This window comes from Ranitomeya variabilis, chromosome 3, assembly GCF_051348905.1.
Source record: "Ranitomeya variabilis isolate aRanVar5 chromosome 3, aRanVar5.hap1, whole genome shotgun sequence".
Classification (NCBI taxonomy): domain Eukaryota; kingdom Metazoa; phylum Chordata; class Amphibia; order Anura; family Dendrobatidae; genus Ranitomeya; species Ranitomeya variabilis.
The window spans coordinates 434,774,052-435,062,409 of NC_135234.1; positions in this window are offsets into that span (position 1 = coordinate 434,774,052).

A 288,358-nucleotide genomic window follows, 5' to 3' on the forward strand; every position below is an offset into this window, starting at 1 on the left:
AGTGATTTTTCGCAAAACCTGAAAACTTCAAAAGATCTAATACCCGGCCAAGCCAAAAATGGCTGATTTTCAGCCAAATTTTTTTTTCCACAAATCAAACAAGCACTATACCCCCTCTTTGGGAACTCTTTTGGGATGCTTTCTAACATAGTTTTAACCCTCTAGATGTAGAAGTAGGAGAATTAATTGATTTTCCACAAAACCTGAAAACGTCAAAAAATCTAATACCCGGCTAAGCCAAAAATGGCTGATTTTCAGCCAAAAATTTTTTTTCCACAAATCAAACATGCACTATACCCCCTCTTTGGGAACGCTTTTGGGATGCTTTACAACATAGTTTTAACCCTCTAGATGTAGAAGAAGGAGAATTAAGTGATTTTTCACAAAACCTGAAAACGTCAAAAAATCTAATACCCGGCCAAGCCAAAAATGGCTGATTTTCAGCCAAAATTATTGTTTCCACAAATCAAACACGCTCTATACACCCTCTTTGGGAACTCTTTTGGGATGCTTTACAACATAGTTTTAACCCTCTAGGTGTAGAAGTAGGAGAATTAAGTGATTTTTCGCAAAACCTGAAAACGACAAAAAATCTAATACCCGGCCAAGCCAAAAATGGCTGATTTTCAGCCAAAATTTTTTTCCACATATCAAACACGCACTATACCCCCTCTTTGGGAACTCTTTTGGGATGCTTTCTAACATAGTTTTAACCCTCTAGATGTAGAAGTAGGAGAATTAATTGATTTTCCACAAAACCTGAAAACGTCAAAAAATCTAATACCTGGCAAAACCAAAAATGGCTGATTTTCAGCCAAAATTTTTTTTTCCACAAATCAAACATGCACTATACCCCCTCTTTGGGAACTCTTTTGGGATACTTTCCAACATAGTTTTAACCCTCTAGATGTAGAAGTAGGAGAATTAAGTGATTTTTCGCAAAACCTGAAAACGTCAAAAAATCTAATACCCGGCCAAGCCAAAAATGGCTGATTTTCAGCCAAAATTTTTTTTCCACAAATCAAACACGCACTATACTCCCTCTTTGGGAACTCTTTTGGGATGCTTTCTAACATAGTTTTAACCCTCTAGATGTAGAAGTAGGAGAATTAATTGATTTTCCGCAAAACCTGAAATCGTCAAAAAATCTAATACCTGGCAAAACCAAAAATGGCTGATTTTCAGCCAAAAATTTTTTTTCCACAAATCAAACATGCACTATACCCCCTGTTTGGGAACGCCTTTGGGATGCTTTACAACATAGTTTTAACCCTCTAGATGTAGAAGTAGGAGAATTAAGTGATTTTCGCAAAACCTGAAAACGACAAAAAATCTAATACCCGGCCAAGCCAAAAATGGCTGATTTTCAGCCAAAATTTTTTTCCACATATCAAACACGCACTATACCCCCTCTTTGGGAACTCTTTTGGGATGCTTTCTAACATAGTTTTAACCCTGTAGATGTAGAAGTAGGAGAACTAATTGATTTTCCGCAAAACCTGAAAACGTCAAAAAATCTAATACCTGGCAAAACCAAAAATGGCTGATTTTCAGCCAAAATTTTTTTTTCCACAAATCAAACATGCACTATACCCCCTGTTTGGGAACGCTTTTGGGATGCTTTACAACATAGTTTTAACCCTCTAGATGTAGAAGTAGGAGAATTGAGTGATTTTCGCAAAACCTGAAAACTTCAAAAGATCTAATACCCGGCCAAGCCAAAAATGGCTGATTTTCAGCCAAATTTTTTTTTCCACAAATCAAACAAGCACTATACCCCCTCTTTGGGAACTCTTTTGGGATGCTTTCTAACATAGTTTTAACCCTCTAGATGTAGAAGTAGGAGAATTAATTGATTTTCCACAAAACCTGAAAACGTCAAAAAATCTAATACCCGGCTAAGCCAAAAATGGCTGATTTTCAGCCAAAATTTTTTTTTCCACAAATCAAACATGCACTATACCCCCTCTTGGGGAACGCTTTTGGGATGCTTTACAACATAGTTTTAACCCTGTAGATGTAGAAGTAGGAGAATTAAGTGATTTTTCACAAAACCTGAAAACGTCAAAAAATCTAATACCCGGCCAAGCCAAAAATGGCTGATTTTCAGCCAAAATTTTTTTTTCCACAAATCAAACACGCACTATACCCCCTCTTTGGGAACTCTTTTGGGATGCTTTCCCACATAGTTTTAACCCTCTAGATGTAGAAGTAGGAGAATTAAGTGATTTTTCGCAAAACCTGAAAACGACAAAAAATCTAATACCCGGCCAAGCCAAAAATGGCTGATTTTCAGCCAAAAATTTTTTTTCCACAAATCAAACACGCACTATACCCCCTCTTTGGGAACTCTTTTGGGATACTTTCCAACATAGTTTTAACCCTCTAGATGTAGAAGTAGGAGAATTAAGTTATTTTTAACAAAACCTGAAAACGTCAAAAAATCTAATACCCGGCCAAGCCAAAAATGGCTGATTTTCAGCCAAAAATTTTTTTTTCCACAAATCAAACACGCACTATACCCCCTCTTTGGGAACTCTTTTGGGATGCTTTACAACATAGTTTTAACCCTCTAGATGTAGAAGTAGGAGAATTAAGTGATTTTTCGCAAAACCTGAAAACGTCAAAAAATCTAATACCCGGCCAAGCCAAAAATGGCTGATTTTCAGCCAAAATTTTTTTTTCTACAAATCAAACATGCACTATACCCCCTCTTTGGGAACTCTTTTGGGATGCTTTACAACATAGTTTTAACCCTCTAGATGTAGAAGTAGGAGAATTAAGTGATTTTTCGCAAAACCTGAAAACGTCAAAAAATCTAATACCCGGCCAAGCCAAAAATGTTTGATTTTCAGCCAAAATTTTTTTTTCCACAAATCAAACACGCACTATATCCCCTCTTTGGGAACTCTTTTGGGATGCTTTCAAACATAGTTTTAACCCTCTAGATGTAGAAGTAGGAGAATTAAGTGATTTTTCGCAAAAACCGAACACAACAAAAAATCTAATACCCGGCCAAGCCAAAAATGGCTGATTTTCAGCCAAAATTTTTGTTTCCACAAATCAAACACGCTCTATACACCCTCTTTGGGAACTCTTTTGGGATGCTTTACAACATAGTTTTAACCCTCTAGGTGTAGAAGTAGGAGAATTAAGTGATTTTTCGCAAAACCTGAAAACGACAAAAAATCTAATACCCGGCCAAGCCAAAAATGGCTGATTTTCAGCCAAAATTTGTTTCCACATATCAAACACGCACTATACCCCCTCTTTGGGAACTCTTTTGGGATGCTTTCTAACATAGTTTTAACCCTCTAGATGTAGAAGTAGGAGAATTAATTGATTTTCCGCAAAACCTGAAAACGTCAAAAAATCTAATACCTGGCAAAACCAAAAATGGCTGATTTTCAGCCAAAATTTTTTTTTCCACAAATCAAACATGCACTATACCCCCTGTTTGGGAACGCTTTTGTGATGCTTTACAACATAGTTTTAACCCTCTAGATGTAGAAGTAGGAGAATTAAGTGATTTTCGCAAAACCTGAAAACGTCAAAAAATCTAATACCCGGCCAAGCCAAAAATGGCTGATTTTCAGCCAAAATTTTTTTTTCCACAAATCAAACACGCACTATACCCCCTCTTTGGGAACTCTTTTGGGATACTTTCCAACATAGTTTTAACCCTCTAGATGTAGAAGTAGGAGAATTAAGTGATTTTTCGCAAAACCTGAAAACGTCAAAAAATCTAATACCCGGCCAAGCCAAAAATGGCTGATTTTCAGCCAAAATTTTTTTTCCACAAATCAAACACGCACTATACTCCCTCTTTGGGAACTCTTTTGGGATGCTTTCTATCATAGTTTTAACCCTCTAGATGTAGAAGTAGGAGAATTAATTGATTTTCCGCAATACCTGAAATCGTCAAAAAATCTAATACCTGGCAAAACCAAAAATGGCTGATTTTCAGCCAAAATTTTTTTTTCCACAAATCAAACATGCACTATACCCCCTGTTTGGGAACGCCTTTGGGATGCTTTACAACATAGTTTTAACCCTCTAGATGTAGAAGTAGGAGAATTAAGTGATTTTCGCAAAACCTGAAAACGTCAAAAAATCTAATACCCGGCCAAGCCAAAAATGGCTGATTTTCAGCCAAAATTTCTTTTTCCACAAATCAAACACGCACTATACCCCCTCTTTGGGAACTCTTTTGGGATACTTTCCAACATAGTTTTAACCCTCTAGATGTAGAAGTAGGAGAATTAAGTGATTTTTCACAAAACCTGAAAACGTCAAAAAATCTAATACCCGGCCAAGCCAAAAATGGCTGATTTTCAGCCAAAAAATTTTTTCCACAAATCAAACACGCACTATACTCCCTCTTTGGGAACTCTTTTGGGATGCTTTCCAACATAGTTTTAACCCTCTAGATGTAGAAGTAGGAGAATTAAGTGATTTTTCGCAAAACCTGAAAACGACAAAAAATCTAATACCCGGCCAAGCCAAAAATGGCTGATTTTCAGCCAAAATTTTTTTCCACATATCAAACACGCACTATACCCCCTCTTTGGGAACTCTTTTGGGATGCTTTCTAACATAGTTTTAACCCTCTAGATGTAGAAGTAGGAGAATTAATTGATTTTCCGCAAAACCTGAAAACGTCAAAAAATCTAATACCTGGCAAAACCAAAAGTGGCTGATTTTCAGCCAAAATTTTTTTTTCCACAAATCAAACATGCACTATACCCCCTGTTTGGGAACGCTTTTGGGATGCTTTACAACATAGTTTTAACCCTCTAGATGTAGAAGTAGGAGAATTAAGTGATTTTCGCAAAACCTGAAAACGTCAAAAAATCTAATACCCGGCCAAGCCAAAAATGGCTGATTTTCAGCCAAAATTTTTTTTTCCACAAATCAAACACGCACTATACCCCCTCTTTGGGAACTCTTTTGGGATACTTTCCAACATAGTTTTAACCCTCTAGATGTAGAAGTAGGAGAATTAAGTGATTTTTCGCAAAACCTGAAAACTTCAAAAGATCTAATACCCGGCCAAGCCAAAAATGGCTGATTTTCAGCCAAATTTTTTTTTCCACAAATCAAACAAGCACTATACCCCCTCTTTGGGAACTCTTTTGGGATGCTTTCTAACATAGTTTTAACCCTCTAGATGTAGAAGTAGGAGAATTAATTGATTTTCCACAAAACCTGAAAACGTCAAAAAATCTAATACCCGGCTAAGCCAAAAATGGCTGATTTTCAGCCAAAAATTTTTTTTCCACAAATCAAACATGCACTATACCCCCTCTTTGGGAACGCTTTTGGGATGCTTTACAACATAGTTTTAACCCTCTAGATGTAGAAGAAGGAGAATTAAGTGATTTTTCACAAAACCTGAAAACATCAAAAAATCTAATACCCGGCCAAGCCAAAAATGGCTGATTTTCAGCCAAAATTTTTGTTTCCACAAATCAAACACGCTCTATACACCCTCTTTGGGAACTCTTTTGGGATGCTTTACAACATAGTTTTAACCCTCTAGGTGTAGAAGTAGGAGAATTAAGTGATTTTTCGCAAAACCTGAAAACGACAAAAAATCTAATACCCGGCCAAGCCAAAAATGGCTGATTTTCAGCCAAAATTTTTTTCCACATATCAAACACGCACTATACCCCCTCTTTGGGAACTCTTTTGGGATGCTTTGTAACATAGTTTTAACCCTCTAGATGTAGAAGTAGGAGAATTAATTGATTTTCCGCAAAACCTGAAAACGTCAAAAAATCTAATACCTGGCAAAACCAAAAATGGCTGATTTTCAGCCAAAATTTTTTTTTCCACAAATCAAACATGCACTATACCCCCTGTTTGGGAACGCTTTTGTGATGCTTTACAACATAGTTTTAACCCTCTAGATGTAGAAGTAGGAGAATTAAGTGATTTTCGCAAAACCTGAAAACGTCAAAAAATCTAATACCCGGCCAAGCCAAAAATGGCTGATTTTCAGCCAAAATTTTTTTTTCCACAAATCAAACACGCACTATACCCCCTCTTTGGGAACTCTTTTGGGATACTTTCCAACATAGTTTTAACCCTCTAGATGTAGAAGTAGGAGAATTAAGTGATTTTTCGCAAAACCTGAAAACGTCAAAAAATCTAATACCCGGCCAAGCCAAAAATGGCTGATTTTCAGCCAAAATTTTTTTTCCACAAATCAAACACGCACTATACTCCCTCTTTGGGAACTCTTTTGGGATGCTTTCTAACATAGTTTTAACCCTCTAGATGTAGAAGTAGGAGAATTAATTGATTTTCCGCAAAACCTGAAATCGTCAAAAAATCTAATACCTGGCAAAACCAAAAATGGCTGATTTTCAGCCAAAAATTTTTTTTCCACAAATCAAACATGCACTATACCCCCTGTTTGGGAACGCCTTTGGGATGCTTTACAACATAGTTTTAACCCTCTAGATGTAGAAGTAGGAGAATTAAGTGATTTTCGCAAAACCTGAAAACGTCAAAAAATCTAATACCCGGCCAAGCCAAAAATGGCTGATTTTCAGCCAAAAATTTTTTTACACAAATCAAACACGCACTATACTCCCTCTTTGGGAACTCTTTTGGGATGCTTTCCAACATAGTTTTAACCCTCTAGATGTAGAAGTAGGAGAATTAAGTGATTTTTCGCAAAACCTGAAAACGACAAAAAATCTAATACCCGGCCAAGCCAAAAATGGCTGATTTTCAGCCAAAATTTTTTTCCACATATCAAACACGCACTATACCCCCTCTTTGGGAACTCTTTTGGGATGCTTTCTAACATAGTTTTAACCCTCTAGATGTAGAAGTAGGAGAATTAATTGATTTTCCGCAAAACCTGAAAACGTCAAAAAATCTAATACCTGGCAAAACCAAAAATGGCTGATTTTCAGCCAAAAATTTTTTTTCCACAAATCAAACATGCACTATACCCCCTGTTTGGGAACGCTTTTGGGATGCTTTACAACATAGTTTTAACCCTCTAGATGTAGAAGTAGGAGAATTGAGTGATTTTCGCAAAACCTGAAAACTTCAAAAGATCTAATACCCGGCCAAGCCAAAAATGGCTGATTTTCAGCCAAATTTTTTTTTCCACAAATCAAACAAGCACTATACCCCCTCTTTGGGAACTCTTTTGGGATGCTTTCTAACATAGTTTTAACCCTCTAGATGTAGAAGTAGGAGAATTAATTGATTTTCCACAAAACCTGAAAACGTCAAAAAATCTAATACCCGGCTAAGCCAAAAATGGCTGATTTTCAGCCAAAATTTTTTTTTCCACAAATCAAACATGCACTATACCCCCTCTTGGGGAACGCTTTTGGGATGCTTTACAACATAGTTTTAACCCTGTAGATGTAGAAGTAGGAGAATTAAGTGATTTTTCACAAAACCTGAAAACGTCAAAAAATCTAATACCCGGCCAAGCCAAAAATGGCTGATTTTCAGCCAAAATTTTTTTTTCCACAAATCAAACACGCACTATACCCCCTCTTTGGGAACTCTTTTGGGATGCTTTCCCACATAGTTTTAACCCTCTAGATGTAGAAGTAGGAGAATTAAGTGATTTTTCGCAAAACCTGAAAACGACAAAAAATCTAATACCCGGCCAAGCCAAAAATGGCTGATTTTCAGCCAAAAATTTTTTTTCCACAAATCAAACACGCACTATACCCCCTCTTTGGGAACTCTTTTGGGATACTTTCCAACATAGTTTTAACCCTCTAGATGTAGAAGTAGGAGAATTAAGTTATTTTTAACAAAACCTGAAAACGTCAAAAAATCTAATACCCGGCCAAGCCAAAAATGGCTGATTTTCAGCCAAAAATTTTTTTTTCCACAAATCAAACACGCACTATACCCCCTCTTTGGGAACTCTTTTGGGATGCTTTACAACATAGTTTTAACCCTCTAGATGTAGAAGTAGGAGAATTAAGTGATTTTTCGCAAAACCTGAAAACGTCAAAAAATCTAATACCCGGCCAAGCCAAAAATGGCTGATTTTCAGCCAAAATTTTTTTTCTACAAATCAAACATGCACTATACCCCCTCTTTGGGAACTCTTTTGGGATGCTTTACAACATAGTTTTAACCCTCTAGATGTAGAAGTAGGAGAATTAAGTGATTTTTCGCAAAACCTGAAAACGTCAAAAAATCTAATACCCGGCCAAGCCAAAAATGTTTGATTTTCAGCCAAAAATTTTTTTTCCACAAATCAAACATGCACTATATCCCCTCTTTGGGAACTCTTTTGGGATGCTTTCAAACATAGTTTTAACCCTCTAGATGTAGAAGTAGGAGAATTAAGTGATTTTTCGCAAAAACCGAAAACAACAAAAAATCTAATACCCGGCCAAGCCAAAAATGGCTGATTTTCAGCCAAATTTTTTTTTCCACAAATCAAACACACACTATACCCCCTCTTTGGGAACTCTTTTGGGATGCTTTCTAATATAGTTTTAACCCTCTAGATGTAGAAGTAGGAGAATTAATTGATTTTCCACAAAACCTGAAAACGTCAAAAAATCTAATACCCGGCAAAACCAAAAATGGCTGATTTTCAGCCAAAAAATTTTTTTCCACAAATCAAACACGCACTATACCCCCTCTTTGGGAACGCTTTTGGGATGCTTTACAACATAGTTTTAACCCTGTAGATGTAGAAGTAGGAGAATTAAGTGATTTTTCACAAAACCTGAAAACGTCAAAAAATCTAATACCCGGCCAAGCCAAAAATGGCTGATTTTCAGCCAAAATTTTTTTTCCACAAATCAAACACGCACTATACCCCCTCTTTGGGAACTCTTTTGGGATGCTTTCCCACATAGTTTTAACCCTCTAGATGTAGAAGTAGGAGAATTAAGTGATTTTTCGCAAAACCTGAAAACGACAAAAAATCTAATACCCGGCCAAGCCAAAAATGGCTGATTTTCAGCCAAAAATTTTTTTTCCACAAATCAAACACGCACTATACCCCCTCTTTGGGAACTCTTTTGGGATACTTTCCAACATAGTTTTAACCCTCTAGATGTAGAAGTAGGAGAATTAAGTTATTTTTAACAAAACCTGAAAACGTCAAAAAATCTAATACCCGGCCAAGCCAAAAATGGCTGATTTTCAGCCAAAAATTTTTTTTTCCACAAATCAAACACGCACTATACCCCCTCTTTGGGAACTCTTTTGGGATGCTTTACAACATAGTTTTAACCCTCTAGATGTAGAAGTAGGAGAATTAAGTGATTTTTCGCAAAACCTGAAAACGTCAAAAAATCTAATACCCGGCCAAGCCAAAAATGGCTGATTTTCAGCCAAAATTTTTTTTTCTACAAATCAAACATGCACTATACCCCCTCTTTGGGAACTCTTTTGGGATGCTTTACAACATAGTTTTAACCCTCTAGATGTAGAAGTAGGAGAATTAAGTGATTTTTCGCAAAACCTGAAAACGTCAAAAAATCTAATACCCGGCCAAGCCAAAAATGTTTGATTTTCAGCCAAAATTTTTTTTTCCACAAATCAAACACGCACTATATCCCCTCTTTGGGAACTCTTTTGGGATGCTTTCAAACATAGTTTTAACCCTCTAGATGTAGAAGTAGGAGAATTAAGTGATTTTTCGCAAAAACCGAAAACAACAAAAAATCTAATACCCGGCCAAGCCAAAAATGGCTGATTTTCAGCCAAATTTTTTTTTCCACAAATCAAACACACACTATACCCCCTCTTTGGGAACTCTTTTGGGATGCTTTCTAATATAGTTTAAACCCTCTAGATGTAGAAGTAGGAGAATTAATTGATTTTTCGCAAAACCTGAAAACGACACAAAATCTAATACCCGGCAAAACCAAAAATGGCTGATTTTCAGCCAAAATTTTTTTTTCCACAAATCAAACACGCACTATACCCCCTCTTTGGGAACGCTTTTGGGATGCTTTACAACATAGTTTTAACCCTCTAGATGTAGAAGTAGGAGAATTAAGTGATTTTTCGCAAAACCTGAAAACGACAAAAAATCTAATACCTGGCCAAGCCAAAAATGGCTGATTTTCAGCCAAAATTTTTTTTCCACAAATCAAACAAACACTATACCCCCTCTTTGGGAACTCTTTTGGGATGCTTTCTAACATATTTTTAACCCTCTAGATGTAGAAGTAGGAGAATTAATTGATTTTCCGCAAAACCCGAAAACGTCAAAAAATCTAATACCCGGCAAAACCAAAAATGGCTGATTTTCAGCCAAAATTTTTTTTCCACAAATCAAACATGCACTATACCCCCTCTTTGGGAACGCTTTTGGGATGCTTTACAACATAGTTTTAACCCTCTAGATGTAGAAGTAGGAGAATTAAGTGATTTTTCGCAATACCTGAAAACGTCAAAAGATCTAATACCCGGCCAAGCCAAAAATGGGTGATTTTCAGCCAAAATTTTTTTTCCACAAATCAAACAAGCACTATACCCCCTCTTTGGGAACTCTTTTGGGATGCTTTCCAACATAGTTTTAACCCTCTAGATGTAGAAGTAGGAGAATTAATTGATTTTCCGCAAAACCTGAAAACGTCAAAAAATCTAATACCCGGCAAAACCAAAAATGGCTGATTTTCAGCCAAAATTTTTTTTTACACAAATCAAACATGCACTATACCCCCTCTTTGGGAACGCTTTTGGGATGCTTTACAACATAGTTTTAACCCTCTAGATGTAGAAGTAGGAGAATTAAGTGATTTTTCGCAAAACCTGAAAACGTCAAAAGATCTAATACCCGGCCAAGCCAAAAATGGCTGATTTTCAGCCAAAAATTTTTTTCCACAAATCAAACAAGCACTATACCCCCTCTTTGGGAACTCTTTTGGGATGCTTTCCAACATAGTTTTAACCCTCTAGATGTAGAAGTAGGAGAATTAATTGATTTTCCGCAAAACCTGAAAACGTCAAAAAATCTAATACCCGGCAAAGCCAAAAATGGCTGATTTTCAGCCAAAATTTTTTTTTCCACAAATCAAACACGCACTATACCCCCTCTTTGGGAACTCTTTTGGGATGCTTTCCAACATAGTTTTAACCCTCTAGATGTAGAAGTAGGAGAATTAAGTGATTTTTCGCAAAACCTGAAAACGACAAAAAATCTAATACCCGGCCAAGCCAAAAATGGCTGATTTCAGCCAAAAATTTTTTTGCCACAAATCAAACACGCACTATACCCCCTCTTTGGGAACTCTTTTGGGATGCTTTGCAACATAGTTTTAACCCTCTAGATGTTGAAGTAGGAGAATTAAGTGATTTTTCGCAAAACCTGAAAACGTCAAAAAATCTAATACCCGGCCAAGCCAAAAATAGCTGATTTTCAGCCAAAATTTATTTTTCCACAAATCAAACATGCACTATACCCGCTCTTTGGGAAATCTTTTGGGATGCTTTCCAACATAGTTTTAACCCTCTAGATGTAGAAGTAGGAGAATTAAGTGATTTTTCGCAAAACCTGAAAACGTCAAAAAATCTAATACCCGGCCAAGCCAAAAATGGCTGATTTTCAGCCAAATTTTTTTTTTCCACAAATCAAACATGCACTATACCCCCTCTTTGGGAACTCTTTTGGGATGCTTTACAACATAGTTTTAACCCTGTAGATGTAGAAGTAGGAGAATTAAGTGATTTTTCGCAAAACCTGAAAACGTCAAAAAATCTAATACCCGGCCAAGCCAAAAATGGCTGATTTTCAGCCCAAAATTTTTTTCCACAAATCAAACACGCACTATACCCCCTCTTTGGGAACTCTTTTGGGATGCTTTCCAACATAGTTTTAACCCTCTAGATGTAGAAGTAGGAGAATTACGTGATTTTTCGCAAAACCTGAAAACGTCAAAAAATCTAATACCCGGCCAAGCCAAAAATAGCTGATTTTCAGCCAAAATTTATTTTTCTACAAATCAAACATGCACTATACCCCCTCTTTGGGAACTCTTTTGGGATGCTTTACAACATAGTTTTAACCCTCTAGATGTAGAAGTAGGAGAATTAAGTGATTTTTCGCAAAACCTGAAAACGTCAAAAAATCTAATACCCGGCCAAGCCAAAAATGTTTGATTTTCAGCCAAAATTTTTTTTTCCACAAATCAAACATGCACTATATCCCCTCTTTGGGAACTCTTTTGGGATGCTTTCAAACATAGTTTTAACCCTCTAGATGTAGAAGTAGGAGAATTAAGTGATTTTTTGCAAAAACCGAAAACGACAAAAAATCTAATACCCGGCCAAGCCAAAAATGGCTGATTTTCAGCCAAATTTTTTTTTCCACAAATCAAACACACACTATACCCCCTCTTTGGGAACTCTTTTGGGATGCTTTCTAATATAGTTTAAACCCTCTAGATGTAGAAGTAGGAGAATTAATTGATTTTTCGCAAAACCTGAAAACGACACAAAATCTAATACCCGGCCAAGCCAAAAATGTTTGATTCTCAGCCAAAATTTTTTTTTCCACAAATCAAACACGCACTATACCCCCTCTTTATGAACGCTTTTGGGATGCTTTACAACATAGTTTTAACCCTCTAGATGTAGAAGTAGGAGAATTAAGTGATTTTTCGCAAAACCTGAAAACGACAAAAAATCTAATACCTGGCCAAGCCAAAAATGGCTGATTTTCAGCCAAAATTTTTTTTCCACAAATCAAACACGCACTATACCCCCTCTTTGGGAACTCTTTTGGGATGCTTTCTAACATATTTTTAACCCTCTAGATGTAGAAGTAGGAGAATTAATTGATTTTCCGCAAAACCCGAAAACGTCAAAAAATCTAATACCCGGCAAAACCAAAAATGGCTGATTTTCAGCCAAAATTTTTTTTCCACAAATCAAACATGCACTATACCCCCTCTTTGGGAACGCTTTTGGGATGCTTTACAACATAGTTTTAACCCTCTAGATGTAGAAGTAGGAGAATTAAGTGATTTTTCGCAATACCTGAAAACGTCAAAAGATCTAATACCCGGCCAAGCCAAAAATGGGTGATTTTCAGCCAAAATTTTTTTTCCACAAATCAAACAAGCACTATACCCCCTCTTTGGGAACTCTTTTGGGATGCTTTCCAACATAGTTTTAACCCTCTAGATGTAGAAGTAGGAGAATTAATTGATTTTCCGCAAAACCTGAAAACGTCAAAAAATCTAATACCCGGCAAAGCCAAAAATGGCTGATTTTCAGCCAAAATTTTTTTTCCACAAATCAAACACGCACTATACCCCCTCTTTGGGAACTCTTTTGGGATGCTTTCCAACATAGTTTTAACCCTCTAGATGTAGAAGTAGGAGAATTAAGTGATGTTTCGCAAAACCTGAAAACGTCAAAAAATCTAATACCCGGCCAAGCCAAAAATGGCTGATTTTCAGCCAAAATTTATTTTTCCACAAATCAAACATGCACTATAACCCCTCTTTGGGAACTCTTTTGGGATGCTTTCTAACATAGTTTTAACCCTCTAGATGTAGAAGTAGGAGAATTAAGTGATTTTTCGCAAAACCTGAAAACGTCAAAAAATCTAATACCCGGCCAAGCCAAAAATGGCTGATTTTCAGCCAAATTTTTTTTTCCACAAATCAAACCTGCTCTATAACCCCTCTTTGGGAACTCTTTTGGGATGCTTTCTAACATAGTTTTAACCCTCTAGATGTAGAAGTAGGAGAATTAAGTGATTTTTCGCAAAACCTGAAAACGTCAAAAAATCTAATACCCGGCCAAGCCAAAAATGGCTGATTTTCAGCCTAAATTTTTTTTTCCACAAATCAAACATGCACTATACCCCCTCTTTGGGAACTCTTTTGGGATGCTTTACAACATAGTTTTAACCCTGTAGATGTAGAAGTAGGAGAATTAAGTGATTTTTCGCAAAACCTGAAAACATCAAAAAATCTAATACCCGCCAAGCCAAAAATGGCTGATTTTCAGCCCAAAATTTTTTTCCACAAATCAAACACGCACTATACCCCCTCTTTGGGAACTCTTTTGGGATGCTTTCCCACATAGTTTTAACCCTCTAGATGTAGAAGTAGGAGAATTAAGTGATTTTTCGCAAAACCTGAAAACGACAAAAAATCTAATACCCGGCCAAGCCAAAAATGGCTGATTTTCAGCCAAAAATTTTTTTTCCACAAATCAAACACGCACTATACCCCCTCTTTGGGAACTCTTTTGGGATACTTTCCAACATAGTTTTAACCCTCTAGATGTAGAAGTAGGAGAATTAAGTTATTTTTAACAAAACCTGAAAACGTCAAAAAATCTAATACCCGGCCAAGCCAAAAATGGCTGATTTTCAGCCAAAAATTTTTTTTTCCACAAATCAAACACGCACTATACCCCCTCTTTGGGAACTCTTTTGGGATGCTTTACAACATAGTTTTAACCCTCTAGATGTAGAAGTAGGAGAATTAAGTGATTTTTCGCAAAACCTGAAAACGTCAAAAAATCTAATACCCGGCCAAGCCAAAAATGGCTGATTTTCAGCCAAAATTTTTTTTTCTACAAATCAAACATGCACTATACCCCCTCTTTGGGAACTCTTTTGGGATGCTTTACAACATAGTTTTAACCCTCTAGATGTAGAAGTAGGAGAATTAAGTGATTTTTCGCAAAACCTGAAAACGTCAAAAAATCTAATACCCGGCCAAGCCAAAAATGGCTGATTTTCAGCCAAATTTTTTTTTCCACAAATCAAACACACACTATACCCCCTCTTTGGGAACTCTTTTGGGATGCTTTCTAATATAGTTTAAACCCTCTAGATGTAGAAGTAGGAGAATTAAGTGATTTTTCGCAAAACCTGAAAACGACACAAAATCTAATACCCGGCAAAACCAAAAATGGCTGATTTTCAGCCAAAATTTTTTTTTCCACAAATCAAACACGCACTATACCCCCTCTTTGGGAACGCTTTTGGGATGCTTTACAACATAGTTTTAACCCTCTAGATGTAGAAGTAGGAGAATTAAGTGATTTTTCGCAAAACCTGAAAACGACAAAAAATCTAATACCTGGCCAAGCCAAAAATGGCTGATTTTCAGCCAAATTTTTTTTTCCACAAATCAAACAAACACTATACCCCCTCTTTGGGAACTCTTTTGGGATGCTTTCTAACATATTTTTAACCCTCTAGATGTAGAAGTAGGAGAATTAATTGATTTTCCGCAAAACCCGAAAACGTCAAAAAATCTAATACCCGGCAAAACCAAAAATGGCTGATTTTCAGCCAAAATTTTTTTTCCACAAATCAAACATGCACTATACCCCCTCTTTGGGAACGCTTTTGGGATGCTTTCCAACATAGTTTTAACCCTCTAGATGTAGAAGTAGGAGAATTAATTGATTTTCCGCAAAACCTGAAAACGTCAAAAAATCTAATACCCGGCAAAACCAAAAATGGCTGATTTTCAGCCAAAATTTTTTTTTACACAAATCAAACATGCACTATACCCCCTCTTTGGGAACGCTTTTGGGATGCTTTACAACATAGTTTTAACCCTCTAGATGTAGAAGTAGGAGAATTAAGTGATTTTTCGCAAAACCTGAAAACGTCAAAAGATCTAATACCCGGCCAAGCCAAAAATGGCTGATTTTCAGCCAAAAATTTTTTTCCACAAATCAAACAAGCACTATACCCCCTCTTTGGGAACTCTTTTGGGATGCTTTCCAACATAGTTTTAACCCTCTAGATGTAGAAGTAGGAGAATTAATTGATTTTCCGCAAAACCTGAAAACGTCAAAAAATCTAATACCCGGCAAAGCCAAAAATGGCTGATTTTCAGCCAAAATTTTTTTTTCCACAAATCAAACACGCACTATACCCCCTCTTTGGGAACTCTTTTGGGATGCTTTCCAACATAGTTTTAACCCTCTAGATGTAGAAGTAGGAGAATTAAGTGATTTTTCGCAAAACCTGAAAACGACAAAAAATCTAATACCCGGCCAAGCCAAAAATGGCTGATTTCAGCCAAAAAATTTTTTTCCACAAATCAAACACGCACTATACCCCCTCTTTGGGAACTCTTTTGGGATGCTTTGCAACATAGTTTTAACCCTCTAGATGTTGAAGTAGGAGAATTAAGTGATTTTTCGCAAAACCTGAAAACGTCAAAAAATCTAATACCCGGCCAAGCCAAAAATAGCTGATTTTCAGCCAAAATTTATTTTTCCACAAATCAAACATGCACTATACCCCCTCTTTGGGAAATCTTTTGGGATGCTTTCCAACATAGTTTTAACCCTCTAGATGTAGAAGTAGGAGAATTAAGTGATTTTTCGCATAACCTGAAAACGACAAAAAATCTAATACCCGGCCAAGCCAAAAATGGCTGATTTTCAGCCAAAATTTTTTTTTCCACAAATCAAACACGCACTATACCCCCTCTTTGGGAACTCTTTTGGGATGCTTTCCAACATAGTTTTAACCCTCTAGATGTAGAAGTAGGAGAATTAAGTGATTTTTCGCAAATCCTGAAAACGTCAAAAAATCTAATACCCGGCCAAGCCAAAAATGGCTGATTTCAGCCAAAAAATTTTTTTCCACAAATCAAACACGCACTATACCCCCTCTTTGGGAACTCTTTTGGGATGCTTTACAACATAGTTTTAACCCTCTAGATGTTGAAGTAGGAGAATTAAGTGATTTTTCGCAAAACCTGAAAACGTCAAAAAATCTAATACCCGGCCAAGCCAAAAATGGCTGATTTTCAGCCAAATTTTTTTTTTCCACAAATCAAACATGCACTATACCCCCTCTTTTGGAACTCTTTTGGGATGCTTTACAACATAGTTTTAACCCTGTAGATGTAGAAGTAGGAGAATTAAGTGATTTTTCGCAAAACCTGAAAACGTCAAAAAATCTAATACCCGGCCAAGCCAAAAATGGCTGATTTTCAGCCCAAAATTTTTTTCCACAAATCAAACACGCACTATACCCCCTCTTTGGGAACTCTTTTGGGATGCTTTCCAACATAGTTTTAACCCTCTAGATGTAGAAGTAGGAGAATTACGTGATTTTTCGCAAAACCTGAAAACGTCAAAAAATCTAATACCCGGCCAAGCCAAAAATAGCTGATTTTCAGCCAAAATTTATTTTTCTACAAATCAAACATGCACTATACCCCCTCTTTGGGAACTCTTTTGGGATGCTTTACAACATAGTTTTAATCCTCTAGATGTAGAAGTAGGAGAATTAAGTGATTTTTCGCAAAACCTGAAAACGTCAAAAAATCTAATACCCGGCCAAGCCAAAAATGGCTGATTTTCAGCCAAAATTTTTTTTTCCACAAATCAAACACGCACTATATCCCCTCTTTGGGAACTCTTTTGGGATGCTTTCAAACACAGTTTTAACCCTCTAGATGTAGAAGTAGGAGAATTAAGTGATTTTTTGCAAAAACCGAAAACGACAAAAAATCTAATACCCGGCCAAGCCAAAAATGGCTGATTTTCAGCCAAATTTTTTTTTCCACAAATCAAACACACACTATACCCCCTCTTTGGGAACTCTTTTGGGATGCTTTCTAATATAGTTTAAACCCTCTAGATGTAGAAGTAGGAGAATTAATTGATTTTCCGCAAAACCCGAAAACGTCAAAAAATCTAATACCCGGCAAAACCAAAAATGGCTGATTTTCAGCCAAAATTTTTTTTCCACAAATCAAACATGCACTATACCCCCTCTTTGGGAACGCTTTTGGGATGCTTTACAACATAGTTTTAACCCTCTAGATGTAGAAGTAGGAGAATTAAGTGATTTTTCGCAATACCTGAAAACGTCAAAAGATCTAATACCCGGCCAAGCCAAAAATGGGTGATTTTCAGCCAAAATTTTTTTTCCACAAATCAAACAAGCACTATACCCCCTCTTTGGGAACTCTTTTGGGATGCTTTCCAACATAGTTTTAACCCTCTAGATGTAGAAGTAGGAGAATTAATTGATTTTCCGCAAAACCTGAAAACGTCAAAAAATCTAATACCCGGCAAAGCCAAAAATGGCTGATTTTCAGCCAAAATTTTTTTTCCACAAATCAAACACGCACTATACCCCCTCTTTGGGAACTCTTTTGGGATGCTTTCCAACATAGTTTTAACCCTCTAGATGTAGAAGTAGGAGAATTAAGTGATGTTTCGCAAAACCTGAAAACGTCAAAAAATCTAATACCCGGCCAAGCCAAAAATGGCTGATTTTCAGCCAAAATTTATTTTTCCACAAATCAAACATGCACTATACCCCCTCTTTGGGAACTCTTTTGGGATGCTTTACAACATAGTTTTAACCCTCTAGATGTAGAAGTAGGAGAATTAAGTGATTTTCGCAAAACCTGAAAACGTCAAAAGATCTAATACCCGGCCAAGCCAAAAATGGCTGATTTTCAGCCAAATTTTTTTTTCCACAAATCAAACCTGCTCTATAACCCCTCTTTGGGAACTCTTTTGGGATGCTTTCTAACATAGTTTTAACCCTCTAGATGTAGAAGTAGGAGAATTAAGTGATTTTTCGCAAAACCTGAAAACGTCAAAAAATCTAATACCCGGCCAAGCCAAAAATGGCTGATTTTCAGCCTAAATTTTTTTTTCCACAAATCAAACATGCACTATACCCCCTCTTTGGGAACTCTTTTGGGATGCTTTACAACATAGTTTTAACCCTGTAGATGTAGAAGTAGGAGAATTAAGTGATTTTTCGCAAAACCTGAAAACATCAAAAAATCTAATACCCGGCCAAGCCAAAAATGGCTGATTTTCAGCCCAAAATTTTTTTCCACAAATCAAACACGCACTATACCCCCTCTTTGGGAACTCTTTTGGGATGCTTTCCAACATAGTTTTAACCCTCTAGATGTAGAAGTAGGAGAATTAAGTGATTTTTCGCAAAACCTGAAAACGTCAAAAAATCTAATACCCGGCCAAGCCAAAAATAGCTGATTTTCAGCCAAAATTTATTTTTCCACAAATCAAACATGCACTATACCCCCTCTTTGGGAAATCTTTTGGGATGCTTTCCAACATAGTTTTAACCCTCTAGATGTAGAAGTAGGAGAATTAAGTGATTTTTCGCAAAACCTGAAAACGACAAAAAATCTAATACCCGGCCAAGCCAAAAATGGCTGATTTTCAGCCAAAATTTTTTTTTCCACAAATCAAACACGCACTATACCCCCTCTTTGGGAACTCTTTTGGGATGCTTTCCAACATAGTTTTAACCCTCTAGATGTAGAAGTAGGAGAATTAAGTGATTTTTCGCAAATCCTGAAAACGTCAAAAAATCTAATACCCGGCCAAGCCAAAAATGGCTGATTTCAGCTAAAAATTTTTTTTCCACAAATCAAACACGCACTATACCCCCTCTTTGGGAACTCTTTTGGGATGCTTTACAACATAGTTTTAACCCTCTAGATGTTGAAGTAGGAGAATTAAGAGATTTTTCGCAAAACCTGAAAACGTCAAAAAATCTAATACCCGGCCAAGCCAAAAATGGCTGATTTTCAGCCAAAATTTTTTTTTCCACAAATCAAACATGCACTATACCCCCTCTTTGGGAACTCTTTTGGGATGCTTTACAACATAGTTTTAACCCTGTAGATGTAGAAGTAGGAGAATTAAGTGATTTTTCGCAAAACCTGAAAACGTCAAAAAATCTAATACCCGGCCAAGCCAAAAATGGCTGATTTTCAGCCCAAAATTTTTTTCCACAAATCAAACACGCACTATACCCCCTCTTTGGGAACTCTTTTGGGATGCTTTCCAACATAGTTTTAACCCTCTAGATGTAGAAGTAGGAGAATTACGTGATTTTTCGCAAAACCTGAAAACGTCAAAAAATCTAATACCCGGCCAAGCCAAAAATAGCTGATTTTCAGCCAAAATTTATTTTTCTACAAATCAAACATGCACTATACCCCCTCTTTGGGAACTCTTTTGGGATGCTTTACAACATAGTTTTAACCCTCTAGATGTAGAAGTAGGAGAATTAAGTGATTTTTCGCAAAAACCGAAAACGACAAAAAATCTAATACCCGGCCAAGCCAAAAATGGCTGATTTTCAGCCAAAATTTTTTTTTCCACAAATCAAACACGCACTATACCCCCTCTTTGGGAACTCTTTTGGGATGCTTTACAACATAGTTTTAACCCTGTAGATGTAGAAGTAGGAGAATTAAGTGATTTTTCGAAAAACCTGAAAACGTCAAAAAATCTAATACCCGGCCAAGCCAAAAATGGCTGATTTTCAGCCCAAAATTTGTTTCCACAAATCAAACACGCACTATACCCCCTCTTTGGGAACTCTTTTGGGATGCTTTCCAACATAGTTTTAACCCTCTAGATGTAGAAGTAGGAGAATTACGTGATTTTTCGCAAAACCTGAAAACGTCAAAAAATCTAATACCCGGCCAAGCCAAAAATAGCTGATTTTCAGCCAAAATTTATTTTTCTACAAATCAAACATGCACTATACCCCCTCTTTGGGAACTCTTTTGGGATGCTTTACAACATAGTTTTAACCCTCTAGATGTAGAAGTAGGAGAATTAAGTGATTTTTCGCAAAAACCGAAAACGACAAAAAATCTAATACCCGGCCAAGCCAAAAATGGCTGATTTTCAGCCAAATTTTTTTTTCCACAAATCAAACACACACTATACCCCCTCTTTGGGAACTCTTTTGGGATGCTTTCTAATATAGTTTTAACCCTCTAGATGTAGAAGTAGGAGAATTAATTGATTTTTCGCAAAACCTGAAAACGACAAAAAATCTAATACCCGGCCAAGCCAAAAATGGCTGATTTTCAGCCAAATTTTTTTTTCCACAAATCAAACATGCACTATACCCCCTCTTTGGGAACACTTTTGGGATGCTTTACAACATAGTTTTAACCCTCTAGATGTAGAAATAGGAGAATTAAGTGATTTTTCGCAAAACCTGAAAACGTCAAAAAATCTAATACCCGGCCAAGCCAAAAATGGCTGATTTTCAGCCAAAATTTTTTTTTCCACAAATCAAACACGCACTATACCCCCTCTTTGGGAACTCTTTTGGGATGCTTTCCAACATAGTTTTAACCCTCTAGATGTAGAAGTAGGAGAATTAAGTGATTTTTCGCAAAACCTGAAAACGACAAAAAATCTAATACCCGGCCAAGCCAAAAATGGCTGATTTTCAGCCAAAAATTTTTTTTCCACAAATCAAACACGCACTATACCCCCTCTTTGGGAACTCTTTTGGGATGCTTTCCAACATAGTTTTAACCCTCTAGATGTAGAAGTAGGAGAATTAAGTGATTTTTCGCAAAACCTGAAAACGACAAAAAATCTAATACCCGGCCAAGCCAAAAATGGCTGATTTTCAGCTAAAAATTTTTTTCCACAAATCAAACACGCACTATACCCCCTTTTTTGGGAACTCTTTTGGGATGCTTTCTAACATAGTTTTAACCCTCTAGATGTAGAAGTAGGAGAATTAATTGATTTTCCGCAAAACCTGAAATTGTCAAAAAATCTAATACCCGGCCAAGCCAAAAATGGCTGATTTTCAGCCAAAATTTTTTTTTCTACAAATCAAACATGCACTATACCCCCTCTTTGGGAACTCTTTTGGGATGCTTTACAACATAGATTTAACCCTGTAGATGTAGAAGTAGGAGAATTAAGTGATTGTTCGCAAAACCCGAAAACATCAAAAAATCTAATACCCGGCCAAGCCAAAAATGGCTGATTTTCAGCCAAAATTTTTTTTTCCCCAAATCAAACACGCACTATACCCCCTCTTTGGGAACTCTTTTGGGATGCTTTCTAACATAGACCCTCTAGATGTAGAAGTAGGAGAATTAATTGATTTTTCGCAAAACCTGAAAACGTCAAAAAATCTAATACCCGGCCAAGCCAAAAATGGCTGATTTTCAGCCAAAATTTTTTTTTCCACAAATCAAACACGCACTATACCCCCTCTTTAGGAACTCTTTTGGGATGCTTTACAACATAGTTTTAACCCTCTAGATGTAGAAGTAGGAGAATTAAGTGATTTTTCGCAAAGCCTGAATACGTCAAAAAATCTAATACCCGGCCAAGCCAAAAATGGCTGATTTTCAGCCAAAATTTTTTTTTCTACAAATCAAACATGCACTATACCCCCTCTTTGGGAACTCTTTTGGGATGCTTTCCAACATAGTTTTAACTCTCTAGATGTAGAAGTAGGAGAATTAAGTGATTTTTCGCAAAACCTGAAAACGACAAAAAATCTAATACCCGGCCAAGCCAAAAATGGCTGATTTTCAGCCAAAATTTTTTTTCCACAAATCAAACACGCACTATACCCCCTTTTTTGGGAACTCTTGGGATGCTTTCTAACATAGTTTTAACCCTCTAGATGTAGAAGTAGTAGAATTAATTGATTTTCCGCAAAACCTGAAAACGTCAAAAAATCTAATACCCGGCAAAGCCAAAAATGGCTGATTTTCAGCCAAATTTTTTTTTTCCACAAATCAAACATGCACTATACCCCCTCCTTGGGAACGCTTTTGGGATGCTTTACAACATAGTTTTAACCCTGTAGATGTAGAAGTAGGAGAATTAAGTGATTTTTCACAAAACCTGAAAACGTCAAAAAATCTAATACCCGGCCAAGCCAAAAATGGCTGACTTTCAGCCAAATTTTTTTTTTCCACAAATCAAACATGCACTATACCCCCTCTTTGGGAACTCTTTTGGGATGCTTTCCCACATAGTTTTAACCCTCTAGATGTAGAAGTAGGAGAATTAAGTGATTTTTCGCAAAACCTGAAAACGTCAAAAAATCTAATACCCGGCCAAGCCAAAAATGTCTGATTTTCAGCCAAAATTTTTTTCCACAAATAAAACACGCACTATATCCCCTCTTTGGGAACTCTTTTGGGATGCTTTCCAACATAGTTTTAACCCTCTAGATGTAGAAGTAGGAGAATTAAGTGATTTTTCGCAAAACCCGAAAACGACAAAAAATCTAATACCCGGCCATGCCAAAAATGGCTGATTTTCAGCCAAATTTTTTTTTTCCACAAATCAAACACACACTATACCCCCTCTTTGGGAACTCTTTTGGGATGCTTTCTAAAATAGTTTTAACCCTCTAGATGTAGAAGTAGGAGAATTAATTGATTTTTCGCAAAACCTGAAAACGACAAAAAATCTAATACCCGGCCAAGCCAAAAATGGCTGATTTTCAGCCAAAATTTTTTTTTCCACAAATCAAACACGCACTATACCCCCTCTTTGGGAACTCTTTTGGGATGCTTTCCAACATAGTTTTAACCCTCTAGATGTAGAAGTAGGAGAATTAAGTGATTTTTCGCAAAACCTGAAAACGACAAAAAATCTAATACCCGGCCAAGCCAAAAATGGCTGATTTTCAGCCAAAAATTTTTTTCCACAAATCAAACACGCACTATACCCCCTTTTTTGGGAACTCTTTTGGGATGCTTTCTAACATAGTTTTAACCCTCTAGATGTAGAAGTAGGAGAATTAATTGATTTTCCGCAAAACCTGAAAATGTCAAAAAATCTAATACCCGGCAAAGCCAAAAATGGCTGATTTTCAGCCAAAAATTTTTTTTCCACAAATCAAACATGCACTATACCCCCTCTTTGGGAACGCTTTTGGGATGCTTTACAACATAGTTTTAACCCTGTAGATGTAGAAGTAGGAGAATTAAGTGATTTTTCACAAAACCTGAAAACGTCAAAAAATCTAATACCCGGCCAAGCCAAAAATGGCTGATTTTCAGCCAAATTTTTTTTCCCACAAATCAAACCTGCTCTATAACCCCTCTTTGGGAACTCTTTTGGGATGCTTTCTAACACAGTTTTAACACTCTAGATGTAGAAGTAGGAGAATTAATTGATTTTTCGCAAAACCTGAAAATGTCAAAAAATCTAACACCCGGCCAAGCCAAAAATGGCTGATTTTCAGCCAAAATCTTTTTTTCCACAAATCAAACACGCACTATACCCCATCTTTGGGAACTCTTTTGGGATGCTTTACAACATAGTTTTAACCCTCTAGATGTTGAAGTAGGAGAATTAAGTGATTTTTCGCAAAACCTGAAAACGACAAAAAATCTAATACCCGGCCAAGCCAAAAATGGCTGATTTTCAGCCAAATTTTTTTTTTCCACAAATCAAACCTGCTCTATAACCCCTCTTTGGGAACTCTTTTGGGATGCTTTCTAACATAGTTTTAACCCTCTAGATGTAGAAGTAGGAGAATTAATTGATTTTCCGCAAAACCTGAGAACGTCAAAAAATCTAGTACCCGGCCAAGCCAAAAATGGCTGATTTTCAGCCAAAATCTTTTTTTTCCACAAATCAAACATGCACTATACCCCCTCTTTGGGAACTCTTTTGGGATGCTTTACAACATAGTTTTAACCCTGTAGATGTAGAAGTAGGAGAATTAAGTGATTGTTCGCAAAACCTGAAAACGTCAAAAAATCTAATACCCGGCCAAGCCAAAAATGGCTGATTTTCAGCCAAAATTTTTTTTTCCACAAATCAAACACGCACTATACCCCCTCTTTGGGAACTCTTTTGGGATGCTTTCCAACATAGTTTTAACCCTCTAGATGTAGAAGTAGGAGAATTAAGTGATTTTTCGCAAATCCTGAAAACGTCAAAAAATCTAATACCCGGCCAAGCCAAAAATGGCTGATTTCAGCTAAAAATTTTTTTTCCACAAATCAAACACGCACTATACCCCCTCTTTGGGAACTCTTTTGGGATGCTTTACAACATAGTTTTAACCCTCTAGATGTTGAAGTAGGAGAATTAAGTGATTTTTCGCAAAACCTGAAAACGTCAAAAAATCTAATACCCGACCAAGCCAAAAATGGCTGATTTTCAGCCAAAATTTTTTTTTCCACAAATCAAACATGCACTATACCCCCTCTTTGGGAACTCTTTTGGGATGCTTTACAACATAGTTTTAACCCTGTAGATGTAGAAGTAGGAGAATTAAGTGATTTTTCGCAAAACCTGAAAACGTCAAAAAATCTAATACCCGGCCAAGCCAAAAATGGCTGATTTTCAGCCCAAAATTTTTTTCCACAAATCAAACACGCACTATACCCCCTCTTTGGGAACTCTTTTGGGATGCTTTCCAACATAGTTTTAACCCTCTAGATGTAGAAGTAGGAGAATTACGTGATTTTTCGCAAAACCTGAAAACGTCAAAAAATCTAATACCCGGCCAAGCCAAAAATAGCTGATTTTCAGCCAAAATTTATTTTTCTACAAATCAAACATGCACTATACCCCCTCTTTGGGAACTCTTTTGGGATGCTTTACAACATAGTTTTAACCCTCTAGATGTAGAAGTAGGAGAATTAAGTGATTTTTCGCAAAAACCGAAAACGACAAAAAATCTAATACCCGGCCAAGCCAAAAATGGCTGATTTTCAGCCAAAATTTTTTTTTCCACAAATCAAACACGCACTATACCCCCTCTTTGGGAACTCTTTTGGGATGCTTTACAACATAGTTTTAACCCTGTAGATGTAGAAGTAGGAGAATTAAGTGATTTTTCGCAAAACCTGAAAACGTCAAAAAATCTAATACCCGGCCAAGCCAAAAATGGCTGATTTTCAGCCCAAAATTTGTTTCCACAAATCAAACACGCACTATACCCCCTCTTTGGGAACTCTTTTGGGATGCTTTCCAACATAGTTTTAACCCTCTAGATGTAGAAGTAGGAGAATTACGTGATTTTTCGCAAAACCTGAAAACGTCAAAAAATCTAATACCCGGCCAAGCCAAAAATAGCTGATTTTCAGCCAAAATTTATTTTTCTACAAATCAAACATGCACTATACCCCCTCTTTGGGAACTCTTTTGGGATGCTTTACAACATAGTTTTAACCCTCTAGATGTAGAAGTAGGAGAATTAAGTGATTTTTCGCAAAAACCGAAAACGACAAAAAATCTAATACCCGGCCAAGCCAAAAATGGCTGATTTTCAGCCAAATTTTTTTTTCCACAAATCAAACGCACACTATACCCCCTCTTTGGGAACTCTTTTGGGATGCTTTCTAATATAGTTTTAACCCTCTAGATGTAGAAGTAGGAGAATTAATTGATTTTTCGCAAAACCTGAAAACGACAAAAAATCTAATACCCGGCCAAGCCAAAAATGGCTGATTTTCAGCCAAATTTTTTTTTCCACAAATCAAACATGCACTATACCCCCTCTTTGGGAACACTTTTGGGATGCTTTACAACATAGTTTTAACCCTCTAGATGTAGAAATAGGAGAATTAAGTGATTTTTCGCAAAACCTGAAAACGTCAAAAAATCTAATACCCGGCCAAGCCAAAAATGGCTGATTTTCAGCCAAAATTTTTTTTTCCACAAATCAAACACGCACTATACCCCCTCTTTGGGAACTCTTTTGGGATGCTTTCCAACATAGTTTTAACCCTCTAGATGTAGAAGTAGGAGAATTAAGTGATTTTTCGCAAAACCTGAAAACGACAAAAAATCTAATACCCGGCCAAGCCAAAAATGGCTGATTTTCAGCCAAAATTTTTTTTTCCACAAATCAAACACGCACTATACCCCCTCTTTGGGAACTCTTTTGGGATGCTTTCCAACATAGTTTTAACCCTCTAGATGTAGAAGTAGGAGAATTAAGTGATTTTTCGCAAAACCTGAAAACGACAAAAAATCTAATACCCGGCCAAGCCAAAAATGGCTGATTTTCAGCTAAAAATTTTTTTCCACAAATCAAACACGCACTATACCCCCTTTTTTGGGAACTCTTTTGGGATGCTTTCTAACATAGTTTTAACCCTCTAGATGTAGAAGTAGGAGAATTAATTGATTTTCCGCAAAACCTGAAATTGTCAAAAAATCTAATACCCGGCCAAGCCAAAAATGGCTGATTTTCAGCCAAAATTTTTTTTTCTACAAATCAAACATGCACTATACCCCCTCTTTGGGAACTCTTTTGGGATGCTTTACAACATAGATTTAACCCTGTAGATGTAGAAGTAGGAGAATTAAGTGATTGTTCGCAAAACCCGAAAACATCAAAAAATCTAATACCCGGCCAAGCCAAAAATGGCTGATTTTCAGCCAAAATTTTTTTTTCCCCAAATCAAACACGCACTATACCCCCTCTTTGGGAACTCTTTTGGGATGCTTTCTAACATAGACCCTCTAGATGTAGAAGTAGGAGAATTAATTGATTTTTCGCAAAACCTGAAAACGTCAAAAAATCTAATACCCGGCCAAGCCAAAAATGGCTGATTTTCAGCCAAAATTTTTTTTTCCACAAATCAAACACGCACTATACCCCCTCTTTAGGAACTCTTTTGGGATGCTTTACAACATAGTTTTAACCCTCTAGATGTAGAAGTAGGAGAATTAAGTGATTTTTCGCAAAGCCTGAATACGTCAAAAAATCTAATACCCGGCCAAGCCAAAAATGGCTGATTTTCAGCCAAAAATTTTTTTTCTACAAATCAAACATGCACTATACCCCCTCTTTGGGAACTCTTTTGGGATGCTTTCCAACATAGTTTTAACTCTCTAGATGTAGAAGTAGGAGAATTAAGTGATTTTTCGCAAAACCTGAAAACGACAAAAAATCTAATACCCGGCCAAGCCAAAAATGGCTGATTTTCAGCCAAAATTTTTTTTCCACAAATCAAATACGCACTATACCCCCTTTTTTGGGAACTCTTGGGATGCTTTCTAACATAGTTTTAACCCTCTAGATGTAGAAGTAGTAGAATTAATTGATTTTCCGCAAAACCTGAAAACGTCAAAAAATCTAATACCCGGCAAAGCCAAAAATGGCTGATTTTCAGCCAAATTTTTTTTTTCCACAAATCAAACATGCACTATACCCCCTCCTTGGGAACGCTTTTGGGATGCTTTACAACATAGTTTTAACCCTGTAGATGTAGAAGTAGGAGAATTAAGTGATTTTTCACAAAACCTGAAAACGTCAAAAAATCTAATACCCGGCCAAGCCAAAAATGGCTGACTTTCAGCCAAAATTTTTTTTTCCACAAATCAAACATGCACTATACCCCCTCTTTGGGAACTCTTTTGGGATGCTTTCCCACATAGTTTTAACCCTCTAGATGTAGAAGTAGGAGAATTAAGTGATTTTTCGCAAAACCTGAAAACGTCAAAAAATCTAATACCCGGCCAAGCCAAAAATGTCTGATTTTCAGCCAAAATTTTTTTCCACAAATAAAACACGCACTATATCCCCTCTTTGGGAACTCTTTTGGGATGCTTTCCAACATAGTTTTAACCCTCTAGATGTAGAAGTAGGAGAATTAAGTGATTTTTCGCAAAACCCGAAAACGACAAAAAATCTAATACCCGGCCATGCCAAAAATGGCTGATTTTCAGCCAAATTTTTTTTTTCCACAAATCAAACACACACTATACCCCCTCTTTGGGAACTCTTTTGGGATGCTTTCTAAAATAGTTTTAACCCTCTAGATGTAGAAGTAGGAGAATTAATTGATTTTTCGCAAAACCTGAAAACGACAAAAAATCTAATACCCGGCCAAGCCAAAAATGGCTGATTTTCAGCCAAAATTTTTTTTTCCACAAATCAAACACGCACTATACCCCCTCTTTGGGAACTCTTTTGGGATGCTTTCCAACATAGTTTTAACCCTCTAGATGTAGAAGTAGGAGAATTAAGTGATTTTTCGCAAAACCTGAAAACGACAAAAAATCTAATACCCGGCCAAGCCAAAAATGGCTGATTTTCAGCCAAAAATTTTTTTCCACAAATCAAACACGCACTATACCCCCTTTTTTGGGAACTCTTTTGGGATGCTTTCTAACATAGTTTTAACCCTCTAGATGTAGAAGTAGGAGAATTAATTGATTTTCCGCAAAACCTAAAAAATGTCAAAAAATCTAATACCCGGCAAAGCCAAAAATGGCTGATTTTCAGCCAAAAATTTTTTTTCCACAAATCAAACATGCACTATACCCCCTCTTTGGGAACGCTTTTGGGATGCTTTACAACATAGTTTTAACCCTGTAGATGTAGAAGTAGGAGAATTAAGTGATTTTTCACAAAACCTGAAAACGTCAAAAAATCTAATACCCGGCCAAGCCAAAAATGGCTGATTTTCAGCCAAATTTTTTTTCCCACAAATCAAACCTGCTCTATAACCCCTCTTTGGGAACTCTTTTGGGATGCTTTCTAACACAGTTTTAACACTCTAGATGTAGAAGTAGGAGAATTAATTGATTTTTCGCAAAACCTGAAAATGTCAAAAAATCTAACACCCGGCCAAGCCAAAAATGGCTGATTTTCAGCCAAAATCTTTTTTTCCACAAATCAAACACGCACTATACCCCATCTTTGGGAACTCTTTTGGGATGCTTTACAACATAGTTTTAACCCTCTAGATGTTGAAGTAGGAGAATTAAGTGATTTTTCGCAAAACCTGAAAACGACAAAAAATCTAATACCCGGCCAAGCCAAAAATGGCTGATTTTCAGCCAAATTTTTTTTTTCCACAAATCAAACCTGCTCTATAACCCCTCTTTGGGAACTCTTTTGGGATGCTTTCTAACATAGTTTTAACCCTCTAGATGTAGAAGTAGGAGAATTAATTGATTTTCCGCAAAACCTGAGAACGTCAAAAAATCTAGTACCCGGCCAAGCCAAAAATGGCTGATTTTCAGCCAAAATTTATTTTTCCACAAATCAAACACGCACTATACCCCCTCTTTGGGAACTCTTTTGGGATGCTTTCCAACATAGTTTTAACCCTCTAGATGTAGAAGTAGGAGAATTAAGTTATTTTTTGCAAAACCCGAAAACGACAAAAAATCTATACCCCCTCTTTGGGAACTCTTTTGGGATGCTTTCCAACATAGTTTTAACCCTCTAGATGTAGAAGTAGGAGAATTAAGTGATTTTTCGCAAAACCCGAAAACGACAAAAAATCTAATACCCGGCCAAGCCAAAAATGGCTGATTTTCAGCCAAATTTTTTTTTTCCACAAATCAAACACACACTATACCCCCTCTTTGGGAACTCTTTTGGGATGATTTCTAACATAGTTTTAACCCTCTAGATGTAGAAGTAGGAGAATTAAGTGATTTTTCGCAAAACCTGAAAACGTCAAAAGATCTAATACCCGGCCAAGCCAAAAATGGCTGATTTTCAGCCAAAATCTTTTTTCCACAAATCAAACATGCACTATACCCCCTCTTTGGGAACTCTTTTGGGATGCTTTACAACATAGTTTTAACCCTCTAGATGTAGAAGTAGGAGAATTAATTGATTTTTCGCAAAACCTGAAAACGTCAAAAAATCTAATACCCGGCCAAGCCAAAAATGGCTGATTTTCAGCCAAAAATTATTTTTCCACAAATCAAACACACACTATACCCCCTCTTTGGGAACTCTTTTGGGATGATTTCTAACATAGTTTTAACCCTCTAGATGTAGAAGTAGGAGAATTAAGTGATTTTTCGCAAAACCCGAAAACGACAAAAATTCTAATACCCGGCCAAGCCAAAAATGGCTGATTTTCAGCCAAATTTTTTTTTCCACAAATCAAACACACACTATACCCCCTCTTTGGGAACTCTTTTGGGATGATTTCTAACATAGTTTTAACCCTCTAGATGTAGAAGTAGGAGAATTAAGTGATTTTTCGCAAAACCTGAAAACGACAAAAAAATCTAATACCCGGCCAAGCCAAAAATGGCTGATTTTCAGCCAAAATTTTTTTTTCCACAAATCAAACACGCACTATACCCCCTCTTTGGAAACTCTTTTGGGATGCTTTCCAACATAGATTTAACCCTCTAGATGTAGAAGTAGAAGAATTAAGTGATTTTTCGCAAAACCTGAAAACGTCAAAAAATCTAATACCCGGCCAAGCCAAAAATGGCTGATTTTCAGCCAAAATTTTTTTTTCCACAAATCAAACACGCACTATACCCCCTCTTTGGGAACTCTTTTGGGATGCTTTCCAACATAGTTTTAACCCTCTAGATGTAGAAGTAGGAGAATTAAGTGATTTTTCGCAAAACCCGAAAACGACAAAAAATCTAATACCCGGCCAAGCCAAAAATGGCTGATTTTCAGCCAAATTTTTTTTTTCCACAAATCAAACACACACTATACCCCCTCTTTGGGAACTCTTTTGGGATGATTTCTAACATAGTTTTAACCCTCTAGATGTAGAAGTAGGAGAATTAAGTGATTTTTCGCAAAACCTGAAAACGACAAAAAAAATCTAATACCCGGCCAAGCCAAAAATGGCTGATTTTCAGCCAAAAATTATTTTTCCACAAATCAAACACGCACTATACCCCCTCTTTGGGAACTCTTTTGGGATGCTTTCCAACATAGTTTTAACCCTCTAGATGTAGAAGTAGGAGAATTAAGTGATTTTTCGCAAAACCCGAAAACGACAAAAAATCTAATACCCGGCCAAGCCAAAAATGGCTGATTTTCAGCCAAATTTTTTTTTTCCACAAATCAAACACACACTATACCCCCTCTTTGGGAACTCTTTTGGGATAATTTCTAACATAGTTTTAACCCTCTAGATGTAGAAGTAGGAGAATTAAGTGATTTTTCGCAAAACCTGAAAACGACAAAAAAATCTAATACCCGGCCAAGCCAAAAATGGCTGATTTTCAGCCAAAATTTTTTTTTCCACAAATCAAACACGCACTATACCCCCTCTTTGGAAACTCTTTTGGGATGCTTTCCAACATAGATTTAACCCTCTAGATATAGAAGTAGGAGAATTAAGTGATTTTTCGCAAAACCTGAAAACGTCAAAAAATCTAATACCCGGCCAAGCCAAAAATGGCTGATTTTCAGCCAAAAATTATTTTTCCACAAATCAAACACGCACTATACCCCCTCTTTGGGAACTCTTTTGGGATGCTTTCCAACATAGTTTTAACCCTCTAGATGTAGAAGTAGGAGAATTAAGTGATTTTTCGCAAAACCCGAAAACGACAAAAAATCTAATACCCGGCCAAGCCAAAAATGGCTGATTTTCAGCCAAATTTTTTTTTTCCACAAATCAAACACACACTATACCCCCTCTTTGGGAACTCTTTTGGGATGATTTCTAACATAGTTTTAACCCTCTAGATGTAGAAGTAGGAGAATTAAGTGATTTTTCGCAAAACCTGAAAATGACAAAAAAATCTAATACCCGGCCAAGCCAAAAATGGCTGATTTTCAGCCAAATTTTTTTTTTCCACAAATCAAACATGCACTATACCCCCTCTTTGGGAACACTTTTGGAATGCTTTACAACATAGTTTTAACCCTCTAGATGTAGAAATAGGAGAATTAAGTGATTTTTCCCAAAACCTGAAAACGTCAAAAAATCTAATACCCGGCCAAGCCAAAAATGGCTGATTTTCAGCCAAAAATTTTTTTTCCACAAATCAAACACGCACTATACCCCCTCTTTGGAAACTCTTTTGGGATGCTTTCCAACACAGATTTAACCCTCTAGATGTAGAAGTAGAAGAATTAAGTGATTTTTCGCAAAACCCGAAAACGACAAAAATTCTAATACCCGGCCAAGCCAAAAATGGCTGATTTTCAGCCAAATTTTTTTTTTCCACAAATCAAACACACACTATACCCCCTCTTTGGGAACTCTTTTGGGATGATTTCTAACATAGTTTTAACCCTCTAGATGTAGAAGTAGGAGAATTAAGTGATTTTTCGCAAAACCTGAAAACGACAAAAAAATCTAATACCCGGCCAAGCCAAAAATGGCTGATTTTCAGCCAAAATTTTTTTTTCCACAAATCAAACACGCACTATACCCCCTCTTTGGGAACTCTTTTGGGATGCTTTCCAACATAGTTTTAACCCTCTAGATGTAGAAGTAGGAGAATTAAGTGATTTTTCGCAAAACCCGAAAACGACAAAAAATCTAATACCCGGCCAAGCCAAAAATGGCTGATTTTCAGCCAAATTTTTTTTTTCCACAAATCAAACACACACTATACCCCCTCTTTGGAAACTCTTTTGGGATGCTTTCCAACATAGATTTAACCCTCTAGATGTAGAAGTAGGAGAATTAAGTGATTTTTCGCAAAACCTGAAAACGTCAAAAAATCTAATACCCGGCCAAGCCAAAAATGGCTGATTTTCAGCCAAAAATTATTTTTCCACAAATCAAACACGCACTATACCCCCTCTTTGGGAACTCTTTTGGGATGCTTTCCAACATAGTTTTAACCCTCTAGATGTAGAAGTAGGAGAATTAAGTGATTTTTCGCAAAACCCGAAAACGACAAAAAATCTAATACCCGGCCAAGCCAAAAATGGCTGATTTTCAGCCAAATTTTTTTTTTCCACAAATCAAACACGCACTATACCCCCTCTTTGGAAACTCTTTTGGGATGCTTTCCAACACAGATTTAACCCTCTAGATGTAGAAGTAGAAGAATTAAGTGATTTTTCGCAAAACCTGAAAACGTCAAAAAATCTAATACCCGGCCAAGCCAAAAATGGCTGATTTTCAGCCCAAAATTTTTTTCCACAAATCAAACACGCACTATACCCCCTCTTTGGGAACTCTTTTGGGATGCTTTCCAACATAGATTTAACCCTCTAGATGTAGAAGTAGGAGAATTAAGTGATTTTTCGCAAAACCTGAAAACGTCAAAAAATCTAATACCCGGCCAAGCCAAAAATGGCTGATTTTCAGCCAAAATTTATTTTTCCACAAATCAAACACGCACTATACCCCCTCTTTGGGAACTCTTTTGGGATGCTTTACAACATAGTTTTAACCCTCTAGATGTAGAAGTAGGAGAATTAAGTGATTTTTCGCAAAACCTGAAAACGTCAAAAAATCTAATACCCGGCCAAGCCAAAAATGGCTGATTTTCAGCCAAAATTTTTTTTTCCACAAATCAAACACGCACTATACCCCCTCTTTGGGAACTCCTTTGGGATGCTTTCTAACATAGTTTTAACACTCTAGATGTAGAAGTAGGAGAATTAATTGATTTTTCGCAAAACCTGAAAATGTCAAAAAATCTAATACCCGACCAAGCCAAAAATGGCTGATTTTCAGCCAAAATCTTTTTTCCACAAATCAAACATGCACTATACCCCCTCTTTGGGAACTCTTTTGGGATGCTTTACAACATAGTTTTAACCCTCTAGATGTAGAAGTAGGAGAATTAATTGATTTTTCGCAAAACCTGAAAACGTCAAAAAATCTAATACCCGGCCAAGCCAAAAATGGCTGATTTTCAGCCAAAAATTATTTTTCCACAAATCAAACACGCACTATACCCCCTCTTTGGGAACTCTTTTGGGATGCTTTCCAACATAGTTTTAACCCTCTAGATGTAGAAGTAGGAGAATTAAGTGATTTTTCGCAAAACCCGAAAACGACAAAAAATCTAATACCCGGCCAAGCCAAAAATGGCTGATTTTCAGCCAAATTTTTTTTTTCCACAAATCAAACACACACTATACCCCCTCTTTGGGAACTCTTTTGGGATGATTTCTAACATAGTTTTAACGCTCTAGATGTAGAAGTAGGAGAATTAAGTGATTTTTCACAAAACCCGAAAACGACAAAAAATCTAATACCCGGCCAAGCCAAAAATGGCTGATTTTCAGCCAAAAAATTTTTTTCCACAAATCAAACACGCACTATACCCCCTCTTTGGAAACTCTTTTGGGATGCTTTCCAACATAGATTTAACCCTCTAGATGTAGAAGTAGAAGAATTAAGTGATTTTTCGCAAAACCTGAAAACGTCAAAAAATCTAATACCCGGCCAAGCCAAAAAGGGCTGATTTTCAGCCAAAATTGTTTTTTCCACAAATCAAACACGCACTATACCCCCTCTTTGGAAACTCTTTTGGGATGCTTTCCAACATAGATTTAACCCTCTAGATGTAGAAGTAGAAGAATTAAGTGATTTTTCGCAAAACCTGAAAACGTCAAAAAATCTAATACCCGGCCAAGCCAAAAAGGGCTGATTTTCAGCCAAAATTGTTTTTTCCACAAATCAAACACGCACTATACCCCCTCTTTGGGAACTCTTTTGGGATGCTTTCCAACATAGTTTTAACCCTCTAGATGTAGAAGTAGGAGAATTAAGTGATTTTTCGCAAAACCCGAAAACGACAAAAAATCTAATACCCGGCCAAGCCAAAAATGGCTGATTTTCAGCCAAATTTTTTTTTCCACAAATCAAACACACACTATACCCCCTCTTTGGGAACTCTTTTGGGATGATTTCTAACATAGTTTTAACCCTCTAGATGTAGAAGTAAGAGAATTAAGTGATTTTTCGCAAAAGCCGAAAACGACAAAAAATCTAATACCCGGCCAAGCCAAAAATGGCTGATTTTCAGCCAAATTTTTTTTTTCCACAAATCAAACAAACACTATACCCCCTCTTTGGGAACTCTTTTGGGATGATTTCTAACATAGTTTTAACCCTCTAGATGTAGAAGTAGGAGAATTAAGTGATTTTTCGCAAAACCTGAAAACGACAAAAAAATCTAATACCCGGCCAAGCCAAAAATGGCTGATTTTCAGCCAAAATTTTTTTTTCCACAAATCAAACACGCACTATACCCCCTCTTTGGAAACTCTTTTGGGATGCTTTCCAACATAGATTTAACCCTCTAGATGTAGAAGTAGGAGAATTAAGTGATTTTTCGCAAAACCTGAAAACGTCAAAAAATCTAATACCCGGCCAAGCCAAAAATGGCTGATTTTCAGCCAAATTTTTTTTTTCCACAAATCAAACACGCACTATACCCCCTCTTTGGAAACTCTTTTGGGATGCTTTCCAACATAGATTTAACCCTCTAGATGTAGAAGTAGAAGAATTAAGTGATTTTTCGCAAAACCTGAAAACGTCAAAAAATCTAATACCCGGCCAAGCCAAAAATGGCTGATTTTCAGCCCAAAATTTTTTTTCCACAAATCAAACACGCACTATACCCCCTCTTTGGGAACTCTTTTGGGATACTTTACAACATAGTTTTAACCCTCTAGATGTAGAAGTAGGAGAATTAAGTGATTTTTCGCAAAACCTGAAAACGTCAAAAGATCTAATACCCGGCCAAGCCAAAAATGGCTGATTTTCAGCCCAAAATTTTTTTCCACAAATCAAACACGCACTATACCCCCTCTTTGGGAACTCTTTTGGGATGCTTTCCAACATAGATTTAACCCTCTAGATGTAGAAGTAGGAGAATTAAGTGATTTTTCGCAAAACCTGAAAACGTCAAAAAATCTAATACCCGGCCAAGCCAAAAATGGCTGATTTTCAGCCAAAATTTATTTTTCCACAAATCAAACACGCACTATACCCCCTCTTTGGGAACTCTTTTGGGATGCTTTACAACATAGTTTTAACCCTCTAGATGTAGAAGTAGGAGAATTAAGTGATTTTTCGCAAAACCTGAAAACGTCAAAAAATCTAATACCCGGCCAAGCCAAAAATGGCTGATTTTCAGCCAAAATTTATTTTTCCACAAATCAAACACGCACTATACCCCCTCTTTGGGAACTCTTTTGGGATGCTTTACAACATAGTTTTAACCCTCTAGATGTAGAAGTAGGAGAATTAAGAGATTTTTCGCAAAACCTGAAAACGTCAAACAATCTAATACCCGGCCAAGCCAAAAATGGCTGATTTTCAGCCCAAATTTTTTTTCCACAAATCAAACACGCACTATACCCCCTCTTTGGGAACTCTTTTGGGATGCTTTCCAACATAGTTTTAACCCTCTAGATGTAGAAGTAGGAGAATTAAGTGATTTTTCGCAAAACCTGAAAACGTCAAAAAATCTAATACCCGGCCAAGCCAAAAATAGCTGATTTTCAGCCAAAATTTATATTTCCACAAATCAAACACGCACTATACCCCCTCTTTGGGAACTCTTTTGGGATGCTTTCCAACATAGTTTTAACCCTCTAGATGTAGAAGTAGGAGAATTAAGTGATTTTTCGCAAAACCTGAAAACGTCAAAAAATCTAATACCCGGCCGAGCCAAAAATGGCTGATTTTCAGCCAAAAATTGTTTTTCCACAAATCAAACACGCACTATACCCCCTCTTTGGGAACTCTTTTGGGATGCTTTCCAACATAGTTTTAACCCTCTAGATATAGAAGTAGGAGAATTAAGTGATTTTTCGCAAAACCCGAAAACGACAAAAAATCTAATACCCGGCCAAGCCAAAAATGGCTGATTTTCAGCCAAATTTTTTTTTTCCACAAATCAAACACACACTATACCCCCTCTTTGGGAACTCTTTTGGGATGCTTTCTAACATAGTTTTAACCCTCTAGATGTAGAAGTAGGAGAATTAAGTGATTTTTCGCAAAACCTGAAAACGACAAAAAATCTAATACCCGGCCAAGCCAAAAATGGCTGATTTTCAGCCAAAATTTTTTTTTCCACAAATCAAACATGCACTATACCCCCTCTTTGGGAACTCCTTTGGGATGCTTTCTAACATAGTTTTAACACTCTAGATGTAGAAGTAGGAGAATTAATTGATTTTTCGCAAAACCTGAAAATGTCAAAAAATCTAATACCCGACCAAGCCAAAAATGGCTGATTTTCAGCCAAAATCTTTTTTCCACAAATCAAACATGCACTATACCCCCTCTTTGGGAACTCTTTTGGGATGCTTTACAACATAGTTTTAACCCTCTAGATGTAGAAGTAGGAGAATTAATTGATTTTTCGCAAAACCTGAAAACGTCAAAAAATCTAATACCCGGCCAAGCCAAAAATGGCTGATTTTCAGCCAAAAATTATTTTTCCACAAATCAAACACGCACTATACCCCCTCTTTGGGAACTCTTTTGGGATGCTTTTCAACATAGTTTTAACCCTCTAGATGTAGAAGTAGGAGAATTAAGTGATTTTTCGCAAAACCCGAAAACGACAAAAAATCTAATACCCGGCCAAGCCAAAAATGGCTGAATTTCAGCCAAATTTTTTTTTTCCACAAATCAAACACACACTATACCCCCTCTTTGGGAACTCTTTTGGGATGATTTCTAACATAGTTTTAACGCTCTAGATGTAGAAGTAGGAGAATTAAGTGATTTTTCACAAAACCCGAAAACGACAAAAAATCTAATACCCGGCCAAGCCAAAAATGGCTGATTTTCAGCCAAAAATTTTTTTTCCACAAATCAAACACGCACTATACCCCCTCTTTGGAATCTCTTTTGGGATGCTTTCCAACATAGATTTAACCCTCTAGATGTAGAAGTAGAAGAATTAAGTGATTTTTCGCAAAACCTGAAAACGTCAAAAAATCTAATACCCGGCCAAGCCAAAAATGGCTGATTTTCAGCCAAAATTTTTTTTTCCACAAATCAAACACGCACTATACCCCCTCTTTGGGAACTCTTTTGGGATGCTTTCCAACATAGTTTTAACCCTCTAGATGTAGAAGTAGGAGCATTAAGTGATTTTTCGCAAAACCTGAAAACGACAAAAAATCTAATACCCGGCCAAGCCAAAAATGGCTGATTTTCAGCCAAAAATTTTTTTCCACAAATCAAACATGCACTATACCCCCTCTTTGGGAACTCCTTTGGGATGCTTTCTAACATAGTTTTAACACTCTAGATGTAGAAGTAGGAGAATTAATTGATTTTTCGCAAAACCTGAAAATGTCAAAAAATCAAATACCCGACCAAGCCAAAAATGGCTGATTTTCAGCCAAAATCTTTTTTCCACAAATCAAACATGCACTATACCCCCTCTTTGGGAACTCTTTTGGGATGCTTTCCAACATAGTTTTAACCCTCTAGATGTAGAAGTAGGAGAATTAAGTGATTTTTCGCAAAACCCGAAAACGACAAAAAATCTAATACCCGGCCAAGCCAAAAATGGCTGATTTTCAGCCAAAATTTTTTTTTCCACAAATCAAACACGCACTATACCCCCTCTTTGGGAACTCTTTTGGGATGCTTTCCAACATAGTTTTAACCCTCTAGATGTAGAAGTAGGAGAATTAAGTGATTTTTCGCAAAACCCGAAAACGACAAAAAATCTAATACCCGGCCAAGCCAAAAATGGCTGATTTTCAGCCAAATTTTTTTTTTCCACAAATCAAACACACACTATACCCCCTCTTTGGGAACTCTTTTGGGATGATTTCTAACATAGTTTTAACCCTCTAGATGTAGAAGTAGGAGAATTAAGTGATTTTTCGCAAAACCTGAAAATGACAAAAAAATCTAATACCCGGCCAAGCCAAAAATGGCTGATTTTCAGCCAAATTTTTTTTTTCCACAAATCAAACATGCACTATACCCCCTCTTTGGGAACACTTTTGGAATGCTTTACAACATAGTTTTAACCCTCTAGATGTAGAAATAGGAGAATTAAGTGATTTTTCCCAAAACCTGAAAACGTCAAAAAATCTAATACCCGGCCAAGCCAAAAATGGCTGATTTTCAGCCAAAAATTTTTTTTCCACAAATCAAACACGCACTATACCCCCTCTTTGGAAACTCTTTTGGGATGCTTTCCAACACAGATTTAACCCTCTAGATGTAGAAGTAGAAGAATTAAGTGATTTTTCGCAAAACCTGAAAACGTCAAAAAATCTAATACCCGGCCAAGCCAAAAATGGCTGATTTTCAGCCCAAAATTTTTTTCCACAAATCAAACACGCACTATACCCCCTCTTTGGGAACTCTTTTGGGATGCTTTCCAACATAGATTTAACCCTCTAGATGTAGAAGTAGGAGAATTAAGTGATTTTTCGCAAAACCTGAAAACGTCAAAAAATCTAATACCCGGCCAAGCCAAAAATGGCTGATTTTCAGCCAAAATTTATTTTTCCACAAATCAAACACGCACTATACCCCCTCTTTGGGAACTCTTTTGGGATGCTTTACAACATAGTTTTAACCCTCTAGATGTAGAAGTAGGAGAATTAAGTGATTTTTCGCAAAACCTGAAAACGTCAAAAAATCTAATACCCGGCCAAGCCAAAAATGGCTGATTTTCAGCCAAAATTTTTTTTTCCACAAATCAAACACGCACTATACCCCCTCTTTGGGAACTCCTTTGGGATGCTTTCTAACATAGTTTTAACACTCTAGATGTAGAAGTAGGAGAATTAATTGATTTTTCGCAAAACCTGAAAATGTCAAAAAATCTAATACCCGACCAAGCCAAAAATGGCTGATTTTCAGCCAAAATCTTTTTTCCACAAATCAAACATGCACTATACCCCCTCTTTGGGAACTCTTTTGGGATGCTTTACAACATAGTTTTAACCCTCTAGATGTAGAAGTAGGAGAATTAATTGATTTTTCGCAAAACCTGAAAACGTCAAAAAATCTAATACCCGGCCAAGCCAAAAATGGCTGATTTTCAGCCAAAAATTATTTTTCCACAAATCAAACACGCACTATACCCCCTCTTTGGGAACTCTTTTGGGATGCTTTCCAACATAGTTTTAACCCTCTAGATGTAGAAGTAGGAGAATTAAGTGATTTTTCGCAAAACCCGAAAACGACAAAAAATCTAATACCCGGCCAAGCCAAAAATGGCTGATTTTCAGCCAAATTTTTTTTTTCCACAAATCAAACACACACTATACCCCCTCTTTGGGAACTCTTTTGGGATGATTTCTAACATAGTTTTAACGCTCTAGATGTAGAAGTAGGAGAATTAAGTGATTTTTCACAAAAACCGAAAACGACAAAAAATCTAATACCCGGCCAAGCCAAAAATGGCTGATTTTCAGCCAAAAATTTTTTTTCCACAAATCAAACACGCACTATACCCCCTCTTTGGAAACTCTTTTGGGATGCTTTCCAACATAGATTTAACCCTCTAGATGTAGAAGTAGAAGAATTAAGTGATTTTTCGCAAAACCTGAAAACGTCAAAAAATCTAATACCCGGCCAAGCCAAAAATGGCTGATTTTCAGCCAAAATTTTTTTTTCCACAAATCAAACACGCACTATACCCCCTCTTTGGGAACTCTTTTGGGATGCTTTCCAACATAGTTTTAACCCTCTAGATGTAGAAGTAGGAGAATTAAGTGATTTTTCGCAAAACCCGAAAACGACAAAAAATCTAATACCCGGCCAAGCCAAAAATGGCTGATTTTCAGCCAAAAAATTTTTTTCCACAAATCAAACACGCACTATACCCCCTCTTTGGAAACTCTTTTGGGATGCTTTCCAACATAGATTTAACCCTCTAGATGTAGAAGTAGAAGAATTAAGTGATTTTTCGCAAAACCTGAAAACGTCAAAAAATCTAATACCCGGCCAAGCCAAAAAGGGCTGATTTTCAGCCAAAATTGTTTTTTCCACAAATCAAACACGCACTATACCCCCTCTTTGGGAACTCTTTTGGGATGCTTTCCAACATAGTTTTAACCCTCTAGATGTAGAAGTAGGAGAATTAAGTGATTTTTCGCAAAACCCGAAAACGACAAAAAATCTAATACCCGGCCAAGCCAAAAATGGCTGATTTTCAGCCAAATTTTTTTTTCCACAAATCAAACACACACTATACCCCCTCTTTGGGAACTCTTTTGGGATGATTTCTAACATAGTTTTAACCCTCTAGATGTAGAAGTAAGAGAATTAAGTGATTTTTCGCAAAAGCCGAAAACGACAAAAAATCTAATACCCGGCCAAGCCAAAAATGGCTGATTTTCAGCCAAATTTTTTTTTTCCACAAATCAAACAAACACTATACCCCCTCTTTGGGAACTCTTTTGGGATGATTTCTAACATAGTTTTAACCCTCTAGATGTAGAAGTAGGAGAATTAAGTGATTTTTCGCAAAACCTGAAAACGACAAAAAAATCTAATACCCGGCCAAGCCAAAAATGGCTGATTTTCAGCCAAAATTTTTTTTTCCACAAATCAAACACGCACTATACCCCCTCTTTAGAAACTCTTTTGGGATGCTTTCCAACATAGATTTAACCCTCTAGATGTAGAAGTAGAAGAATTAAGTGATTTTTCGCAAAACCTGAAAACGTCAAAAAATCTAATACCCGGCCAAGCCAAAAATGGCTGATTTTCAGCCAAAATTTTTTTTTCCACAAATCAAACACGCACTATACCCCCTCTTTGGGAACTCTTTTGGGATGCTTTCCAACATAGTTTTAACCCTCTAGATGTAGAAGTAGGAGAATTAAGTGATTTTTCGCAAAACCCGAAAACGACAAAAAATCTAATACCCGGCCAAGCCAAAAATGGCTGATTTTCAGCCAAATTTTTTTTTTTCCACAAATCAAACACACACTATACCCTCTCTTTGGGAACTCTTTTAGGATGATTTCTAACATAGTTTTAACCCTCTAGATGTAGAAGTAGGAGAATTAAGTGATTTTTCGCAAAACCTGAAAACGACAAAAAAATCTAATACCCGGCCAAGCCAAAAATGGCTGATTTTCAGCCAAAATTTTTTTTTCCACAAATCAAACACGCACTATACCCCCTCTTTGGAAACTCTTTTGGGATGCTTTCCAACATAGATTTAACCCTCTAGATGTAGAAGTAGGAGAATTAAGTGATTTTTCGCAAAACCTGAAAACGTCAAAAAATCTAATACCCGGCCAAGCCAAAAATGGCTGATTTTCAGCCAAATTTTTTTTTTCCACAAATCAAACACGCACTATACCCCCTCTTTGGAAACTCTTTTGGGATGCTTTCCAACATAGATTTAACCCTCTAGATGTAGAAGTAGAAGAATTAAGTGATTTTTCGCAAAACCTGAAAACGTCAAAAAATCTAATACCCGGCCAAGCCAAAAATGGCTGATTTTCAGCCCAAAATTTTTTTTCCACAAATCAAACACGCACTATACCCCCTCTTTGGGAACTCTTTTGGGATACTTTACAACATAGTTTTAACCCTCTAGATGTAGAAGTAGGAGAATTAAGTGATTTTTCGCAAAACCTGAAAACGTCAAAAGATCTAATACCCGGCCAAGCCAAAAATGGCTGATTTTCAGCCCAAAATTTTTTTCCACAAATCAAACACGCACTATACCCCCTCTTTGGGAACTCTTTTGGGATGCTTTCCAACATAGATTTAACCCTCTAGATGTAGAAGTAGGAGAATTAAGTGATTTTTCGCAAAACCTGAAAACGTCAAAAAATCTAATACCCGGCCAAGCCAAAAATGGCTGATTTTCAGCCAAAATTTATTTTTCCACAAATCAAACACGCACTATACCCCCTCTTTGGGAACTCTTTTGGGATGCTTTACAACATAGTTTTAACCCTCTAGATGTAGAAGTAGGAGAATTAAGTGATTTTTCGCAAAACCTGAAAACGTCAAAAAATCTAATACCCGGCCAAGCCAAAAATGGCTGATTTTCAGCCAAAATTTATTTTTCCACAAATCAAACACGCACTATACCCCCTCTTTGGGAACTCTTTTGGGATGCTTTACAACATAGTTTTAACCCTCTAGATGTAGAAGTAGGAGAATTAAGAGATTTTTCGCAAAACCTGAAAACGTCAAACAATCTAATACCCGGCCAAGCCAAAAATGGCTGATTTTCAGCCCAAATTTTTTTTCCACAAATCAAACACGCACTATACCCCCTCTTTGGGAACTCTTTTGGGATGCTTTCCAACATAGTTTTAACCCTCTAGATGTAGAAGTAGGAGAATTAAGTGATTTTTCGCAAAACCTGAAAACGTCAAAAAATCTAATACCCGGCCAAGCCAAAAATAGCTGATTTTCAGCCAAAATTTATATTTCCACAAATCAAACACGCACTATACCCCCTCTTTGGGAACTCTTTTGGGATGCTTTCCAACATAGTTTTAACCCTCTAGATGTAGAAGTAGGAGAATTAAGTGATTTTTCGCAAAACCTGAAAACGTCAAAAAATCTAATACCCGGCCGAGCCAAAAATGGCTGATTTTCAGCCAAAAATTGTTTTTCCACAAATCAAACACGCACTATACCCCCTCTTTGGGAACTCTTTTGGGATGCTTTCCAACATAGTTTTAACCCTCTAGATATAGAAGTAGGAGAATTAAGTGATTTTTCGCAAAACCCGAAAACGACAAAAAATCTAATACCCGGCCAAGCCAAAAATGGCTGATTTTCAGCCAAAATTTTTTTTTCCACAAAACAAACATGCACTATACCCCCTCTTTGGGAACTCCTTTGGGATGCTTTCTAACATAGTTTTAACACTCTAGATGTAGAAGTAGGAGAATTAATTGATTTTTCGCAAAACCTGAAAATGTCAAAAAATCTAATACCCGACCAAGCCAAAAATGGCTGATTTTCAGCCAAAATCTTTTTTCCACAAATCAAACATGCACTATACCCCCTCTTTGGGAACTCTTTTGGGATGCTTTCCAACATAGTTTTAACCCTCTAGATGTAGAAGTAGGAGAATTAAGTGATTTTTCGCAAAACCCGAAAACGACAAAAAATCTAATACCCGGCCAAGCCAAAAATGGCTGATTTTCAGCCAAATTTTTTTTTCCACAAATCAAACACACACTATACCCCCTCTTTGGGAACTCTTTTGGGATGATTTCTAACATAGTTTTAACCCTCTAGATGTAGAAGTAAGAGAATTAAGTGATTTTTCGCAAAAGCCGAAAACGACAAAAAATCTAATACCCGGCCAAGCCAAAAATGGCTGATTTTCAGCCAAATTTTTTTTTTCCACAAATCAAACAAACACTATACCCCCTCTTTGGGAACTCTTTTGGGATGATTTCTAACATAGTTTTAACCCTCTAGATGTAGAAGTAGGAGAATTAAGTGATTTTTCGCAAAACCTGAAAACGACAAAAAAATCTAATACCCGGCCAAGCCAAAAATGGCTGATTTTCAGCCAAAATTTTTTTTTCCACAAATCAAACACGCACTATACCCCCTCTTTAGAAACTCTTTTGGGATGCTTTCCAACATAGATTTAACCCTCTAGATGTAGAAGTAGAAGAATTAAGTGATTTTTCGCAAAACCTGAAAACGTCAAAAAATCTAATACCCGGCCAAGCCAAAAATGGCTGATTTTCAGCCAAATTTTTTTTTTCCACAAATCAAACACGCACTATACCCCCTCTTTGGAAACTCTTTTGGGATGCTTTCCAACATAGATTTAACCCTCTAGATGTAGAAGTAGAAGAATTAAGTGATTTTTCGCAAAACCTGAAAACGTCAAAAAATCTAATACCCGGCCAAGCCAAAAATGGCTGATTTTCAGCCCAAAATTTTTTTTCCACAAATCAAACACGCACTATACCCCCTCTTTGGGAACTCTTTTGGGATACTTTACAACATAGTTTTAACCCTCTAGATGTAGAAGTAGGAGAATTAAGTGATTTTTCGCAAAACCTGAAAACGTCAAAAGATCTAATACCCGGCCAAGCCAAAAATGGCTGATTTTCAGCCCAAAATTTTTTTCCACAAATCAAACACGCACTATACCCCCTCTTTGGGAACTCTTTTGGGATGCTTTCCAACATAGATTTAACCCTCTAGATGTAGAAGTAGGAGAATTAAGTGATTTTTCGCAAAACCTGAAAACGTCAAAAAATCTAATACCCGGCCAAGCCAAAAATGGCTGATTTTCAGCCAAAATTTATTTTTCCACAAATCAAACACGCACTATACCCCCTCTTTGGGAACTCTTTTGGGATGCTTTACAACATAGTTTTAACCCTCTAGATGTAGAAGTAGGAGAATTAAGTGATTTTTCGCAAAACATGAAAACGTCAAAAAATCTAATACCCGGCCAAGCCAAAAATGGCTGATTTTCAGCCAAAATTTATTTTTCCACAAATCAAACACGCACTATACCCCCTCTTTGGGAACTCTTTTGGGATGCTTTACAACATAGTTTTAACCCTCTAGATGTAGAAGTAGGAGAATTAAGAGATTTTTCGCAAAACCTGAAAACGTCAAACAATCTAATACCCGGCCAAGCCAAAAATGGCTGATTTTCAGCCCAAATTTTTTTTCCACAAATCAAACACGCACTATACCCCCTCTTTGGGAACTCTTTTGGGATGCTTTCCAACATAGTTTTAACCCTCTAGATGTAGAAGTAGGAGAATTAAGTGATTTTTCGCAAAACCTGAAAACGTCAAAAAATCTAATACCCGGCCAAGCCAAAAATAGCTGATTTTCAGCCAAAATTTATATTTCCACAAATCAAACACGCACTATACCCCCTCTTTGGGAACTCTTTTGGGATGCTTTCCAACATAGTTTTAACCCTCTAGATGTAGAAGTAGGAGAATTAAGTGATTTTTCGCAAAACCTGAAAACGTCAAAAAATCTAATACCCGGCCGAGCCAAAAATGGCTGATTTTCAGCCAAAAATTGTTTTTCCACAAATCAAACACGCACTATACCCCCTCTTTGGGAACTCTTTTGGGATGCTTTCCAACATAGTTTTAACCCTCTAGATATAGAAGTAGGAGAATTAAGTGATTTTTCGCAAAACCCGAAAACGACAAAAAATCTAATACCCGGCCAAGCCAAAAATGGCTGATTTTCAGCCAAATTTTTTTTTTCCACAAATCAAACACACACTATACCCCCTCTTTGGGAACTCTTTTGGGATGCTTTCTAACATAGTTTTAACCCTCTAGATGTAGAAGTAGGAGAATTAAGTGATTTTTCGCAAAACCTGAAAACGACAAAAAATCTAATACCCGGCCAAGCCAAAAATGGCTGATTTTCAGCCAAAATTTTTTTTTCCACAAAACAAACATGCACTATACCCCCTCTTTGGGAACTCCTTTGGGATGCTTTCTAACATAGTTTTAACACTCTAGATGTAGAAGTAGGAGAATTAATTGATTTTTCGCAAAACCTGAAAATGTCAAAAAATCTAATACCCGACCAAGCCAAAAATGGCTGATTTTCAGCCAAAATCTTTTTTCCACAAATCAAACATGCACTATACCCCCTCTTTGGGAACTCTTTTGGGATGCTTTACAACATAGTTTTAACCCTCTAGATGTAGAAGTAGGAGAATTAATTGATTTTTCGCAAAACCTGAAAACGTCAAAAAATCTAATACCCGGCCAAGCCAAAAATGGCTGATTTTCAGCCAAAAATTATTTTTCCACAAATCAAACACGCACTATACCCCCTCTTTGGGAACTCTTTTGGGATGCTTTCCAACATAGTTTTAACCCTCTAGATGTAGAAGTAGGAGAATTAAGTGATTTTTCGCAAAACCCGAAAACGACAAAAAATCTAATACCCGGCCAAGCCAAAAATGGCTGAATTTCAGCCAAATTTTTTTTTTCCACAAATCAAACACACACTATACCCCCTCTTTGGGAACTCTTTTGGGATGATTTCTAACATAGTTTTAACGCTCTAGATGTAGAAGTAGGAGAATTAAGTGATTTTTCACAAAACCCGAAAACGACAAAAAATCTAATACCCGGCCAAGCCAAAAATGGCTGATTTTCAGCCAAAAATTTTTTTTCCACAAATCAAACACGCACTATACCCCCTCTTTGGAATCTCTTTTGGGATGCTTTCCAACATAGATTTAACCCTCTAGATGTAGAAGTAGAAGAATTAAGTGATTTTTCGCAAAACCTGAAAACGTCAAAAAATCTAATACCCGGCCAAGCCAAAAATGGCTGATTTTCAGCCAAAATTTTTTTTTCCACAAATCAAACACGCACTATACCCCCTCTTTGGGAACTCTTTTGGGATGCTTTCCAACATAGTTTTAACCCTCTAGATGTAGAAGTAGGAGCATTAAGTGATTTTTCGCAAAACCTGAAAACGACAAAAAATATAATACCCGGCCAAGCCAAAAATGGCTGATTTTCAGCCAAAAATTTTTTTCCACAAATCAAACATGCACTATACCCCCTCTTTGGGAACTCCTTTGGGATGCTTTCTAACATAGTTTTAACACTCTAGATGTAGAAGTAGGAGAATTAATTGATTTTTCGCAAAACCTGAAAATGTCAAAAAATCAAATACCCGACCAAGCCAAAAATGGCTGATTTTCAGCCAAAATCTTTTTTCCACAAATCAAACATGCACTATACCCCCTCTTTGGGAACTCTTTTGGGATGCTTTCCAACATAGTTTTAACCCTCTAGATGTAGAAGTAGGAGAATTAAGTGATTTTTCGCAAAACCCGAAAACGACAAAAAATCTAATACCCGGCCAAGCCAAAAATGGCTGATTTTCAGCCAAAATTTTTTTTTCCACAAATCAAACACGCACTATACCCCCTCTTTGGGAACTCTTTTGGGATGCTTTCCAACATAGTTTTAACCCTCTAGATGTAGAAGTAGGAGAATTAAGTGATTTTTCGCAAAACCCGAAAACGACAAAAAATCTAATACCCGGCCAAGCCAAAAATGGCTGATTTTCAGCCAAAAATTTTTTTTCCACAAATCAAACACGCACTATACCCCCTCTTTGGAAACTCTTTTGGGATGCTTTCCAACATAGATTTAACCCTCTAGATGTAGAAGTAGAAGAATTAAGTGATTTTTCGCAAAACCTGAAAACGTCAAAAAATCTAATACCCGGCCAAGCCAAAAAGGGCTGATTTTCAGCCAAAATTTTTTTTTCCACAAATCAAACACGCACTATACCCCCTCTTTGGGAACTCTTTTGGGATGCTTTCCAACATAGTTTTAACCCTCTAGATGTATAAGTAGGAGAATTAATTGATTTTTCGCAAAACCCGAAAACGACAAAAAATCTAATACCCGGCCAAGCCAAAAATGGCTGATTTTCAGCCAAATTTTTTTTCCACAAATCAAACACACACTATACCCCCTCTTTGGGAACTCTTTTGGGATGATTTCTAACATAGTTTTAACCCTCTAGATGTAGAAGTAAGAGAATTAAGTGATTTTTCGCAAAAGCCGAAAACAACAAAAAATCTAATACCCGGCCAAGCCAAAAATGGCTAATTTTCAGCCAAATTTTTTTTTTCCACAAATCAAACAAACACTATACCCCCTCTTTGGGAACTCTTTTGGGATGATTTCTAACATAGTTTTAACCCTCTAGATGTAGAAGTAGGAGAATTAAGTGATTTTTCGCAAAACCTGAAAACGACAAAAAAATCTAATACCCGGCCAAGCCAAAAATGGCTGATTTTCAGCCAAAATTTTTTTTTCCACAAATCAAACACGCACTATACCCCCTCTTTAGAAACTCTTTTGGGATGCTTTCCAACATAGATTTAACCCTCTAGATGTAGAAGTAGAAGAATTAAGTGATTTTTCGCAAAACCTGAAAACGTCAAAAAATCTAATACCCGGCCAAGCCAAAAATGGCTGATTTTCAGCCAAAATTTTTTTTTCCACAAATCAAACACGCACTATACCCCCTCTTTGGGAACTCTTTTGGGATGCTTTCCAACATAGTTTTAACCCTCTAGATGTAGAAGTAGGAGAATTAAGTGATTTTTCGCAAAACCCGAAAACGACAAAAAATCTAATACCCGGCCAAGCCAAAAATGGCTGATTTTCAGCCAAATTTTTTTTTTCCACAAATCAAACACACACTATACCCCCTCTTTGGGAACTCTTTTGGGATGATTTCTAACATAGTTTTAACCCTCTAGATGTAGAAGTAGGAGAATTAAGTGATTTTTCGCAAAACCTGAAAACGACAAAAAAATCTAATACCCGGCCAAGCCAAAAATGGCTGATTTTCAGCCAAAATTTTTTTTTCCACAAATCAAACACGCACTATACCCCCTCTTTGGAAACTCTTTTGGGATGCTTTCCAACATAGATTTAACCCTCTAGATGTAGAAGTAGGAGAATTAAGTGATTTTTCGCAAAACCTGAAAACGTCAAAAAATCTAATACCCGGCCAAGCCAAAAATGGCTGATTTTCAGCCAAAAATTATTTTTCCACAAATCAAACACGCACTATACCCCCTCTTTGGGAACTCTTTTGGGATGCTTTCCAACATAGTTTTAACCCTCTAGATGTAGAAGTAGGAGAATTAAGTGATTTTTCGCAAAACCCGAAAACGACAAAAAATCTAATACTCGGCCAAGCCAAAAATGGCTGATTTTCAGCCAAATTTTTTTTTTCCACAAATCAAACACACACTATACCCCCTCTTTGGGAACACTTTTGGAATGCTTTACAACATAGTTTTAACCCTCTAGATGTAGAAATAGGAGAATTAAGTGATTTTTCCCAAAACCTGAAAACGTCAAAAAATCTAATACCCGGCCAAGCCAAAAATGGCTGATTTTCAGCCAAAAATTTTTTTTCCACAAATCAAACACGCACTATACCCCCTCTTTGGAAACTCTTTTGGGATGCTTTCCAAGATAGATTTAACCCTCTAGATGTAGAAGTAGAAGAATTAAGTGATTTTTCGCAAAACCTGAAAACGTCAAAAAATCTAATACCCGGCCAAGCCAAAAATGGCTGATTTTCAGCCAAAAATTTTTTTTCCACAAATCAAACACGCACTATACCCCCTCTTTGGGAACTCTTTTGGGATACTTTACAACATAGTTTTAACCCTCTAGATGTAGAAGTAGGAGAATTAAGTGATTTTTCGCAAAACCCGAAAACGACAAAAAATCTAATACCCGGCCAAGCCAAAAATGGCTGATTTTCAGCCAAATTTTTTTTTTCCACAAATCAAACACACACTATACCCCCTCTTTGGGAACACTTTTGGAATGCTTTACAACATAGTTTTAACCCTCTAGATGTAGAAATAGGAGAATTAAGTGATTTTTCCCAAAACCTGAAAACGTCAAAAAATCTAATACCCGGCCAAGCCAAAAATGGCTGATTTTCAGCCAAAAATTTTTTTTCCACAAATCAAACACGCACTATACCCCCTCTTTGGAAACTCTTTTGGGATGCTTTCCAACATAGATTTAACCCTCTAGATGTAGAAGTAGAAGAATTAAGTGATTTTTCGCAAAACCTGAAAACGTCAAAAAATCTAATACCCGGCCAAGCCAAAAATGGCTGATTTTCAGCCAAAAATTTTTTTTCCACAAATCAAACACGCACTATACCCCCTCTTTGGGAACTCTTTTGGGATACTTTACAACATAGTTTTAACCATCTAGATGTAGAAGTAGGAGAATTAAGTGATTTTTCGCAAAACCCGAAAACGACAAAAAATCTAATACCCGGCCAAGCCAAAAATGGCTGATTTTCAGCCAAATTTTTTTTTTCCACAAATCAAACACACACTATACCCCCTCTTTGGGAACTCTTTTGGGATGATTTCTAACATAGTTTTAACGCTCTAGATGTAGAAGTAGGAGAATTAAGTGATTTTTCGCAAAACCCGAAAACGACAAAAAATCTAATACCCGGCCAAGCCAAAAATGGCTGATTTTCAGCCAAAAAATTTTTTTCCACAAATCAAACACGCACTATACCCCCTCTTTGGAAACTCTTTTGGGATGCTTTCCAACATAGATTTAGCCCTCTAGATGTAGAAGTAGAAGAATTAAGTGATTTTTCGCAAAACCTGAAAACGTCAAAAAATCTAATACCCGGCCAAGCCAAAAATGGCTGATTTTCAGCCAAAATTTTTTTTTCCACAAATCAAACACGCACTATACCCCCTCTTTGGGAACTCTTTTGGGATGCTTTCCAACATAGTTTTAACCCTCTAGATGTAGAAGTAGGAGAATTAAGTGATTTTTCGCAAAACCCGAAAACGACAAAAAATCTAATACCCGGCCAAGCCAAAAATGGCTGATTTTCAGCCAAAAATGTTTTTTTCCACAAATCAAACACGCACTATACCCCCTCTTTGGAAACTCTTTTGGGATGCTTTCCAACATAGATTTAACCCTCTAGATGTAGAAGTAGAAGAATTAAGTGATTTTTCGCAAAACCTGAAAACGTCAAAAAATCTAATACCCGGCCAAGCCAAAAAGGGCTGATTTTCAGCCAAAATTTTTTTTTCCACAAATCAAACACGCACTATACCCCCTCTTTGGGAACTCTTTTGGGATGCTTTCCAACATAGTTTTAACCCTCTAGATGTATAAGTAGGAGAATTAAGTGATTTTTCGCAAAACCCGAAAACGACAAAAAATCTAATACCCGGCCAAGCCAAAAATGGCTGATTTTCAGCCAAATTTTTTTTTCCACAAATCAAACACACACTATACCCCCTCTTTGGGAACTCTTTTGGGATGATTTCTAACATAGTTTTAACCCTCTAGATGTAGAAGTAAGAGAATTAAGTGATTTTTCGCAAAAGCCGAAAACGACAAAAAATCTAATACCCGGCCAAGCCAAAAATGGCTGATTTTCAGCCAAATTTTTTTTTTCCACAAATCAAACAAACACTATACCCCCTCTTTGAGAACTCTTTTGGGATGATTTCTAACATAGTTTTAACCCTCTAGATGTAGAAGTAGGAGAATTAAGTGATTTTTCGCAAAACCTGAAAACGACAAAAAAATCTAATACCCGGCCAAGCCAAAAATGGCTGATTTTCAGCCAAAAATTTTTTTTCCACAAATCAAACACGCACTATACCCCCTCTTTAGAAACTCTTTTGGGATGCTTTCCAACATAGATTTAACCCTCTAGATGTAGAAGTAGAAGAATTAAGTGATTTTTCGCAAAACCTGAAAACGTCAAAAAATCTAATACCCGGCCAAGCCAAAAATGGCTGATTTTCAGCCAAAATTTTTTTTTCCACAAATCAAACACGCACTATACCCCCTCTTTGGGAACTCTTTTGGGATGCTTTCCAACATAGTTTTAACCCTCTAGATGTAGAAGTAGGAGAATTAAGTGATTTTTCGCAAAACCCAAAAACGACAAAAAATCTAATACCCGGCCAAGCCAAAAATGGCTGATTTTCAGCCAAATTTTTTTTTCCACAAATCAAACACACACTATACCCCCTCTTTGGGAACTCTTTTGGGATGATTTCTAACATAGTTTTAACCCTCTAGATGTAGAAGTAGGAGAATTAAGTGATTTTTCGCAAAACCTGAAAACGACAAAAAAATCTAATACCCGGCCAAGCCAAAAATGGCTGATTTTCAGCCAAAAATTTTTTTTCCACAAATCAAACACGCACTATACCCCCTCTTTGGAAACTCTTTTGGGATGCTTTCCAACATAGATTTAACCCTCTAGATGTAGAAGTAGGAGAATTAAGTGATTTTTCGCAAAACCTGAAAACGTCAAAAAATCTAATACCCGGCCAAGCCAAAAATGGCTGATTTTCAGCCAAAAATTATTTTTCCACAAATCAAACACGCACTATACCCCCTCTTTGGGAACTCTTTTGGGATGCTTTCCAACATAGTTTTAACCCTCTAGATGTAGAAGTAGGAGAATTAAGTGATTTTTCGCAAAACCCGAAAACGACAAAAAATCTAATACCCGGCCAAGCCAAAAATGGCTGATTTTCAGCCAAATTTTTTTTTTCCACAAATCAAACACACACTATACCCCCTCTTTGGGAACACTTTTGGAATGCTTTACAACATAGTTTTAACCCTCTAGATGTAGAAATAGGAGAATTAAGTGATTTTTCCCAAAACCTGAAAACGTCAAAAAATCTAATACCCGGCCAAGCCAAAAATGGCTGATTTTCAGCCAAAATTTTTTTTTCCACAAATCAAACACGCACTATACCCCCTCTTTGGAAACTCTTTTGGGATGCTTTCCAACATAGATTTAACCCTCTAGATGTAGAAGTAGAAGAATTAAGTGATTTTTCGCAAAACCTGAAAACGACAAAAAATCTAATACCCGGCCAAGCCAAAAATGGCTGATTTTCAGCCAAAAATTTTTTTTCCACAAATCAAACACGCACTATACCCCCTCTTTGGGAACTCTTTTGGGATACTTTACAACATAGTTTTAACCCTCTAGATGTAGAAGTAGGAGAATTAAGTGATTTTTCACAAAACCTGAAAACGTCAAAAGATCTAATACCCGGCCAAGCCAAAAATGGCTGATTTTCAGCCCCAAATTTTTTTCCACAAATCAAACACGCACTATACCCCCTCTATGGGAACTCTTTTGGGATGCTTTCCAACATAGATTTAACCCTCTAGATGTAGAAGTAGGAGAATTAAGTGATTTTTCGCAAAACCTGAAAACGTCAAAAAATCTAATACCCGGCCAAGCCAAAAATGGCTGATTTTCAGCCAAAATTTATTTTTCCACAAATCAAACACGCACTATACCCCCTCTTTGGGAACTCTTTTGGGATGCTTTACAACATAGTTTTAACCCTCTAGATGTAGAAGTAGGAGAATTAAGAGATTTTTCGCAAAACCTGAAAACGTCAAAAAATCTAATACCCGGCCAAGCCAAAAATGGCTGATTTTCAGCCCAAATTTTTTTTCCACAAATCAAACACGCACTATACCCCCTCTTTGGAAACTCTTTTGGGATGCTTTCCAACATAGATTTAGCCCTCTAGATGTAGAAGTAGAAGAATTAAGTGATTTTTCGCAAAACCTGAAAACGTCAAAAAATCTAATACCCGGCCAAGCCAAAAATGGCTGATTTTCAGCCAAAATTTTTTTTTCCACAAATCAAACACGCACTATACCCCCTCTTTGGGAACTCTTTTGGGATGCTTTCCAACATAGTTTTAACCCTCTAGATGTAGAAGTAGGAGAATTAAGTGATTTTTCGCAAAACCCGAAAACGACAAAAAATCTAATACCCGGCCAAGCCAAAAATGGCTGATTTTCAGCCAAAAATTTTTTTTCCACAAATCAAACACGCACTATACCCCCTCTTTGGAAACTCTTTTGGGATGCTTTCCAACATAGATTTAACCCTCTAGATGTAGAAGTAGAAGAATTAAGTGATTTTTCGCAAAATCTGAAAACGTCAAAAAATCTAATACCCGGCCAAGCCAAAAAGGGCTGATTTTCAGCCAAAATTTTTTTTTCCACAAATCAAACACGCACTATACCCCCTCTTTGGGAACTCTTTTGGGATGCTTTCCAACATAGTTTTAACCCTCTAGATGTATAAGTAGGAGAATTAAGTGATTTTTCGCAAAACCCGAAAACGACAAAAAATCTAATACCCGGCCAAGCCAAAAATGGCTGATTTTCAGCCAAATTTTTTTTTCCACAAATCAAACACACACTATACCCCCTCTTTGGGAACTCTTTTGGGATGATTTCTAACATAGTTTTAACCCTCTAGATGTAGAAGTAAGAGAATTAAGTGATTTTTCGCAAAAGCCGAAAACGACAAAAAATCTAATACCCGGCCAAGCCAAAAATGGCTGATTTTCAGCCAAATTTTTTTTTTCCACAAATCAAACAAACACTATACCCCCTCTTTGGGAACTCTTTTGGGATGATTTCTAACATAGTTTTAACCCTCTAGATGTAGAAGTAGGAGAATTAAGTGATTTTTCGCAAAACCTGAAAACGACAAAAAAATCTAATACCCGGCCAAGCCAAAAATGGCTGATTTTCAGCCAAAATTTTTTTTTCCACAAATCAAACACGCACTATACCCCCTCTTTAGAAACTCTTTTGGGATGCTTTCCAACATAGATTTAACCCTCTAGATGTAGAAGTAGAAGAATTAAGTGATTTTTCGCAAAACCTGAAAACGTCAAAAAATCTAATACCCGGCCAAGCCAAAAATGGCTGATATTCAGCCAAATTTTTTTTTTCCACAAATCAAACAAACACTATACCCCCTCTTTGGGAACTCTTTTGGGATGCTTTCCAACATAGATTTAACCCTCTAGATGTAGAAGTAGGAGAATTAAGTGATTTTTCGCAAAACCTGAAAACGTCAAAAAATCTAATACCCGGCCAAGCCAAAAATGGCTGATTTTCAGCCAAAAATTATTTTTCCACAAATCAAACACGCACTATACCCCCTCTTTGGGAACTCTTTTGGGATGCTTTCCAACATAGTTTTAACCCTCTAGATGTAGAAGTAGGAGAATTAAGTGATTTTTCGCAAAACCCGAAAACGACAAAAAATCTAATACCCGGCCAAGCCAAAAATGGCTGATTTTCAGCCAAATTTTTTCCCCCTCTTTGGGAACACTTTTGGAATGCTTTACAACATAGTTTTAACCCTCTAGATGTAGAAATAGGAGAATTAAGTGATTTTTCCCCAAACCTGAAAACGTCAAAAAATCTAATACCCGGCCAAGCCAAAAATGGCTGATTTTCAGCCCAAAATTTTTTTTCCACAAATCAAACACGCACTATACCCCCTCTTTGGAAACTCTTTTGGGATGCTTTCCAACATAGATTTAACCCTCTAGATGTAGAAGTAGAAGAATTAAGTGATTTTTCGCAAAACCTGAAAACGACAAAAAATCTAATACCCGGCCAAGCCAAAAATGGCTGATTTTCAGCCAAAAATTTTTTTTCCACAAATCAAACACGCACTATACCCCCTCTTTGGGAACTCTTTTGGGATACTTTACAACATAGTTTTAACCCTCTAGATGTAGAAGTAGGAGAATTAAGTGATTTTTCACAAAACCTGAAAACGTCAAAAGATCTAATACCCGGCCAAGCCAAAAATGGCTGATTTTCAGCCCCAAATTTTTTTCCACAAATCAAACACGCACTATACCCCCTCTTTGGGAACTCTTTTGGGATGCTTTCCAACATAGATTTAACCCTCTAGATGTAGAAGTAGGAGAATTAAGTGATTTTTCGCAAAACCTGAAAACGTCAAAAAATCTAATACCCGGCCAAGCCAAAAATGGCTGATTTTCAGCCAAAATTTATTTTTCCACAAATCAAACACGCACTATACCCCCTCTTTGGGAACTCTTTTGGGATGCTTTACAACATAGTTTTAACCCTCTAGATGTAGAAGTAGGAGAATTAAGTGATTTTTCGCAAAACCTGAAAAAGTCAAAAAATCTAATACCCGGCCAAGCCAAAAATGGCTGATTTTCAGCCAAAATTAATTTTTTCCACAAATCAAACACGCACTATACCCCCTCTTTGGGAACTCTTTTGACATGCTTTACAACATAGTTTTAACCCTCTAGATGTAGAAGTAGGAGAATTAAGAGATTTTTCGCAAAACCTGAAAACGTCAAAAAATCTAATACCCGGCCAAGCCAAAAATGGCTGATTTTCAGCCCAAATTTTTTTTCCACAAATCAAACACGCACTATACCCCCTCTTTGGGAACTCTTTTGGGATGCTTTCCAACATAGTTTTAACCCTCTAGATGTAGAAGTAGGAGAATTAAGTGATTTTTCGCAAAACCTGAAAACGTCAAAAAATCTAATACCCGGCCAAGCCAAAAATAGCTGATTTTCAGCCAAAATTTATATTTCCACAAATCAAACACGCACTATACCCCCTCTTTGGGAACTCTTTTGGGATGCTTTCCAACATAGTTTTAACCCTCTAGATGTAGAAGTAGGAGAATTAAGTGATTTTTCGCAAAACCTGAAAACGTCAAAAAATCTAATACCCGGCCAAGCCAAAAATAGCTGATTTTCAGCCAAAATTTATATTTCCACAAATCAAACACGCACTATACCCCCTCTTTGGGAACTCTTTTGGGATGCTTTACAACATAGTTTTAACCCTCTAGATGTAGAAGTAGGAGAATTAAGTGATTTTTCACAAAACCTGAAAACGTCAAAAAATCTAATACCCGGCCAAGCCAAAAATGGCTGATTTTCAGCCAAAAAATTTTTTCCACAAATCAAACACGCACTATACTCCCTCTTTGGGAACTCTTTTGGGATGCTTTCCAACATAGTTTTAACCCTCTAGATGTAGAAGTAGGAGAATTAAGTGATTTTTCGCAAAACCTGAAAACGACAAAAAATCTAATACCCGGCCAAGCCAAAAATGGCTGATTTTCAGCCAAAATTTTTTTCCACATATCAAACACGCACTATACCCCCTCTTTGGGAACTCTTTTGGGATGCTTTCTAACATAGTTTTAACCCTCTAGATGTAGTAGGAGAATTAATTGATTTTCTGCAAAACCTGAAAACGTCAAAAAATCTAATACCTGGCAAAACCAAAAATGGCTGATTTTCAGCCAAAAATTTTTTTTCCACAAATCAAACATGCACTATACCCCCTGTTTGGGAACGCTTTTGGGATGCTTTACAACATAGTTTTAACCCTCTAGATGTAGAAGTAGGAGAATTAAGTGATTTTCGCAAAACCTGAAAACGTCAAAAAATCTAATACCCGGCTAAGCCAAAAATGGCTGATTTTCAGCCAAAATTATTTTTTCCACAAATCAAACATGCACTATACCCCCTCTTGGGGAACGCTTTTGGGATGCTTTACAACATAGTTTTAACCCTCTAGATGTAGAAGTAGGAGAATTAAGTTATTTTTAACAAAACCTGAAAACGTCAAAAAATCTAATACCCGGCCAAGCCAAAAATGGCTGATTTTCAGCCAAAAATTTTTTTTTCCACAAATCAAACACGCACTATACCCCCTCTTTGGGAACTCTTTTGGGATGCTTTACAACATAGTTTTAACCCTCTAGATGTAGAAGTAGGAGAATTAAGTGATTTTTCGCAAAACCTGAAAACGTCAAAAAATCTAATACCCGGCCAAGCCAAAAATGGCTGATTTTCAGCCAAAATTTTTTTTTCTACAAATCAAACATGCACTATACCCCCTCTTTGGGAACTCTTTTGGGATGCTTTGCAACATAGTTTTAACCCTCTAGATGTAGAAGTAGGAGAATTAAGTGATTTTTCGCAAAAACCGAAAACGACAAAAAATCTAATACCCGGCCAAGCCAAAAATGGCTGATTTTCAGACAAATTTTTTTTTCCACAAATCAAACACACACTATACCCCCTCTTTGGGAACTCTTTTGGGATGCTTTCTAATATAGTTTAAACCCTCTAGATGTAGAAGTAGGAGAATTAAGTGATTTTTCGCAAAACCTGAAAACGACAAAAAATCTAATACCTGGCCAAGCCAAAAATGGCTGATTTTCAGCCAAAATTTTTTTTCCACAAATCAAACAAACACTATACCCCCTCTTTGGGAACTCTTTTGGGATGCTTTCTAACATATTTTTAACCCTCTAGATGTAGAAGTAGGAGAATTAATTGATTTTCCGCAAAACCCGAAAACGTCAAAAAATCTAATACCCGGCAAAACCAAAAATGGCTGATTTTCAGCCAAAATTTTTTTTCCACAAATCAAACATGCACTATACCCCCTCTTTGGGAACGCTTTTGGGATGCTTTACAACATAGTTTTAACCCTCTAGATGTAGAAGTAGGAGAATTAAGTGATTTTTCGCAATACCTGAAAACGTCAAAAGATCTAATACCCGGCCAAGCCAAAAATGGGTGATTTTCAGCCAAAATTTTTTTTCCACAAATCAAATAAGCACTATACCCCCTCTTTGGGAACTCTTTTGGGATGCTTTCCAACATAGTTTTAACCCTCTAGATGTAGAAGTAGGAGAATTAATTGATTTTCCGCAAAACCTGAAAACGTCAAAAAATCTAATACCCGGCAAAACCAAAAATGGCTGATTTTCAGCCAAAATTTTTTTTTCCACAAATCAAACATGCACTATACCCCCTCTTTGGGAACGCTTTTGGGATGCTTTACAACATAGTTTTAACCCTCTAGATGTAGAAGTAGGAGAATTAAGTGATTTTTCGCAAAACCTGAAAACGTCAAAAGATCTAATACCCGGCCAAGCCAAAAATGGCTGATTTTCAGCCAAAAATTTTTTTCCACAAATCAAACAAGCACTATACCCCCTCTTTGGGAACTCTTTTGGGATGCTTTCCAACATAGTTTTAACCCTCTAGATGTAGAAGTAGGAGAATTAATTGATTTTCCGCAAAACCTGAAAACGTCAAAAAATCTAATACCCGGCAAAGCCAAAAATGGCTGATTTTCAGCCAAAAATTTTTTTTCCACAAATCAAACACGCACTATACCCCCTCTTTGGGAACTCTTTTGGGATGCTTTCCAACATAGTTTTAACCCTCTAGATGTAGAAGTAGGAGAATTAAGTGATGTTTCGCAAAACCTGAAAACGTCAAAAAAATCTAATACCCGGCCAAGCCAAAAATGGCTGATTTTCAGCAAAAATTAATTTTTCCACAAATCAAACATGCACTATACCCCCTCTTTGGGAACTCTTTTGGGATGCTTTACAACATAGTTTTAACCCTCTAGATGTAGAAGTAGGAGAATTAAGTGATTTTCGCAAAACCTGAAAACGTCAAAAGATCTAATACCCGGCCAAGCCAAAAAGGGCTGATTTTCAGCCAAATTTTTTTTCCACAAATCAAACCTGCTCTATAACCCCTCTTTGGGAACTCTTTTGGGATGCTTTCTAACATAGTTTTAACCCTCTAGATGTAGAAGTAGGAGAATTAAGTGATTTTTCGCAAAACCTGAAAACGTCAAAAAATCTAATACCCGGCCAAGCCAAAAATGGCTGATTTTCAGCCAAAAATTTTTTTTCCACAAATCAAACATGCACTATACCCCCTCTTTGGGAACTCTTTTGGGATGCTTTACAACATAGTTTTAACCCTGTAGATGTAGAAGTAGGAGAATTAAGTGATTTTTCGCAAAACCTGAAAACGTCAAAAAATCTAATACCCGGCCAAGCCAAAAATGGCTGATTTTCAGCCCAAAATTTTTTTCCACAAATCAAACACGCACTATACCCCCTCTTTGGGAACTCTTTTGGGATGCTTTCCAACATAGTTTTAACCCTCTAGATGTAGAAGTAGGAGAATTAAGTGATTTTTCGCAAAACCTGAAAACGTCAAAAAATCTAATACCCGGCCAAGCCAAAAATAGCTGATTTTCAGCCAAAATTTATTTTTCCACAAATCAAACATGCACTATACCCCCTCTTTGGGAAATCTTTTGGGATGCTTTCCAACATAGTTTTAACCCTCTAGATGTAGAAGTAGGAGAATTAAGTGATTTTTCGCAAAACCTGAAAACGACAAAAAATCTAATACCAGGCCAAGCCAAAAATGGCTGATTTTCAGCCAAAATTTATTTTTCCACAAATCAAACATGCACTATACCCCCTCTTTGGGAACTCTTTTGGGATGCTTTACAACATAGTTTTAACCCTCTAGATGTAGAAGTAGGAGAATTAAGTGATTTATCGCAAAACCTGAAAATGACAAAAAATCTAATACCCGGCCAAGCCAAAAATGGCTGATTTTCAGCCAAATTTTTTTTCCACAAATCAAACCTGCTCTATAACCCCTCTTTGGGAACTCTTTTGGGATGCTTTCTAACATAGTTTTAACCCTCTAGATGTAGAAGTAGGAGAATTAAGTGATTTTTCGCAAAACCTGAAAACGTCAAAAAATCTAATACCCGGCCAAGCCAAAAATGGCTGATTTTCAGCCAAAATTTTTTTTTCCACAAATCAAACATGCACTATACCCCCTCTTTGGGAACTCTTTTGGGATGCTTTACAACATAGTTTTAACCCTGTAGATGTAGAAGTAGGAGAATTAAGTGATTTTTCGCAAAACCTGAAAACGTCAAAAAATCTAATACCCGGCCAAGCCAAAAATGGCTGATTTTCAGCCCAAAATTTTTTTCCACAAATCAAACACGCACTATACCCCCTCTTTGGGAACTCTTTTGGGATGCTTTCCAACATAGTTTTAACCCTCTAGATGTAGAAGTAGGAGAATTAAGTGATTTTTCGCAAAACCTGAAAACGTCAAAAAATCTAATACCCGGCCAAGCCAAAAATAGCTGATTTTCAGCCAAAATTTATTTTTCCACAAATCAAACATGCACTATACCCCCTCTTTGGGAAATCTTTTGGGATGCTTTCCAACATAGTTTTAACCCTCTAGATGTAGAAGTAGGAGAATTAAGTGATTTTTCGCAAAACCTGAAAACGACAAAAAATCTAATACCCGGCCAAGCCAAAAATGGCTGATTTTCAGCCAAAATTTTTTTTTCCACAAATCAAACACGCACTATACCCCCTCTTTGGGAACTCTTTTGGGATGCTTTCCAACATAGTTTTAACCCTCTAGATGTAGAAGTAGGAGAATTAATTGATTTTCCGCAAAACCTGAAAACGTCAAAAAATCTAATACCCGGCAAAACCAAAAATGGCTGATTTTCAGCCAAAATTTTTTTTTCCACAAATCAAACATGCACTATACCCCCTCTTTGGGAACGCTTTTGGGATGCTTTACAACATAGTTTTAACCCTCTAGATGTAGAAGTAGGAGAATTAAGTGATTTTTCGCAAAACCTGAAAACGTCAAAAGATCTAATACCCGGCCAAGCCAAAAATGGCTGATTTTCAGCCAAAATTTTTTTTCCACAAATCAAACAAGCACTATACCCCCTCTTTGGGAACTCTTTTGGGATGCTTTCCAACATAGTTTTAACCCTCTAGATGTAGAAGTAGGAGAATTAATTGATTTTCCGCAAAACCTGAAAACGTCAAAAAATCTAATACCCGGCAAAGCCAAAAATGGCTGATTTTCAGCCAAAATTTTTTTTTCCACAAATCAAACACGCACTATACCCCCTCTTTGGGAACTCTTTTGGGATGCTTTCCAACATAGTTTTAACCCTCTAGATGTAGAAGTAGGAGAATTAAGTGATGTTTCGCAAAACCTGAAAACGTCAAAAAAATCTAATACCCGGCCAAGCCAAAAATGGCTGATTTTCAGCCAAAATTTATTTTTCCACAAATCAAACATGCACTATACCCCCTCTTTGGGAACTCTTTTGGGATGCTTTACAACATAGTTTTAACCCTCTAGATGTAGAAGTAGGAGAATTAAGTGATTTTTCGCAAAACCTGAAAATGACAAAAAATCTAATACCCGGCCAAGCCAAAAATGGCTGATTTTCAGCCAAATTTTTTTTCCACAAATCAAACCTGCTCTATAACCCCTCTTTGGGAACTCTTTTGGGATGCTTTCTAACATAGTTTTAACCCTCTAGATGTAGAAGTAGGAGAATTAAGTGATTTTTCGCAAAACCTGAAAACGTCAAAAAATCTAATACCCGGCCAAGCCAAAAATGGCTGATTTTCAGCCAAAATTTTTTTTCCACAAATCAAACATGCACTATACCCCCTCTTTGGGAACTCTTTTGGGATGCTTTACAACATAGTTTTAACCCTGTAGATGTAGAAGTAGGAGAATTAAGTGATTTTTCGCAAAACCTGAAAACGTCAAAAAATCTAATACCCGGCCAAGCCAAAAATGGCTGATTTTCAGCCCAAAATTTTTTTCCACAAATCAAACACGCACTATACCCCCTCTTTGGGAACTCTTTTGGGATGCTTTCCAACATAGTTTTAACCCTCTAGATGTAGAAGTAGGAGAATTAAGTGATTTTTCGCAAAACCTGAAAACGTCAAAAAATCTAATATACCCGGCCAAGCCAAAAATAGCTGATTTTCAGCCAAAATTTATTTTTCCACAAATCAAACATGCACTATACCCCCTCTTTGGGAAATCTTTTGGGATGCTTTCCAACATAGTTTTAACCCTCTAGATGTAGAAGTAGGAGAATTAAGTGATTTTTCGCAAAACCTGAAAACGACAAAAAATCTAATACCCGGCCAAGCCAAAAATGGCTGATTTTCAGCCAAAAATTTTTTTCCACAAATCAAACAAACACTATACCCCCTCTTTGGGAACTCTTTTGGGATGCTTTCTAACATATTTTTAACCCTCTAGATGTAGAAGTAGGATAATTAATTGATTTTCCGCAAAACCCGAAAACGTCAAAAAATCTAATACCCGGCCAAGCCAAAAATGGCTGATTTTCAGCCAAAATTTTTTTTCCACAAATCAAACATGCACTATACCCCCTCTTTGGGAACGCTTTTGGGATGCTTTACAACATAGTTTTAACCCTCTAGATGTAGAAGTAGGAGAATTAAGTGATTTTTCGCAATACCTGAAAACGTCAAAAGATCTAATACCCGGCCAAGCCAAAAATGGGTGATTTTCAGCCAAAATTTTTTTTCCACAAATCAAACAAGCACTATACCCCCTCTTTGGGAACTCTTTTGGGATGCTTTCCAACATAGTTTTAACCCTCTAGATGTAGAAGTAGGAGAATTAATTGATTTTCCGCAAAACCTGAAAACGTCAAAAAATCTAATACCCGGCAAAGCCAAAAATGGCTGATTTTCAGCCAAAATTTTTTTTCCACAAATCAAACACGCACTATACCCCCTCTTTGGGAACTCTTTTGGGATGCTTTCCAACATAGTTTTAACCCTCTAGATGTAGAAGTAGGAGAATTAAGTGATGTTTCGCAAAACCTGAAAACGTCAAAAAATCTAATACCCGGCCAAGCCAAAAATGGCTGATTTTCAGCCAAAATTTATTTTTCCACAAATCAAACATGCACTATACCCCCTCTTTGGGAACTCTTTTGGGATGCTTTACAACATAGTTTTAACCCTCTAGATGTAGAAGTAGGAGAATTAAGTGATTTTCGCAAAACCTGAAAACGTCAAAAGATCTAATACCCGGCCAAGCCAAAAATGGCTGATTTTCAGCCAAATTTTTTTTTCCACAAATCAAACCTGCTCTATAACCCCTCTTTGGGATCTCTTTTGGGATGCTTTCTAACATAGTTTTAACCCTCTAGATGTAGAAGTAGGAGAATTAAGTGATTTTTCGCAAAACCTGAAAACGTCAAAAAATCTAATACCCGGCCAAGCCAAAAATGGCTGATTTTCAGCCAAAATTTTTTTTTACACAAATCAAACATGCACTATACCCCCTCTTTGGGAACTCTTTTGGGATGCTTTACAACATAGTTTTAACCCTGTAGATGTAGAAGTAGGAGAATTAAGTGATTTTTCGCAAAACCTGAAAACATCAAAAAATCTAATACCCGGCCAAGCCAAAAATGGCTGATTTTCAGCCCAAAATTTTTTTCCACAAATCAAACACGCACTATACCCCCTCTTTGGGAACTCTTTTGGGATGCTTTCCAACATAGTTTTAACCCTCTAGATGTAGAAGTAGGAGAATTAATTGATTTTCCGCAAAACCTGAAAACGTCAAAAAATCTAATACCCGGCAAAGCCAAAAATGGCTGATTTTCAGCCAAAAATTTTTTTTCCACAAATCAAACACGCACTATACCCCCTCTTTGGGAACTCTTTTGGGATGCTTTCCAACATAGTTTTAACCCTCTAGATGTAGAAGTAGGAGAATTAAGTGATGTTTCGCAAAACCTGAAAACGTCAAAAAAATCTAATACCCGGCCAAGCCAAAAATGGCTGATTTTCAGCCAAAATTTATTTTTCCACAAATCAAACATGCACTATACCCCCTCTTTGGGAACTCTTTTGGGATGCTTTACAACATAGTTTTAACCCTCTAGATGTAGAAGTAGGAGAATTAAGTGATTTTTCGCAAAACCTGAAAATGACAAAAAATCTAATACCCGGCCAAGCCAAAAATGGCTGATTTTCAGCCAAATTTTTTTTCCACAAATCAAACCTGCTCTATAACCCCTCTTTGGGAACTCTTTTGGGATGCTTTCTAACATAGTTTTAACCCTCTAGATGTAGAAGTAGGAGAATTAAGTGATTTTTCGCAAAACCTGAAAACGTCAAAAAATCTAATACCCGGCCAAGCCAAAAATGGCTGATTTTCAGCCAAAATTTTTTTTTCCACAAATCAAACATGCACTATACCCCCTCTTTGGGAACTCTTTTGGGATGCTTTACAACATAGTTTTAACCCTGTAGATGTAGAAGTAGGAGAATTAAGTGATTTTTCGCAAAACCTGAAAACGTCAAAAAATCTAATACCCGGCCAAGCCAAAAATGGCTGATTTTCAGCCCAAAATTTTTTTCCACAAATCAAACACGCACTATACCCCCTCTTTGGGAACTCTTTTGGGATGCTTTCCAACATAGTTTTAACCCTCTAGATGTAGAAGTAGGAGAATTAAGTGATTTTTCGCAAAACCTGAAAACGTCAAAAAATCTAATACCCGGCCAAGCCAAAAATAGCTGATTTTCAGCCAAAATTTATTTTTCCACAAATCAAACATGCACTATACCCCCTCTTTGGGAAATCTTTTGGGATGCTTTCCAACATAGTTTTAACCCTCTAGATGTAGAAGTAGGAGAATTAAGTGATTTTTCGCAAAACCTGAAAACGACAAAAAATCTAATACCCGGCCAAGCCAAAAATGGCTGATTTTCAGCCAAAAATTTTTTTCCACAAATCAAACAAACACTATACCCCCTCTTTGGGAACTCTTTTGGGATGCTTTCTAACATATTTTTAACCCTCTAGATGTAGAAGTAGGATAATTAATTGATTTTCCGCAAAACCCGAAAACGTCAAAAAATCTAATACCCGGCCAAGCCAAAAATGGCTGATTTTCAGCCAAAATTTTTTTTCCACAAATCAAACATGCACTATACCCCCTCTTTGGGAACGCTTTTGGGATGCTTTACAACATAGTTTTAACCCTCTAGATGTAGAAGTAGGAGAATTAAGTGATTTTTCGCAATACCTGAAAACGTCAAAAGATCTAATACCCGGCCAAGCCAAAAATGGGTGATTTTCAGCCAAAATTTTTTTTCCACAAATCAAACAAGCACTATACCCCCTCTTTGGGAACTCTTTTGGGATGCTTTCCAACATAGTTTTAACCCTCTAGATGTAGAAGTAGGAGAATTAATTGATTTTCCGCAAAACCTGAAAACGTCAAAAAATCTAATACCCGGCAAAGCCAAAAATGGCTGATTTTCAGCCAAAATTTTTTTTCCACAAATCAAACACGCACTATACCCCCTCTTTGGGAACTCTTTTGGGATGCTTTCCAACATAGTTTTAACCCTCTAGATGTAGAAGTAGGAGAATTAAGTGATGTTTCGCAAAACCTGAAAACGTCAAAAAATCTAATACCCGGCCAAGCCAAAAATGGCTGATTTTCAGCCAAAATTTATTTTTCCACAAATCAAACATGCACTATACCCCCTCTTTGGGAACTCTTTTGGGATGCTTTACAACATAGTTTTAACCCTCTAGATGTAGAAGTAGGAGAATTAAGTGATTTTCGCAAAACCTGAAAACGTCAAAAGATCTAATACCCGGCCAAGCCAAAAATGGCTGATTTTCAGCCAAATTTTTTTTTCCACAAATCAAACCTGCTCTATAACCCCTCTTTGGGATCTCTTTTGGGATGCTTTCTAACATAGTTTTAACCCTCTAGATGTAGAAGTAGGAGAATTAAGTGATTTTTCGCAAAACCTGAAAACGTCAAAAAATCTAATACCCGGCCAAGCCAAAAATGGCTGATTTTCAGCCAAAATTTTTTTTTACACAAATCAAACATGCACTATACCCCCTCTTTGGGAACTCTTTTGGGATGCTTTACAACATAGTTTTAACCCTGTAGATGTAGAAGTAGGAGAATTAAGTGATTTTTCGCAAAACCTGAAAACATCAAAAAATCTAATACCCGGCCAAGCCAAAAATGGCTGATTTTCAGCCCAAAATTTTTTTCCACAAATCAAACACGCACTATACCCCCTCTTTGGGAACTCTTTTGGGATGCTTTCCAACATAGTTTTAACCCTCTAGATGTAGAAGTAGGAGAATTAATTGATTTTCCGCAAAACCTGAAAACGTCAAAAAATCTAATACCCGGCAAAGCCAAAAATGGCTGATTTTCAGCCAAAAATTTTTTTTCCACAAATCAAACACGCACTATACCCCCTCTTTGGGAACTCTTTTGGGATGCTTTCCAACATAGTTTTAACCCTCTAGATGTAGAAGTAGGAGAATTAAGTGATGTTTCGCAAAACCTGAAAACGTCAAAAAAATCTAATACCCGGCCAAGCCAAAAATGGCTGATTTTCAGCCAAAATTTATTTTTCCACAAATCAAACATGCACTATACCCCCTCTTTGGGAACTCTTTTGGGATGCTTTACAACATAGTTTTAACCCTCTAGATGTAGAAGTAGGAGAATTAAGTGATTTTTCGCAAAACCTGAAAATGACAAAAAATCTAATACCCGGCCAAGCCAAAAATGGCTGATTTTCAGCCAAATTTTTTTTCCACAAATCAAACCTGCTCTATAACCCCTCTTTGGGAACTCTTTTGGGATGCTTTCTAACATAGTTTTAACCCTCTAGATGTAGAAGTAGGAGAATTAAGTGATTTTTCGCAAAACCTGAAAACGTCAAAAAATCTAATACCCGGCCAAGCCAAAAATGGCTGATTTTCAGCCAAAATTTTTTTTTCCACAAATCAAACATGCACTATACCCCCTCTTTGGGAACTCTTTTGGGATGCTTTACAACATAGTTTTAACCCTGTAGATGTAGAAGTAGGAGAATTAAGTGATTTTTCGCAAAACCTGAAAACGTCAAAAAATCTAATACCCGGCCAAGCCAAAAATGGCTGATTTTCAGCCCAAAATTTTTTTCCACAAATCAAACACGCACTATACCCCCTCTTTGGGAACTCTTTTGGGATGCTTTCCAACATAGTTTTAACCCTCTAGATGTAGAAGTAGGAGAATTAAGTGATTTTTCGCAAAACCTGAAAACGTCAAAAAATCTAATACCCGGCCAAGCCAAAAATAGCTGATTTTCAGCCAAAATTTATTTTTCCACAAATCAAACATGCACTATACCCCCTCTTTGGGAAATCTTTTGGGATGCTTTCCAACATAGTTTTAACCCTCTAGATGTAGAAGTAGGAGAATTAAGTGATTTTTCGCAAATCCTGAAAACGTCAAAAAATCTAATACCCGGCCAAGCCAAAAATGGCTGATTTCAGCCAAAATTTTTTTTTCCACAAATCAAACACACACTATACCCCCTCTTTGGGAACTCTTTTGGGATGCTTTACAACATAGTTTTAACCCTCTAGATGTTGAAGTAGGAGAATTAAGTGATTTTTCGCAAAACCTGAAAACGTCAAAAAATCTAATACCCGGCCAAGCCAAAAATAGCTGATTTTCAGCCAAAATTTATTTTTCCACAAATCAAACATGCACTATACCCCCTCTTTGGGAACTCTTTTGGGATGCTTTACAACATAGTTTTAACCCTCTAGATGTTGAAGTAGGAGAATTAAGTGATTTTTCGCAAAACCTGAAAACGTCAAAAAATCTAATACCCGGCCAAGCCAAAAATAGCTGATTTTCAGCCAAAATTTATTTTTCCACAAATCAAACATGCACTATACCCCCTCTTTGGGAAATCTTTTGGGATGCTTTCCAACATAGTTTTAACCCTCTAGATGTAGAAGTAGGAGAATTAAGTGATTTTTCGCAAAACCTGAAAACGACAAAAAATCTAATACCCGGCCAAGCCAAAAATGGCTGATTTTCAGCCAAAATTTTTTTTTCCACAAATCAAACACGCACTATACCCCCTCTTTGGGAACTCTTTTGGGATGCTTTCCAACATAGTTTTAACCCTCTAGATGTAGAAGTAGGAGAATTAAGTGATTTTTCGCAAATCCTGAAAACGTCAAAAAATCTAATACCCGGCCAAGCCAAAAATGGCTGATTTCAGCCAAAAAATTTTTTTCCACAAATCAAACACGCACTATACCCCCTCTTTGGGAACTCTTTTGGGATGCTTTACAACATAGTTTTAACCCTCTAGATGTTGAAGTAGGAGAATTAAGTGATTTTTCGCAAAACCTGAAAACGTCAAAAAATCTAATACCCGGCCAAGCCAAAAATGGCTGATTTTCAGCCAAAATTTTTTTTTCCACAAATCAAATATGCACTATACCCCCTCTTTGGGAACTCTTTTGGGATGCTTTACAACATAGTTTTAACCCTGTAGATGTAGAAGTAGGAGAATTAAGTGATTTTTCGCAAAACCTGAAAACGTCAAAAAATCTAATACCCGGCCAAGCCAAAAATGGCTGATTTTCAGCCCCAAATTTTTTTCCACAAATCAAACACGCACTATACCCCCTCTTTGGGAACTCTTTTGGGATGCTTTCCAACATAGTTTTAACCCTCTAGATGTAGAAGTAGGAGAATTACGTGATTTTTCGCAAAACCTGAAAACGTCAAAAAATCTAATACCCGGCCAAGCCAAAAATAGCTGATTTTCAGCCAAAATTTTTTTTTCTACAAATCAAACATGCACTATACCCCCTCTTTGGGAACTCTTTTGGGATGCTTTACAACATAGTTTTAACCCTCTAGATGTAGAAGTAGGAGAATTAAGTGATTTTTCGCAAAACCTGAAAACGTCAAAAAATCTAATACCCGGCCAAGCCAAAAATGTTTGATTTTCAGCCAAAATTTTTTTTTCCACAAATCAAACACGCACTATATCCCCTCTTTGGGAACTCTTTTGGGATGCTTTCAAACATAGTTTTAACCCTCTAGATGTAGAAGTAGGAGAATTAAGTGATTTTTCGCAAAAACCGAAAACGACAAAAAATCTAATACCCGGCCAAGCCAAAAATGGCTGATTTTCAGCCAAATTGTTTTTTCCACAAATCAAACACACACTATACCCCCTCTTTGGGAACTCTTTTGGGATGCTTTCTAATATAGTTTAAACCCTCTAGATGTAGAAGTAGGAGAATTAATTGATTTTTCGCAAAACCTGAAAACGACACAAAATCTAATACCCGGCAAAACCAAAAATGGCTGATTTTCAGCCAAAATTTTTTTTTCCACAAATCAAACACGCACTATACCCCCTCTTTGGGAACGCTTTTGGGATGCTTTACAACATAGTTTTAACCCTCTAGATGTAGAAGTAGGAGAATTAAGTGATTTTTCGCAAAACCTGAAAACGACAAAAAATCTAATACCTGGCCAAGCCAAAAATGGCTGATTTTCAGCCAGAATTTTTTTTCCACAAATCAAACATGCACTATACCCCCTCTTTGGGAACGCTTTTGGGATGCTTTCCAACATAGTTTTAACCCTCTAGATGTAGAAGTAGGAGAATTAATTGATTTTCCGCAAAACCTGAAAACGTCAAAAAATCTAATACCCGGCAAAGCCAAAAATGGCTGATTTTCAGCCAAAATTATTTTTCCACAAATCAAACACGCACTATACCCCCTCTTTGGGAACTCTTTTGGGATGCTTTCCAACATAGTTTTAACCCTCTAGATGTAGAAGTAGGAGAATTAAGTGATGTTTCGCAAAACCTGAAAACGTCAAAAAATCTAATACCCGGCCAAGCCAAAAATGGCTGATTTTCAGCCAAAATTTATTTTTCCACAAATCAAACATGCACTATACCCCCTCTTTGGGAACTCTTTTGGGATGCTTTACAACATAGTTTTAACCCTCTAGATGTAGAAGTAGGAGAATTAAGTGATTTTCGCAAAACCTGAAAACGTCAAAAGATCTAATACCCGGCCAAGCCAAAAATGGCTGATTTTCAGCCAAATTTTTTTTTCCACAAATCAAACCTGCTCTATAACCCCTCTTTGGGAACTCTTTTGGGATGCTTTCTAACATAGTTTTAACCCTCTAGATGTAGAAGTAGGAGAATTAAGTGATTTTTTAGCAAAACCTGAAAACGTCAAAAAATCTAATACCCGGCCAAGCCAAAAATGGCTGATTTTCAGCCAAAATTTTTTTTTCCACAAATCAAACATGCACTATACCCCCTCTTTGGGAACTCTTTTGGGATGCTTTACAACATAGTTTTAACCCTGTAGATGTAGAAGTAGGAGAATTAAGTGATTTTTCGCAAAACCTGAAAACATCAAAAAATCTAGTACCCGGCCAAGCCAAAAATGGCTGATTTTCAGCCCAAAATTTTTTTCCACAAATCAAACACGCACTATACCCCCTCTTTGGGAACTCTTTTGGGATGCTTTCCAACATAGTTTTAACCCTCTAGATGTAGAAGTAGGAGAATTAAGTGATTTTTCGCAAAACCTGAAAACGTCAAAAAATCTAATACCCGGCCAAGCCAAAAATAGCTGATTTTCAGCCAAAATTTATTTTTCCACAAATCAAACATGCACTATACCCCCTCTTTGGGAAATCTTTTGGGATGCTTTCCAACATAGTTTTAACCCTCTAGATGTAGAAGTAGGAGAATTAAGTGATTTTTCGCAAAACCTGAAAACGACAAAAAATCTAATACCCGGCCAAGCCAAAAATAGCTGATTTTCAGCCAAAATTTATTTTTCTACAAATCAAACATGCACTATACCCCCTCTTTGGGAACTCTTTTGGGATGCTTTACAACATAGTTTTAACCCTCTAGATGTAGAAGTAGGAGAATTAAGTGATTTTTCGCAAAACCTGAAAACGTCAAAAAATCTAATACCCGGCCAAGCCAAAAATGTTTGATTTTCAGCCAAAATTTTTTTTTCCACAAATCAAACACGCACTATACCCCCTCTTTATGAACGCTTTTGGGATGCTTTACAACATAGTTTTAACCCTCTAGATGTAGAAGTAGGAGAATTAAGTGATTTTTCGCAAAACCTGAAAACGACAAAAAAATCTAATACCTGGCCAAGCCAAAAATGGCTGATTTTCAGCCAAAATTTTTTTTCCACAAATCAAACAAACACTATACCCCCTCTTTGGGAACTCTTTTGGGATGCTTTCTAACATATTTTTAACCCTCTAGATGTAGAAGTAGGAGAATTAATTGATTTTCCGCAAAACCCGAAAACGTCAAAAAATCTAATACCCGGCAAAACCAAAAATGGGTGATTTTCAGCCAAAATTTTTTTTCCACAAATCAAACATGCACTATACCCCCTCTTTGGGAAATCTTTTGGGATGCTTTCCAACATAGTTTTAACCCTCTAGATGTAGAAGTAGGAGAATTAAGTGATTTTTCGCAAAACCTGAAAACGACAAAAAATCTAATACCCGGCCAAGCCAAAAATAGCTGATTTTCAGCCAAAATTTATTTTTCTACAAATCAAACATGCACTATACCCCCTCTTTGGGAACTCTTTTGGGATGCTTTACAACATAGTTTTAACCCTCTAGATGTAGAAGTAGGAGAATTAAGTGATTTTTCGCAAAACCTGAAAACGTCAAAAAATCTAATACCTGGCCAAGCCAAAAATGGCTGATTTTCAGCCCCAAATTTTTTTCCACAAATCAAACACGCACTATACCCCCTCTTTGGGAACTCTTTTGGGATGCTTTCCAACATAGTTTTAACCCTCTAGATGTAGAAGTAGGAGAATTACGTGATTTTTCGCAAAACCTGAAAACGTCAAAAAATCTAATACCCGGCCAAGCCAAAAATAGCTGATTTTCAGCCAAAATTTTTTTTTCTACAAATCAAACATGCACTATACCCCCTCTTTGGGAACTCTTTTGGGATGCTTTACAACATAGTTTTAACCCTCTAGATGTAGAAGTAGGAGAATTAAGTGATTTTTCGCAAAACCTGAAAACGTCAAAAAATCTAATACCCGGCCAAGCCAAAAATGTTTGATTTTCAGCCAAAATTTTTTTTTCCACAAATCAAACACGCACTATATCCCCTCTTTGGGAACTCTTTTGGGATGCTTTCAAACATAGTTTTAACCCTCTAGATGTAGAAGTAGGAGAATTAAGTGATTTTTCGCAAAAACCGAAAACGACAAAAAATCTAATACCCGGCCAAGCCAAAAATGGCTGATTTTCAGCCAAATTGTTTTTTCCACAAATCAAACACACACTATACCCCCTCTTTGGGAACTCTTTTGGGATGCTTTCTAATATAGTTTAAACCCTCTAGATGTAGAAGTAGGAGAATTAATTGATTTTTCGCAAAACCTGAAAACGACACAAAATCTAATACCCGGCAAAACCAAAAATGGCTGATTTTCAGCCAAAATTTTTTTTTCCACAAATCAAACACGCACTATACCCCCTCTTTGGGAACGCTTTTGGGATGCTTTACAACATAGTTTTAACCCTCTAGATGTAGAAGTAGGAGAATTAAGTGATTTTTCGCAAAACCTGAAAACGACAAAAAATCTAATACCTGGCCAAGCCAAAAATGGCTGATTTTCAGCCAGAATTTTTTTTCCACAAATCAAACATGCACTATACCCCCTCTTTGGGAACGCTTTTGGGATGCTTTCCAACATAGTTTTAACCCTCTAGATGTAGAAGTAGGAGAATTAATTGATTTTCCGCAAAACCTGAAAACGTCAAAAAATCTAATACCCGGCAAAGCCAAAAATGGCTGATTTTCAGCCAAAATTATTTTTCCACAAATCAAACACGCACTATACCCCCTCTTTGGGAACTCTTTTGGGATGCTTTCCAACATAGTTTTAACCCTCTAGATGTAGAAGTAGGAGAATTAAGTGATGTTTCGCAAAACCTGAAAACGTCAAAAAATCTAATACCCGGCCAAGCCAAAAATGGCTGATTTTCAGCCAAAATTTATTTTTCCACAAATCAAACATGCACTATACCCCCTCTTTGGGAACTCTTTTGGGATGCTTTACAACATAGTTTTAACCCTCTAGATGTAGAAGTAGGAGAATTAAGTGATTTTCGCAAAACCTGAAAACGTCAAAAGATCTAATACCCGGCCAAGCCAAAAATGGCTGATTTTCAGCCAAATTTTTTTTTCCACAAATCAAACCTGCTCTATAACCCCTCTTTGGGAACTCTTTTGGGATGCTTTCTAACATAGTTTTAACCCTCTAGATGTAGAAGTAGGAGAATTAAGTGATTTTTCGCAAAACCTGAAAACGTCAAAAAATCTAATACCCGGCCAAGCCAAAAATGGCTGATTTTCAGCCAAAATTTTTTTTTCCACAAATCAAACATGCACTATACCCCCTCTTTGGGAACTCTTTTGGGATGCTTTACAACATAGTTTTAACCCTGTAGATGTAGAAGTAGGAGAATTAAGTGATTTTTCGCAAAACCTGAAAACATCAAAAAATCTAATACCCGGCCAAGCCAAAAATGGCTGATTTTCAGCCCAAACTTTTTTTCCACAAATCAAACACGCACTATACCCCCTCTTTGGGAACTCTTTTGGGATGCTTTCCAACATAGTTTTAACCCTCTAGATGTAGAAGTAGGAGAATTAAGTGATTTTTCGCAAAACCTGAAAACGTCAAAAAATCTAATACCCGGCCAAGCCAAAAATAGCTGATTTTCAGCCAAAATTTATTTTTCCACAAATCAAACATGCACTATACCCCCTCTTTGGGAAATCTTTTGGGATGCTTTCCAACATAGTTTTAACCCTCTAGATGTAGAAGTAGGAGAATTAAGTGATTTTTCGCAAAACCTGAAAACGACAAAAAATCTAATACCCGGCCAAGCCAAAAATAGCTGATTTTCAGCCAAAATTTATTTTTCTACAAATCAAACATGCACTATACCCCCTCTTTGGGAACTCTTTTGGGATGCTTTACAACATAGTTTTAACCCTCTAGATGTAGAAGTAGGAGAATTAAGTGATTTTTCGCAAAACCTGAAAACGTCAAAAAATCTAATACCCGGCCAAGCCAAAAATGTTTGATTTTCAGCCAAAATTTTTTTTTCCACAAATCAAACACGCACTATACCCCCTCTTTATGAACGCTTTTGGGATGCTTTACAACATAGTTTTAACCCTCTAGATGTAGAAGTAGGAGAATTAAGTGATTTTTCGCAAAACCTGAAAACGACAAAAAAATCTAATACCTGGCCAAGCCAAAAATGGCTGATTTTCAGCCAAAATTTTTTTTCCACAAATCAAACAAACACTATACCCCCTCTTTGGGAACTCTTTTGGGATGCTTTCTAACATATTTTTAACCCTCTAGATGTAGAAGTAGGAGAATTAATTGATTTTCCGCAAAACCCGAAAACGTCAAAAAATCTAATACCCGGCAAAACCAAAAATGGGTGATTTTCAGCCAAAATTTTTTTTCCACAAATCAAACATGCACTATACCCCCTCTTTGGGAAATCTTTTGGGATGCTTTCCAACATAGTTTTAACCCTCTAGATGTAGAAGTAGGAGAATTAAGTGATTTTTCGCAAAACCTGAAAACGACAAAAAATCTAATACCCGGCCAAGCCAAAAATAGCTGATTTTCAGCCAAAATTTATTTTTCTACAAATCAAACATGCACTATACCCCCTCTTTGGGAACTCTTTTGGGATGCTTTACAACATAGTTTTAACCCTCTAGATGTAGAAGTAGGAGAATTAAGTGATTTTTCGCAAAACCTGAAAACGTCAAAAAATCTAATACCCGGCCAAGCCAAAAATGTTTGATTTTCAGCCAAAATTTTTTTTTCCACAAATCAAACACGCACTATACCCCCTCTTTATGAACGCTTTTGGGATGCTTTACAACATAGTTTTAACCCTCTAGATGTAGAAGTAGGAGAATTAAGTGATTTTTCGCAAAACCTGAAAATGACAAAAAATCTAATACCTGGCCAAGCCAAAAATGGCTGATTTTCAGCCAAAATTTTTTTTCCACAAATCAAACAAACACTATACCCCCTCTTTGGGAACTCTTTTGGGATGCTTTCTAACATATTTTTAACCCTCTAGATGTAGAAGTAGGAGAATTAATTGATTTTCCGCAAAACCCGAAAACGTCAAAAAATCTAATACCCGGCAAAACCAAAAATGGCTGATTTTCAGCCAAAATTTTTTTTCCACAAATCAAACATGCACTATACCCCCTCTTTGGGAACGCTTTTGGGATGCTTTACAACATAGTTTTAACCCTCTAGATGTAGAAGTAGGAGAATTAAGTGATTTTTCGCAAAACCTGAAAACATCAAAAAATCTAATACCCGGCCAAGCCAAAAATGGCTGATTTTCAGCCCAAAATTTTTTTCCACAAATCAAACACGCACTATACCCCCTCTTTGGGAACTCTTTTGGGATGCTTTCCAACATAGTTTTAACCCTCTAGATGTAGAAGTAGGAGAATTAATTGATTTTCCGCAAAACCTGAAAACTTCAAAAAATCTAATACCCGGCAAAGCCAAAAATGGCTGATTTTCAGCCAAAAATTTTTTTTCCACAAATCAAACACGCACTATACCCCCTCTTTGGGAACTCTTTTGGGATGCTTTCCAACATAGTTTTAACCCTCTAGATGTAGAAGTAGGAGAATTAAGTGATGTTTCGCAAAACCTGAAAACGTCAAAAAAATCTAATACCCGGCCAAGCCAAAAATGGCTGATTTTCAGCCAAATTTATTTTTCCACAAATCAAACATGCACTATACCCCCTCTTTGGGAACTCTTTTGGGATGCTTTACAACATAGTTTTAACCCTCTAGATGTAGAAGTAGGAGAATTAAGTGATTTTTCGCAAAACCTGAAAATGACAAAAAATCTAATACCCGGCCAAGCCAAAAATGGCTGATTTTCAGCCAAATTTTTTTTCCACAAATCAAACCTGCTCTATAACCCCTCTTTGGGAACTCTTTTGGGATGCTTTCTAACATAGTTTTAACCCTCTAGATGTAGAAGTAGGAGAATTAAGAGATTTTTCGCAAAACCTGAAAACGTCAAAAAATCTAATACCCGGCCAAGCCAAAAATGGCTGATTTTCAGCCAAAATTTTTTTTTCCACAAATCAAACATGCACTATACCCCCTCTTTGGGAACTCTTTTGGGATGCTTTACAACATAGTTTTAACCCTGTAGATGTAGAAGTAGGAGAATTAAGTGATTTTTCGCAAAACCTGAATACGTCAAAAAATCTAATACCCGGCCAAGCCAAAAATGGCTGATTTTCAGCCCAAAATTTTTTTCCACAAATCAAACACGCACTATACCCCCTCTTTGGGAACTCTTTTGGGATGCTTTCCAACATAGTTTTAACCCTCTAGATGTAGAAGTAGGAGAATTAAGTGATTTTTCGCAAAACCTGAAAACGTCAAAAAATCTAATACCCGGCCAAGCCAAAAATAGCTGATTTTCAGCCAAAATTTATTTTTCCACAAATCAAACATGCACTATACCCCCTCTTTGGGAAATCTTTTGGGATGCTTTCCAACATAGTTTTAACCCTCTAGATGTAGAAGTAGGAGAATTAAGTGATTTTTCGCAAAACCTGAAAACGACAAAAAATCTAATACCCGGCCAAGCCAAAAATGGCTGATTTTCAGCCAAAATTTATTTTTCCACAAATCAAACATGCACTATACCCCCTCTTTGGGAAATCTTTTGGGATGCTTTCCAACATAGTTTTAACCCTCTAGATGTAGAAGTAGGAGAATTAAGTGATTTTTCGCAAAACCTGAAAACGACAAAAAATCTAATACCCGGCCAAGCCAAAAATGGCTGATTTTCAGCCAAAATTTTTTTTCCACAAATCAAACACGCACTATACCCCCTCTTTGGGAACTCTTTTGGGATGCTTTCCAACATAGTTTTAACCCTCTAGATGTAGAAGTAGGAGAATTAAGTGATTTTTCGCAAATCCTGAAAACGTCAAAAAATCTAATACCCGGCCAAGCCAAAAATGGCTGATTTCAGCCAAAAAATTTTTTTCCACAAATCAAACACGCACTATACCCCCTCTTTGGGAACTCTTTTGGGATGCTTTACAACATAGTTTTAACCCTCTAGATGTTGAAGTAGGAGAATTAAGTGATTTTTCGCAAAACCTGAAAACGTCAAAAAATCTAATACCCGGCCAAGCCAAAAATGGCTGATTTTCAGCCAAAATTTTTTTTTCCACAAATCAAACATGCACTATACCCACTCTTTGGGAACTCTTTTGGGATGCTTTACAACATAGTTTTAACCCTCTAGATGTTGAAGTAGGAGAATTAAGTGATTTTTCGCAAAACCTGAAAACGTCAAAAAATCTAATACCCGGCCAAGCCAAAAATGGCTGATTTTCAGCCCAAAATTTTTTTCCACAAATCAAACACGCACTATACCCCCTCTTTGGGAACTCTTTTGGGATGCTTTCCAACATAGTTTTAACCCTCTAGATGTAGAAGTAGGAGAATTACGTGATTTTTCGCAAAACCTGAAAACGTCAAAAAATCTAATACCCGGCCAAGCCAAAAATAGCTGATTTTCAGCCAAAATTTATTTTTCTACAAATCAAACATGCACTATACCCCCTCTTTGGGAACTCTTTTGGGATGCTTTACAACATAGTTTTAACCCTCTAGATGTAGAAGTAGGAGAATTAAGTGATTTTTCGCAAAACCTGAAAACGTCAAAAGATCTAATACCCGGCCAAGCCAAAAATGGCTGATTTTCAGCCCAAAATTTTTTTCCACAAATCAAACACGCACTATACCCCCTCTTTGGGAACTCTTTTGGGATGCTTTCCAACATAGTTTTAACCCTCTAGATGTAGAAGTAGGAGAATTAAGTGATGTTTCGCAAAACCTGAAAACGTCAAAAGATCTAATACCAGGCCAAGCCAAAAATGGCTGATTTTCAGCCAAATTTTTTTTTCCACAAATCAAACCTGCTCTATAACCCCTCTTTGGGAACTCTTTTGGGATGCTTTCTAACATAGTTTTAACCCTCTAGATGTAGAAGTAGGAGAATTAAGTGATTTTTCGCAAAACCTGAAAACGTCAAAAAATCTAATACCCGGCCAAGCCAAAAATGGCTGATTTTCAGCCAAAATTTTTTTTTCCACAAATCAAACATGCACTATACCCCCTCTTTGGGAACTCTTTTGGGATGCTTTACAACATAGTTTTAACCCTGTAGATGTAGAAGTAGGAGAATTAAGTGATTTTTCGCAAAACCTGAAAACATCAAAAAATCTAATACCCGGCCAAGCCAAAAATGGCTGATTTTCAGCCCAAAATTTTTATCCACAAATCAAACACGCACTATACCCCCTCTTTGGGAACTCTTTTGGGATGCTTTCCAACATAGTTTTAACCCTCTAGATGTAGAAGTAGGAGAATTAAGTGATTTTTCGCAAAACCTGAAAACGTCAAAAAATCTAATACCCGGCCAAGCCAAAAATAGCTGATTTTCAGCCAAAATTTATTTTTCCACAAATCAAACATGCACTATACCCCCTCTTTGGGAAATCTTTTGGGATGCTTTCCAACATAGTTTTAACCCTCTAGATGTAGAAGTAGGAGAATTAAGTGATTTTTCGCAAAACCTGAAAACGACAAAAAATCTAATACCCGGCCAAGCCAAAAATAGCTGATTTTCAGCCAAAATTTATTTTTCTACAAATCAAACATGCACTATACCCCCTCTTTGGGAACTCTTTTGGGATGCTTTACAACATAGTTTTAACCCTCTAGATGTAGAAGTAGGAGAATTAAGTGATTTTTCGCAAAACCTGAAAACGTCAAAAAATCTAATACCCGGCCAAGCCAAAAATGTTTGATTTTCAGCCAAAATTTTTTTTTCCACAAATCAAACACGCACTATACCCCCTCTTTATGAACGCTTTTGGGATGCTTTACAACATAGTTTTAACCCTCTAGATGTAGAAGTAGGAGAATTAAGTGATTTTTCGCAAAACCTGAAAACGACAAAAAATCTAATACCTGGCCAAGCCAAAAATGGCTGATTTTCAGCCAAAATTTTTTTTCCACAAATCAAACAAACACAATACCCCCTCTTTGGGAACTCTTTTGGGATGCTTTCTAACATATTTTTAACCCTCTAGATGTAGAAGTAGGAGAATTAATTGATTTTCCGCAAAACCCGAAAACGTCAAAAAATCTAATACCCGGCAAAACCAAAAATGGCTGATTTTCAGCCAAAAATTTTTTTCCACAAATCAAACATGCACTATACCCCCTCTTTGGGAACGCTTTTGGGATGCTTTACAACATAGTTTTAACCCTCTAGATGTAGAAGTAGGAGAATTAAGTGATTTTTCGCAATACCTGAAAACGTCAAAAGATCTAATACCCGGCCAAGCCAAAAATGGCTGATTTTCAGCCAAAATTATTTTTCCACAAATCAAACACGCACTATACCCCCTCTTTGGGAACTCTTTTGGGATGCTTTCCAACATAGTTTTAACCCTCTAGATGTAGAAGTAGGAGAATTAAGTGATGTTTCGCAAAACCTGAAAACGTCAAAAAATCTAATACCCGGCCAAGCCAAAAATGGCTGATTTTCAGCCAAAATTTATTTTTCCACAAATCAAACATGCACTATACCCCCTCTTTGGGAACTCTTTTGGGATGCTTTACAACATAGTTTTAACCCTCTAGATGTAGAAGTAGGAGAATTAAGTGATTTTCGCAAAACCTGAAAACGTCAAAAGATCTAATACCCGGCCAAGCCAAAAATGGCTGATTTTCAGCCAAATTTTTTTTTCCACAAATCAAACCTGCTCTATAACCCCTCTTTGGGAACTCTTTTGGGATGCTTTCTAACATAGTTTTAACCCTCTAGATGTAGAAGTAGGAGAATTAAGTGATTTTTCGCAAAACCTGAAAACGTCAAAAAATCTAATACCCGGCCAAGCCAAAAATGGCTGATTTTCAGCCAAAATTTTTTTTTCCACAAATCAAACATGCACTATACCCCCTCTTTGGGAACTCTTTTGGGATGCTTTACAACATAGTTTTAACCCTGTAGATGTAGAAGTAGGAGAATTAAGTGATTTTTCGCAAAACCTGAAAACATCAAAAAATCTAATACCCGGCCAAGCCAAAAATGGCTGATTTTCAGCCCAAACTTTTTTTCCACAAATCAAACACGCACTATACCCCCTCTTTGGGAACTCTTTTGGGATGCTTTCCAACATAGTTTTAACCCTCTAGATGTAGAAGTAGGAGAATTAAGTGATTTTTCGCAAAACCTGAAAACGTCAAAAAATCTAATACCCGGCCAAGCCAAAAATAGCTGATTTTCAGCCAAAATTTATTTTTCCACAAATCAAACATGCACTATACCCCCTCTTTGGGAAATCTTTTGGGATGCTTTCCAACATAGTTTTAACCCTCTAGATGTAGAAGTAGGAGAATTAAGTGATTTTTCGCAAAACCTGAAAACGACAAAAAATCTAATACCCGGCCAAGCCAAAAATAGCTGATTTTCAGCCAAAATTTATTTTTCTACAAATCAAACATGCACTATACCCCCTCTTTGGGAACTCTTTTGGGATGCTTTACAACATAGTTTTAACCCTCTAGATGTAGAAGTAGGAGAATTAAGTGATTTTTCGCAAAACCTGAAAACGTCAAAAAATCTAATACCCGGCCAAGCCAAAAATGTTTGATTTTCAGCCAAAATTTTTTTTTCCACAAATCAAACACGCACTATACCCCCTCTTTATGAACGCTTTTGGGATGCTTTACAACATAGTTTTAACCCTCTAGATGTAGAAGTAGGAGAATTAAGTGATTTTTCGCAAAACCTGAAAACGACAAAAAAATCTAATACCTGGCCAAGCCAAAAATGGCTGATTTTCAGCCAAAATTTTTTTTCCACAAATCAAACAAACACTATACCCCCTCTTTGGGAACTCTTTTGGGATGCTTTCTAACATATTTTTAACCCTCTAGATGTAGAAGTAGGAGAATTAATTGATTTTCCGCAAAACCCGAAAACGTCAAAAAATCTAATACCCGGCAAAACCAAAAATGGGTGATTTTCAGCCAAAATTTTTTTTCCACAAATCAAACATGCACTATACCCCCTCTTTGGGAAATCTTTTGGGATGCTTTCCAACATAGTTTTAACCCTCTAGATGTAGAAGTAGGAGAATTAAGTGATTTTTCGCAAAACCTGAAAACGACAAAAAATCTAATACCCGGCCAAGCCAAAAATAGCTGATTTTCAGCCAAAATTTATTTTTCTACAAATCAAACATGCACTATACCCCCTCTTTGGGAACTCTTTTGGGATGCTTTACAACATAGTTTTAACCCTCTAGATGTAGAAGTAGGAGAATTAAGTGATTTTTCGCAAAACCTGAAAACGTCAAAAAATCTAATACCCGGCCAAGCCAAAAATGTTTGATTTTCAGCCAAAATTTTTTTTTCCACAAATCAAACACGCACTATACCCCCTCTTTATGAACGCTTTTGGGATGCTTTACAACATAGTTTTAACCCTCTAGATGTAGAAGTAGGAGAATTAAGTGATTTTTCGCAAAACCTGAAAATGACAAAAAATCTAATACCTGGCCAAGCCAAAAATGGCTGATTTTCAGCCAAAATTTTTTTTCCACAAATCAAACAAACACTATACCCCCTCTTTGGGAACTCTTTTGGGATGCTTTCTAACATATTTTTAACCCTCTAGATGTAGAAGTAGGAGAATTAATTGATTTTCCGCAAAACCCGAAAACGTCAAAAAATCTAATACCCGGCAAAACCAAAAATGGCTGATTTTCAGCCAAAATTTTTTTTCCACAAATCAAACATGCACTATACCCCCTCTTTGGGAACGCTTTTGGGATGCTTTACAACATAGTTTTAACCCTCTAGATGTAGAAGTAGGAGAATTAAGTGATTTTTCGCAAAACCTGAAAACATCAAAAAATCTAATACCCGGCCAAGCCAAAAATGGCTGATTTTCAGCCCAAAATTTTTTTCCACAAATCAAACACGCACTATACCCCCTCTTTGGGAACTCTTTTGGGATGCTTTCCAACATAGTTTTAACCCTCTAGATGTAGAAGTAGGAGAATTAATTGATTTTCCGCAAAACCTGAAAACTTCAAAAAATCTAATACCCGGCAAAGCCAAAAATGGCTGATTTTCAGCCAAAAATTTTTTTTCCACAAATCAAACACGCACTATACCCCCTCTTTGGGAACTCTTTTGGGATGCTTTCCAACATAGTTTTAACCCTCTAGATGTAGAAGTAGGAGAATTAAGTGATGTTTCGCAAAACCTGAAAACGTCAAAAAAATCTAATACCCGGCCAAGCCAAAAATGGCTGATTTTCAGCCAAATTTATTTTTCCACAAATCAAACATGCACTATACCCCCTCTTTGGGAACTCTTTTGGGATGCTTTACAACATAGTTTTAACCCTCTAGATGTAGAAGTAGGAGAATTAAGTGATTTTTCGCAAAACCTGAAAATGACAAAAAATCTAATACCCGGCCAAGCCAAAAATGGCTGATTTTCAGCCAAATTTTTTTTCCACAAATCAAACCTGCTCTATAACCCCTCTTTGGGAACTCTTTTGGGATGCTTTCTAACATAGTTTTAACCCTCTAGATGTAGAAGTAGGAGAATTAAGAGATTTTTCGCAAAACCTGAAAACGTCAAAAAATCTAATACCCGGCCAAGCCAAAAATGGCTGATTTTCAGCCAAAATTTTTTTTTCCACAAATCAAACATGCACTATACCCCCTCTTTGGGAACTCTTTTGGGATGCTTTACAACATAGTTTTAACCCTGTAGATGTAGAAGTAGGAGAATTAAGTGATTTTTCGCAAAACCTGAATACGTCAAAAAATCTAATACCCGGCCAAGCCAAAAATGGCTGATTTTCAGCCCAAAATTTTTTTCCACAAATCAAACACGCACTATACCCCCTCTTTGGGAACTCTTTTGGGATGCTTTCCAACATAGTTTTAACCCTCTAGATGTAGAAGTAGGAGAATTAAGTGATTTTTCGCAAAACCTGAAAACGACAAAAAATCTAATACCCGGCCAAGCCAAAAATGGCTGATTTTCAGCCAAAATTTATTTTTCCACAAATCAAACATGCACTATACCCCCTCTTTGGGAAATCTTTTGGGATGCTTTCCAACATAGTTTTAACCCTCTAGATGTAGAAGTAGGAGAATTAAGTGATTTTTCGCAAAACCTGAAAACGACAAAAAATCTAATACCCGGCCAAGCCAAAAATGGCTGATTTTCAGCCAAAATTTTTTTTTCCACAAATCAAACACGCACTATACCCCCTCTTTGGGAACTCTTTTGGGATGCTTTCCAACATAGTTTTAACCCTCTAGATGTAGAAGTAGGAGAATTAAGTGATTTTTCGCAAATCCTGAAAACGTCAAAAAATCTAATACCCGGCCAAGCCAAAAATGGCTGATTTCAGCCAAAAATTTTTTTTCCACAAATCAAACACGCACTATACCCCCTCTTTGGGAACTCTTTTGGGATGCTTTACAACATAGTTTTAACCCTCTAGATGTTGAAGTAGGAGAATTAAGTGATTTTTCGCAAAACCTGAAAACGTCAAAAAATCTAATACCCGGCCAAGCCAAAAATGGCTGATTTTCAGCCAAAATTTTTTTTTCCACAAATCAAACATGCACTATACCCACTCTTTGGGAACTCTTTTGGGATGCTTTACAACATAGTTTTAACCCTCTAGATGTTGAAGTAGGAGAATTAAGTGATTTTTCGCAAAACCTGAAAACGTCAAAAAATCTAATACCCGGCCAAGCCAAAAATGGCTGATTTTCAGCCCAAAATTTTTTTCCACAAATCAAACACGCACTATACCCCCTCTTTGGGAACTCTTTTGGGATGCTTTCCAACATAGTTTTAACCCTCTAGATGTAGAAGTAGGAGAATTAAGTGATTTTTCGCAAAACCTGAAAACGTCAAAAAATCTAATACCCGGCCAAGCCAAAAATGGCTGATTTTCAGCCAAAATTTTTTTTTCCACAAATCAAACATGCACTATACCCCCTCTTTGGGAACTCTTTTGGGATGCTTTACAACATAGTTTTAACCCTGTAGATGTAGAAGTAGGAGAATTAAGTGATTTTTCGCAAAACCTGAAAACATCAAAAAATCTAATACCCGGCCAAGCCAAAAATGGCTGATTTTCAGCCCAAACTTTTTTTCCACAAATCAAACACGCACTATACCCCCTCTTTGGGAACTCTTTTGGGATGCTTTCCAACATAGTTTTAACCCTCTAGATGTAGAAGTAGGAGAATTAAGTGATTTTTCGCAAAACCTGAAAACGTCAAAAAATCTAATACCCGGCCAAGCCAAAAATAGCTGATTTTCAGCCAAAATTTATTTTTCCACAAATCAAACATGCACTATACCCCCTCTTTGGGAAATCTTTTGGGATGCTTTCCAACATAGTTTTAACCCTCTAGATGTAGAAGTAGGAGAATTAAGTGATTTTTCGCAAAACCTGAAAACGACAAAAAATCTAATACCCGGCCAAGCCAAAAATAGCTGATTTTCAGCCAAAATTTATTTTTCTACAAATCAAACATGCACTATACCCCCTCTTTGGGAACTCTTTTGGGATGCTTTACAACATAGTTTTAACCCTCTAGATGTAGAAGTAGGAGAATTAAGTGATTTTTCGCAAAACCTGAAAACGTCAAAAAATCTAATACCCGGCCAAGCCAAAAATGTTTGATTTTCAGCCAAAATTTTTTTTTCCACAAATCAAACACGCACTATACCCCCTCTTTATGAACGCTTTTGGGATGCTTTACAACATAGTTTTAACCCTCTAGATGTAGAAGTAGGAGAATTAAGTGATTTTTCGCAAAACCTGAAAACGACAAAAAAATCTAATACCTGGCCAAGCCAAAAATGGCTGATTTTCAGCCAAAATTTTTTTTCCACAAATCAAACAAACACTATACCCCCTCTTTGGGAACTCTTTTGGGATGCTTTCTAACATATTTTTAACCCTCTAGATGTAGAAGTAGGAGAATTAATTGATTTTCCGCAAAACCCGAAAACGTCAAAAAATCTAATACCCGGCAAAACCAAAAATGGGTGATTTTCAGCCAAAATTTTTTTTCCACAAATCAAACATGCACTATACCCCCTCTTTGGGAAATCTTTTGGGATGCTTTCCAACATAGTTTTAACCCTCTAGATGTAGAAGTAGGAGAATTAAGTGATTTTTCGCAAAACCTGAAAACGACAAAAAATCTAATACCCGGCCAAGCCAAAAATAGCTGATTTTCAGCCAAAATTTATTTTTCTACAAATCAAACATGCACTATACCCCCTCTTTGGGAACTCTTTTGGGATGCTTTACAACATAGTTTTAACCCTCTAGATGTAGAAGTAGGAGAATTAAGTGATTTTTCGCAAAACCTGAAAACGTCAAAAAATCTAATACCCGGCCAAGCCAAAAATGTTTGATTTTCAGCCAAAATTTTTTTTTCCACAAATCAAACACGCACTATACCCCCTCTTTATGAACGCTTTTGGGATGCTTTACAACATAGTTTTAACCCTCTAGATGTAGAAGTAGGAGAATTAAGTGATTTTTCGCAAAACCTGAAAATGACAAAAAATCTAATACCTGGCCAAGCCAAAAATGGCTGATTTTCAGCCAAAATTTTTTTTCCACAAATCAAACAAACACTATACCCCCTCTTTGGGAACTCTTTTGGGATGCTTTCTAACATATTTTTAACCCTCTAGATGTAGAAGTAGGAGAATTAATTGATTTTCCGCAAAACCCGAAAACGTCAAAAAATCTAATACCCGGCAAAACCAAAAATGGCTGATTTTCAGCCAAAATTTTTTTTCCACAAATCAAACATGCACTATACCCCCTCTTTGGGAACGCTTTTGGGATGCTTTACAACATAGTTTTAACCCTCTAGATGTAGAAGTAGGAGAATTAAGTGATTTTTCGCAAAACCTGAAAACATCAAAAAATCTAATACCCGGCCAAGCCAAAAATGGCTGATTTTCAGCCCAAAATTTTTTTCCACAAATCAAACACGCACTATACCCCCTCTTTGGGAACTCTTTTGGGATGCTTTCCAACATAGTTTTAACCCTCTAGATGTAGAAGTAGGAGAATTAATTGATTTTCCGCAAAACCTGAAAACTTCAAAAAATCTAATACCCGGCAAAGCCAAAAATGGCTGATTTTCAGCCAAAAATTTTTTTTCCACAAATCAAACACGCACTATACCCCCTCTTTGGGAACTCTTTTGGGATGCTTTCCAACATAGTTTTAACCCTCTAGATGTAGAAGTAGGAGAATTAAGTGATGTTTCGCAAAACCTGAAAACGTCAAAAAAATCTAATACCCGGCCAAGCCAAAAATGGCTGATTTTCAGCCAAATTTATTTTTCCACAAATCAAACATGCACTATACCCCCTCTTTGGGAACTCTTTTGGGATGCTTTACAACATAGTTTTAACCCTCTAGATGTAGAAGTAGGAGAATTAAGTGATTTTTCGCAAAACCTGAAAATGACAAAAAATCTAATACCCGGCCAAGCCAAAAATGGCTGATTTTCAGCCAAATTTTTTTTCCACAAATCAAACCTGCTCTATAACCCCTCTTTGGGAACTCTTTTGGGATGCTTTCTAACATAGTTTTAACCCTCTAGATGTAGAAGTAGGAGAATTAAGAGATTTTTCGCAAAACCTGAAAACGTCAAAAAATCTAATACCCGGCCAAGCCAAAAATGGCTGATTTTCAGCCAAAATTTTTTTTTCCACAAATCAAACATGCACTATACCCCCTCTTTGGGAACTCTTTTGGGATGCTTTACAACATAGTTTTAACCCTGTAGATGTAGAAGTAGGAGAATTAAGTGATTTTTCGCAAAACCTGAATACGTCAAAAAATCTAATACCCGGCCAAGCCAAAAATGGCTGATTTTCAGCCCAAAATTTTTTTCCACAAATCAAACACGCACTATACCCCCTCTTTGGGAACTCTTTTGGGATGCTTTCCAACATAGTTTTAACCCTCTAGATGTAGAAGTAGGAGAATTAAGTGATTTTTCGCAAAACCTGAAAACGTCAAAAAATCTAATACCCGGCCAAGCCAAAAATAGCTGATTTTCAGCCAAAATTTATTTTTCCACAAATCAAACATGCACTATACCCCCTCTTTGGGAAATCTTTTGGGATGCTTTCCAACATAGTTTTAACCCTCTAGATGTAGAAGTAGGAGAATTAAGTGATTTTTCGCAAAACCTGAAAACGACAAAAAATCTAATACCCGGCCAAGCCAAAAATGGCTGATTTTCAGCCAAAATTTATTTTTCCACAAATCAAACATGCACTATACCCCCTCTTTGGGAAATCTTTTGGGATGCTTTCCAACATAGTTTTAACCCTCTAGATGTAGAAGTAGGAGAATTAAGTGATTTTTCGCAAAACCTGAAAACGACAAAAAATCTAATACCCGGCCAAGCCAAAAATGGCTGATTTTCAGCCAAAATTTTTTTTTCCACAAATCAAACACGCACTATACCCCCTCTTTGGGAACTCTTTTGGGATGCTTTCCAACATAGTTTTAACCCTCTAGATGTAGAAGTAGGAGAATTAAGTGATTTTTCGCAAATCCTGAAAACGTCAAAAAATCTAATACCCGGCCAAGCCAAAAATGGCTGATTTCAGCCAAAAAATTTTTTTCCACAAATCAAACACGCACTATACCCCCTCTTTGGGAACTCTTTTGGGATGCTTTACAACATAGTTTTAACCCTCTAGATGTTGAAGTAGGAGAATTAAGTGATTTTTCGCAAAACCTGAAAACGTCAAAAAATCTAATACCCGGCCAAGCCAAAAATGGCTGATTTTCAGCCAAAATTTTTTTTTCCACAAATCAAACATGCACTATACCCACTCTTTGGGAACTCTTTTGGGATGCTTTACAACATAGTTTTAACCCTCTAGATGTTGAAGTAGGAGAATTAAGTGATTTTTCGCAAAACCTGAAAACGTCAAAAAATCTAATACCCGGCCAAGCCAAAAATGGCTGATTTTCAGCCCAAAATTTTTTCCACAAATCAAACACGCACTATACCCCCTCTTTGGGAACTCTTTTGGGATGCTTTCCAACATAGTTTTAACCCTCTAGATGTAGAAGTAGGAGAATTACGTGATTTTTCGCAAAACCTGAAAACGTCAAAAAATCTAATACCCGGCCAAGCCAAAAATAGCTGATTTTCAGCCAAAATTTATTTTTCTACAAATCAAACATGCACTATACCCCCTCTTTGGGAACTCTTTTGGGATGCTTTACAACATAGTTTTAACCCTCTAGATGTAGAAGTAGGAGAATTAAGTGATTTTTCGCAAAACCTGAAAACGTCAAAAGATCTAATACCCGGCCAAGCCAAAAATGGCTGATTTTCAGCCCAAAATTTTTTTCCACAAATCAAACACGCACTATACCCCCTCTTTGGGAACTCTTTTGGGATGCTTTCCAACATAGTTTTAACCCTCTAGATGTAGAAGTAGGAGAATTAAGTGATGTTTCGCAAAACCTGAAAACGTCAAAAGATCTAATACCAGGCCAAGCCAAAAATGGCTGATTTTCAGCCAAATTTTTTTTTCCACAAATCAAACCTGCTCTATAACCCCTCTTTGGGAACTCTTTTGGGATGCTTTCTAACATAGTTTTAACCCTCTAGATGTAGAAGTAGGAGAATTAAGTGATTTTTCGCAAAACCTGAAAACGTCAAAAAATCTAATACCCGGCCAAGCCAAAAATGGCTGATTTTCAGCCAAAATTTTTTTTTCCACAAATCAAACATGCACTATACCCCCTCTTTGGGAACTCTTTTGGGATGCTTTACAACATAGTTTTAACCCTGTAGATGTAGAAGTAGGAGAATTAAGTGATTTTTCGCAAAACCTGAAAACATCAAAAAATCTAATACCCGGCCAAGCCAAAAATGGCTGATTTTCAGCCCAAAATTTTTATCCACAAATCAAACACGCACTATACCCCCTCTTTGGGAACTCTTTTGGGATGCTTTCCAACATAGTTTTAACCCTCTAGATGTAGAAGTAGGAGAATTAAGTGATTTTTCGCAAAACCTGAAAACGTCAAAAAATCTAATACCCGGCCAAGCCAAAAATAGCTGATTTTCAGCCAAAATTTATTTTTCCACAAATCAAACATGCACTATACCCCCTCTTTGGGAAATCTTTTGGGATGCTTTCCAACATAGTTTTAACCCTCTAGATGTAGAAGTAGGAGAATTAAGTGATTTTTCGCAAAACCTGAAAACGACAAAAAATCTAATACCCGGCCAAGCCAAAAATAGCTGATTTTCAGCCAAAATTTATTTTTCTACAAATCAAACATGCACTATACCCCCTCTTTGGGAACTCTTTTGGGATGCTTTACAACATAGTTTTAACCCTCTAGATGTAGAAGTAGGAGAATTAAGTGATTTTTCGCAAAACCTGAAAACGTCAAAAAATCTAATACCCGGCCAAGCCAAAAATGTTTGATTTTCAGCCAAAATTTTTTTTTCCACAAATCAAACACGCACTATACCCCCTCTTTATGAACGCTTTTGGGATGCTTTACAACATAGTTTTAACCCTCTAGATGTAGAAGTAGGAGAATTAAGTGATTTTTCGCAAAACCTGAAAACGACAAAAAATCTAATACCTGGCCAAGCCAAAAATGGCTGATTTTCAGCCAAAATTTTTTTTCCACAAATCAAACAAACACAATACCCCCTCTTTGGGAACTCATTTGGGATGCTTTCTAACATATTTTTAACCCTCTAGATGTAGAAGTAGGAGAATTAATTGATTTTCCGCAAAACCCGAAAACGTCAAAAAATCTAATACCCGGCAAAACCAAAAATGGCTGATTTTCAGCCAAAAATTTTTTTCCACAAATCAAACATGCACTATACCCCCTCTTTGGGAACGCTTTTGGGATGCTTTACAACATAGTTTTAACCCTCTAGATGTAGAAGTAGGAGAATTAAGTGATTTTTCGCAATACCTGAAAACGTCAAAAGATCTAATACCCGGCCAAGCCAAAAATGGGTGATTTTCAGCCAAAATTTTTTTTCCACAAATCAAACAAGCACTATACCCCCTCTTTGGGAACTCTTTTGGGATGCTTTCCAACATAGTTTTAACCCTCTAGATGTAGAAGTAGGAGAATTAATTGATTTTCCGCAAAACCTGAAAACGTCAAAAAATCTAATACCCGGCAAAGCCAAAAATGGCTTATTTTCAGCCAAAATTTTTTTTCCACAAATCAAACACGCACTATACCCCCTCTTTGGGAACTCTTTTGGGATGCTTTCCAACATAGTTTTAACCCTCTAGATGTAGAAGTAGGAGAATTAAGTGATGTTTCGCAAAACCTGAAAACGTCAAAAAATCTAATACCCGGCCAAGCCAAAAATGGCTGATTTTCAGCCAAAATTTATTTTTCCACAAATCAAACATGCACTATACCCCCTCTTTGGGAACTCTTTTGGGATGCTTTACAACATAGTTTTAACCCTCTAGATGTAGAAGTAGGAGAATTAAGTGATTTTCGCAAAACCTGAAAACGTCAAAAGATCTAATACCCGGCCAAGCCAAAAATGGCTGATTTTCAGCCAAATTTTTTTTTCCACAAATCAAACCTGCTCTATAACCCCTCTTTGGGAACTCTTTTGGGATGCTTTCTAACATAGTTTTAACCCTCTAGATGTAGAAGTAGGAGAATTAAGTGATTTTTCGCAAAACCTGAAAACGTCAAAAAATCTAATACCCGGCCAAGCCAAAAATGGCTGATTTTCAGCCAAAATTTTTTTTTCCACAAATCAAACATGCACTATACCCCCTCTTTGGGAACTCTTTTGGGATGCTTTACAACATAGTTTTAACCCTGTAGATGTAGAAGTAGGAGAATTAAGTGATTTTTCGCAAAACCTGAAAACATCAAAAAATCTAATACCCGGCCAAGCCAAAAATGGCTGATTTTCAGCCCAAAATTTTTTTCCACAAATCAAACACGCACTATACCCCCTCTTTGGGAACTCTTTTGGGATGCTTTCCAACATAGTTTTAACCCTCTAGATGTAGAAGTAGGAGAATTAAGTGATTTTTCGCAAAACCTGAAAACGTCAAAAAATCTAATACCCGGCCAAGCCAAAAATAGCTGATTTTCAGCCAAAATTTATTTTTCCACAAATCAAACATGCACTATACCCCCTCTTTGGGAAATCTTTTGGGATGCTTTCCAACATAGTTTTAACCCTCTAGATGTAGAAGTAGGAGAATTAAGTGATTTTTCGCAAAACCTGAAAACGACAAAAAATCTAATACCCGGCCAAGCCAAAAATAGCTGATTTTCAGCCAAAATTTATTTTTCTACAAATCAAACATGCACTATACCCCCTCTTTGGGAACTCTTTTGGGATGCTTTACAACATAGTTTTAACCCTCTAGATGTAGAAGTAGGAGAATTAAGTGATTTTTCGCAAAACCTGAAAACGTCAAAAAATCTAATACCCGGCCAAGCCAAAAATGTTTGATTTTCAGCCAAAATTTTTTTTTCCACAAATCAAACACGCACTATACCCCCTCTTTATGAACGCTTTTGGGATGCTTTACAACATAGTTTTAACCCTCTAGATGTAGAAGTAGGAGAATTAAGTGATTTTTCGCAAAACCTGAAAACGACAAAAAAATCTAATACCTGGCCAAGCCAAAAATGGCTGATTTTCAGCCAAAATTTTTTTTCCACAAATCAAACAAACACTATACCCCCTCTTTGGGAACTCTTTTGGGATGCTTTCTAACATATTTTTAACCCTCTAGATGTAGAAGTAGGAGAATTAATTGATTTTCCGCAAAACCCGAAAACGTCAAAAAATCTAATACCCGGCAAAACCAAAAATGGGTGATTTTCAGCCAAAATTTTTTTTCCACAAATCAAACATGCACTATACCCCCTCTTTGGGAACGCTTTTGGGATGCTTTACAACATAGTTTTAACCCTCTAGATGTAGAAGTAGGAGAATTAAGTGATTTTTCGCAATACCTGAAAACGTCAAAAGATCTAATACCCGGCCAAGCCAAAAATGGCTGATTTTCAGCCAAATTTTTTTTTCCACAAATCAAACCTGCTCTATAACCCCTCTTTGGGAACTCTTTTGGGATGCTTTCTAACATAGTTTTAACCCTCTAGATGTAGAAGTAGGAGAATTAAGTGATTTTTCGCAAAACCTGAAAACGTCAAAAAATCTAATACCCGGCCAAGCCAAAAATGGCTGATTTTCAGCCAAAATTTTTTTTTCCACAAATCAAACATGCACTATACCCCCTCTTTGGGAACTCTTTTGGGATGCTTTACAACATAGTTTTAACCCTGTAGATGTAGAAGTAGGAGAATTAAGTGATTTTTCGCAAAACCTGAAAACATCAAAAAATCTAATACCCGGCCAAGCCAAAAATGGCTGATTTTCAGCCCAAATTTTTTTTCCACAAATCAAACACGCACTATACCCCCTCTTTGGGAACTCTTTTGGGATGCTTTCCAACATAGTTTTAACCCTCTAGATGTAGAAGTAGGAGAATTAAGTGATTTTTCGCAAAACCTGAAAACGTCAAAAAATCTAATACCCGGCCAAGCCAAAAATAGCTGATTTTCAGCCAAAATTTATTTTTCCACAAATCAAACATGCACTATACCCCCTCTTTGGGAAATCTTTTGGGATGCTTTCCAACATAGTTTTAACCCTCTAGATGTAGAAGTAGGAGAATTAAGTGATTTTTCGCAAAACCTGAAAACGACAAAAAATCTAATACCCGGCCAAGCCAAAAATAGCTGATTTTCAGCCAAAATTTATTTTTCTACAAATCAAACATGCACTATACCCCCTCTTTGGGAACTCTTTTGGGATGCTTTACAACATAGTTTTAACCCTCTAGATGTAGAAGTAGGAGAATTAAGTGATTTTTCGCAAAACCTGAAAACGTCAAAAAATCTAATACCCGGCCAAGCCAAAAATGTTTGATTTTCAGCCAAAATTTTTTTTTCCACAAATCAAACACGCACTATACCCCCTCTTTATGAACGCTTTTGGGATGCTTTACAACATAGTTTTAACCCTCTAGATGTAGAAGTAGGAGAATTAAGTGATTTTTCGCAAAACCTGAAAACGACAAAAAATCTAATACCTGGCCAAGCCAAAAATGGCTGATTTTCAGCCAAAATTTTTTTTCCACAAATCAAACAAACACTATACCCCCTCTTTGGGAACTCTTTTGGGATGCTTTCAAACATAGTTTTAACCCTCTAGATGTAGAAGTAGGAGAATTAAGTGATGTTTCGCAAAACCTGAAAACGTCAAAAAAATCTAATACCCGGCCAAGCCAAAAATGGCTGATTTTCAGCCAAATTTATTTTTCCACAAATCAAACATGCACTATACCCCCTCTTTGGGAACTCTTTTGGGATGCTTTACAACATAGTTTTAACCCTCTAGATGTAGAAGTAGGAGAATTAAGTGATTTTTCGCAAAACCTGAAAATGACAAAAAATCTAATACCCGGCCAAGCCAAAAATGGCTGATTTTCAGCCAAATTTTTTTTCCACAAATCAAACCTGCTCTATAACCCCTCTTTGGGAACTCTTTTGGGATGCTTTCTAACATAGTTTTAACCCTCTAGATGTAGAAGTAGGAGAATTAAGTGATTTTTCGCAAAACCTGAAAACGTCAAAAAATCTAATACCCGGCCAAGCCAAAAATGGCTGATTTTCAGCCAAAATTTTTTTTTCCACAAATCAAACATGCACTATACCCCCTCTTTGGGAACTCTTTTGGGATGCTTTACAACATAGTTTTAACCCTGTAGATGTAGAAGTAGGAGAATTAAGTGATTTTTCGCAAAACCTGAAAACGTCAAAAAATCTAATACCCGGCCAAGCCAAAAATGGCTGATTTTCAGCCCAAAATTTTTTTCCACAAATCAAACACGCACTATACCCCCTCTTTGGGAACTCTTTTGGGATGCTTTCCAACATAGTTTTAACCCTCTAGATGTAGAAGTAGGAGAATTAAGTGATTTTTCGCAAAACCTGAAAACGTCAAAAAATCTAATACCCGGCCAAGCCAAAAATAGCTGATTTTCAGCCAAAATTTATTTTTCCACAAATCAAACATGCACTATACCCCCTCTTTGGGAAATCTTTTGGGATGCTTTCCAACATAGTTTTAACCCTCTAGATGTAGAAGTAGGAGAATTAAGTGATTTTTCGCAAAACCTGAAAACGACAAAAAATCTAATACCCGGCCAAGCCAAAAATGGCTGATTTTCAGCCAAAATTTATTTTTCCACAAATCAAACATGCACTATACCCCCTCTTTGGGAAATCTTTTGGGATGCTTTCCAACATAGTTTTAACCCTCTAGATGTAGAAGTAGGAGAATTAAGTGATTTTTCGCAAAACCTGAAAACGACAAAAAATCTAATACCCGGCCAAGCCAAAAATGGCTGATTTTCAGCCAAAATTTTTTTTTCCACAAATCAAACACGCACTATACCCCCTCTTTGGGAACTCTTTTGGGATGCTTTCCAACATAGTTTTAACCCTCTAGATGTAGAAGTAGGAGAATTAAGTGATTTTTCGCAAATCCTGAAAACGTCAAAAAATCTAATACCCGGCCAAGCCAAAAATGGCTGATTTCAGCCAAAAATTTTTTTTCCACAAATCAAACACGCACTATACCCCCTCTTTGGGAACTCTTTTGGGATGCTTTACAACATAGTTTTAACCCTCTAGATGTTGAAGTAGGAGAATTAAGTGATTTTTCGCAAAACCTGAAAACGTCAAAAAATCTAATACCCGGCCAAGCCAAAAATGGCTGATTTTCAGCCAAAATTTTTTTTTCCACAAATCAAACATGCACTATACCCCCTCTTTGGGAACTCTTTTGGGATGCTTTACAACATAGTTTTAACCCTCTAGATGTTGAAGTAGGAGAATTAAGTGATTTTTCGCAAAACCTGAAAACGTCAAAAAATCTAATACCCGGCCAAGCCAAAAATGGCTGATTTTCAGCCCAAAATTTTTTTCCACAAATCAAACACGCACTATACCCCCTCTTTGGGAACTCTTTTGGGATGCTTTCCAACATAGTTTTAACCCTCTAGATGTAGAAGTAGGAGAATTACGTGATTTTTCGCAAAACCTGAAAACGTCAAAAAATCTAATACCCGGCCAAGCCAAAAATAGCTGATTTTCAGCCAAAATTTATTTTTCTACAAATCAAACATGCACTATACCCCCTCTTTGGGAACTCTTTTGGGATGCTTTACAACATAGTTTTAACCCTCTAGATGTAGAAGTAGGAGAATTAAGTGATTTTTCGCAAAACCTGAAAACGTCAAAAAATCTAATACCCGGCCAAGCCAAAAATGTTTGATTTTCAGCCAAAATTTTTTTTTCCACAAATCAAACACGCACTATATCCCCTCTTTGGGAACTCTTTTGGGATGCTTTCAAACATAGTTTTAACCCTCTAGATGTAGAAGTAGGAGAATTAAGTGATTTTTCGCAAAAACCGAAAACGACAAAAAATCTAATACCCGGCCAAGCCAAAAATGGCTGATTTTCAGCCAAATTGTTTTTTCCACAAATCAAACACACACTATACCCCCTCTTTGGGAACTCTTTTGGGATGCTTTCTAATATAGTTTAACCCCTCTAGATGTAGAAGTAGGAGAATTAATTGATTTTTCGCAAAACCTGAAAACGACACAAAATCTAATACCCGGCAAAACCAAAAATGGCTGATTTTCAGCCAAAATTTTTTTTTCCACAAATCAAACACGCACTATACCCCCTCTTTGGGAACGCTTTTGGGATGCTTTACAACATAGTTTTAACCCTCTAGATGTAGATGTAGGAGAATTAAGTGATTTTTCGCAAAACCTGAAAACGACAAAAAATCTAATACCTGGCCAAGCCAAAAATGGCTGATTTTCAGCCAAAATTTTTTTTCCACAAATCAAACATGCACTATACCCCCTCTTTGGGAACGCTTTTGGGATGCTTTCCAACATAGTTTTAACCCTCTAGATGTAGAAGTAGGAGAATTTATTGATTTTCCGCAAAACCTGAAAACGTCAAAAAATCTAATACCCGGCAAAGCCAAAAATGGCTGATTTTCAGCCAAAATTTTTTTTCCACAAATCAAACACGCACTATACCCCCTCTTTGGGAACTCTTTTGGGATGCTTTCCAACATAGTTTTAACCCTCTAGATGTAGAAGTAGGAGAATTAAGTGATGTTTCGCAATACCTGAAAACGTCAAAAGATCTAATACCCGGCCAAGCCAAAAATGGGTGATTTTCAGCCAAAATTTTTTTTCCACAAATCAAACAAGCACTATACCCCCTCTTTGGGAACTCTTTTGGGATGCTTTCCAACATAGTTTTAACCCTCTAGATGTAGAAGTAGGAGAATTAATTGATTTTCCGCAAAACCTGAAAACGTCAAAAAATCTAATACCCGGCAAAGCCAAAAATGGCTGATTTTCAGCCAAAATTTTTTTTCCACAAATCAAACACGCACTATACCCCCTCTTTGGGAACTCTTTTGGGATGCTTTCCAACATAGTTTTAACCCTCTAGATGTAGAAGTAGGAGAATTAAGTGATGTTTCGCAAAACCTGAAAACGTCAAAAAATCTAATACCCGGCCAAGCCAAAAATGGCTGATTTTCAGCCAAAATTTATTTTTCCACAAATCAAACATGCAATATACCCCCTCTTTGGGAACTCTTTTGGGATGCTTTACAACATAGTTTTAACCCTCTAGATGTAGAAGTAGGAGAATTAAGTGATTTTCGCAAAACCTGAAAACGTCAAAAGATCTAATACCAGGCCAAGCCAAAAATGGCTGATTTTCAGCCAAATTTTTTTTTCCACAAATCAAACCTGCTCTATAACCCCTCTTTGGGAACTCTTTTGGGATGCTTTCTAACATAGTTTTAACCCTCTAGATGTAGAAGTAGGAGAATTAAGTGATTTTTCGCAAAACCTGAAAACGTCAAAAAATCTAATACCCGGCCAAGCCAAAAATGGCTGATTTTCAGCCAAAATTTTTTTTTCCACAAATCAAACATGCACTATACCCCCTCTTTGGGAACTCTTTTGGGATGCTTTACAACATAGTTTTAACCCTGTAGATGTAGAAGTAGGAGAATTAAGTGATTTTTCGCAAAACCTGAAAACATCAAAAAATCTAATACCCGGCCAAGCCAAAAATGGCTGATTTTCAGCCCAAAATTTTTATCCACAAATCAAACACGCACTATACCCCCTCTTTGGGAACTCTTTTGGGATGCTTTCCAACATAGTTTTAACCCTCTAGATGTAGAAGTAGGAGAATTAAGTGATTTTTCGCAAAACCTGAAAACGTCAAAAAATCTAATACCCGGCCAAGCCAAAAATAGCTGATTTTCAGCCAAAATTTATTTTTCCACAAATCAAACATGCACTATACCCCCTCTTTGGGAAATCTTTTGGGATGCTTTCCAACATAGTTTTAACCCTCTAGATGTAGAAGTAGGAGAATTAAGTGATTTTTCGCAAAACCTGAAAACGACAAAAAATCTAATACCCGGCCAAGCCAAAAATAGCTGATTTTCAGCCAAAATTTATTTTTCTACAAATCAAACATGCACTATACCCCCTCTTTGGGAACTCTTTTGGGATGCTTTACAACATAGTTTTAACCCTCTAGATGTAGAAGTAGGAGAATTAAGTGATTTTTCGCAAAACCTGAAAACGTCAAAAAATCTAATACCCGGCCAAGCCAAAAATGTTTGATTTTCAGCCAAAATTTTTTTTTCCACAAATCAAACACGCACTATACCCCCTCTTTATGAACGCTTTTGGGATGCTTTACAACATAGTTTTAACCCTCTAGATGTAGAAGTAGGAGAATTAAGTGATTTTTCGCAAAACCTGAAAACGACAAAAAATCTAATACCTGGCCAAGCCAAAAATGGCTGATTTTCAGCCAAAATTTTTTTTCCACAAATCAAACAAACACTATACCCCCTCTTTGGGAACTCTTTTGGGATGCTTTCAAACATAGTTTTAACCCTCTAGATGTAGAAGTAGGAGAATTAAGTGATGTTTCGCAAAACCTGAAAACGTCAAAAAAATCTAATACCCGGCCAAGCCAAAAATGGCTGATTTTCAGCCAAATTTATTTTTCCACAAATCAAACATGCACTATACCCCCTCTTTGGGAACTCTTTTGGGATGCTTTACAACATAGTTTTAACCCTCTAGATGTAGAAGTAGGAGAATTAAGTGATTTTTCGCAAAACCTGAAAATGACAAAAAATCTAATACCCGGCCAAGCCAAAAATGGCTGATTTTCAGCCAAATTTTTTTTCCACAAATCAAACCTGCTCTATAACCCCTCTTTGGGAACTCTTTTGGGATGCTTTCTATCATAGTTTTAACCCTCTAGATGTAGAAGTAGGAGAATTAAGTGATTTTTCGCAAAACCTGAAAACGTCAAAAAATCTAATACCCGGCCAAGCCAAAAATGGCTGATTTTCAGCCAAAATTTTTTTTTCCACAAATCAAACATGCACTATACCCCCTCTTTGGGAACTCTTTTGGGATGCTTTACAACATAGTTTTAACCCTGTAGATGTAGAAGTAGGAGAATTAAGTGATTTTTCGCAAAACCTGAAAACGTCAAAAAATCTAATACCCGGCCAAGCCAAAAATGGCTGATTTTCAGCCCAAAATTTTTTTCCACAAATCAAACACGCACTATACCCCCTCTTTGGGAACTCTTTTGGGATGCTTTCCAACATAGTTTTAACCCTCTAGATGTAGAAGTAGGAGAATTAAGTGATTTTTCGCAAAACCTGAAAACGTCAAAAAATCTAATACCCGGCCAAGCCAAAAATAGCTGATTTTCAGCCAAAATTTATTTTTCCACAAATCAAACATGCACTATACCCCCTCTTTGGGAAATCTTTTGGGATGCTTTCCAACATAGTTTTAACCCTCTAGATGTAGAAGTAGGAGAATTAAGTGATTTTTCGCAAAACCTGAAAACGACAAAAAATCTAATACCCGGCCAAGCCAAAAATGGCTGATTTTCAGCCAAAATTTATTTTTCCACAAATCAAACATGCACTATACCCCCTCTTTGGGAAATCTTTTGGGATGCTTTCCAACATAGTTTTAACCCTCTAGATGTAGAAGTAGGAGAATTAAGTGATTTTTCGCAAAACCTGAAAACGACAAAAAATCTAATACCCGGCCAAGCCAAAAATGGCTGATTTTCAGCCAAAATTTTTTTTTCCACAAATCAAACACGCACTATACCCCCTCTTTGGGAACTCTTTTGGGATGCTTTCCAACATAGTTTTAACCCTCTAGATGTAGAAGTAGGAGAATTAAGTGATTTTTCGCAAATCCTGAAAACGTCAAAAAATCTAATACCCGGCCAAGCCAAAAATGGCTGATTTCAGCCAAAAATTTTTTTTCCACAAATCAAACACGCACTATACCCCCTCTTTGGGAACTCTTTTGGGATGCTTTACAACATAGTTTTAACCCTCTAGATGTTGAAGTAGGAGAATTAAGTGATTTTTCGCAAAACCTGAAAACGTCAAAAAATCTAATACCCGGCCAAGCCAAAAATGGCTGATTTTCAGCCAAAATTTTTTTTCCACAAATCAAACATGCACTATACCCCCTCTTTGGGAACTCTTTTGGGATGCTTTACAACATAGTTTTAACCCTCTAGATGTTGAAGTAGGAGAATTAAGTGATTTTTCGCAAAACCTGAAAACGTCAAAAAATCTAATACCCGGCCAAGCCAAAAATGGCTGATTTTCAGCCCAAATTTTTTTTCCACAAATCAAACACGCACTATACCCCCTCTTTGGGAACTCTTTTGGGATGCTTTCCAACATAGTTTTAACCCTCTAGATGTAGAAGTAGGAGAATTACGTGATTTTTCGCAAAACCTGAAAACGTCAAAAAATCTAATACCCGGCCAAGCCAAAAATAGCTGATTTTCAGCCAAAATTTATTTTTCTACAAATCAAACATGCACTATACCCCCTCTTTGGGAACTCTTTTGGGATGCTTTACAACATAGTTTTAACCCTCTAGATGTAGAAGTAGGAGAATTAAGTGATTTTTCGCAAAACCTGAAAACGTCAAAAAATCTAATACCCGGCCAAGCCAAAAATGTTTGATTTTCAGCCAAAATTTTTTTTTCCACAAATCAAACACGCACTATACCCCCTCTTTATGAACGCTTTTGGGATGCTTTACAACATAGTTTTAACCCTCTAGATGTAGAAGTAGGAGAATTAAGTGATTTTTCGCAAAACCTGAAAACGACAAAAAATCTAATACCTGGCCAAGCCAAAAATGGCTGATTTTCAGCCAAAATTTTTTTTCCACAAATCAAACAAACACTATACCCCCTCTTTGGGAACTCTTTTGGGATGCTTTCAAACATAGTTTTAACCCTCTAGATGTAGAAGTAGGAGAATTAAGTGATGTTTCGCAAAACCTGAAAACGTCAAAAAAATCTAATACCCGGCCAAGCCAAAAATGGCTGATTTTCAGCCAAATTTATTTTTCCACAAATCAAACATGCACTATACCCCCTCTTTGGGAACTCTTTTGGGATGCTTTACAACATAGTTTTAACCCTCTAGATGTAGAAGTAGGAGAATTAAGTGATTTTTCGCAAAACCTGAAAATGACAAAAAATCTAATACCCGGCCAAGCCAAAAATGGCTGATTTTCAGCCAAATTTTTTTTCCACAAATCAAACCTGCTCTATAACCCCTCTTTGGGAACTCTTTTGGGATGCTTTCTATCATAGTTTTAACCCTCTAGATGTAGAAGTAGGAGAATTAAGTGATTTTTCGCAAAACCTGAAAACGTCAAAAAATCTAATACCCGGCCAAGCCAAAAATGGCTGATTTTCAGCCAAAATTTTTTTTTCCACAAATCAAACATGCACTATACCCCCTCTTTGGGAACTCTTTTGGGATGCTTTACAACATAGTTTTAACCCTGTAGATGTAGAAGTAGGAGAATTAAGTGATTTTTCGCAAAACCTGAAAACGTCAAAAAATCTAATACCCGGCCAAGCCAAAAATGGCTGATTTTCAGCCCAAAATTTTTTTCCACAAATCAAACACGCACTATACCCCCTCTTTGGGAACTCTTTTGGGATGCTTTCCAACATAGTTTTAACCCTCTAGATGTAGAAGTAGGAGAATTAAGTGATTTTTCGCAAAACCTGAAAACGTCAAAAAATCTAATACCCGGCCAAGCCAAAAATAGCTGATTTTCAGCCAAAATTTATTTTTCCACAAATCAAACATGCACTATACCCCCTCTTTGGGAAATCTTTTGGGATGCTTTCCAACATAGTTTTAACCCTCTAGATGTAGAAGTAGGAGAATTAAGTGATTTTTCGCAAAACCTGAAAACGACAAAAAATCTAATACCCGGCCAAGCCAAAAATGGCTGATTTTCAGCCAAAATTTATTTTTCCACAAATCAAACATGCACTATACCCCCTCTTTGGGAAATCTTTTGGGATGCTTTCCAACATAGTTTTAACCCTCTAGATGTAGAAGTAGGAGAATTAAGTGATTTTTCGCAAAACCTGAAAACGACAAAAAATCTAATACCCGGCCAAGCCAAAAATGGCTGATTTTCAGCCAAAATTTTTTTTTCCACAAATCAAACACGCACTATACCCCCTCTTTGGGAACTCTTTTGGGATGCTTTCCAACATAGTTTTAACCCTCTAGATGTAGAAGTAGGAGAATTAAGTGATTTTTCGCAAATCCTGAAAACGTCAAAAAATCTAATACCCGGCCAAGCCAAAAATGGCTGATTTCAGCCAAAAATTTTTTTTCCACAAATCAAACACGCACTATACCCCCTCTTTGGGAACTCTTTTGGGATGCTTTACAACATAGTTTTAACCCTCTAGATGTTGAAGTAGGAGAATTAAGTGATTTTTCGCAAAACCTGAAAACGTCAAAAAATCTAATACCCGGCCAAGCCAAAAATGGCTGATTTTCAGCCAAAATTTTTTTTCCACAAATCAAACATGCACTATACCCCCTCTTTGGGAACTCTTTTGGGATGCTTTACAACATAGTTTTAACCCTCTAGATGTTGAAGTAGGAGAATTAAGTGATTTTTCGCAAAACCTGAAAACGTCAAAAAATCTAATACCCGGCCAAGCCAAAAATGGCTGATTTTCAGCCCAAATTTTTTTTCCACAAATCAAACACGCACTATACCCCCTCTTTGGGAACTCTTTTGGGATGCTTTCCAACATAGTTTTAACCCTCTAGATGTAGAAGTAGGAGAATTACGTGATTTTTCGCAAAACCTGAAAACGTCAAAAAATCTAATACCCGGCCAAGCCAAAAATAGCTGATTTTCAGCCAAAATTTATTTTTCTACAAATCAAACATGCACTATACCCCCTCTTTGGGAACTCTTTTGGGATGCTTTACAACATAGTTTTAACCCTCTAGATGTAGAAGTAGGAGAATTAAGTGATTTTTCGCAAAACCTGAAAACGTCAAAAAATCTAATACCCGGCCAAGCCAAAAATGTTTGATTTTCAGCCAAAATTTTTTTTTCCACAAATCAAACACGCACTATATCCCCTCTTTGGGAACTCTTTTGGGATGCTTTCAAACATAGTTTTAACCCTCTAGATGTAGAAGTAGGAGAATTAAGTGATTTTTCGCAAAAACCGAAAACGACAAAAAATCTAATACCCGGCCAAGCCAAAAATGGCTGATTTTCAGCCAAATTGTTTTTTCCACAAATCAAACACACACTATACCCCCTCTTTGGGAACTCTTTTGGGATGCTTTCTAATATAGTTTAAACCCTCTAGATGTAGAAGTAGGAGAATTAATTGATTTTTCGCAAAACCTGAAAACGACACAAAATCTAATACCCGGCCAAGCCAAAAATGGGTGATTTTCAGCCAAAATTTTTTTTCCACAAATCAAACAAGCACTATACCCCCTCTTTGGGAACTCTTTTGGGATGCTTTCCAACATAGTTTTAACCCTCTAGATGTAGAAGTAGGAGAATTAATTGATTTTCCGCAAAACCTGAAAACGTCAAAAAATCTAATACCCGGCAAAGCCAAAAATGGCTGATTTTCAGCCAAAATTTTTTTTCCACAAATCAAACACGCACTATACCCCCTCTTTGGGAACTCTTTTGGGATGCTTTCCAACATAGTTTTAACCCTCTAGATGTAGAAGTAGGAGAATTAAGTGATGTTTCGCAAAACCTGAAAACGTCAAAAAATCTAATACCCGGCCAAGCCAAAAATGGCTGATTTTCAGCCAAAATTTATTTTTCCACAAATCAAACATGCACTATACCCCCTCTTTGGGAACTCTTTTGGGATGCTTTACAACATAGTTTTAACCCTCTAGATGTAGAAGTAGGAGAATTAAGTGATTTTCGCAAAACCTGAAAACGTCAAAAGATCTAATACCAGGCCAAGCCAAAAATGGCTGATTTTCAGCCAAATTTTTTTTTCCACAAATCAAACCTGCTCTATAACCCCTCTTTGGGAACTCTTTTGGGATGCTTTCTAACATAGTTTTAACCCTCTAGATGTAGAAGTAGGAGAATTAAGTGATTTTTCGCAAAACCTGAAAACGTCAAAAAATCTAATACCCGGCCAAGCCAAAAATGGCTGATTTTCAGCCAAAATTTTTTTTTCCACAAATCAAACATGCACTATACCCCCTCTTTGGGAACTCTTTTGGGATGCTTTACAACATAGTTTTAACCCTGTAGATGTAGAAGTAGGAGAATTAAGTGATTTTTCGCAAAACCTGAAAACATCAAAAAATCTAATACCCGGCCAAGCCAAAAATGGCTGATTTTCAGCCCAAAATTTTTATCCACAAATCAAACACGCACTATACCCCCTCTTTGGGAACTCTTTTGGGATGCTTTCCAACATAGTTTTAACCCTCTAGATGTAGAAGTAGGAGAATTAAGTGATTTTTCGCAAAACCTGAAAACGTCAAAAAATCTAATACCCGGCCAAGCCAAAAATAGCTGATTTTCAGCCAAAATTTATTTTTCCACAAATCAAACATGCACTATACCCCCTCTTTGGGAAATCTTTTGGGATGCTTTCCAACATAGTTTTAACCCTCTAGATGTAGAAGTAGGAGAATTAAGTGATTTTTCGCAAAACCTGAAAACGACAAAAAATCTAATACCCGGCCAAGCCAAAAATAGCTGATTTTCAGCCAAAATTTATTTTTCTACAAATCAAACATGCACTATACCCCCTCTTTGGGAACTCTTTTGGGATGCTTTACAACATAGTTTTAACCCTCTAGATGTAGAAGTAGGAGAATTAAGTGATTTTTCGCAAAACCTGAAAACGTCAAAAAATCTAATACCCGGCCAAGCCAAAAATGTTTGATTTTCAGCCAAAATTTTTTTTTCCACAAATCAAACACGCACTATACCCCCTCTTTATGAACGCTTTTGGGATGCTTTACAACATAGTTTTAACCCTCTAGATGTAGAAGTAGGAGAATTAAGTGATTTTTCGCAAAACCTGAAAACGACAAAAAATCTAATACCTGGCCAAGCCAAAAATGGCTGATTTTCAGCCAAAATTTTTTTTCCACAAATCAAACACTATACCCCCTCTTTGGGAACTCTTTTGGGATGCTTTCTAACATATTTTTAACCCTCTAGATGTAGAAGTAGGAGAATTAATTGATTTTCCGCAAAACCCGAAAACGTCAAAAAATCTAATACCCGGCAATACCAAAAATGGCTGATTTTCAGCCAAAATTTTTTTTCCACAAATCAAACATGCACTATACCCCCTCTTTGGGAACGCTTTTGGGATGCTTTACAACATAGTTTTAACCCTCTAGATGTAGAAGTAGGAGAATTAAGTGATTTTTCGCAATACCTGAAAACGTCAAAAGATCTAATACCCGGCCAAGCCAAAAATGGGTGATTTTCAGCCAAAATTTTTTTTCCACAAATCAAACAAGCACTATACCCCCTCTTTGGGAACTCTTTTGGGATGCTTTCCAACATAGTTTTAACCCTCTAGATGTAGAAGTAGGAGAATTAATTGATTTTCCGCAAAACCTGAAAACGTCAAAAAATCTAATACCCGGCAAAGCCAAAAATGGCTGATTTTCAGCCAAAATTTTTTTTCCACAAATCAAACACGCACTATACCCCCTCTTTGGGAACTCTTTTGGGATGCTTTCCAACATAGTTTTAACCCTCTAGATGTAGAAGTAGGAGAATTAAGTGATGTTTCGCAAAACCTGAAAACGTCAAAAAATCTAATACCCGGCCAAGCCAAAAATGGCTGATTTTCAGCCAAAATTTATTTTTCCACAAATCAAACATGCACTATACCCCCTCTTTGGGAACTCTTTTGGGATGCTTTACAACATAGTTTTAACCCTCTAGATGTAGAAGTAGGAGAATTAAGTGATTTTCGCAAAACCGGAAAACGTCAAAAGATCTAATACCCGGCCAAGCCAAAAATGGCTGATTTTCAGCCAAATTTTTTTTTCCACAAATCAAACCTGCTCTATAACCCCTCTTTGGGAACTCTTTTGGGATGCTTTCTAACATAGTTTTAACCCTCTAGATGTAGAAGTAGGAGAATTAAGTGATTTTTCGCAAAACCTGAAAACGTCAAAAAATCTAATACCCGGCCAAGCCAAAAATGGCTGATTTTCAGCCAAAATTTTTTTTTCCACAAATCAAACATGCACTATACCCCCTCTTTGGGAACTCTTTTGGGATGCTTTACAACATAGTTTTAACCATGTAGATGTAGAAGTAGGAGAATTAAGTGATTTTTCGCAAAACCTGAAAACATCAAAAAATCTAATACCCGGCCAAGCCAAAAATGGCTGATTTTCAGCCCAAAATTTTTTTCCACAAATCAAACACGCACTATACCCCCTCTTTGGGAACTCTTTTGGGATGCTTTCCAACATAGTTTTAACCCTCTAGATGTAGAAGTAGGAGAATTAAGTGATTTTTCGCAAAACCTGAAAACGTCAAAAAATCTTACCCGGCCAAGCCAAAAATAGCTGATTTTCAGCCAAAATTTATTTTTCCACAAATCAAACATGCACTATACCCCCTCTTTGGGAAATCTTTTGGGATGCTTTCCAACATAGTTTTAACCCTCTAGATGTAGAAGTAGGAGAATTAAGTGATTTTTCGCAAAACCTGAAAACGACAAAAAATCTAATACCCGGCCAAGCCAAAAATAGCTGATTTTCAGCCAAAATTTATTTTTCTACAAATCAAACATGCACTATACCCCCTCTTTGGGAACTCTTTTGGGATGCTTTACAACATAGTTTTAACCCTCTAGATGTAGAAGTAGGAGAATTAAGTGATTTTTCGCAAAACCTGAAAACGTCAAAAAATCTAATACCCGGCCAAGCCAAAAATGTTTGATTTTCAGCCAAAATTTTTTTTTCCACAAATCAAACACGCACTATACCCCCTCTTTATGAACGCTTTTGGGATGCTTTACAACATAGTTTTAACCCTCTAGATGTAGAAGTAGGAGAATTAAGTGATTTTTCGCAAAACCTGAAAACGACAAAAAAATCTAATACCTGGCCAAGCCAAAAATGGCTGATTTTCAGCCAAAATTTTTTTTCCACAAATCAAACAAACACTATACCCCCTCTTTGGGAACTCTTTTGGGATGCTTTCTAACATATTTTTAACCCTCTAGATGTAGAAGTAGGAGAATTAATTGATTTTCCGCAAAACCCGAAAACGTCAAAAAATCTAATACCCGGCAAAACCAAAAATGGGTGATTTTCAGCCAAAATTTTTTTTCCACAAATCAAACATGCACTATACCCCCTCTTTGGGAACGCTTTTGGGATGCTTTACAACATAGTTTTAACCCTCTAGATGTAGAAGTAGGAGAATTAAGTGATTTTTCGCAATACCTGAAAACGTCAAAAGATCTAATACCCGGCCAAGCCAAAAATGGCTGATTTTCAGCCAAATTTTTTTTTCCACAAATCAAACCTGCTCTATAACCCCTCTTTGGGAACTCTTTTGGGATGCTTTCTAACATAGTTTTAACCCTCTAGATGTAGAAGTAGGAGAATTAAGTGATTTTTCGCAAAACCTGAAAACGTCAAAAAATCTAATACCCGGCCAAGCCAAAAATGGCTGATTTTCAGCCAAAATTTTTTTTTCCACAAATCAAACATGCACTATACCCCCTCTTTGGGAACTCTTTTGGGATGCTTTACAACATAGTTTTAACCCTGTAGATGTAGAAGTAGGAGAATTAAGTGATTTTTCGCAAAACCTGAAAACATCAAAAAATCTAATACCCGGCCAAGCCAAAAATGGCTGATTTTCAGCCCAAATTTTTTTTCCACAAATCAAACACGCACTATACCCCCTCTTTGGGAACTCTTTTGGGATGCTTTCCAACATAGTTTTAACCCTCTAGATGTAGAAGTAGGAGAATTAAGTGATTTTTCGCAAAACCTGAAAACGTCAAAAAATCTAATACCCGGCCAAGCCAAAAATAGCTGATTTTCAGCCAAAATTTATTTTTCCACAAATCAAACATGCACTATACCCCCTCTTTGGGAAATCTTTTGGGATGCTTTCCAACATAGTTTTAACCCTCTAGATGTAGAAGTAGGAGAATTAAGTGATTTTTCGCAAAACCTGAAAACGACAAAAAATCTAATACCCGGCCAAGCCAAAAATAGCTGATTTTCAGCCAAAATTTATTTTTCTACAAATCAAACATGCACTATACCCCCTCTTTGGGAACTCTTTTGGGATGCTTTACAACATAGTTTTAACCCTCTAGATGTAGAAGTAGGAGAATTAAGTGATTTTTCGCAAAACCTGAAAACGTCAAAAAATCTAATACCCGGCCAAGCCAAAAATGTTTGATTTTCAGCCAAAATTTTTTTTTCCACAAATCAAACACGCACTATACCCCCTCTTTATGAACGCTTTTGGGATGCTTTACAACATAGTTTTAACCCTCTAGATGTAGAAGTAGGAGAATTAAGTGATTTTTCGCAAAACCTGAAAACGACAAAAAATCTAATACCTGGCCAAGCCAAAAATGGCTGATTTTCAGCCAAAATTTTTTTTCCACAAATCAAACAAACACTATACCCCCTCTTTGGGAACTCTTTTGGGATGCTTTCAAACATAGTTTTAACCCTCTAGATGTAGAAGTAGGAGAATTAAGTGATTTTTCGCAAAAACCGAAAACGACAAAAAATCTAATACCCGGCCAAGCCAAAAATGGCTGATTTTCAGCCAAATTGTTTTTTCCACAAATCAAACACACACTATACCCCCTCTTTGGGAACTCTTTTGGGATGCTTTCTAATATAGTTTAAACCCTCTAGATGTAGAAGTAGGAGAATTAATTGATTTTTCGCAAAACCTGAAAACGACACAAAATCTAATACCCGGCAAAACCAAAAATGGCTGATTTTCAGCCAAAATTTTTTTTTCCACAAATCAAACACGCACTATACCCCCTCTTTGGGAACGCTTTTGGGATGCTTTACAACATAGTTTTAACCCTCTAGATGTAGAAGTAGGAGAATTAAGTGATTTTTCGCAAAACCTGAAAACGACAAAAAATCTAATACCTGGCCAAGCCAAAAATGGCTGATTTTCAGCCAAAAATTTTTTTCCACAAATCAAACAAACACTATACCCCCTCTTTGGGAACTCTTTTGGGATGCTTTCAAACATATTTTTAACCCTCTAGATGTAGAAGTAGGAGAATTAATTGATTTTCCGCAAAACCCGAAAACGTCAAAAAATCTAATACCCGGCCAAGCCAAAAATGGCTGATTTTCAGCCAAAATTTTTTTTCCACAAATCAAACATGCACTATACCCCCTCTTTGGGAACGCTTTTGGGATGCTTTACAACATAGTTTTAACCCTCTAGATGTAGAAGTAGGAGAATTAAGTGATTTTTCGCAATACCTGAAAACGTCAAAAGATCTAATACCCGGCCAAGCCAAAAATGGGTGATTTTCAGCCAAAATTTTTTTTCCACAAATCAAACAAGCACTATACCCCCTCTTTGGGAACTCTTTTGGGATGCTTTCCAACATAGTTTTAACCCTCTAGATGTAGAAGTAGGAGAATTAATTGATTTTCTGCAAAACCTGAAAACTTCAAAAAATCTAATACCCGGCAAAGCCAAAAATGGCTGATTTTCAGCCAAAATTTTTTTTCCACAAATCAAACACGCACTATACCCCCTCTTTGGGAACTCTTTTGGGATGCTTTCCAACATAGTTTTAACCCTCTAGATGTAGAAGTAGGAGAATTAAGTGATGTTTCGCAAAACCTGAAAACGTCAAAAAATCTAATACCCGGCCAAGCCAAAAATGGCTGATTTTCAGCCAAAATTTATTTTTCCACAAATCAAACATGCACTATACCCCCTCTTTGGGAACTCTTTTGGGATGCTTTACAACATAGTTTTAACCCTCTAGATGTAGAAGTAGGAGAATTAAGTGATTTTCGCAAAACCTGAAAACGTCAAAAGATCTAATACCCGGCCAAGCCAAAAATGGCTGATTTTCAGCCAAATTTTTTTTTCCACAAATCAAACCTGCTCTATAACCCCTCTTTGGGAACTCTTTTGGGATGCTTTCTAACATAGTTTTAACCCTCTAGATGTAGAAGTAGGAGAATTAAGTGATTTTTCGCAAAACCTGAAAACGTCAAAAAATCTAATACCCGGCCAAGCCAAAAATGGCTGATTTTCAGCCAAAATTTTTTTTTCCACAAATCAAACATGCACTATACCCCCTCTTTGGGAACTCTTTTGGGATGCTTTACAACATAGTTTTAACCCTGTAGATGTAGAAGTAGGAGAATTAAGTGATTTTTCGCAAAACCTGAAAACATCAAAAAATCTAATACCCGGCCAAGCCAAAAATGGCTGATTTTCAGCCCAAAATTTTTTTCCACAAATCAAACACGCACTATACCCCCTCTTTGGGAACTCTTTTGGGATGCTTTCCAACATAGTTTTAACCCTCTAGATGTAGAAGTAGGAGAATTAAGTGATTTTTCGCAAAACCTGAAAACGTCAAAAAATCTAATACCCGGCCAAGCCAAAAATAGCTGATTTTCAGCCAAAATTTATTTTTCCACAAATCAAACATGCACTATACCCCCTCTTTGGGAAATCTTTTGGGATGCTTTCCAACATAGTTTTAACCCTCTAGATGTAGAAGTAGGAGAATTAAGTGATTTTTCGCAAAACCTGAAAACGACAAAAAATCTAATACCCGGCCAAGCCAAAAATAGCTGATTTTCAGCCAAAATTTATTTTTCTACAAATCAAACATGCACTATACCCCCTCTTTGGGAACTCTTTTGGGATGCTTTACAACATAGTTTTAACCCTCTAGATGTAGAAGTAGGAGAATTAAGTGATTTTTCGCAAAACCTGAAAACGTCAAAAAATCTAATACCCGGCCAAGCCAAAAACGTTTGATTTTCAGCCAAAATTTTTTTTTCCACAAATCAAACACGCACTATACCCCCTCTTTATGAACGCTTTTGGGATGCTTTACAACATAGTTTTAACCCTCTAGATGTAGAAGTAGGAGAATTAAGTGATTTTTCGCAAAACCTGAAAACGACAAAAAATCTAATACCTGGCCAAGCCAAAAATGGCTGATTTTCAGCCAAAATTTTTTTTCCACAAATCAAACAAACACTATACCCCCTCTTTGGGAACTCTTTTGGGATGCTTTCTAACATATTTTTAACCCTCTAGATGTAGAAGTAGGAGAATTAATTGATTTTCCGCAAAACCCGAAAACGTCAAAAAATCTAATACCCGGCAAAACCAAAAATGGCTGATTTTCAGCCAAAATTTTTTTTCCACAAATCAAACATGCACTATACCCCCTCTTTGGGAACGCTTTTGGGATGCTTTACAACATAGTTTTAACCCTCTAGATGTAGAAGTAGGAGAATTAAGTGATTTTTCGCAATACCTGAAAACGTCAAAAGATCTAATACCCGGTCAAGCCAAAAATGGGTGATTTTCAGCCAAAATTTTTTTTCCACAAATCAAACAAGCACTATACCCCCTCTTTGGGAACTCTTTTGGGATGCTTTCCAACATAGTTTTAACCCTCTAGATGTAGAAGTAGGAGAATTAATTGATTTTCCGCAAAACCTGAAAACGTCAAAAAATCTAATACCCGGCAAAGCCAAAAATGGCTGATTTTCAGCCAAAATTTTTTTTCCACAAATCAAACACGCACTATACCCCCTCTTTGGGAACTCTTTTGGGATGCTTTCCAACATAGTTTTAACCCTCTAGATGTAGAAGTAGGAGAATTAAGTGATGTTTCGCAAAACCTGAAAACGTCAAAAAATCTAATACCCGGCCAAGCCAAAAATGGCTGATTTTCAGCCAAAATTTATTTTTCCACAAATCAAACATGCACTATACCCCCTCTTTGGGAACTCTTTTGGGATGCTTTACAACATAGTTTTAACCCTCTAGATGTAGAAGTAGGAGAATTAAGTGATTTTCGCAAAACCTGAAAACGTCAAAAGATCTAAAACCCGGCCAAGCCAAAAATGGCTGATTTTCAGCCAAATTTTTTTTTCCACAAATCAAACCTGCTCTATAACCCCTCTTTGGGAACTCTTTTGGGATGCTTTCTAACATAGTTTTAACCCTCTAGATGTAGAAGTAGGAGAATTAAGTGATTTTTCGCAAAACCTGAAAAAGTCAAAAAATCTAATACCCGGCCAAGCCAAAAATGGCTGATTTTCAGCCAAAATTTTTTTTTCCACAAATCAAACATGCACTATACCCCCTCTTTGGGAACTCTTTTGGGATGCTTTACAACATAGTTTTAACCCTGTAGATGTAGAAGTAGGAGAATTAAGTGATTTTTCGCAAAACCTGAAAACATCAAAAAATCTAATACCCGGCCAAGCCAAAAATGGCTGATTTTCAGCCCAAATTTTTTTTCCACAAATCAAACACGCACTATACCCCCTCTTTGGGAACTCTTTTGGGATGCTTTCCAACATAGTTTTAACCCTCTAGATGTAGAAGTAGGAGAATTAAGTGATTTTTCGCAAAACCTGAAAACGTCAAAACATCTAATACCCGGCCAAGCCAAAAATAGCTGATTTTCAGCCAAAATTTATTTTTCCACAAATCAAACATGCACTATACCCCCTCTTTGGGAAATCTTTTGGGATGCTTTCCAACATAGTTTTAACCCTCTAGATGTAGAAGTAGGAGAATTAAGTGATTTTTCGCAAAACCTGAAAACAACAAAAAATCTAATACCCGGCCAAGCCAAAAATGGCTGATTTTCAGCCAAAGGTTTTTTTTCCACAAATCAAACACGCACTATACCCCCTCTTTGGGAACTCTTTTGGGATGCTTTCCAACATAGTTTTAACCCTCTAGATGTAGAAGTAGGAGAATTAAGTGATTTTTCGCAAATCCTGAAAACGTCAAAAAATCTAATACCCGGCCAAGCCAAAAATGGCTGATTTCAGCTAAAAAAATTTTTTCCACAAATCAAACACGCACTATACCCCCTCTTTGGGAACTCTTTTGGGATGCTTTACAACATAGTTTTAACCCTCTAGATGTTGAAGTAGGAGAATTAAGTGATTTTTCGCAAAACCTGAAAACGTCAAAAAATCTAATACCCGGCCAAGCCAAAAATGGCTGATTTTCAGCCAAAATTTTTTTTTCCACAAATCAAACATGCACTATACCCCCTCTTTGGGAACTCTTTTGGGATGCTTTACAACATAGTTTTAACCCTGTAGATGTAGAAGTAGGAGAATTAAGTGATTTTTCGCAAAACCTGAAAACGTCAAAAAATCTAATACCCGGCCAAGCCAAAAATGGCTGATTTTCAGCCCAAAATTTTTTTCCACAAATCAAACACGCACTATACCCCCTCTTTGGGAACTCTTTTGGGATGCTTTCCAACATAGTTTTAACCCTCTAGATGTAGAAGTAGGAGAATTACGTGATTTTTCGCAAAACCTGAAAACGTCAAAAAATCTAATACCCGGCCAAGCCAAAAATAGCTGATTTTCAGCCAAAATTTATTTTTCTACAAATCAAACATGCACTATACCCCCTCTTTGGGAACTCTTTTGGGATGCTTTACAACATAGTTTTAACCCTCTAGATGTAGAAGTAGGAGAATTAAGTGATTTTTCGCAAAAACCGAAAACGACAAAAAATCTAATACCCGGCCAAGCCAAAAATGGCTGATTTTCAGCCAAATTTTTTTTTCCACAAATCAAACACACACTATACCCCCTCTTTGGGAACTCTTTTGGGATGCTTTCTAATATAGTTTTAACCCTCTAGATGTAGAAGTAGGAGAATTAATTGATTTTTCGCAAAACCTGAAAACGACAAAAAATCTAATACCCGGCCAAGCCAAAAATGGCTGATTTTCAGCCAAATTTTTTTTCCACAAATCAAACATGCACTATACCCCCTCTTTGGGAACACTTTTGGGATGCTTTACAACATAGTTTTAACCCTCTAGATGTAGAAATAGGAGAATTAAGTGATTTTTCGCAAAACCTGAAAACGTCAAAAAATCTAATACCCGGCCAAGCCAAAAATGGCTGATTTTCAGCCAAAATTTTTTTTTCCACAAATCAAACACGCACTATACCCCCTCTTTGGGAACTCTTTTGGGATGCTTTCCAACATAGTTTTAACCCTCTAGATGTAGAAGTAGGAGAATTAAGTGATTTTTCGCAAAACCTGAAAACGACAAAAAATCTAATACCCGGCCAAGCCAAAAATGGCTGATTTTCAGCCAAAATTTTTTTTTCCACAAATCAAACACGCACTATACCCCCTCTTTGGGAACTCTTTTGGGATGCTTTCCAACATAGTTTTAACCCTCTAGATGTAGAAGTAGGAGAATTAAGTGATTTTTCGCAAAACCTGAAAACGACAAAAAATCTAATACCCGGCCAAGCCAAAAATGGCTGATTTTCAGCTAAAATTTTTTTTCCACAAATCAAACACGCACTATACCCCCTTTTTTGGGAACTCTTTTGGGATGCTTTCTAACATAGTTTTAACCCTCTAGATGTAGAAGTAGGAGAATTAATTGATTTTCCGCAAAACCTGAAATTGTCAAAAAATCTAATACCCGGCCAAGCCAAAAATGGCTGATTTTCAGCCAAAATTTTTTTTTCCCCAAATCAAACACGCACTATACCCCCTCTTTGGGAACTCTTTTGGGATGCTTTCTAACATAGACCCTCTAGATGTAGAAGTAGGAGAATTAATTGATTTTTCGCAAAACCTGAAAACGTCAAAAAATCTAATACCCGGCCAAGCCAAAAATGGCTGATTTTCAGCCAAAATTTTTTTTTCCACAAATCAAACACGCACTATACCCCCTCTTTAGGAACTCTTTTGGGATGCTGATTTTTCGCAAAGCCTGAAAACGTCAAAAAATCTAATACCCGGCCAAGCCAAAAATGGCTGATTTTCAGCCAAAATTTTTTTTTCTACAAATCAAACATGCACTATACCCCCTCTTTGGGAACTCTTTTGGGATGCTTTCCAACATAGTTTTAACTCTCTAGATGTAGAAGTAGGAGAATTAAGTGATTTTTCGCAAAACCTGAAAACGACAAAAAATCTAATGCCCGGCCAAGCCAAAAATGGCTGATTTTCAGCCAAAATTTTTTTTCCACAAATCAAACACGCACTATACCCTCTTTTTTGGGAACTCTTTTGGGATGCTTTCTAACATAGTTTTAACCCTCTAGATGTAGAAGTAGTAGAATTAATTGATTTTCCGCAAAACCTGAAAACGTCAAAAAATCTAATACCCGGCAAAGCCAAAAATGGCTGATTTTCAGCCAAAATTTTTTTTTCCACAAATCAAACATGCACTATACCCCCTCTTTGGGAACTCTTTTGGGATGCTTTCCCACATAGTTTTAACCCTCTAGATGTAGAAGTAGGAGAATTAAGTGATTTTTCGCAAAACCTGAAAACGTCAAAAAATCTAATACCCGGCCAAGCCAAAAATGTCTGATTTTCAGCCAAAATTTTTTTCCACAAATAAAACACGCACTATATCCCCTCTTTGGGAACTTCTTTGGGATGCTTTCCAACATAGTTTTAACCCTCTAGATGTAGAAGTAGGAGAATTAAGTGATTTTTCGCAAAACCCGAAAACGACAAAAAATCTAATACCCGGCCATGCCAAAAATGGCTGATTTTCAGCCAAATTTTTTTTTTACACAAATCAAACACACACTATACCCCCTCTTTGGGAACTCTTTTGGGATGCTTTCTAAAATAGTTTTAACCCTCTAGATGTAGAAGTAGGAGAATTAATTGATTTTTCGCAAAACCTGAAAACGACAAAAAATCTAATACCCGGCCAAGCCAAAAATGGCTGATTTTCAGCCAAAATTTTTTTTTCCACAAATCAAACACGCACTATACCCCCTCTTTGGGAACTCTTTTGGGATGCTTTCCAACATAGTTTTAACCCTCTAGATGTAGAAGTAGGAGAATTAAGTGATTTTTCGCAAAACCTGAAAACGACAAAAAATCTAATACCCGGCCAAGCCAAAAATGGCTGATTTTCAGCCAAAATTTTTTTTCCACAAATCAAACACGCACTATACCCCCTTTTTTGGGAACTCTTTTGGGATGCTTTCTAACATAGTTTTAACCCTCTAGATGTAGAAGTAGGAGAATTAATTGATTTTCCGCAAAACCTGAAAATGTCAAAAAATCTAATACCCGGCAAAGCCAAAAATGGTTGATTTTCAGCCAAAATTTTTTTTTCCACAAATCAAACATGCACTATACCCCCTCTTTGGGAACGCTTTTGGGATGCTTTACAACATAGTTTTAACCCTGTAGATGTAGAAGTAGGAGAATTAAGTGATTTTTCACAAAACCTGAAAACGTCAAAAAATCTAATACCCGGCCAAGCCAAAAATGGCTGATTTTCAGCCAAATTTTTTTTCCCACAAATCAAACCTGCTCTATAACCCCTCTTTGGGAACTCTTTTGGGATGCTTTCTAACACAGTTTTAACACTCTAGATGTAGAAGTAGGAGAATTAATTGATTTTTCGCAAAACCTGAAAATGTCAAAAAATCTAACACCCGGCCAAGCCAAAAATGGCTGATTTTCAGCCAAAATCTTTTTTTCCACAAATCAAACACGCACTATACCCCATCTTTGGGAACTCTTTTGGGATGCTTTACAACATAGTTTTAACCCTCTAGATGTTGAAGTAGGAGAATTAAGTGATTTTTCGCAAAACCTGAAAACGACAAAAAATCTAATACCCGGCCAAGCCAAAAATGGCTGATTTTCAGCCAAAATTTATTTTTCCACAAATCAAACACGCACTATACCCCCTCTTTGGGAACTCTTTTGGGATGCTTTCCAACATAGTTTTAACCCTCTAGATGTAGAAGTAGGAGAATTAAGTGATTTTTCGCAAAACCCGAAAACGACAAAAAATCTAATACCCGGCCAAGCCAAAAATGGCTGATTTTCAGCCAAATTTTTTTTTCCACAAATCAAACACACACTATACCCCCTCTTTGGGAACTCTTTTGGGATGATTTCTAACATAGTTTTAACCCTCTAGATGTAGAAGTAGGAGAATTAAGTGATTTTTCGCAAAACCTGAAAATGACAAAAAAATCTAATACCCGGCCAAGCCAAAAATGGCTGATTTTCAGCCAAAAATTTTTTTTCCACAAATCAAACACGCACTATACCCCCTCTTTGGGAACTCTTTTGGGATACTTTACAACATAGCTTTAACCCTCTAGATGTAGAAGTAGGAGAATTAAGTGATTTTTCGCAAAACCTGAAAACGTCAAAAGATCTAATACCCGGCCAAGCCAAAAATGGCTGATTTTCAGCCAAAATCTTTTTTCCACAAATCAAACATGCACTATACCCCCTCTTTGGGAACTCTTTTGGGATGCTTTACAACATAGTTTTAACCCTCTAGATGTAGAAGTAGGAGAATTAATTGATTTTTCGCAAAACCTGAAAACGTCAAAAAATCTAATACCCGGCCAAGCCAAAAATGGCTGATTTTCAGCCAAAAATTATTTTTCCACAAATCAAACACGCACTATACCCCCTCTTTGGGAACTCTTTTGGGATGCTTTCCAACATAGTTTTAACCCTCTAGATGTAGAAGTAGGAGAATTAAGTGATTTTTCGCAAAACCCGAAAACGACAAAAAATCTAATACCCGGCCAAGCCAAAAATGGCTGATTTTCAGCCAAATTTCTTTTTTCCACAAATCAAACACACACTATACCCCCTCTTTGGGAACTCTTTTGGGATGATTTCTAACATAGTTTTAACCCTCTAGATGTAGAAGTAGGAGAATTAAGTGATTTTTCGCAAAACCCGAAAACGACAAAAATTCTAATACCCGGCCAAGCCAAAAATGGCTGATTTTCAGCCAAATTTTTTTTTTCCACAAATCAAACACACATTATACCCCCTCTTTGGGAACTCTTTTGGGATGATTTCTAACATAGTTTTAACCCTCTAGATGTAGAAGTAGGAGAATTAAGTGATTTTTCGCAAAACCTGAAAATGACAAAAAAATCTAATACCCGGCCAAGCCAAAAATGGCTGATTTTCAGCCAAAAATTTTTTTTCCACAAATCAAACACGCACTATACCCCCTCTTTGGGAACTCTTTTGGGATACTTTACAACATAGTTTTAACCCTCTAGATGTAGAAGTAGGAGAATTAAGTGATTTTTCGCAAAACCTGAAAACGTCAAAAGATCTAATACCCGGCCAAGCCAAAAATGGCTGATTTTCAGCCAAAATCTTTTTTCCACAAATCAAACATGCACTATACCCCCTCTTTGGGAACTCTTTTGGGATGCTTTACAACATAGTTTTAACCCTCTAGATGTAGAAGTAGGAGAATTAATTGATTTTTCGCAAAACCTGAAAACGTCAAAAAATCTAATACCCGGCCAAGCCAAAAATGGCTGATTTTCAGCCAAAAATTATTTTTCCACAAATCAAACACGCACTATACCCCCTCTTTGGGAACTCTTTTGGGATGCTTTCCAACATAGTTTTAACCCTCTAGATGTAGAAGTAGGAGAATTAAGTGATTTTTCGCAAAACCCGAAAACGACAAAAAATCTAATACCCGGCCAAGCCAAAAATGGCTGATTTTCAGCCAAATTTCTTTTTTCCACAAATCAAACACACACTATACCCCCTCTTTGGGAACTCTTTTGGGATGATTTCTAACATAGTTTTAACCCTCTAGATGTAGAAGTAGGAGAATTAAGTGATTTTTCGCAAAACCCGAAAACGACAAAAATTCTAATACCCGGCCAAGCCAAAAATGGCTGATTTTCAGCCAAATTTTTTTTTTCCACAAATCAAACACACATTATACCCCCTCTTTGGGAACTCTTTTGGGATGATTTCTAACATAGTTTTAACCCTCTAGATGTAGAAGTAGGAGAATTAAGTGATTTTTCGCAAAACCTGAAAACGACAAAAAAATCTAATACCCGGCCAAGCCAAAAATGGCTGATTTTCAGCCAAAATTTTTTTTTCCACAAATCAAACACGCACTATACCCCCTCTTTGGAAACTCTTTTGGGATGCTTTCCAACATAGATTTAACCCTCTAGATGTAGAAGTAGGAGAATTAAGTGATTTTTCGCAAAACCCGAAAACGACAAAAAATCTAATACCCGGCCAAGCCAAAAATGGCTGATTTTCAGCCAAATTTCTTTTTTCCACAAATCAAACACACACTATACCCCCTCTTTGGGAACTCTTTTGGGATGATTTCTAACATAGTTTTAACCCTCTAGATGTAGAAGTAGGAGAATTAAGTGATTTTTCGCAAAACCCGAAAACGACAAAAATTCTAATACCCGGCCAAGCCAAAAATGGCTGATTTTCAGCCAAATTTTTTTTTTCCACAAATCAAACACACATTATACCCCCTCTTTGGGAACTCTTTTGGGATGATTTCTAACATAGTTTTAACCCTCTAGATGTAGAAGTAGGAGAATTAAGTGATTTTTCGCAAAACCTGAAAATGACAAAAAAATCTAATACCCGGCCAAGCCAAAAATGGCTGATTTTCAGCCAAAAATTTTTTTTCCACAAATCAAACACGCACTATACCCCCTCTTTGGGAACTCTTTTGGGATACTTTACAACATAGTTTTAACCCTCTAGATGTAGAAGTAGGAGAATTAAGTGATTTTTCGCAAAACCTGAAAACGTCAAAAGATCTAATACCCGGCCAAGCCAAAAATGGCTGATTTTCAGCCAAAATCTTTTTTCCACAAATCAAACATGCACTATACCCCCTCTTTGGGAACTCTTTTGGGATGCTTTACAACATAGTTTTAACCCTCTAGATGTAGAAGTAGGAGAATTAATTGATTTTTCGCAAAACCTGAAAACGTCAAAAAATCTAATACCCGGCCAAGCCAAAAATGGCTGATTTTCAGCCAAAAATTATTTTTCCACAAATCAAACACGCACTATACCCCCTCTTTGGGAACTCTTTTGGGATGCTTTCCAACATAGTTTTAACCCTCTAGATGTAGAAGTAGGAGAATTAAGTGATTTTTCGCAAAACCCGAAAACGACAAAAAATCTAATACCCGGCCAAGCCAAAAATGGCTGATTTTCAGCCAAATTTCTTTTTTCCACAAATCAAACACACACTATACCCCCTCTTTGGGAACTCTTTTGGGATGATTTCTAACATAGTTTTAACCCTCTAGATGTAGAAGTAGGAGAATTAAGTGATTTTTCGCAAAACCCGAAAACGACAAAAATTCTAATACCCGGCCAAGCCAAAAATGGCTGATTTTCAGCCAAATTTTTTTTTTCCACAAATCAAACACACATTATACCCCCTCTTTGGGAACTCTTTTGGGATGATTTCTAACATAGTTTTAACCCTCTAGATGTAGAAGTAGGAGAATTAAGTGATTTTTCGCAAAACCTGAAAACGACAAAAAAATCTAATACCCGGCCAAGCCAAAAATGGCTGATTTTCAGCCAAAATTTTTTTTTCCACAAATCAAACACGCACTATACCCCCTCTTTGGAAACTCTTTTGGGATGCTTTCCAACATAGATTTAACCCTCTAGATGTAGAAGTAGAAGAATTAAGTGATTTTTCGCAAAACCTGAAAACGTCAAAAAATCTAATACCCGGCCAAGCCAAAAATGGCTGATTTTCAGCCAAATTTTTTTTTTCCACAAATCAAACACGCACTATACCCCCTCTTTGGGAACTCTTTTGGGATGCTTTCCAACATAGTTTTAACCCTCTAGATGTAGAAGTAGGAGAATTAAGTGATTTTTCGCAAAACCCGAAAACGACAAAAAATCTAATACCCGGCCAAGCCAAAAATGGCTGATTTTCAGCCAAATTTTTTTTTTCCACAAATCAAACACACACTATACCCCCTCTTTGGGAACTCTTTTGGGATGATTTCTAACATAGTTTTAACCCTCTAGATGTAGAAGTAGGAGAATTAAGTGATTTTTCGCAAAACCTGAAAACGACAAAAAAAATCTAATACCCGGCCAAGCCAAAAATGGCTGATTTTCAGCCAAATTTTTTTTTTCCACAAATCAAACACACACTATACCCCCTCTTTGGGAACTCTTTTGGGATGATTTCTAACATAGTTTTAACCCTCTAGATGTAGAAGTAGGAGAATTAAGTGATTTTTCGCAAAACCTGAAAACGACAAAAAAATCTAATACCCGGCCAAGCCAAAAATGGCTGATTTTCAGCCAAAATTTTTTTTTCCACAAATCAAACACGCACTATACCCCCTCTTTGGGAACTCTTTTGGGATGCTTTCCAACATAGTTTTAACCCTCTAGATGTAGAAGTAGGAGAATTAAGTGATTTTTCGCAAAACCCGAAAACGACAAAAAATCTAATACCCGGCCAAGCCAAAAATGGCTGATTTTCAGCCAAATTTTTTTTTTCCACAAATCAAACACACACTATACCCCCTCTTTGGGAACTCTTTTGGGATGCTTTCTAACATAGTTTTAACCCTCTAGATGTAGAAGTAGGAGAATTAATTGATTTTCCGCAAAACCTGAAAACGTCAAAAAATCTAATACCCGGCCAAGCCAAAAATGGCTGATTTTCAGCCAAAAATTTTTTTTCCACAAATCAAACACGCACTATACCCCCTCTTTGGGAACTCTTTTGGGATGCTTTCTAACATAGTTTTAACACTCTAGATGTAGAAGTAGAAGAATTAATTGATTTTTCGCAAAACCTGAAAATGTCAAAAAATCTAATACCCGGCCAAGCCAAAAATGGCTGATTTTCAGCCAAAATTTATTTTTCCACAAATCAAACATGCACTATACCCCCTCTTTGGGAACACTTTGGGGATGCTTTCCAACATAGTTTTAACCCTCTAGATGTAGAAGTAGGAGAATTAAGTGATTTTTCGCAAAACCTGAAAACGTCAAAAAATCTAATACCCGGCCAAGCCAAAAATGGCTGATTTTCAGCCAAAAATTATTTTTCCACAAATCAAACACGCACTATACCCCCTCTTTGGGAACTCTTTTGGGATGCTTTCCAACATAGTTTTAACCCTCTAGATGTAGAAGTAGGAGAATTAAGTGATTTTTCGCAAAACCCGAAAACGACAAAAAATCTAATACCCGGCCAAGCCAAAAATGGCTGATTTTCAGCCAAAAAATTTTTTTCCGCAAATCAAACACGCACTATACCCCCTCTTTGGGAACTCTTTTGGGATGCTTTCTAACATAGTTTTAACACTCTAGATGTAGAAGTAGAAGAATTAATTGATTTTTCGCAAAACCTGAAAATGTCAAAAAATCTAATACCCGGCCAAGCCAAAAATGGCTGATTTTCAGCCAAAATTTCTTTTTCCACAAATCAAACACGCACTATACCCCCTCTTTGGGAACTCTTTTGGGATGCTTTCTAACATAGTTTTAACCCTCTAGATGTAGAAGTAGGAGAATTAAGTGATTTTTCGCAAAACCTGAAAACGTCAAAAAATCTAATACCCGGCCAAGCCAAAAATGGCTGATTTTCAGCCAAAAATTATTTTTCCACAAATCAAACATGCACTATACCCCCTCTTTGGGAACTCTTTTGGGATGCTTTCCAACATAGTTTTAACCCTCTAGATGTAGAAGTAGGAGAATTAAGTGATTTTTCGCAAAACCCGAAAACGACAAAAAAACCAATACCCGGCCAAGCCAAAAATGGCTGATTTTCAGCCAAATTTTTTTTTTCCACAAATCAAACCTGCTCTATAACCCCTCTTTGGGAACTCTTTTGGGATGCTTTCTAACATAGTTTTAACCCTCTAGATGTAGAAGTAGGAGAATTAAGTGATTTTTCGCAAAACCTGAAAACGTCAAAAAATCTAATACCCGGCCAAGCGAAAAATGGCTGATTTTCAGCCAAAATTTTTTTTTCCACAAATCAAACATGCACTATACCCCCTCTTTGGGAACTCTTTTGGGATGCTTTCTAACATAGTTTTAACACTCTAGATGTAGAAGTAGGAGAATTAATTGATTTTTCGAAAAAAACCTGAAAATGTCAAAAAATCTAATACCCGGCCAAGCCAAAAATGGCTGATTTTCAGCCAAAATTTTTTTTTCCACAAATCAAACATGCACTATACCCCCTCTTTGGGAACACTTTTGGGATGCTTTACAACATAGTTTTAACCCTCTAGATGTAGAAGTAGGAGAATTAAGTGATTTTTCGCAAAACCTGAAAACGTCAAAAGATCTAATACCCGGCCAAGCCAAAAATAGCTGATTTTCAGCCAAATTTTTTTTTACACAAATCAAACACGCACTATGCCCCCTCTTTGGGAACTCTTTTGGGATGCTTTCCAACATAGTTTTAACCCTCTAGATGTAGAAGTAGGAGAATTAAGTGATTTTCGCAAAACCTGAAAACGTCAAAAAATCTAATACCCGGCCAAGCCAAAAATGGCTGCTTTTCAGCCAAAAATTTTTTTTCCACAAATCAAACACGCACTATACCCCCTTTTTGGGAACTCTTTTGGGATGCTTTACAACATAGTTTTAACCCTCTAGATGTAGAAGTAGGAGAATTAAGTGATTTTTCGCAAAACCCGAAAACGACAAAAAATCTAATACCCGGCCAAGCCAAAAATGGCTGATTTTCAGCCAAATTTTTTTTTTCCACAAATCAAACACACACTATACCCCCTCTTTGGGAACTCTTTTGGGATGCTTTACAACATAGTTTTAACCCTCTAGATGTAGAAGTAGGAGAATTAAGTGATTTTTCTCAAAACCTGAAAACGACAAAAAATCTAATACCCGGCCAGCCAAAAATGGCTGATTTTCAGCCAAAAATTATTTTTCCACAAATCAAACACGCACTATACCCCCTCTTTGGGAACTCTTTTGGGATGCTTTCCAACATAGTTTTAACCCTCTAGATGTAGAAGTAGGAGAATTAAGTGATTTTTCGCAAAACCCGAAAACGACAAAAAATCTAATACCCGGCCAAGCCAAAAATGGCTGATTTTCAGCCAAATTTTTTTTTTCACAAATCAAACATGCACTATACCCCCTCTTTGGGAACTCTTTTGGGATGCTTTCCAACATAGTTTTAACCCTCTAGATGTAGAAGCAGGAGAATTAAGTGATTTTTCGCAAAACCTGAAAACGACAAAAAATCTAATACCCGGCCAAGCCAAAAATGGCTGATTTTCAGCCAAAAATTATTTTTCCACAAATCAAACATGCACTATACCCCCTCTTTGGGAACTCTTTTGGGATGCTTTCCAACATAGTTTTAACCCTCTAGATGTAGAAGTAGGAGAATTAAGTGATTTTTCGCAAAACCCGAAAACGACAAAAAAACCAATACCCGGCCAAGCCAAAAATGGCTGATTTTCAGCCAAATTTTTTTTTTCCACAAATCAAACCTGCTCTATAACCCCTCTTTGGGAACTCTTTTGGGATGCTTTCTAACATAGTTTTAACCCTCTAGATGTAGAAGTAGGAGAATTAAGTGATTTTTCGCAAAACCTGAAAACGTCAAAAAATCTAATACCCGGCCAAGCGAAAAATGGCTGATTTTCAGCCAAAATTTTTTTTTCCACAAATCAAACATGCACTATACCCCCTCTTTGGGAACTCTTTTGGGATGCTTTCTAACATAGTTTTAACACTCTAGATGTAGAAGTAGGAGAATTAATTGATTTTTCGAAAAAAACCTGAAAATGTCAAAAAATCTAATACCCGGCCAAGCCAAAAATGGCTGATTTTCAGCCAAAATTTTTTTTTCCACAAATCAAACATGCACTATACCCCCTCTTTGGGAACACTTTTGGGATGCTTTACAACATAGTTTTAACCCTCTAGATGTAGAAGTAGGAGAATTAAGTGATTTTTCGCAAAACCTGAAAACGTCAAAAGATCTAATACCCGGCCAAGCCAAAAATGGCTGATTTTCAGCCAAATTTTTTTTTTCACAAATCAAACATGCACTATACCCCCTCTTTGGGAACTCTTTTGGGATGCTTTCCAACATAGTTTTAACCCTCTAGATGTAGAAGCAGGAGAATTAAGTGATTTTTCGCAAAACCTGAAAACGACAAAAAATCTAATACCCGGCCAAGCCAAAAATGGCTGATTTTCAGCCAAAAATTATTTTTCCACAAATCAAACATGCACTATACCCCCTCTTTGGGAACTCTTTTGGGATGCTTTCCAACATAGTTTTAACCCTCTAGATGTAGAAGTAGGAGAATTAAGTGATTTTTCGCAAAACCCGAAAACGACAAAAAAACCAATACCCGGCCAAGCCAAAAATGGCTGATTTTCAGCCAAATTTTTTTTTTCCACAAATCAAACCTGCTCTATAACCCCTCTTTGGGAACTCTTTTGGGATGCTTTCTAACATAGTTTTAACCCTCTAGATGTAGAAGTAGGAGAATTAAGTGATTTTTCGCAAAACCTGAAAACGTCAAAAAATCTAATACCCGGCCAAGCGAAAAATGGCTGATTTTCAGCCAAAATTTTTTTTTCCACAAATCAAACATGCACTATACCCCCTCTTTGGGAACTCTTTTGGGATGCTTTCTAACATAGTTTTAACACTCTAGATGTAGAAGTAGGAGAATTAATTGATTTTTCGAAAAAAACCTGAAAATGTCAAAAAATCTAATACCCGGCCAAGCCAAAAATGGCTGATTTTCAGCCAAAATTTTTTTTTCCACAAATCAAACATGCACTATACCCCCTCTTTGGGAACACTTTTGGGATGCTTTACAACATAGTTTTAACCCTCTAGATGTAGAAGTAGGAGAATTAAGTGATTTTTCGCAAAACCTGAAAACGTCAAAAGATCTAATACCCGGCCAAGCCAAAAATAGCTGATTTTCAGCCAAATTTTTTTTTACACAAATCAAACACGCACTATGCCCCCTCTTTGGGAACTCTTTTGGGATGCTTTCCAACATAGTTTTAACCCTCTAGATGTAGAAGTAGGAGAATTAAGTGATTTTCGCAAAACCTGAAAACGTCAAAAAATCTAATACCCGGCCAAGCCAAAAATGGCTGCTTTTCAGCCAAAAATTTTTTTTCCACAAATCAAACACGCACTATACCCCCTTTTTGGGAACTCTTTTGGGATGCTTTACAACATAGTTTTAACCCTCTAGATGTAGAAGTAGGAGAATTAAGTGATTTTTCGCAAAACCCGAAAACGACAAAAAATCTAATACCCGGCCAAGCCAAAAATGGCTGATTTTCAGCCAAATTTTTTTTTCCACAAATCAAACACACACTATACCCCCTCTTTGGGAACTCTTTTGGGATGCTTTACAACATAGTTTTAACCCTCTAGATGTAGAAGTAGGAGAATTAAGTGATTTTTCTCAAAACCTGAAAACGACAAAAAATCTAATACCCGGCCAGCCAAAAATGGCTGATTTTCAGCCAAAAATTATTTTTCCACAAATCAAACACGCACTATACCCCCTCTTTGGGAACTCTTTTGGGATGCTTTCCAACATAGTTTTAACCCTCTAGATGTAGAAGCAGGAGAATTAAGTGATTTTTCGCAAAACCTGAAAACGACAAAAAATCTAATACCCGGCCATGCCAAAAATGGCTGATTTTCAGCCAAAAATTATTTTTCCACAAATCAAACATGCACTATACTCCCTCTTTGGGAACACTTTTGGGATGCTTTACAACATAGTTTTAACCCTCTAGATGTAGAAATAGGAGAATTAAGTGATTTTTCGCAAAACCTGAAAACGTCAAAAAATCTAATACCCGGCCAAGCCAAAAATGGCTGATTTTCAGCCAAAATTTTTTTTTCCACAAATCAAACACACACTATACCCCCTCTTTGGGAACTCTTTTGGGATGCTTTCTAACATAGTTTTAACCCTCTAGATGTAGAAGTAGGAGAATTAAGTGATTTTTCGCAAAACCTGAAAATGTCAAAAAATCTAATACCCGGCCAAGCCAAAAATGGCTGATTTTCAGCCAAAATCTTTTTTCCACAAATCAAACATGCACTATACCCCCTCTTTGGGAACTCTTTTGTGATGCTTTCTAACATAGTTTTAACCCTCTAGATGTAGAAGTAGGATAATTAAGTGATTTTTCGCAAAACCTGAAAATGACAAAAAATCTAATACCCGGCCAAGCCAAAAATGGCTGATTTTCAGCCAAATTTTTTTTTTCCACAAATCAAACATGCACTATACGCCCTCTTTGGGAACACTTTTGGGATGCTTTACAACATAGTTTTAACCCTCTAGATGTAGAAATAGGAGGATTAAGTGATTTTTCGCAAAACCTGAAAACGTCAAAAAATCTAATACCCGGCCAAGCCAAAAATGGCTGATTTTCAGCCAAAAATTATTTTTCCACAAATCAAACACGCACTATACCCCCTCTTTGGGAACTCTTTTGGGATGCTTTCCAACATAGTATTAACCCTCTAGATGTAGAAGTAGGAGAATTAAGTGATTTTTCGCAAAACCTGAAAACGACAAAAAATCTAATACCCGGCCAAGCCAAAAATGGCTGATTTTCAGCCAAATTTTTTTCCCACAAATCAAACCTGCTCTATAACCCCTCTTTGGGGACTCTTTTGGGATGCTTTCTAACATAGTTTTAACCCTCTAGATGTAGAAGTAGGAGAATTAATTGATTTTCCGCAAAACCTGAAAACGTCAAAAAATCTAATACCCGGCCAAGCCAAAAATGGCTGATTTTCAGCCAAAATTTTTTTTTTCCACAAATCAAACATGCACTATACCCCCTCTTTGGGAACTCTTTTGGGATGCTTTACAACATAGTTTTAACCCTGTAGATGTAGAAGTAGGAGAATTAAGTGATTTTTCGCAAAACCTGAAAACGTCAAAAGATCTAATACCCGGCCAAGCCAAAAATGGCTGATTTTCAGCCCAAAATTTTTTTCCACAAATCAAACACGCACTATACCCCCTCTTTGGGAACTCTTTTGGGATGCTTTCCAACATAGTTTTAACCCTCTAGATGTAGAAGTAGGATAATTAAGTGATTTTTCGCAAAACCTGAAAACGTCAAAAAATCTAATACCCGGCCAAGCCAAAAATGGCTGCTTTTCAGCCAAAATTTTTTTTTCCACAAATCAAACACGCACTATACCCCCTCTTTGGGAACTCTTTTGGGATGCTTTCCAACATAGTTTTAACCCTCTAGATGTAGAAGTAGGAGAATTAAGTGATTTTTCGCAAAACCTGAAAACGACAAAAAATCTAATACCCGGCCAAGCCAAAAATGGCTGATTTTCAGCCAAATTTTTTTTTCCACAAATCAAACCTGCTCTATAACCCCTCTTTGGGAACACTTTTGGGATGTTTTCTAACATAGTTTTAACCCTCTAGATGTAGAAGTAGGAGAATTAATTGATTTTCTGCAAAACCTGAAAACGTCAAAAAATCTAATACCCGGCCAAGCCAAAAATGGCTGATTTTCAGCCAAAATTTTTTTTTCCACAAATCAAACATGCACTATACCCCCTATTTGGGAACTCTTTTGGGATGCTTTACAACATAGTTTTAACCCTGTAGATGTAGAAGTAGGAGAATTAAGTGATTTTTCGCAAAACCTGAAAACGTCAAAAGATCTAATACCCGACCAAGCCAAAAATGGCTGATTTTCAGCCCAAATTTTTTTTCCACAAATCAAACACGCACTATACCCCCTCTTTGGGAACTCTTTTGGGATGCTTTCCAACATAGTTTTAACCCTCTAGATGTAGAAGTAGGAGAATTAATTGATTTTCCGCAAAACCTGAAAACGTCAAAAAATCTAATTTTTTTTTCCACAAATCAAACATGCACTATACCCCCTCTTTGGGAACTCTTTTGGGATGCTTTCCAACATAGTTTTAACCCTCTAGATGTAGAAGTAGGAGAATTAAGTGATTTTTCGCAAAACCCGAAAACGACAAAAAATCTAATACCCGGCCAAGCCAAAAATGGCTGATTTTCAGCCAAATTTTTTTTTTCCACAAATCAAACACGCACTATACCCCCTCTTTGGGAACTCTTTTGGGATACTTTACAACATAGTTTTAACCCTCTAGATGTAGAAGTAGGAGAATTAAGAGATTTTTCGCAAAACCTGAAAACGTCAAAAAATCTAATACCCGGCCAAGCCAAAAATGGCTGATTTTCAGCCCAAATTTTTTTTCCACAAATCAAACACGCACTATACCCCCTCTTTGGGAACTCTTTTGGGATGCTTTCCAACATAGTTTTAACCCTCTAGATGTAGAAGTAGGAGAATTAAGTGATTTTTCGCAAAACCTGAAAACGTCAAAAAATCTAATACCCGGCCAAGCCAAAAATAGCTGATTTTCAGCCAAAATTTATATTTCCACAAATCAAACACGCACTATACCCCCTCTTTGGGAACTCTTTTGGGATGCTTTCCAACATAGTTTTAACCCTCTAGATGTAGAAGTAGGAGAATTAAGTGATTTTTCGCAAAACCTGAAAACGTCAAAAAATCTAATACCCGGCCAAGCCAAAAATAGCTGATTTTCAGCCAAAATTTATATTTCCACAAATCAAACACGCACTATACCCCCTCTTTGGGAACTCTTTTGGGATGCTTTACAACATAGTTTTAACCCTCTAGATGTAGAAGTAGGAGAATTAAGTGATTTTTCACAAAACCTGAAAACGTCAAAAAATCTAATACCCGGCCAAGCCAAAAATGGCTGATTTTCAGCCAAAAATTTTTTTCCACAAATCAAACACGCACTATACTCCCTCTTTGGGAACTCTTTTGGGATGCTTTCCAACATAGTTTTAACCCTCTAGATGTAGAAGTAGGAGAATTAAGTGATTTTTCGCAAAACCTGAAAACGACAAAAAATCTAATACCCGGCCAAGCCAAAAATGGCTGATTTTCAGCCAAAATTTTTTTCCACATATCAAACACGCACTATACCCCCTCTTTGGGAACTCTTTTGGGATGCTTTCTAACATAGTTTTAACCCTCTAGATGTAGAAGTAGGAGAATTAATTGATTTTCCGCAAAACCTGAAAACGTCAAAAAATCTAATACCTGGCAAAACCAAAAATGGCTGATTTTCAGCCAAAAATTTTTTTTCCACAAATCAAACATGCACTATACCCCCTGTTTGGGAACGCTTTTGGGATGCTTTACAACATAGTTTTAACCCTCTAGATGTAGAAGTAGGAGAATTAAGTGATTTTCGCAAAACCTGAAAACGTCAAAAAATCTAATACCCGGCTAAGCCAAAAATGGCTGATTTTCAGCCAAAATTATTTTTTCCACAAATCAAACATGCACTATACCCCCTCTTGGGGAACGCTTTTGGGATGCTTTACAACATAGTTTTAACCCTCTAGATGTAGAAGTAGGAGAATTAAGTTATTTTTAACAAAACCTGAAAACGTCAAAAAATCTAATACCCGGCCAAGCCAAAAATATCTGATTTTCAGCCAAAAATTTTTTTTTCCACAAATCAAACACGCACTATACCCCCTCTTTGGGAACTCTTTTGGGATGCTTTACAACATAGTTTTAACCCTCTAGATGTAGAAGTAGGAGAATTAAGTGATTTTTCGCAAAACCTGAAAACGTCAAAAAATCTAATACCCGGCCAAGCCAAAAATGGCTGATTTTCAGCCAAAATTTTTTTTTCTACAAATCAAACATGCACTATACCCCCTCTTTGGGAACTCTTTTGGGATGCTTTACAACATAGTTTTAACCCTCTAGATGTAGAAGTAGGAGAATTAAGTGATTTTTCGCAAAAACCGAAAACGACAAAAAATCTAATACCCGGCCAAGCAAAAAATGGCTGATTTTCAGCCAAATTTTTTTTTCCACAAATCAAACACACACTATACCCCCTCTTTGGGAACTCTTTTGGGATGCTTTCTAATATAGTTTAAACCCTCTAGATGTAGAAGTAGGAGAATTAATTGATTTTTCGCAAAACCTGAAAACGACACAAAATCTAATACCCGGCAAAACCAAAAATGGCTGATTTTCAGCCAAAATTTTTTTTTCCACAAATCAAACACGCACTATACCCCCTCTTTGGGAACGCTTTTGGGATGCTTTACAACATAGTTTTAACCCTCTAGATGTAGAAGTAGGAGAATTAAGTGATTTTTCGCAAAACCTGAAAACGACAAAAAATCTAATACCTGGCCAAGCCAAAAATGGCTGATTTTCAGCCAAAATTTTTTTTCCACAAATCAAACAAACACTATACCCCCTCTTTGGGAACTCTTTTGGGATGCTTTCTAACATATTTTTAACCCTCTAGATGTAGAAGTAGGAGAATTAAGTGATTTTCCGCAAAACCCGAAAACGTCAAAAAATCTAATACCCGGCAAAACCAAAAATGGCTGATTTTCAGCCAAAATTTTTTTTCCACAAATCAAACATGCACTATACCCCCTCTTTGGGAACGCTTTTGGGATGCTTTACAACATAGTTTTAACCCTCTAGATGTAGAAGTAGGAGAATTAAGTGATTTTTCGCAATACCTGAAAACGTCAAAAGATCTAATACCCGGCCAAGCCAAAAATGGGTGATTTTCAGCCAAAATTTTTTTTCCACAAATCAAATAAGCACTATACCCCCTCTTTGGGAACTCTTTTGGGATGCTTTCCAACATAGTTTTAACCCTCTAGATGTAGAAGTAGGAGAATTAATTGATTTTCCGCAAAACCTGAAAACGTCAAAAAATCTAATACCCGGCAAAACCAAAAATGGCTGATTTTCAGCCAAAATTTTTTTTTCCACAAATCAAACATGCACTATACCCCCTCTTTGGGAACGCTTTTGGGATGCTTTACAACATAGTTTTAACCCTCTAGATGTAGAAGTAGGAGAATTAAGTGATTTTTCGCAAAACCTGAAAACGTCAAAAGATCTAATACCCGGCCAAGCCAAAAATGGCTGATTTTCAGCCAAAAATTTTTTTCCACAAATCAAACAAGCACTATACCCCCTCTTTGGGAACTCTTTTGGGATGCTTTCCAACATAGTTTTAACCCTCTAGATGTAGAAGTAGGAGAATTAATTGATTTTCCGCAAAACCTGAAAACGTCAAAAAATCTAATACCCGGCAAAGCCAAAAATGGCTGATTTTCAGCCAAAAATTTTTTTTCCACAAATCAAACACGCACTATACCCCCTCTTTGGGAACTCTTTTGGGATGCTTTCCAACATAGTTTTAACCCTCTAGATGTAGAAGTAGGAGAATTAAGTGATGTTTCGCAAAACCTGAAAACGTCAAAAAAATCTAATACCCGGCCAAGCCAAAAATGGCTGATTTTCAGCCAAAATTAATTTTTCCACAAATCAAACATGCACTATACCCCCTCTTTGGGAACTCTTTTGGGATGCTTTACAACATAGTTTTAACCCTCTAGATGTTGAAGTAGGAGAATTAAGTGATTTTTCGCAAAACCTGAAAACGTCAAAAAATCTAATACCCGGCCAAGCCAAAAATGGCTGATTTTCAGCCAAAATTTTTTTTTCCACAAATCAAACATGCACTATACCCCCTCTTTGGGAACTCTTTTGGGATGCTTTACAACATAGTTTTAACCCTGTAGATGTAGAAGTAGGAGAATTAAGTGATTTTTCGCAAAACCTGAAAACGTCAAAAAATCTAATACCCGGCCAAGCCAAAAATGGCTGATTTTCAGCCCAAAATTTTTTTCCACAAATCAAACACGCACTATACCCCCTCTTTGGGAACTCTTTTGGGATGCTTTCCAACATAGTTTTAACCCTCTAGATGTAGAAGTAGGAGAATTACGTGATTTTTCGCAAAACCTGAAAACGTCAAAAAATCTAATACCCGGCCAAGCCAAAAATAGCTGATTTTCAGCCAAAATTTATTTTTCTACAAATCAAACATGCACTATACCCCCTCTTTGGGAACTCTTTTGGGATGCTTTACAACATAGTTTTAACCCTCTAGATGTAGAAGTAGGAGAATTAAGTGATTTTTCGCAAAAACCGAAAACGACAAAAAATCTAATACCCGGCCAAGCCAAAAATGGCTGATTTTCAGCCAAATTTTTTTTTCCACAAATCAAACACGCACTATACCCCCTCTTTGGGAACTCTTTTGGGATGCTTTCCAACATAGTTTTAACCCTCTAGATGTAGAAGTAGGAGAATTAAGTGATGTTTCGCAAAACCTGAAAACGTCAAAAAAATCTAATACCCGGCCAAGCCAAAAATGGCTGATTTTCAGCCAAAATTTATTTTTCCACAAATCAAACATGCACTATACCCCCTCTTTGGGAACTCTTTTGGGATGCTTTACAACATAGTTTTAACCCTCTAGATGTAGAAGTAGGAGAATTAAGTGATTTTCGCAAAACCTGAAAACGTCAAAAGATCTAATACCCGGCCAAGCCAAAAATGGCTGATTTTCAGCCAAATTTTTTTTCCACAAATCAAACCTGCTGTATAACCCCTCTTTGGGAACTCTTTTGGGATGCTTTCTAACATAGTTTTAACCCTCTAGATGTAGAAGTAGGAGAATTAAGTGATTTTTCGCAAAACCTGAAAACGTCAAAAAATCTAATACCCGGCCAAGCCAAAAATGGCTGATTTTCAGCCAAAATTTTTTTTTCCACAAATCAAACATGCACTATACCCCCTCTTTGGGAACTCTTTTGGGATGCTTTACAACATAGTTTTAACCCTGTAGATGTAGAAGTAGGAGAATTAAGTGATTTTTCGCAAAACCTGAAAACGTCAAAAAATCTAATACCCGGCCAAGCCAAAAATGGCTGATTTTCAGCCCAAATTTTTTTTCCACAAATCAAACACGCACTATACCCCCTCTTTGGGAACTCTTTTGGGATGCTTTCCAACATAGTTTTAACCCTCTAGATGTAGAAGTAGGAGAATTAAGTGATTTTTCGCAAAACCTGAAAACGTCAAAAAATCTAATACCCGGCCAAGCCAAAAATTGCTGATTTTCAGCCAAAATTTATTTTTCCACAAATCAAACATGCACTATACCCCCTCTTTGGGAAATCTTTTGGGATGCTTTCCAACATAGTTTTAACCCTCTAGATGTAGAAGTAGGAGAATTAAGTGATTTTTCGCAAAACCTGAAAACGACAAAAAATCTAATACCCGGCCAAGCCAAAAATGGCTGATTTTCAGCCAAATTTTTTTTTTCCACAAATCAAACACGCACTATACCCCCTCTTTGGGAACTCTTTTGGGATGCTTTCCAACATAGTTTTAACCCTCTAGATGTAGAAGTAGGAGAATTAAGTGATTTTTCGCAAATCCTGAAAACGTCAAAAAATCTAATACCCGGCCAAGCCAAAAATGGCTGATTTCAGCCAAAATTTTTTTTTCCACAAATCAAACACGCACTATACCCCCTCTTTGGGAACTCTTTTGGGATGCTTTGCAACATAGTTTTAACCCTCTAGATGTTGAAGTAGGAGAATTAAGTGATTTTTCGCAAAACCTGAAAACGTCAAAAAATCTAATACCGGCCAAGCCAAAAATGGCTGATTTTCAGCCAAAATTTTTTTTTCCACAAATCAAACACGCACTATACCCCCTCTTTGGGAACTCTTTTGGGATGCTTTCCAACATAGTTTTAACCCTCTAGATGTAGAAGTAGGAGAATTAAGTGATTTTTCGCAAATCCTGAAAACGTCAAAAAATCTAATACCCGGCCAAGCCAAAAATGGCTGATTTCAGCCAAAAAATTTTTTTCCACAAATCAAACACGCACTATACCCCCTCTTTGGGAACTCTTTTGGGATGCTTTACAACATAGTTTTAACCCTCTAGATGTTGAAGTAGGAGAATTAAGTGATTTTCGCAAAACCTGAAAACGTCAAAAGATCTAATACCCGGCCAAGCCAAAAATGGCTGATTTTCAGCCAAATTTTTTTTCCACAAATCAAACCTGCTCTATAACCCCTCTTTGGGAACTCTTTTGGGATGCTTTCTAACATAGTTTTAACCCTCTAGATGTAGAAGTAGGAGAATTAAGTGATTTTTCGCAAAACCTGAAAACGTCAAAAAATCTAATACCCGGCCAAGCCAAAAATGGCTGATTTTCAGCCAAAATTTTTTTTTCCACAAATCAAACATGCACTATACCCCCTCTTTGGGAACTCTTTTGGGATGCTTTACAACATAGTTTTAACCCTGTAGATGTAGAAGTAGGAGAATTAAGTGATTTTTCGCAAAACCTGAAAACGTCAAAAAATCTAATACCCGGCCAAGCCAAAAATGGCTGATTTTCAGCCCAAATTTTTTTTCCACAAATCAAACACGCACTATACCCCCTCTTTGGGAACTCTTTTGGGATGCTTTCCAACATAGTTTTAACCCTCTAGATGTAGAAGTAGGAGAATTAAGTGATTTTTCGCAAAACCTGAAAACGTCAAAAAATCTAATACCCGGCCAAGCCAAAAATTGCTGATTTTCAGCCAAAATTTATTTTTCCACAAATCAAACATGCACTATACCCCCTCTTTGGGAAATCTTTTGGGATGCTTTCCAACATAGTTTTAACCCTCTAGATGTAGAAGTAGGAGAATTAAGTGATTTTTCGCAAAACCTGAAAACGACAAAAAATCTAATACCCGGCCAAGCCAAAAATGGCTGATTTTCAGCCAAATTTTTTTTTTCCACAAATCAAACACGCACTATACCCCCTCTTTGGGAACTCTTTTGGGATGCTTTCCAACATAGTTTTAACCCTCTAGATGTAGAAGTAGGAGAATTAAGTGATTTTTCGCAAATCCTGAAAACGTCAAAAAATCTAATACCCGGCCAAGCCAAAAATGGCTGATTTCAGCCAAAAATTTTTTTTCCACAAATCAAACACGCACTATACCCCCTCTTTGGGAACTCTTTTGGGATGCTTTGCAACATAGTTTTAACCCTCTAGATGTTGAAGTAGGAGAATTAAGTGATTTTTCGCAAAACCTGAAAACGTCAAAAAATCTAATACCCGGCCAAGCCAAAAATAGCTGATTTTCAGCCAAAATTTATTTTTCCACAAATCAAACATGCACTATACCCCCTCTTTGGGAAATCTTTTGGGATGCTTTCCAACATAGTTTTAACCCTCTAGATGTAGAAGTAGGAGAATTAAGTGATTTTTCGCAAAACCTGAAAACGACAAAAAATCTAATACCCGGCCAAGCCAAAAATGGCTGATTTTCAGCCAAAATTTTTTTTTCCACAAATCAAACACGCACTATACCCCCTCTTTGGGAACTCTTTTGGGATGCTTTCCAACATAGTTTTAACCCTCTAGATGTAGAAGTAGGAGAATTAAGTGATTTTTCGCAAATCCTGAAAACGTCAAAAAATCTAATACCCGGCCAAGCCAAAAATGGCTGATTTCAGCCAAAAAATTTTTTTCCACAAATCAAACACGCACTATACCCCCTCTTTGGGAACTCTTTTGGGATGCTTTACAACATAGTTTTAACCCTCTAGATGTTGAAGTAGGAGAATTAAGTGATTTTTCGCAAAACCTGAAAACGTCAAAAAATCTAATACCCGGCCAAGCCAAAAATGGCTGATTTTCAGCCAAATTTTTTTTTTCCACAAATCAAACATGCACTATACCCCCTCTTTGGGAACTCTTTTGGGATGCTTTACAACATAGTTTTAACCCTGTAGATGTAGAAGTAGGAGAATTAAGTGATTTTTCGCAAAACCTGAAAACGTCAAAAAATCTAATACCCGGCCAAGCCAAAAATGGCTGATTTTCAGCCCAAAATTTTTTTCCACAAATCAAACACGCACTATACCCCCTCTTTGGGAACTCTTTTGGGATGCTTTACAACATAGTTTTAACCCTCTAGATGTAGAAGTAGGAGAATTAAGTGATTTTTCGCAAAACCTGAAAACGTCAAAAAATCTAATACCCGGCCAAGCCAAAAATGTTTGATTTTCAGCCAAAATTTTTTTTTCCACAAATCAAACACGCACTATATCCCCTCTTTGGGAACTCTTTTGGGATGCTTTCAAACATAGTTTTAACCCTCTAGATGTAGAAGTAGGAGAATTAAGTGATTTTTTGCAAAAACCGAAAACGACAAAAAATCTAATACCCGGCCAAGCCAAAAATGGCTGATTTTCAGCCAAATTTTTTTTTCCACAAATCAAACACACACTATACCCCCTCTTTGGGAACTCTTTTGGGATGCTTTCTAATATAGTTTAAACCCTCTAGATGTAGAAGTAGGAGAATTAATTGATTTTTCGCAAAACCTGAAAACGACACAAAATCTAATACCCGGCCAAGCCAAAAATGTTTGATTCTCAGCCAAAATTTTTTTTTCCACAAATCAAACACGCACTATACCCCCTCTTTATGAACGCTTTTGGGATGCTTTACAACATAGTTTTAACCCTCTAGATGTAGAAGTAGGAGAATTAAGTGATTTTTCGCAAAACCTGAAAACGACAAAAAATCTAATACCTGGCCAAGCCAAAAATGGCTGATTTTCAGCCAAAATTTTTTTTCCACAAATCAAACAAACACTATACCCCCTCTTTGGGAACTCTTTTGGGATGCTTTCTAACATATTTTTAACCCTCTAGATGTAGAAGTAGGAGAATTAATTGATTTTCCGCAAAACCCGAAAACGTCAAAAAATCTAATACCCGGCAAAACCAAAAATGGCTGATTTTCAGCCAAAATTTTTTTTCCACAAATCAAACATGCACTATACCCCCTCTTTGGGAACGCTTTTGGGATGCTTTACAACATAGTTTTAACCCTCTAGATGTAGAAGTAGGAGAATTAAGTGATTTTTCGCAATACCTGAAAACGTCAAAAGATCTAATACCCGGCCAAGCCAAAAATGGGTGATTTTCAGCCAAAATTTTTTTTCCACAAATCAAACAAGCACTATACCCCCTCTTTGGGAACTCTTTTGGGATGCTTTCCAACATAGTTTTAACCCTCTAGATGTAGAAGTAGGAGAATTAATTGATTTTCCGCAAAACCTGAAAACGTCAAAAAATCTAATACCCGGCAAAGCCAAAAATGGCTGATTTTCAGCCAAAATTTTTTTTCCACAAATCAAACACGCACTATACCCCCTCTTTGGGAACTCTTTTGGGATGCTTTCCAACATAGTTTTAACCCTCTAGATGTAGAAGTAGGAGAATTAAGTGATGTTTCGCAAAACCTGAAAACGTCAAAAAATCTAATACCCGGCCAAGCCAAAAATGGCTGATTTTCAGCCAAAATTTATTTTTCCACAAATCAAACATGCACTATACCCCCTCTTTGGGAACTCTTTTGGGATGCTTTACAACATAGTTTTAACCCTCTAGATGTAGAAGTAGGAGAATTAAGTGATTTTCGCAAAACCTGAAAACGTCAAAAGATCTAATACCCGGCCAAGCCAAAAATGGCTGATTTTCAGCCAAATTTTTTTTTCCACAAATCAAACCTGCTCTATAACCCCTCTTTGGGAACTCTTTTGGGATGCTTTCTAACATAGTTTTAACCCTCTAGATGTAGAAGTAGGAGAATTAAGTGATTTTTCGCAAAACCTGAAAACGTCAAAAAATCTAATACCCGGCCAAGCCAAAAATGGCTGATTTTCAGCCAAAATTTTTTTTTCCACAAATCAAACATGCACTATACCCCCTCTTTGGGAACTCTTTTGGGATGCTTTACAACATAGTTTTAACCCTGTAGATGTAGAAGTAGGAGAATTAAGTGATTTTTCGCAAAACCTGAAAACATCAAAAAATCTAATACCCGGCCAAGCCAAAAATGGCTGATTTTCAGCCCAAAATTTTTTTCCACAAATCAAACACGCACTATACCCCCTCTTTGGGAACTCTTTTGGGATGCTTTCCAACATAGTTTTAACCCTCTAGATGTAGAAGTAGGAGAATTAAGTGATTTTTCGCAAAACCTGAAAACGTCAAAAAATCTAATACCCGGCCAAGCCAAAAATAGCTGATTTTCAGCCAAAATTTATTTTTCCACAAATCAAACATGCACTATACCCCCTCTTTGGGAACTCTTTTGGGATGCTTTCCAACATAGTTTTAACCCTCTAGATGTAGAAGTAGGAGAATTACGTGATTTTTCGCAAAACCTGAAAACGTCAAAAAATCTAATACCCGGCCAAGCCAAAAATAGCTGATTTTCAGCCAAAATTTATTTTTCTACAAATCAAACATGCACTATACCCCCTCTTTGGGAACTCTTTTGGGATGCTTTACAACATAGTTTTAACCCTCTAGATGTAGAAGTAGGAGAATTAAGTGATTTTTCGCAAAAACCGAAAACGACAAAAAATCTAATACCCGGCCAAGCCAAAAATGGCTGATTTTCAGCCAAATTTTTTTTTCCACAAATCAAACACGCACTATACCCCCTCTTTGGGAACTCTTTTGGGATGCTTTCCAACATAGTTTTAACCCTCTAGATGTAGAAGTAGGAGAATTAAGTGATGTTTCGCAAAACCTGAAAACGTCAAAAAAATCTAATACCCGGCCAAGCCAAAAATGGCTGATTTTCAGCCAAAATTTATTTTTCCACAAATCAAACATGCACTATACCCCCTCTTTGGGAACTCTTTTGGGATGCTTTACAACATAGTTTTAACCCTCTAGATGTAGAAGTAGGAGAATTAAGTGATTTTCGCAAAACCTGAAAACGTCAAAAGATCTAATACCCGGCCAAGCCAAAAATGGCTGATTTTCAGCCAAATTTTTTTTCCACAAATCAAACCTGCTCTATAACCCCTCTTTGGGAACTCTTTTGGGATGCTTTCTAACATAGTTTTAACCCTCTAGATGTAGAAGTAGGAGAATTAAGTGATTTTTCGCAAAACCTGAAAACGTCAAAAAATCTAATACCCGGCCAAGCCAAAAATGGCTGATTTTCAGCCAAAATTTTTTTTTCCACAAATCAAACATGCACTATACCCCCTCTTTGGGAACTCTTTTGGGATGCTTTACAACATAGTTTTAACCCTGTAGATGTAGAAGTAGGAGAATTAAGTGATTTTTCGCAAAACCTGAAAACGTCAAAAAATCTAATACCCGGCCAAGCCAAAAATGGCTGATTTTCAGCCCAAATTTTTTTTCCACAAATCAAACACGCACTATACCCCCTCTTTGGGAACTCTTTTGGGATGCTTTCCAACATAGTTTTAACCCTCTAGATGTAGAAGTAGGAGAATTAAGTGATTTTTCGCAAAACCTGAAAACGTCAAAAAATCTAATACCCGGCCAAGCCAAAAATTGCTGATTTTCAGCCAAAATTTATTTTTCCACAAATCAAACATGCACTATACCCCCTCTTTGGGAAATCTTTTGGGATGCTTTCCAACATAGTTTTAACCCTCTAGATGTAGAAGTAGGAGAATTAAGTGATTTTTCGCAAAACCTGAAAACGACAAAAAATCTAATACCCGGCCAAGCCAAAAATGGCTGATTTTCAGCCAAATTTTTTTTTTCCACAAATCAAACACGCACTATACCCCCTCTTTGGGAACTCTTTTGGGATGCTTTCCAACATAGTTTTAACCCTCTAGATGTAGAAGTAGGAGAATTAAGTGATTTTTCGCAAATCCTGAAAACGTCAAAAAATCTAATACCCGGCCAAGCCAAAAATGGCTGATTTCAGCCAAAATTTTTTTTTCCACAAATCAAACACGCACTATACCCCCTCTTTGGGAACTCTTTTGGGATGCTTTGCAACATAGTTTTAACCCTCTAGATGTTGAAGTAGGAGAATTAAGTGATTTTTCGCAAAACCTGAAAACGTCAAAAAATCTAATACCCGGCCAAGCCAAAAATAGCTGATTTTCAGCCAAAATTTATTTTTCCACAAATCAAACATGCACTATACCCCCTCTTTGGGAAATCTTTTGGGATGCTTTCCAACATAGTTTTAACCCTCTAGATGTAGAAGTAGGAGAATTAAGTGATTTTTCGCAAAACCTGAAAACGACAAAAAATCTAATACCCGGCCAAGCCAAAAATGGCTGATTTTCAGCCAAAATTTTTTTTTCCACAAATCAAACACGCACTATACCCCCTCTTTGGGAACTCTTTTGGGATGCTTTCCAACATAGTTTTAACCCTCTAGATGTAGAAGTAGGAGAATTAAGTGATTTTTCGCAAATCCTGAAAACGTAAAAAAATCTAATACCCGGCCAAGCCAAAAATGGCTGATTTCAGCCAAAAAATTTTTTTCCACAAATCAAACACGCACTATACCCCCTCTTTGGGAACTCTTTTGGGATGCTTTACAACATAGTTTTAACCCTCTAGATGTTGAAGTAGGAGAATTAAGTGATTTTTCGCAAAACCTGAAAACGTCAAAAAATCTAATACCCGGCCAAGCCAAAAATGGCTGATTTTCAGCCCAAAATTTTTTTCCACAAATCAAACACGCACTATACCCCCTCTTTGGGAACTCTTTTGGGATGCTTTACAACATAGTTTTAACCCTCTAGATGTAGAAGTAGGAGAATTAAGTGATTTTTCGCAAAACCTGAAAACGTCAAAAAATCTAATACCCGGCCAAGCCAAAAATGTTTGATTTTCAGCCAAAATTTTTTTTTCCACAAATCAAACACGCACTATATCCCCTCTTTGGGAACTCTTTTGGGATGCTTTCAAACATAGTTTTAACCCTCTAGATGTAGAAGTAGGAGAATTAAGTGATTTTTTGCAAAAACCGAAAACGACAAAAAATCTAATACCCGGCCAAGCCAAAAATGGCTGATTTTCAGCCAAATTTTTTTTTCCACAAATCAAACACACACTATACCCCCTCTTTGGGAACTCTTTTGGGATGCTTTCTAATATAGTTTAAACCCTCTAGATGTAGAAGTAGGAGAATTAATTGATTTTTCGCAAAACCTGAAAACGACACAAAATCTAATACCCGGCCAAGCCAAAAATGTTTGATTCTCAGCCAAAATTTTTTTTTCCACAAATCAAACACGCACTATACCCCCTCTTTATGAACGCTTTTGGGATGCTTTACAACATAGTTTTAACCCTCTAGATGTAGAAGTAGGAGAATTAAGTGATTTTTCGCAAAACCTGAAAACGACAAAAAATCTAATACCTGGCCAAGCCAAAAATGGCTGATTTTCAGCCAAAATTTTTTTTCCACAAATCAAACAAACACTATACCCCCTCTTTGGGAACTCTTTTGGGATGCTTTCTAACATATTTTTAACCCTCTAGATGTAGAAGTAGGAGAATTAATTGATTTTCCGCAAAACCCGAAAACGTCAAAAAATCTAATACCCGGCAAAACCAAAAATGGCTGATTTTCAGCCAAAATTTTTTTTCCACAAATCAAACATGCACTATACCCCCTCTTTGGGAACGCTTTTGGGATGCTTTACAACATAGTTTTAACCCTCTAGATGTAGAAGTAGGAGAATTAAGTGATTTTTCGCAATACCTGAAAACGTCAAAAGATCTAATACCCGGCCAAGCAAAAAATGGGTGATTTTCAGCCAAAATTTTTTTTCCACAAATCAAACAAGCACTATACCCCCTCTTTGGGAACTCTTTTGGGATGCTTTCCAACATAGTTTTAACCCTCTAGATGTAGAAGTAGGAGAATTAATTGATTTTCCGCAAAACCTGAAAACGTCAAAAAATCTAATACCCGGCAAAGCCAAAAATGGCTGATTTTCAGCCAAAATTTTTTTTCCACAAATCAAACACGCACTATACCCCCTCTTTGGGAACTCTTTTGGGATGCTTTCCAACATAGTTTTAACCCTCTAGATGTAGAAGTAGGAGAATTAAGTGATGTTTCGCAAAACCTGAAAACGTCAAAAAATCTAATACCCGGCCAAGCCAAAAATGGCTGATTTTCAGCCAAAATTTATTTTTCCACAAATCAAACATGCACTATACCCCCTCTTTGGGAACTCTTTTGGGATGCTTTACAACATAGTTTTAACCCTCTAGATGTAGAAGTAGGAGAATTAAGTGATTTTTGCAAAACCTGAAAACGTCAAAAGATCTAATACCCGGCCAAGCCAAAAATGGCTGATTTTCAGCCAAATTTTTTTTTCCACAAATCAAACCTGCTCTATAACCCCTCTTTGGGAACTCTTTTGGGATGCTTTCTAACATAGTTTTAACCCTCTAGATGTAGAAGTAGGAGAATTAAGTGATTTTTCGCAAAACCTGAAAACGTCAAAAAATCTAATACCCGGCCAAGCCAAAAATGGCTGATTTTCAGCCAAAATTTTTTTTTCCACAAATCAAACATGCACTATACCCCCTCTTTGGGAACTCTTTTGGGATGCTTTACAACATAGTTTTAACCCTGTAGATGTAGAAGTAGGAGAATTAAGTGATTTTTCGCAAAACCTGAAAACATCAAAAAATCTAATACCCGGCCAAGCCAAAAATGGCTGATTTTCAGCCCAAAATTTTTTTCCACAAATCAAACACGCACTATACCCCCTCTTTGGGAACTCTTTTGGGATGCTTTCCAACATAGTTTTAACCCTCTAGATGTAGAAGTAGGAGAATTAAGTGATTTTTCGCAAAACCTGAAAACGTCAAAAAATCTAATACCCGGCCAAGCCAAAAATAGCTGATTTTCAGCCAAAATTTATTTTTCCACAAATCAAACATGCACTATACCCCCTCTTTGGGAAATCTTTTGGGATGCTTTCCAACATAGTTTTAACCCTCTAGATGTAGAAGTAGGAGAATTAAGTGATTTTTCGCAAAACCTGAAAACGACAAAAAATCTAATACCCGGCCAAGCCAAAAATGGCTGATTTTCAGCCAAAATTTTTTTTTCCACAAATCAAACACGCACTATACCCCCTCTTTGGGAACTCTTTTGGGATGCTTTACAACATAGTTTTAACCCTGTAGATGTAGAAGTAGGAGAATTAAGTGATTTTTCGCAAAACCTGAAAACGTCAAAAAATCTAATACCCGGCCAAGCCAAAAATGGCTGATTTTCAGCCCAAAATTTGTTTCCACAAATCAAACACGCACTATACCCCCTCTTTGGGAACTCTTTTGGGATGCTTTCCAACATAGTTTTAACCCTCTAGATGTAGAAGTAGGAGAATTACGTGATTTTTCGCAAAACCTGAAAACGTCAAAAAATCTAATACCCGGCCAAGCCAAAAATAGCTGATTTTCAGCCAAAATTTATTTTTCTACAAATCAAACATGCACTATACCCCCTCTTTGGGAACTCTTTTGGGATGCTTTACAACATAGTTTTAACCCTCTAGATGTAGAAGTAGGAGAATTAAGTGATTTTTCGCAAAAACCGAAAACGACAAAAAATCTAATACCCGGCCAAGCCAAAAATGGCTGATTTTCAGCCAAATTTTTTTTTCCACAAATCAAACACACACTATACCCCCTCTTTGGGAACTCTTTTGGGATGCTTTCTAATATAGTTTTAACCCTCTAGATGTAGAAGTAGGAGAATTAATTGATTTTTCGCAAAACCTGAAAACGACAAAAAATCTAATACCCGGCCAAGCCAAAAATGGCTGATTTTCAGCCAAATTTTTTTTTCCACAAATCAAACATGCACTATACCCCCTCTTTGGGAACACTTTTGGGATGCTTTACAACATAGTTTTAACCCTCTAGATGTAGAAATAGGAGAATTAAGTGATTTTTCGCAAAACCTGAAAACGTCAAAAAATCTAATACCCGGCCAAGCCAAAAATGGCTGATTTTCAGCCAAAATTTTTTTTTCCACAAATCAAACACGCACTATACCCCCTCTTTGGGAACTCTTTTGGGATGCTTTCCAACATAGTTTTAACCCTCTAGATGTAGAAGTAGGAGAATTAAGTGATTTTTCGCAAAACCTGAAAACGACAAAAAATCTAATACCCGGCCAAGCCAAAAATGGCTGATTTTCAGCCAAAATTTTTTTTTCCACAAATCAAACACGCACTATACCCCCTCTTTGGGAACTCTTTTGGGATGCTTTCCAACATAGTTTTAACCCTCTAGATGTAGAAGTAGGAGAATTAAGTGATTTTTCGCAAAACCTGAAAACGACAAAAAATCTAATACCCGGCCAAGCCAAAAATGGCTGATTTTCAGCTAAAAATTTTTTTCCACAAATCAAACACGCACTATACCCCCTTTTTTGGGAACTCTTTTGGGATGCTTTCTAACATAGTTTTAACCCTCTAGATGTAGAAGTAGGAGAATTAATTGATTTTCCGCAAAACCTGAAATTGTCAAAAAATCTAATACCCGGCCAAGCCAAAAATGGCTGATTTTCAGCCAAAAATTTTTTTTCTACAAATCAAACATGCACTATACCCCCTCTTTGGGAACTCTTTTGGGATGCTTTACAACATAGATTTAACCCTGTAGATGTAGAAGTAGGAGAATTAAGTGATTGTTCGCAAAACCCGAAAACATCAAAAAATCTAATACCCGGCCAAGCCAAAAATGGCTGATTTTCAGCCAAAATTTTTTTTTCCCCAAATCAAACACGCACTATACCCCCTCTTTGGGAACTCTTTTGGGATGCTTTCTAACATAGACCCTCTAGATGTAGAAGTAGGAGAATTAATTGATTTTTCGCAAAACCTGAAAACGTCAAAAAATCTAATACCCGGCCAAGCCAAAAATGGCTGATTTTCAGCCAAAATTTTTTTTTCCACAAATCAAACACGCACTATACCCCCTCTTTAGGAACTCTTTTGGGATGCTTTACAACATAGTTTTAACCCTCTAGATGTAGAAGTAGGAGAATTAAGTGATTTTTCGCAAAGCCTGAATACGTCAAAAAATCTAATACCCGGCCAAGCCAAAAATGGCTGATTTTCAGCCAAAATTTTTTTTTCTACAAATCAAACATGCACTATACCCCCTCTTTGGGAACTCTTTTGGGATGCTTTCCAACATAGTTTTAACTCTCTAGATGTAGAAGTAGGAGAATTAAGTGATTTTTCGCAAAACCTGAAAACGACAAAAAATCTAATACCCGGCCAAGCCAAAAATGGCTGATTTTCAGCCAAAATTTTTTTTCCACAAATCAAACACGCACTATACCCCCTTTTTTGGGAACTCTTGGGATGCTTTCTAACATAGTTTTAACCCTCTAGATGTAGAAGTAGTAGAATTAATTGATTTTCCGCAAAACCTGAAAACGTCAAAAAATCTAATACCCGGCAAAGCCAAAAATGGCTGATTTTCAGCCAAATTTTTTTTTTCCACAAATCAAACATGCACTATACCCCCTCCTTGGGAACGCTTTTGGGATGCTTTACAACATAGTTTTAACCCTGTAGATGTAGAAGTAGGAGAATTAAGTGATTTTTCACAAAACCTGAAAACGTCAAAAAATCTAATACCCGGCCAAGCCAAAAATGGCTGACTTTCAGCCAAAATTTTTTTTTCCACAAATCAAACATGCACTATACCCCCTCTTTGGGAACTCTTTTGGGATGCTTTCCCACATAGTTTTAACCCTCTAGATGTAGAAGTAGGAGAATTAAGTGATTTTTCGCAAAACCTGAAAACGTCAAAAAATCTAATACCCGGCCAAGCCAAAAATGTCTGATTTTCAGCCAAAATTTTTTTCCACAAATAAAACACGCACTATATCCCCTCTTTGGGAACTCTTTTGGGATGCTTTACAACATAGTTTTAACCCTGTAGATGTAGAAGTAGGAGAATTAAGTGATTGTTCGCAAAACCTGAAAACGTCAAAAAATCTAATACCCGGCCAAGCCAAAAATGGCTGATTTTCAGCCAAAATTTATTTTTCCACAAATCAAACACGCACTATACCCCCTCTTTGGGAACTCTTTTGGGATGCTTTCCAACATAGTTTTAACCCTCTAGATGTAGAAGTAGGAGAATTAAGTTATTTTTTGCAAAACCCGAAAACGACAAAAAATCTATACCCCCTCTTTGGGAACTCTTTTGGGATGCTTTCCAACATAGTTTTAACCCTCTAGATGTAGAAGTAGGAGAATTAAGTGATTTTTCGCAAAACCCGAAAACGACAAAAAATCTAATACCCGGCCAAGCCAAAAATGGCTGATTTTCAGCCAAATTTTTTTTTTCCACAAATCAAACACACACTATACCCCCTCTTTGGGAACTCTTTTGGGATGATTTCTAACATAGTTTTAACCCTCTAGATGTAGAAGTAGGAGAATTAAGTGATTTTTCGCAAAACCTGAAAACGTCAAAAGATCTAATACCCGGCCAAGCCAAAAATGGCTGATTTTCAGCCAAAATCTTTTTTCCACAAATCAAACATGCACTATACCCCCTCTTTGGGAACTCTTTTGGGATGCTTTACAACATAGTTTTAACCCTCTAGATGTAGAAGTAGGAGAATTAATTGATTTTTCGCAAAACCTGAAAACGTCAAAAAATCTAATACCCGGCCAAGCCAAAAATGGCTGATTTTCAGCCAAAAATTATTTTTCCACAAATCAAACACACACTATACCCCCTCTTTGGGAACTCTTTTGGGATGATTTCTAACATAGTTTTAACCCTCTAGATGTAGAAGTAGGAGAATTAAGTGATTTTTCGCAAAACCCGAAAACGACAAAAATTCTAATACCCGGCCAAGCCAAAAATGGCTGATTTTCAGCCAAATTTTTTTTTTCCACAAATCAAACACACACTATACCCCCTCTTTGGGAACTCTTTTGGGATGATTTCTAACATAGTTTTAACCCTCTAGATGTAGAAGTAGGAGAATTAAGTGATTTTTCGCAAAACCTGAAAACGACAAAAAAATCTAATACCCGGCCAAGCCAAAAATGGCTGATTTTCAGCCAAAATTTTTTTTTCCACAAATCAAACACGCACTATACCCCCTCTTTGGAAACTCTTTTGGGATGCTTTCCAACATAGATTTAACCCTCTAGATGTAGAAGTAGAAGAATTAAGTGATTTTTCGCAAAACCTGAAAACGTCAAAAAATCTAATACCCGGCCAAGCCAAAAATGGCTGATTTTCAGCCAAAATTTTTTTTTCCACAAATCAAACACGCACTATACCCCCTCTTTGGGAACTCTTTTGGGATGCTTTCCAACATAGTTTAACCCTCTAGATGTAGAAGTAGGAGAATTAAGTGATTTTTCGCAAAACCCGAAAACGACAAAAAATCTAATACCCGGCCAAGCCAAAAATGGCTGATTTTCAGCCAAATTTTTTTTTTCCACAAATCAAACACACACTATACCCCCTCTTTGGGAACTCTTTTGGGATGATTTCTAACATAGTTTTAACCCTCTAGATGTAGAAGTAGGAGAATTAAGTGATTTTTCGCAAAACCTGAAAACGACAAAAAAAATCTAATACCCGGCCAAGCCAAAAATGGCTGATTTTCAGCCAAAAATTATTTTTCCACAAATCAAACACGCACTATACCCCCTCTTTGGGAACTCTTTTGGGATGCTTTCCAACATAGTTTTAACCCTCTAGATGTAGAAGTAGGAGAATTAAGTGATTTTTCGCAAAACCCGAAAACGACAAAAAATCTAATACCCGGCCAAGCCAAAAATGGCTGATTTTCAGCCAAATTTTTTTTTTCCACAAATCAAACACACACTATACCCCCTCTTTGGGAACTCTTTTGGGATGATTTCTAACATAGTTTTAACCCTCTAGATGTAGAAGTAGGAGAATTAAGTGATTTTTCGCAAAACCCGAAAACAACAAAAATTCTAATACCCGGCCAAGCCAAAAATGGCTGATTTTCAGCCAAATTTTTTTTTTCCACAAATCAAACACACACTATACCCCCTCTTTGGGAACTCTTTTGGGATGATTTCTAACATAGTTTTAACCCTCTAGATGTAGAAGTAGGAGAATTAAGTGATTTTTCGCAAAACCTGAAAACGACAAAAAAATCTAATACCCGGCCATGCCAAAAATGGCTGATTTTCAGCCAAAATTTTTTTTTCCACAAATCAAACACGCACTATACCCCCTCTTTGGAAACTCTTTTGGGATGCTTTCCAACATAGATTTAACCCTCTATATGTAGAAGTAGAAGAATTAAGTGATTTTTCGCAAAACCTGAAAACGTCAAAAAATCTAATACCCGGCCAAGCCAAAAATGGCTGATTTTCAGCCAAAATTTTTTTTTCCACAAATCAAACACGCACTATACCCCCTCTTTGGGAACTCTTTTGGGATGCTTTCCAACATAGTTTTAACCCTCTAGATGTAGAAGTAGGAGAATTAAGTGATTTTTCGCAAAACCCGAAAACGACAAAAAATCTAATACCCGGCCAAGCCAAAAATGGCTGATTTTCAGCCAAATTTTTTTTTTCCACAAATCAAACACACACTATACCCCCTCTTTGGGAACTCTTTTGGGATAATTTCTAACATAGTTTTAACCCTCTAGATGTAGAAGTAGGAGAATTAAGTGATTTTTCGCAAAACCTGAAAACGACAAAAAAATCTAATACCCGGCCAAGCCAAAAATGGCTGATTTTCAGCCAAAATTTTTTTTTCCACAAATCAAACACGCACTATACCCCCTCTTTGGAAACTCTTTTGGGATGCTTTACAACATAGTTTTAACCCTCTAGATGTAGAAGTAGGAGAATTAAGTGATTTTTCGCAAAACCTGAAAACGTCAAAAAATCTAATACCCGGCCAAGCCAAAAATGGCTGATTTTCAGCCAAAATTTATTTTTCCACAAATCAAACACGCACTATACCCCCTCTTTGGGAACTCTTTTGGGATGCTTTACAACATAGTTTTAACCCTCTAGATGTAGAAGTAGGAGAATTAAGAGATTTTTCGCAAAACCTGAAAACGTCAAACAATCTAATACCCGGCCAAGCCAAAAATAGCTGATTTTCAGCCCAAATTTTTTTTCCACAAATCAAACACGCACTATACCCCCTCTTTGGGAACTCTTTTGGGATGCTTTCCAACATAGTTTTAACCCTCTAGATGTAGAAGTAGGAGAATTAAGTGATTTTTCGCAAAACCTGAAAACGTCAAAAAATCTAATACCCGGCCAAGCCAAAAATAGCTGATTTTCAGCCAAAATTTATATTTCCACAAATCAAACACGCACTATACCCCCTCTTTGGGAACTCTTTTGGGATGCTTTCCAACATAGTTTTAACCCTCTAGATGTAGAAGTAGGAGAATTAAGTGATTTTTCGCAAAACCTGAAAACGTCAAAAAATCTAATACCCGGCCGAGCCAAAAATGGCTGATTTTCAGCCAAAAATTGTTTTTCCACAAATCAAACACGCACTATACCCCCTCTTTGGGAACTCTTTTGGGATGCTTTCCAACATAGTTTTAACCCTCTAGATATAGAAGTAGGAGAATTAAGTGATTTTTCGCAAAACCCGAAAACGACAAAAAATCTAATACCCGGCCAAGCCAAAAATGGCTGATTTTCAGCCAAATTTTTTTTTTCCACAAATCAAACACACACTATACCCCCTCTTTGGGAACTCTTTTGGGATGCTTTCTAACATAGTTTTAACCCTCTAGATGTAGAAGTAGGAGAATTAAGTGATTTTTCGCAAAACCTGAAAACGACAAAAAATCTAATACCCGGCCAAGCCAAAAATGGCTGATTTTCAGCCAAAATTTTTTTTTCCACAAATCAAACATGCACTATACCCCCTCTTTGGGAACTCCTTTGGGATGCTTTCTAACATAGTTTTAACACTCTAGATGTAGAAGTAGGAGAATTAATTGATTTTTCGCAAAACCTGAAAATGTCAAAAAATCTAATACCCGACCAAGCCAAAAATGGCTGATTTTCAGCCAAAATCTTTTTTCCACAAATCAAACATGCACTATACCCCCTCTTTGGGAACTCTTTTGGGATGCTTTACAACATAGTTTTAACCCTCTAGATGTAGAAGTAGGAGAATTAATTGATTTTTCGCAAAACCTGAAAACGTCAAAAAATCTAATACCCGGCCAAGCCAAAAATGGCTGATTTTCAGCCAAAAATTATTTTTCCACAAATCAAACACGCACTATACCCCCTCTTTGGGAACTCTTTTGGGATGCTTTTCAACATAGTTTTAACCCTCTAGATGTAGAAGTAGGAGAATTAAGTGATTTTTCGCAAAACCCGAAAACGACAAAAAATCTAATACCCGGCCAAGCCAAAAATGGCTGAATTTCAGCCAAATTTTTTTTTTCCACAAATCAAACACACACTATACCCCCTCTTTGGGAACTCTTTTGGGATGATTTCTAACATAGTTTTAACGCTCTAGATGTAGAAGTAGGAGAATTAAGTGATTTTTCACAAAACCCGAAAACGACAAAAAATCTAATACCCGGCCAAGCCAAAAATGGCTGATTTTCAGCCAAAAATTTTTTTTCCACAAATCAAACACGCACTATACCCCCTCTTTGGAATCTCTTTTGGGATGCTTTCCAACATAGATTTAACCCTCTAGATGTAGAAGTAGAAGAATTAAGTGATTTTTCGCAAAACCTGAAAACGTCAAAAAATCTAATACCCGGCCAAGCCAAAAATGGCTGATTTTCAGCCAAAATTTTTTTTTCCACAAATCAAACACGCACTATACCCCCTCTTTGGGAACTCTTTTGGGATGCTTTCCAACATAGTTTTAACCCTCTAGATGTAGAAGTAGGAGCATTAAGTGATTTTTCGCAAAACCTGAAAACGACAAAAAATCTAATACCCGGCCAAGCCAAAAATGGCTGATTTTCAGCCAAAAATTTTTTTCCACAAATCAAACATGCACTATACCCCCTCTTTGGGAACTCCTTTGGGATGCTTTCTAACATAGTTTTAACACTCTAGATGTAGAAGTAGGAGAATTAATTGATTTTTCGCAAAACCTGAAAATGTCAAAAAATCAAATACCCGACCAAGCCAAAAATGGCTGATTTTCAGCCAAAATCTTTTTTCCACAAATCAAACATGCACTATACCCCCTCTTTGGGAACTCTTTTGGGATGCTTTCCAACATAGTTTTAACCCTCTAGATGTAGAAGTAGGAGAATTAAGTGATTTTTCGCAAAACCCGAAAACGACAAAAAATCTAATACCCGGCCAAGCCAAAAATGGCTGATTTTCAGCCAAAATTTTTTTTTCCACAAATCAAACACGCACTATACCCCCTCTTTGGGAACTCTTTTGGGATGCTTTCCAACATAGTTTTAACCCTCTAGATGTAGAAGTAGGAGAATTAAGTGATTTTTCGCAAAACCCGAAAACGACAAAAAATCTAATACCCGGCCAAGCCAAAAATGGCTGATTTTCAGCCAAATTTTTTTTTTCCACAAATCAAACACACACTATACCCCCTCTTTGGGAACTCTTTTGGGATGATTTCTAACATAGTTTTAACCCTCTAGATGTAGAAGTAGGAGAATTAAGTGATTTTTCGCAAAACCTGAAAATGACAAAAAAATCTAATACCCGGCCAAGCCAAAAATGGCTGATTTTCAGCCAAATTTTTTTTTCCACAAATCAAACATGCACTATACCCCCTCTTTGGGAACACTTTTGGAATGCTTTACAACATAGTTTTAACCCTCTAGATGTAGAAATAGGAGAATTAAGTGATTTTTCCCAAAACCTGAAAACGTCAAAAAATCTAATACCCGGCCAAGCCAAAAATGGCTGATTTTCAGCCAAAAATTTTTTTTCCACAAATCAAACACGCACTATACCCCCTCTTTGGAAACTCTTTTGGGATGCTTTCCAACACAGATTTAACCCTCTAGATGTAGAAGTAGAAGAATTAAGTGATGTTTCGCAAAACCTGAAAACGTCAAAAAATCTAATACCCGGCCAAGCCAAAAATGGCTGATTTTCAGCCCAAAATTTTTTTCCACAAATCAAACACGCACTATACCCCCTCTTTGGGAACTCTTTTGGGATGCTTTCCAACATAGATTTAACCCTCTAGATGTAGAAGTAGGAGAATTAAGTGATTTTTCGCAAAACCTGAAAACGTCAAAAAATCTAATACCCGGCCAAGCCAAAAATGGCTGATTTTCAGCCAAAATTTATTTTTCCACAAATCAAACACGCACTATACCCCCTCTTTGGGAACTCTTTTGGGATGCTTTACAACATAGTTTTAACCCTCTAGATGTAGAAGTAGGAGAATTAAGTGATTTTTCGCAAAACCTGAAAACGTCAAAAAATCTAATACCCGGCCAAGCCAAAAATGGCTGATTTTCAGCCAAAATTTTTTTTTCCACAAATCAAACACGCACTATACCCCCTCTTTGGGAACTCCTTTGGGATGCTTTCTAACATAGTTTTAACACTCTAGATGTAGAAGTAGGAGAATTAATTGATTTTTCGCAAAACCTGAAAATGTCAAAAAATCTAATACCCGACCAAGCCAAAAATGGCTGATTTTCAGCCAAAATCTTTTTTCCACAAATCAAACATGCACTATACCCCCTCTTTGGGAACTCTTTTGGGATGCTTTACAACATAGTTTTAACCCTCTAGATGTAGAAGTAGGAGAATTAAGTGATTTTTCGCAAAACCCGAAAACGACAAAAAATCTAATACCCGGCCAAGCCAAAAATGGCTGATTTTCAGCCAAATTTTTTTTTTCCACAAATCAAACACACACTATACCCCCTCTTTGGGAACTCTTTTGGGATGATTTCTAACATAGTTTTAACGCTCTAGATGTAGAAGTAGGAGAATTAAGTGATTTTTCACAAAACCCGAAAACGACAAAAAATCTAATACCCGGCCAAGCCAAAAATGGCTGATTTTCAGCCAAAAATTTTTTTTCCACAAATCAAACACGCACTATACCCCCTCTTTGGAAACTCTTTTGGGATGCTTTCCAACATAGATTTAACCCTCTAGATGTAGAAGTAGAAGAATTAAGTGATTTTTCGCAAAACCTGAAAACGTCAAAAAATCTAATACCCGGCCAAGCCAAAAATGGCTGATTTTCAGCCAAAATTTTTTTTTCCACAAATCAAACACGCACTATACCCCCTCTTTGGGAACTCTTTTGGGATGCTTTCCAACATAGTTTTAACCCTCTAGATGTAGAAGTAGGAGAATTAAGTGATTTTTCGCAAAACCCGAAAACGACAAAAAATCTAATACCCGGCCAAGCCAAAAATGGCTGATTTTCAGCCAAAAAATTTTTTTCCACAAATCAAACACGCACTATACCCCCTCTTTGGAAACTCTTTTGGGATGCTTTCCAACATAGATTTAACCCTCTAGATGTAGAAGTAGAAGAATTAAGTGATTTTTCGCAAAACCTGAAAACGTCAAAAAATCTAATACCCGGCCAAGCCAAAAAGGGCTGATTTTCAGCCAAAATTGTTTTTTCCACAAATCAAACACGCACTATACCCCCTCTTTGGGAACTCTTTTGGGATGCTTTCCAACATAGTTTTAACCCTCTAGATGTAGAAGTAGGAGAATTAAGTGATTTTTCGCAAAACCCGAAAACGACAAAAAATCTAATACCCGGCCAAGCCAAAAATGGCTGATTTTCAGCCAAATTTTTTTTTCCACAAATCAAACACACACTATACCCCCTCTTTGGGAACTCTTTTGGGATGATTTCTAACATAGTTTTAACCCTCTAGATGTAGAAGTAAGAGAATTAAGTGATTTTTCGCAAAAGCCGAAAACGACAAAAAATCTAATACCCGGCCAAGCCAAAAATGGCTGATTTTCAGCCAAATTTTTTTTTTCCACAAATCAAACAAACACTATACCCCCTCTTTGGGAACTCTTTTGGGATGATTTCTAACATAGTTTTAACCCTCTAGATGTAGAAGTAGGAGAATTAAGTGATTTTTCGCAAAACCTGAAAACGACAAAAAAATCTAATACCCGGCCAAGCCAAAAATGGCTGATTTTCAGCCAAAATTTTTTTTTCCACAAATCAAACACGCACTATACCCCCTCTTTAGAAACTCTTTTGGGATGCTTTCCAACATAGATTTAACCCTCTAGATGTAGAAGTAGAAGAATTAAGTGATTTTTCGCAAAACCTGAAAACGTCAAAAAATCTAATACCCGGCCAAGCCAAAAATGGCTGATTTTCAGCCAAAATTTTTTTTTCCACAAATCAAACACGCACTATACCCCCTCTTTGGGAACTCTTTTGGGATGCTTTCCAACATAGTTTTAACCCTCTAGATGTAGAAGTAGGAGAATTAAGTGATTTTTCGCAAAACCCGAAAACGACAAAAAATCTAATACCCGGCCAAGCCAAAAATGGCTGATTTTCAGCCAAATTTTTTTTTTTCCACAAATCAAACACACACTATACCCTCTCTTTGGGAACTCTTTTGGGATGATTTCTAACATAGTTTTAACCCTCTAGATGTAGAAGTAGGAGAATTAAGTGATTTTTCGCAAAACCTGAAAACGACAAAAAAATCTAATACCCGGCCAAGCCAAAAATGGCTGATTTTCAGCCAAAATTTTTTTTTCCACAAATCAAACACGCACTATACCCCCTCTTTGGAAACTCTTTTGGGATGCTTTCCAACATAGATTTAACCCTCTAGATGTAGAAGTAGGAGAATTAAGTGATTTTTCGCAAAACCTGAAAACGTCAAAAAATCTAATACCCGGCCAAGCCAAAAATGGCTGATTTTCAGCCAAATTTTTTTTTTCCACAAATCAAACACGCACTATACCCCCTCTTTGGAAACTCTTTTGGGATGCTTTCCAACATAGATTTAACCCTCTAGATGTAGAAGTAGAAGAATTAAGTGATTTTTCGCAAAACCTGAAAACGTCAAAAAATCTAATACCCGGCCAAGCCAAAAATGGCTGATTTTCAGCCCAAAATTTTTTTTCCACAAATCAAACACGCACTATACCCCCTCTTTGGGAACTCTTTTGGGATACTTTACAACATAGTTTTAACCCTCTAGATGTAGAAGTAGGAGAATTAAGTGATTTTTCGCAAAACCTGAAAACGTCAAAAGATCTAATACCCGGCCAAGCCAAAAATGGCTGATTTTCAGCCCAAAATTTTTTTCCACAAATCAAACACGCACTATACCCCCTCTTTGGGAACTCTTTTGGGATGCTTTCCAACATAGATTTAACCCTCTAGATGTAGAAGTAGGAGAATTAAGTGATTTTTCGCAAAACCTGAAAACGTCAAAAAATCTAATACCCGGCCAAGCCAAAAATGGCTGATTTTCAGCCAAAATTTATTTTTCCACAAATCAAACACGCACTATACCCCCTCTTTGGGAACTCTTTTGGGATGCTTTACAACATAGTTTTAACCCTCTAGATGTAGAAGTAGGAGAATTAAGTGATTTTTCGCAAAACCTGAAAACGTCAAAAAATCTAATACCCGGCCAAGCCAAAAATGGCTGATTTTCAGCCAAAATTTATTTTTCCACAAATCAAACACGCACTATACCCCCTCTTTGGGAACTCTTTTGGGATGCTTTACAACATAGTTTTAACCCTCTAGATGTAGAAGTAGGAGAATTAAGAGATTTTTCGCAAAACCTGAAAACGTCAAACAATCTAATACCCGGCCAAGCCAAAAATGGCTGATTTTCAGCCCAAATTTTTTTTCCACAAATCAAACACGCACTATACCCCCTCTTTGGGAACTCTTTTGGGATGCTTTCCAACATAGTTTTAACCCTCTAGATGTAGAAGTAGGAGAATTAAGTGATTTTTCGCAAAACCTGAAAACGTCAAAAAATCTAATACCCGGCCAAGCCAAAAATAGCTGATTTTCAGCCAAAATTTATATTTCCACAAATCAAACACGCACTATACCCCCTCTTTGGGAACTCTTTTGGGATGCTTTCCAACATAGTTTTAACCCTCTAGATGTAGAAGTAGGAGAATTAAGTGATTTTTCGCAAAACCTGAAAACGTCAAAAAATCTAATACCCGGCCGAGCCAAAAATGGCTGATTTTCAGCCAAAAATTGTTTTTCCACAAATCAAACACGCACTATACCCCCTCTTTGGGAACTCTTTTGGGATGCTTTCCAACATAGTTTTAACCCTCTAGATATAGAAGTAGGAGAATTAAGTGATTTTTCGCAAAACCCGAAAACGACAAAAAATCTAATACCCGGCCAAGCCAAAAATGGCTGATTTTCAGCCAAATTTTTTTTTTCCACAAATCAAACACACACTATACCCCCTCTTTGGGAACTCTTTTGGGATGCTTTCTAACATAGTTTTAACCCTCTAGATGTAGAAGTAGGAGAATTAAGTGATTTTTCGCAAAACCTGAAAACGACAAAAAATCTAATACCCGGCCAAGCCAAAAATGGCTGATTTTCAGCCAAAATTTTTTTTTCCACAAATCAAACATGCACTATACCCCCTCTTTGGGAACTCCTTTGGGATGCTTTCTAACATAGTTTTAACACTCTAGATGTAGAAGTAGGAGAATTAATTGATTTTTCGCAAAACCTGAAAATGTCAAAAAATCTAATACCCGACCAAGCCAAAAATGGCTGATTTTCAGCCAAAATCTTTTTTCCACAAATCAAACATGCACTATACCCCCTCTTTGGGAACTCTTTTGGGATGCTTTACAACATAGTTTTAACCCTCTAGATGTAGAAGTAGGAGAATTAATTGATTTTTCGCAAAACCTGAAAACGTCAAAAAATCTAATACCCGGCCAAGCCAAAAATGGCTGATTTTCAGCCAAAAATTATTTTTCCACAAATCAAACACGCACTATACCCCCTCTTTGGGAACTCTTTTGGGATGCTTTCCAACATAGTTTTAACCCTCTAGATGTAGAAGTAGGAGAATTAAGTGATTTTTCGCAAAACCCGAAAACGACAAAAAATCTAATACCCGGCCAAGCCAAAAATGGCTGAATTTCAGCCAAATTTTTTTTTTCCACAAATCAAACACACACTATACCCCCTCTTTGGGAACTCTTTTGGGATGATTTCTAACATAGTTTTAACGCTCTAGATGTAGAAGTAGGAGAATTAAGTGATTTTTCACAAAACCCGAAAACGACAAAAAATCTAATACCCGGCCAAGCCAAAAATGGCTGATTTTCAGCCAAAAATTTTTTTTCCACAAATCAAACACGCACTATACCCCCTCTTTGGAATCTCTTTTGGGATGCTTTCCAACATAGATTTAACCCTCTAGATGTAGAAGTAGAAGAATTAAGTGATTTTTCGCAAAACCTGAAAACGTCAAAAAATCTAATACCCGGCCAAGCCAAAAATGGCTGATTTTCAGCCAAAATTTTTTTTTCCACAAATCAAACATGCACTATACCCCCTCTTTGGGAACTCCTTTGGGATGCTTTCTAACATAGTTTTAACACTCTAGATGTAGAAGTAGGAGAATTAATTGATTTTTCGCAAAACCTGAAAATGTCAAAAAATCAAATACCCGACCAAGCCAAAAATGGCTGATTTTCAGCCAAAATCTTTTTTCCACAAATCAAACATGCACTATACCCCCTCTTTGGGAACTCTTTTGGGATGCTTTCCAACATAGTTTTAACCCTCTAGATGTAGAAGTAGGAGAATTAAGTGATTTTTCGCAAAACCCGAAAACGACAAAAAATCTAATACCCGGCCAAGCCAAAAATGGCTGATTTTCAGCCAAAATTTTTTTTTCCACAAATCAAACACGCACTATACCCCCTCTTTGGGAACTCCTTTGGGATGCTTTCTAACATAGTTTTAACACTCTAGATGTAGAAGTAGGAGAATTAATTGATTTTTCGCAAAACCTGAAAATGTCAAAAAATCAAATACCCGACCAAGCCAAAAATGGCTGATTTTCAGCCAAAATCTTTTTTCCACAAATCAAACATGCACTATACCCCCTCTTTGGGAACTCTTTTGGGATGCTTTCCAACATAGTTTTAACCCTCTAGATGTAGAAGTAGGAGAATTAAGTGATTTTTCGCAAAACCCGAAAACGACAAAAAATCTAATACCCGGCCAAGCCAAAAATGGCTGATTTTCAGCCAAAATTTTTTTTTCCACAAATCAAACACGCACTATACCCCCTCTTTGGGAACTCTTTTGGGATGCTTTCCAACATAGTTTTAACCCTCTAGATGTAGAAGTAGGAGAATTAAGTGATTTTTCGCAAAACCCGAAAACGACAAAAAATCTAATACCCGGCCAAGCCAAAAATGGCTGATTTTCAGCCAAAAATTTTTTTTCCACAAATCAAACACGCACTATACCCCCTCTTTGGAAACTCTTTTGGGATGCTTTCCAACATAGATTTAACCCTCTAGATGTAGAAGTAGAAGAATTAAGTGATTTTTCGCAAAACCTGAAAACGTCAAAAAATCTAATACCCGGCCAAGCCAAAAAGGGCTGATTTTCAGCCAAAATTTTTTTTTCCACAAATCAAACACGCACTATACCCCCTCTTTGGGAACTCTTTTGGGATGCTTTCCAACATAGTTTTAACCCTCTAGATGTATAAGTAGGAGAATTAAGTGATTTTTCGCAAAACCCGAAAACGACAAAAAATCTAATACCCGGCCAAGCCAAAAATGGCTGATTTTCAGCCAAATTTTTTTTCCACAAATCAAACACACACTATACCCCCTCTTTGGGAACTCTTTTGGGATGATTTCTAACATAGTTTTAACCCTCTAGATGTAGAAGTAAGAGAATTAAGTGATTTTTCGCAAAAGCCGAAAACAACAAAAAATCTAATACCCGGCCAAGCCAAAAATGGCTGATTTTCAGCCAAATTTTTTTTTTCCACAAATCAAACAAACACTATACCCCCTCTTTGGGAACTCTTTTGGGATGATTTCTAACATAGTTTTAACCCTCTAGATGTAGAAGTAGGAGAATTAAGTGATTTTTCGCAAAACCTGAAAACGACAAAAAAATCTAATACCCGGCCAAGCCAAAAATGGCTGATTTTCAGCCAAAATTTTTTTTTCCACAAATCAAACACGCACTATACCCCCTCTTTAGAAACTCTTTTGGGATGCTTTCCAACATAGATTTAACCCTCTAGATGTAGAAGTAGAAGAATTAAGTGATTTTTCGCAAAACCTGAAAACGTCAAAAAATCTAATACCCGGCCAAGCCAAAAATGGCTGATTTTCAGCCAAAATTTTTTTTTCCACAAATCAAACACGCACTATACCCCCTCTTTGGGAACTCTTTTGGGATGCTTTCCAACATAGTTTTAACCCTCTAGATGTAGAAGTAGGAGAATTAAGTGATTTTTCGCAAAACCCGAAAACGACAAAAAATCTAATACCCGGCCAAGCCAAAAATGGCTGATTTTCAGCCAAATTTTTTTTTTCCACAAATCAAACACACACTATACCCCCTCTTTGGGAACTCTTTTGGGATGATTTCTAACATAGTTTTAACCCTCTAGATGTAGAAGTAGGAGAATTAAGTGATTTTTCGCAAAACCTGAAAACGACAAAAAAATCTAATACCCGGCCAAGCCAAAAATGGCTGATTTTCAGCCAAAATTTTTTTTTCCACAAATCAAACACGCACTATACCCCCTCTTTGGAAACTCTTTTGGGATGCTTTCCAACATAGATTTAACCCTCTAGATGTAGAAGTAGGAGAATTAAGTGATTTTTCGCAAAACCTGAAAACGTCAAAAAATCTAATACCCGGCCAAGCCAAAAATGGCTGATTTTCAGCCAAAAATTATTTTTCCACAAATCAAACACGCACTATACCCCCTCTTTGGGAACTCTTTTGGGATGCTTTCCAACATAGTTTTAACCCTCTAGATGTAGAAGTAGGAGAATTAAGTGATTTTTCGCAAAACCCGAAAACGACAAAAAATCTAATACTCGGCCAAGCCAAAAATGGCTGATTTTCAGCCAAATTTTTTTTTTCCACAAATCAAACACACACTATACCCCCTCTTTGGGAACACTTTTGGAATCCTTTACAACATAGTTTTAACCCTCTAGATGTAGAAATAGGAGAATTAAGTGATTTTTCCCAAAACCTGAAAACGTCAAAAAATCTAATACCCGGCCAAGCCAAAAATGGCTGATTTTCAGCCAAAAATTTTTTTTCCACAAATCAAACACGCACTATACCCCCTCTTTGGAAACTCTTTTGGGATGCTTTCCAAGATAGATTTAACCCTCTAGATGTAGAAGTAGAAGAATTAAGTGATTTTTCGCAAAACCTGAAAACGTTAAAAAATCTAATACCCGGCCAAGCCAAAAATGGCTGATTTTCAGCCAAAAATTTTTTTTCCACAAATCAAACACGCACTATACCCCCTCTTTGGGAACTCTTTTGGGATACTTTACAACATAGTTTTAACCCTCTAGATGTAGAAGTAGGAGAATTAAGTGATTTTTCGCAAAACCCGAAAACGACAAAAAATCTAATACCCGGCCAAGCCAAAAATGGCTGATTTTCAGCCAAATTTTTTTTTTCCACAAATCAAACACACACTATACCCCCTCTTTGGGAACACTTTTGGAATGCTTTACAACATAGTTTTAACCCTCTAGATGTAGAAATAGGAGAATTAAGTGATTTTTCCCAAAACCTGAAAACGTCAAAAAATCTAATACCCGGCCAAGCCAAAAATGGCTGATTTTCAGCCAAAAATTTTTTTTCCACAAATCAAACACGCACTATACCCCCTCTTTGGAAACTCTTTTGGGATGCTTTCCAACATAGATTTAACCCTCTAGATGTAGAAGTAGAAGAATTAAGTGATTTTTCGCAAAACCTGAAAACGTCAAAAAATCTAATACCCGGCCAAGCCAAAAATGGCTGATTTTCAGCCAAAAATTTTTTTTCCACAAATCAAACACGCACTATACCCCCTCTTTGGGAACTCTTTTGGGATACTTTACAACATAGTTTTAACCATCTAGATGTAGAAGTAGGAGAATTAAGTGATTTTTCGCAAAACCCGAAAACGACAAAAAATCTAATACCCGGCCAAGCCAAAAATGGCTGATTTTCAGCCAAATTTTTTTTTTCCACAATTCAAACACACACTATACCCCCTCTTTGGGAACTCTTTTGGGATGATTTCTAACATAGTTTTAACGCTCTAGATGTAGAAGTAGGAGAATTAAGTGATTTTTCGCAAAACCCGAAAACGACAAAAAATCTAATACCCGGCCAAGCCAAAAATGGCTGATTTTCAGCCAAAAATTTTTTTTCCACAAATCAAACACGCACTATACCCCCTCTTTGGAAACTCTTTTGGGATGCTTTCCAACATAGATTTAGCCCTCTAGATGTAGAAGTAGAAGAATTAAGTGATTTTTCGCAAAACCTGAAAACGTCAAAAAATCTAATACCCGGCCAAGCCAAAAATGGCTGATTTTCAGCCAAAATTTTTTTTTCCACAAATCAAACACGCACTATACCCCCTCTTTGGGAACTCTTTTGGGATGCTTTCCAACATAGTTTTAACCCTCTAGATGTAGAAGTAGGAGAATTAAGTGATTTTTCGCAAAACCCGAAAACGACAAAAAATCTAATACCCGGCCAAGCCAAAAATGGCTGATTTTCAGCCAAAAATGTTTTTTTCCACAAATCAAACACGCACTATACCCCCTCTTTGGAAACTCTTTTGGGATGCTTTCCAACATAGATTTAACCCTCTAGATGTAGAAGTAGAAGAATTAAGTGATTTTTCGCAAAACCTGAAAACGTCAAAAAATCTAATACCCGGCCAAGCCAAAAAGGGCTGATTTTCAGCCAAAAATTTTTTTTCCACAAATCAAACACGCACTATACCCCCTCTTTGGGAACTCTTTTGGGATGCTTTCCAACATAGTTTTAACCCTCTAGATGTATAAGTAGGAGAATTAAGTGATTTTTCGCAAAACCCGAAAACGACAAAAAATCTAATACCCGGCCAAGCCAAACATGGCTGATTTTCAGCCAAATTTTTTTTTCCACAAATCAAACACACACTATACCCCCTCTTTGGGAACTCTTTTGGGATGATTTCTAACATAGTTTTAACCCTCTAGATGTAGAAGTAAGAGAATTAAGTGATTTTTCGCAAAAGCCGAAAACGACAAAAAATCTAATACCCGGCCAAGCCAAAAATGGCTGATTTTCAGCCAAATTTTTTTTTTCCACAAATCAAACAAACACTATACCCCCTCTTTGAGAACTCTTTTGGGATGATTTCTAACATAGTTTTAACCCTCTAGATGTAGAAGTAGGAGAATTAAGTGATTTTTCGCAAAACCTGAAAACGACAAAAAAATCTAATTCCCGGCCAAGCCAAAAATGGCTGATTTTCAGCCAAAATTTTTTTTTCCACAAATCAAACACGCACTATACCCCCTCTTTAGAAACTCTTTTGGGATGCTTTCCAACATAGATTTAACCCTCTAGATGTAGAAGTAGAAGAATTAAGTGATTTTTCGCAAAACCTGAAAACGTCAAAAAATCTAATACCCGGCCAAGCCAAAAATGGCTGATTTTCAGCCAAAATTTTTTTTTCCACAAATCAAACACGCACTATACCCCCTCTTTGGGAACTCTTTTGGGATGCTTTCCAACATAGTTTTAACCCTCTAGATGTAGAAGTAGGAGAATTAAGTGATTTTTCGCAAAACCCAAAAACGACAAAAAATCTAATACCCGGCCAAGCCAAAAATGGCTGATTTTCAGCCAAATTTTTTTTTCCACAAATCAAACACACACTATACCCCCTCTTTGGGAACTCTTTTGGGATGATTTCTAACATAGTTTTAACCCTCTAGATGTAGAAGTAGGAGAATTAAGTGATTTTTCGCAAAACCTGAAAACGACAAAAAAATCTAATACCCGGCCAAGCCAAAAATGGCTGATTTTCAGCCAAAAATTTTTTTTCCACAAATCAAACACGCACTATACCCCCTCTTTGGAAACTCTTTTGGGATGCTTTCCAACATAGATTTAACCCTCTAGATGTAGAAGTAGGAGAATTAAGTGATTTTTCGCAAAACCTGAAAACGTCAAAAAATCTAATACCCGGCCAAGCCAAAAATGGCTGATTTTCAGCCAAAAATTATTTTTCCACAAATCAAACACGCACTATACCCCCTCTTTGGGAACTCTTTTGGGATGCTTTCCAACATAGTTTTAACCCTCTAGATGTAGAAGTAGGAGAATTAAGTGATTTTTCGCAAAACCCGAAAACGACAAAAAATCTAATACCCGGCCAAGCCAAAAATGGCTGATTTTCAGCCAAATTTTTTTTTTCCACAAATCAAACACACACTATACCCCCTCTTTGGGAACACTTTTGGAATGCTTTACAACATAGTTTTAACCCTCTAGATGTAGAAATAGGAGAATTAAGTGATTTTTCCCAAAACCTGAAAACGTCAAAAAATCTAATACCCGGCCAAGCCAAAAATGGCTGATTTTCAGCCAAAATTTTTTTTTCCACAAATCAAACACGCACTATACCCCCTCTTTGGAAACTCTTTTGGGATGCTTTCCAACATAGATTTAACCCTCTAGATGTAGAAGTAGAAGAATTAAGTGATTTTTCGCAAAACCTGAAAACGACAAAAAATCTAATACCCGGCCAAGCCAAAAATGGCTGATTTTCAGCCAAAAAATTTTTTTCCACAAATCAAACACGCACTATACCCCCTCTTTGGGAACTCTTTTGGGATACTTTACAACATAGTTTTAACCCTCTAGATGTAGAAGTAGGAGAATTAAGTGATTTTTCACAAAACCTGAAAACGTCAAAAGATCTAATACCCGGCCAAGCCAAAAATGGCTGATTTTCAGCCCCAAATTTTTTTCCACAAATCAAACACGCACTATACCCCCTCTTTGGGAACTCTTTTGGGATGCTTTCCAACATAGATTTAACCCTCTAGATGTAGAAGTAGGAGAATTAAGTGATTTTTCGCAAAACCTGAAAACGTCAAAAAATCTAATACCCGGCCAAGCCAAAAATGGCTGATTTTCAGCCAAAATTTATTTTTCCACAAATCAAACACGCACTATACCCCCTCTTTGGGAACTCTTTTGGGATGCTTTACAACATAGTTTTAACCCTCTAGATGTAGAAGTAGGAGAATTAAGTGATTTTTCGCAAAACCTGAAAACGTCAAAAAATCTAATACCCGGCCAAGCCAAAAATGGCTGATTTTCAGCCAAAATTTATTTTTCCACAAATCAAACACGCACTATACCCCCTCTTTGGGAACTCTTTTGACATGCTTTACAACATAGTTTTAACCCTCTAGATGTAGAAGTAGGAGAATTAAGAGATTTTTCGCAAAACCTGAAAACGTCAAAAAATCTAATACCCGGCCAAGCCAAAAATGGCTGATTTTCAGCCCAATTTTTTTTTCCACAAATCAAACACGCACTATACCCCCTCTTTGGAAACTCTTTTGGGATGCTTTCCAACATAGATTTAGCCCTCTAGATGTAGAAGTAGAAGAATTAAGTGATTTTTCGCAAAACCTGAAAACGTCAAAAAATCTAATACCCGGCCAAGCCAAAAATGGCTGATTTTCAGCCAAAATTTTTTTTTCCACAAATCAAACACGCACTATACCCCCTCTTTGGGAACTCTTTTGGGATGCTTTCCAACATAGTTTTAACCCTCTAGATGTAGAAGTAGGAGAATTAAGTGATTTTTCGCAAAACCCGAAAACGACAAAAAATCTAATACCCGGCCAAGCCAAAAATGGCTGATTTTCAGCCAAAAATTTTTTTTCCACAAATCAAACACGCACTATACCCCCTCTATGGAAACTCTTTTGGGATGCTTTCCAACATAGATTTAACCCTCTAGATGTAGAAGTAGAAGAATTAAGTGATTTTTCGCAAAACCTGAAAACGTCAAAAAATCTAATACCCGGCCAAGCCAAAAAGGGCTGATTTTCAGCCAAAATTTTTTTTTCCACAAATCAAACACGCACTATACCCCCTCTTTGGGAACTCTTTTGGGATGCTTTCCAACATAGTTTTAACCCTCTAGATGTATAAGTAGGAGAATTAAGTGATTTTTCGCAAAACCCGAAAACGACAAAAAATCTAATACCCGGCCAAGCCAAAAATGGCTGATTTTCAGCCAAATTTTTTTTTCCACAAATCAAACACACACTATACCCCCTCTTTGGGAACTCTTTTGGGATGATTTCTAACATAGTTTTAACCCTCTAGATGTAGAAGTAAGAGAATTAAGTGATTTTTCGCAAAAGCCGAAAACGACAAAAAATCTAATACCCGGCCAAGCCAAAAATGGCTGATTTTCAGCCAAATTTTTTTTTTCCACAAATCAAACAAACACTATACCCCCTCTTTGGGAACTCTTTTGGGATGATTTCTAACATAGTTTTAACCCTCTAGATGTAGAAGTAGGAGAATTAAGTGATTTTTCGCAAAACCTGAAAACGACAAAAAAATCTAATACCCGGCCAAGCCAAAAATGGCTGATTTTCAGCCAAAATTTTTTTTTCCACAAATCAAACACGCACTATACCCCCTCTTTAGAAACTCTTTTGGGATGCTTTCCAACATAGTTTTAACCCTCTAGATGTAGAAGTAGGAGAATTAAGTGATTTTTCGCAAAACCCGAAAACGACAAAAAATCTAATACCCGGCCAAGCCAAAAATGGCTGATTTTCAGCCAAATTTTTTTTTTCCACAAATCAAACACACACTATACCCCCTCTTTGGGAACTCTTTTGGGATGCTTTCCAACATAGTTTTAACCCTCTAGATGTAGAAGTAGGAGAATTAAGTGATTTTTCGCAAAACCCGAAAACGACAAAAAATCTAATACCCGGCCAAGCCAAAAATGGCTGATTTTCAGCCAAATTTTTTTTTTCCACAAATCAAACACACACTATACCCCCTCTTTGGGAACACTTTTGGAATGCTTTACAACATAGTTTTAACCCTCTAGATGTAGAAATAGGAGAATTAAGTGATTTTTCCCCAAACCTGAAAACGTCAAAAAATCTAATACCCGGCCAAGCCAAAAATGGCTGATTTTCAGCCCAAAATTTTTTTTCCACAAATCAAACACGCACTATACCCCCTCTTTGGAAACTCTTTTGGGATGCTTTCCAACATAGATTTAACCCTCTAGATGTAGAAGTAGAAGAATTAAGTGATTTTTCGCAAAACCTGAAAACGACAAAAAATCTAATACCCGGCCAAGCCAAAAATGGCTGATTTTCAGCCAAAATTTTTTTTTCCACAAATCAAACACGCACTATACCCCCTCTTTGGGAACTCTTTTGGGATACTTTACAACATAGTTTTAACCCTCTAGATGTAGAAGTAGGAGAATTAAGTGATTTTTCACAAAACCTGAAAACGTCAAAAGATCTAATACCCGGCCAAGCCAAAAATGGCTGATTTTCAGCCCCAAATTTTTTTCCACAAATCAAACACGCACTATACCCCCTCTTTGGGAACTCTTTTGGGATGCTTTCCAACATAGATTTAACCCTCTAGATGTAGAAGTAGGAGAATTAAGTGATTTTTCGCAAAACCTGAAAACGTCAAAAAATCTAATACCCGGCCAAGCCAAAAATGGCTGATTTTCAGCCAAAATTTATTTTTCCACAAATCAAACACGCACTATACCCCCTCTTTGGGAACTCTTTTGGGATGCTTTACAACATAGTTTTAACCCTCTAGATGTAGAAGTAGGAGAATTAAGTGATTTTTCGCAAAACCTGAAAACGTCAAAAAATCTAATACCCGGCCAAGCCAAAAATGGCTGATTTTCAGCCAAAATTAATTTTTTCCACAAATCAAACACGCACTATACCCCCTCTTTGGGAACTCTTTTGACATGCTTTACAACATAGTTTTAACCCTCTAGATGTAGAAGTAGGAGAATTAAGAGATTTTTCGCAAAACCTGAAAACGTCAAAAAATCTAATACCCGGCCAAGCCAAAAATGGCTGATTTTCAGCCCAAATTTTTTTTCCACAAATCAAACACGCACTATACCCCCTCTTTGGGAACTCTTTTGGGATGCTTTCCAACATAGTTTTAACCCTCTAGATGTAGAAGTAGGAGAATTAAGTGATTTTTCGCAAAACCTGAAAACGTCAAAAAATCTAATACCCGGCCAAGCCAAAAATAGCTGATTTTCAGCCAAAATTTATATTTCCACAAATCAAACACGCACTATACCCCCTCTTTGGGAACTCTTTTGGGATGCTTTCCAACATAGTTTTAACCCTCTAGATGTAGAAGTAGGAGAATTAAGTGATTTTTCGCAAAACCCGAAAACGACAAAAAATCTAATACCCGGCCAAGCCAAAAATGGCTGATTTTCAGCCAAATTTTTTTTTTCCACAAATCAAACAAACACTATACCCCCTCTTTGGGAACTCTTTTGGGATGATTTCTAACATAGTTTTAACCCTCTAGATGTAGAAGTAGGAGAATTAAGTGATTTTTCGCAAAACCTGAAAACGACAAAAAAATCTAATACCCGGCCAAGCCAAAAATGGCTGATTTTCAGCCAAAATTTTTTTTTCCACAAATCAAACACGCACTATACCCCCTCTTTAGAAACTCTTTTGGGATGCTTTCCAACATAGTTTTAACCCTCTAGATGTAGAAGTAGGAGAATTAAGTGATTTTTCGCAAAACCCGAAAACGACAAAAAATCTAATACCCGGCCAAGCCAAAAATGGCTGATTTTCAGCCAAATTTTTTTTTTCCACAAATCAAACACACACTATACCCCCTCTTTGGGAACTCTTTTGGGATGCTTTCCAACATAGTTTTAACCCTCTAGATGTAGAAGTAGGAGAATTAAGTGATTTTTCGCAAAACCCGAAAACGACAAAAAATCTAATACCCGGCCAAGCCAAAAATGGCTGATTTTCAGCCAAATTTTTTTTTTCCACAAATCAAACACACACTATACCCCCTCTTTGGGAACACTTTTGGAATGCTTTACAACATAGTTTTAACCCTCTAGATGTAGAAATAGGAGAATTAAGTGATTTTTCCCCAAACCTGAAAACGTCAAAAAATCTAATACCCGGCCAAGCCAAAAATGGCTGATTTTCAGCCCAAAATTTTTTTTCCACAAATCAAACACGCACTATACCCCCTCTTTGGAAACTCTTTTGGGATGCTTTCCAACATAGATTTAACCCTCTAGATGTAGAAGTAGAAGAATTAAGTGATTTTTCGCAAAACCTGAAAACGACAAAAAATCTAATACCCGGCCAAGCCAAAAATGGCTGATTTTCAGCCAAAAATTTTTTTTCCACAAATCAAACACGCACTATACCCCCTCTTTGGGAACTCTTTTGGGATACTTTACAACATAGTTTTAACCCTCTAGATGTAGAAGTAGGAGAATTAAGTGATTTTTCACAAAACCTGAAAACGTCAAAAGATCTAATACCCGGCCAAGCCAAAAATGGCTGATTTTCAGCCCCAAATTTTTTTCCACAAATCAAACACGCACTATACCCCCTCTTTGGGAACTCTTTTGGGATGCTTTCCAACATAGATTTAACCCTCTAGATGTAGAAGTAGGAGAATTAAGTGATTTTTCGCAAAACCTGAAAACGTCAAAAAATCTAATACCCGGCCAAGCCAAAAATGGCTGATTTTCAGCCAAAATTTATTTTTCCACAAATCAAACACGCACTATACCCCCTCTTTGGGAACTCTTTTGGGATGCTTTACAACATAGTTTTAACCCTCTAGATGTAGAAGTAGGAGAATTAAGTGATTTTTCGCAAAACCTGAAAACGTCAAAAAATCTAATACCCGGCCAAGCCAAAAATGGCTGATTTTCAGCCAAAATTAATTTTTTCCACAAATCAAACACGCACTATACCCCCTCTTTGGGAACTCTTTTGACATGCTTTACAACATAGTTTTAACCCTCTAGATGTAGAAGTAGGAGAATTAAGAGATTTTTCGCAAAACCTGAAAACGTCAAAAAATCTAATACCCGGCCAAGCCAAAAATGGCTGATTTTCAGCCCAAATTTTTTTTCCACAAATCAAACACGCACTATACCCCCTCTTTGGGAACTCTTTTGGGATGCTTTCCAACATAGTTTTAACCCTCTAGATGTAGAAGTAGGAGAATTAAGTGATTTTTCGCAAAACCTGAAAACGTCAAAAAATCTAATACCCGGCCAAGCCAAAAATAGCTGATTTTCAGCCAAAATTTATATTTCCACAAATCAAACACGCACTATACCCCCTCTTTGGGAACTCTTTTGGGATGCTTTCCAACATAGTTTTAACCCTCTAGATGTAGAAGTAGGAGAATTAAGTGATTTTTCGCAAAACCTGAAAACGTCAAAAAATCTAATACCCGGCCAAGCCAAATATAGCTGATTTTCAGCCAAAATTTATATTTCCACAAATCAAACACGCACTATACCCCCTCTTTGGGAACTCTTTTGGGATGCTTTACAACATAGTTTTAACCCTCTAGATGTAGAAGTAGGAGAATTAAGTGATTTTTCACAAAACCTGAAAACGTCAAAAAATCTAATACCCGGCCAAGCCAAAAATGGCTGATTTTCAGCCAAAAATTTTTTTCCAGAAATCAAACACGCACTATACTCCCTCTTTGGGAACTCTTTTGGGATGCTTTCCAACATAGTTTTAACCCTCTAGATGTAGAAGTAGGAGAATTAAGTGATTTTTCGCAAAACCTGAAAACGACAAAAAATCTAATACCCGGCCAAGCCAAAAATGGCTGATTTTCAGCCAAAATTTTTTTCCACATATCAAACACGCACTATACCCCCTCTTTGGGAACTCTTTTGGGATGCTTTCTGACATAGTTTTAACCCTCTAGATGTAGAAGTAGGAGAATTAATTGATTTTCTGCAAAACCTGAAAACGTCAAAAAATCTAATACCTGGCAAAACCAAAAATGGCTGATTTTCAGCCAAAAATTTTTTTTCCACAAATCAAACATGCACTATACCCCCTGTTTGGGAACGCTTTTGGGATGCTTTACAACATAGTTTTAACCCTCTAGATGTAGAAGTAGGAGAATTAAGTGATTTTCGCAAAACCTGAAAACGTCAAAAAATCTAATACCCGGCTAAGCCAAAAATGGCTGATTTTCAGCCAAAATTATTTTTTCCACAAATCAAACATGCACTATACCCCCTCTTGGGGAACGCTTTTGGGATGCTTTACAACATAGTTTTAACCCTCTAGATGTAGAAGTAGGAGAATTAAGTTATTTTTAACAAAACCTGAAAACGTCAAAAAATCTAATACCCGGCCAAGCCAAAAATGGCTGATTTTCAGCCAAAATTTTTTTTTTCCACAAATCAAACACGCACTATACCCCCTCTTTGGGAACTCTTTTGGGATGCTTTACAACATAGTTTTAACCCTCTAGATGTAGAAGTAGGAGAATTAAGTGATTTTTCGCAAAACCTGAAAACGTCAAAAAATCTAATACCCGGCCAAGCCAAAAATGGCTGATTTTCAGCCAAAATTTTTTTTTCTACAAATCAAACATGCACTATACCCCCTCTTTGGGAACTCTTTTGGGATGCTTTGCAACATAGTTTTAACCCTCTAGATGTAGAAGTAGGAGAATTAAGTGATTTTTCGCAAAAACCGAAAACGACAAAAAATCTAATACCCGGCCAAGCCAAAAATGGCTGATTTTCAGCCAAATTTTTTTTTCCACAAATCAAACACACACTATACCCCCTCTTTGGGAACTCTTTTGGGATGCTTTCTAATATAGTTTAAACCCTCTAGATGTAGAAGTAGGAGAATTAATTGATTTTTCGCAAAACCTGAAAACGACACAAAATCTAATACCCGGCAAAACCAAAAATGGCTGATTTTCAGCCAAAATTTTTTTTTCCACAAATCAAACACGCACTATACCCCCTCTTTGGGAACGCTTTTGGGATGCTTTACAACATAGTTTTAACCCTCTAGATGTAGAAGTAGGAGAATTAAGTGATTTTTCGCAAAACCTGAAAACGACAAAAAATCTAATACCTGGCCAAGCCAAAAATGGCTGATTTTCAGCCAAAATTTTTTTTCCACAAATCAAACAAACACTATACCCCCTCTTTGGGAACTCTTTTGGGATGCTTTCTAACATATTTTTAACCCTCTAGATGTAGAAGTAGGAGAATTAATTGATTTTCCGCAAAACCCGAAAACGTCAAAAAATCTAATACCCGGCAAAACCAAAAATGGCTGATTTTCAGCCAAAATTTTTTTTCCACAAATCAAACATGCACTATACCCCCTCTTTGGGAATGCTTTTGGGATGCTTTACAACATAGTTTTAACCCTCTAGATGTAGAAGTAGGAGAATTAAGTGATTTTTCGCAATACCTGAAAACGTCAAAAGATCTAATACCCGGCCAAGCCAAAAATGGGTGATTTTCAGCCAAAATTTTTTTTCCACAAATCAAATAAGCACTATACCCCCTCTTTGGGAACTCTTTTGGGATGCTTTCCAACATAGTTTTAACCCTCTAGATGTAGAAGTAGGAGAATTAATTGATTTTCCGCAAAACCTGAAAACGTCAAAAAATCTAATACCCGGCAAAACCAAAAATGGCTGATTTTCAGCCAAAATTTTTTTTTCCACAAATCAAACATGCACTATACCCCCTCTTTGGGAACGCTTTTGGGATGCTTTACAACATAGTTTTAACCCTCTAGATGTAGAAGTAGGAGAATTAAGTGATTTTTCGCAAAACCTGAAAACGTCAAAAGATCTAATACCCGGCCAAGCCAAAAATGGCTGATTTTCAGCCAAAAATTTTTTTCCACAAATCAAACAAGCACTATACCCCCTCTTTGGGAACTCTTTTGGGATGCTTTCCAACATAGTTTTAACCCTCTAGATGTAGAAGTAGGAGAATTAATTGATTTTCCGCAAAACCTGAAAACGTCAAAAAATCTAATACCCGGCAAAGCCAAAAATGGCTGATTTTCAGCCAAAATTTTTTTTTCCACAAATCAAACACGCACTATACCCCCTCTTTGGGAACTCTTTTGGGATGCTTTCCAACATAGTTTTAACCCTCTAGATGTAGAAGTAGGAGAATTAAGTGATGTTTCGCAAAACCTGAAAACGTCAAAAAAATCTAATACCCGGCCAAGCCAAAAATGGCTGATTTTCAGCAAAAATTAATTTTTCCACAAATCAAACATGCACTATACCCCCTCTTTGGGAACTCTTTTGGGATGCTTTACAACATAGTTTTAACCCTCTAGATGTAGAAGTAGGAGAATTAAGTGATTTTCGCAAAACCTGAAAACGTCAAAAGATCTAATACCCGGCCAAGCCAAAAATGGCTGATTTTCAGCCAAATTTTTTTTCCACAAATCAAACCTGCTCTATAACCCCTCTTTGGGAACTCTTTTGGGATGCTTTCTAACATAGTTTTAACCCTCTAGATGTAGAAGTAGGAGAATTAAGTGATTTTTCGCAAAACCTGAAAACGTCAAAAAATCTAATACCCGGCCAAGCCAAAAATGGCTGATTTTCAGCCAAAAATTTTTTTTCCACAAATCAAACATGCACTATACCCCCTCTTTGGGAACTCTTTTGGGATGCTTTACAACATAGTTTTAACCCTGTAGATGTAGAAGTAGGAGAATTAAGTGATTTTTCGCAAAACCTGAAAACGTCAAAAAATCTAATACCCGGCCAAGCCAAAAATGGCTGATTTTCAGCCCAAAATTTTTTTCCACAAATCAAACACGCACTATACCCCCTCTTTGGGAACTCTTTTGGGATGCTTTCCAACATAGTTTTAACCCTCTAGATGTAGAAGTAGGAGAATTAAGTGATTTTTCGCAAAACCTGAAAACGTCAAAAAATCTAATACCCGGCCAAGCCAAAAATAGCTGATTTTCAGCCAAAATTTATTTTTCCACAAATCAAACATGCACTATACCCCCTCTTTGGGAAATCTTTTGGGATGCTTTCCAACATAGTTTTAACCCTCTAGATGTAGAAGTAGGAGAATTAAGTGATTTTTCGCAAAACCTGAAAACGACAAAAAATCTAATACCAGGCCAAGCCAAAAATGGCTGATTTTCAGCCAAAATTTATTTTTCCACAAATCAAACATGCACTATACCCCCTCTTTGGGAACTCTTTTGGGATGCTTTACAACATAGTTTTAACCCTCTAGATGTAGAAGTAGGAGAATTAAGTGATTTTTCGCAAAACCTGAAAATGACAAAAAATCTAATACCCGGCCAAGCCAAAAATGGCTGATTTTCAGCCAAATTTTTTTTCCACAAATCAAACCTGCTCTATAACCCCTCTTTGGGAACTCTTTTGGGATGCTTTCTAACATAGTTTTAACCCTCTAGATGTAGAAGTAGGAGAATTAAGTGATTTTTCGCAAAACCTGAAAACGTCAAAAAATCTAATACCCGGCCAAGCCAAAAATGGCTGATTTTCAGCCAAAATTTTTTTTTCCACAAATCAAACATGCACTATACCCCCTCTTTGGGAACTCTTTTGGGATGCTTTCCAACATAGTTTTAACCCTCTAGATGTAGAAGTAGGAGAATTAAGTGATTTTTCGCAAAACCTGAAAACGTCAAAAAATCTAATACCCGGCCAAGCCAAAAATAGCTGATTTTCAGCCAAAATTTATTTTTCCACAAATCAAACATGCACTATACCCCCTCTTTGGGAAATCTTTTGGGATGCTTTCCAACATAGTTTTAACCCTCTAGATGTAGAAGTAGGAGAATTAAGTGATTTTTCGCAAAACCTGAAAACGACAAAAAATCTAATACCCGGCCAAGCCAAAAATGGCTGATTTTCAGCCAAAATTTTTTTTTCCACAAATCAAACACGCACTATACCCCCTCTTTGGGAACTCTTTTGGGATGCTTTCCAACATAGTTTTAACCCTCTAGATGTAGAAGTAGGAGAATTAATTGATTTTCCGCAAAACCTGAAAACGTCAAAAAATCTAATACCCGGCAAAACCAAAAATGGCTGATTTTCAGCTAAAATTTTTTTTTCCACAAATCAAACATGCACTATACCCCCTCTTTGGGAACGCTTTTGGGATGCTTTACAACATAGTTTTAACCCTCTAGATGTAGAAGTAGGAGAATTAAGTGATTTTTCGCAAAACCTGAAAACGTCAAAAGATCTAATACCCGGCCAAGCCAAAAATGGCTGATTTTCAGCCAAAATTTTTTTTCCACAAATCAAACAAGCACTATACCCCCTCTTTGGGAACTCTTTTGGGATGCTTTCCAACATAGTTTTAACCCTCTAGATGTAGAAGTAGGAGAATTAATTGATTTTCCGCAAAACCTGAAAACGTCAAAAAATCTAATACCCGGCAAAGCCAAAAATGGCTGATTTTCAGCCAAATTTTTTTTCCACAAATCAAACCTGCTCTATAACCCCTCTTTGGGAACTCTTTTGGGATGCTTTCTAACATAGTTTTAACCCTCTAGATGTAGAAGTAGGAGAATTAAGTGATTTTTCGCAAAACCTGAAAACGTCAAAAAATCTAATACCCGGCCAAGCCAAAAATGGCTGATTTTCAGCCAAAATTTTTTTTCCACAAATCAAACATGCACTATACCCCCTCTTTGGGAACTCTTTTGGGATGCTTTACAACATAGTTTTAACCCTGTAGATGTAGAAGTAGGAGAATTAAGTGATTTTTCGCAAAACCTGAAAACGTCAAAAAATCTAATACCCGGCCAAGCCAAAAATGGCTGATTTTCAGCCCAAAATTTTTTTCCACAAATCAAACACGCACTATACCCCCTCTTTGGGAACTCTTTTGGGATGCTTTCCAACATAGTTTTAACCCTCTAGATGTAGAAGTAGGAGAATTAAGTGATTTTTCGCAAAACCTGAAAACGTCAAAAAATCTAATACCCGGCCAAGCCAAAAATAGCTGATTTTCAGCCAAAATTTATTTTTCCACAAATCAAACATGCACTATACCCCCTCTTTGGGAAATCTTTTGGGATGCTTTCCAACATAGTTTTAACCCTCTAGATGTAGAAGTAGGAGAATTAAGTGATTTTTCGCAAAACCTGAAAACGACAAAAAATCTAATACCCGGCCAAGCCAAAAATGGCTGATTTTCAGCCAAAAATTTTTTTCCACAAATCAAACAAACACTATACCCCCTCTTTGGGAACTCTTTTGGGATGCTTTCTAACATATTTTTAACCCTCTAGATGTAGAAGTAGGATAATTAATTGATTTTCCGCAAAACCCGAAAACGTCAAAAAATCTAATACCCGGCCAAGCCAAAAATGGCTGATTTTCAGCCAAAATTTTTTTTCCACAAATCAAACATGCACTATACCCCCTCTTTGGGAACGCTTTTGGGATGCTTTACAACATAGTTTTAACCCTCTAGATGTAGAAGTAGGAGAATTAAGTGATTTTTCGCAATACCTGAAAACGTCAAAAGATCTAATACCCGGCCAAGCCAAAAATGGGTGATTTTCAGCCAAAATTTTTTTTCCACAAATCAAACAAGCACTATACCCCCTCTTTGGGAACTCTTTTGGGATGCTTTCCAACATAGTTTTAACCCTCTAGATGTAGAAGTAGGAGAATTAATTGATTTTCCGCAAAACCTGAAAACGTCAAAAAATCTAATACCCGGCAAAGCCAAAAATGGCTGATTTTCAGCCAAAATTTTTTTTCCACAAATCAAACACGCACTATACCCCCTCTTTGGGAACTCTTTTGGGATGCTTTCCAACATAGTTTTAACCCTCTAGATGTAGAAGTAGGAGAATTAAGTGATGTTTCGCAAAACCTGAAAACGTCAAAAAATCTAATACCCGGCCAAGCCAAAAATGGCTGATTTTCAGCCAAAATTTATTTTTCCACAAATCAAACATGCACTATACCCCCTCTTTGGGAACTCTTTTGGGATGCTTTACAACATAGTTTTAACCCTCTAGATGTAGAAGTAGGAGAATTAAGTGATTTTCGCAAAACCTGAAAACGTCAAAAGATCTAATACCCGGCCAAGCCAAAAATGGCTGATTTTCAGCCAAATTTTTTTTTCCACAAATCAAACCTGCTCTATAACCCCTCTTTGGGATCTCTTTTGGGATGCTTTCTAACATAGTTTTAACCCTCTAGATGTAGAAGTAGGAGAATTAAGTGATTTTTCGCAAAACCTGAAAACGTCAAAAAATCTAATACCCGGCCAAGCCAAAAATGGCTGATTTTCAGCCAAAATTTTTTTTTCCACAAATCAAACATGCACTATACCCCCTCTTTGGGAACTCTTTTGGGATGCTTTACAACATAGTTTTAACCCTGTAGATGTAGAAGTAGGAGAATTAAGTGATTTTTCGCAAAACCTGAAAACATCAAAAAATCTAATACCCGGCCAAGCCAAAAATGGCTGATTTTCAGCCCAAAATTTTTTTCCACAAATCAAACACGCACTATACCCCCTCTTTGGGAACTCTTTTGGGATGCTTTCCAACATAGTTTTAACCCTCTAGATGTAGAAGTAGGAGAATTAATTGATTTTCCGCAAAACCTGAAAACGTCAAAAAATCTAATACCCGGCAAAGCCAAAAATGGCTGATTTTCAGCCAAAAATTTTTTTTCCACAAATCAAACACGCACTATACCCCCTCTTTGGGAACTCTTTTGGGATGCTTTCCAACATAGTTTTAACCCTCTAGATGTAGAAGTAGGAGAATTAAGTGATGTTTCGCAAAACCTGAAAACGTCAAAAAAATCTAATACCCGGCCAAGCCAAAAATGGCTGATTTTCAGCCAAAATTTATTTTTCCACAAATCAAACATGCACTATACCCCCTCTTTGGGAACTCTTTTGGGATGCTTTACAACATAGTTTTAACCCTCTAGATGTAGAAGTAGGAGAATTAAGTGATTTTTCGCAAAACCTGAAAATGACAAAAAATCTAATACCCGGCCAAGCCAAAAATGGCTCATTTTCAGCCAAATTTTTTTTCCACAAATCAAACCTGCTCTATAACCCCTCTTTGGGAACTCTTTTGGGATGCTTTCTAACATAGTTTTAACCCTCTAGATGTAGAAGTAGGAGAATTAAGTGATTTTTCGCAAAACCTGAAAACGTCAAAAAATCTAATACCCGGCCAAGCCAAAAATGGCTGATTTTCAGCCAAAATTTTTTTTTCCACAAATCAAACATGCACTATACCCCCTCTTTGGGAACTCTTTTGGGATGCTTTACAACATAGTTTTAACCCTGTAGATGTAGAAGTAGGAGAATTAAGTGATTTTTCGCAAAACCTGAAAACGTCAAAAAATCTAATACCCGGCCAAGCCAAAAATGGCTGATTTTCAGCCCAAATTTTTTTTCCACAAATCAAACACGCACTATACCCCCTCTTTGGGAACTCTTTTGGGATGCTTTCCAACATAGTTTTAACCCTCTAGATGTAGAAGTAGGAGAATTAAGTGATTTTTCGCAAAACCTGAAAACGTCAAAAAATCTAATACCCGGCCAAGCCAAAAATAGCTGATTTTCAGCCAAAATTTATTTTTCCACAAATCAAACATGCACTATACCCCCTCTTTGGGAAATCTTTTGGGATGCTTTCCAACATAGTTTTAACCCTCTAGATGTAGAAGTAGGAGAATTAAGTGATTTTTCGCAAATCCTGAAAACGTCAAAAAATCTAATACCCGGCCAAGCCAAAAATGGCTGATTTCAGCCAAAATTTTTTTTTTCCACAAATCAAACACACACTATACCCCCTCTTTGGGAACTCTTTTGGGATGCTTTACAACATAGTTTTAACCCTCTAGATGTTGAAGTAGGAGAATTAAGTGATTTTTCGCAAAACCTGAAAACGTCAAAAAATCTAATACCCGGCCAAGCCAAAAATAGCTGATTTTCAGCCAAAATTTATTTTTCCACAAATCAAACATGCACTATACCCCCTCTTTGGGAACTCTTTTGGGATGCTTTACAACATAGTTTTAACCCTCTAGATGTAGAAGTAGGAGAATTAAGTGATTTTCGCAAAACCTGAAAACGTCAAAAGATCTAATACCCGGCCAAGCCAAAAATGGCTGATTTTCAGCCAAATTTTTTTTTCCACAAATCAAACCTGCTCTATAACCCCTCTTTGGGAACTCTTTTGGGATGCTTTCTAACATAGTTTTAACCCTCTAGATGTAGAAGTAGGAGAATTAAGTGATTTTTTGCAAAACCTGAAAACGTCAAAAAATCTAATACCCGGCCAAGCCAAAAATGGCTGATTTTCAGCCAAAATTTTTTTTTTCACAAATCAAACATGCACTATACCCCCTCTTTGGGAACTCTTTTGGGATGCTTTACAACATAGTTTTAACCCTGTAGATGTAGAAGTAGGAGAATTAAGTGATTTTTCGCAAAACCTGAAAACGTCAAAAAATCTAATACCCGGCCAAGCCAAAAATGGCTGATTTTCAGCCCAAAATTTTTTTCCACAAATCAAACACGCACTATACCCCCTCTTTGGGAACTCTTTTGGGATGCTTTCCAACATAGTTTTAACCCTCTAGATGTAGAAGTAGGAGAATTAAGTGATTTTTCGCAAAACCTGAAAACGTCAAAAAATCTAATACCCGGCCAAGCCAAAAATAGCTGATTTTCAGCCAAAATTTATTTTTCCACAAATCAAACATGCACTATACCCCCTCTTTGGGAAATCTTTTGGGATGCTTTCCAACATAGTTTTAACCCTCTAGATGTAGAAGTAGGAGAATTAAGTGATTTTTCGCAAAACCTGAAAACGACAAAAAATCTAATACCCGGCCAAGCCAAAAATGGCTGATTTTCAGCCAAAATTTTTTTTTCCACAAATCAAACACGCACTATACCCCCTCTTTGGGAACTCTTTTGGGATGCTTTCCAACATAGTTTTAACCCTCTAGATGTAGAAGTAGGAGAATTAAGTGATTTTTCGCAAATCCTGAAAACGTCAAAAAATCTAATACCCGGCCAAGCCAAAAATGGCTGATTTCAGCCAAAATTTTTTTTTCCACAAATCAAACACACACTATACCCCCTCTTTGGGAACTCTTTTGGGATGCTTTACAACATAGTTTTAACCCTCTAGATGTTGAAGTAGGAGAATTAAGTGATTTTTCGCAAAACCTGAAAACGTCAAAAAATCTAATACCCGGCCAAGCCAAAAATAGCTGATTTTCAGCCAAAATTTATTTTTCCACAAATCAAACATGCACTATACCCCCTCTTTGGGAAATCTTTTGGGATGCTTTCCAACATAGTTTTAACCCTCTAGATGTAGAAGTAGGAGAATTAAGTGATTTTTCGCAAAACCTGAAAACGACAAAAAATCTAATACCCGGCCAAGCCAAAAATGGCTGATTTTCAGCCAAAATTTTTTTTTCCACAAATCAAACACGCACTATACCCCCTCTTTGGGAACTCTTTTGGGATGCTTTCCAACATAGTTTTAACCCTCTAGATGTAGAAGTAGGAGAATTAAGTGATTTTTCGCAAATCCTGAAAACGTCAAAAAATCTAATACCCGGCCAAGCCAAAAATGGCTGATTTCAGCCAAAAAATTTTTTTCCACAAATCAAACACGCACTATACCCCCTCTTTGGGAACTCTTTTGGGATGCTTTACAACATAGTTTTAACCCTCTAGATGTTGAAGTAGGAGAATTAAGTGATTTTTCGCAAAACCTGAAAACGTCAAAAAATCTAATACCCGGCCAAGCCAAAAATGGCTGATTTTCAGCCAAAATTTTTTTTTCCACAAATCAAATATGCACTATACCCCCTCTTTGGGAACTCTTTTGGGATGCTTTACAACATAGTTTTAACCCTGTAGATGTAGAAGTAGGAGAATTAAGTGATTTTTCGCAAAACCTGAAAACGTCAAAAAATCTAATACCCGGCCAAGCCAAAAATGGCTGATTTTCAGCCCCAAATTTTTTTCCACAAATAAAACACGCACTATACCCCCTCTTTGGGAACTCTTTTGGGATGCTTTCCAACATAGTTTTAACCCTCTAGATGTAGAAGTAGGAGAATTACGTGATTTTTCGCAAAACCTGAAAACGTCAAAAAATCTAATACCCGGCCAAGCCAAAAATAGCTGATTTTCAGCCAAAATTTTTTTTTCTACAAATCAAACATGCACTATACCCCCTCTTTGGGAACTTTTTTGGGATGCTTTACAACATAGTTTTAACCCTCTAGATGTAGAAGTAGGAGAATTAAGTGATTTTTCGCAAAACCTGAAAACGTCAAAAAATCTAATACCCGGCCAAGCCAAAAATGTTTGATTTTCAGCCAAAATTTTTTTTTCCACAAATCAAACACGCACTATATCCCCTCTTTGGGAACTCTTTTGGGATGCTTTCAAACATAGTTTTAACCCTCTAGATGTAGAAGTAGGAGAATTAAGTGATTTTTCGCAAAAACCGAAAACGACAAAAAATCTAATACCCGGCCAAGCCAAAAATGGCTGATTTTCAGCCAAATTGTTTTTTCCACAAATCAAACACACACTATACCCCCTCTTTGGGAACTCTTTTGGGATGCTTTCTAGTATAGTTTAAACCCTCTAGATGTAGAAGTAGGAGAATTAATTGATTTTTCGCAAAACCTGAAAACGACACAAAATCTAATACCCGGCAAAACCAAAAATGGCTGATTTTCAGCCAAAATTTTTTTTTCCACAAATCAAACACGCACTATACCCCCTCTTTGGGAACGCTTTTGGGATGCTTTACAACATAGTTTTAACCCTCTAGATGTAGAAGTAGGAGAATTAAGTGATTTTTCGCAAAACCTGAAAACGACAAAAAATCTAATACCTGGCCAAGCCAAAAATGGCTGATTTTCAGCCAGAATTTTTTTTCCACAAATCAAACATGCACTATACCCCCTCTTTGGGAACGCTTTTGGGATGCTTTCCAACATAGTTTTAACCCTCTAGATGTAGAAGTAGGAGAATTAATTGATTTTCCGCAAAACCTGAAAACGTCAAAAAATCTAATACCCGGCAAAGCCAAAAATGGCTGATTTTCAGCCAAAATTATTTTTCCACAAATCAAACACGCACTATACCCCCTCTTTGGGAACTCTTTTGGGATGCTTTCCAACATAGTTTTAACCCTCTAGATGTAGAAGTAGGAGAATTAAGTGATGTTTCGCAAAACCTGAAAACGTCAAAAAATCTAATACCCGGCCAAGCCAAAAATGGCTGATTTTCAGCCAAAATTTATTTTTCCACAAATCAAACATGCACTATACCCCCTCTTTGGGAACTCTTTTGGGATGCTTTACAACATAGTTTTAACCCTCTAGATGTAGAAGTAGGAGAATTAAGTGATTTTCGCAAAACCTGAAAACGTCAAAAGATCTAATACCCGGCCAAGCCAAAAATGGCTGATTTTCAGCCAAATTTTTTTTTCCACAAATCAAACCTGCTCTATAACCCCTCTTTGGGAACTCTTTTGGGATGCTTTCTAACATAGTTTTAACCCTCTAGATGTAGAAGTAGGAGAATTAAGTGATTTTTTAGCAAAACCTGAAAACGTCAAAAAATCTAATACCCGGCCAAGCCAAAAATGGCTGATTTTCAGCCAAAATTTTTTTTTCCACAAATCAAACATGCACTATACCCCCTCTTTGGGAACTCTTTTGGGATGCTTTACAACATAGTTTTAACCCTGTAGATGTAGAAGTAGGAGAATTAAGTGATTTTTCGCAAAACCTGAAAACATCAAAAAATCTAATACCCGGCCAAGCCAAAAATGGCTGATTTTCAGCCCAAAATTTTTTTCCACAAATCAAACACGCACTATACCCCCTCTTTGGGAACTCTTTTGGGATGCTTTCCAACATAGTTTTAACCCTCTAGATGTAGAAGTAGGAGAATTAAGTGATTTTTCGCAAAACCTGAAAACGTCAAAAAATCTAATACCCGGCCAAGCCAAAAATAGCTGATTTTCAGCCAAAATTTATTTTTCCACAAATCAAACATGCACTATACCCCCTCTTTGGGAAATCTTTTGGGATGCTTTCCAACATAGTTTTAACCCTCTAGATGTAGAAGTAGGAGAATTAAGTGATTTTTCGCAAAACCTGAAAACGACAAAAAATCTAATACCCGGCCAAGCCAAAAATAGCTGATTTTCAGCCAAAATTTATTTTTCTACAAATCAAACATGCACTATACCCCCTCTTTGGGAACTCTTTTGGGATGCTTTACAACATAGTTTTAACCCTCTAGATGTAGAAGTAGGAGAATTAAGTGATTTTTCGCAAAACCTGAAAACGTCAAAAAATCTAATACCCGGCCAAGCCAAAAATGTTTGATTTTCAGCCAAAATTTTTTTTTCCACAAATCAAACACGCACTATACCCCCTCTTTATGAACGCTTTTGGGATGCTTTACAACATAGTTTTAACCCTCTAGATGTAGAAGTAGGAGAATTAAGTGATTTTTCGCAAAACCTGAAAACGACAAAAAAATCTAATACCTGGCCAAGCCAAAAATGGCTGATTTTCAGCCAAAATTTTTTTTCCACAAATCAAACAAACACTATACCCCCTCTTTGGGAACTCTTTTGGGATGCTTTCTAACATATTTTTAACCCTCTAGATGTAGAAGTAGGAGAATTAATTGATTTTCCGCAAAACCCGAAAACGTCAAAAAATCTAATACCCGGCAAAACCAAAAATGGCTGATTTTCAGCCAAAATTTTTTTTCCACAAATCAAACATGCACTATACCCCCTCTTTGGGAAATCTTTTGGGATGCTTTCCAACATAGTTTTAACCCTCTAGATGTAGAAGTAGGAGAATTAAGTGATTTTTCGCAAAACCTGAAAACGACAAAAAATCTAATACCCGGCCAAGCCAAAAATAGCTGATTTTCAGCCAAAATTTATTTTTCTACAAATCAAACATGCACTATACCCCCTCTTTGGGAACTCTTTTGGGATGCTTTACAACAGTTTTAACCCTCTAGATGTAGAAGTAGGAGAATTAAGTGATTTTTCGCAAAACCTGAAAACGTCAAAAAATCTAATACCCGGCCAAGCCAAAAATGGCTGATTTTCAGCCCCAAATTTTTTTCCACAAATCAAACACGCACTATACCCCCTCTTTGGGAACTCTTTTTGGATGCTTTCCAACATAGTTTTAACCCTCTAGATGTAGAAGTAGGAGAATTACGTGATTTTTCGCAAAACCTGAAAACGTCAAAAAATCTAATACCCGGCCAAGCCAAAAATAGCTGATTTTCAGCCAAAATTTTTTTTTCTACAAATCAAACATGCACTATACCCCCTCTTTGGGAACTCTTTTGGGATGCTTTACAACATAGTTTTAACCCTCTAGATGTAGAAGTAGGAGAATTAAGTGATTTTTCGCAAAACCTGAAAACGTCAAAAAATCTAATACCCGGCCAAGCCAAAAATGTTTGATTTTCAGCCAAAATTTTTTTTTCCACAAATCAAACACGCACTATATCCCCTCTTTGGGAACTCTTTTGGGATGCTTTCAAACATAGTTTTAACCCTCTAGATGTAGAAGTAGGAGAATTAAGTGATTTTTCGCAAAAACCGAAAACGACAAAAAATCTAATACCCGGCCAAGCCAAAAATGGCTGATTTTCAGCCAAATTGTTTTTTCCACAAATCAAACACACACTATACCCCCTCTTTGGGAACTCTTTTGGGATGCTTTCTAATATAGTTTAAACCCTCTAGATGTAGAAGTAGGAGAATTAATTGATTTTTCGCAAAACCTGAAAACGACACAAAATCTAATACCCGGCAAAACCAAAAATGGCTGATTTTCAGCCAAAATTTTTTTTTCCACAAATCAAACACGCACTATACCCCCTCTTTGGGAACGCTTTTGGGATGCTTTACAACATAGTTTTAACCCTCTAGATGTAGAAGTAGGAGAATTAAGTGATTTTTCGCAAAACCTGAAAACGACAAAAAATCTAATACCTGGCCAAGCCAAAAATGGCTGATTTTCAGCCAGAATTTTTTTTCCACAAATCAAACATGCACTATACCCCCTCTTTGGGAACGCTTTTGGGATGCTTTCCAACATAGTTTTAACCCTCTAGATGTAGAAGTAGGAGAATTAATTGATTTTCCGCAAAACCTGAAAACGTCAAAAAATCTAATACCCGGCAAAGCCAAAAATGGCTGATTTTCAGCCAAAATTATTTTTCCACAAATCAAACACGCACTATACCCCCTCTTTGGGAACTCTTTTGGGATGCTTTCCAACATAGTTTTAACCCTCTAGATGTAGAAGTAGGAGAATTAAGTGATGTTTCGCAAAACCTGAAAACGTCAAAAAATCTAATACCCGGCCAAGCCAAAAATGGCTGATTTTCAGCCAAAATTTATTTTTCCACAAATCAAACATGCACTATACCCCCTCTTTGGGAACTCTTTTGGGATGCTTTACAACATAGTTTTAACCCTCTAGATGTAGAAGTAGGAGAATTAAGTGATTTTCGCAAAACCTGAAAACGTCAAAAGATCTAATACCCGGCCAAGCCAAAAATGGCTGATTTTCAGCCAAATTTTTTTTTCCACAAATCAAACCTGCTCTATAACCCCTCTTTGGGAACTCTTTTGGGATGCTTTCTAACATAGTTTTAACCCTCTAGATGTAGAAGTAGGAGAATTAAGTGATTTTTCGCAAAACCTGAAAACGTCAAAAAATCTAATACCCGGCCAAGCCAAAAATGGCTGATTTTCAGCCAAAATTTTTTTTTCCACAAATCAAACATGCACTATACCCCCTCTTTGGGAACTCTTTTGGGATGCTTTACAACATAGTTTTAACCCTGTAGATGTAGAAGTAGGAGAATTAAGTGATTTTTCGCAAAACCTGAAAACATCAAAAAATCTAATACCCGGCCAAGCCAAAAATGGCTGATTTTCAGCCCAAAATTTTTTTCCACAAATCAAACACGCACTATACCCCCTCTTTGGGAACTCTTTTGGGATGCTTTCCAACATAGTTTTAACCCTCTAGATGTAGAAGTAGGAGAATTAAGTGATTTTTCGCAAAACCTGAAAACGTCAAAAAATCTAATACCCGGCCAAGCCAAAAATAGCTGATTTTCAGCCAAAATTTATTTTTCCACAAATCAAACATGCACTATACCCCCTCTTTGGGAAATCTTTTGGGATGCTTTCCAACATAGTTTTAACCCTCTAGATGTAGAAGTAGGAGAATTAAGTGATTTTTCGCAAAACCTGAAAACGACAAAAAATCTAATACCCGGCCAAGCCAAAAATAGCTGATTTTCAGCCAAAATTTATTTTTCTACAAATCAAACATGCACTATACCCCCTCTTTGGGAACTCTTTTGGGATGCTTTACAACATAGTTTTAACCCTCTAGATGTAGAAGTAGGAGAATTAAGTGATTTTTCGCAAAACCTGAAAACGTCAAAAAATCTAATACCCGGCCAAGCCAAAAATGTTTGATTTTCAGCCAAAATTTTTTTTTCCACAAATCAAACACGCACTATACCCCCTCTTTATGAACGCTTTTGGATGCTTTACAACATAGTTTTAACCCTCTAGATGTAGAAGTAGGAGAATTAAGTGATTTTTCGCAAAACCTGAAAACGACAAAAAAATCTAATACCTGGCCAAGCCAAAAATGGCTGATTTTCAGCCAAAATTTTTTTTCCACAAATCAAACAAACACTATACCCCCTCTTTGGGAACTCTTTTGGGATGCTTTCTAACATATTTTTAACCCTCTAGATGTAGAAGTAGGAGAATTAATTGATTTTCCGCAAAACCCGAAAACGTCAAAAAATCTAATACCCGGCAAAACCAAAAATGGGTGATTTTCAGCCAAAATTTTTTTTCCACAAATCAAACATGCACTATACCCCCTCTTTGGGAAATCTTTTGGGATGCTTTCCAACATAGTTTTAACCCTCTAGATGTAGAAGTAGGAGAATTAAGTGATTTTTCGCAAAACCTGAAAACGACAAAAAATCTAATACCCGGCCAAGCCAAAAATAGCTGATTTTCAGCCAAAATTTATTTTTCTACAAATCAAACATGCACTATACCCCCTCTTTGGGAACTCTTTTGGGATGCTTTACAACATAGTTTTAACCCTCTAGATGTAGAAGTAGGAGAATTAAGTGATTTTTCGCAAAACCTGAAAACGTCAAAAAATCTAATACCCGGCCAAGCCAAAAATGTTTGATTTTCAGCCAAAATTTTTTTTTCCACAAATCAAACACGCACTATACCCCCTCTTTATGAACGCTTTTGGGATGCTTTACAACATAGTTTTAACCCTCTAGATGTAGAAGTAGGAGAATTAAGTGATTTTTCGCAAAACCTGAAAATGACAAAAAATCTAATACCTGGCCAAGCCAAAAATGGCTGATTTTCAGCCAAAATTTTTTTTCCACAAATCAAACAAACACTATACCCCCTCTTTGGGAACTCTTTTGGGATGCTTTCTAACATATTTTTAACCCTCTAGATGTAGAAGTAGGAGAATTAATTGATTTTCCGCAAAACCCGAAAACGTCAAAAAATCTAATACCCGGCAAAACCAAAAATGGCTGATTTTCAGCCAAATTTTTTTTTCCACAAATCAAACATGCACTATACCCCCTCTTTGGGAACGCTTTTGGGATGCTTTACAACATAGTTTTAACCCTCTAGATGTAGAAGTAGGAGAATTAAGTGATTTTTCGCAAAACCTGAAAACATCAAAAAATCTAATACCCGGCCAAGCCAAAAATGGCTGATTTTCAGCCCAAAATTTTTTTCCACAAATCAAACACGCACTATACCCCCTCTTTGGGAACTCTTTTGGGATGCTTTCCAACATAGTTTTAACCCTCTAGATGTAGAAGTAGGAGAATTAATTGATTTTCCGCAAAACCTGAAAACTTCAAAAAATCTAATACCCGGCAAAGCCAAAAATGGCTGATTTTCAGCCAAAAATTTTTTTTCCACAAATCAAACACGCACCATACCCCCTCTTTGGGAACTCTTTTGGGATGCTTTCCAACATAGTTTTAACCCTCTAGATGTAGAAGTAGGAGAATTAAGTGATGTTTCGCAAAACCTGAAAACGTCAAAAAAATCTAATACCCGGCCAAGCCAAAAATGGCTGATTTTCAGCCAAATTTATTTTTCCACAAATCAAACATGCACCATACCCCCTCTTTGGGAACTCTTTTGGGATGCTTTACAACATAGTTTTAACCCTCTAGATGTAGAAGTAGGAGAATTAAGTGATTTTTCGCAAAACCTGAAAATGACAAAAAATCTAATACCCGGCCAAGCCAAAAATGGCTGATTTTCAGCCAAATTTTTTTTCCACAAATCAAACCTGCTCTATAACCCCTCTTTGGGAACTCTTTTGGGATGCTTTCTAACATAGTTTTAACCCTCTAGATGTAGAAGTAGGAGAATTAAGTGATTTTTCGCAAAACCTGAAAACGTCAAAAAATCTAATACCCGGCCAAGCCAAAAATGGCTGATTTTCAGCCAAAATTTTTTTTTCCACAAATCAAACATGCACTATACCCCCTCTTTGGGAACTCTTTTGGGATGCTTTACAACATAGTTTTAACCCTGTAGATGTAGAAGTAGGAGAATTAAGTGATTTTTCGCAAAACCTGAAAATGTCAAAAAATCTAATACCCGGCCAAGCCAAAAATGGCTGATTTTCAGCCCAAAATTTTTTTCCACAAATCAAACACGCACTATACCCCCTCTTTGGGAACTCTTTTGGGATGCTTTCCAACATAGTTTTAACCCTCTAGATGTAGAAGTAGGAGAATTAAGTGATTTTTCGCAAAACCTGAAAACGTCAAAAAATCTAATACCCGGCCAAGCCAAAAATAGCTGATTTTCAGCCAAAATTTATTTTTCCACAAATCAAACATGCACTATACCCCCTCTTTGGGAAATCTTTTGGGATGCTTTCCAACATAGTTTTAACCCTCTAGATGTAGAAGTAGGAGAATTAAGTGATTTTTCGCAAAACCTGAAAACGACAAAAAATCTAATACCCGGCCAAGCCAAAAATGGCTGATTTTCAGCCAAAATTTATTTTTCCACAAATCAAACATGCACTATACCCCCTCTTTGGGAAATCTTTTGGGATGCTTTCCAACATAGTTTTAACCCTCTAGATGTAGAAGTAGGAGAATTAAGTGATTTTTCGCAAAACCTGAAAACGACAAAAAATCTAATACCCGGCCAAGCCAAAAATGGCTGATTTTGAGCCAAAATTTTTTTTTCCACAAATCAAACACGCACTATACCCCCTCTTTGGGAACTCTTTTGGGATGCTTTCCAACATAGTTTTAACCCTCTAGATGTAGAAGTAGGAGAATTAAGTGATTTTTCGCAAATCCTGAAAACGTCAAAAAATCTAATACCCGGCCAAGCCAAAAATGGCTGATTTCAGCCAAAAATTTTTTTTCCACAAATCAAACACGCACTATACCCCCTCTTTGGGAACTCTTTTGGGATGCTTTACAACATAGTTTTAACCCTCTAGATGTTGAAGTAGGAGAATTAAGTGATTTTTCGCAAAACCTGAAAACGTCAAAAAATCTAATACCCGGCCAAGCCAAAAATGGCTGATTTTCAGCCAAAATTTTTTTTTCCACAAATCAAACATGCACTATACCCACTCTTTGGGAACTCTTTTGGGATGCTTTACAACATAGTTTTAACCCTCTAGATGTTGAAGTAGGAGAATTAAGTGATTTTTCGCAAAACCTGAAAACGTCAAAAAATCTAATACCCGGCCAAGCCAAAAATGGCTGATTTTCAGCCCAAAATTTTTTTCCACAAATCAAACACGCACTATACCCCCTCTTTGGGAACTCTTTTGGGATGCTTTCCAACATAGTTTTAACCCTCTAGATGTAGAAGTAGGAGAATTACGTGATTTTTCGCAAAACCTGAAAACGTCAAAAAATCTAATACCCGGCCAAGCCAAAAATAGCTGATTTTCAGCCAAAATTTATTTTTCTACAAATCAAACATGCACTATACCCCCTCTTTGGGAACTCTTTTGGGATGCTTTACAACATAGTTTTAACCCTCTAGATGTAGAAGTAGGAGAATTAAGTGATTTTTCGCAAAACCTGAAAACGTCAAAAGATCTAATACCCGGCCAAGCCAAAAATGGCTGATTTTCAGCCCAAAATTTTTTTCCACAAATCAAACACGCACTATACCCCCTCTTTGGGAACTCTTTTGGGATGCTTTCCAACATAGTTTTAACCCTCTAGATGTAGAAGTAGGAGAATTAAGTGATGTTTCGCAAAACCTGAAAACGTCAAAAGATCTAATACCAGGCCAAGCCAAAAATGGCTGATTTTCAGCCAAATTTTTTTTTCCACAAATCAAACCTGCTCTATAACCCCTCTTTGGGAACTCTTTTGGGATGCTTTCTAACATAGTTTTAACCCTCTAGATGTAGAAGTAGGAGAATTAAGTGATTTTTCGCAAAACCTGAAAACGTCAAAAAATCTAATACCCGGCCAAGCCAAAAATGGCTGATTTTCAGCCAAAATTTTTTTTTCCACAAATCAAACATGCACTATACCCCCTCTTTGGGAACTCTTTTGGGATGCTTTACAACATAGTTTTAACCCTGTAGATGTAGAAGTAGGAGAATTAAGTGATTTTTCGCAAAACCTGAAAACATCAAAAAATCTAATACCCGGCCAAGCCAAAAATGGCTGATTTTCAGCCCAAAATTTTTATCCACAAATCAAACACGCACTATACCCCCTCTTTGGGAACTCTTTTGGGATGCTTTCCAACATAGTTTTAACCCTCTAGATGTAGAAGTAGGAGAATTAAGTGATTTTTCGCAAAACCTGAAAACGTCAAAAAATCTAATACCCGGCCAAGCCAAAAATAGCTGATTTTCAGCCAAAATTTATTTTTCCACAAATCAAACATGCACTATACCCCCTCTTTGGGAAATCTTTTGGGATGCTTTCCAACATAGTTTTAACCCTCTAGATGTAGAAGTAGGAGAATTAAGTGATTTTTCGCAAAACCTGAAAACGACAAAAAATCTAATACCCGGCCAAGCCAAAAATAGCTGATTTTCAGCCAAAATTTATTTTTCTACAAATCAAACATGCACTATACCCCCTCTTTGGGAACTCTTTTGGGATGCTTTACAACATAGTTTTAACCCTCTAGATGTAGAAGTAGGAGAATTAAGTGATTTTTCGCAAAACCTGAAAACGTCAAAAAATCTAATACCCGGCCAAGCCAAAAATGTTTGATTTTCAGCCAAAATTTTTTTTTCCACAAATCAAACACGCACTATACCCCCTCTTTATGAACGCTTTTGGGATGCTTTACAACATAGTTTTAACCCTCTAGATGTAGAAGTAGGAGAATTAAGTGATTTTTCGCAAAACCTGAAAACGACAAAAAATCTAATACCTGGCCAAGCCAAAAATGGCTGATTTTCAGCCAAAATTTTTTTTCCACAAATCAAACAAACACAATACCCCCTCTTTGGGAACTCTTTTGGGATGCTTTCTAACATATTTTTAACCCTCTAGATGTAGAAGTAGGAGAATTAATTGATTTTCCGCAAAACCCGAAAACGTCAAAAAATCTAATACCCGGCAAAACCAAAAATGGCTGATTTTCAGCCAAAATTTTTTTTCCACAAATCAAACATGCACTATACCCCCTCTTTGGGAACGCTTTTGGGATGCTTTACAACATAGTTTTAACCCTCTAGATGTAGAAGTAGGAGAATTAAGTGATTTTTCGCAATACCTGAAAACGTCAAAAGATCTAATACCCGGCCAAGCCAAAAATGGGTGATTTTCAGCCAAAATTTTTTTTCCACAAATCAAACAAGCACTATACCCCCTCTTTGGGAACTCTTTTGGGATGCTTTCCAACATAGTTTTAACCCTCTAGATGTAGAAGTAGGAGAATTAATTGATTTTCCGCAAAACCTGAAAACGTCAAAAAATCTAATACCCGGCAAAGCCAAAAATGGCTTATTTTCAGCCAAAATTTTTTTTCCACAAATCAAACACGCACTATACCCCCTCTTTGGGAACTCTTTTGGGATGCTTTCCAACATAGTTTTAACCCTCTAGATGTAGAAGTAGGAGAATTAAGTGATGTTTCGCAAAACCTGAAAACGTCAAAAAATCTAATACCCGGCCAAGCCAAAAATGGCTGATTTTCAGCCAAAATTTATTTTTCCACAAATCAAACATGCACTATACCCCCTCTTTGGGAACTCTTTTGGGATGCTTTACAACATAGTTTTAACCCTCTAGATGTAGAAGTAGGAGAATTAAGTGATTTTCGCAAAACCTGAAAACGTCAAAAGATCTAATACCCGGCCAAGCCAAAAATGGCTGATTTTCAGCCAAATTTTTTTTCCACAAATCAAACCTGCTCTATAACCCCTCTTTGGGAACTCTTTTGGGATGCTTTCTAACATAGTTTTAACCCTCTAGATGTAGAAGTAGGAGAATTAAGTGATTTTTCGCAAAACCTGAAAACGTCAAAAAATCTAATACCCGGCCAAGCCAAAAATGGCTGATTTTCAGCCAAAATTTTTTTTTCCACAAATCAAACATGCACTATACCCCCTCTTTGGGAACTCTTTTGGGATGCTTTACAACATAGTTTTAACCCTGTAGATGTAGAAGTAGGAGAATTAAGTGATTTTTCGCAAAACCTGAAAACATCAAAAAATCTAATACCCGGCCAAGCCAAAAATGGCTGATTTTCAGCCCAAAATTTTTTTCCACAAATCAAACACGCACTATACCCCCTCTTTGGGAACTCTTTTGGGATGCTTTCCAACATAGTTTTAACCCTCTAGATGTAGAAGTAGGAGAATTAAGTGATTTTTCGCAAAACCTGAAAACGTCAAAAAATCTAATACCCGGCCAAGCCAAAAATAGCTGATTTTCAGCCAAAATTTATTTTTCCACAAATCAAACATGCACTATACCCCCTCTTTGGGAAATCTTTTGGGATGCTTTCCAACATAGTTTTAACCCTCTAGATGTAGAAGTAGGAGAATTAAGTGATTTTTCGCAAAACCTGAAAACGACAAAAAATCTAATACCCGGCCAAGCCAAAAATAGCTGATTTTCAGCCAAAATTTATTTTTCTACAAATCAAACATGCACTATACCCCCTCTTTGGGAACTCTTTTGGGATGCTTTACAACATAGTTTTAACCCTCTAGATGTAGAAGTAGGAGAATTAAGTGATTTTTCGCAAAACCTGAAAACGTCAAAAAATCTAATACCCGGCCAAGCCAAAAATGTTTGATTTTCAGCCAAAATTTTTTTTTCCACAAATCAAACATGCACTATACCCCCTCTTTGGGAAATCTTTTGGGATGCTTTCCAACATAGTTTTAACCCTCTAGATGTAGAAGTAGGAGAATTAAGTGATTTTTCGCAAAACCTGAAAACGACAAAAAATCTAATACCCGGCCAAGCCAAAAATAGCTGATTTTCAGCCAAAATTTATTTTTCTACAAATCAAACATGCACTATACCCCCTCTTTGGGAACTCTTTTGGGATGCTTTCCAACATAGTTTTAACCCTCTAGATGTAGAAGTAGGAGAATTAAGTGATTTTTCGCAAAACCTGAAAACGACAAAAAATCTAATACCCGGCCAAGCCAAAAATAGCTGATTTTCAGCCAAAATTTATTTTTCTACAAATCAAACATGCACTATACCCCCTCTTTGGGAACTCTTTTGGGATGCTTTACAACATAGTTTTAACCCTCTAGATGTAGAAGTAGGAGAATTAAGTGATTTTTCGCAAAACCTGAAAACGTCAAAAAATCTAATACCCGGCCAAGCCAAAAATGTTTGATTTTCAGCCAAAATTTTTTTTTCCACAAATCAAACACGCACTATACCCCCTCTTTATGAACGCTTTTGGGATGCTTTACAACATAGTTTTAACCCTCTAGATGTAGAAGTAGGAGAATTAAGTGATTTTTCGCAAAACCTGAAAACGACAAAAAATCTAATACCTGGCCAAGCCAAAAATGGCTGATTTTCAGCCAAAATTTTTTTTCCACAAATCAAACAAACACAATACCCCCTCTTTGGGAACTCTTTTGGGATGCTTTCTAACATATTTTTAACCCTCTAGATGTAGAAGTAGGAGAATTAATTGATTTTCCGCAAAACCCGAAAACGTCAAAAAATCTAATACCCGGCAAAACCAAAAATGGCTGATTTTCAGCCAAAATTTTTTTTCCACAAATCAAACATGCACTATACCCCCTCTTTGGGAACGCTTTTGGGATGCTTTACAACATAGTTTTAACCCTCTAGATGTAGAAGTAGGAGAATTAAGTGATTTTTCGCAATACCTGAAAACGTCAAAAGATCTAATACCCGGCCAAGCCAAAAATGGGTGATTTTCAGCCAAAATTTTTTTTCCACAAATCAAACAAGCACTATACCCCCTCTTTGGGAACTCTTTTGGGATGCTTTCCAACATAGTTTTAACCCTCTAGATGTAGAAGTAGGAGAATTAATTGATTTTCCGCAAAACCTGAAAACGTCAAAAAATCTAATACCCGGCAAAGCCAAAAATGGCTTATTTTCAGCCAAAATTTTTTTTCCACAAATCAAACACGCACTATACCCCCTCTTTGGGAACTCTTTTGGGATGCTTTCCAACATAGTTTTAACCCTCTAGATGTAGAAGTAGGAGAATTAAGTGATGTTTCGCAAAACCTGAAAACGTCAAAAAATCTAATACCCGGCCAAGCCAAAAATGGCTGATTTTCAGCCAAAATTTATTTTTCCACAAATCAAACATGCACTATACCCCCTCTTTGGGAACTCTTTTGGGATGCTTTACAACATAGTTTTAACCCTCTAGATGTAGAAGTAGGAGAATTAAGTGATTTTCGCAAAACCTGAAAACGTCAAAAGATCTAATACCCGGCCAAGCCAAAAATGGCTGATTTTCAGCCAAATTTTTTTTCCACAAATCAAACCTGCTCTATAACCCCTCTTTGGGAACTCTTTTGGGATGCTTTCTAACATAGTTTTAACCCTCTAGATGTAGAAGTAGGAGAATTAAGTGATTTTTCGCAAAACCTGAAAACGTCAAAAAATCTAATACCCGGCCAAGCCAAAAATGGCTGATTTTCAGCCAAAATTTTTTTTTCCACAAATCAAACATGCACTATACCCCCTCTTTGGGAACTCTTTTGGGATGCTTTACAACATAGTTTTAACCCTGTAGATGTAGAAGTAGGAGAATTAAGTGATTTTTCGCAAAACCTGAAAACATCAAAAAATCTAATACCCGGCCAAGCCAAAAATGGCTGATTTTCAGCCCAAAATTTTTTTCCACAAATCAAACACGCACTATACCCCCTCTTTGGGAACTCTTTTGGGATGCTTTCCAACATAGTTTTAACCCTCTAGATGTAGAAGTAGGAGAATTAAGTGATTTTTCGCAAAACCTGAAAACGTCAAAAAATCTAATACCCGGCCAAGCCAAAAATAGCTGATTTTCAGCCAAAATTTATTTTTCCACAAATCAAACATGCACTATACCCCCTCTTTGGGAAATCTTTTGGGATGCTTTCCAACATAGTTTTAACCCTCTAGATGTAGAAGTAGGAGAATTAAGTGATTTTTCGCAAAACCTGAAAACGACAAAAAATCTAATACCCGGCCAAGCCAAAAATAGCTGATTTTCAGCCAAAATTTATTTTTCTACAAATCAAACATGCACTATACCCCCTCTTTGGGAACTCTTTTGGGATGCTTTACAACATAGTTTTAACCCTCTAGATGTAGAAGTAGGAGAATTAAGTGATTTTTCGCAAAACCTGAAAACGTCAAAAAATCTAATACCCGGCCAAGCCAAAAATGTTTGATTTTCAGCCAAAATTTTTTTTTCCACAAATCAAACATGCACTATACCCCCTCTTTGGGAAATCTTTTGGGATGCTTTCCAACATAGTTTTAACCCTCTAGATGTAGAAGTAGGAGAATTAAGTGATTTTTCGCAAAACCTGAAAACGACAAAAAATCTAATACCCGGCCAAGCCAAAAATAGCTGATTTTCAGCCAAAATTTATTTTTCTACAAATCAAACATGCACTATACCCCCTCTTTGGGAACTCTTTTGGGATGCTTTCCAACATAGTTTTAACCCTCTAGATGTAGAAGTAGGAGAATTAAGTGATTTTTCGCAAAACCTGAAAACGACAAAAAATCTAATACCCGGCCAAGCCAAAAATAGCTGATTTTCAGCCAAAATTTATTTTTCTACAAATCAAACATGCACTATACCCCCTCTTTGGGAACTCTTTTGGGATGCTTTACAACATAGTTTTAACCCTCTAGATGTAGAAGTAGGAGAATTAAGTGATTTTTCGCAAAACCTGAAAACGTCAAAAAATCTAATACCCGGCCAAGCCAAAAATGTTTGATTTTCAGCCAAAATTTTTTTTTCCACAAATCAAACACGCACTATACCCCCTCTTTATGAACGCTTTTGGGATGCTTTACAACATAGTTTTAACCCTCTAGATGTAGAAGTAGGAGAATTAAGTGATTTTTCGCAAAACCTGAAAACGACAAAAAATCTAATACCTGGCCAAGCCAAAAATGGCTGATTTTCAGCCAAAATTTTTTTTCCACAAATCAAACAAACACAATACCCCCTCTTTGGGAACTCTTTTGGGATGCTTTCTAACATATTTTTAACCCTCTAGATGTAGAAGTAGGAGAATTAATTGATTTTCCGCAAAACCCGAAAACGTCAAAAAATCTAATACCCGGCAAAACCAAAAATGGCTGATTTTCAGCCAAAATTTTTTTTCCACAAATCAAACATGCACTATACCCCCTCTTTGGGAACGCTTTTGGGATGCTTTACAACATAGTTTTAACCCTCTAGATGTAGAAGTAGGAGAATTAAGTGATTTTTCGCAATACCTGAAAACGTCAAAAGATCTAATACCCGGCCAAGCCAAAAATGGGTGATTTTCAGCCAAAATTTTTTTTCCACAAATCAAACAAGCACTATACCCCCTCTTTGGGAACTCTTTTGGGATGCTTTCCAACATAGTTTTAACCCTCTAGATGTAGAAGTAGGAGAATTAATTGATTTTCCGCAAAACCTGAAAACGTCAAAAAATCTAATACCCGGCAAAGCCAAAAATGGCTTATTTTCAGCCAAAATTTTTTTTCCACAAATCAAACACGCACTATACCCCCTCTTTGGGAACTCTTTTGGGATGCTTTCCAACATAGTTTTAACCCTCTAGATGTAGAAGTAGGAGAATTAAGTGATGTTTCGCAAAACCTGAAAACGTCAAAAAATCTAATACCCGGCCAAGCCAAAAATGGCTGATTTTCAGCCAAAATTTATTTTTCCACAAATCAAACATGCACTATACCCCCTCTTTGGGAACTCTTTTGGGATGCTTTACAACATAGTTTTAACCCTCTAGATGTAGAAGTAGGAGAATTAAGTGATTTTCGCAAAACCTGAAAACGTCAAAAGATCTAATACCCGGCCAAGCCAAAAATGGCTGATTTTCAGCCAAATTTTTTTTTCCACAAATCAAACCTGCTCTATAACCCCTCTTTGGGAACTCTTTTGGGATGCTTTCTAACATAGTTTTAACCCTCTAGATGTAGAAGTAGGAGAATTAAGTGATTTTTCGCAAAACCTGAAAACGTCAAAAAATCTAATACCCGGCCAAGCCAAAAATGGTTGATTTTCAGCCAAAATTTTTTTTTCCACAAATCAAACATGCACTATACCCCCTCTTTGGGAACTCTTTTGGGATGCTTTACAACATAGTTTTAACCCTGTAGATGTAGAAGTAGGAGAATTAAGTGATTTTTCGCAAAACCTGAAAACATCAAAAAATCTAATACCCGGCCAAGCCAAAAATGGCTGATTTTCAGCCCAAAATTTTTTTCCACAAATCAAACACGCACTATACCCCCTCTTTGGGAACTCTTTTGGGATGCTTTCCAACATAGTTTTAACCCTCTAGATGTAGAAGTAGGAGAATTAAGTGATTTTTCGCAAAACCTGAAAACGTCAAAAAATCTAATACCCGGCCAAGCCAAAAATAGCTGATTTTCAGCCAAAATTTATTTTTCCACAAATCAAACATGCACTATACCCCCTCTTTGGGAAATCTTTTGGGATGCTTTCCAACATAGTTTTAACCCTCTAGATGTAGAAGTAGGAGAATTAAGTGATTTTTCGCAAAACCTGAAAACGACAAAAAATCTAATACCCGGCCAAGCCAAAAATAGCTGATTTTCAGCCAAAATTTATTTTTCTACAAATCAAACATGCACTATACCCCCTCTTTGGGAACTCTTTTGGGATGCTTTACAACATAGTTTTAACCCTCTAGATGTAGAAGTAGGAGAATTAAGTGATTTTTCGCAAAACCTGAAAACGTCAAAAAATCTAATACCCGGCCAAGCCAAAAATGTTTGATTTTCAGCCAAAATTTTTTTTTCCACAAATCAAACACGCACTATACCCCCTCTTTATGAACGCTTTTGGGATGCTTTACAACATAGTTTTAACCCTCTAGATGTAGAAGTAGGAGAATTAAGTGATTTTTCGCAAAACCTGAAAACGACAAAAAAATCTAATACCTGGCCAAGCCAAAAATGGCTGATTTTCAGCCAAAATTTTTTTTCCACAAATCAAACAAACACTATACCCCCTCTTTGGGAACTCTTTTGGGATGCTTTCTAACATATTTTTAACCCTCTAGATGTAGAAGTAGGAGAATTAATTGATTTTCCGCAAAACCCGAAAACGTCAAAAAATCTAATACCCGGCAAAACCAAAAATGGGTGATTTTCAGCCAAAATTTTTTTTCCACAAATCAAACATGCACTATACCCCCTCTTTGGGAACGCTTTTGGGATGCTTTACAACATAGTTTTAACCCTCTAGATGTAGAAGTAGGAGAATTAAGTGATTTTTCGCAATACCTGAAAACGTCAAAAGATCTAATACCCGGCCAAGCCAAAAATGGCTGATTTTCAGCCAAATTTTTTTTTCCACAAATCAAACCTGCTCTATAACCCCTCTTTGGGAACTCTTTTGGGATGCTTTCTAACATAGTTTTAACCCTCTAGATGTAGAAGTAGGAGAATTAAGTGATTTTTCGCAAAACCTGAAAACGTCAAAAAATCTAATACCCGGCCAAGCCAAAAATGGCTGATTTTCAGCCAAAATTTTTTTTACCACAAATCAAACATGCACTATACCCCCTCTTTGGGAACTCTTTTGGGATGCTTTACAACATAGTTTTAACCCTGTAGATGTAGAAGTAGGAGAATTAAGTGATTTTTCGCAAAACCTGAAAACATCAAAAAATCTAATACCCGGCCAAGCCAAAAATGGCTGATTTTCAGCCCAAATTTTTTTTCCACAAATCAAACACGCACTATACCCCCTCTTTGGGAACTCTTTTGGGATGCTTTCCAACATAGTTTTAACCCTCTAGATGTAGAAGTAGGAGAATTAAGTGATTTTTCGCAAAACCTGAAAACGTCAAAAAATCTAATACCCGGCCAAGCCAAAAATAGCTGATTTTCAGCCAAAATTTATTTTTCCACAAATCAAACATGCACTATACCCCCTCTTTGGGAAATCTTTTGGGATGCTTTCCAACATAGTTTTAACCCTCTAGATGTATAAGTAGGAGAATTAAGTGATTTTTCGCAAAACCTGAAAACGACAAAAAATCTAATACCCGGCCAAGCCAAAAATAGCTGATTTTCAGCCAAAATTTATTTTTCTACAAATCAAACATGCACTATACCCCCTCTTTGGGAACTCTTTTGGGATGCTTTACAACATAGTTTTAACCCTCTAGATGTAGAAGTAGGAGAATTAAGTGATTTTTCGCAAAACCTGAAAACGTCAAAAAATCTAATACCCGGCCAAGCCAAAAATGTTTGATTTTCAGCCAAAATTTTTTTTCCACAAATCAAACAAACACTATACCCCCTCTTTGGGAACTCTTTTGGGATGCTTTCAAACATAGTTTTAACCCTCTAGATGTAGAAGTAGGAGAATTAAGTGATGTTTCGCAAAACCTGAAAACGTCAAAAAAATCTAATACCCGGCCAAGCCAAAAATGGCTGATTTTCAGCCAAATTTATTTTTCCACAAATCAAACATGCACTATACCCCCTCTTTGGGAACTCTTTTGGGATGCTTTACAACATAGTTTTAACCCTCTAGATGTAGAAGTAGGAGAATTAAGTGATTTTTCGCAAAACCTGAAAATGACAAAAAATCTAATACCCGGCCAAGCCAAAAATGGCTGATTTTCAGCCAAATTTTTTTTCCACAAATCAAACCTGCTCTATAACCCCTCTTTGGGAACTCTTTTGGGATGCTTTCTAACATAGTTTTAACCCTCTAGATGTAGAAGTAGGAGAATTAAGTGATTTTTCGCAAAACCTGAAAACGTCAAAAAATCTAATACCCGGCCAAGCCAAAAATGGCTGATTTTCAGCCAAAATTTTTTTTTCCACAAATCAAACATGCACTATACCCCCTCTTTGGGAACTCTTTTGGGATGCTTTACAACATAGTTTTAACCCTGTAGATGTAGAAGTAGGAGAATTAAGTGATTTTTCGCAAAACCTGAAAACGTCAAAAAATCTAATACCCGGCCAAGCCAAAAATGGCTGATTTTCAGCCCAAAATTTTTTTCCACAAATCAAACACGCACTATACCCCCTCTTTGGGAACTCTTTTGGGATGCTTTCCAACATAGTTTTAACCCTCTAGATGTAGAAGTAGGAGAATTAAGTGATTTTTCGCAAAACCTGAAAACGTCAAAAAATCTAATACCCGGCCAAGCCAAAAATAGCTGATTTTCAGCCAAAATTTATTTTTCCACAAATCAAACATGCACTATACCCCCTCTTTGGGAAATCTTTTGGGATGCTTTCCAACATAGTTTTAACCCTCTAGATGTAGAAGTAGGAGAATTAAGTGATTTTTCGCAAAACCTGAAAACGACAAAAAATCTAATACCCGGCCAAGCCAAAAATGGCTGATTTTCAGCCAAAATTTATTTTTCCACAAATCAAACATGCACTATACCCCCTCTTTGGGAAATCTTTTGGGATGCTTTCCAACATAGTTTTAACCCTCTAGATGTAGAAGTAGGAGAATTAAGTGATTTTTCGCAAAACCTGAAAACGACAAAAAATCTAATACCCGGCCAAGCCAAAAATGGCTGATTTTCAGCCAAAATTTTTTTTTCCACAAATCAAACACGCACTATACCCCCTCTTTGGGAACTCTTTTGGGATGCTTTCCAACATAGTTTTAACCCTCTAGATGTAGAAGTAGGAGAATTAAGTGATTTTTCGCAAATCCTGAAAACGTCAAAAAATCTAATACCCGGCCAAGCCAAAAATGGCTGATTTCAGCCAAAAAATTTTTTTCCACAAATCAAACACGCACTATACCCCCTCTTTGGGAACTCTTTTGGGATGCTTTACAACATAGTTTTAACCCTCTAGATGTTGAAGTAGGAGAATTAAGTGATTTTTCGCAAAACCTGAAAACGTCAAAAAATCTAATACCCGGCCAAGCCAAAAATGGCTGATTTTCAGCCAAAATTTTTTTTTCCACAAATCAAACATGCACTATACCCCCTCTTTGGGAACTCTTTTGGGATGCTTTACAACATAGTTTTAACCCTCTAGATGTAGAAGTAGGAGAATTAAGTGATTTTTCGCAAAACCTGAAAACGTCAAAAAATCTAATACCCGGCCAAGCCAAAAATGTTTGATTTTCAGCCAAAATTTTTTTTTCCACAAATCAAACACGCACTATATCCCCTCTTTGGGAACTCTTTTGGGATGCTTTCAAACATAGTTTTAACCCTCTAGATGTAGAAGTAGGAGAATTAAGTGATTTTTCGCAAAAACCGAAAACGACAAAAAATCTAATACCCGGCCAAGCCAAAAATGGCTGATTTTCAGCCAAATTGTTTTTTCCACAAATCAAACACACACTATACCCCCTCTTTGGGAACTCTTTTGGGATGCTTTCTAATATAGTTTAACCCCTCTAGATGTAGAAGTAGGAGAATTAATTGATTTTTCGCAAAACCTGAAAACGACACAAAATCTAATACCCGGCAAAACCAAAAATGGCTGATTTTCAGCCAAAATTTTTTTTTCCACAAATCAAACACGCACTATACCCCCTCTTTGGGAACGCTTTTGGGATGCTTTACAACATAGTTTTAACCCTCTAGATGTAGATGTAGGAGAATTAAGTGATTTTTCGCAAAACCTGAAAACGACAAAAAATCTAATACCTGGCCAAGCCAAAAATGGCTGATTTTCAGCCAAAATTTTTTTTCCACAAATCAAACATGCACTATACCCCCTCTTTGGGAACGCTTTTGGGATGCTTTCCAACATAGTTTTAACCCTCTAGATGTAGAAGTAGGAGAATTTATTGATTTTCCGCAAAACCTGAAAACGTCAAAAAATCTAATACCCGGCAAAGCCAAAAATGGCTGATTTTCAGCCAAAATTTTTTTTCCACAAATCAAACACGCACTATACCCCCTCTTTGGGAACTCTTTTGGGATGCTTTCCAACATAGTTTTAACCCTCTAGATGTAGAAGTAGGAGAATTAAGTGATGTTTCGCAATACCTGAAAACGTCAAAAGATCTAATACCCGGCCAAGCCAAAAATGGGTGATTTTCAGCCAAAATTTTTTTTCCACAAATCAAACAAGCACTATACCCCCTCTTTGGGAACTCTTTTGGGATGCTTTCCAACATAGTTTTAACCCTCTAGATGTAGAAGTAGGAGAATTAATTGATTTTCCGCAAAACCTGAAAACGTCAAAAAATCTAATACCCGGCAAAGCCAAAAATGGCTGATTTTCAGCCAAAATTTTTTTTCCACAAATCAAACACGCACTATACCCCCTCTTTGGGAACTCTTTTGGGATGCTTTCCAACATAGTTTTAACCCTCTAGATGTAGAAGTAGGAGAATTAAGTGATGTTTCGCAAAACCTGAAAACGTCAAAAAATCTAATACCCGGCCAAGCCAAAAATGGCTGATTTTCAGCCAAAATTTATTTTTCCACAAATCAAACATGCACTATACCCCCTCTTTGGGAACTCTTTTGGGATGCTTTACAACATAGTTTTAACCCTCTAGATGTAGAAGTAGGAGAATTAAGTGATTTTCGCAAAACCTGAAAACGTCAAAAGATCTAATACCAGGCCAAGCCAAAAATGGCTGATTTTCAGCCAAATTTTTTTTTCCACAAATCAAACCTGCTCTATAACCCCTCTTTGGGAACTCTTTTGGGATGCTTTCTAACATAGTTTTAACCCTCTAGATGTAGAAGTAGGATAATTAAGTGATTTTTCGCAAAACCTGAAAACGTCAAAAAATCTAATACCCGGCCAAGCCAAAAATGGCTGATTTTCAGCCAAAATTTTTTTTTCCACAAATCAAACATGCACTATACCCCCTCTTTGGGAACTCTTTTGGGATGCTTTACAACATAGTTTTAACCCTGTAGATGTAGAAGTAGGAGAATTAAGTGATTTTTCGCAAAACCTGAAAACATCAAAAAATCTAATACCCGGCCAAGCCAAAAATGGCTGATTTTCAGCCCAAAATTTTTATCCACAAATCAAACACGCACTATACCCCCTCTTTGGGAACTCTTTTGGGATGCTTTCCAACATAGTTTTAACCCTCTAGATGTAGAAGTAGGAGAATTAAGTGATTTTTCGCAAAACCTGAAAACGTCAAAAAATCTAATACCCGGCCAAGCCAAAAATAGCTGATTTTCAGCCAAAATTTATTTTTCCACAAATCAAACATGCACTATACCCCCTCTTTGGGAAATCTTTTGGGATGCTTTCCAACATAGTTTTAACCCTCTAGATGTAGAAGTAGGAGAATTAAGTGATTTTTCGCAAAACCTGAAAACGACAAAAAATCTAATACCCGGCCAAGCCAAAAATAGCTGATTTTCAGCCAAAATTTATTTTTCTACAAATCAAACATGCACTATACCCCCTCTTTGGGAACTCTTTTGGGATGCTTTACAACATAGTTTTAACCCTCTAGATGTAGAAGTAGGAGAATTAAGTGATTTTTCGCAAAACCTGAAAACGTCAAAAAATCTAATACCCGGCCAAGCCAAAAATGTTTGATTTTCAGCCAAAATTTTTTTTTCCACAAATCAAACACGCACTATACCCCCTCTTTATGAACGCTTTTGGGATGCTTTACAACATAGTTTTAACCCTCTAGATGTAGAAGTAGGAGAATTAAGTGATTTTTCGCAAAACCTGAAAACGACAAAAAATCTAATACCTGGCCAAGCCAAAAATGGCTGATTTTCAGCCAAAATTTTTTTTCCACAAATCAAACAAACACTATACCCCCTCTTTGGGAACTCTTTTGGGATGCTTTCAAACATAGTTTTAACCCTCTAGATGTAGAAGTAGGAGAATTAAGTGATGTTTCGCAAAACCTGAAAACGTCAAAAAAATCTAATACCCGGCCAAGCCAAAAATGGCTGATTTTCAGCCAAATTTATTTTTCCACAAATCAAACATGCACTATACCCCCTCTTTGGGAACTCTTTTGGGATGCTTTACAACATAGTTTTAACCCTCTAGATGTAGAAGTAGGAGAATTAAGTGATTTTTCGCAAAACCTGAAAATGACAAAAAATCTAATACCCGGCCAAGCCAAAAATGGCTGATTTTCAGCCAAATTTTTTTTCCACAAATCAAACATGCACTATACCCCCTCTTTGGGAACTCTTTTGGGATGCTTTACAACATAGTTTTAACCCTGTAGATGTAGAAGTAGGAGAATTAAGTGATTTTTCGCAAAACCTGAAAACGTCAAAAAATCTAATACCCGGCCAAGCCAAAAATGGCTGATTTTCAGCCCAAAATTTTTTTCCACAAATCAAACACGCACTATACCCCCTCTTTGGGAACTCTTTTGGGATGCTTTCCAACATAGTTTTAACCCTCTAGATGTAGAAGTAGGAGAATTAAGTGATTTTTCGCAAAACCTGAAAACGTCAAAAAATCTAATACCCGGCCAAGCCAAAAATAGCTGATTTTCAGCCAAAATTTATTTTTCCACAAATCAAACATGCACTATACCCCCTCTTTGGGAAATCTTTTGGGATGCTTTCCAACATAGTTTTAACCCTCTAGATGTAGAAGTAGGAGAATTAAGTGATTTTTCGCAAAACCTGAAAACGACAAAAAATCTAATACCCGGCCAAGCCAAAAATGGCTGATTTTCAGCCAAAATTTATTTTTCCACAAATCAAACATGCACTATACCCCCTCTTTGGGAAATCTTTTGGGATGCTTTCCAACATAGTTTTAACCCTCTAGATGTAGAAGTAGGAGAATTAAGTGATTTTTCGCAAAACCTGAAAACGACAAAAAATCTAATACCCGGCCAAGCCAAAAATGGCTGATTTTCAGCCAAAATTTTTTTTTCCACAAATCAAACACGCACTATACCCCCTCTTTGGGAACTCTTTTGGGATGCTTTCCAACATAGTTTTAACCCTCTAGATGTAGAAGTAGGAGAATTAAGTGATTTTTCGCAAATCCTGAAAACGTCAAAAAATCTAATACCCGGCCAAGCCAAAAATGGCTGATTTCAGCCAAAAAATTTTTTTCCACAAATCAAACACGCACTATACCCCCTCTTTGGGAACTCTTTTGGGATGCTTTACAACATAGTTTTAACCCTCTAGATGTTGAAGTAGGAGAATTAAGTGATTTTTCGCAAAACCTGAAAACGTCAAAAAATCTAATACCCGGCCAAGCCAAAAATGGCTGATTTTCAGCCAAAATTTTTTTTTCCACAAATCAAACATGCACTATACCCCCTCTTTGGGAACTCTTTTGGGATGCTTTACAACATAGTTTTAACCCTCTAGATGTTGAAGTAGGAGAATTAAGTGATTTTTCGCAAAACCTGAAAACGTCAAAAAATCTAATACCCGGCCAAGCCAAAAATGGCTGATTTTCAGCCCAAAATTTTTTTCCACAAATCAAACACGCACTATACCCCCTCTTTGGGAACTCTTTTGGGATGCTTTCCAACATAGTTTTAACCCTCTAGATGTAGAAGTAGGAGAATTACGTGATTTTTCGCAAAACCTGAAAACGTCAAAAAATCTAATACCCGGCCAAGCCAAAAATAGCTGATTTTCAGCCAAAATTTATTTTTCTACAAATCAAACATGCACTATACCCCCTCTTTGGGAACTCTTTTGGGATGCTTTACAACATAGTTTTAACCCTCTAGATGTAGAAGTAGGAGAATTAAGTGATTTTTCGCAAAACCTGAAAACGTCAAAAAATCTAATACCCGGCCAAGCCAAAAATGTTTGATTTTCAGCCAAAATTTTTTTTTCCACAAATCAAACACGCACTATATCCCCTCTTTGGGAACTCTTTTGGGATGCTTTCAAACATAGTTTTAACCCTCTAGATGTAGAAGTAGGAGAATTAAGTGATTTTTCGCAAAAACCGAAAACGACAAAAAATCTAATACCCGGCCAAGCCAAAAATGGCTGATTTTCAGCCAAATTGTTTTTTCCACAAATCAAACACACACTATACCCCCTCTTTGGGAACTCTTTTGGGATGCTTTCTAATATAGTTTAAACCCTCTAGATGTAGAAGTAGGAGAATTAATTGATTTTTCGCAAAACCTGAAAACGACACAAAATCTAATACCCGGCCAAGCCAAAAATGGGTGATTTTCAGCCAAAATTTTTTTTCCACAAATCAAACAAGCACTATACCCCCTCTTTGGGAACTCTTTTGGGATGCTTTCCAACATAGTTTTAACCCTCTAGATGTAGAAGTAGGAGAATTAATTGATTTTCCGCAAAACCTGAAAACGTCAAAAAATCTAATACCCGGCAAAGCCAAAAATGGCTGATTTTCAGCCAAAATTTTTTTTCCACAAATCAAACACGCACTATACCCCCTCTTTGGGAACTCTTTTGGGATGCTTTCCAACATAGTTTTAACCCTCTAGATGTAGAAGTAGGAGAATTAAGTGATGTTTCGCAAAACCTGAAAACGTCAAAAAATCTAATACCCGGCCAAGCCAAAAATGGCTGATTTTCAGCCAAAATTTATTTTTCCACAAATCAAACATGCACTATACCCCCTCTTTGGGAACTCTTTTGGGATGCTTTACAACATAGTTTTAACCCTCTAGATGTAGAAGTAGGAGAATTAAGTGATTTTCGCAAAACCTGAAAACGTCAAAAGATCTAATACCAGGCCAAGCCAAAAATGGCTGATTTTCAGCCAAATTTTTTTTTCCACAAATCAAACCTGCTCTATAACCCCTCTTTGGGAACTCTTTTGGGATGCTTTCTAACATAGTTTTAACCCTCTAGATGTAGAAGTAGGAGAATTAAGTGATTTTTCGCAAAACCTGAAAACGTCAAAAAATCTAATACCCGGCCAAGCCAAAAATGGCTGATTTTCAGCCAAAATTTTTTTTTCCACAAATCAAACATGCACTATACCCCCTCTTTGGGAACTCTTTTGGGATGCTTTACAACATAGTTTTAACCCTGTAGATGTAGAAGTAGGAGAATTAAGTGATTTTTCGCAAAACCTGAAAACATCAAAAAATCTAATACCCGGCCAAGCCAAAAATGGCTGATTTTCAGCCCAAAATTTTTATCCACAAATCAAACACGCACTATACCCCCTCTTTGGGAACTCTTTTGGGATGCTTTCCAACATAGTTTTAACCCTCTAGATGTAGAAGTAGGAGAATTAAGTGATTTTTCGCAAAACCTGAAAACGTCAAAAAATCTAATACCCGGCCAAGCCAAAAATAGCTGATTTTCAGCCAAAATTTATTTTTCCACAAATCAAACATGCACTATACCCCCTCTTTGGGAAATCTTTTGGGATGCTTTCCAACATAGTTTTAACCCTCTAGATGTAGAAGTAGGAGAATTAAGTGATTTTTCGCAAAACCTGAAAACGACAAAAAATCTAATACCCGGCCAAGCCAAAAATAGCTGATTTTCAGCCAAAATTTATTTTTCTACAAATCAAACATGCACTATACCCCCTCTTTGGGAACTCTTTTGGGATGCTTTACAACATAGTTTTAACCCTCTAGATGTAGAAGTAGGAGAATTAAGTGATTTTTCGCAAAACCTGAAAACGTCAAAAAATCTAATACCCGGCCAAGCCAAAAATGTTTGATTTTCAGCCAAAAATTTTTTTTCCACAAATCAAACATGCACTATACCCCCTCTTTATGAACGCTTTTGGGATGCTTTACAACATAGTTTTAACCCTCTAGATGTAGAAGTAGGAGAATTAAGTGATTTTTCGCAAAACCTGAAAACGACAAAAAATCTAATACCTGGCCAAGCCAAAAATGGCTGATTTTCAGCCAAAATTTTTTTTCCACAAATCAAACAAACAATATACCCCCTCTTTGGGAACTCTTTTGGGATGCTTTCTAACATATTTTTAACCCTCTAGATGTAGAAGTAGGAGAATTAATTGATTTTCCGCAAAACCCGAAAACGTCAAAAAATCTAATACCCGGCAAAACCAAAAATGGCTGATTTTCAGCCAAAATTTTTTTTCCACAAATCAAACATGCACTATACCCCCTCTTTGGGAACGCTTTTGGGATGCTTTACAACATAGTTTTAACCCTCTAGATGTAGAAGTAGGAGAATTAAGTGATTTTTCGCAATACCTGAAAACGTCAAAAGATCTAATACCCGGCCAAGCCAAAAATGGGTGATTTTCAGCCAAAATTTTTTTTCCACAAATCAAACAAGCACTATACCCCCTCTTTGGGAACTCTTTTGGGATGCTTTCCAACATAGTTTTAACCCTCTAGATGTAGAAGTAGGAGAATTAATTGATTTTCCGCAAAACCTGAAAACGTCAAAAAATCTAATACCCGGCAAAGCCAAAAATGGCTTATTTTCAGCCAAAATTTTTTTTCCACAAATCAAACACGCACTATACCCCCTCTTTGGGAACTCTTTTGGGATGCTTTCCAACATAGTTTTAACCCTCTAGATGTAGAAGTAGGAGAATTAAGTGATGTTTCGCAAAACCTGAAAACGTCAAAAAATCTAATACCCGGCCAAGCCAAAAATGGCTGATTTTCAGCCAAAATTTATTTTTCCACAAATCAAACATGCACTATACCCCCTCTTTGGGAACTCTTTTGGGATGCTTTACAACATAGTTTTAACCCTCTAGATGTAGAAGTAGGAGAATTAAGTGATTTTCGCAAAACCTGAAAACGTCAAAAGATCTAATACCCGGCCAAGCCAAAAATGGCTGATTTTCAGCCAAATTTTTTTTTCCACAAATCAAACCTGCTCTATAACCCCTCTTTGGGAACTCTTTTGGGATGCTTTCTAACATAGTTTTAACCCTCTAGATGTAGAAGTAGGAGAATTAAGTGATTTTTCGCAAAACCTGAAAACGTCAAAAAATCTAATACCCGGCCAAGCCAAAAATGGCTGATTTTCAGCCAAAATTTTTTTTTCCACAAATCAAACATGCACTATACCCCCTCTTTGGGAACTCTTTTGGGATGCTTTACAACATAGTTTTAACCATGTAGATGTAGAAGTAGGAGAATTAAGTGATTTTTCGCAAAACCTGAAAACATCAAAAAATCTAATACCCGGCCAAGCCAAAAATGGCTGATTTTCAGCCCAAAATTTTTTTCCACAAATCAAACACGCACTATACCCCCTCTTTGGGAACTCTTTTGGGATGCTTTCCAACATAGTTTTAACCCTCTAGATGTAGAAGTAGGAGAATTAAGTGATTTTTCGCAAAACCTGAAAACGTCAAAAAATCTTACCCGGCCAAGCCAAAAATAGCTGATTTTCAGCCAAAATTTATTTTTCCACAAATCAAACATGCACTATACCCCCTCTTTGGGAAATCTTTTGGGATGCTTTCCAACATAGTTTTAACCCTCTAGATGTAGAAGTAGGAGAATTAAGTGATTTTTCGCAAAACCTGAAAACGACAAAAAATCTAATACCCGGCCAAGCCAAAAATAGCTGATTTTCAGCCAAAATTTATTTTTCTACAAATCAAACATGCACTATACCCCCTCTTTGGGAACTCTTTTGGGATGCTTTACAACATAGTTTTAACCCTCTAGATGTAGAAGTAGGAGAATTAAGTGATTTTTCGCAAAACCTGAAAACGACAAAAAAATCTAATACCTGGCCAAGCCAAAAATGGCTGATTTTCAGCCAAAATTTTTTTTCCACAAATCAAACAAACACTATACCCCCTCTTTGGGAACTCTTTTGGGATGCTTTCTAACATATTTTTAACCCTCTAGATGTAGAAGTAGGAGAATTAATTGATTTTCCGCAAAACCCGAAAACGTCAAAAAATCTAATACCCGGCAAAACCAAAAATGGGTGATTTTCAGCCAAAATTTTTTTTCCACAAATCAAACATGCACTATACCCCCTCTTTGGGAACGCTTTTGGGATGCTTTACAACATAGTTTTAACCCTCTAGATGTAGAAGTAGGAGAATTAAGTGATTTTTCGCAATACCTGAAAACGTCAAAAGATCTAATACCCGGCCAAGCCAAAAATGGCTGATTTTCAGCCAAATTTTTTTTTCCACAAATCAAACCTGCTCTATAACCCCTCTTTGGGAACTCTTTTGGGATGCTTTCTAACATAGTTTTAACCCTCTAGATGTAGAAGTAGGAGAATTAAGTGATTTTTCGCAAAACCTGAAAACGTCAAAAAATCTAATACCCGGCCAAGCCAAAAATGGCTGATTTTCAGCCAAAAATTTTTTTTCCACAAATCAAACATGCACTATACCCCCTCTTTGGGAACTCTTTTGGGATGCTTTACAACATAGTTTTAACCCTGTAGATGTAGAAGTAGGAGAATTAAGTGATTTTTCGCAAAACCTGAAAACATCAAAAAATCTAATACCCGGCCAAGCCAAAAATGGCTGATTTTCAGCCCAAATTTTTTTTCCACAAATCAAACACGCACTATACCCCCTCTTTGGGAACTCTTTTGGGATGCTTTCCAACATAGTTTTAACCCTCTAGATGTAGAAGTAGGAGAATTAAGTGATTTTTCGCAAAACCTGAAAACGTCAAAAAATCTAATACCCGGCCAAGCCAAAAATAGCTGATTTTCAGCCAAAATTTATTTTTCCACAAATCAAACATGCACTATACCCCCTCTTTGGGAAATCTTTTGGGATGCTTTCCAACATAGTTTTAACCCTCTAGATGTAGAAGTAGGAGAATTAAGTGATTTTTCGCAAAACCTGAAAACGACAAAAAATCTAATACCCGGCCAAGCCAAAAATAGCTGATTTTCAGCCAAAATTTATTTTTCTACAAATCAAACATGCACTATACCCCCTCTTTGGGAACTCTTTTGGGATGCTTTACAACATAGTTTTAACCCTCTAGATGTAGAAGTAGGAGAATTAAGTGATTTTTCGCAAAACCTGAAAACGTCAAAAAATCTAATACCCGGCCAAGCCAAAAATGTTTGATTTTCAGCCAAAATTTTTTTTTCCACAAATCAAACACGCACTATACCCCCTCTTTATGAACGCTTTTGGGATGCTTTACAACATAGTTTTAACCCTCTAGATGTAGAAGTAGGAGAATTAAGTGATTTTTCGCAAAACCTGAAAACGACAAAAAATCTAATACCTGGCCAAGCCAAAAATGGCTGATTTTCAGCCAAAATTTTTTTTCCACAAATCAAACAAACACTATACCCCCTCTTTGGGAACTCTTTTGGGATGCTTTCAAACATAGTTTTAACCCTCTAGATGTAGAAGTAGGAGAATTAAGTGATTTTTCGCAAAAACCGAAAACGACAAAAAATCTAATACCCGGCCAAGCCAAAAATGGCTGATTTTCAGCCAAATTGTTTTTTCCACAAATCAAACACACACTATACCCCCTCTTTGGGAACTCTTTTGGGATGCTTTCTAATATAGTTTAAACCCTCTAGATGTAGAAGTAGGAGAATTAATTGATTTTTCGCAAAACCTGAAAACGACACAAAATCTAATACCCGGCAAAACCAAAAATGGCTGATTTTCAGCCAAAATTTTTTTTTCCACAAATCAAACACGCACTATACCCCCTCTTTGGGAACGCTTTTGGGATGCTTTACAACATAGTTTTAACCCTCTAGATGTAGAAGTAGGAGAATTAAGTGATTTTTCGCAAAACCTGAAAACGACAAAAAATCTAATACCTGGCCAAGCCAAAAATGGCTGATTTTCAGCCAAAAATTTTTTTCCACAAATCAAACAAACACTATACCCCCTCTTTGGGAACTCTTTTGGGATGCTTTCAAACATATTTTTAACCCTCTAGATGTAGAAGTAGGAGAATTAATTGATTTTCCGCAAAACCCGAAAACGTCAAAAAATCTAATACCCGGCCAAGCCAAAAATGGCTGATTTTCAGCCAAAATTTTTTTTCCACAAATCAAACATGCACTATACCCCCTCTTTGGGAACGCTTTTGGGATGCTTTACAACATAGTTTTAACCCTCTAGGTGTAGAAGTAGGAGAATTAAGTGATTTTTCGCAAAACCTGAAAACGACAAAAAATCTAATACCTGGCCAAGCCAAAAATGGCTGATTTTCAGCCAAAATTTTTTTTCCACAAATCAAACAAACAATATACCCCCTCTTTGGGAACTCTTTTGGGATGCTTTCTAACATATTTTTAACCCTCTAGATGTAGAAGTAGGAGAATTAATTGATTTTCCGCAAAACCCGAAAACGTCAAAAAATCTAATACCCGGCAAAACCAAAAATGGCTGATTTTCAGCCAAAATTTTTTTTCCACAAATCAAACATGCACTATACCCCCTCTTTGGGAACGCTTTTGGGATGCTTTACAACATAGTTTTAACCCTCTAGATGTAGAAGTAGGAGAATTAAGTGATTTTTCGCAATACCTGAAAACGTCAAAAGATCTAATACCCGGCCAAGCCAAAAATGGGTGATTTTCAGCCAAAATTTTTTTTCCACAAATCAAACAAGCACTATACCCCCTCTTTGGGAACTCTTTTGGGATGCTTTCCAACATAGTTTTAACCCTCTAGATGTAGAAGTAGGAGAATTAATTGATTTTCCGCAAAACCTGAAAACGTCAAAAAATCTAATACCCGGCAAAGCCAAAAATGGCTTATTTTCAGCCAAAAATTTTTTTCCACAAATCAAACACGCACTATACCCCCTCTTTGGGAACTCTTTTGGGATGCTTTCCAACATAGTTTTAACCCTCTAGATGTAGAAGTAGGAGAATTAAGTGATGTTTCGCAAAACCTGAAAACGTCAAAAAATCTAATACCCGGCCAAGCCAAAAATGGCTGATTTTCAGCCAAAATTTATTTTTCCACAAATCAAACATGCACTATACCCCCTCTTTGGGAACTCTTTTGGGATGCTTTACAACATAGTTTTAACCCTCTAGATGTAGAAGTAGGAGAATTAAGTGATTTTCGCAAAACCTGAAAACGTCAAAAGATCTAATACCCGGCCAAGCCAAAAATGGCTGATTTTCAGCCAAATTTTTTTTTCCACAAATCAAACCTGCTCTATAACCCCTCTTTGGGAACTCTTTTGGGATGCTTTCTAACATAGTTTTAACCCTCTAGATGTAGAAGTAGGAGAATTAAGTGATTTTTCGCAAAACCTGAAAACGTCAAAAAATCTAATACCCGGCCAAGCCAAAAATGGCTGATTTTCAGCCAAAATTTTTTTTTCCACAAATCAAACATGCACTATACCCCCTCTTTGGGAACTCTTTTGGGATGCTTTACAACATAGTTTTAACCATGTAGATGTAGAAGTAGGAGAATTAAGTGATTTTTCGCAAAACCTGAAAACATCAAAAAATCTAATACCCGGCCAAGCCAAAAATGGCTGATTTTCAGCCCAAAATTTTTTTCCACAAATCAAACACGCACTATACCCCCTCTTTGGGAACTCTTTTGGGATGCTTTCCAACATAGTTTTAACCCTCTAGATGTAGAAGTAGGAGAATTAAGTGATTTTTCGCAAAACCTGAAAACGTCAAAAAATCTTACCCGGCCAAGCCAAAAATAGCTGATTTTCAGCCAAAATTTATTTTTCCACAAATCAAACATGCACTATACCCCCTCTTTGGGAAATCTTTTGGGATGCTTTCCAACATAGTTTTAACCCTCTAGATGTAGAAGTAGGAGAATTAAGTGATTTTTCGCAAAACCTGAAAACGACAAAAAATCTAATACCCGGCCAAGCCAAAAATAGCTGATTTTCAGCCAAAATTTATTTTTCTACAAATCAAACATGCACTATACCCCCTCTTTGGGAACTCTTTTGGGATGCTTTACAACATAGTTTTAACCCTCTAGATGTAGAAGTAGGAGAATTAAGTGATTTTTCGCAAAACCTGAAAACGACAAAAAAATCTAATACCTGGCCAAGCCAAAAATGGCTGATTTTCAGCCAAAATTTTTTTTCCACAAATCAAACAAACACTATACCCCCTCTTTGGGAACTCTTTTGGGATGCTTTCTAACATATTTTTAACCCTCTAGATGTAGAAGTAGGAGAATTAATTGATTTTCCGCAAAACCCGAAAACGTCAAAAAATCTAATACCCGGCAAAACCAAAAATGGGTGATTTTCAGCCAAAATTTTTTTTCCACAAATCAAACATGCACTATACCCCCTCTTTGGGAACGCTTTTGGGATGCTTTACAACATAGTTTTAACCCTCTAGATGTAGAAGTAGGAGAATTAAGTGATTTTTCGCAATACCTGAAAACGTCAAAAGATCTAATACCCGGCCAAGCCAAAAATGGCTGATTTTCAGCCAAATTTTTTTTTCCACAAATCAAACCTGCTCTATAACCCCTCTTTGGGAACTCTTTTGGGATGCTTTCTAACATAGTTTTAACCCTCTAGATGTAGAAGTAGGAGAATTAAGTGATTTTTCGCAAAACCTGAAAACGTCAAAAAATCTAATACCCGGCCAAGCCAAAAATGGCTGATTTTCAGCCAAAAATTTTTTTTCCACAAATCAAACATGCACTATACCCCCTCTTTGGGAACTCTTTTGGGATGCTTTACAACATAGTTTTAACCCTGTAGATGTAGAAGTAGGAGAATTAAGTGATTTTTCGCAAAACCTGAAAACATCAAAAAATCTAATACCCGGCCAAGCCAAAAATGGCTGATTTTCAGCCCAAATTTTTTTTCCACAAATCAAACACGCACTATACCCCCTCTTTGGGAACTCTTTTGGGATGCTTTCCAACATAGTTTTAACCCTCTAGATGTAGAAGTAGGAGAATTAAGTGATTTTTCGCAAAACCTGAAAACGTCAAAAAATCTAATACCCGGCCAAGCCAAAAATAGCTGATTTTCAGCCAAAATTTATTTTTCCACAAATCAAACATGCACTATACCCCCTCTTTGGGAAATCTTTTGGGATGCTTTCCAACATAGTTTTAACCCTCTAGATGTAGAAGTAGGAGAATTAAGTGATTTTTCGCAAAACCTGAAAACGACAAAAAATCTAATACCCGGCCAAGCCAAAAATAGCTGATTTTCAGCCAAAATTTATTTTTCTACAAATCAAACATGCACTATACCCCCTCTTTGGGAACTCTTTTGGGATGCTTTACAACATAGTTTTAACCCTCTAGATGTAGAAGTAGGAGAATTAAGTGATTTTTCGCAAAACCTGAAAACGTCAAAAAATCTAATACCCGGCCAAGCCAAAAATGTTTGATTTTCAGCCAAAATTTTTTTTTCCACAAATCAAACACGCACTATACCCCCTCTTTATGAACGCTTTTGGGATGCTTTACAACATAGTTTTAACCCTCTAGATGTAGAAGTAGGAGAATTAAGTGATTTTTCGCAAAACCTGAAAACGACAAAAAATCTAATACCTGGCCAAGCCAAAAATGGCTGATTTTCAGCCAAAATTTTTTTTCCACAAATCAAACAAACACTATACCCCCTCTTTGGGAACTCTTTTGGGATGCTTTCAAACATAGTTTTAACCCTCTAGATGTAGAAGTAGGAGAATTAAGTGATTTTTCGCAAAAACCGAAAACGACAAAAAATCTAATACCCGGCCAAGCCAAAAATGGCTGATTTTCAGCCAAATTGTTTTTTCCACAAATCAAACACACACTATACCCCCTCTTTGGGAACTCTTTTGGGATGCTTTCTAATATAGTTTAAACCCTCTAGATGTAGAAGTAGGAGAATTAATTGATTTTTCGCAAAACCTGAAAACGACACAAAATCTAATACCCGGCAAAACCAAAAATGGCTGATTTTCAGCCAAAATTTTTTTTTCCACAAATCAAACACGCACTATACCCCCTCTTTGGGAACGCTTTTGGGATGCTTTACAACATAGTTTTAACCCTCTAGATGTAGAAGTAGGAGAATTAAGTGATTTTTCGCAAAACCTGAAAACGACAAAAAATCTAATACCTGGCCAAGCCAAAAATGGCTGATTTTCAGCCAAAATTTTTTTTCCACAAATCAAACAAACACTATACCCCCTCTTTGGGAACTCTTTTGGGATGCTTTCAAACATATTTTTAACCCTCTAGATGTAGAAGTAGGAGAATTAATTGATTTTCCGCAAAACCCGAAAACGTCAAAAAATCTAATACCCGGCCAAGCCAAAAATGGCTGATTTTCAGCCAAAATTTTTTTTCCACAAATCAAACATGCACTATACCCCCTCTTTGGGAACGCTTTTGGGATGCTTTACAACATAGTTTTAACCCTCTAGATGTAGAAGTAGGAGAATTAAGTGATTTTTCGCAATACCTGAAAACGTCAAAAGATCTAATACCCGGCCAAGCCAAAAATGGGTGATTTTCAGCCAAAATTTTTTTTCCACAAATCAAACAAGCACTATACCCCCTCTTTGGGAACTCTTTTGGGATGCTTTCCAACATAGTTTTAACCCTCTAGATGTAGAAGTAGGAGAATTAATTGATTTTCTGCAAAACCTGAAAACTTCAAAAAATCTAATACCCGGCAAAGCCAAAAATGGCTGATTTTCAGCCAAAATTTTTTTTCCACAAATCAAACACGCACTATACCCCCTCTTTGGGAACTCTTTTGGGATGCTTTCCAACATAGTTTTAACCCTCTAGATGTAGAAGTAGGAGAATTAAGTGATGTTTCGCAAAACCTGAAAACGTCAAAAAATCTAATACCCGGCCAAGCCAAAAATGGCTGATTTTCAGCCAAAATTTATTTTTCCACAAATCAAACATGCACTATACCCCCTCTTTGGGAACTCTTTTGGGATGCTTTACAACATAGTTTTAACCCTCTAGATGTAGAAGTAGGAGAATTAAGTGATTTTCGCAAAACCTGAAAACGTCAAAAGATCTAATACCCGGCCAAGCCAAAAATGGCTGATTTTCAGCCAAATTTTTTTTTCCACAAATCAAACCTGCTCTATAACCCCTCTTTGGGAACTCTTTTGGGATGCTTTCTAACATAGTTTTAACCCTCTAGATGTAGAAGTAGGAGAATTAAGTGATTTTTCGCAAAACCTGAAAACATCAAAAAATCTAATACCCGGCCAAGCCAAAAATGGCTGATTTTCAGCCCAAATTTTTTTTCCACAAATCAAACACGCACTATACCCCCTCTTTGGGAACTCTTTTGGGATGCTTTCCAACATAGTTTTAACCCTCTAGATGTAGAAGTAGGAGAATTAAGTGATTTTTCGCAAAACCTGAAAACGTCAAAAAATCTAATACCCGGCCAAGCCAAAAATAGCTGATTTTCAGCCAAAATTTATTTTTCCACAAATCAAACATGCACTATACCCCCTCTTTGGGAAATCTTTTGGGATGCTTTCCAACATAGTTTTAACCCTCTAGATGTAGAAGTAGGAGAATTAAGTGATTTTTCGCAAAACCTGAAAACATCAAAAAATCTAATACCCGGCCAAGCCAAAAATGGCTGATTTTCAGCCCAAATTTTTTTTCCACAAATCAAACACGCACTATACCCCCTCTTTGGGAACTCTTTTGGGATGCTTTCCAACATAGTTTTAACCCTCTAGATGTAGAAGTAGGAGAATTAAGTGATTTTTCGCAAAACCTGAAAACGTCAAAAAATCTAATACCCGGCCAAGCCAAAAATAGCTGATTTTCAGCCAAAATTTATTTTTCCACAAATCAAACATGCACTATACCCCCTCTTTGGGAAATCTTTTGGGATGCTTTCCAACATAGTTTTAACCCTCTAGATGTAGAAGTAGGAGAATTAAGTGATTTTTCGCAAAACCTGAAAACGACAAAAAATCTAATACCCGGCCAAGCCAAAAATAGCTGATTTTCAGCCAAAATTTATTTTTCTACAAATCAAACATGCACTATACCCCCTCTTTGGGAACTCTTTTGGGATGCTTTACAACATAGTTTTAACCCTCTAGATGTAGAAGTAGGATAATTAAGTGATTTTTCGCAAAACCTGAAAACGTCAAAAAATCTAATACCCGGCCAAGCCAAAAATGTTTGATTTTCAGCCAAAATTTTTTTTTCCACAAATCAAACACGCACTATACCCCCTCTTTATGAACGCTTTTGGGATGCTTTACAACATAGTTTTAACCCTCTAGATGTAGAAGTAGGAGAATTAAGTGATTTTTCGCAAAACCTGAAAACGACAAAAAATCTAATACCTGGCCAAGCCAAAAATGGCTGATTTTCAGCCAAAATTTTTTTTCCACAAATCAAACAAACACTATACCCCCTCTTTGGGAACTCTTTTGGGATGCTTTCTAACATATTTTTAACCCTCTAGATGTAGAAGTAGGAGAATTAATTGATTTTCCGCAAAACCCGAAAACGTCAAAAAATCTAATACCCGGCAAAACCAAAAATGGCTGATTTTCAGCCAAAATTTTTTTTCCACAAATCAAACATGCACTATACCCCCTCTTTGGGAACGCTTTTGGGATGCTTTACAACATAGTTTTAACCCTCTAGATGTAGAAGTAGGAGAATTAAGTGATTTTTCGCAATACCTGAAAACGTCAAAAGATCTAATACCCGGTCAAGCCAAAAATGGGTGATTTTCAGCCAAAATTTTTTTTCCACAAATCAAACAAGCACTATACCCCCTCTTTGGGAACTCTTTTGGGATGCTTTCCAACATAGTTTTAACCCTCTAGATGTAGAAGTAGGAGAATTAATTGATTTTCCGCAAAACCTGAAAACGTCAAAAAATCTAATACCCGGCAAAGCCAAAAATGGCTGATTTTCAGCCAAAATTTTTTTTCCACAAATCAAACACGCACTATACCCCCTCTTTGGGAACTCTTTTGGGATGCTTTCCAACATAGTTTTAACCCTCTAGATGTAGAAGTAGGAGAATTAAGTGATGTTTCCCAAAACCTGAAAACGTCAAAAAATCTAATACCCGGCCAAGCCAAAAATGGCTGATTTTCAGCCAAAATTTATTTTTCCACAAATCAAACATGCACTATACCCCCTCTTTGGGAACTCTTTTGGGATGCTTTACAACATAGTTTTAACCCTCTAGATGTAGAAGTAGGAGAATTAAGTGATTTTCGCAAAACCTGAAAACGTCAAAAGATCTAAAACCCGGCCAAGCCAAAAATGGCTGATTTTCAGCCAAATTTTTTTTTCCACAAATCAAACCTGCTCTATAACCCCTCTTTGGGAACTCTTTTGGGATGCTTTCTAACATAGTTTTAACCCTCTAGATGTAGAAGTAGGAGAATTAAGTGATTTTTCGCAAAACCTGAAAAAGTCAAAAAATCTAATACCCGGCCAAGCCAAAAATGGCTGATTTTCAGCCAAAATTTTTTTTTCCACAAATCAAACATGCACTATACCCCCTCTTTGGGAACTCTTTTGGGATGCTTTACAACATAGTTTTAACCCTGTAGATGTAGAAGTAGGAGAATTAAGTGATTTTTCGCAAAACCTGAAAACATCAAAAAATCTAATACCCGGCCAAGCCAAAAATGGCTGATTTTCAGCCCAAAATTTTTTTCCACAAATCAAACACGCACTATACCCCCTCTTTGGGAACTCTTTTGGGATGCTTTCCAACATAGTTTTAACCCTCTAGATGTAGAAGTAGGAGAATTAAGTGATTTTTCGCAAAACCTGAAAACGTCAAAACATCTAATACCCGGCCAAGCCAAAAATAGCTGATTTTCAGCCAAAATTTATTTTTCCACAAATCAAACATGCACTATACCCCCTCTTTGGGAAATCTTTTGGGATGCTTTCCAACATAGTTTTAACCCTCTAGATGTAGAAGTAGGAGAATTAAGTGATTTTTCGCAAAACCTGAAAACAACAAAAAATCTAATACCCGGCCAAGCCAAAAATGGCTGATTTTCAGCCAAAGTTTTTTTTTCCACAAATCAAACACGCACTATACCCCCTCTTTGGGAACTCTTTTGGGATGCTTTCCAACATAGTTTTAACCCTCTAGATGTAGAAGTAGGAGAATTAAGTGATTTTTCGCAAATCCTGAAAACGTCAAAAAATCTAATACCCGGCCAAGCCAAAAATGGCTGATTTCAGCTAAAAAAATTTTTTCCACAAATCAAACACGCACTATACCCCCTCTTTGGGAACTCTTTTGGGATGCTTTACAACATAGTTTTAACCCTCTAGATGTTGAAGTAGGAGAATTAAGTGATTTTTCGCAAAACCTGAAAACGTCAAAAAATCTAATACCCGGCCAAGCCAAAAATGGCTGATTTTCAGCCAAAATTTTTTTTTCCACAAATCAAACATGCACTATACCCCCTCTTTGGGAACTCTTTTGGGATGCTTTACAACATAGTTTTAACCCTGTAGATGTAGAAGTAGGAGAATTAAGTGATTTTTCGCAAAACCTGAAAACGTCAAAAAATCTAATACCCGGCCAAGCCAAAAATGGCTGATTTTCAGCCCAAAATTTTTTTCCACAAATCAAACACGCACTACACCCCCTCTTTGGGAACTCTTTTGGGATGCTTTCCAACATAGTTTTAACCCTCTAGATGTAGAAGTAGGAGAATTACGTGATTTTTCGCAAAACCTGAAAACGTCAAAAAATCTAATACCCGGCCAAGCCAAAAATAGCTGATTTTCAGCCAAAATTTATTTTTCTACAAATCAAACATGCACTATACCCCCTCTTTGGGAACTCTTTTGGGATGCTTTACAACATAGTTTTAACCCTCTAGATGTAGAAGTAGGAGAATTAAGTGATTTTTCGCAAAAACCGAAAACGACAAAAAATCTAATACCCGGCCAAGCCAAAAATGGCTGATTTTCAGCCAAATTTTTTTTTCCACAAATCAAACACACACTATACCCCCTCTTTGGGAACTCTTTTGGGATGCTTTCTAATATAGTTTTAACCCTCTAGATGTAGAAGTAGGAGAATTAATTGATTTTTCGCAAAACCTGAAAACGACAAAAAATCTAATACCCGGCCAAGCCAAAAATGGCTGATTTTCAGCCAAATTTTTTTTCCACAAATCAAACATGCACTATACCCCCTCTTTGGGAACACTTTTGGGATGCTTTACAACATAGTTTTAACCCTCTAGATGTAGAAATAGGAGAATTAAGTGATTTTTCGCAAAACCTGAAAACGTCAAAAAATCTAATACCCGGCCAAGCCAAAAATGGCTGATTTTCAGCCAAAATTTTTTTTTCCACAAATCAAACACGCACTATACCCCCTCTTTGGGAACTCTTTTGGGATGCTTTCCAACATAGTTTTAACCCTCTAGATGTAGAAGTAGGAGAATTAAGTGATTTTTCGCAAAACCTGAAAACGACAAAAAATCTAATACCCGGCCAAGCCAAAAATGGCTGATTTTCAGCCAAAATTTTTTTTTCCACAAATCAAACACGCACTATACCCCCTCTTTGGGAACTCTTTTGGGATGCTTTCCAACATAGTTTTAACCCTCTAGATGTAGAAGTAGGAGAATTAAGTGATTTTTCGCAAAACCTGAAAACGACAAAAAATCTAATACCCGGCCAAGCCAAAAATGGCTGATTTTCAGCTAAAATTTTTTTTCCACAAATCAAACACGCACTATACCCCCTTTTTTGGGAACTCTTTTGGGATGCTTTCTAACATAGTTTTAACCCTCTAGATGTAGAAGTAGGAGAATTAATTGATTTTCCGCAAAACCTGAAATTGTCAAAAAATCTAATACCCGGCCAAGCCAAAAATGGCTGATTTTCAGCCAAAATTTTTTTTTCTACAAATCAAACATGCACTATACCCCCTCTTTGGGAACTCTTTTGGGATGCTTTACAACATAGATTTAACCCTGTAGATGTAGAAGTAGGAGAATTAAGTGATTGTTCGCAAAACCCGAAAACATCAAAAAATCTAATACCCGGCCAAGCCAAAAATGGCTGATTTTCAGCCAAAATTTTTTTTTCCCCAAATCAAACACGCACTATACCCCCTCTTTGGGAACTCTTTTGGGATGCTTTCTAACATAGACCCTCTAGATGTAGAAGTAGGAGAATTAATTGATTTTTCGCAAAACCTGAAAACGTCAAAAAATCTAATACCCGGCCAAGCCAAAAATGGCTGATTTTCAGCCAAAAATTTTTTTTCCACAAATCAAACACGCACTATACCCCCTCTTTAGGAACTCTTTTGGGATGCTGATTTTTCGCAAAGCCTGAAAACGTCAAAAAATCTAATACCCGGCCAAGCCAAAAATGGCTGATTTTCAGCCAAAATTTTTTTTTCTACAAATCAAACATGCACTATACCCCCTCTTTGGGAACTCTTTTGGGATGCTTTCCAACATAGTTTTAACTCTCTAGATGTAGAAGTAGGAGAATTAAGTGATTTTTCGCAAAACCTGAAAACGACAAAAAATCTAATGCCCGGCCAAGCCAAAAATGGCTGATTTTCAGCCAAAATTTTTTTTCCACAAATCAAACACGCACTATACCCTCTTTTTTGGGAACTCTTTTGGGATGCTTTCTAACATAGTTTTAACCCTCTAGATGTAGAAGTAGTAGAATTAATTGATTTTCCGCAAAACCTGAAAACGTCAAAAAATCTAATACCCGGCAAAGCCAAAAATGGCTGATTTTCAGCCAAAATTTTTTTTTCCACAAATCAAACATGCACTATACCCCCTCTTTGGGAACTCTTTTGGGATGCTTTCCCACATAGTTTTAACCCTCTAGATGTAGAAGTAGGAGAATTAAGTGATTTTTCGCAAAACCTGAAAACGTCAAAAAATCTAATACCCGGCCAAGCCAAAAATGTCTGATTTTCAGCCAAAATTTTTTTCCACAAATAAAACACGCACTATATCCCCTCTTTGGGAACTCTTTTGGGATGCTTTCCAACATAGTTTTAACCCTCTAGATGTAGAAGTAGGAGAATTAAGTGATTTTTCGCAAAACCCGAAAACGACAAAAAATCTAATACCCGGCCATGCCAAAAATGGCTGATTTTCAGCCAAATTTTTTTTTTCCACAAATCAAACACACACTATACCCCCTCTTTGGGAACTCTTTTGGGATGCTTTCTAAAATAGTTTTAACCCTCTAGATGTAGAAGTAGGAGAATTAATTGATTTTTCGCAAAACCTGAAAACGACAAAAAATCTAATACCCGGCCAAGCCAAAAATGGCTGATTTTCAGCCAAAATTTTTTTTTCCACAAATCAAACACGCACTATACCCCCTCTTTGGGAACTCTTTTGGGATGCTTTCCAACATAGTTTTAACCCTCTAGATGTAGAAGTAGGAGAATTAAGTGATTTTTCGCAAAACCTGAAAACGACAAAAAATCTAATACCCGGCCAAGCCAAAAATGGCTGATTTTCAGCCAAAATTTTTTTTCCACAAATCAAACACGCACTATACCCCCTTTTTTGGGAACTCTTTTGGGATGCTTTCTAACATAGTTTTAACCCTCTAGATGTAGAAGTAGGAGAATTAATTGATTTTCCGCAAAACCTGAAAATGTCAAAAAATCTAATACCCGGCAAAGCCAAAAATGGTTGATTTTCAGCCAAAATTTTTTTTTCCACAAATCAAACATGCACTATACCCCCTCTTTGGGAACGCTTTTGGGATGCTTTACAACATAGTTTTAACCCTGTAGATGTAGAAGTAGGAGAATTAAGTGATTTTTCACAAAACCTGAAAACGTCAAAAAATCTAATACCCGGCCAAGCCAAAAATGGCTGATTTTCAGCCAAATTTTTTTTCCCACAAATCAAACCTGCTCTATAACCCCTCTTTGGGAACTCTTTTGGGATGCTTTCTAACACAGTTTTAACACTCTAGATGTAGAAGTAGGAGAATTAATTGATTTTTCGCAAAACCTGAAAATGTCAAAAAATCTAACACCCGGCCAAGCCAAAAATGGCTGATTTTCAGCCAAAAATTATTTTTCCACAAATCAAACACGCACTATACCCCCTCTTTGGGAACTCTTTTGGGATGCTTTCCAACATAGTTTTAACCCTCTAGATGTAGAAGTAGGAGAATTAAGTGATTTTTCGCAAAACCTGAAAACGTCAAAAGATCTAATACCCGGCCAAGCCAAAAATGGCTGATTTTCAGCCAAAATCTTTTTTCCACAAATCAAACATGCACTATACCCCCTCTTTGGGAACTCTTTTGGGATGCTTTACAACATAGTTTTAACCCTCTAGATGTAGAAGTAGGAGAATTAATTGATTTTTCGCAAAACCTGAAAACGTCAAAAAATCTAATACCCGGCCAAGCCAAAAATGGCTGATTTTCAGCCAAAAATTATTTTTCCACAAATCAAACACGCACTATACCCCCTCTTTGGGAACTCTTTTGGGATGCTTTCCAACATAGTTTTAACCCTCTAGATGTAGAAGTAGGAGAATTAAGTGATTTTTCGCAAAACCCGAAAACGACAAAAAATCTAATACCCGGCCAAGCCAAAAATGGCTGATTTTCAGCCAAATTTCTTTTTTCCACAAATCAAACACACACTATACCCCCTCTTTGGGAACTCTTTTGGGATGATTTCTAACATAGTTTTAACCCTCTAGATGTAGAAGTAGGAGAATTAAGTGATTTTTCGCAAAACCCGAAAACGACAAAAATTCTAATACCCGGCCAAGCCAAAAATGGCTGATTTTCAGCCAAATTTTTTTTTTCCACAAATCAAACACACATTATACCCCCTCTTTGGGAACTCTTTTGGGATGATTTCTAACTTAGTTTTAACCCTCTAGATGTAGAAGTAGGAGAATTAAGTGATTTTTCGCAAAACCTGAAAATGACAAAAAAAATCTAATACCCGGCCAAGCCAAAAATGGCTGATTTTCAGCCAAAAAATTTTTTTCCACAAATCAAACACGCACTATACCCCCTCTTTGGGAACTCTTTTGGGATACTTTACAACATAGTTTTAACCCTCTAGATGTAGAAGTAGGAGAATTAAGTGATTTTTCGCAAAACCTGAAAACGTCAAAAGATCTAATACCCGGCCAAGCCAAAAATGGCTGATTTTCAGCCAAAATCTTTTTTCCACAAATCAAACATGCACTATGCCCCCTCTTTGGGAACTCTTTTGGGATGCTTTACAACATAGTTTTAACCCTCTAGATGTAGAAGTAGGAGAATTAATTGATTTTTCGCAAAACCTGAAAACGTCAAAAAATCTAATACCCGGCCAAGCCAAAAATGGCTGATTTTCAGCCAAAAATTATTTTTCCACAAATCAAACACGCACTATACCCCCTCTTTGGGAACTCTTTTGGGATGCTTTCCAACATAGTTTTAACCCTCTAGATGTAGAAGTAGGAGAATTAAGTGATTTTTCGCAAAACCCGAAAACGACAAAAAATCTAATACCCGGCCAAGCCAAAAATGGCTGATTTTCAGCCAAATTTCTTTTTTCCACAAATCAAACACACACTATACCCCCTCTTTGGGAACTCTTTTGGGATGATTTCTAACATAGTTTTAACCCTCTAGATGTAGAAGTAGGAGAATTAAGTGATTTTTCGCAAAACCCGAAAACGACAAAAATTCTAATACCCGGCCAAGCCAAAAATGGCTGATTTTCAGCCAAATTTTTTTTTTCCACAAATCAAACACACATTATACCCCCTCTTTGGGAACTCTTTTGGGATGATTTCTAACATAGTTTTAACCCTCTAGATGTAGAAGTAGGAGAATTAAGTGATTTTTCGCAAAACCTGAAAACGACAAAAAAATCTAATACCCGGCCAAGCCAAAAATGGCTGATTTTCAGCCAAAATTTTTTTTTCCACAAATCAAACACGCACTATACCCCCTCTTTGGAAACTCTTTTGGGATGCTTTCCAACATAGATTTAACCCTCTAGATGTAGAAGTAGAAGAATTAAGTGATTTTTCGCAAAACCTGAAAACGTCAAAAAATCTAATACCCGGCCAAGCCAAAAATGGCTGATTTTCAGCCAAATTTTTTTTTTCCACAAATCAAACACGCACTATACCCCCTCTTTGGGAACTCTTTTGGGATGCTTTCCAACATAGTTTTAACCCTCTAGATGTAGAAGTAGGAGAATTAAGTGATTTTTCGCAAAACCCGAAAACGACAAAAAATCTAATACCCGGCCAAGCCAAAAATGGCTGATTTTCAGCCAAATTTTTTTTTTCCACAAATCAAACACACACTATACCCCCTCTTTGGGAACTCTTTTGGGATGATTTCTAACATAGTTTTAACCCTCTAGATGTAGAAGTAGGAGAATTAAGTGATTTTTCGCAAAACCTGAAAACGACAAAAAAAATCTAATACCCGGCCAAGCCAAAAATGGCTGATTTTCAGCCAAAAATTATTTTTCCACAAATCAAACACGCACTATACCCCCTCTTTGGGAACTCTTTTGGGATGCTTTCCAACATAGTTTTAACCCTCTAGATGTAGAAGTAGGAGAATTAAGTGATTTTTCGCAAAACCCGAAAACGACAAAAAATCTAATACCCGGCCAAGCCAAAAATGGCTGATTTTCAGCCAAATTTTTTTTTCCACAAATCAAACACACACTATACCCCCTCTTTGGGAACTCTTTTGGGATGATTTCTAACATAGTTTTAACCCTCTAGATGTAGAAGTAGGAGAATTAAGTGATTTTTCGCAAAACCTGAAAACGACAAAAAAATCTAATACCCGGCCAAGCCAAAAATGGCTGATTTTCAGCCAAAATTTTTTTTTCCACAAATCAAACACGCACTATACCCCCTCTTTGGGAACTCTTTTGGGATGCTTTCCAACATAGTTTTAACCCTCTAGATGTAGAAGTAGGAGAATTAAGTGATTTTTCGCAAAACCCGAAAACGACAAAAAATCTAATACCCGGCCAAGCCAAAAATGGCTGATTTTCAGCCAAATTTTTTTTTTCCACAAATCAAACACACACTATACCCCCTCTTTGGGAACTCTTTTGGGATGCTTTCTAACATAGTTTTAACCCTCTAGATGTAGAAGTAGGAGAATTAATTGATTTTCCGCAAAACCTGAAAACGTCAAAAAATCTAATACCCGGCCAAGCCAAAAATGGCTGATTTTCAGCCAAAAATTTTTTTTCCACAAATCAAACACGCACTATACCCCCTCTTTGGGAACTCTTTTGGGATGCTTTCTAACATAGTTTTAACACTCTAGATGTAGAAGTAGGAGAATTAATTGATTTTTCGCAAAACCTGAAAATGTCAAAAAATCTAATACCCGGCCAAGCCAAAAATGGCTGATTTTCAGCCAAAATTTATTTTTCCACAAATCAAACATGCACTATACCCCCTCTTTGGGAACACTTTGGGGATGCTTTCCAACATAGTTTTAACCCTCTAGATGTAGAAGTAGGAGAATTAAGTGATTTTTCGCAAAACCTGAAAACGTCAAAAAATCTAATACCCGGCCAAGCCAAAAATGGCTGATTTTCAGCCAAAAATTATTTTTCCACAAATCAAACACGCACTATACCCCCTCTTTGGGAACTCTTTTGGGATGCTTTCCAACATAGTTTTAACCCTCTAGATGTAGAAGTAGGAGAATTAAGTGATTTTTCGCAAAACCCGAAAACGACAAAAAATCTAATACCCGGCCAAGCCAAAAATGGCTGATTTTCAGCCAAAAAATTTTTTTCCGCAAATCAAACACGCACTATACCCCCTCTTTGGGAACTCTTTTGGGATGCTTTCTAACATAGTTTTAACACTCTAGATGTAGAAGTAGAAGAATTAATTGATTTTTCGCAAAACCTGAAAATGTCAAAAAATCTAATACCCGGCCAAGCCAAAAATGGCTGATTTTCAGCCAAAATTTTTTTTTCCACAAATCAAACATGCACTATACCCCCTCTTTGGGAACTCTTTTGGGATGCTTTACAACATAGTTTTAACCCTGTAGATGTAGAAGTAGGAGAATTAAGTGATTTTTCGCAAAACCTGAAAACGTCAAAAAATCTAATACCCGGCCAAGCCAAAAATGGCTGATTTTCAGCCCAAAATTTTTTTCCACAAATCAAACACGCACTACACCCCCTCTTTGGGAACTCTTTTGGGATGCTTTCCAACATAGTTTTAACCCTCTAGATGTAGAAGTAGGAGAATTACGTGATTTTTCGCAAAACCTGAAAACGTCAAAAAATCTAATACCCGGCCAAGCCAAAAATAGCTGATTTTCAGCCAAAATTTATTTTTCTACAAATCAAACATGCACTATACTTCCTCTTTGGGAACTCTTTTGGGATGCTTTACAACATAGTTTTAACCCTCTAGATGTAGAAGTAGGAGAATTAAGTGATTTTTCGCAAAAACCGAAAACGACAAAAAATCTAATACCCGGCCAAGCCAAAAATGGCTGATTTTCAGCCAAATTTTTTTTTCCACAAATCAAACACACACTATACCCCCTCTTTGGGAACTCTTTTGGGATGCTTTCTAATATAGTTTTAACCCTCTAGATGTAGAAGTAGGAGAATTAATTGATTTTTCGCAAAACCTGAAAACGACAAAAAATCTAATACCCGGCCAAGCCAAAAATGGCTGATTTTCAGCCAAATTTTTTTTCCACAAATCAAACATGCACTATACCCCCTCTTTGGGAACACTTTTGGGATGCTTTACAACATAGTTTTAACCCTCTAGATGTAGAAATAGGAGAATTAAGTGATTTTTCGCAAAACCTGAAAACGTCAAAAAATCTAATACCCGGCCAAGCCAAAAATGGCTGATTTTCAGCCAAAATTTTTTTTTCCACAAATCAAACACGCACTATACCCCCTCTTTGGGAACTCTTTTGGGATGCTTTCCAACATAGTTTTAACCCTCTAGATGTAGAAGTAGGAGAATTAAGTGATTTTTCGCAAAACCTGAAAACGACAAAAAATCTAATACCCGGCCAAGCCAAAAATGGCTGATTTTCAGCCAAAATTTTTTTTTCCACAAATCAAACACGCACTATACCCCCTCTTTGGGAACTCTTTTGGGATGCTTTCCAACATAGTTTTAACCCTCTAGATGTAGAAGTAGGAGAATTAAGTGATTTTTCGCAAAACCTGAAAACGACAAAAAATCTAATACCCGGCCAAGCCAAAAATGGCTGATTTTCAGCTAAAATTTTTTTTCCACAAATCAAACACGCACTATACCCCCTTTTTTGGGAACTCTTTTGGGATGCTTTCTAACATAGTTTTAACCCTCTAGATGTAGAAGTAGGAGAATTAATTGATTTTCCGCAAAACCTGAAATTGTCAAAAAATCTAATACCCGGCCAAGCCAAAAATGGCTGATTTTCAGCCAAAAATTTTTTTTCTACAAATCAAACATGCACTATACCCCCTCTTTGGGAACTCTTTTGGGATGCTTTACAACATAGATTTAACCCTGTAGATGTAGAAGTAGGAGAATTAAGTGATTGTTCGCAAAACCCGAAAACATCAAAAAATCTAATACCCGGCCAAGCCAAAAATGGCTGATTTTCAGCCAAAATTTTTTTTTCCCCAAATCAAACACGCACTATACCCCCTCTTTGGGAACTCTTTTGGGATGCTTTCTAACATAGACCCTCTAGATGTAGAAGTAGGAGAATTAATTGATTTTTCGCAAAACCTGAAAACGTCAAAAAATCTAATACCCGGCCAAGCCAAAAATGGCTGATTTTCAGCCAAAATTTTTTTTTCCACAAATCAAACACGCACTATACCCCCTCTTTAGGAACTCTTTTGGGATGCTGATTTTTCGCAAAGCCTGAAAACGTCAAAAAATCTAATACCCGGCCAAGCCAAAAATGGCTGATTTTCAGCCAAAATTTTTTTTTCTACAAATCAAACATGCACTATACCCCCTCTTTGGGAACTCTTTTGGGATGCTTTCCAACATAGTTTTAACTCTCTAGATGTAGAAGTAGGAGAATTAAGTGATTTTTCGCAAAACCTGAAAACGACAAAAAATCTAATGCCCGGCCAAGCCAAAAATGGCTGATTTTCAGCCAAAATTTTTTTTCCACAAATCAAACACGCACTATACCCTCTTTTTTGGGAACTCTTTTGGGATGCTTTCTAACATAGTTTTAACCCTCTAGATGTAGAAGTAGTAGAATTAATTGATTTTCCGCAAAACCTGAAAACGTCAAAAAATCTAATACCCGGCAAAGCCAAAAATGGCTGATTTTCAGCCAAAATTTTTTTTTCCACAAATCAAACATGCACTATACCCCCTCTTTGGGAACTCTTTTGGGATGCTTTCCAACATAGTTTTAACCCTCTAGATGTAGAAGTAGGAGAATTAAGTGATTTTTCGCAAAACCCGAAAACGACAAAAAATCTAATACCCGGCCATGCCAAAAATGGCTGATTTTCAGCCAAAATTTTTTTTTCCACAAATCAAACATGCACTATACCCCCTCTTTGGGAACTCTTTTGGGATGCTTTCCCACATAGTTTTAACCCTCTAGATGTAGAAGTAGGAGAATTAAGTGATTTTTCGCAAAACCTGAAAACGTCAAAAAATCTAATACCCGGCCAAGCCAAAAATGTCTGATTTTCAGCCAAAATTTTTTTCCACAAATAAAACACGCACTATATCCCCTCTTTGGGAACTCTTTTGGGATGCTTTCCAACATAGTTTTAACCCTCTAGATGTAGAAGTAGGAGAATTAAGTGATTTTTCGCAAAACCCGAAAACGACAAAAAATCTAATACCCGGCCATGCCAAAAATGGCTGATTTTCAGCCAAATTTTTTTTTTCCACAAATCAAACACACACTATACCCCCTCTTTGGGAACTCTTTTGGGATGCTTTCTAAAATAGTTTTAACCCTCTAGATGTAGAAGTAGGAGAATTAATTGATTTTTCGCAAAACCTGAAAACGACAAAAAATCTAATACCCGGCCAAGCCAAAAATGGCTGATTTTCAGCCAAAATTTTTTTTTCCACAAATCAAACACGCACTATACCCCCTCTTTGGGAACTCTTTTGGGATGCTTTCCAACATAGTTTTAACCCTCTAGATGTAGAAGTAGGAGAATTAAGTGATTTTTCGCAAAACCTGAAAACGACAAAAAATCTAATACCCGGCCAAGCCAAAAATGGCTGATTTTCAGCCAAAATTTTTTTTCCACAAATCAAACACGCACTATACCCCCTTTTTTGGGAACTCTTTTGGGATGCTTTCTAACATAGTTTTAACCCTCTAGATGTAGAAGTAGGAGAATTAATTGATTTTCCGCAAAACCTGAAAATGTCAAAAAATCTAATACCCGGCAAAGCCAAAAATGGTTGATTTTCAGCCAAAATTTTTTTTTCCACAAATCAAACATGCACTATACCCCCTCTTTGGGAACGCTTTTGGGATGCTTTACAACATAGTTTTAACCCTGTAGATGTAGAAGTAGGAGAATTAAGTGATTTTTCACAAAACCTGAAAACGTCAAAAAATCTAATACCCGGCCAAGCCAAAAATGGCTGATTTTCAGCCAAATTTTTTTTCCCACAAATCAAACCTGCTCTATAACCCCTCTTTGGGAACTCTTTTGGGATGCTTTCTAACACAGTTTTAACACTCTAGATGTAGAAGTAGGAGAATTAATTGATTTTTCGCAAAACCTGAAAATGTCAAAAAATCTAACACCCGGCCAAGCCAAAAATGGCTGATTTTCAGCCAAAATCTTTTTTTCCACAAATCAAACACGCACTATACCCCATCTTTGGGAACTCTTTTGGGATGCTTTACAACATAGTTTTAACCCTCTAGATGTTGAAGTAGGAGAATTAAGTGATTTTTCGCAAAACCTGAAAACGACAAAAAATCTAATACCCGGCCAAGCCAAAAATGGCTGATTTTCAGCCAAAATTTATTTTTCCACAAATCAAACACGCACTATACCCCCTCTTTGGGAACTCTTTTGGGATGCTTTCCAACATAGTTTTAACCCTCTAGATGTAGAAGTAGGAGAATTAAGTGATTTTTCGCAAAACCCGAAAACGACAAAAAATCTAATACCCGGCCAAGCCAAAAATGGCTGATTTTCAGCCAAATTTTTTTTTCCACAAATCAAACACACACTATACCCCCTCTTTGGGAACTCTTTTGGGATGATTTCTAACATAGTTTTAACCCTCTAGATGTAGAAGTAGGAGAATTAAGTGATTTTTCGCAAAACCTGAAAATGACAAAAAAATCTAATACCCGGCCAAGCCAAAAATGGCTGATTTTCAGCCAAAATTTTTTTTTCCACAAATCAAACACGCACTATACCCCCTCTTTGGGAACTCTTTTGGGATACTTTACAACATAGCTTTAACCCTCTAGATGTAGAAGTAGGAGAATTAAGTGATTTTTCGCAAAACCTGAAAACGTCAAAAGATCTAATACCCGGCCAAGCCAAAAATGGCTGATTTTCAGCCAAAATCTTTTTTCCACAAATCAAACATGCACTATACCCCCTCTTTGGGAACTCTTTTGGGATGCTTTACAACATAGTTTTAACCCTCTAGATGTAGAAGTAGGAGAATTAATTGATTTTTCGCAAAACCTGAAAACGTCAAAAAATCTAATACCCGGCCAAGCCAAAAATGGCTGATTTTCAGCCAAAAATTATTTTTCCACAAATCAAACACGCACTATACCCCCTCTTTGGGAACTCTTTTGGGATGCTTTCCAACATAGTTTTAACCCTCTAGATGTAGAAGTAGGAGAATTAAGTGATTTTTCGCAAAACCCGAAAACGACAAAAAATCTAATACCCGGCCAAGCCAAAAATGGCTGATTTTCAGCCAAATTTCTTTTTTCCACAAATCAAACACACACTATACCCCCTCTTTGGGAACTCTTTTGGGATGATTTCTAACATAGTTTTAACCCTCTAGATGTAGAAGTAGGAGAATTAAGTGATTTTTCGCAAAACCCGAAAACGACAAAAATTCTAATACCCGGCCAAGCCAAAAATGGCTGATTTTCAGCCAAATTTTTTTTTTCCACAAATCAAACACACATTATACCCCCTCTTTGGGAACTCTTTTGGGATGATTTCTAACTTAGTTTTAACCCTCTAGATGTAGAAGTAGGAGAATTAAGTGATTTTTCGCAAAACCTGAAAATGACAAAAAAAATCTAATACCCGGCCAAGCCAAAAATGGCTGATTTTCAGCCAAAAAATTTTTTTCCACAAATCAAACACGCACTATACCCCCTCTTTGGGAACTCTTTTGGGATACTTTACAACATAGTTTTAACCCTCTAGATGTAGAAGTAGGAGAATTAAGTGATTTTTCGCAAAACCTGAAAACGTCAAAAGATCTAATACCCGGCCAAGCCAAAAATGGCTGATTTTCAGCCAAAATCTTTTTTCCACAAATCAAACATGCACTATGCCCCCTCTTTGGGAACTCTTTTGGGATGCTTTACAACATAGTTTTAACCCTCTAGATGTAGAAGTAGGAGAATTAATTGATTTTTCGCAAAACCTGAAAACGTCAAAAAATCTAATACCCGGCCAAGCCAAAAATGGCTGATTTTCAGCCAAAAATTATTTTTCCACAAATCAAACACGCACTATACCCCCTCTTTGGGAACTCTTTTGGGATGCTTTCCAACATAGTTTTAACCCTCTAGATGTAGAAGTAGGAGAATTAAGTGATTTTTCGCAAAACCCGAAAACGACAAAAAATCTAATACCCGGCCAAGCCAAAAATGGCTGATTTTCAGCCAAATTTCTTTTTTCCACAAATCAAACACACACTATACCCCCTCTTTGGGAACTCTTTTGGGATGATTTCTAACATAGTTTTAACCCTCTAGATGTAGAAGTAGGAGAATTAAGTGATTTTTCGCAAAACCCGAAAACGACAAAAATTCTAATACCCGGCCAAGCCAAAAATGGCTGATTTTCAGCCAAATTTTTTTTTTCCACAAATCAAACACACATTATACCCCCTCTTTGGGAACTCTTTTGGGATGATTTCTAACATAGTTTTAACCCTCTAGATGTAGAAGTAGGAGAATTAAGTGATTTTTCGCAAAACCTGAAAACGACAAAAAAATCTAATACCCGGCCAAGCCAAAAATGGCTGATTTTCAGCCAAAATTTTTTTTTCCACAAATCAAACACGCACTATACCCCCTCTTTGGAAACTCTTTTGGGATGCTTTCCAACATAGATTTAACCCTCTAGATGTAGAAGTAGAAGAATTAAGTGATTTTTCGCAAAACCTGAAAACGTCAAAAAATCTAATACCCGGCCAAGCCAAAAATGGCTGATTTTCAGCCAAATTTTTTTTTTCCACAAATCAAACACGCACTATACCCCCTCTTTGGGAACTCTTTTGGGATGCTTTCCAACATAGTTTTAACCCTCTAGATGTAGAAGTAGGAGAATTAAGTGATTTTTCGCAAAACCCGAAAACGACAAAAAATCTAATACCCGGCCAAGCCAAAAATGGCTGATTTTCAGCCAAATTTTTTTTTTCCACAAATCAAACACACACTATACCCCCTCTTTGGGAACTCTTTTGGGATGATTTCTAACATAGTTTTAACCCTCTAGATGTAGAAGTAGGAGAATTAAGTGATTTTTCGCAAAACCTGAAAACGACAAAAAAAATCTAATACCCGGCCAAGCCAAAAATGGCTGATTTTCAGCCAAAAATTATTTTTCCACAAATCAAACACGCACTATACCCCCTCTTTGGGAACTCTTTTGGGATGCTTTCCAACATAGTTTTAACCCTCTAGATGTAGAAGTAGGAGAATTAAGTGATTTTTCGCAAAACCCGAAAACGACAAAAAATCTAATACCCGGCCAAGCCAAAAATGGCTGATTTTCAGCCAAATTTTTTTTTCCACAAATCAAACACACACTATACCCCCTCTTTGGGAACTCTTTTGGGATGATTTCTAACATAGTTTTAACCCTCTAGATGTAGAAGTAGGAGAATTAAGTGATTTTTCGCAAAACCTGAAAACGACAAAAAAATCTAATACCCGGCCAAGCCAAAAATGGCTGATTTTCAGCCAAAATTTTTTTTTCCACAAATCAAACACGCACTATACCCCCTCTTTGGGAACTCTTTTGGGATGCTTTCCAACATAGTTTTAACCCTCTAGATGTAGAAGTAGGAGAATTAAGTGATTTTTCGCAAAACCCGAAAACGACAAAAAATCTAATACCCGGCCAAGCCAAAAATGGCTGATTTTCAGCCAAATTTTTTTTTTCCACAAATCAAACACACACTATACCCCCTCTTTGGGAACTCTTTTGGGATGCTTTCTAACATAGTTTTAACCCTCTAGATGTAGAAGTAGGAGAATTAATTGATTTTCCGCAAAACCTGAAAACGTCAAAAAATCTAATACCCGGCCAAGCCAAAAATGGCTGATTTTCAGCCAAAAATTTTTTTTCCACAAATCAAACACGCACTATACCCCCTCTTTGGGAACTCTTTTGGGATGCTTTCTAACATAGTTTTAACACTCTAGATGTAGAAGTAGGAGAATTAATTGATTTTTCGCAAAACCTGAAAATGTCAAAAAATCTAATACCCGGCCAAGCCAAAAATGGCTGATTTTCAGCCAAAATTTATTTTTCCACAAATCAAACATGCACTATACCCCCTCTTTGGGAACACTTTGGGGATGCTTTCCAACATAGTTTTAACCCTCTAGATGTAGAAGTAGGAGAATTAAGTGATTTTTCGCAAAACCTGAAAACGTCAAAAAATCTAATACCCGGCCAAGCCAAAAATGGCTGATTTTCAGCCAAAAATTATTTTTCCACAAATCAAACACGCACTATACCCCCTCTTTGGGAACTCTTTTGGGATGCTTTCCAACATAGTTTTAACCCTCTAGATGTAGAAGTAGGAGAATTAAGTGATTTTTCGCAAAACCCGAAAACGACAAAAAATCTAATACCCGGCCAAGCCAAAAATGGCTGATTTTCAGCCAAAAAATTTTTTTCCGCAAATCAAACACGCACTATACCCCCTCTTTGGGAACTCTTTTGGGATGCTTTCTAACATAGTTTTAACACTCTAGATGTAGAAGTAGAAGAATTAATTGATTTTTCGCAAAACCTGAAAATGTCAAAAAATCTAATACCCGGCCAAGCCAAAAATGGCTGATTTTCAGCCAAAATTTTTTTTTCCACAAATCAAACATGCACTATACCCCCTCTTTGGGAACTCTTTTGGGATGCTTTACAACATAGTTTTAACCCTGTAGATGTAGAAGTAGGAGAATTAAGTGATTTTTCGCAAAACCTGAAAACGTCAAAAAATCTAATACCCGGCCAAGCCAAAAATGGCTGATTTTCAGCCCAAAATTTTTTTCCACAAATCAAACACGCACTACACCCCCTCTTTGGGAACTCTTTTGGGATGCTTTCCAACATAGTTTTAACCCTCTAGATGTAGAAGTAGGAGAATTACGTGATTTTTCGCAAAACCTGAAAACGTCAAAAAATCTAATACCCGGCCAAGCCAAAAATAGCTGATTTTCAGCCAAAATTTATTTTTCTACAAATCAAACATGCACTATACTTCCTCTTTGGGAACTCTTTTGGGATGCTTTACAACATAGTTTTAACCCTCTAGATGTAGAAGTAGGAGAATTAAGTGATTTTTCGCAAAAACCGAAAACGACAAAAAATCTAATACCCGGCCAAGCCAAAAATGGCTGATTTTCAGCCAAATTTTTTTTTCCACAAATCAAACACACACTATACCCCCTCTTTGGGAACTCTTTTGGGATGCTTTCTAATATAGTTTTAACCCTCTAGATGTAGAAGTAGGAGAATTAATTGATTTTTCGCAAAACCTGAAAACGACAAAAAATCTAATACCCGGCCAAGCCAAAAATGGCTGATTTTCAGCCAAATTTTTTTTCCACAAATCAAACATGCACTATACCCCCTCTTTGGGAACACTTTTGGGATGCTTTACAACATAGTTTTAACCCTCTAGATGTAGAAATAGGAGAATTAAGTGATTTTTCGCAAAACCTGAAAACGTCAAAAAATCTAATACCCGGCCAAGCCAAAAATGGCTGATTTTCAGCCAAAATTTTTTTTTCCACAAATCAAACACGCACTATACCCCCTCTTTGGGAACTCTTTTGGGATGCTTTCCAACATAGTTTTAACCCTCTAGATGTAGAAGTAGGAGAATTAAGTGATTTTTCGCAAAACCTGAAAACGACAAAAAATCTAATACCCGGCCAAGCCAAAAATGGCTGATTTTCAGCCAAAATTTTTTTTTCCACAAATCAAACACGCACTATACCCCCTCTTTGGGAACTCTTTTGGGATGCTTTCCAACATAGTTTTAACCCTCTAGATGTAGAAGTAGGAGAATTAAGTGATTTTTCGCAAAACCTGAAAACGACAAAAAATCTAATACCCGGCCAAGCCAAAAATGGCTGATTTTCAGCTAAAATTTTTTTTCCACAAATCAAACACGCACTATACCCCCTTTTTTGGGAACTCTTTTGGGATGCTTTCTAACATAGTTTTAACCCTCTAGATGTAGAAGTAGGAGAATTAATTGATTTTCCGCAAAACCTGAAATTGTCAAAAAATCTAATACCCGGCCAAGCCAAAAATGGCTGATTTTCAGCCAAAAATTTTTTTTCTACAAATCAAACATGCACTATACCCCCTCTTTGGGAACTCTTTTGGGATGCTTTACAACATAGATTTAACCCTGTAGATGTAGAAGTAGGAGAATTAAGTGATTGTTCGCAAAACCCGAAAACATCAAAAAATCTAATACCCGGCCAAGCCAAAAATGGCTGATTTTCAGCCAAAATTTTTTTTTCCCCAAATCAAACACGCACTATACCCCCTCTTTGGGAACTCTTTTGGGATGCTTTCTAACATAGACCCTCTAGATGTAGAAGTAGGAGAATTAATTGATTTTTCGCAAAACCTGAAAACGTCAAAAAATCTAATACCCGGCCAAGCCAAAAATGGCTGATTTTCAGCCAAAATTTTTTTTTCCACAAATCAAACACGCACTATACCCCCTCTTTAGGAACTCTTTTGGGATGCTGATTTTTCGCAAAGCCTGAAAACGTCAAAAAATCTAATACCTGGCCAAGCCAAAAATGGCTGATTTTCAGCCAAAATTTTTTTTTCTACAAATCAAACATGCACTATACCCCCTCTTTGGGAACTCTTTTGGGATGCTTTCCAACATAGTTTTAACTCTCTAGATGTAGAAGTAGGAGAATTAAGTGATTTTTCGCAAAACCTGAAAACGACAAAAAATCTAATGCCCGGCCAAGCCAAAAATGGCTGATTTTCAGCCAAAATTTTTTTTCCACAAATCAAACACGCACTATACCCTCTTTTTTGGGAACTCTTTTGGGATGCTTTCTAACATAGTTTTAACCCTCTAGATGTAGAAGTAGTAGAATTAATTGATTTTCCGCAAAACCTGAAAACGTCAAAAAATCTAATACCCGGCAAAGCCAAAAATGGCTGATTTTCAGCCAAAATTTTTTTTTCCACAAATCAAACATGCACTATACCCCCTCTTTGGGAACTCTTTTGGGATGCTTTCCAACATAGTTTTAACCCTCTAGATGTAGAAGTAGGAGAATTAAGTGATTTTTCGCAAAACCCGAAAACGACAAAAAATCTAATACCCGGCCATGCCAAAAATGGCTGATTTTCAGCCAAATTTTTTTTTTCCACAAATCAAACACACACTATACCCCCTCTTTGGGAACTCTTTTGGGATGCTTTCTAAAATAGTTTTAACCCTCTAGATGTAGAAGTAGGAGAATTAATTGATTTTTCGCAAAACCTGAAAACGACAAAAAATCTAATACCCGGCCAAGCCAAAAATGGCTGATTTTCAGCCAAAATTTTTTTTTCCACAAATCAAACACGCACTATACCCCCTCTTTGGGAACTCTTTTGGGATGCTTTCCAACATAGTTTTAACCCTCTAGATGTAGAAGTAGGAGAATTAAGTGATTTTTCGCAAAACCTGAAAACGACAAAAAATCTAATACCCGGCCAAGCCAAAAATGGCTGATTTTCAGCCAAAATTTTTTTTCCACAAATCAAACACGCACTATACCCCCTTTTTTGGGAACTCTTTTGGGATGCTTTCTAACATAGTTTTAACCCTCTAGATGTAGAAGTAGGAGAATTAATTGATTTTCCGCAAAACCTGAAAATGTCAAAAAATCTAATACCCGGCAAAGCCAAAAATGGTTGATTTTCAGCCAAAATTTTTTTTTCCACAAATCAAACATGCACTATACCCCCTCTTTGGGAACGCTTTTGGGATGCTTTACAACATAGTTTTAACCCTGTAGATGTAGAAGTAGGAGAATTAAGTGATTTTTCACAAAACCTGAAAACGTCAAAAAATCTAATACCCGGCCAAGCCAAAAATGGCTGATTTTCAGCCAAATTTTTTTTCCCACAAATCAAACCTGCTCTATAACCCCTCTTTGGGAACTCTTTTGGGATGCTTTCTAACACAGTTTTAACACTCTAGATGTAGAAGTAGGAGAATTAATTGATTTTTCGCAAAACCTGAAAATGTCAAAAAATCTAACACCCGGCCAAGCCAAAAATGGCTGATTTTCAGCCAAAATCTTTTTTTCCACAAATCAAACACGCACTATACCCCATCTTTGGGAACTCTTTTGGGATGCTTTACAACATAGTTTTAACCCTCTAGATGTTGAAGTAGGAGAATTAAGTGATTTTTCGCAAAACCTGAAAACGACAAAAAATCTAATACCCGGCCAAGCCAAAAATGGCTGATTTTCAGCCAAAATTTATTTTTCCACAAATCAAACACGCACTATACCCCCTCTTTGGGAACTCTTTTGGGATGCTTTCCAACATAGTTTTAACCCTCTAGATGTAGAAGTAGGAGAATTAAGTGATTTTTCGCAAAACCCGAAAACGACAAAAAATCTAATACCCGGCCAAGCCAAAAATGGCTGATTTTCAGCCAAATTTTTTTTTCCACAAATCAAACACACACTATACCCCCTCTTTGGGAACTCTTTTGGGATGATTTCTAACATAGTTTTAACCCTCTAGATGTAGAAGTAGGAGAATTAAGTGATTTTTCGCAAAACCTGAAAATGACAAAAAAATCTAATACCCGGCCAAGCCAAAAATGGCTGATTTTCAGCCAAAAATTTTTTTTCCACAAATCAAACACGCACTATACCCCCTCTTTGGGAACTCTTTTGGGATACTTTACAACATAGCTTTAACCCTCTAGATGTAGAAGTAGGAGAATTAAGTGATTTTTCGCAAAACCTGAAAACGTCAAAAGATCTAATACCCGGCCAAGCCAAAAATGGCTGATTTTCAGCCAAAATCTTTTTTCCACAAATCAAACATGCACTATACCCCCTCTTTGGGAACTCTTTTGGGATGCTTTACAACATAGTTTTAACCCTCTAGATGTAGAAGTAGGAGAATTAATTGATTTTTCGCAAAACCTGAAAACGTCAAAAAATCTAATACCCGGCCAAGCCAAAAATGGCTGATTTTCAGCCAAAAATTATTTTTCCACAAATCAAACACGCACTATACCCCCTCTTTGGGAACTCTTTTGGGATGCTTTCCAACATAGTTTTAACCCTCTAGATGTAGAAGTAGGAGAATTAAGTGATTTTTCGCAAAACCCGAAAACGACAAAAAATCTAATACCCGGCCAAGCCAAAAATGGCTGATTTTCAGCCAAATTTCTTTTTTCCACAAATCAAACACACACTATACCCCCTCTTTGGGAACTCTTTTGGGATGATTTCTAACATAGTTTTAACCCTCTAGATGTAGAAGTAGGAGAATTAAGTGATTTTTCGCAAAACCCGAAAACGACAAAAATTCTAATACCCAGCCAAGCCAAAAATGGCTGATTTTCAGCCAAATTTTTTTTTTCCACAAATCAAACACACATTATACCCCCTCTTTGGGAACTCTTTTGGGATGATTTCTAACTTAGTTTTAACCCTCTAGATGTAGAAGTAGGAGAATTAAGTGATTTTTCGCAAAACCTGAAAATGACAAAAAAATCTAATACCCGGCCAAGCCAAAAATGGCTGATTTTCAGCCAAAAAATTTTTTTCCACAAATCAAACACGCACTATACCCCCTCTTTGGGAACTCTTTTGGGATACTTTACAACATAGTTTTAACCCTCTAGATGTAGAAGTAGGAGAATTAAGTGATTTTTCGCAAAACCTGAAAACGTCAAAAGATCTAATACCCGGCCAAGCCAAAAATGGCTGATTTTCAGCCAAAATCTTTTTTCCACAAATCAAACATGCACTATGCCCCCTCTTTGGGAACTCTTTTGGGATGCTTTACAACATAGTTTTAACCCTCTAGATGTAGAAGTAGGAGAATTAATTGATTTTTCGCAAAACCTGAAAACGTCAAAAAATCTAATACCCGGCCAAGCCAAAAATGGCTGATTTTCAGCCAAAATCTTTTTTCCACAAATCAAACATGCACTATGCCCCCTCTTTGGGAACTCTTTTGGGATGCTTTACAACATAGTTTTAACCCTCTAGATGTAGAAGTAGGAGAATTAATTGATTTTTCGCAAAACCTGAAAACGTCAAAAAATCTAATACCCGGCCAAGCCAAAAATGGCTGATTTTCAGCCAAAAATTATTTTTCCACAAATCAAACACGCACTATACCCCCTCTTTGGGAACTCTTTTGGGATGCTTTCCAACATAGTTTTAACCCTCTAGATGTAGAAGTAGGAGAATTAAGTGATTTTTCGCAAAACCCGAAAACGACAAAAAATCTAATACCCGGCCAAGCCAAAAATGGCTGATTTTCAGCCAAATTTCTTTTTTCCACAAATCAAACACACACTATACCCCCTCTTTGGGAACTCTTTTGGGATGATTTCTAACATAGTTTTAACCCTCTAGATGTAGAAGTAGGAGAATTAAGTGATTTTTCGCAAAACCCGAAAACGACAAAAATTCTAATACCCGGCCAAGCCAAAAATGGCTGATTTTCAGCCAAATTTTTTTTTTCCACAAATCAAACACACATTATACCCCCTCTTTGGGAACTCTTTTGGGATGATTTCTAACATAGTTTTAACCCTCTAGATGTAGAAGTAGGAGAATTAAGTGATTTTTCGCAAAACCTGAAAACGACAAAAAAATCTAATACCCGGCCAAGCCAAAAATGGCTGATTTTCAGCCAAAATTTTTTTTTCCACAAATCAAACACGCACTATACCCCCTCTTTGGAAACTCTTTTGGGATGCTTTCCAACATAGATTTAACCCTCTAGATGTAGAAGTAGAAGAATTAAGTGATTTTTCGCAAAACCTGAAAACGTCAAAAAATCTAATACCCGGCCAAGCCAAAAATGGCTGATTTTCAGCCAAATTTTTTTTTTCCACAAATCAAACACGCACTATACCCCCTCTTTGGGAACTCTTTTGGGATGCTTTCCAACATAGTTTTAACCCTCTAGATGTAGAAGTAGGAGAATTAAGTGATTTTTCGCAAAACCCGAAAACGACAAAAAATCTAATACCCGGCCAAGCCAAAAATGGCTGATTTTCAGCCAAATTTTTTTTTTCCACAAATCAAACACACACTATACCCCCTCTTTGGGAACTCTTTTGGGATGATTTCTAACATAGTTTTAACCCTCTAGATGTAGAAGTAGGAGAATTAAGTGATTTTTCGCAAAACCTGAAAACGACAAAAAAAATCTAATACCCGGCCAAGCCAAAAATGGCTGATTTTCAGCCAAAAATTATTTTTCCACAAATCAAACACGCACTATACCCCCTCTTTGGGAACTCTTTTGGGATGCTTTCCAACATAGTTTTAACCCTCTAGATGTAGAAGTAGGAGAATTAAGTGATTTTTCGCAAAACCCGAAAACGACAAAAAATCTAATACCCGGCCAAGCCAAAAATGGCTGATTTTCAGCCAAATTTTTTTTTCCACAAATCAAACACACACTATACCCCCTCTTTGGGAACTCTTTTGGGATGATTTCTAACATAGTTTTAACCCTCTAGATGTAGAAGTAGGAGAATTAAGTGATTTTTCGCAAAACCCGAAAACGACAAAAATTCTAATACCCGGCCAAGCCAAAAATGGCTGATTTTCAGCCAAATTTTTTTTTTCCACAAATCAAACACACACTATACCCCCTCTTTGGGAACTCTTTTGGGATGATTTCTAACATAGTTTTAACCCTCTAGATGTAGAAGTAGGAGAATTAAGTGATTTTTCGCAAAACCTGAAAACGACAAAAAAATCTAATACCCGGCCAAGCCAAAAATGGCTGATTTTCAGCCAAAATTTTTTTTTCCACAAATCAAACACGCACTATACCCCCTCTTTGGGAACTCTTTTGGGATGCTTTCCAACATAGTTTTAACCCTCTAGATGTAGAAGTAGGAGAATTAAGTGATTTTTCGCAAAACCCGAAAACGACAAAAAATCTAATACCCGGCCAAGCCAAAAATGGCTGATTTTCAGCCAAATTTTTTTTTTCCACAAATCAAACACACACTATACCCCCTCTTTGGGAACTCTTTTGGGATGCTTTCTAACATAGTTTTAACCCTCTAGATGTAGAAGTAGGAGAATTAATTGATTTTCCGCAAAACCTGAAAACGTCAAAAAATCTAATACCCGGCCAAGCCAAAAATGGCTGATTTTCAGCCAAAAATTTTTTTTCCACAAATCAAACACGCACTATACCCCCTCTTTGGGAACTCTTTTGGGATGCTTTCTAACATAGTTTTAACACTCTAGATGTAGAAGTAGGAGAATTAATTGATTTTTCGCAAAACCTGAAAATGTCAAAAAATCTAATACCCGGCCAAGCCAAAAATGGCTGATTTTCAGCCAAAATTTATTTTTCCACAAATCAAACATGCACTATACCCCCTCTTTGGGAACACTTTGGGGATGCTTTCCAACATAGTTTTAACCCTCTAGATGTAGAAGTAGGAGAATTAAGTGATTTTTCGCAAAACCTGAAAACGTCAAAAAATCTAATACCCGGCCAAGCCAAAAATGGCTGATTTTCAGCCAAAAATTATTTTTCCACAAATCAAACACGCACTATACCCCCTCTTTGGGAACTCTTTTGGGATGCTTTCCAACATAGTTTTAACCCTCTAGATGTAGAAGTAGGAGAATTAAGTGATTTTTCGCAAAACCCGAAAACGACAAAAAATCTAATACCCGGCCAAGCCAAAAATGGCTGATTTTCAGCCAAAAAATTTTTTTCCGCAAATCAAACACGCACTATACCCCCTCTTTGGGAACTCTTTTGGGATGCTTTCTAACATAGTTTTAACACTCTAGATGTAGAAGTAGAAGAATTAATTGATTTTTCGCAAAACCTGAAAATGTCAAAAAATCTAATACCCGGCCAAGCCAAAAATGGCTGATTTTCAGCCAAAATTTCTTTTTCCACAAATCAAACACGCACTATACCCCCTCTTTGGGAACTCTTTTGGGATGCTTTCTAACATAGTTTTAACCCTCTAGATGTAGAAGTAGGAGAATTAAGTGATTTTTCGCAAAACCTGAAAACGTCAAAAAATCTAATACCCGGCCAAGCCAAAAATGGCTGATTTTCAGCCAAAAATTATTTTTCCACAAATCAAACATGCACTATACCCCCTCTTTGGGAACTCTTTTGGGATGCTTTCCAACATAGTTTTAACCCTCTAGATGTAGAAGTAGGAGAATTAAGTGATTTTTCGCAAAACCCGAAAACGACAAAAAAACCAATACCCGGCCAAGCCAAAAATGGCTGATTTTCAGCCAAATTTTTTTTTTCCACAAATCAAACCTGCTCTATAACCCCTCTTTGGGAACTCTTTTGGGATGCTTTCTAACATAGTTTTAACCCTCTAGATGTAGAAGTAGGAGAATTAAGTGATTTTTCGCAAAACCTGAAAACGTCAAAAAATCTAATACCCGGCCAAGCGAAAAATGGCTGATTTTCAGCCAAAATTTTTTTTTCCACAAATCAAACATGCACTATACCCCCTCTTTGGGAACTCTTTTGGGATGCTTTCTAACATAGTTTTAACACTCTAGATGTAGAAGTAGGAGAATTAATTGATTTTTCGAAAAAAACCTGAAAATGTCAAAAAATCTAATACCCGGCCAAGCCAAAAATGGCTGATTTTCAGCCAAAATTTTTTTTTCCACAAATCAAACATGCACTATACCCCCTCTTTGGGAACACTTTTGGGATGCTTTACAACATAGTTTTAACCCTCTAGATGTAGAAGTAGGAGAATTAAGTGATTTTTCGCAAAACCTGAAAACGTCAAAAGATCTAATACCCGGCCAAGCCAAAAATAGCTGATTTTCAGCCAAATTTTTTTTTACACAAATCAAACACGCACTATGCCCCCTCTTTGGGAACTCTTTTGGGATGCTTTCCAACATAGTTTTAACCCTCTAGATGTAGAAGTAGGAGAATTAAGTGATTTTCGCAAAACCTGAAAACGTCAAAAAATCTAATACCCGGCCAAGCCAAAAATGGCTGCTTTTCAGCCAAAAATTTTTTTTCCACAAATCAAACACGCACTATACCCCCTTTTTGGGAACTCTTTTGGGATGCTTTACAACATAGTTTTAACCCTCTAGATGTAGAAGTAGGAGAATTAAGTGATTTTTCGCAAAACCCGAAAACGACAAAAAATCTAATACCCGGCCAAGCCAAAAATGGCTGATTTTCAGCCAAATTTTTTTTTTCCACAAATCAAACACACACTATACCCCCTCTTTGGGAACTCTTTTGGGATGCTTTACAACATAGTTTTAACCCTCTAGATGTAGAAGTAGGAGAATTAAGTGATTTTTCTCAAAACCTGAAAACGACAAAAAATCTAATACCCGGCCAGCCAAAAATGGCTGATTTTCAGCCAAAAATTATTTTTCCACAAATCAAACACGCACTATACCCCCTCTTTGGGAACTCTTTTGGGATGCTTTCCAACATAGTTTTAACCCTCTAGATGTAGAAGTAGGAGAATTAAGTGATTTTTCGCAAAACCTGAAAATGACAAAAAAATCTAATACCCGGCCAAGCCAAAAATGGCTGATTTTCAGCCAAAAATTTTTTTTCCACAAATCAAACACGCACTATACCCCCTCTTTGGGAACTCTTTTGGGATACTTTACAACATAGCTTTAACCCTCTAGATGTAGAAGTAGGAGAATTAAGTGATTTTTCGCAAAACCTGAAAACGTCAAAAGATCTAATACCCGGCCAAGCCAAAAATGGCTGATTTTCAGCCAAAATCTTTTTTCCACAAATCAAACATGCACTATACCCCCTCTTTGGGAACTCTTTTGGGATGCTTTACAACATAGTTTTAACCCTCTAGATGTAGAAGTAGGAGAATTAATTGATTTTTCGCAAAACCTGAAAACGTCAAAAAATCTAATACCCGGCCAAGCCAAAAATGGCTGATTTTCAGCCAAAAATTATTTTTCCACAAATCAAACACGCACTATACCCCCTCTTTGGGAACTCTTTTGGGATGCTTTCCAACATAGTTTTAACCCTCTAGATGTAGAAGTAGGAGAATTAAGTGATTTTTCGCAAAACCCGAAAACGACAAAAAATCTAATACCCGGCCAAGCCAAAAATGGCTGATTTTCAGCCAAATTTCTTTTTTCCACAAATCAAACACACACTATACCCCCTCTTTGGGAACTCTTTTGGGATGATTTCTAACATAGTTTTAACCCTCTAGATGTAGAAGTAGGAGAATTAAGTGATTTTTCGCAAAACCCGAAAACGACAAAAATTCTAATACCCGGCCAAGCCAAAAATGGCTGATTTTCAGCCAAATTTTTTTTTTCCACAAATCAAACACACATTATACCCCCTCTTTGGGAACTCTTTTGGGATGATTTCTAACTTAGTTTTAACCCTCTAGATGTAGAAGTAGGAGAATTAAGTGATTTTTCGCAAAACCTGAAAATGACAAAAAAATCTAATACCCGGCCAAGCCAAAAATGGCTGATTTTCAGCCAAAAAATTTTTTTCCACAAATCAAACACGCACTATACCCCCTCTTTGGGAACTCTTTTGGGATACTTTACAACATAGTTTTAACCCTCTAGATGTAGAAGTAGGAGAATTAAGTGATTTTTCGCAAAACCTGAAAACGTCAAAAGATCTAATACCCGGCCAAGCCAAAAATGGCTGATTTTCAGCCAAAATCTTTTTTCCACAAATCAAACATGCACTATGCCCCCTCTTTGGGAACTCTTTTGGGATGCTTTACAACATAGTTTTAACCCTCTAGATGTAGAAGTAGGAGAATTAATTGATTTTTCGCAAAACCTGAAAACGTCAAAAAATCTAATACCCGGCCAAGCCAAAAATGGCTGATTTTCAGCCAAAAATTATTTTTCCACAAATCAAACACGCACTATACCCCCTCTTTGGGAACTCTTTTGGGATGCTTTCCAACATAGTTTTAACCCTCTAGATGTAGAAGTAGGAGAATTAAGTGATTTTTCGCAAAACCCGAAAACGACAAAAAATCTAATACCCGGCCAAGCCAAAAATGGCTGATTTTCAGCCAAATTTCTTTTTTCCACAAATCAAACACACACTATACCCCCTCTTTGGGAACTCTTTTGGGATGATTTCTAACATAGTTTTAACCCTCTAGATGTAGAAGTAGGAGAATTAAGTGATTTTTCGCAAAACCCGAAAACGACAAAAATTCTAATACCCGGCCAAGCCAAAAATGGCTGATTTTCAGCCAAATTTTTTTTTTCCACAAATCAAACACACATTATACCCCCTCTTTGGGAACTCTTTTGGGATGATTTCTAACATAGTTTTAACCCTCTAGATGTAGAAGTAGGAGAATTAAGTGATTTTTCGCAAAACCTGAAAACGACAAAAAAATCTAATACCCGGCCAAGCCAAAAATGGCTGATTTTCAGCCAAAATTTTTTTTTCCACAAATCAAACACGCACTATACCCCCTCTTTGGAAACTCTTTTGGGATGCTTTCCAACATAGATTTAACCCTCTAGATGTAGAAGTAGAAGAATTAAGTGATTTTTCGCAAAACCTGAAAACGTCAAAAAATCTAATACCCGGCCAAGCCAAAAATGGCTGATTTTCAGCCAAATTTTTTTTTTCCACAAATCAAACACGCACTATACCCCCTCTTTGGGAACTCTTTTGGGATGCTTTCCAACATAGTTTTAACCCTCTAGATGTAGAAGTAGGAGAATTAAGTGATTTTTCGCAAAACCCGAAAACGACAAAAAATCTAATACCCGGCCAAGCCAAAAATGGCTGATTTTCAGCCAAATTTTTTTTTCCACAAATCAAACACACACTATACCCCCTCTTTGGGAACTCTTTTGGGATGATTTCTAACATAGTTTTAACCCTCTAGATGTAGAAGTAGGAGAATTAAGTGATTTTTCGCAAAACCTGAAAACGACAAAAAAAATCTAATACCCGGCCAAGCCAAAAATGGCTGATTTTCAGCCAAAAATTATTTTTCCACAAATCAAACACGCACTATACCCCCTCTTTGGGAACTCTTTTGGGATGCTTTCCAACATAGTTTTAACCCTCTAGATGTAGAAGTAGGAGAATTAAGTGATTTTTCGCAAAACCCGAAAACGACAAAAAATCTAATACCCGGCCAAGCCAAAAATGGCTGATTTTCAGCCAAATTTTTTTTTCCACAAATCAAACACACACTATACCCCCTCTTTGGGAACTCTTTTGGGATGATTTCTAACATAGTTTTAACCCTCTAGATGTAGAAGTAGGAGAATTAAGTGATTTTTCGCAAAACCCGAAAACTACAAAAATTCTAATACCCGGCCAAGCCAAAAATGGCTGATTTTCAGCCAAATTTTTTTTTTCCACAAATCAAACACACACTATACCCCCTCTTTGGGAACTCTTTTGGGATGATTTCTAACATAGTTTTAACCCTCTAGATGTAGAAGTAGGAGAATTAAGTGATTTTTCGCAAAACCTGAAAACGACAAAAAAATCTAATACCCGGCCAAGCCAAAAATGGCTGATTTTCAGCCAAAATTTTTTTTTCCACAAATCAAACACGCACTATACCCCCTCTTTGGGAACTCTTTTGGGATGCTTTCCAACATAGTTTTAACCCTCTAGATGTAGAAGTAGGAGAATTAAGTGATTTTTCGCAAAACCCGAAAACGACAAAAAATCTAATACCCGGCCAAGCCAAAAATGGCTGATTTTCAGCCAAATTTTTTTTTTCCACAAATCAAACACACACTATACCCCCTCTTTGGGAACTCTTTTGGGATGCTTTCTAACATAGTTTTAACCCTCTAGATGTAGAAGTAGGAGAATTAATTGATTTTCCGCAAAACCTGAAAACGTCAAAAAATCTAATACCCGGCCAAGCCAAAAATGGCTGATTTTCAGCCAAAAATTTTTTTTCCACAAATCAAACACGCACTATACCCCCTCTTTGGGAACTCTTTTGGGATGCTTTCTAACATAGTTTTAACACTCTAGATGTAGAAGTAGGAGAATTAATTGATTTTTCGCAAAACCTGAAAATGTCAAAAAATCTAATACCCGGCCAAGCCAAAAATGGCTGATTTTCAGCCAAAATTTATTTTTCCACAAATCAAACATGCACTATACCCCCTCTTTGGGAACACTTTGGGGATGCTTTCCAACATAGTTTTAACCCTCTAGATGTAGAAGTAGGAGAATTAAGTGATTTTTCGCAAAACCTGAAAACGTCAAAAAATCTAATACCCGGCCAAGCCAAAAATGGCTGATTTTCAGCCAAAAATTATTTTTCCACAAATCAAACACGCACTATACCCCCTCTTTGGGAACTCTTTTGGGATGCTTTCCAACATAGTTTTAACCCTCTAGATGTAGAAGTAGGAGAATTAAGTGATTTTTCGCAAAACCCGAAAACGACAAAAAATCTAATACCCGGCCAAGCCAAAAATGGCTGATTTTCAGCCAAAAATTTTTTTTCCGCAAATCAAACACGCACTATACCCCCTCTTTGGGAACTCTTTTGGGATGCTTTCTAACATAGTTTTAACACTCTAGATGTAGAAGTAGAAGAATTAATTGATTTTTCGCAAAACCTGAAAATGTCAAAAAATCTAATACCCGGCCAAGCCAAAAATGGCTGATTTTCAGCCAAAATTTCTTTTTCCACAAATCAAACACGCACTATACCCCCTCTTTGGGAACTCTTTTGGGATGCTTTCTAACATAGTTTTAACCCTCTAGATGTAGAAGTAGGAGAATTAAGTGATTTTTCGCAAAACCTGAAAACGTCAAAAAATCTAATACCCGGCCAAGCCAAAAATGGCTGATTTTCAGCCAAAAATTATTTTTCCACAAATCAAACATGCACTATACCCCCTCTTTGGGAACTCTTTTGGGATGCTTTCCAACATAGTTTTAACCCTCTAGATGTAGAAGTAGGAGAATTAAGTGATTTTTCGCAAAACCCGAAAACGACAAAAAAACCAATACCCGGCCAAGCCAAAAATGGCTGATTTTCAGCCAAATTTTTTTTTTCCACAAATCAAACCTGCTCTATAACCCCTCTTTGGGAACTCTTTTGGGATGCTTTCTAACATAGTTTTAACCCTCTAGATGTAGAAGTAGGAGAATTAAGTGATTTTTCGCAAAACCTGAAAACGTCAAAAAATCTAATACCCGGCCAAGCGAAAAATGGCTGATTTTCAGCCAAAATTTTTTTTTCCACAAATCAAACATGCACTATACCCCCTCTTTGGGAACTCTTTTGGGATGCTTTCTAACATAGTTTTAACACTCTAGATGTAGAAGTAGGAGAATTAATTGATTTTTCGAAAAAAACCTGAAAATGTCAAAAAATCTAATACCCGGCCAAGCCAAAAATGGCTGATTTTCAGCCAAAATTTTTTTTTCCACAAATCAAACATGCACTATACCCCCTCTTTGGGAACACTTTTGGGATGCTTTACAACATAGTTTTAACCCTCTAGATGTAGAAGTAGGAGAATTAAGTGATTTTTCGCAAAACCTGAAAACGTCAAAAGATCTAATACCCGGCCAAGCCAAAAATAGCTGATTTTCAGCCAAATTTTTTTTTACACAAATCAAACACGCACTATGCCCCCTCTTTGGGAACTCTTTTGGGATGCTTTCCAACATAGTTTTAACCCTCTAGATGTAGAAGTAGGAGAATTAAGTGATTTTCGCAAAACCTGAAAACGTCAAAAAATCTAATACCCGGCCAAGCCAAAAATGGCTGCTTTTCAGCCAAAAATTTTTTTTCCACAAATCAAACACGCACTATACCCCCTTTTTGGGAACTCTTTTGGGATGCTTTACAACATAGTTTTAACCCTCTAGATGTAGAAGTAGGAGAATTAAGTGATTTTTCGCAAAACCCGAAAACGACAAAAAATCTAATACCCGGCCAAGCCAAAAATGGCTGATTTTCAGCCAAATTTTTTTTTTCCACAAATCAAACACACACTATACCCCCTCTTTGGGAACTCTTTTGGGATGCTTTACAACATAGTTTTAACCCTCTAGATGTAGAAGTAGGAGAATTAAGTGATTTTTCTCAAAACCTGAAAACGACAAAAAATCTAATACCCGGCCAGCCAAAAATGGCTGATTTTCAGCCAAAAATTATTTTTCCACAAATCAAACACGCACTATACCCCCTCTTTGGGAACTCTTTTGGGATGCTTTCCAACATAGTTTTAACCCTCTAGATGTAGAAGTAGGAGAATTAAGTGATTTTTCGCAAAACCCGAAAACGACAAAAAATCTAATACCCGGCCAAGCCAAAAATGGCTGATTTTCAGCCAAATTTTTTTTTTCACAAATCAAACATGCACTATACCCCCTCTTTGGGAACTCTTTTGGGATGCTTTCCAACATAGTTTTAACCCTCTAGATGTAGAAGCAGGAGAATTAAGTGATTTTTCGCAAAACCTGAAAACGACAAAAAATCTAATACCCGGCCAAGCCAAAAATGGCTGATTTTCAGCCAAAAATTATTTTTCCACAAATCAAACATGCACTATACCCCCTCTTTGGGAACTCTTTTGGGATGCTTTCCAACATAGTTTTAACCCTCTAGATGTAGAAGTAGGAGAATTAAGTGATTTTTCGCAAAACCCGAAAACGACAAAAAAACCAATACCCGGCCAAGCCAAAAATGGCTGATTTTCAGCCAAATTTTTTTTTTCCACAAATCAAACCTGCTCTATAACCCCTCTTTGGGAACTCTTTTGGGATGCTTTCTAACATAGTTTTAACCCTCTAGATGTAGAAGTAGGAGAATTAAGTGATTTTTCGCAAAACCTGAAAACGTCAAAAAATCTAATACCCGGCCAAGCGAAAAATGGCTGATTTTCAGCCAAAATTTTTTTTTCCACAAATCAAACATGCACTATACCCCCTCTTTGGGAACTCTTTTGGGATGCTTTCTAACATAGTTTTAACACTCTAGATGTAGAAGTAGGAGAATTAATTGATTTTTCGAAAAAAACCTGAAAATGTCAAAAAATCTAATACCCGGCCAAGCCAAAAATGGCTGATTTTCAGCCAAAATTTTTTTTTCCACAAATCAAACATGCACTATACCCCCTCTTTGGGAACACTTTTGGGATGCTTTACAACATAGTTTTAACCCTCTAGATGTAGAAGTAGGAGAATTAAGTGATTTTTCGCAAAACCTGAAAACGTCAAAAGATCTAATACCCGGCCAAGCCAAAAATAGCTGATTTTCAGCCAAATTTTTTTTTACACAAATCAAACACGCACTATGCCCCCTCTTTGGGAACTCTTTTGGGATGCTTTCCAACATAGTTTTAACCCTCTAGATGTAGAAGTAGGAGAATTAAGTGATTTTCGCAAAACCTGAAAACGTCAAAAAATCTAATACCCGGCCAAGCCAAAAATGGCTGCTTTTCAGCCAAAAATTTTTTTTCCACAAATCAAACACGCACTATACCCCCTTTTTGGGAACTCTTTTGGGATGCTTTACAACATAGTTTTAACCCTCTAGATGTAGAAGTAGGAGAATTAAGTGATTTTTCGCAAAACCCGAAAACGACAAAAAATCTAATACCCGGCCAAGCCAAAAATGGCTGATTTTCAGCCAAATTTTTTTTTTCCACAAATCAAACACACACTATACCCCCTCTTTGGGAACTCTTTTGGGATGCTTTACAACATAGTTTTAACCCTCTAGATGTAGAAGTAGGAGAATTAAGTGATTTTTCTCAAAACCTGAAAACGACAAAAAATCTAATACCCGGCCAGCCAAAAATGGCTGATTTTCAGCCAAAAATTATTTTTCCACAAATCAAACACGCACTATACCCCCTCTTTGGGAACTCTTTTGGGATGCTTTCCAACATAGTTTTAACCCTCTAGATGTAGAAGTAGGAGAATTAAGTGATTTTTCGCAAAACCCGAAAACGACAAAAAATCTAATACCCGGCCAAGCCAAAAATGGCTGATTTTCAGCCAAATTTTTTTTTTCACAAATCAAACATGCACTATACCCCCTCTTTGGGAACTCTTTTGGGATGCTTTCCAACATAGTTTTAACCCTCTAGATGTAGAAGCAGGAGAATTAAGTGATTTTTCGCAAAACCTGAAAACGACAAAAAATCTAATACCCGGCCATGCCAAAAATGGCTGATTTTCAGCCAAAAATTATTTTTCCACAAATCAAACATGCACTATACTCCCTCTTTGGGAACACTTTTGGGATGCTTTACAACATAGTTTTAACCCTCTAGATGTAGAAATAGGAGAATTAAGTGATTTTTCGCAAAACCTGAAAACGTCAAAAAATCTAATACCCGGCCAAGCCAAAAATGGCTGATTTTCAGCCAAAATTTTTTTTTCCACAAATCAAACACACACTATACCCCCTCTTTGGGAACTCTTTTGGGATGCTTTCTAACATAGTTTTAACCCTCTAGATGTAGAAGTAGGAGAATTAAGTGATTTTTCGCAAAACCTGAAAATGTCAAAAAATCTAATACCCGGCCAAGCCAAAAATGGCTGATTTTCAGCCAAAATCTTTTTTCCACAAATCAAACATGCACTATACCCCCTCTTTGGGAACTCTTTTGGGATGCTTTCTAACATAGTTTTAACCCTCTAGATGTAGAAGTAGGATAATTAAGTGATTTTTCGCAAAACCTGAAAATGACAAAAAATCTAATACCCGGCCAAGCCAAAAATGGCTGATTTTCAGCCAAATTTTTTTTTTCCACAAATCAAACATGCACTATACGCCCTCTTTGGGAACACTTTTGGGATGCTTTACAACATAGTTTTAACCCTCTAGATGTAGAAATAGGAGGATTAAGTGATTTTTCGCAAAACCTGAAAACGTCAAAAAATCTAATACCCGGCCAAGCCAAAAATGGCTGATTTTCAGCCAAAAATTATTTTTCCACAAATCAAACACGCACTATACCCCCTCTTTGGGAACTCTTTTGGGATGCTTTCCAACATAGTATTAACCCTCTAGATGTAGAAGTAGGAGAATTAAGTGATTTTTCGCAAAACCTGAAAACGACAAAAAATCTAATACCCGGCCAAGCCAAAAATGGCTGATTTTCAGCCAAATTTTTTTCCCACAAATCAAACCTGCTCTATAACCCCTCTTTGGGGACTCTTTTGGGATGCTTTCTAACATAGTTTTAACCCTCTAGATGTAGAAGTAGGAGAATTAATTGATTTTCCGCAAAACCTGAAAACGTCAAAAAATCTAATACCCGGCCAAGCCAAAAATGGCTGATTTTCAGCCAAAATTTTTTTTTTCCACAAATCAAACATGCACTATACCCCCTCTTTGGGAACTCTTTTGGGATGCTTTACAACATAGTTTTAACCCTGTAGATGTAGAAGTAGGAGAATTAAGTGATTTTTCGCAAAACCTGAAAACGTCAAAAGATCTAATACCCGGCCAAGCCAAAAATGGCTGATTTTCAGCCCAAAATTTTTTTCCACAAATCAAACACGCACTATACCCCCTCTTTGGGAACTCTTTTGGGATGCTTTCCAACATAGTTTTAACCCTCTAGATGTAGAAGTAGGATAATTAAGTGATTTTTCGCAAAACCTGAAAACGTCAAAAAATCTAATACCCGGCCAAGCCAAAAATGGCTGCTTTTCAGCCAAAATTTTTTTTTCCACAAATCAAACACGCACTATACCCCCTCTTTGGGAACTCTTTTGGGATGCTTTCCAACATAGTTTTAACCCTCTAGATGTAGAAGTAGGAGAATTAAGTGATTTTTCGCAAAACCTGAAAACGACAAAAAATCTAATACCCGGCCAAGCCAAAAATGGCTGATTTTCAGCCAAATTTTTTTTCCACAAATCAAACCTGCTCTATAACCCCTCTTTGGGAACACTTTTGGGATGTTTTCTAACATAGTTTTAACCCTCTAGATGTAGAAGTAGGAGAATTAATTGATTTTCTGCAAAACCTGAAAACGTCAAAAAATCTAATACCCGGCCAAGCCAAAAATGGCTGATTTTCAGCCAAAATTTTTTTTTCCACAAATCAAACATGCACTATACCCCCTATTTGGGAACTCTTTTGGGATGCTTTACAACATAGTTTTAACCCTGTAGATGTAGAAGTAGGAGAATTAAGTGATTTTTCGCAAAACCTGAAAACGTCAAAAGATCTAATACCCGACCAAGCCAAAAATGGCTGATTTTCAGCCCAAATTTTTTTTCCACAAATCAAACACGCACTATACCCCCTCTTTGGGAACTCTTTTGGGATGCTTTCCAACATAGTTTTAACCCTCTAGATGTAGAAGTAGGAGAATTAATTGATTTTCCGCAAAACCTGAAAACGTCAAAAAATCTAATACCCGGCCAAGCCAAAAATGGCTGATTTTCAGCCAAAATTTTTTTTTCCACAAATCAAACATGCACTATACCCCCTCTTTGGGAACTCTTTTGGGATGCTTTACAACATAGTTTTAACCCTGTAGATGTAGAAGTAGGAGAATTAAGTGATTTTTCACAAACCTGAAAACGTCAAAAGATCTAATACCCGGCCAAGCCAAAAATGGCTGATTTTCAGCCCAACATTTTTTTCCACAAATCAAACACGCACTATACCCCCTCTTTGGGAACTCTTTTGGGATGCTTTCCAACATAGTTTTAACCCTCTAGATGTAGAAGTAGGATAATTAAGTGATTTTTCGCAAAACCTGAAAACGTCAAAAAATCTAATACCCGGCCAAGCCAAAAATGGCTGCTTTTCAGCCAAAATTTTTTTTTCCACAAATCAAACACACACTATACCCCCTCTTTGGGAACTCTTTTGGGATGATTTCTAACATAGTTTTAACCCTCTAGATGTAGAAGTAGGAGAATTAAGTGATTTTTCGCAAAACCTGAAAACGACAAAAAAATCTAATACCCGGCCAAGCCAAAAATGGCTGATTTTCAGCCAAAAATTATTTTTCCACAAATCAAACACGCACTATACCCCCTCTTTGGGAACTCTTTTGGGATGCTTTCCAACATAGTTTTAACCCTCTAGATGTAGAAGTAGGAGAATTAAGTGATTTTTCGCAAAACCCGAAAACGACAAAAAATCTAATACCCGGCCAAGCCAAAAATGGCTGATTTTCAGCCAAATTTTTTTTTTCCACAAATCAAACACACACTATACCCCCTCTTTGGGAACACTTTTGGAATGCTTTACAACATAGTTTTAACCCTCTAGATGTAGAAATAGGAGAATTAAGTGATTTTTCCCCAAACCTGAAAACGTCAAAAAATCTAATACCCGGCCAAGCCAAAAATGGCTGATTTTCAGCCCAAAATTTTTTTTCCACAAATCAAACACGCACTATACCCCCTCTTTGGAAACTCTTTTGGGATGCTTTCCAACATAGATTTAACCCTCTAGATGTAGAAGTAGAAGAATTAAGTGATTTTTCGCAAAACCTGAAAACGACAAAAAATCTAATACCCGGCCAAGCCAAAAATGGCTGATTTTCAGCCAAAATTTTTTTTTCCACAAATCAAACACGCACTATACCCCCTCTTTGGGAACTCTTTTGGGATACTTTACAACATAGTTTTAACCCTCTAGATGTAGAAGTAGGAGAATTAAGAGATTTTTCGCAAAACCTGAAAACGTCAAAAAATCTAATACCCGGCCAAGCCAAAAATGGCTGATTTTCAGCCCAAATTTTTTTTCCACAAATCAAACACGCACTATACCCCCTCTTTGGGAACTCTTTTGGGATGCTTTCCAACATAGTTTTAACCCTCTAGATGTAGAAGTAGGAGAATTAAGTGATTTTTCGCAAAACCTGAAAACGTCAAAAAATCTAATACCCGGCCAAGCCAAAAATAGCTGATTTTCAGCCAAAATTTATATTTCCACAAATCAAACACGCACTATACCCCCTCTTTGGGAACTCTTTTGGGATGCTTTCCAACATAGTTTTAACCCTCTAGATGTAGAAGTAGGAGAATTAAGTGATTTTTCGCAAAACCTGAAAACGTCAAAAAATCTAATACCCGGCCAAGCCAAAAATAGCTGATTTTCAGCCAAAATTTATATTTCCACAAATCAAACACGCACTATACCCCCTCTTTGGGAACTCTTTTGGGATGCTTTACAACATAGTTTTAACCCTCTAGATGTAGAAGTAGGAGAATTAAGTGATTTTTCACAAAACCTGAAAACGTCAAAAAATCTAATACCCGGCCAAGCCAAAAATGGCTGATTTTCAGCCAAAAATTTTTTTCCACAAATCAAACACGCACTATACTCCCTCTTTGGGAACTCTTTTGGGATGCTTTCCAACATAGTTTTAACCCTCTAGATGTAGAAGTAGGAGAATTAAGTGATTTTTCGCAAAACCTGAAAACGACAAAAAATCTAATACCCGGCCAAGCCAAAAATGGCTGATTTTCAGCCAAAATTTTTTTCCACATATCAAACACGCACTATACCCCCTCTTTGGGAACTCTTTTGGGATGCTTTCTAACATAGTTTTAACCCTCTAGATGTAGAAGTAGGAGAATTAATTGATTTTCCGCAAAACCTGAAAACGTCAAAAAATCTAATACCTGGCAAAACCAAAAATGGCTGATTTTCAGCCAAAAATTTTTTTTCCACAAATCAAACATGCACTATACCCCCTGTTTGGGAACGCTTTTGGGATGCTTTACAACATAGTTTTAACCCTCTAGATGTTGAAGTAGGAGAATTAAGTGATTTTCGCAAAACCTGAAAACGTCAAAAAATCTAATACCCGGCTAAGCCAAAAATGGCTGATTTTCAGCCAAAATTATTTTTTCCACAAATCAAACATGCACTATACCCCCTCTTGGGGAACGCTTTTGGGATGCTTTACAACATAGTTTTAACCCTCTAGATGTAGAAGTAGGAGAATTAAGTTATTTTTAACAAAACCTGAAAACGTCAAAAAATCTAATACCCGGCCAAGCCAAAAATGGCTGATTTTCAGCCAAAATTTTTTTTTCTACAAATCAAACATGCACTATACCCCCTCTTTGGGAACTCTTTTGGGATGCTTTACAACATAGTTTTAACCCTCTAGATGTAGAAGTAGGAGAATTAAGTGATTTTTCGCAAAAACCGAAAACGACAAAAAATCTAATACCCGGCCAAGCCAAAAATGGCTGATTTTCAGCCAAATTTTTTTTTCCACAAATCAAACACACACTATACCCCCTCTTTGGGAACTCTTTTGGGATGCTTTCTAATATAGTTTAAACCCTCTAGATGTAGAAGTAGGAGAATTAATTGATTTTTCGCAAAACCTGAAAACGACACAAAATCTAATACCCGGCAAAACCAAAAATGGCTGATTTTCAGCCAAAATTTTTTTTTCCACAAATCAAACACGCACTATACCCCCTCTTTGGGAACGCTTTTGGGATGCTTTACAACATAGTTTTAACCCTCTAGATGTAGAAGTAGGAGAATTAAGTGATTTTTCTCAAAACCTGAAAACGACAAAAAATCTAATACCCGGCCAGCCAAAAATGGCTGATTTTCAGCCAAAAATTATTTTTCCACAAATCAAACACGCACTATACCCCCTCTTTGGGAACTCTTTTGGGATGCTTTCCAACATAGTTTTAACCCTCTAGATGTAGAAGTAGGAGAATTAAGTGATTTTTCGCAAAACCCGAAAACGACAAAAAATCTAATACCCGGCCAAGCCAAAAATGGCTGATTTTCAGCCAAATTTTTTTTTTCACAAATCAAACATGCACTATACCCCCTCTTTGGGAACTCTTTTGGGATGCTTTCCAACATAGTTTTAACCCTCTAGATGTAGAAGTAGGAGAATTAATTGATTTTTCGCAAAACCTGAAAATGTCAAAAAATCTAACACCCGGCCAAGCCAAAAATGGCTGATTTTCAGCCAAAATCTTTTTTTCCACAAATCAAACACGCACTATACCCCATCTTTGGGAACTCTTTTGGGATGCTTTACAACATAGTTTTAACCCTCTAGATGTTGAAGTAGGAGAATTAAGTGATTTTTCGCAAAACCTGAAAACGACAAAAAATCTAATACCCGGCCAAGCCAAAAATGGCTGATTTTCAGCCAAAATTTATTTTTCCACAAATCAAACACGCACTATACCCCCTCTTTGGGAACTCTTTTGGGATGCTTTCCAACATAGTTTTAACCCTCTAGATGTAGAAGTAGGAGAATTAAGTGATTTTTCGCAAAACCCGAAAACGACAAAAAATCTAATACCCGGCCAAGCCAAAAATGGCTGATTTTCAGCCAAATTTTTTTTTCCACAAATCAAACACACACTATACCCCCTCTTTGGGAACTCTTTTGGGATGATTTCTAACATAGTTTTAACCCTCTAGATGTAGAAGTAGGAGAATTAAGTGATTTTTCGCAAAACCTGAAAATGACAAAAAAATCTAATACCCGGCCAAGCCAAAAATGGCTGATTTTCAGCCAAAAATTTTTTTTCCACAAATCAAACACGCACTATACCCCCTCTTTGGGAACTCTTTTGGGATACTTTACAACATAGCTTTAACCCTCTAGATGTAGAAGTAGGAGAATTAAGTGATTTTTCGCAAAACCTGAAAACGTCAAAAGATCTAATACCCGGCCAAGCCAAAAATGGCTGATTTTCAGCCAAAATCTTTTTTCCACAAATCAAACATGCACTATACCCCCTCTTTGGGAACTCTTTTGGGATGCTTTACAACATAGTTTTAACCCTCTAGATGTAGAAGTAGGAGAATTAATTGATTTTTCGCAAAACCTGAAAACGTCAAAAAATCTAATACCCGGCCAAGCCAAAAATGGCTGATTTTCAGCCAAAAATTATTTTTCCACAAATCAAACACGCACTATACCCCCTCTTTGGGAACTCTTTTGGGATGCTTTCCAACATAGTTTTAACCCTCTAGATGTAGAAGTAGGAGAATTAAGTGATTTTTCGCAAAACCCGAAAACGACAAAAAATCTAATACCCGGCCAAGCCAAAAATGGCTGATTTTCAGCCAAATTTCTTTTTTCCACAAATCAAACACACACTATACCCCCTCTTTGGGAACTCTTTTGGGATGATTTCTAACATAGTTTTAACCCTCTAGATGTAGAAGTAGGAGAATTAAGTGATTTTTCGCAAAACCCGAAAACGACAAAAATTCTAATACCCGGCCAAGCCAAAAATGGCTGATTTTCAGCCAAATTTTTTTTTTCCACAAATCAAACACACATTATACCCCCTCTTTGGGAACTCTTTTGGGATGATTTCTAACATAGTTTTAACCCTCTAGATGTAGAAGTAGGAGAATTAAGTGATTTTTCGCAAAACCTGAAAATGACAAAAAAATCTAATACCCGGCCAAGCCAAAAATGGCTGATTTTCAGCCAAAAAATTTTTTTCCACAAATCAAACACGCACTATACCCCCTCTTTGGGAACTCTTTTGGGATACTTTACAACATAGTTTTAACCCTCTAGATGTAGAAGTAGGAGAATTAAGTGATTTTTCGCAAAACCTGAAAACGTCAAAAGATCTAATACCCGGCCAAGCCAAAAATGGCTGATTTTCAGCCAAAATCTTTTTTCCACAAATCAAACATGCACTATGCCCCCTCTTTGGGAACTCTTTTGGGATGCTTTACAACATAGTTTTAACCCTCTAGATGTAGAAGTAGGAGAATTAATTGATTTTTCGCAAAACCTGAAAACGTCAAAAAATCTAATACCCGGCCAAGCCAAAAATGGCTGATTTTCAGCCAAAAATTATTTTTCCACAAATCAAACACGCACTATACCCCCTCTTTGGGAACTCTTTTGGGATGCTTTCCAACATAGTTTTAACCCTCTAGATGTAGAAGTAGGAGAATTAAGTGATTTTTCGCAAAACCCGAAAACGACAAAAATTCTAATACCCGGCCAAGCCAAAAATGGCTGATTTTCAGCCAAATTTCTTTTTTCCACAAATCAAACACACACTATACCCCCTCTTTGGGAACTCTTTTGGGATGATTTCTAACATAGTTTTAACCCTCTAGATGTAGAAGTAGGAGAATTAAGTGATTTTTCGCAAAACCCGAAAACGACAAAAATTCTAATACCCGGCCAAGCCAAAAATGGCTGATTTTCAGCCAAATTTTTTTTTTCCACAAATCAAACACACATTATACCCCCTCTTTGGGAACTCTTTTGGGATGATTTCTAACATAGTTTTAACCCTCTAGATGTAGAAGTAGGAGAATTAAGTGATTTTTCGCAAAACCTGAAAACGACAAAAAAATCTAATACCCGGCCAAGCCAAAAATGGCTGATTTTCAGCCAAAATTTTTTTTTCCACAAATCAAACACGCACTATACCCCCTCTTTGGAAACTCTTTTGGGATGCTTTCCAACATAGATTTAACCCTCTAGATGTAGAAGTAGAAGAATTAAGTGATTTTTCGCAAAACCTGAAAACGTCAAAAAATCTAATACCCGGCCAAGCCAAAAATGGCTGATTTTCAGCCAAATTTTTTTTTTCCACAAATCAAACACGCACTATACCCCCTCTTTGGGAACTCTTTTGGGATGCTTTCCAACATAGTTTTAACCCTCTAGATGTAGAAGTAGGAGAATTAAGTGATTTTTCGCAAAACCCGAAAACGACAAAAAATCTAATACCCGGCCAAGCCAAAAATGGCTGATTTTCAGCCAAATTTTTTTTTTCCACAAATCAAACACACACTATACCCCCTCTTTGGGAACTCTTTTGGGATGATTTCTAACATAGTTTTAACCCTCTAGATGTAGAAGTAGGAGAATTAAGTGATTTTTCGCAAAACCTGAAAACGACAAAAAAAATCTAATACCCGGCCAAGCCAAAAATGGCTGATTTTCAGCCAAAAATTATTTTTCCACAAATCAAACACGCACTATACCCCCTCTTTGGGAACTCTTTTGGGATGCTTTCCAACATAGTTTTAACCCTCTAGATGTAGAAGTAGGAGAATTAAGTGATTTTTCGCAAAACCCGAAAACGACAAAAAATCTAATACCCGGCCAAGCCAAAAATGGCTGATTTTCAGCCAAATTTTTTTTTCCACAAATCAAACACACACTATACCCCCTCTTTGGGAACTCTTTTGGGATGATTTCTAACATAGTTTTAACCCTCTAGATGTAGAAGTAGGAGAATTAAGTGATTTTTCGCAAAACCCGAAAACGACAAAAATTCTAATACCCGGCCAAGCCAAAAATGGCTGATTTTCAGCCAAATTTTTTTTTTCCACAAATCAAACACACACTATACCCCCTCTTTGGGAACTCTTTTGGGATGATTTCTAACATAGTTTTAACCCTCTAGATGTAGAAGTAGGAGAATTAAGTGATTTTTCGCAAAACCTGAAAACGACAAAAAAATCTAATACCCGGCCAAGCCAAAAATGGCTGATTTTCAGCCAAAATTTTTTTTTCCACAAATCAAACACGCACTATACCCCCTCTTTGGGAACTCTTTTGGGATGCTTTCCAACATAGTTTTAACCCTCTAGATGTAGAAGTAGGAGAATTAAGTGATTTTTCGCAAAACCCGAAAACGACAAAAAATCTAATACCCGGCCAAGCCAAAAATGGCTGATTTTCAGCCAAATTTTTTTTTTCCACAAATCAAACACACACTATACCCCCTCTTTGGGAACTCTTTTGGGATGCTTTCTAACATAGTTTTAACCCTCTAGATGTAGAAGTAGGAGAATTAATTGATTTTCCGCAAAACCTGAAAACGTCAAAAAATCTAATACCCGGCCAAGCCAAAAATGGCTGATTTTCAGCCAAATTTCTTTTTTCCACAAATCAAACACACACTATACCCCCTCTTTGGGAACTCTTTTGGGATGATTTCTAACATAGTTTTAACCCTCTAGATGTAGAAGTAGGAGAATTAAGTGATTTTTCGCAAAACCCGAAAACGACAAAAATTCTAATACCCGGCCAAGCCAAAAATGGCTGATTTTCAGCCAAATTTTTTTTTTCCACAAATCAAACACACATTATACCCCCTCTTTGGGAACTCTTTTGGGATGATTTCTAACATAGTTTTAACCCTCTAGATGTAGAAGTAGGAGAATTAAGTGATTTTTCACAAAACCTGAAAATGACAAAAAAATCTAATACCCGGCCAAGCCAAAAATGGCTGATTTTCAGCCAAAAAATTTTTTTCCACAAATCAAACACGCACTATACCCCCTCTTTGGGAACTCTTTTGGGATACTTTACAACATAGTTTTAACCCTCTAGATGTAGAAGTAGGAGAATTAAGTGATTTTTCGCAAAACCTGAAAACGTCAAAAGATCTACTACCCGGTCAAGCCAAAAATGGCTGATTTTCAGCCAAAATCTTTTTTCCACAAATCAAACATGCACTATGCCCCCTCTTTGGGAACTCTTTTGGGATGCTTTACAACATAGTTTTAACCCTCTAGATGTAGAAGTAGGAGAATTAATTGATTTTTCGCAAAACCTGAAAACGTCAAAAAATCTAATACCCGGCCAAGCCAAAAATGGCTGATTTTCAGCCAAAAATTATTTTTCCACAAATCAAACACGCACTATACCCCCTCTTTGGGAACTCTTTTGGGATGCTTTCCAACATAGTTTTAACCCTCTAGATGTAGAAGTAGGAGAATTAAGTGATTTTTCGCAAAACCCGAAAACGACAAAAATTCTAATACCCGGCCAAGCCAAAAATGGCTGATTTTCAGCCAAATTTCTTTTTTCCACAAATCAAACACACACTATACCCCCTCTTTGGGAACTCTTTTGGGATGATTTCTAACATAGTTTTAACCCTCTAGATGTAGAAGTAGGAGAATTAAGTGATTTTTCGCAAAACCCGAAAACGACAAAAATTCTAATACCCGGCCAAGCCAAAAATGGCTGATTTTCAGCCAAATTTTTTTTTTCCACAAATCAAACACACATTATACCCCCTCTTTGGGAACTCTTTTGGGATGATTTCTAACATAGTTTTAACCCTCTAGATGTAGAAGTAGGAGAATTAAGTGATTTTTCGCAAAACCTGAAAACGACAAAAAAATCTAATACCCGGCCAAGCCAAAAATGGCTGATTTTCAGCCAAAATTTTTTTTTCCACAAATCAAACACGCACTATACCCCCTCTTTGGAAACTCTTTTGGGATGCTTTCCAACATAGATTTAACCCTCTAGATGTAGAAGTAGAAGAATTAAGTGATTTTTCGCAAAACCTGAAAACGTCAAAAAATCTAATACCCGGCCAAGCCAAAAATGGCTGATTTTCAGCCAAATTTTTTTTTTCCACAAATCAAACACGCACTATACCCCCTCTTTGGGAACTCTTTTGGGATGCTTTCCAACATAGTTTTAACCCTCTAGATGTAGAAGTAGGAGAATTAAGTGATTTTTCGCAAAACCCGAAAACGACAAAAAATCTAATACCCGGCCAAGCCAAAAATGGCTGATTTTCAGCCAAATTTTTTTTTTCCACAAATCAAACACACACTATACCCCCTCTTTGGGAACTCTTTTGGGATGATTTCTAACATAGTTTTAACCCTCTAGATGTAGAAGTAGGAGAATTAAGTGATTTTTCGCAAAACCTGAAAACGACAAAAAAAATCTAATACCCGGCCAAGCCAAAAATGGCTGATTTTCAGCCAAAAATTATTTTTCCACAAATCAAACACGCACTATACCCCCTCTTTGGGAACTCTTTTGGGATGCTTTCCAACATAGTTTTAACCCTCTAGATGTAGAAGTAGGAGAATTAAGTGATTTTTCGCAAAACCCGAAAACGACAAAAAATCTAATACCCGGCCAAGCCAAAAATGGCTGATTTTCAGCCAAATTTTTTTTTCCACAAATCAAACACACACTATACCCCCTCTTTGGGAACTCTTTTGGGATGATTTCTAACATAGTTTTAACCCTCTAGATGTAGAAGTAGGAGAATTAAGTGATTTTTCGCAAAACCCGAAAACGACAAAAATTCTAATACCCGGCCAAGCCAAAAATGGCTGATTTTCAGCCAAATTTTTTTTTTCCACAAATCAAACACACACTATACCCCCTCTTTGGGAACTCTTTTGGGATGATTTCTAACATAGTTTTAACCCTCTAGATGTAGAAGTAGGAGAATTAAGTGATTTTTCGCAAAACCTGAAAACGACAAAAAAATCTAATACCCGGCCAAGCCAAAAATGGCTGATTTTCAGCCAAAATTTTTTTTTCCACAAATCAAACACGCACTATACCCCCTCTTTGGGAACTCTTTTGGGATGCTTTCCAACATAGTTTTAACCCTCTAGATGTAGAAGTAGGAGAATTAAGTGATTTTTCGCAAAACCCGAAAACGACAAAAAATCTAATACCCGGCCAAGCCAAAAATGGCTGATTTTCAGCCAAATTTTTTTTTTCCACAAATCAAACACACACTATACCCCCTCTTTGGGAACTCTTTTGGGATGCTTTCTAACATAGTTTTAACCCTCTAGATGTAGAAGTAGGAGAATTAATTGATTTTCCGCAAAACCTGAAAACGTCAAAAAATCTAATACCCGGCCAAGCCAAAAATGGCTGATTTTCAGCCAAAAATTTTTTTTCCACAAATCAAACACGCACTATACCCCCTCTTTGGGAACTCTTTTGGGATGCTTTCTAACATAGTTTTAACACTCTAGATGTAGAAGTAGGAGAATTAATTGATTTTTCGCAAAACCTGAAAATGTCAAAAAATCTAATACCCGGCCAAGCCAAAAATGGCTGATTTTCAGCCAAAATTTATTTTTCCACAAATCAAACATGCACTATACCCCCTCTTTGGGAACACTTTGGGGATGCTTTCCAACATAGTTTTAACCCTCTAGATGTAGAAGTAGGAGAATTAAGTGATTTTTCGCAAAACCTGAAAACGTCAAAAAATCTAATACCCGGCCAAGCCAAAAATGGCTGATTTTCAGCCAAAAATTATTTTTCCACAAATCAAACACGCACTATACCCCCTCTTTGGGAACTCTTTTGGGATGCTTTCCAACATAGTTTTAACCCTCTAGATGTAGAAGTAGGAGAATTAAGTGATTTTTCGCAAAACCCGAAAACGACAAAAAATCTAATACCCGGCCAAGCCAAAAATGGCTGATTTTCAGCCAAAAAATTTTTTTCCGCAAATCAAACACGCACTATACCCCCTCTTTGGGAACTCTTTTGGGATGCTTTCTAACATAGTTTTAACACTCTAGATGTAGAAGTAGAAGAATTAATTGATTTTTCGCAAAACCTGAAAATGTCAAAAAATCTAATACCCGGCCAAGCCAAAAATGGCTGATTTTCAGCCAAAATTTCTTTTTCCACAAATCAAACACGCACTATACCCCCTCTTTGGGAACTCTTTTGGGATGCTTTCTAACATAGTTTTAACCCTCTAGATGTAGAAGTAGGAGAATTAAGTGATTTTTCGCAAAACCTGAAAACGTCAAAAAATCTAATACCCGGCCAAGCCAAAAATGGCTGATTTTCAGCCAAAAATTATTTTTCCACAAATCAAACATGCACTATACCCCCTCTTTGGGAACTCTTTTGGGATGCTTTCCAACATAGTTTTAACCCTCTAGATGTAGAAGTAGGAGAATTAAGTGATTTTTCGCAAAACCCGAAAACGACAAAAAAACCAATACCCGGCCAAGCCAAAAATGGCTGATTTTCAGCCAAATTTTTTTTTTCCACAAATCAAACCTGCTCTATAACCCCTCTTTGGGAACTCTTTTGGGATGCTTTCTAACATAGTTTTAACCCTCTAGATGTAGAAGTAGGAGAATTAAGTGATTTTTCGCAAAACCTGAAAACGTCAAAAAATCTAATACCCGGCCAAGCGAAAAATGGCTGATTTTCAGCCAAAATTTTTTTTTCCACAAATCAAACATGCACTATACCCCCTCTTTGGGAACTCTTTTGGGATGCTTTCTAACATAGTTTTAACACTCTAGATGTAGAAGTAGGAGAATTAATTGATTTTTCGAAAAAAACCTGAAAATGTCAAAAAATCTAATACCCGGCCAAGCCAAAAATGGCTGATTTTCAGCCAAAATTTTTTTTTCCACAAATCAAACATGCACTATACCCCCTCTTTGGGAACACTTTTGGGATGCTTTACAACATAGTTTTAACCCTCTAGATGTAGAAGTAGGAGAATTAAGTGATTTTTCGCAAAACCTGAAAACGTCAAAAAATCTAATACCCGGCCAAGCCAAAAATAGCTGATTTTCAGCCAAATTTTTTTTTACACAAATCAAACACGCACTATGCCCCCTCTTTGGGAACTCTTTTGGGATGCTTTCCAACATAGTTTTAACCCTCTAGATGTAGAAGTAGGAGAATTAAGTGATTTTCGCAAAACCTGAAAACGTCAAAAAATCTAATACCCGGCCAAGCCAAAAATGGCTGCTTTTCAGCCAAAAATTTTTTTTCCACAAATCAAACACGCACTATACCCCCTTTTTGGGAACTCTTTTGGGATGCTTTACAACATAGTTTTAACCCTCTAGATGTAGAAGTAGGAGAATTAAGTGATTTTTCGCAAAACCCGAAAACGACAAAAAATCTAATACCCGGCCAAGCCAAAAATGGCTGATTTTCAGCCAAATTTTTTTTTTCCACAAATCAAACACACACTATACCCCCTCTTTGGGAACTCTTTTGGGATGCTTTACAACATAGTTTTAACCCTCTAGATGTAGAAGTAGGAGAATTAAGTGATTTTTCTCAAAACCTGAAAACGACAAAAAATCTAATACCCGGCCAGCCAAAAATGGCTGATTTTCAGCCAAAAATTATTTTTCCACAAATCAAACACGCACTATACCCCCTCTTTGGGAACTCTTTTGGGATGCTTTCCAACATAGTTTTAACCCTCTAGATGTAGAAGTAGGAGAATTAAGTGATTTTTCGCAAAACCCGAAAACGACAAAAAATCTAATACCCGGCCAAGCCAAAAATGGCTGATTTTCAGCCAAATTTTTTTTTTCACAAATCAAACATGCACTATACCCCCTCTTTGGGAACTCTTTTGGGATGCTTTCCAACATAGTTTTAACCCTCTAGATGTAGAAGCAGGAGAATTAAGTGATTTTTCGCAAAACCTGAAAACGACAAAAAATCTAATACCCGGCCAAGCCAAAAATGGCTGATTTTCAGCCAAAAATTATTTTTCCACAAATCAAACATGCACTATACCCCCTCTTTGGGAACTCTTTTGGGATGCTTTCCAACATAGTTTTAACCCTCTAGATGTAGAAGTAGGAGAATTAAGTGATTTTTCGCAAAACCCGAAAACGACAAAAAAACCAATACCCGGCCAAGCCAAAAATGGCTGATTTTCAGCCAAATTTTTTTTTTCCACAAATCAAACCTGCTCTATAACCCCTCTTTGGGAACTCTTTTGGGATGCTTTCTAACATAGTTTTAACCCTCTAGATGTAGAAGTAGGAGAATTAAGTGATTTTTCGCAAAACCTGAAAACGTCAAAAAATCTAATACCCGGCCAAGCGAAAAATGGCTGATTTTCAGCCAAAATTTTTTTTTCCACAAATCAAACATGCACTATACCCCCTCTTTGGGAACTCTTTTGGGATGCTTTCTAACATAGTTTTAACACTCTAGATGTAGAAGTAGGAGAATTAATTGATTTTTCGAAAAAAACCTGAAAATGTCAAAAAATCTAATACCCGGCCAAGCCAAAAATGGCTGATTTTCAGCCAAAATTTTTTTTTCCACAAATCAAACATGCACTATACCCCCTCTTTGGGAACACTTTTGGGATGCTTTACAACATAGTTTTAACCCTCTAGATGTAGAAGTAGGAGAATTAAGTGATTTTTCGCAAAACCTGAAAACGTCAAAAGATCTAATACCCGGCCAAGCCAAAAATAGCTGATTTTCAGCCAAATTTTTTTTTACACAAATCAAACACGCACTATGCCCCCTCTTTGGGAACTCTTTTGGGATGCTTTCCAACATAGTTTTAACCCTCTAGATGTAGAAGTAGGAGAATTAAGTGATTTTCGCAAAACCTGAAAACGTCAAAAAATCTAATACCCGGCCAAGCCAAAAATGGCTGCTTTTCAGCCAAAAATTTTTTTTCCACAAATCAAACACGCACTATACCCCCTTTTTGGGAACTCTTTTGGGATGCTTTACAACATAGTTTTAACCCTCTAGATGTAGAAGTAGGAGAATTAAGTGATTTTTCGCAAAACCCGAAAACGACAAAAAATCTAATACCCGGCCAAGCCAAAAATGGCTGATTTTCAGCCAAATTTTTTTTTTCCACAAATCAAACACACACTATACCCCCTCTTTGGGAACTCTTTTGGGATGCTTTACAACATAGTTTTAACCCTCTAGATGTAGAAGTAGGAGAATTAAGTGATTTTTCTCAAAACCTGAAAACGACAAAAAATCTAATACCCGGCCAGCCAAAAATGGCTGATTTTCAGCCAAAAATTATTTTTCCACAAATCAAACACGCACTATACCCCCTCTTTGGGAACTCTTTTGGGATGCTTTCCAACATAGTTTTAACCCTCTAGATGTAGAAGTAGGAGAATTAAGTGATTTTTCGCAAAACCCGAAAACGACAAAAAATCTAATACCCGGCCAAGCCAAAAATGGCTGATTTTCAGCCAAATTTTTTTTTTCACAAATCAAACATGCACTATACCCCCTCTTTGGGAACTCTTTTGGGATGCTTTCCAACATAGTTTTAACCCTCTAGATGTAGAAGCAGGAGAATTAAGTGATTTTTCGCAAAACCTGAAAACGACAAAAAATCTAATACCCGGCCAAGCCAAAAATGGCTGATTTTCAGCCAAATTTTTTTTTTCCACAAATCAAACATGCACTATACGCCCTCTTTGGGAACACTTTTGGGATGCTTTACAACATAGTTTTAACCCTCTAGATGTAGAAATAGGAGGATTAAGTGATTTTTCGCAAAACCTGAAAACGTCAAAAAATCTAATACCCGGCCAAGCCAAAAATGGCTGATTTTCAGCCAAAAATTATTTTTCCACAAATCAAACACGCACTATACCCCCTCTTTGGGAACTCTTTTGGGATGCTTTCCAACATAGTATTAACCCTCTAGATGTAGAAGTAGGAGAATTAAGTGATTTTTCGCAAAACCTGAAAACGACAAAAAATCTAATACCCGGCCAAGCCAAAAATGGCTGATTTTCAGCCAAATTTTTTTCCCACAAATCAAACCTGCTCTATAACCCCTCTTTGGGGACTCTTTTGGGATGCTTTCTAACATAGTTTTAACCCTCTAGATGTAGAAGTAGGAGAATTAATTGATTTTCCGCAAAACCTGAAAACGTCAAAAAATCTAATACCCGGCCAAGCCAAAAATGGCTGATTTTCAGCCAAAATTTTTTTTTTCCACAAATCAAACATGCACTATACCCCCTCTTTGGGAACTCTTTTGGGATGCTTTACAACATAGTTTTAACCCTGTAGATGTAGAAGTAGGAGAATTAAGTGATTTTTCGCAAAACCTGAAAACGTCAAAAGATCTAATACCCGGCCAAGCCAAAAATGGCTGATTTTCAGCCCAAAATTTTTTTCCACAAATCAAACACGCACTATACCCCCTCTTTGGGAACTCTTTTGGGATGCTTTCCAACATAGTTTTAACCCTCTAGATGTAGAAGTAGGATAATTAAGTGATTTTTCGCAAAACCTGAAAACGTCAAAAAATCTAATACCCGGCCAAGCCAAAAATGGCTGCTTTTCAGCCAAAATTTTTTTTTCCACAAATCAAACACGCACTATACCCCCTCTTTGGGAACTCTTTTGGGATGCTTTCCAACATAGTTTTAACCCTCTAGATGTAGAAGTAGGAGAATTAAGTGATTTTTCGCAAAACCTGAAAACGACAAAAAATCTAATACCCGGCCAAGCCAAAAATGGCTGATTTTCAGCCAAATTTTTTTTCCACAAATCAAACCTGCTCTATAACCCCTCTTTGGGAACACTTTTGGGATGTTTTCTAACATAGTTTTAACCCTCTAGATGTAGAAGTAGGAGAATTAATTGATTTTCTGCAAAACCTGAAAACGTCAAAAAATCTAATACCCGGCCAAGCCAAAAATGGCTGATTTTCAGCCAAAATTTTCTTTTCCACAAATCAAACATGCACTATACCCCCTATTTGGGAACTCTTTTGGGATGCTTTACAACATAGTTTTAACCCTGTAGATGTAGAAGTAGGAGAATTAAGTGATTTTTCGCAAAACCTGAAAACGTCAAAAGATCTAATACCCGACCAAGCCAAAAATGGCTGATTTTCAGCCCAAATTTTTTTTCCACAAATCAAACACGCACTATACCCCCTCTTTGGGAACTCTTTTGGGATGCTTTCCAACATAGTTTTAACCCTCTAGATGTAGAAGTAGGAGAATTAATTGATTTTCCGCAAAACCTGAAAACGTCAAAAAATCTAATACCCGGCCAAGCCAAAAATGGCTGATTTTCAGCCAAAATTTTTTTTTCCACAAATCAAACATGCACTATACCCCCTCTTTGGGAACTCTTTTGGGATGCTTTACAACATAGTTTTAACCCTGTAGATGTAGAAGTAGGAGAATTAAGTGATTTTTCGCAAACCTGAAAACGTCAAAAGATCTAATACCCGGCCAAGCCAAAAATGGCTGATTTTCAGCCCAACATTTTTTTCCACAAATCAAACACGCACTATACCCCCTCTTTGGGAACTCTTTTGGGATGCTTTCCAACATAGTTTTAACCCTCTAGATGTAGAAGTAGGATAATTAAGTGATTTTTCGCAAAACCTGAAAACGTCAAAAAATCTAATACCCGGCCAAGCCAAAAATGGCTGCTTTTCAGCCAAAATTTTTTTTTCCACAAATCAAACACGCACTATACCCCCTCTTTGGGAACTCTTTTGGGATGCTTTCCAACATAGTTTTAACCCTCTAGATGTAGAAGTAGGAGAATTAAGTGATTTTTCGCAAAACCCGAAAACGACAAAAAATCTAATACCCGGCCAAGCCAAAAATGGCTGATTTTCAGCCAAATTTTTTTTTTTCCACAAATCAAACACACACTATACCCCCTCTTTGGGAACTCTTTTGGGATGATTTCTAACATAGTTTTAACCCTCTAGATGTAGAAGTAGGAGAATTAAGTGATTTTTCGCAAAACCTGAAAACGACAAAAAAATCTAATACCCGGCCAAGCCAAAAATGGCTGATTTTCAGCCAAAAATTATTTTTCCACAAATCAAACACGCACTATACCCCCTCTTTGGAAACTCTTTTGGGATGCTTTCCAACATAGATTTAACCCTCTAGATGTAGAAGTAGGAGAATTAAGTGATTTTTCGCAAAACCTGAAAACGTCAAAAAATCTAATACCCGGCCAAGCCAAAAATGGCTGATTTTCAGCCAAAAATTATTTTTCCACAAATCAAACACGCACTATACCCCCTCTTTGGGAACTCTTTTGGGATGCTTTCCAACATAGTTTTAACCCTCTAGATGTAGAAGTAGGAGAATTAAGTGATTTTTCGCAAAACCCGAAAACGACAAAAAATCTAATACCCGGCCAAGCCAAAAATGGCTGATTTTCAGCCAAATTTTTTTTTTCCACAAATCAAACACACACTATACCCCCTCTTTGGGAACACTTTTGGAATGCTTTACAACATAGTTTTAACCCTCTAGATGTAGAAATAGGAGAATTAAGTGATTTTTCCCCAAACCTGAAAACGTCAAAAAATCTAATACCCGGCCAAGCCAAAAATGGCTGATTTTCAGCCCAAAATTTTTTTTCCACAAATCAAACACGCACTATACCCCCTCTTTGGAAACTCTTTTGGGATGCTTTCCAACATAGATTTAACCCTCTAGATGTAGAAGTAGAAGAATTAAGTGATTTTTCGCAAAACCTGAAAACGACAAAAAATCTAATACCCGGCCAAGCCAAAAATGGCTGATTTTCAGCCAAAATTTTTTTTTCCACAAATCAAACACGCACTATACCCCCTCTTTGGGAACTCTTTTGGGATACTTTACAACATAGTTTTAACCCTCTAGATGTAGAAGTAGGAGAATTAAGAGATTTTTCGCAAAACCTGAAAACGTCAAAAAATCTAATACCCGGCCAAGCCAAAAATGGCTGATTTTCAGCCCAAATTTTTTTTCCACAAATCAAACACGCACTATACCCCCTCTTTGGGAACTCTTTTGGGATGCTTTCCAACATAGTTTTAACCCTCTAGATGTAGAAGTAGGAGAATTAAGTGATTTTTCGCAAAACCTGAAAACGTCAAAAAATCTAATACCCGGCCAAGCCAAAAATAGCTGATTTTCAGCCAAAATTTATATTTCCACAAATCAAACACGCACTATACCCCCTCTTTGGGAACTCTTTTGGGATGCTTTCCAACATAGTTTTAACCCTCTAGATGTAGAAGTAGGAGAATTAAGTGATTTTTCGCAAAACCTGAAAACGTCAAAAAATCTAATACCCGGCCAAGCCAAAAATAGCTGATTTTCAGCCAAAATTTATATTTCCACAAATCAAACACGCACTATACCCCCTCTTTGGGAACTCTTTTGGGATGCTTTACAACATAGTTTTAACCCTCTAGATGTAGAAGTAGGAGAATTAAGTGATTTTTCACAAAACCTGAAAACGTCAAAAAATCTAATACCCGGCCAAGCCAAAAATGGCTGATTTTCAGCCAAAAATTTTTTTCCACAAATCAAACACGCACTATACTCCCTCTTTGGGAACTCTTTTGGGATGCTTTCCAACATAGTTTTAACCCTCTAGATGTAGAAGTAGGAGAATTAAGTGATTTTTCGCAAAACCTGAAAACGACAAAAAATCTAATACCCGGCCAAGCCAAAAATGGCTGATTTTCAGCCAAAATTTTTTTCCACATATCAAACACGCACTATACCCCCTCTTTGGGAACTCTTTTGGGATGCTTTCTAACATAGTTTTAACCCTCTAGATGTAGAAGTAGGAGAATTAATTGATTTTCCGCAAAACCTGAAAACGTCAAAAAATCTAATACCTGGCAAAACCAAAAATGGCTGATTTTCAGCCAAAAATTTTTTTTCCACAAATCAAACATGCACTATACCCCCTGTTTGGGAACGCTTTGGGGATGCTTTACAACATAGTTTTAACCCTCTAGATGTAGAAGTAGGAGAATTAAGTGATTTTCGCAAAACCTGAAAACGTCAAAAAATCTAATACCCGGCTAAGCCAAAAATGGCTGATTTTCAGCCAAAATTATTTTTTCCACAAATCAAACATGCACTATACCCCCTCTTGGGGAACGCTTTTGGGATGCTTTACAACATAGTTTTAACCCTCTAGATGTAGAAGTAGGAGAATTAAGTTATTTTTAACAAAACCTGAAAACGTCAAAAAATCTAATACCCGGCCAAGCCAAAAATATCTGATTTTCAGCCAAAAATTTTTTTTTTCACAAATCAAACACGCACTATACCCCCTCTTTGGGAACTCTTTTGGGATGCTTTACAACATAGTTTTAACCCTCTAGATGTAGAAGTAGGAGAATTAAGTGATTTTTCGCAAAACCTGAAAACGTCAAAAAATCTAATACCCGGCCAAGCCAAAAATGGCTGATTTTCAGCCAAAATTTTTTTTTCTACAAATCAAACATGCACTATACCCCCTCTTTGGGAACTCTTTTGGGATGCTTTACAACATAGTTTTAACCCTCTAGATGTAGAAGTAGGAGAATTAAGTGATTTTTCGCAAAAACCGAAAACGACAAAAAATCTAATACCCGGCCAAGCCAAAAATGGCTGATTTTCAGCCAAATTTTTTTTTCCACAAATCAAACACACACTATACCCCCTCTTTGGGAACTCTTTTGGGATGCTTTCTAATATAGTTTAAACCCTCTAGATGTAGAAGTAGGAGAATTAATTGATTTTTCGCAAAACCTGAAAACGACACAAAATCTAATACCCGGCAAAACCAAAAATGGCTGATTTTCAGCCAAAATTTTTTTTTCCACAAATCAAACACGCACTATACCCCCTCTTTGGGAACGCTTTTGGGATGCTTTACAACATAGTTTTAACCCTCTAGATGTAGAAGTAGGAGAATTAAGTGATTTTTCTCAAAACCTGAAAACGACAAAAAATCTAATACCCGGCCAGCCAAAAATGGCTGATTTTCAGCCAAAAATTATTTTTCCACAAATCAAACACGCACTATACCCCCTCTTTGGGAACTCTTTTGGGATGCTTTCCAACATAGTTTTAACCCTCTAGATGTAGAAGTAGGAGAATTAAGTGATTTTTCGCAAAACCCGAAAACGACAAAAAATCTAATACCCGGCCAAGCCAAAAATGGCTGATTTTCAGCCAAATTTTTTTTTTCACAAATCAAACATGCACTATACCCCCTCTTTGGGAACTCTTTTGGGATGCTTTCCAACATAGTTTTAACCCTCTAGATGTAGAAGCAGGAGAATTAAGTGATTTTTCGCAAAACCTGAAAACGACAAAAAATCTAATACCCGGCCATGCCAAAAATGGCTGATTTTCAGCCAAAAATTATTTTTCCACAAATCAAACATGCACTATACTCCCTCTTTGGGAACACTTTTGGGATGCTTTACAACATAGTTTTAACCCTCTAGATGTAGAAATAGGAGAATTAAGTGATTTTTCGCAAAACCTGAAAACGTCAAAAAATCTAATACCCGGCCAAGCCAAAAATGGCTGATTTTCAGCCAAAATTTTTTTTTCCACAAATCAAACACACACTATACCCCCTCTTTGGGAACTCTTTTGGGATGCTTTCTAACATAGTTTTAACCCTCTAGATGTAGAAGTAGGAGAATTAAGTGATTTTTCGCAAAACCTGAAAATGTCAAAAAATCTAATACCCGGCCAAGCCAAAAATGGCTGATTTTCAGCCAAAATCTTTTTTCCACAAATCAAACATGCACTATACCCCCTCTTTGGGAACTCTTTTGGGATGCTTTCTAACATAGTTTTAACCCTCTAGATGTAGAAGTAGGATAATTAAGTGATTTTTCGCAAAACCTGAAAATGACAAAAAATCTAATACCCGGCCAAGCCAAAAATGGCTGATTTTCAGCCAAATTTTTTTTTTCCACAAATCAAACATGCACTATACGCCCTCTTTGGGAACACTTTTGGGATGCTTTACAACATAGTTTTAACCCTCTAGATGTAGAAATAGGAGGATTAATTGATTTTTCGAAAAACCTGAAAACGTCAAAAAATCTAATACCCGGCCAAGCCAAAAATGGCTGATTTTCAGCCAAAAATTATTTTTCCACAAATCAAACACGCACTATACCCCCTCTTTGGGAACTCTTTTGGGATGCTTTCCAACATAGTATTAACCCTCTAGATGTAGAAGTAGGAGAATTAAGTGATTTTTCGCAAAACCTGAAAACGACAAAAAATCTAATACCCGGCCAAGCCAAAAATGGCTGATTTTCAGCCAAATTTTTTTCCCACAAATCAAACCTGCTCTATAACCCCTCTTTGGGGACTCTTTTGGGATGCTTTCTAACATAGTTTTAACCCTCTAGATGTAGAAGTAGGAGAATTAATTGATTTTCCGCAAAACCTGAAAACGTCAAAAAATCTAATACCCGGCCAAGCCAAAAATGGCTGATTTTCAGCCAAAATTTTTTTTTTCCACAAATCAAACATGCACTATACCCCCTCTTTGGGAACTCTTTTGGGATGCTTTACAACATAGTTTTAACCCTGTAGATGTAGAAGTAGGAGAATTAAGTGATTTTTCGCAAAACCTGAAAACGTCAAAAGATCTAATACCCGGCCAAGCCAAAAATGGCTGATTTTCAGCCCAAAATTTTTTTCCACAAATCAAACACGCACTATACCCCCTCTTTGGGAACTCTTTTGGGATGCTTTCCAACATAGTTTTAACCCTCTAGATGTAGAAGTAGGATAATTAAGTGATTTTTCGCAAAACCTGAAAACGTCAAAAAATCTAATACCCGGCCAAGCCAAAAATGGCTGCTTTTCAGCCAAAATTTTTTCTTCCACAAATCAAACACGCACTATACCCCCTCTTTGGGAACTCTTTTGGGATGCTTTCCAACATAGTTTTAACCCTCTAGATGTAGAAGTAGGAGAATTAAGTGATTTTTCGCAAAACCTGAAAACGACAAAAAATCTAATACCCGGCCAAGCCAAAAATGGCTGATTTTCAGCCAAATTTTTTTTCCACAAATCAAACCTGCTCTATAACCCCTCTTTGGGAACACTTTTGGGATGTTTTCTAACATAGTTTTAACCCTCTAGATGTAGAAGTAGGAGAATTAATTGATTTTCTGCAAAACCTGAAAACGTCAAAAAATCTAATACCCGGCCAAGCCAAAAATGGCTGATTTTCAGCCAAAATTTTTTTTTCCACAAATCAAACATGCACTATACCCCCTATTTGGGAACTCTTTTGGGATGCTTTACAACATAGTTTTAACCCTGTAGATGTAGAAGTAGGAGAATTAAGTGATTTTTCGCAAAACCTGAAAACGTCAAAAGATCTAATACCCGACCAAGCCAAAAATGGCTGATTTTCAGCCCAAATTTTTTTTCCACAAATCAAACACGCACTATACCCCCTCTTTGGGAACTCTTTTGGGATGCTTTCCAACATAGTTTTAACCCTCTAGATGTAGAAGTAGGAGAATTAATTGATTTTCCGCAAAACCTGAAAACGTCAAAAAATCTAATACCCGGCCAAGCCAAAAATGGCTGATTTTCAGCCAAAAATTATTTTTCCACAAATCAAACACGCACTATACCCCCTCTTTGGAAACTCTTTTGGGATGCTTTCCAACATAGATTTAACCCTCTAGATGTAGAAGTAGGAGAATTAAGTGATTTTTCGCAAAACCTGAAAACGTCAAAAAATCTAATACCCGGCCAAGCCAAAAATGGCTGATTTTCAGCCAAAAATTATTTTTCCACAAATCAAACACGCACTATACCCCCTCTTTGGGAACTCTTTTGGGATGCTTTCCAACATAGTTTTAACCCTCTAGATGTAGAAGTAGGAGAATTAAGTGATTTTTCGCAAAACCCGAAAACGACAAAAAATCTAATACCCGGCCAAGCCAAAAATGGCTGATTTTCAGCCAAATTTTTTTTTTCCACAAATCAAACACACACTATACCCCCTCTTTGGGAACACTTTTGGAATGCTTTACAACATAGTTTTAACCCTCTAGATGTAGAAATAGGAGAATTAAGTGATTTTTCCCCAAACCTAAAAAAGTCAAAAAATCTAATACCCGGCCAAGCCAAAAATGGCTGATTTTCAGCCCAAAATTTTTTTTCCACAAATCAAACACGCACTATACCCCCTCTTTGGAAACTCTTTTGGGATGCTTTCCAACATAGATTTAACCCTCTAGATGTAGAAGTAGAAGAATTAAGTGATTTTTCGCAAAACCTGAAAACGACAAAAAATCTAATACCCGGCCAAGCCAAAAATGGCTGATTTTCAGCCAAAATTTTTTTTCCACAAATCAAACACGCACTATACCCCCTCTTTGGGAACTCTTTTGGGATACTTTACAACATAGTTTTAACCCTCTAGATGTAGAAGTAGGAGAATTAAGAGATTTTTCGCAAAACCTGAAAACGTCAAAAAATCTAATACCCGGCCAAGCCAAAAATGGCTGATTTTCAGCCCAAATTTTTTTTCCACAAATCAAACACGCACTATACCCCCTCTTTGGGAACTCTTTTGGGATGCTTTCCAACATAGTTTTAACCCTCTAGATGTAGAAGTAGGAGAATTAAGTGATTTTTCGCAAAACCTGAAAACGTCAAAAAATCTAATACCCGGCCAAGCCAAAAATAGCTGATTTTCAGCCAAAATTTATATTTCCACAAATCAAACACGCACTATACCCCCTCTTTGGGAACTCTTTTGGGATGCTTTCCAACATAGTTTTAACCCTCTAGATGTAGAAGTAGGAGAATTAAGTGATTTTTCGCAAAACCTGAAAACGTCAAAAAATCTAATACCCGGCCAAGCCAAAAATAGCTGATTTTCAGCCAAAATTTATATTTCCACAAATCAAACACGCACTATACCCCCTCTTTGGGAACTCTTTTGGGATGCTTTACAACATAGTTTTAACCCTCTAGATGTAGAAGTAGGAGAATTAAGTGATTTTTCACAAAACCTGAAAACGTCAAAAAATCTAATACCCGGCCAAGCCAAAAATGGCTGATTTTCAGCCAAAAATTTTTTTCCACAAATCAAACACGCACTATACTCCCTCTTTGGGAACTCTTTTGGGATGCTTTCCAACATAGTTTTAACCCTCTAGATGTAGAAGTAGGAGAATTAAGTGATTTTTCGCAAAACCTGAAAACGACAAAAAATCTAATACCCGGCCAAGCCAAAAATGGCTGATTTTCAGCCAAAATTTTTTTCCACATATCAAACACGCACTATACCCCCTCTTTGGGAACTCTTTTGGGATGCTTTCTAACATAGTTTTAACCCTCTAGATGTAGAAGTAGGAGAATTAAGTGATTTTCCGCAAAACCTGAAAACGTCAAAAAATCTAATACCTGGCAAAACCAAAAATGGCTGATTTTCAGCCAAAAATTTTTTTTCCACAAATCAAACATGCACTATACCCCCTGTTTGGGAACGCTTTTGGGATGCTTTACAACATAGTTTTAACCCTCTAGATGTAGAAGTAGGAGAATTAAGTGATTTTCGCAAAACCTGAAAACGTCAAAAAATCTAATACCCGGCTAAGCCAAAAATGGCTGATTTTCAGCCAAAATTATTTTTTCCACAAATCAAACATGCACTATACCCCCTCTTGGGGAACGCTTTTGGGATGCTTTACAACATAGTTTTAACCCTCTAGATGTAGAAGTAGGAGAATTAAGTTATTTTTAACAAAACCTGAAAACGTCAAAAAATCTAATACCCGGCCAAGCCAAAAATATCTGATTTTCAGCCAAAAATTTTTTTTTTCACAAATCAAACACGCACTATACCCCCTCTTTGGGAACTCTTTTGGGATGCTTTACAACATAGTTTTAACCCTCTAGATGTAGAAGTAGGAGAATTAAGTGATTTTTCGCAAAACCTGAAAACGTCAAAAAATCTAATACCCGGCCAAGCCAAAAATGGCTGATTTTCAGCCAAAATTTTTTTTTCTACAAATCAAACATGCACTATACCCCCTCTTTGGGAACTCTTTTGGGATGCTTTACAACATAGTTTTAACCCTCTAGATGTAGAAGTAGGAGAATTAAGTGATTTTTCGCAAAAACCGAAAACGACAAAAAATCTAATACCCGGCCAAGCCAAAAATGGCTGATTTTCAGCCAAATTTTTTTTTCCACAAATCAAACACACACTATACCCCCTCTTTGGGAACTCTTTTGGGATGCTTTCTAATATAGTTTAAACCCTCTAGATGTAGAAGTAGGAGAATTAATTGATTTTTCGCAAAACCTGAAAACGACACAAAATCTAATACCCGGCAAAACCAAAAATGGCTGATTTTCAGCCAAAATTTTTTTTTCCACAAATCAAACACGCACTATACCCCCTCTTTGGGAACGCTTTTGGGATGCTTTACAACATAGTTTTAACCCTCTAGATGTAGAAGTAGGAGAATTAAGTGATTTTTCGCAAAACCTGAAAACGACAAAAAATCTAATACCTGGCCAAGCCAAAAATGGCTGATTTTCAGCCAAAATTTTTTTTCCACAAATCAAACAAACACTATACCCCCTCTTTGGGAACTCTTTTGGGATGCTTTCTAACATATTTTTAACCCTCTAGATGTAGAAGTAGGAGAATTAAGTGATTTTCCGCAAAACCCGAAAACGTCAAAAAATCTAATACCCGGCAAAACCAAAAATGGCTGATTTTCAGCCAAAATTTTTTTTCCACAAATCAAACATGCACTATACCCCCTCTTTGGGAACGCTTTTGGGATGCTTTACAACATAGTTTTAACCCTCTAGATGTAGAAGTAGGAGAATTAAGTGATTTTTCGCAATACCTGAAAACGTCAAAATATCTAATACCCGGCCAAGCCAAAAATGGGTGATTTTCAGCCAAAATTTTTTTTCCACAAATCAAATAAGCACTATACCCCCTCTTTGGGAACTCTTTTGGGATGCTTTCCAACATAGTTTTAACCCTCTAGATGTAGAAGTAGGAGAATTAATTGATTTTCCGCAAAACCTGAAAACGTCAAAAAATCTAATACCCGGCAAAACCAAAAATGGCTGATTTTCAGCCAAAATTTTTTTTTCCACAAATCAAACATGCACTATACCCCCTCTTTGGGAACGCTTTTGGGATGCTTTACAACATAGTTTTAACCCTCTAGATGTAGAAGTAGGAGAATTAAGTGATTTTTCGCAAAACCTGAAAACGTCAAAAGATCTAATACCCGGCCAAGCCAAAAATGGCTGATTTTCAGCAAAAAATTTTTTTCCACAAATCAAACAAGCACTATACCCCCTCTTTGGGAACTCTTTTGGGATGCTTTCCAACATAGTTTTAACCCTCTAGATGTAGAAGTAGGAGAATTAATTGATTTTCCGCAAAACCTGAAAACGTCAAAAAATCTAATACCCGGCAAAGCCAAAAATGGCTGATTTTCAGCCAAAAATTTTTTTTCCACAAATCAAACACGCACTATACCCCCTCTTTGGGAACTCTTTTGGGATGCTTTCCAACATAGTTTTAACCCTCTAGATGTAGAAGTAGGAGAATTAAGTGATGTTTCGCAAAACCTGAAAACGTCAAAAAAATCTAATACCCGGCCAAGCCAAAAATGGCTGATTTTCAGCCAAAATTAATTTTTCCACAAATCAAACATGCACTATACCCCCTCTTTGGGAACTCTTTTGGGATGCTTTACAACATAGTTTTAACCCTCTAGATGTAGAAGTAGGAGAATTAAGTGATTTTCGCAAAACCTGAAAACGTCAAAAGATCTAATACCCGGCCAAGCCAAAAATGGCTGATTTTCAGCCAAATTTTTTTTCCACAAATCAAACCTGCTCTATAACCCCTCTTTGGGAACTCTTTTGGGATGCTTTCTAACATAGTTTTAACCCTCTAGATGTAGAAGTAGGAGAATTAAGTGATTTTTCGCAAAACCTGAAAACGTCAAAAAATCTAATACCCGGCCAAGCCAAAAATGGCTGATTTTCAGCCAAAAATTTTTTTTCCACAAATCAAACATGCACTATACCCCCTCTTTGGGAACTCTTTTGGGATGCTTTACAACATAGTTTTAACCCTGTAGATGTAGAAGTAGGAGAATTAAGTGATTTTTCGCAAAACCTGAAAACGTCAAAAAATCTAATACCCGGCCAAGCCAAAAATGGCTGATTTTCAGCCCAAAATTTTTTTCCACAAATCAAACACGCACTATACCCCCTCTTTGGGAACTCTTTTGGGATGCTTTCCAACATAGTTTTAACCCTCTAGATGTAGAAGTAGGAGAATTAAGTGATTTTTCGCAAAACCTGAAAACGTCAAAAAATCTAATACCCGGCCAAGCCAAAAATAGCTGATTTTCAGCCAAAATTTATTTTTCCACAAATCAAACATGCACTATACCCCCTCTTTGGGAAATCTTTTGGGATGCTTTCCAACATAGTTTTAACCCTCTAGATGTAGAAGTAGGAGAATTAAGTGATTTTTCGCAAAACCTGAAAACGACAAAAAATCTAATACCAGGCCAAGCCAAAAATGGCTGATTTTCAGCCAAAATTTATTTTTCCACAAATCAAACATGCACTATACCCCCTCTTTGGGAACTCTTTTGGGATGCTTTACAACATAGTTTTAACCCTCTAGATGTAGAAGTAGGAGAATTAAGTGATTTTTCGCAAAACCTGAAAATGACAAAAAATCTAATACCCGGCCAAGCCAAAAATGGCTGATTTTCAGCCAAATTTTTTTTCCACAAATCAAACCTGCTCTATAACCCCTCTTTGGGAACTCTTTTGGGATGCTTTCTAACATAGTTTTAACCCTCTAGATGTAGAAGTAGGAGAATTAAGTGATTTTTCGCAAAACCTGAAAACGTCAAAAAATCTAATACCCGGCCAAGCCAAAAATGGCTGATTTTCAGCCAAAATTTTTTTTTCCACAAATCAAACATGCACTATACCCCCTCTTTGGGAACTCTTTTGGGATGCTTTACAACATAGTTTTAACCCTGTAGATGTAGAAGTAGGAGAATTAAGTGATTTTTCGCAAAACCTGAAAACGTCAAAAAATCTAATACCCGGCCAAGCCAAAAATGGCTGATTTTCAGCCCAAAATTTTTTTCCACAAATCAAACACGCACTATACCCCCTCTTTGGGAACTCTTTTGGGATGCTTTCCAACATAGTTTTAACCCTCTAGATGTAGAAGTAGGAGAATTAAGTGATTTTTCGCAAAACCTGAAAACGTCAAAAAATCTAATACCCGGCCAAGCCAAAAATAGCTGATTTTCAGCCAAAATTTATTTTTCCACAAATCAAACATGCACTATACCCCCTCTTTGGGAAATCTTTTGGGATGCTTTCCAACATAGTTTTAACCCTCTAGATGTAGAAGTAGGAGAATTAAGTGATTTTTCGCAAAACCTGAAAACGACAAAAAATCTAATACCCGGCCAAGCCAAAAATGGCTGATTTTCAGCCAAAATTTTTTTTTCCACAAATCAAACACGCACTATACCCCCTCTTTGGGAACTCTTTTGGGATGCTTTCCAACATAGTTTTAACCCTCTAGATGTAGAAGTAGGAGAATTAAGTGATTTTTCGCAAATCCTGAAAACGTCAAAAAATCTAATACCCGGCCAAGCCAAAAATGGCTGATTTCAGCCAAAAAATTTTTTTCCACAAATCAAACACGCACTATACCCCCTCTTTGGGAACTCTTTTGGGATGCTTTCCAACATAGTTTTAACCCTCTAGATGTAGAAGTAGGAGAATTAATTGATTTTCCGCAAAACCTGAAAACGTCAAAAAATCTAATACCCGGCAAAACCAAAAATGGCTGATTTTCAGCCAAAATTTTTTTTTCCACAAATCAAACATGCACTATACCCCCTCTTTGGGAACGCTTTTGGGATGCTTTACAACATAGTTTTAACCCTCTAGATGTAGAAGTAGGAGAATTAAGTGATTTTTCGCAAAACCTGAAAACGTCAAAAGATCTAATACCCGGCCAAGCCAAAAATGGCTGATTTTCAGCCAAAATTTTTTTTCCACAAATCAAACAAGCACTATACCCCCTCTTTGGGAACTCTTTTGGGATGCTTTCCAACATAGTTTTAACCCTCTAGATGTAGAAGTAGGAGAATTAATTGATTTTCCGCAAAACCTGAAAACGTCAAAAAATCTAATACCCGGCAAAGCCAAAAATGGCTGATTTTCAGCCAAAATTTTTTTTTCCACACATCAGACACGCACTATACCCCCTCTTTGGGAACTCTTTTGGGATGCTTTCCAACATAGTTTTAACCCTCTAGATGTAGAAGTAGGAGAATTAAGTGATGTTTCGCAAAACCTGAAAACGTCAAAAAAATCTAATACCCGGCCAAGCCAAAAATGGCTGATTTTCAGCCAAAATTTATTTTTCCACAAATCAAACATGCACTATACCCCCTCTTTGGGAACTCTTTTGGGATGCTTTACAACATAGTTTTAACCCTCTAGATGTAGAAGTAGGAGAATTAAGTGATTTTTCGCAAAACCTGAAAATGACAAAAAATCTAATACCCGGCCAAGCCAAAAATGGCTGATTTTCAGCCAAATTTTTTTTCCACAAATCAAACCTGCTCTATAACCCCTCTTTGGGAACTCTTTTGGGATGCTTTCTAACATAGTTTTAACCCTCTAGATGTAGAAGTAGGAGAATTAAGTGATTTTTCGCAAAACCTGAAAACGTCAAAAAATCTAATACCCGGCCAAGCCAAAAATGGCTGATTTTCAGCCAAAATTTTTTTTTCCACAAATCAAACATGCACTATACCCCCTCTTTGGGAACTCTTTTGGGATGCTTTACAACATAGTTTTAACCCTGTAGATGTAGAAGTAGGAGAATTAAGTGATTTTTCGCAAAACCTGAAAACGTCAAAAAATCTAATACCCGGCCAAGCCAAAAATGGCTGATTTTCAGCCCAAAATTTTTTTCCACAAATCAAACACGCACTATACCCCCTCTTTGGGAACTCTTTTGGGATGCTTTCCAACATAGTTTTAACCCTCTAGATGTAGAAGTAGGAGAATTAAGTGATTTTTCGCAAAACCTGAAAACGTCAAAAAATCTAATACCCGGCCAAGCCAAAAATAGCTGATTTTCAGCCAAAATTTATTTTTCCACAAATCAAACATGCACTATACCCCCTCTTTGGGAAATCTTTTGGGATGCTTTCCAACATAGTTTTAACCCTCTAGATGTAGAAGTAGGAGAATTAAGTGATTTTTCGCAAAACCTGAAAACGACAAAAAATCTAATACCCGGCCAAGCCAAAAATGGCTGATTTTCAGCCAAAAATTTTTTTCCACAAATCAAACAAACACTATACCCCCTC